A 288358-nucleotide genomic window follows, 5' to 3' on the forward strand; every position below is an offset into this window, starting at 1 on the left:
CCGTCTGAAGGATCCGAATGTGCTTGATAGTCGGACATGTTGGGGCAAAGAATTCCAGAGGATGGGGGCTATTCGGGAGAAGTCTTGGAGGCAGTTGGGTGAGGACAGAATAAGTGTGGAGGAGAGAAGGAGGTCTTGGGAGGATCGGAGATTACGTGAGGGAAGGTATTGGGAGATTAGTTCAGAGACATATGGGGGAGACAGGTTATAGATGGCCTTGTAGGTCAGTATTAGTAATTTGAACTGGATACGCTGAGGGAATGGAAGCCAGTGAAGAGATTTGCAGAGGGGAGAAGCGGAAGAGTAGCGAGGAGAGAGATGAATTAGTCAGGCAGCAGAGTTAAGGATGGACTGGAGAGGTGCGAGGGTGTTAGCAGGGAGACCACAGAAAAGGATGTTGCAGTAGTCAAGGTGGGAGATGATGAGAGCGTGCACAAGCATTTTAGTAGATTGAGGGTTGAGGAAAGGATGGATTCTGAAAATATTTTTGAGCTGGAGGCAACAGGAGGTAGAAAGAGCTTGGATGTGTGGTTTGAAGGACAGGGCAGAGTCAAGGGTTACTCCGAGGCAGCGGACTTCTGGTACTGGGGAAAGCGTGATGTCATTAATTGTGATAGATAGGTCAGGTAAGGAAGATCTGTGAGATGGAGGAAAGATGATGAGTTCGATTTGTCCATATTGAGCTTGAGGAAGCGAGAGGAGAAGAAGAAGGATATGGCTGATAGACACTCCGGGATTCTGGACAGCAGACAGGTGACCTCTGGGCCAAAGAGGTAGATCTGAGTGTCGTCAGCATAAAGGTGGTACTCGAATCCATGGGACTTTATGAGTTGACCCAGGCCAAGGGTATAAATTGAGAAGAGTAGGGGTCCTAGAACAGAGCCTTGGGGGACTCCAACAGAGAGAGGGTGGGATGAGAAGGTAGTGTGGGAGTGGGAGATGCTGAATGTGCAGTTTGAGAGGTATGAGGAGATCCAGGATAGGGCGATTTCTTTGATGCCAAAGGAGGAGAGGATCTGTAGTAGGAGACAGTGGTCAACTGTGTTGAAGGACAGGTCTAGAAGCAGGAGTATAGAGTATTGTCCGTTTGCTTTGGCTGTATGTAGGTCATAAGTAATTTTGGTCAGGGCTGTCTCAGTGGAGTGATGGGGGCGGAAACCAGATTGTATGTTATGGTCTTGCCTGAAATTGTATACACTTTGGAATGTGATTCTTAACCTTATAGAATTGGCTTATGAATGTACAGTGTCTAAAGACCCCTAATTTGTATTCTGGGATACGTTGATGAGCTGCGTGTGGAAGAGGTGGGGAAAATTACTATTGCACGCCTGCTGTTCGCTGCCAGGCAACTAATTGCTAAAAACTGGATCTCAGAGAGACCTCCATCCTTCAGGTAATACATCAAACATGTAAAATCTCTTATCTTGGTTGAAAAAGGCATATATTCCAAAAGGAAAAGAAGTGCATATTTTGGCAATCTTTGGTCTCCTTGGAAGGGTCGTAATTAATTATTGTTACTTAATGTTGTGCTAAAGAGCCTTAAAAGATACTCTATATGTCTGGACTGCCTTGACAAAGTGTCAAAAGACATGATGTAGGAGTTTTGGACTTTATATTCCTTTGTGTACTGTAATTTGGGTTCTAGTCGAGTACGACTGGTGTTTGAAAGGGTGGGTTGGTTGTTGGGGGAGAGGGAAAAGTTGGGGTTCAAATTTTCTGATTTGAATATCTTGTTTTTTCTTTCTGTAAAATGTTTAAAAACCAATAAAAATTGACCCGAATTAAAAAAACTATATATATTTATTGATGACCTATCCACAGCATAGGTCATCAGTATCAGATCGGTGGGGGTTAGACACATCGCACCACTGCTACCTGCTATTATCTGTTATTTCCAGTTACTGTGGATCAGTTGCTATCCCAATAAACAGAGGCTGATCTGCAGTTCTCTGCAGCACTCTTCAGTTTTGAACATTTCTCTGCTGAGGTCTATCAAAACTAACCTATTTCCCAAGTGTTGTTGATTTGCAAGTTCAGCAATCCAGCAGCAATGGTGGAGTCTTTTCTTCCAGTGTGTTAATTCAGAAAATTATGCAATTAGCTGTACAGATCTTTATCTTTATGTGAATTTCCTAAGTGACTTTCTCTTGTTTTTGCAATTGTGTTAGTGCAACTTCTAAACATGACTTCCTCATGACCCCCTTCAGGCTCTCCTTGTAGCTGGTCTTTATAAAGGCTTCTCACTCTAAGGAACTTGCATCCAAAAGAAAGAAGGTGAGACATCTTGTGTTACAGGACTTCTTATCTTACTGTAAGCATCAGCAAACCTTGTAGCTTCATAGCAGGAAAAGCTGCTTGCTTCTTGTGTTACAGCTGAATTTTACCAGACTTCAAGATATAACCGTGGTATTATGCACTGTGTGTTGGCTATTTTGTTTCAGTAATTTTATGAAAATCAAACTTTCATTCTAGGAGTAAGAACATGCCTTCCTTGCAGAGACTTAGCTGTCTCCTTCTGGTGTTTGGATCGTTGCACATGGTTACACCTTCTTTTTACGGTAACTAACCCATTTTTTAAATGCTTAATATCTATTGACCGGCCAACATCAGTCTTTGCAATCGTCTGCAGAAAGTTACGCTTCTTGTTTTTGTATGATTCATTTGCCACATTTAAGTATCCGCTTATGTTGTGCAAAGTTCAGCAACACACAGATGATGGATAGAGATAAAAGAAAGAAAAGCCAAAATTGGAGCAGCACTGTGTGGAGAATATGTAGTGTAGGCCCAAATCCAGGATGTTGGTCTTAAATCCTCCATAAGAAAGCAGCAGCACTGCCCACATACTGCAACGCTTCCATAGAACTTGGGCTTCAAAAGAGTCTGTATTTTAAGCAATTTAATCATCTTCTCTATGTCAGAAGATTTTAAGTGACAGCTGTAGGACAGGAAGGCATTCAGATTATTGTATTTCCCTGGACTGTACGTGTAGGTCTATTAAAATCAGTTATCCGAAAGGTCTCGGCATAGACCTAGCCTAAATGTGAAGGCAACGCATCTACATTATAAATAAGTGCTGTTTATCTAATGTATTGGTGTCTACACTCGGATATCACAAGAGCTAATTGTACCCTTTGTGCTAGTGCACATGAGCGATTTTACACACAGATCTCATGCCCACATGGAAATAATCGCAGCATGCAATAGTCTGCACTAAATAATATGCACTTCTGCACCTGTCCGCCATGTGGATGAGCATCCGGAGCCAGTGATATCCACAATTTACAAACATGACTGCTCCAATATGTTCATCTGAATATGGCCTATCTATCTATCTATCTATCTATCTGTTGTGAATTCTCATTCTGGCCTCACTCTGGTTATTACTGAAGGTAGTGGAGCTGGTCAGATTGACAGAGGGGTTGCGAGTTCTCTTTCTGGGCTCCCTCTAGTGGTTACTGGAGGTAGTGGAGCTGATCTGATTGACAGAGGCTTGCCACCTAATAATGATGACGATTGGAGATCTGGGGTTTCAGATTGGGATTTAAGACAGCCGACTCCCTCTATCCCTGCTGCTGATTTTCTTCCTGTGACTCCTGAGGTCTGATGTCTCCTGCTCTGTCCCTGCATGGTTCAGCTAAGTGGTTCATTTGCTATTCTGTTTGCATTTGATCTGGTTTTGTCTATTTCTGCTTTGTGCGGGCCAGCTCCGACTGGGGCTGTGCTGAATCACCGCCCATATGTTACAGCTTGTGCCAGTTTGTTTTGTCCCCTGTTATATTGGTCTCTTTTGCTTTGCTTTCAGAATATATCAGAGTGCTGATATAGTGGGGGCGAAGTCGTGCGACTTCAGTATTTTTTGTGCATCAGACGTGTTGGACTTTTTGCAGGGTTTTTGCGTGATTGCAGACAGTGTCTTTCCTGTCCTGTCTTGTCAGTGTGGGCCTCATCATTTGCTCAGTCTATTTTCCTGCCTGCGTTTGTGTTTTCATCTTGTCTCACCGACAATATATGTTTGGGGGCTATCTATTCCTTTTGGGTCTGCTCTGGGGCAGTTTAGATTTCCCCTTTCTTGCTTTAGGCTTAGTTAGCTCTCCGGCTGTGCCGAGGCGTCTAGGCTCATTGTAGGTACACTCCACGGCTACTGCTTGTTGTGTGGATAGGATCAGGGGTCTGCAATCCGCTTAGTTACCAGCCTCGCTGGTTTTCTGTTGCTTAACCTGGGCCTGCTATCCTCCTCGGTGACCCATTCATAACATCTATCTATCTATCCCATATCTATCTATCTATCTATCTGTTACCTATTTATCTGATCTATCATCTATCTATCCGATATCTATCTACGGTATCTATCTGTTATCTATCTATCTATTTATCTGATCTATCTATCTATCATTCTAGCTAGCTAGCTATATCCCCTATCTATCAGTCTGTCTATCTATAGATCTATCTCTCTATCTATCTTATAACTATTTATTGATCCTGCTCTTCTGATGTAAATGATGAACACCAGGTTTATAGTTTATATTGTACGTGAAAAAAATGCACACAATGGTAACAGTGAGTAAAAATATAGTCATAGAAAAAGAATACAAGTGTTTGGCACAGCGGGTAACAGTAATATTTAAATGTTATGTGCCCAATTTAATTGGTGACATTTATAAGAATGAAAATGACATTCTCCTGGTGATTTTAACATTTGGTGTTTTATTTTTCCTTTTGTTAATGTGAATAGTGGAAAAACGTGATTGTGGCAATTAATGTATTTGTCCAATATTATATTGCATATAATATTATTGCAGTCTATTGTGCTTTCCTATACATTTAAAGGGTTCCTGTCATGTAAAAACTATATTAACCTGCAGATATGGAACTAGTGTGTAGGTTAATAGCATTCTGAACCTGTACTGAGAGCCCCGCTGCCAGGAGGAAATTAACTTTATTCCTCCTGGTGGTAGGCTTGTGTTTTCAGTCACAGGGGTGGGCCGGCATTGATTCAGTCACCGCTCAGTGCATAGTCAGCTGCAGCTGAAACCACACCCTTGGCACTAAGTGAAGCTGGGGGCGCAGTTACAGCTGCCGCTCGCTATGCACTGAGTGGTGACTGAGTCTACGCTTGTCCATCCCTATGACTGAAAGCCCTAGCCTACTGGGAGGAATAAAGTTAATTTCCTCCAGGCAGCAGGGCTCTCAGTGCGGGCACCGGGCAGGTTTAGAACGCTTCTAGCCTGCAGATTAACCCCATATCTGCAGGCAAATATTGTTTTTTTTTTTTTTTTTTTACATAACAGGTTACCTTTAATTAAAATGCATGCAGATGCATACTGTCCAGAGGCCATAATGACATACATTTAGCCTTTGTGTGGTGAATCAGGAGCGTAAAACTATGAGCTGGGAGATTATTCATTCTGCTAAGTGCACAAACTCAATGTGCACTACTGACACGTAGCTTAAGAGCTCATTCAGTTTTTCACTTACAAGTTCTATTCGTGTTTGTGCCCATTATACTACATAGTACTATTCACATATCCATGTCTTTCTTTTTTGTAGTAGACCGAGAGGTCTGCACCAAAACAAGGGGAGATGTCCGATTTTGATCTGAGTCACGGATCTAACTCACTAATGCATGAATGACATTACTCAGATGCCATCTGTGTGCAGTCTGTGTGCTGCCCGATTTTCATATTTGTTTAATAGGTGAAGCTTGAGAGGGGGAAAAAAGGAAATCTGATTGCAAAATATGACACATGATCAAATACTGATGAAAACCTCACCCAAAATAATAGGTTCATTTTATTCCATTTGAGAAAAATCCCTGACATCTGAATGAGCCCTAACACTGGCTGTACATACATGACCTAGGCACAGTATTTACTGATCTTGTCGTCTTCATTCCTCATTGAATCATATAATTTCATATATTTCTACCACCCAGATGGAGTGGAGGAGCTGGATAATAATCTTATTCTCAGCTCAGTCAGCGAAGCCAAGAAGCTGGTAGATACGGCCTACAAGCGCACCCGGGATGTGTAAGTCCTGCAGATAGAAAACTACATATCATTGCATTATATTCCTATGTGGCATCATTTCTGTTGTTGGCAAGAATAGAACTACAAGTCTAAAGCCCCTAGTCATAAGGGAAAAAATGGTTATGTCTACAGAGTCTTAGGCTGGAGTCACACACAACCATTAAAAAAAGGTCCCATTTTAACGGTCCGAAATCGCACAAAGGTATCTTAACCATTGATCCGTTTTTGATGCGATTTTTTTTAATTGATGCGATTTTAATCGCATGTAAGGATCCGTTTGACATCCGTCTGGCGAGATTTTCTCGCAGGATAGCTAAATGGACATATAATGGAGCCCAATGACAGGTTTCCGCACACAAACAAATGAATAGATCTAGACACATATATATATATTTTATACATGTCATAGAGGCACATTAATATATATATTACAAATTCATACAGTTCTTCATAGCAGAATAGCCGCTGAAACATTTGCCGGCTTTTGTATAATCATTCTCCTGCCCGACATGAAATGACACATGGTTTACATACAGTTAACCATTTCATTTCATGTTTTTTTTGTTATGTCTATCACTATTAATTAGATGAGGGTTTGTGGTTAAAATTTTTGACTTGTAGGGGTTAATTTAAGGGGTTAATTCGTTATATTAAATTGCGGGGACTCCCGCTGATGTCACTGAGGCTGCAGGGAGTCCCCGTAATTTCATACAACGAATTAACCCCTTAAATTAACCCCTACAACTCCAAAATTTTACCCACAAACCCTCATCTAATTAATTGTGATAGACATAACAAAAAAAACATGAAATGAAATGGTTAACTATATGTAAACCATGTGTCATTTCATGTCGGGCAGGAGAATAATTATACAAAAGCCGGCAAATGTTTCTGGCTATTCTGCTATGATGAACTGTATGAATTTATAATATATATTAATGTGTCTCTATGACATGTATAAAATATATATATGTATATATATATATATATATGTGTCTAGATCTATTCATTCTTTATTTAACCGGTCTCTGTGATTTTACTGTATTGGAAGAATTGCCGGCTTTTGCTAAAGGACACCGGGTGCGATTTTATCGCAAGTCACACATCTAGTCCGTTTTTAGTCCCATTTTTTATCGCCCCCATAGACTTGTATTGTCGAATACGATCCGAAAATCGGTGAGAATCGCAGCATGCTGCAATTGTCTCGGTCCGAGGATCGGATCCGATCAAAAATCGCATGATGGGAGCTGCCCCATAGAATAACATTGGGACGAATGCAATGCGATTTTTTATCGCATTGCATTCGTCCGATTTAATCGCCAGTGTGACCCCGGCCTTAGGGTTAATTATTTTGACCGCATAGCGGACATATTTTCAAGTCCGCATTATGGCCACAATTTGTGGACCATCTGCAGGTCTCCTGAGTCCTGACCCAAATGAACACAATCATAGGCCTATGATGCTGTGAGTTCAGGTTAGGCGCCGGTGTCACACTTGCGTGAGTTTCTCGCCTCAATACCCGGCACTGCCACCGGCACTCGGGACCGGAGTGTGTGGCTGCATATATTTCTATGGAGCTGAACGCTCCGGTCCTGAGTGCCGGGTATTGAAGCGAGAAACTCGTGTGAGTTTCTCACATTGCAGTTGCAAGTGGGACACCAGCCTTAGTAGGATCTCGGATGTTCATTGTTAATATAGAAAAGGATATATGGAATTGGTCACACTTCTCCTGAGTGATTGTTGTGGTTTTACTCGCTAACGCTATGTTTTGTATCATTACATAAGGCTGCTATGTTATTATCAGTAGGTGTATGCTGACTGAATGTCTTGTACTTTAAGCCTTAAAGAGCGTCTTAAGAAAAGGACCATGACTCCATCTGACGTCATGACTTACTTCAAGCAGCCTGTGGCAACAAGCAGAACACACATCCGAGCCGCTGATTACATAGAGACCACGCTTGATCTTCTGACCGAGAAGGTGCAAAGCGTCTACAGTCGTCCCTTCAACATCTCAGGTACCAGAGAGGAGGGCAATGTGAGGTCAGCTAAAGATCAGGTATTGTAAAGCCTGAGGAACACAAGTTGTCGGCTCATTAGGAACTGATGATGAGTAAATGCTCAATGTAAAATATTGACCCTTTTCCCAGGTAGCACATTTTGCATTTTTGTGCAAGAAGGATTGAGGTTTCACTGTTTTCAATAGCAGTCTCTTACTCCCCTAATATAATTCTCTCAGGGGTCCAGAAAGCCGAAACCTATGATGTTTTTCTACAAGGTCCTCACACTTCAGCTCAGACAAGACACTGTTCACATTCGGACATACCATATATCTGTTCTGTTCAAGGAACAAACAAAATAAGTGTTCCTCAGTTCTGGAAGTAGGAGAGGGGCCTCACTGATTGTTATAGGATCTGTTTAGTATCTGTTATTTTAGAATGGAAAAAAAGTCTTACATGCAGAATTTATAGCTTTGTTCTAAAAAAACTGCAACAACCACTATAAGGATCAGTTGGCCTCCTCTGTTTCCATTTGCGTGACTGTTGATCACTTACGGTACCCCATTTGTCTGATCCAAAAACAGTACAGATATGTGGAAGGTCTGGACAGACGTGAGCACCGCCTAACTTTTCTGTCAGTGCCTGCAACTTACACGCTGTAGACAGAATAACAGACTCCTGTACACCACATAAGCGCCTATTGTCACATCTCATTTATTAGACATATACGCATTTTCAGAATACCTAAAGCTGAGCACAATTTATGCTGCCATGGGCAAATATTCAATATGGACCCATGCCCTCTTACCCTCCTTTTATAACTAATCCCCCGCCTGTTTCTATTTACATATCCTACTTAGTATGGCGTCACCTAGAGCTCAGTTTGTACAGCAATGTGCAGGTCCATCCGATGAGCTGAATGATGAAAGACACACATGCTCAGTCACTCTCGCCACAGCCATGTCTCTGCATGGTGATTGTTCACTGCAAAGCAGCAACAGAAATAATTTGCAGGGAAAGAGAATCACTGCTATATCGACTCCTCTGCAGTGAGCAGTTAATTAGTATACAAACAACTGGATATGAGAAGAGCGACTGAGCATGTGTGTCCTTCAGCACTCTCACTTAGCAGGCAGACCTGCATATTGCTAGAACCCTTTGAACATTAGGTGATGACATACCATGTAAAAAAGGAAAACTGTCAGTACATCTTCACATATGGGATTAGTGGTATGGCTGTACAGGCTCTTGTCTCCCAATACAAATTATGCCTTTTTTGCAAAGTGCCAGTGCACTTGGAGGCAGCAATCTAAGTGCTTCGGCACCCCCCCAATGCACTTCCAGCCTGATTTCCACAGGACTCTCTAGACCAGACATCAGATTGCCACTACCTCCATATGTAAAAATGTGCTGGCGGGTTCCATTTCACACTATATAAGTTGCAAATATAATTAATTAGTTTAATGGTCTATAAAGTGCATGTGATATATAATGGTGGGCCCAACCCCTTTGTGGCCCATATAAAGGCATTTTAACTGAATGTCAGAAACTGAGTGGAATTACTCTGTAATAATAAGCACATTGAAAATATTGAGTGTTCACCATTACTTTTACATCATACATTAATTTCTCAAGCATCCATTCTTAGTATTCATTACAAAGACCGCTATTGACATTAGACTTTATTATCATACTTAAAGGGGTTGTCCAGGATTGGAAAAACATGTCTGCTTGGTCTGTGACAGTACTACCTTTGACTGTGGGTTGAGTCTAGTGTTGTCACCCAGCTCCAGGGAAGTGAATAGAGCTGAGGTGCAATACCAGACACAACCTACTGACAAGGATGGTGCTGTTTTTCTAACCGTAGACAAACCTTTTTGTGTGTTGACCAAACCTACTGTTGAGTTCCAGATCCCACACAAGCCACTTTAATTTATTTATTTTTTTCAGTAAATCTGTCTGTTAATCTGGAATGTTTGATAGTCTGGCATCTGATGGGCCCTGTAACTAGCACTTTATATGTGTTACATCAAATTATCATGTGTTTCACAGACCTGCTGACGGCCAACCAGATAGACATGTTGCATAAGGTTTCTGGATATGCTTTCCTACATCTTCCAAAAAATTGTCAACAAAGTCGTTATCGTACCTTCACAGGAGAGTGCAATAACAGGTGAGAAGAAGGCTTAAAGGCTGTCCACCTAGAAAGCCATTTGGTAATGTTCTGATGTATCAGTGACCAGCCCCGGAGGAAGTAGGGTACTCAATGCCGGGCTCGTTGATTTCAATGGGAGATGTCACAGTGGCAGTGATCCGGTCCGTGGCCTCAGGCAGTCAATGTAAAAGGGGTAGAGTGATAAAGTTATTGAGATGATTCTTGACGCCACCTGTGGTTTCTGGTCAGTTTGACCAGCGCTGCAGGGTAGCTTCTCTAGGACAGATGGTGTAGTGATGTTGAAGCTCCCCACAGGTAGAGCTGTAGTCCCAGTGCAGTAGTAATAGGTGTTGAGGGAGAGGTTGCAGTGTTAGGCACAGAGATGTAGCAGTGCTGAAGGGGTTGCAGGAAGAAGGCAATGACACAACAGGGTGCAGTTTCCTTTACCTTTACTGTGCTTTGTCAGTGCAGTCCAGGATCCAGATCACAGATGGAACAGGAGTTGATTAGCCTGGAAGCAGCTTAGGAATCTCTCTATGCAGATGGGTTGTGTAGTCTCCATCCTTGCGCTTATCCGAGGTACTTGCAGTACTGAGTTACACTGAAGTCCCCCTTGCTTGCTCGTTTTAGAACGCCCCTCGTATGGCAGGCAGCCGTAGCCTCCTATCTCTTCTGGCTCACACACGTTACTGCTGTGGCTCCGAGTCTTAGTTGGGAACAGAGCATTTACAGCCTTCTGTTCCTCCGGTTTCTCCTGCAGGACCATCAGCATCCATACAACTTTGGATACCGGACTCCGAACCATGCGCTTGAAGCCAGAAATGGGCCTGAATTCCCCTCAATCCTCCAGCTCCTCTTTTCCACATCCACACACTTTGCCCTCCTCACAGAACTGACTTAACTTCCCCTTCCCGGCCCCCAGAGATCAGCTCCTCCCCCAGTTTGGTTCAGAGCTCCCCCTGCTGGCCTGGAGTGGGAACTGTACTGTGTGTTGTTTTTAACTGATAGAGAGACCCTTCGTTGTTTCCAAGCATGACATCACCCTCCCTAGGAGGAAGGTAATGCCACTGTGGCAACAATACTCCTGGGGCGCCACATCAGCAATGAAAATTAGGTAACGAGGGACATTGAGGGTCCACTGTGGCACAGGCAAGAACAGAACAAATGTCAATATACAGGATGCGTTTTGAATAATGCTGACATTTGCTTCTTCAGGAAGTTTCCAAACTTTGGAGTTTCCAATAGGCCGTACACACGCCTGCTACCAGCTCAGTATGAAGATGGCAGAGGGCTCCCTAAAGGTTGGACAGAAGATCGTAGAATCAATGGTTTCCGTTTACCTCTGGTGAGTATACAGACTCGGTGGTTAAGGTCATGTAGGCTTGTGACAAATGCAGCAGTAGGCCACCAGACTAATCTTCTGATGTGTCTATAGGAAGTGTCAGGAGGTACATTTTGTTTACGCTTTATGAAAAAATTAAATGGTCACTATGTTCAGACAAAGTGACCCCATTTAAGAGGTAACATGATAAATAGACATTAGGTGCCCCCCTTTAGTCTAACTTGCCCTCCACTGCCTGTTCTGAAGTGTAATCCGTCTTACAAAAGTTACACTGAGGCGGATGACAGCTACAAGGAGAGGATCTTTGTCTCTCCGTAGAAGGGAAGCAGGTATTCAGTTTGGGGCAGGCAAGCCATTAGGGTATGTGCACACACAGTTTTTTGTCTCTGCGGATTTTGTAGAGAAAACCACAGGTAAATCCGCAGGACAAAGACCTGCGGTTTATCTGCGGTTTTTCTGCGGTTTTGCCCTGCGGTTTTACACCTCATAATGGATGAGGTGTAAAACTGCAGCGTTTCTGCACCAAACAATTGACATGCTGCGTTTTTTTCCGCGCGGTTTTGCTGCGGTTTTCAAAACGCAGCATGTGCACAGCTTTTTTTTATTTCCATCGGAAATAAAGGTACTGTACAACGCAGCAGAATCTGCTGTGGACCCGCAGGTGCAGAAACTCTGCGGAAACGCAGCAGAAACCGCAAAGTGTGCACATACCCTTAGTAGTCAATAGCTTCAAGTGAGGGAAAGGATGTTCCAGTACCTATAATGCAAGAAGAATGAAGATGAAGTGTTTGGGGATTAGATTGTTCCTGAACTTATTACATTGCTTAGTTTTAACTTGTGTTCGAAGGCAATAATAGAAAATCTATACATTAAGGAAAAAGCTCTTCCATCGATAAAGTTTGTCTTACTGATAATTTTGTAATGCTGCCTACATTTCCTACTTTTGACGCAGTTCTGTTGTATTTCAGGCAAGAGCTGTGTCGAATCAGATTATCCGATTCCCAGAGAGAGAACAGACCCTGGACAAACAACGGTCTCTCATGTTCATGCAGTGGGGACAGTGGATTGATCATGACCTTGATCTGGCACCAGAAACACCATCAAGATCAACCTTTATAAGAGGCATCGACTGTGATCACAGCTGCGCTCGGGAGCTACCCTGCTACCCCCTAAGGGTAACCTTTTGTTAAATTTATCTTTGGTGTATATTAGTAATGTATATTGGTAATAAATGAAAATGGAGTCAACAAGAATAAAAAAAACTACAAGAAGAATAGACTACGTAGGGATAATGCATTGATGACGAATGCTGACGACTCTTTACCAGCACAGACATGAACAGCCAATTAGATCACTGTGCTGGTTTGTGGTCACACCGCATGTTGGCACTCCTTTCAGCTGAGTTGTGACCGCTACATGTTTCTGCCCAAGGATCCATTTCCACCAATGATCACTGATCTGCTACATGTTTGTAGTCATTTAATATCCTGTTTTCCCAGATAGATCGGCAATAGATCGTTCAGTGCACATAACTGTTTTCATCTGCAGCACAGGACCTGTTTACACAGGATGATGAGCTGCCGAGAATGATGATCTTTTGTGCGACCTAAGCGATTATTTCAACTAACAAATAAGGAACACCTATTCACGATAATCGTGCAGTGTAGATGCCCCTTTAAAAAAAATGCATGTAAATGTAGCTGCATCAATCCAAAAATAAATCACAATCGGAGCTGCTGCATGAATAGGACAAGTCCAACAACCTGGATGATGAAAGAGCAACTATTTAATAAATATATTCACCAACAAGGATTAAAATGCACTTATTCATGAAAATCTAAAGATCCGCCACCTCGTGGGAAACACTGATGTATGGTTTGACCAAGGGTTTCGCCTCAGCAAAAATGGTTTCTTCAGGGGTTTGTTCAGTGTTCGAGCAATCAGTTATTTCAATACTCATTGCGTCACCCAAAATACATAACCACAACACATATCCATAGTTATACAATATGGCACATTAATCACATATACAGTATGCTGGTCTTATAAATAGACAAAAATGACATTCCACGCTGAAGACCCCAGAGGGTGTAATGATCCATTAATGATTTCATGTGAATTGGGCAGAGAATAAACAATGATTCACTTGATAATCGCACTATGAAAATTTACCTCCGCACCTAATGTTTTTTTTTGGGGGGGGGTTAATTTACATTTGGTGCAGTTATCACGCAATTAAAGTATTTTTTTGCAACCTTTTGCCAAACTCCATGTGAACATAGCCATAGGAAAGGCCCATTTACATTGGTTTGTACTGAAATCCATGGTCTTATCCTACCATTGTGCTAACATCTTGAGGTTCTTCTACTTCATAGCAGAAATGTAGTAAATTACATTATTATCCGTCATCATTATACAATATAAGCAGGCAAAGAAATGTGAATGAAATTCTATTGTGTGCTTAACTCCGCAGATCCCGCCAAATGACCCTCGTATATCTAACCGCAGTGACTGTATCCCCCTTTTCCGCTCAAGTCCTGCTTTTCAGCAAGGTTCACCCATACGTGAACAAATGAACATCCTCACATCCTACGTTGACGCCAGTCAAGTATACGGGAGCACCAATAAATTGGCCAGAATGCTGCGTAACAATGACAATCAACTGGGTCTCATGGCTGTTAATAACAACTTCTCTGATAATGGCCGCCCCTACCTACCTTTTAGTACAAATGGAATGGAAGAAGATTTCTGCCAGCAGACTAATAAGTCATCTGGTCTCCCGTGCTTCTTAGCCGGTAAGTGGTGACTTATAAAAGTACTGTCTATCAATTATATGATAACTTTCTGCTATTTTCTTGACTAAGGGATCCTTGTGATGTGTGTGATCCATTATTATTTTTGTGGATAAGTTCTGGGCCCATTCCAATCACTGTGCCATTTCACGTTGCCTTTTTTTTTTGCGGACCGGTTGTCCCCCTAAAAGAGGTTGGATCAAATTCACCAATGTAAGTCAATTGTCCCGTGATAAGAAAAAAAAAACAATGGACAGAATATCCATGTGCTCTCTGTATTTTACTTTTAAATGGATATTAGAAGTTAAGAATTTTCTTTTTTTCATATAAGATAAATGGATGCAACAAGTATGGTAACAACTGACACACAGGCCAAAAATGGGTGCAGAACACCGAGAAGAACACCGACCGTTTTTCACATATAAGAAAAAAAATGACGTGCGAAAAAGGCCTAAATTCCAGAGGCTTTTTCACTTTAGGTGATGGTCGTGTCAGTGAGCAGCCAGGTTTAACTGCATTTCACACACTCTTTGTGAGAGAGCATAACCGTATAGCTGGAGTGCTACGTAGGATGAACCCAAGATGGAGCGGCGAAACACTATTCCAAGAGACCAGGAAAATAATTGGCGCCATTTCACAGGTGAGGCTTTCTGTATTTCTGGACACTATAGGCATTGTGTACAATAACCTTGGACAACATGCTGCTGTTCTGTTACGCTAAAACACTATTTCCATACACATTGTCAGAAGGAACATGTGTCATAGAAAATGAACAGAGGTACGGAAGTGTATCTCAAATTGGATTCCCATGAGGGGGAATCCTCTGAGTGCTATCCATGCCCAGTGCCCAGCCTTTTAATTAGAGGTTGTGACTTTATATCGCTATCCAGGTGAATATAAAGAGGACATGTCACTCGCCATAAATAAGATTTCTTTTTAATGCTTGTAAATGCCGCTGTTCTCCTGAATCTGGCACTGTTTTTCGTTTCTGTGCCTCTCTGTTGCCAAGTTATGGCCCTCTCTTTCTTGTATGCAAATCTAGTCTTTTTAGCCAAGTAGGTTTGGTCCTAAAAAGACTCTCATATAAAAGAGTTGGGGACCACTTCCAGACGTCTTCAAAAAAACTAGATTTGCTCTCAAGAGCAGAGAGTCTCAGGAATAAAGGAAAAACTACATCAGATTCAGGAGAACTATGTTTTTGTAGCATATTTCTTGAAAAATTCTGATCGAAAAGAATTCCATCCAGACAACCAAACAATATTTACAGAGATTACAGCCTAAATGTGACTGTCAAGTTTAGGATACAGCACCTGCTAAACAGTTTGTATATTTCTGTGTACACTGTTCATAGGCAGAAAGCTGCCCATCAGAGGTGGGATTAGGCAGAGCTCATGAATTCCATAAATGGAAACAAGTTTACTGGTCCTCTAGTGATAATTTCCTGTTGATAAAAGTCATTTTCTGAAAACGACACCAAACATCCCAATGAGTGACACACTGCATGAATCAGGGTCTCTATCCCTACATTGTTACTCTCAGATTATTTGGCAAAAAACCTGGTGACAGATTCCTTTTAAAAGAATCTCTACAAACAAGCCTTGCACTTTTTTACACACCCAGTTCTAAAAAGACAGCGCAGCACATGGTTGCATCACCGATGGCATACATCTGCTGCTTGTCTGAAAGGTAGGTCCGTTCATTAGAATGAACACGTTCGGTCCAAAATTGAGATCGCAGCAGAACACGTAGTAGGAGTATCAATCTACCAATAAAGACAGACATGTGAAGACTGTAATGTGTCCATGTGTAGCCATCTGAAAAATGGATAACACATGTATGACAAAGATGGACATGTAAATTAGGCCTAAAATACGTTATTATTTTGTTTTGCATGGGAAAGATGTAAAGAAATGGTTTTCTTCCTCCAAATGAATTTTAACTAATAGGTTATTGTATTTTTTTTAAATTTTATTTACATATTTACAGAAAATAAACTACAAGGATTGGCTTCCCCTACTGTTGGGTTCCTCTATGTCTCGAGTGCTTCCTCAATACCGTAATTACAATGAATCGGTGAATCCGGGAGCATCTAATGTGTTCAGCTTGGTCTTCCGTATGGGTCACACAATGATTCAGCCATTTATTTATCGATTGGTGGATAACTACAAGACCTCACCACGGCTGCCTCCGGTCCCTCTGCACCTTACATTCTTCAATACATGGAGAGTTGTGAGAGAAGGTACTGAAATATACTTTGGATTTTAAAGCAAAACCAAAAACATGGGCTAGCCCACCTGTTGGTACAAGTGTAATATGTAGGTGCAATTTCACACTTTGGTCATAAACAGGCAAATATATCTTAGAATAAAAACAAAGAACCTGCAATGAACAACATACCCTGCAGTAAGTAGATAGTAGCAATATTTGTAAAAAAAAATAGCATACTTAATTGACATTTTTTTCATTAAAAAAGCATAAAATCCATCCCACCACAATGAAGTGTACCTAATCAGTATGGTCCCTAACTCCAGTAATAAACCTCACTATATGCCAGCAGGCTTCAAAATAGACGAGGGCAGAGAAGGACCTGTGTCTGATTGTGTTTTACACCTATTACATACTTTGGATTTTATGTTTGATCATTTCTTATTTTCCTACTGAAATATACAATATTATTTGGAACAGTATTTCTCACTGTTTCTAAGCAAAGTTATCTAAAGTTTTGATCTGTTCTGATCCTATAAACAGCAAAATTTAGAAGAACTGGGGAAGTATGAGGGCTGGGCAAATGGGTATAAGGTTAGGAAGGTTGTGGAAATTTGTGATAGATCGTGGATGGGAGATAGAACTGACTGTGAAGATGTAATGACGAGGACCAGGATTTGGAGAGATATCACCGGCAGTGAGGAGGAGCAGAGAAAGTGTTAGTAGGTGGAGCGGGAGAGGGGATGAGGTAGTCATCTGTGTTTGGAGACACAGGATTTTATGTTGCAGAACAGTTCTGAGGAGGAAGTGAGATGGCTGGGGAGGTTGAAGGGAGAAATAGCCAGCTCATTACTTGGTGTAGGCATTAGAGGGGTTAGTAGGGAGTGAATCACTATGGGGGTTGCGGTGGAAACAAACAGTAACATTGTTTACTGTGTCTATGTATCCAGTTACCTTCAGTTCCAATTCTGGTCTAATTCATTGCAATACACTTAGGTGATGCACTGAGCAAACTGACATCTATGCAGACTTCTAAATCCCCTGTCACACACAGCGATCTCGGTAGCGAGATCGCTGCTGAGTCGCAAGTTTTGTGACGCAACAGCGATCTCACCAGCGAGATCGCTGTGTGTGACAATTACCAGCGACCGGCCCCCCTGCCGGGTATCGCTGATCATCCTGGAATGGCATGTGGCAGGCGGGACACCAACGACCAGTGAGCTGGCGCTGGTAACTAAGGTACACATCGGGTTTCTAAGTGCCGCGCGCCACTTAGAAACCCGATGTGTACCTTGGTTACCAGCTCCCTGCACCAGCGCGCTGGTAACTAAGGTACACAGTGGCTAACGAAGTGACGTGCATCGCTTGTTACCCGTGTGTGTCGTTGGTGCTGATTGCTGGTGAGATCTGCCTGTTTGGCAGCTCACCAGCGATCATGTAGCGGCACACCAGCGATCCTCACAAAGTCATATCGTTGTCGGGATCGCTGGTGCGTTGCTATGTGTGACGGGGCCTTTAGTCACAATATATTTGCTTTCAAATGCATTCTGGTGTGAAACAAAGGAGAGAGGCCTGTACTCATCTTGGTCAGATAATTAAGGCTGAGCCAGATAAAGGATACATCACAGGCACAGTAAACAATTTTAGACGTGTTCTTTAAAATTCCTCAACAGGGGGTGATCTTTATGATGGTGGGTGATTAAAGGAACATGGCTTTCATTGAAATGTGTCTGAATTTTGCCACTTGAATTTCTTAATAAACCAAAATAAGCCAACTAACAGATGGTGTAAACCTACACTTGAGTTTTTTAAGGTGCGCCAAATTTGTCATTCAGAATAAACCAGTTTGATAAATTTGGCAAATTTTAAGACTCTAATTCAGTAAATAAAGCTCCATAGTGTTTACATTTTAGTTAACATAAAAAGGTGTCTATACCTTCCATACATATGCCAGAATTACACATATTTTCCTAGCATATTATTAAAACAGATACCTGTGTTGTAGGAAGTGTCATTACTGTAAACTGTAAAGCGCTGCGGAATATGTTAGCGCTATATAAAAATAAAGATTATTATTATTATTATTATTACTGTGGCCTGGAGTTAGTTTGTTAAGATGTAGTATAGGTCACAGCAGCCACTCAGCATTCAGAAAGGTAGGATGTATAACAGTGTGAACTGTCTCTTATTACCTCAGCACTTCTGGTTTCTTGAATATTAGATCAGATAAACAGAGTGAACAGCACTGTGAGCAGCCTCCTTTTACCTTAACACTACTACCTTCAGTATTAGATTAGATAAACAGGGCGTACAAGAGTGTGAACATCATCTTATTAATTCAGCTCCCCTGTTTTTTTCCAGTATTGCATAAAAAATATAGAATTTACAGCAGTGTGAGCAGTCTACTCTTACCTCAGCACACCTGGTATCTCCAGTATTACATCAGAAATACAGGATGAACAACAGTTTAAGCAGCATCTTCTGACCTCAGCACCCCTGGTATCTCCAGTTTTAGATCAGAAATTAAAAATGGGCAGCAGTGTTAGCAGCTCCTTCTTACCACAGCACGAGTGGTCCTTGTACTAGATCAGAAGACATGGACAGCAGTGTGAGCAGCCTCTTCTTACATTAGTACCTCTGGTATCTCCAATATAAAATCAGATAGATAAGGTGGACAGCAGTGTGAGCAGCCTCTTCATACATCAGCAACCCTGGTATCCCCAGTGTTAGATACAGGGTGGACAACAGCGAGAGCTGTCTGTGTTTACCTCAGTACCTCTGGTATCTCCAGTATTGGATCAGAATATTATCCACTTAGAGCACATTGTCCTAAACATTAAGGGAGGGGTGGGGAGCTTCCTACTGTACATGCTCAAAGGTCCTCTTCCCATTAATATTCTAGGACAGGATTCTGTCAGTGTAACAAGACGGGGACTATTTTAATGTTATGTGGTGACTGCCTCACTAAACTAACAACTGTGATTTGCTAATGAATGGTATTTAGGAATTCGAAAATGTGGCTACTTAAAAGGACAGAAACATATATGTACCTATGGCCTTCTACTGTATAAAGCTTGAATTGTGAAAATCTAACTTAGATATGTCTTTAAGGCCTTATTCAGGTGAACAATCACTTACCTATTCAATCCGTGTTAGTTATAGCTAGAACACGTTTTTTTTAATTTGAGTCACAGATTAAAATCACCCATACAAGTCTATGGGTCCAGGAAACATCTGTGTGCAATCTGTATGCTGTCTGATTTCAACATTGTAATGGACAGGAAAAGGTTCACAATATTTATTTTTTGCATATAAAAAAATCAGTGATGAAACACCGATGGTAAAATCTCACACACTGACCAAACAATGATGATTATCAGTTTGTGTTTTTATGTATGAGCATAACCTTTGATGTCTGAATAAGGCCTAAACTATATATTTCACATTCACAACTCTCCTTGCTATTACAGGTGGCATTGACCCTCTACTTCGAGGCCTTATGGCAAATCAAGCAAAGCTGAACAGGCAAAACCAGATTTTGGTTGATGAACTCCGAGAACATCTGTTTGAGCTGTTCAAACGTCTTGGCCTTGATTTGGGAGCCATCAACTTGCAGCGTGGACGAGATCATGGTTTACCAGGTAATTGAATTGGCATGATGCTTATGTGTGTGTCTATATATATATATATATATATATATATATATATTCAGACAATGTAAAAAACATATAGCCAGCTCACCATAAAGGAGTTCCTCTTAATGCAATAGTCGGTGTTCACCTTATATTCTGCACGGATCCAGGCAGGGAGTATGCCCCAACAATTTGAAATAGGACCGTGAAGAAGGCACATAGTGCTGAAACATGTAGTCCCTTGCTGGAATGTTACCAATTGTTTGGAGTTCCTCATATATTTTTTATATGATTTAATGGATAAATAAAGAAGAAGATTTTATAACTCTGGTGAACTTTCATCTTTTTGCTGGATCCCAATTCTCTTATATTTCTATATATATATATATATATATATATATATACAGTTAGGTCCATATATATTTGGACAGAGACGACATTTTTCTAATTTTGGTTCTAGACATTACCACAATGAATTTTAAACAAAACAATTCAGATGCAGTTGAAGTTCAGACTTTCAGCTTTCATTTCAGGGTATCCACATTAAAATTGGATGAAGGGTTTAGGAGTTTCAGCTCCTTAACATGTGCCACCCTGTTTTTAAAGGGACCAAAAGTAATTGGACAATTGACTCCAAGGCTATTTCACGGACAGGTGTGGGCAAACCCTTCGTTATGTCATTCTCAATTAAGCAGATAAAAGGCCTGGAGGTGATTTGAGGTGTGGTGCTTGTGTAGGTATGTGAGCAGACTGGGGGGGGTGACCCCTTTCTTCGCTGCGAACAGACTGAGACGGAGACTGAAGTGTGTCCAACAGGTCCTCTTTATTGGCCGTCCTCTTGACGACCGCAGCAACATACAGCAGCAGCTAGACACTCTCTGCACACAGGCCCGGGTATCTTCGCTTCCTTCTTACTTCTGTATGACGGCCCTCACGGCTCTTTCACTGCAGTTGCCCTAGGCCTATCCACTACAGCGCTTCGCCTGCCCGAGTCCGCCCGTCTTGTGGTACCCCCAGGCTCTCTCAGTCTGCGGCTCTCTCTCTCTGTCTGTGGCTTCTCTTGTCTCTCCGTCTGCGGCTTCTCCTTTCAGTGTCACCCCCCTGACTGTCTCAGATGCCAGTCCCTTCTGGAGCTTCAGCACTGTACTTGTCTACTCTTCTCCTCAGCTCCTCTCCCTGGACTGACTGCTTCTAGAACTCTCTACCTGCTTTTTATCCCCCTCCTTGAGGATTCCTCCCAGAGTTCCTACAACCCCGCCCCCCATGACTGTGCGGTCTTGTAGCCATAAGTGTTGTGAATTCGCTTTCTGGCCTACCTCTGGTTACTAGTGAAGGTAGTGGAGCTGGTAATATTGACAGAGGGGTCGCGAGTTCTCTTTCTGGGCACCCTCTGGTGGTTACTGGAGGTAATGGAGCTGATCTAATTAACAGAGGCCTGCCACCTGATAATGAGGAGGATGACTGGAGATCTGGAGTTTCTGACTGGATTTAAGACAGCTGAGTCCCTCTATCCCTGCTGGTGATTTTTTCCTGCCTCCTGAGGTCTTAGTTTCCAGCTCAGTCCCTGCATGCTCAGCTAAGTGTTATTTTGATATTGTTCACATTTGATCTGGTTTTGTCTATTTCAGTTTTTTTGTGGTCAGCCAGCTCCGGCTAGGGCTGTGCTGAATTTTCATCCTTATGTTACTGCTTGTGCCAGTTTGTTTTTGTCCCTTATTAGATTGGTCTCTTTTTGCTCTGCTTTCAGAATATACCAGAGTGCTGATATAGTGGGCGAAGTCTAGTGACTTCAGTATTTTTCTATCAGACGTGTTGGGCATTTTTTGCAGGGTTTTTTGCGTGATTGCAGACAGAGGCTTTCCTTTCTTGTCCTGTCTAGTTAGTGTGGGCCCCATTGTATGCTCAGTCTATTTTCCTACCTGCATTTGTGTTTTCATCTTTTCTCACCGACGATATATGTTTGGGGGCTATCTATTCTTTTGGGGTCTGCTCTGGGGCAGTTTAGATTTCCCCTTTCTTGCTTTAGGCTTATTTAGTTCTCTGGCTGTGTTGAGGCGTCTAGGATCATTGTGGCTGGGGCCCCTCAGGGTCCGATTTTGTGGGTGGGGCCCCTCAGGGTCCGATTTTGTGGGTGGGGCCCCTTAGGGTCTGATTTTGTGGGCGGAGCCCCTCGGTGTCCAATTTGGTGGGCAGGTCACTCTTGGTCCGATTTGGTGGGCGGGGCCACTCTGGGTCTGATTTGGTGGGCGGGGCCCCTCAGGGTCCGATTTGGTGGGCGGGGCCCCTCTGGGTCCGATTTGGTGGGCGGGGCCCCTCTGGGTCTGATTTGGTGGGCGGGGCCACTCTGGGTCTGATTTGGTGGGCGGGGCCCCTTAGGGTCCGAATTTGGGGAATGGGGCCACTCTGGGTCCGATTTGGAGGCTAGGGTGGCTCAGCCTACGATTTGTAGGCCAGGGTCGATCAGCCTCCGATTTGGAGGCCGGGGTGGCTCAGCCTCCGATTTGGAGCCTGGGGTAACTCAGCTTTCGATTTGGCGCATCGGCCCTTTAGGACTCATTTCGGTGCGCCGGCCCTTTAAGAATCACTTGGCGCATCGGCCCTTTAAGAGCCAGTTTGGCTCACTGGGCTTCTAAATCCACTTTGGCGCACATTCTCTCTCAGGGGCATGCGTCATGTGATGAAGCTAGATTTGCATTTGTGCTGTGGGTTTCACTTGAAAAGCTGATATTATCTGCCAGAAACTCTGTCCTGGAGGGGTCATGTGAAGTTCGTAGGCGTTGGCATAGTAACTGGGTCTGCCTGCGCATATCAATGAGCTTAAAGGGAATCTGTCACCCCTTTTTTGAGATATCATATAATGATATCATTCAATTGTGTGTCACATAAGGATTCTCTTAGTGCTTTTGCTTCCCCCTGACCCCGCACCTTTCATGCATAAATACCTTTTTTATATCGGTTCAGATGTATGTAAATTGCCGCTGTCCGGTCCGATGGGCGGGGCTTATTCAACTGCTCTCCCCCTCCCTGTCTTGCTCTACGCATTTTTTCTTGTGTAGAGCAAGACAGGGAGGGGGGGAGCAGTTGAATAAGCCCCGCCCATCGGACCGGACCGTGGCAGTTTACATACATCTGAACCGATATAAAAAAGGTATTTATGCATGAAAGGTGCGGGGTCAGGGGGAAGCAAAAGTACTAAGAGAATCCTTATGTGACACACAATTGAATGATATCATTATATGATATCTCAAAAAAGGGGTGACAGATTCCCTTTAACTGCCATTTGAATCGCCTCAGGGCATGTTTTGTCTGTGGCAACATTTCCCCATTGAAATGCATTGAGGAAAATGTTTTTTTCAAACGCAAATTGCGCAAAAACTACAAATCCGATCGACACGAACATTACTTAGCACACCTCTCGTAGACGCTGGCTTCGAAACGACACCTCAACTGTCTGTGTGTGTAGCGGTTCGGGCCGCATTAATTGCGGAAAATCAACTGAATAATAATAATAAGAAGAAGAAGCAGAAGAAGAAGAAGTTAGCAGCGTTCGGATTACATGATACTGCTTTCTTCAAGCACTATAAATATAAGAAATCAGATTACAATATGTTGCTTGAACCTAGAGGTTCAAACACCATAATAATAATGTTTATTCTGAATGTTCTTTCTATAACAGCCGGTCATATCTCCACTATCATCATTTACTGGACGGGGGTTATATGCATTGTCTTACACATTGTCTCCCTATTTTTGTAGGATACAATGCATGGAGAAGATTTTGTGGACTTTCTGAGCCCAGTAATGTAGCTGAACTGGCACAGGTCTTGAGAAACAGAAAACTAGCTGAACAATTCATGTCCCTTTATGGCACACCGAGAAATATTGACATCTGGATAGGAGCTGTTGCCGAACCTCTCCTACCAAACGCCCGAGTTGGGGAACTGTTATCTTGTTTAATTGGGAACCAGTTCCGCAGAACTCGTGATGGAGACAGGTGAGTACAACTGGAAACATTAGATGGCATCTACACTTGTGTTGTGAGAAAAACAAATTACACCTCTGCAACTCCTATAACCCTGCTGTCTACATGTGGAAATGCAATAATGTGGAAAACTAAGTACACCCTCTTTGAATTTTATGGTGTTATGTATCGGTAATATAATAAGAAGAATAATCTGGTTCTGAGAAGGTTTTAAAATTAGGTAAATGTGACCTCTGATGAACAACATGACATGAAAAATGAGATTGTGTCATTGATTATCTAACAATAACTTAGGTACACCCTTGCTGCTTCCATAACAATTAGGGTGTGTGCACACGCTGCGGAATCCGCTGCGGATTAATCCGCACGGATTTTGCAAAAACCGCAGATAATCCGCAGGTCCAAAGACCTGCGGATTATCTGCGGTTTTGCCTGCGGTTTGGTCCTGCGGATTCACTATCTCCACAATGGTGGAGATAAGAACCCGCAGCGGTTTCCGCAGAAAGAATTGACATGCAATTCTTTCTGCGGATTCAAAACCGCAGCAAATCCGCGCGGATTTTTCCGCAGTGTCGGCACAGCGGTTTTTTATTCCCATTCATTTGAATGGTACTGTACACTGCAGCTAAAACTGCTGCGGGTCCGCAGCGGCCAAAAACGCTGCGGAAACGCAGCGGAATCCGCAGCGTGTGCACGCAGCCTAAAGGAGGTAAGTAGCAGCCAGGTGCTGCTAATCCGCTGGCCTTGACAAACTGATCATCGAGAAGAGTGACCAAGCTCTATAGAAGAAGATTTGGTACTATGCATGTCTGGAGCATTCAGGAATATTTTAGAACCATGCCAAGGAGGAAAGACATTGGCATTGATTTTAGAGACAAAATTTTTGCTGTCCATTAATCTGGGGTTATAAGGCCAGTTCCAGACAATTTGGATGCTTTCATTCTAACGACGCAGATAATTCAGATGTTGTTCATCTGATGTTCTTTTTACCTAATTTCATGGCCTTCTAAGGAGAAGATATTTTTTTTCTTATGTTCCAAAAACTCATGGAATTCAATAAAGGAGTATTTAATTTTTCTCATGACTTTCCACGTGTGGACAACAGAAATATAGGGGTCGCAGAGGTAACAGTTACATACCGTACATGTTTTAATTTCTATGAAGACCCAAAAACCCTAATGTCACATTAAATGCCATCATTACTAAATAGAACATGCTAGGTAGGGGCCCTGTACAGATTTTGCATAGGGACTTAGGGTACTATCACACTTAGCGATGTACCAGCGATCCCGACCAGCGATATGACGCGGTCAGGATCGCTGGTACATCGCTAAGTGGTCGCTAGTGAGCTGCCACACAGGCAGATCTCACTAGCGACATCGCTGGGGACGGGGGTCGCTACTTACCTGTCAGACGAGGCGATCCTGACGTCCTCCCGCCCGGCTCCACGCCTCGCTCGTCGTCACAGCAGGAAGCGCCGCAGGAAGCTGACGACGAGAAACGGTCCAGCCTGTTCTCACGCGATCAGCGATAACCAGCGGGGGAGCCGGTCGGAGGTAAGTATCAGACACAGGAATATCGCTAGCAATATCACTATAACGTCACTAGTTATAGCAATATTGCTAGCGATATCTCTTAGTGTGACATGCCCTTTAGACACATCTTGTTTTGCTTCTGGATTGGAAATAGCCTTTTTCAGAGAGGAAGAGCACTTGAACGCTACCTATTGAGGATAGCAATCCAAAAAGTCAATATTGACCCTTTAATGAGCACTGTCACATGAATTAAGATAAGAAACCAAACCAGACACTCCATTTTTCAGGCACATGTTTTGGGGTGTTTGCCCCTCATCAGTGAAAAACAGGACGTCTGATTTGGCTAGGTGAGAGGTCTGTGACAGTTCTAAGGGGTAATGTTTATACTTTTGGAGAATACCAAGCTGGTGTAAGAACTTATAGGCCATGCAATGCTCCTTTGGGAATTTAAAAATGCCAATAACCTCTTGAGAGGAAAAAGACTTGAACTCTGCCGCCACCTATTGGATGTATCAATCCTAAAAGTCAATGTCAACCCTTTAGCAAGTCTCACTACATGACTTATGATACAAAGCCAAACCAGACAATTCTTTTGCAGATGTTTTTTTCCAGTGTCTTTGCCCCTAATCAGTACAAAGTGAGAGGTCTGATTTGGCTTGGTGGAAGGCTTTTGACAGGGTGTGTCCAGACGAAATTGCTTTCTACTACAAGTGTTCCAAAGCTGATAAATCAATATTCATTTCTTGTCAACTTTAAGGGATGCACCATGGAAAATTGGTCCCATCACCACTTTTCAGGTCACTGCTTTCCATAAGGCGTCAGTGGTGCGCAGGGGATTTGCCAGCTCTTACAAGAATCTGGGAGCCTCACAGACGTTCCAAGAGAGTTGGGAGTTATTAAAAAAAGTGACAATAGTGCGTAGTATCCAGATCACTGCTTTTCTGCATTATCGTAGGTGTAGAGAGCCTGAGAACATCACATATGATTCTCCAAAGCAAAAGTCAAAATTAAGTGCTAATCATTAACAAACATTTCACTTATTTTTTTTCAGATTTTACTATGAAAGACCGACTGAGTTTACAATTGCTCAGAAGAGAGCTATCGATAGAGCGACAATGTCTCACATCATCTGTGACAACACCGCTATCTCCCAAGTTCCTCGCAATGTGTTTTTAGCAAATACCTTTCCAGGGAATTTTGTTAGTTGCTCACAGATTCCCTCTTTGGATCTGAGTCCTTGGAGAAGGAGGAAGAGCGGATCAGGTACGAGCTTCATTATATAAATGCCAATAACTTGTCAATCACACAGACCTTTTAGTTACATTTTTGTCCTCCTTCACCGCCAATGTTTTCTATGCTGCCTGTATGCCACTGACACGTGTAATAGACAAAGGGGTTGTCCGCTTTAAAAAAAATTATATTTTTAATTTTCTTAAAATATAAGTTAGTAATCTACTTATATGAGGAAAAATGCTCGACGTGAAAATACCCGCGACAGTCCCAAGTTCAGCAGCTACACTTCCAGCTCTGTGTCAAGGGGGCCGGCTTATTTCAATAATTAACTGGAATCTGTCAAAATAATTAATTTCCCAAAAACTGTTTCTATGCTCATGTTGCTCTCTGAAAGATAATGTCATCCACACCTTTACTTATGGAATCTGTTGTTCCGTGGCTGAAAAATCATTGTTTCAATTTATATGCAAGCTATTAGTATTATAAGCAAACGAGGCTTAAGTGCTCTGGGACCGGCAAAGCACTTTCCAAATTTCCCGCCCAGACCCACCTTACTCTGCTTTACAGAGAGCTCACTTACTTGTCTACACAACCTGCAAGCTGTCAGTGAAGCAGTGACAGAGGGGAATCTGGCCATGGAGGCAGAAGCACGGGAAATGCTCCGATCACAAAAAAAGCTCAAGTCTTATTTAAATGTTTATTAAAGCTGTCATTTTTTTTCAGTCAGGGAGCATCAGATTGCCTAAATAGTGACGTGTATGATATCTTTTGGATAACAACATGACAATCTAAACAGTTTGGGTGAAAAGAAGATCATTATGACAGATTCCCTGTAAGCCAACCCTTTCCTCTGGCTATGCTGGCCAGTCAGCGAGGCCGCTTTACACACATCACTGGTCACAAGCTGTCTCAGAAAACGCTCTCCTGTGGTGAGCACCAATGATGAGAAAACTTGCTGGGATAAGGAGTTATCTGAGCATGTTCGGGTGCTAACTGAGTGTCTTCGACGTGCTCGAAAAATATGTTCTGAGTTCTTGCGGCTGTTCGTGTAGGGATTGTCTAACAAACAAGCAATCCCTGCATGTGCTGCGGCTGTCGAACAACCGCGGGAACTCAATCATATTATTCGAGCACGCTGAAGACACTCGGTTAGCACCCGAGCATACTCAGATAACACCTTATCCGAGCACGTTCACTTATCACTCTTGAACACAAGTCATAAGTAGAGTTGCCTGGAGGGAGAACTGGTACTACCGTAATATCTTCATTTTGGGGCACCTATGCCAATAGAAATATATTAGTAAGCAGCATATACTGTGTTTCACCGAAAATAAGCAAGGCTCTTATATTATTTTTTGCACCACAAGATGGGATAAGGCTCATTTTCAGGGAATGTCTTATTTTTTTTCCATGATCAACAATCAAAATGTATTCTAGTACACATGTATATACACACTGCACATATGGTATACACCAGTGTCTCTACTCTTCGGTTCCTCTAGACTCCCGCAGTTAAAAGCTCTATGGTGACATCATGGTCTCAAGGTAATAGCAACATTCGCCACTCAGTAGGATGCGAAACAATAGATGTGAAGTGTACTTACAATTTAACCAGTCCAGAGAAACTGCTAATGATGTTACATTCCAATATGGACCTTCAGCAGATCATTGCTGTGGTGACGTTGTACTGTAAGATATGTCAGCTGTGTAAGTCAGTGTGCTGGGTGAGATTCAATAGAATGTGTCAGCAGGAGAAGTATTGTGGCTATGTCATTAACTGGATAGGCGCTGAGGATAGACACTAAAGATAGGCCCTGAGGATAGGTGTTGAGGACAGGTGCTGAGGATAGGCGCTAAGGATAGGATCTGAGGATAGGCTCTGAGGATAGGCACTAAAGATAGGCCCTGAGGATAGGCGTTGATAGGTGCTGTTGATAGGCACTAAAGATAGGCCTGGAGGATAGGTGCTGAGGATAGGCGCTAAGAATAGGATCTGAGGATAGGTGCTGAGGATAGGCGCTGATGATAGGTGCTAAGGATAGGATCTGAGGATAGGTGCTAAGGATAGGCACTAAAGATAGGTCCTGAGGATAGGCGTTGAGGATAGGTGCTGATGATAGGCACTAAAGATAGGCCTGGAGGATAGGTGCTGAGGATAGACACTAAAGATAGGCCCTGAGGATAGGTGCTGAGGATAGGCGCTAAGAATAGGATCTGAGGATAGGTGCTGAGGATAGGCGCTGATGATAGATGCTAAGGATAGGATCTGAGGATAGGTGCTAAGGATAGGCACTAAAGATAGGTCCTGAGGATAGGTGCTGATGATAGGCACTAAAGATAGGCCTGGAGGATAGGTGCCGAGGATAGACACTAAAGATAGACCCTGAGGATAGGTGCTAAGAATAGGATCTGAGGATAGGTGCTGAGGATAGGCGCTGATGATAGGTGCTAAGGATAGGATCTGAGGATAGGTGCTAAGGATAGGCACTAAAGATAGGTCCTGAGGATAGGCGTTGAGGATAGGTGCTGATGATAGGCACTAAAGATAGGCCTGGAGGATAGGTGCTGAGGATAGGCGCTAAGGATAGGATCTGAGGATAGGCCCTGAGGATAGGTGCTGAGGATAGGCGCTGATGATAGGTGCTAAGGATAGGATCTGAGGATAGGTGCTGAGGATAGGCACTAAAGATAGGCCCAGAGGATAGGCGCTGATAGGCATTGCCTATCTAAACAGTGACATAGCTACAATACTCCAGTGCTGATTTCCTATAATTCTCCTGCTGACACAGTACGTTGAATTTCAACCAGCATACTGAGTTGCACAACTCGTATATCTATTGCCACGCATGCTACGGAATGCCAAATTTTACTATTAATATTATTCACGGATTGGAACCTACTCGGGCACCTCGGCATTCCAGTGCCGTATAGGAGTTTCCTGTCATGGTCACATGACTTTCATGTCACCAAAGGTCCTTAAGTGTTTTTTATTCAAGTGCTGGGGGTCCTTAAGAGATTGAGGGCCCTGGGCAATTGTCCATTTTTTTCCCCTCCGAACGCTGACCCTGACTGTAACTAGGGCTTATTTTTGGAATAAAGCTTATATTTCACGCAGACTCTAAAAATCCTGTAAAATCATGCTAGAACTTATTTTCAGGGTATTTCTTATATTCGGGGAAACACGGTATTTATATATTAAACCCATCTGAGCATAGTTATGTACTGGAAACCCAAAATAACCTTAACCTACAATGAGGTCTCTCAAGTGTCATGGCTTCTGTCCATGACATATGCAAATAATCTACTACGATCTTGACAGATTCCAGACTTCAAACAGAGGCTGGACAGACACCTGTCCGGGATGATTTAGTGACTCCTGCTTTGAGCAGGGGGTTGGACCAGATGACCAGATGACCCAGGAGGTCCCTCCAAACTCTACGATTCTATGATGTCTCCATCAGTTTTACACATTTCTTCCTTACACTGGTGTCTGCTCATCACAGCCCAATGTTACGATACAATAATACCTGAAAAGTATAGAAACATATTAACGCAGATTCATTTCAAACCAACCGTCTGCTCATTTACCTGTAAGGTGGCGGTGATCTGGTTGACACCTGCAGGTATCTTCTAGATGACAATCTATTCCCCTGGGAGTTAGGATATATAACTTTTCATGGCATTTAGGACCTTTATGTGTAGAAAATGTAAGTTTATCATTTTCTCTCTATCATTTTGTTTCCCAGAAGTTGAAGATCCCGAAGAATAAAGCGGTGACAGATGTGTACTATGCCATTTTGTTTTATATAGAGCTAAGTGTCTGCCTGACAAAGGATACAGAATGCCGATTACTGTAATATGCTGGGCGAGAAAAGCCTGTATTGTGCTGCGTGAGCCATTAGTGAGGCTGGAGCCAGCATCAGCAAGGGAGGCCATGTTGTAATACACTGCCTGTGCCATGTTGTAATACACTGCCTGTGCCATGTTGTAATGTACTGCCTGTGCATAGATAACACTTATGAGGACTATAGCAAACGACATTGCTCCAATTACTGTCACTTCAGGTATAATCACACTGATATTGTAATCCTTTAATAAAAATCAGTATGAAGGAAAAAAGAGCCTTTTTTATAGTAATTCTGTAAATTGTATTAATGACACTTGTATCTACATGGAAAAGTACAAAATGACGGATCCTTGGACAGAAAATAATTTGACAAAATATTTTTACACGATTATAATAATGATCATAATTGCTAGAGAACGGATTATTATAACGACATTCGGGCATTTATTTGACCATCAGGGAAACATTTATTTGCCCTTCACATTGTTTCCATTATGAAACACATTTTTTAATAAATGAGCAGCTCACATGATCATCTCCACTACAACATAAGGGTTTATCCACCTTGGACAATTTTTAATTGTTACAATTAGCTGATCACAAAGTATCCTCCTGCTGGGACCCCCAGGCATTAGCTCTGTTCTGTGTAGGACCCGCCAGTAAGTGTTTAATCTCTCTACAGTGCCTCCACAGGGAGAAGAAAGTACTACATAGTCCTTGACAGGTCCTCCACAGAAAGAAATGCTCTTTGTAACCGCCTCTTGTCAGAAGATGAGCATTTTGATCAGAGAAACCCCCCTCTATTAACTTGGAAATACTTAATATTGAACATGAAAGTGGGAATCTAAACTGGAAAACCCCTTTAAAGCTCTTGAAGCTCTGAAACCATAACGCCACATTTGTCTAAGTATTTATTAGATTTTTGGGTGAAAAACAGGAAAATTACAGTTAAATGGGTTTTCTCATCATCTAAGTTAAAGGGGATGTCTCACGGGTTCCTGCTTGGTGTGATGCGCTCCTGATTGATGGTTCAGACCACAAGCACCGTTCTACCGCTGGCCCAAACTGTGTCCTCTCCTATTCAGAGTTACCTCTGCAGCATCAGAGGAGATGCTGACACTGAAGCAGCCTGAATCCAGCCATCCGGCCAGCTGCAGAACAGTATCCCTTTAATGCATTTCTGTCATGATCCAGGCTGGATCTGACAAGTTAAATGGACAAATTGAACTTTTTTTCCTCTGGCTGTGTGCCAAAGTGGTGTGATTGCCCCCGGTGGCCATTAGAATTATTGCACTGTGGTGTCATTTGTTCTAAGTTGCCCCGGTGGTGGTGAGCGGTAGTGCACTTTAGTTTCTTTGGTTAAGTGCACGTAATTATAAAACAGGTGTGATGCTCTATAAAAGAGTGTCAGGTATGTTGATCACTGTTGGTGATAGTTAGTTATTCACAAGTAAGCCTGGGTGAAAGATGGAGCTGAACAAGAGTCCTGGGCAGCCCAGCCAGAGGGGACGAGTGGCAGCTATGGAGTCTGCAGGGAGTGCTGGCATGGATTGGTGGAGTCCAACGATGGGGTCTGCAAGAAGGGCTGGCATGGCGAAGTCGCAGTTTATGGTGTCAGCAGGAAGTGCTTGCATGGCTTGGTGGAGTGGCGACTATGGTGAGAGTTGCACTCAGCATGCTGGACTTGGTTGCTGAAAGCTGGACTCAAACATGCTGGACTTATTAGCAGAAAAGTTGGACTCAAGTATGCTGGACTTTTTGGCAGAAGCTGGACTCATCTTTGGGACTCTGTTTACTGGGCAGCTGCAACTGGTGGTGGACTCTGCTCCAAGGCTGCACTATGGTGATGGATCCGGTTATGGTGATGGATCCGGTTGAATGGGAAGATGCACGCAGGTGGTGGGCTCTTTTGCGGGGAGCATAAGCAACAGAGCAAAGCTAAGTGGTGTTCCCCTGTATTGTAATTTTTCCATATGTGTTTAGTGCAGTGGTGGGATTAGTTTCCGCACTGACCAATTCCCTAGTGAGGGTTTAGGTGCAGGGCGAGTCAGGGTTTTGAGGTTCCTGTGCGTCGCCTGGTGCGGAACCGGCATAGGGAACGATAGGAGTGTAGAGACAGACTCAAGGGAATGCAGGAGGTCTCCACTTCCCTGTTTCCCTATCGCAGGGCCCTCCATTGTTATTGTTACCTAGGTTTCCCCTTTATTGTTTAAATTCGCCTGTTGGAGGCGGCGTATCCAGCTGCACGTGTTATTATTTAGTTTCGCCCAACTGGACGCGGTGTATCCAGGGTCACGCGTGTCACCTAAATCCGCCCTGCTGGGGGCGCTGTGTCCAGCCGCGCGTGACCGTGACAATTTCTATTTTAAATGTTACTTCTCCAGTCCACCATAACAAGTCTATGTACAAAGGAATAAAATGAGCTACAACTGTGGACTGGTTAGTCCTTAAACGGGATCTGCAAGATCCTGTCACAATATGTAGTAGGTATAATAATAATATTAGCAAATACCACCAATTAGAAATTTAGTATAGTTCTTCAGATTCGCTGTCGCTTACCTCATGCAGGGCATTGCAGTAGCTGAGGTATCCATGGTTACGACCAATAAGCTGTCTAACTAACCGTCACTATATGAGTGGTCATAACCATGGATTCATAAGCTACTGCAATGCCCTAAATGACGTAAGCAACATAGCGAATCAGAAGAACTATACTACATTTCTAATTGGAGGTATTTGCTAATATTACTCCTATTATTACACCTACTACATATAGGAGATGGGAATAACCCCTAACGTTGATAAGGCTGGGGCTACACAGTGATAGCAACTGTCATAGGAAAGTCGCTGTCCAACGAGTCATTTGGCAGGCACATGTAAATGCAACTTTTATAAGAATGAGATATAACATCGAGGGATTAGTCACAGGATAAAATAAAATTCCATTAAAGATATATAAAAATTGTTAAAATTGTTTAAAAACTGAAGTTATCACACAGATAGGGTAGGTTCAGACAAGCATATAAAAAAAATTGTTTCCTCCAGAAAAGTGGGACTATTTTTTCTCACTTGTCATTTGTGTGCAATCTGTTTTTTTTTTTGCAGCAGCTATTAATCATTTCCAGTTTCCTGATACATAATTGCAATGTATCTATAAATTTGGATGTAATATTGTGAATCAGATTTTACGCACCCAAAGGCTTGAATGTGTGCGTCTCATCCGATTTACGGCATCTAGCGCATGCTGGGATTGTACTCACACACAGATTCAGTAAGTGAAAAAAAAAACTGCTCATCTGCACTGCCCCATAGAATAACACTGGTTTGGGAGAGGGCCGCACAGCATTCAGACCGAAAATACAGTGGTGTGAATGAGCCCTAAAAGTCATCTTGTGTCCAGTGTGCACACGGGCAGATCTGACCCTTAGATCAGGTGCAGCCATGACATTGGAAACACTGAGCGGCCCTGTCCAGCTACATGTTCATCGCTCCTCGCCGCGGCCGCCTGAAAAGTGCATGTGACTTATTAACAATGAATCATAAGTGGTCACTGCTTCTAATCAGCAAGGAGGACCCCGGTATGTGAACAAAACCTGCGGCAGAGGGGCCATCTGGCCCATGATTATTGCTGCAAATGGTTAACGGGGGTATAATAGGAATGTCACTTGCAGGAATCAATAGTGAGCAGAATTAAGTTCAGTTTCTTAGTCCACCCCTTCACATCAGCCCCAGATTGTCGTTAGTTGCCCACCTCTGTTCTACAGATGACTGAACATTTATTGCCTGATTAATTCATTAAATTGCACACTAGGTGGCAGCACTGCACTCTCAATAACTGCTTCAAAGTAGATTAAAAAAGTGAGTGATGCGGAAATGATTTCCATGACTGTAGACCACCTGCCCAGATCTCTGTGCTGTCCCAAGATTTCCATGACTGTAGACCACCTGCCCAGATCTCCATGCAGTCCCATGATTTCCATGACTGTAGACCACCTGCCCAGATCTCCATGCAGTCCCATGATTTCTATGACTGTAGACCACCTGCCCAGATCTCCATGCAGTCCCATGATTTCCATGACTGTAGACCACCTGCCCAGATCTCCATGCAGTCCCATGATTTCCATGACTGTAGACCACCTGCCCAGATCTCCATGCAGTCCCATGATTTCTATGACTGTAGACCACCTGCCCAGATCTCCATGCAGTCCCATGATTTCCATGACTGTAGACCACCTGCCCAGATCTCCATGCAGTCCCATGATTTCCATGACTGTAGACCACCTGCCCAGATCTCCATGCAGTCCCATGATTTCTATGACTGTAGACCACCTGCCCAGATCTCTGTGCTGTCCCAAGATTTCCATGACTGTAGACCACCTGCCCAGATCTCTGCAGTCCCATTATTTCCATGGCTGTAGACCACCTGTCCAGATCTCCTTGCAGTCCCATGATTTCCATGACTGTAGACCACCTGCCCAGATCTCCATGCAGTCCCATGATTTCCATGACTATAGACCACCTGCCCAGATCTCCTTGCAGTCCCATGATTTCCATGCCTGTAGACCACCTGCCCAGATCTCCTTGCAGTCCCATGATTTCCATGACTGTATACCACCTGACCAGATCTCTGTGCTGTCCCAAGATTTCCATGACTGTAGACCACCTGCCCAGATCTCTGTGCAGTCCCATTATTTCCATGGCTGTAGACCACCTGCCCAGATCTCCTTGCAGTCCCATGATTTCCATGAATGTAGACCACCTGCCCAGATCTCCATGCAGTCCCATGATTTCCATGACTATAGACCACCTGCCCAGATCTCCTTGCAGTCCCATGATTTCCATGACTGTATACCACCTGACCAGATCTCTGTGCTGTCCCAAGATTTCCATGACTGTAGACCACCTGCCCAGATCTCTGTGCAGTCCCATTATTTCCATGGCTGTAGACCACCTGCCCAGATCTCCTTGCAGTCCCATGATTTCCATGACTGTAGACTACCTGCCCAGATCTCCATGCAGTCCCATGATTTCCATGACTATAGACCACCTGCCCAGATCTCCTTGCAGTCCCATGATTTCCATGACTGTAGACCACCTGCCCAGATCTCCTTGCAGTCCCATGATTTCCATGACTGTATACCACCTGACCAGATCTCTGTGCTGTCCCAAGATTTCCATGACTGTAGACCACCTGCCCAGATTTATGTGCAGTCCCATTATTTCCATGACTGTAAACCACCTGCCCAGATCTCCTTGCAGTCCCATGATTTCCATGACTGTAGACCACCTGCCCAGATCTCCTTGCAGTCCCATGATTTCCATGACTGTAGACCACCTGACCAGATCTCTGTGCTGTCCCAAGATTTCCATAACAGTAGACCACCTGCCCAGATTTCTGTGCAGTCCCATTATTTCCATGACTGTAAACCACCTGCCCAGATCTCCTTGCAGTCCCATGATTTCCATGACTGTAGACCACCTGCCCAGATCTCCATGCAGTCCCATGATTTCCATGACTGTAGACCACCTGCCCAGATCTCCTTGCAGTCCCATGATTTCCATGAATGTAGACCACCTGCCCAGATCTCCGTGCAGTCCCTTTAGGTATTGGTGGGCATCTCAACAACTAGATTTCCCGTCATCAAAACTTTAGATATGTCAAAAGTTTGTTTAAATGATTTCATCAAGAAGACAACAGACGACACTGTTTATGTATAAAAGATTTTATTACAGGATTTTTTCCAATAACTGAATTCTATGTAGAACAATTAATATAGAGTGAAGACATTTCTGCAGGCCAGGTGATAACTTGCCGCTGTTTTTGTTTTTTCATATTTCATGGCTTTTTTCAGATCAGCAAGAATCCCTTATAGCAATGCACTAGATCTACATGATGTAGTATTCGTAGGCACAGATCCGTGGGAGATGACACAGAATGTATAGGAATAATGGCATGCTAGCAGATGTACCATGCGATTGTGGATGGTATCCAGTAACATATCTAATTCTGGAAAGTGGCTGTGACCTCAGAGCAATGGACTCATGCACGACATGGCATCTCATACATGCGGAAAAGAAAAATTCATCCAGGATTGAAAAATAAATAACCCGCTATCTCTATTCCTTGAATAGATGTGAATGTTGCTGTATTCCCAAATATCTACTTTATACAAAAGTTAAGATTTCTTCAGAACAAACTTTCTTATTTAAAGGGAACCTGTCATGTCCCCAAAGGTTATGGACCTGCCGGGGTGGTGACAATAAATATGTCCCAGAATGTTGACTGATGGCTTGCTCCGCACAGATGCACTACAGAGCGAGCTGTCAATCAAAGCGACGTGGTGTGCTTACAGCTGCCGTTCACTATATACATGGCGGTGACTGTAGCCGCTCATTGAATGCGTCTATAACTGAACGTTGGCAGCTGCTGGGGGGAATAACGTTCATTTTCACCCAGTAGCCGGGCTTTCAGCAAGGCGGCCAGACAGCATTAGAATGATCTTAACTTGCAGGTTAGGGCTCATACTCACATGCAAGAAACTCGGACGAGTCTCACACGTCAATACGTCGGTTCGGAGCATTCAGCTGCATAGAAATACATGCAGCTGAACGCTCCGATCTGAGTACCGGCTGCAGTGCCGGGTATTGACGTGTGAGACTCATCCGAGTTTCTCGCATGTGAGTATGAGCCCTTAAACCCATATCTGCAGGTTAAAGGGAACCTGTCAAGACCTGTGCCCTCCAAACCAGAAGCATCCCCTATGTGTTATTAAACCCCCTGCCTTACCAGCCCTGTATAACGGAATTCAGTTAAATAAATTCTTTAACCCCTTCACTACCAAGGGTGGTTTGCACGTTAACTACCGGGCCAATTTTTACAATTCTGACCACTGTCCCTTTATGAGGTCATAACTCTGGAACGCTTCCATGGATCCCGGTGATTCTGACATTGTTTTCTCGTGACATATTGTACTTCATGTTAGTGGTAAAATTGCATTCAAATAACTTGCGTTTATTTGTGAAAAAAACGGAAATTTGGCGAAAATTTTGAAAATTTTGCAATTTTCCAACTTTGAATTTTTATGCCCTTAAATCACAGCGATACGGCACACAAAAAACTTAATACATAACATTTCCCACATGTTTACTTTACATGAGCACAATTTTGGAACCAAAATTTTTTTTTGTTAGGAAGTTATAAGGGTTAAAAATTGACCAGCGATTTCTCATTTTTGCAACACCATTTAATTTTTAGGGACCACTTCACATTTGAAGCCACTTTGAGGGGTTTATATGATAGAAAATACCCAAAAGTGACACCATTCTAAAAAATGCACCCCTTAAGGTGCTTAAAACCACATTCAAGAAGTTTATTAACCCTTTAGGTGCGTCACAGGAATTTTTTGAATATTAAAAAAAAAATGAACATTTAACTTTTTTTCACAAAAAAAATACTTCAGGTTCAATTTTCTTTATTTTACCAAGGGTAACAGGAGAAATTGGACAGCAAAAGTTATTGTGCAATTTGTCCTGAGTACGCTGATACCTGATATGTGGGGGGGAACCACTGTTTCGGCGCATGGCAGACCTCAGTAGGGAAGGAGCGCCGTTTGACTTTTTCAATGCAAAATTGGCTGGAATTCAGATCGGATGCCATGCCGTGTTTGGAGAGCCCCTGATGTACCTAAACAGTGGAAACCCCCCAAGTGACCCCATTTTGGAAACTAGACCCCCCAAGGAACTTATCTAGATATGTGGTGAGAACTTTGAACCCACAAGGGCTTCACAGAAGTTTATAACGTACAGCGGTACAATTAAAAAATCATATTTTTTCCACAAAAATGATCTTTTCACCCCCAATTTTTATTTTTCCAAGGGTAACAGGACCCAAAAGTTATTGTGCAATTTGTCCTGAGTACGCTGATACCCCATATGTGGGTGTAAATGACTATTTGGGCGCATAGCAGAGCTCGGAAGGGAAGCAGCGCCATTTGACGTTTTTGGCTAGAATTGAGATCGGACACCATGTCGCGATTGGAAAACCCTTGATGTACCAAAACACTAGAAACCCCCCACAAATGACACCATTTTGGAAACTAGACCCCCCAAGGAACTTATCTAGATGTGTGGTGAGCACTTTGAACCCCCCAGTGCTTCACTGAAGTTTATAACGTACAGCAGTACAATTAAAAAATCATATTTTTTCCACAAAAATGATCTTTTCACCCTCAATTCTTATTTTTCCAAAAGTAACAGGACCCTAAAAGATATTGTGCAATTTATTCTGAGTACGCTGATACCCCACATGTGGGTGTAAACCACTATTTGGGCGCATGGCAGAGCTCGGAAGGGAAGCAGCGCCATTTGACGTTTTTGGCTGGAATTGAGATCGGACACCATGTCACGTTAGGAAAGCCCCTGATGTACCAAAACAGTAGAAACCCCCCACAAATGACACCATTTTGGAAACTAGACCCCCCAAGGAACTTATCTAGATGTGTGGTGAGCACTTTGAACCCCCCAGTGCTTCACTGAAGTTTATAACGTCCGGGCGTGAAAATAAAAAAATCGTATTTTTTCCACAAACATCATCTTTTAGTCCCCATTTTTTTATTTTCCCAAGGGTAACAGGAGAAATTGGACCCCAAAAGTTGTTGTCCAATTTGTCCTGAGTACGCTGACACCCTATATGTGGGAGAAAACTACTGTATGGACACACGTCAGGGCTCGGAAGGGAAGTAGTGACGTTTTGGAATGCAGACTTTGATGGAATGGTCTGTGGGTGTCATGTTGCCTTTGGAGAGCCCCTAGTGTACCTAAACAGTGAAAACCCCCCACAAATGATCCCATTTTGGAAACTAGACCCCCTGAGGAACTTATCTAGATGTGTGGTGAGCACTTTGAACCCCCAAGGGCTTCACAGAAGTTTATAATGCCCAGGCATGAAAATAAAAAAATCGTATTTTTTCCACAAACATGATCAATTAGTCCCCAATTTTTTTATTTTCCCAAGGGTAACAGGAGAAATTGGACCCCAAAAGTTGTTGTCCAATTTGTCCTGAGTACGCTGATACCTCATATGTGGGAGAAAACTACTGTATGGGCACACATCAGGGCTCGGAAGGGAAATAGTGACGTTTTGGAATGCAGACTTTGATGGCATGGTCTGCGGGTGTCATGTTGCTTTTGGAGAGCCCCTGATGTACCTAAACAGTGGAAACTCCCCACAAGTGACCCCATTTTGGAAACTAGACCCCCTAATGAACTTATCTAGATGTGTGGTGAGCACTTTGAACCCCCCAGTGCTTCACAGAAGTTTATAACGACCGGGAGTGAAAATAAAAATATCGTATTTTTTCAACAAACATCATCTTTTAGTCCCCAATTTTTTTATTTTCCGAAGGGTAACAGGAGAAATTGGACCCCAAAAGTTGTTGTCCAATTTGTCCTGAGTACGCTGATACCTCATATGTGGGAGAAAACTACTGTATGGGCACACGTCGGGGCTCGGAAGGGAAGTAGTGACGTTTTGGAATGCAGACTTTGATGGATTGGTCTGCGGGTGTCATGTGCATTTGGAGAGCCCCTGATGTACCTAAACTATTGAAACTCCCCACAAGTGACCCCATTTTGGAAACTAGACCCCCCACGGAGCTTATCTAGATGTGTGGAGAGCACTTTGAACCCCCAAGTGCTTCACAGAAGTTTATAACGCCTGGGCGTGAAAATAAAAAAAAACATTTTTTTCCGCAAAATTATATTTTTGCCCCCAATTTTTTATTTTCCTAAGGGTAACAGGAGAAATTGGACCCCAAAAGTTGTTTTGTAATTTGTCCTGAGTAGGCTGATACCCTACATGTGGGGGTAAAACACTGTTTGGGCGCATGGCAGAGCTTCGAAGGGAAGGAGCACCATTTGACTTTTTCAACGCAGAATTGGCTGGAATTGAGATCAGACGCCATGTTGCCTTTGGAGAGCACCTGATGTGCCCAAACAGTGGAAACCCCCCAATTATAACTCCAACCCTAACCTCAACACACCCCTAACCCTAATCTGAGCCCTAGCCCTAACCCTAGCCCTAGCCCTAACCCTACCCTAACCCTAGCGGGAAAATGGAAATAAATACATTTTCTTTTAGTTTTATTATTTTTCCCTAACTAAGGGGGTGATAACGGGGGGTTTGATTTACTATTTATGGCGGTTTTTATGTTTGGCGGCTGTCACACGCTAAAAGACGCTTTTTATTGTAAAAGTAGTTTTTGCATCACCACATATTGAGAGCTATAATTTTTCCGTATTTTGACCCACCGAGTCATGTGAGGTCTTATTTTTTGCGGGACGAGTTGACGTTTTTATTGGTACCATTTTCGGGCACGTGACATTTTTTGATAGCTTTTTATTCCGATTTTTGGGACGCAGAATGAACAAAAACCAGCGTTTCATGAATTTCTTTTGGGGGGGTGCGTTTACACTGTTCCGCGTGCGGTAAAATTGATAAAGCGGTTTTATTCTTCGGGTCAGTACGGTTACAGCGATACCTCATTTAGGTCGTTTTTTTATGTTTTGTCGGTTTTTTGCAATGAAAACAATTTTATATAAAAAATAATTATTTTTGTATCGCTTTATTCTGCGAGCTATAACTTTTTTATTTTTTTGTGGATGACGCTGTATAGCGGCTCATTTTTTGCGGGACAAGATGACGTTTTCAGCGGTACCATGGATATTTATATGTGTCTTTTTGATCGCGCGTTATTGCACTTTTTGTTCGGTGGTATGATAATAAATCATTATTTTTTGCTTCGTTTTTTATTTTTATTTTTTAAGGGGTTCGCTAAAGGGGTTAACTAATGGGACAGTTTTATAGGGCAGGTCATTACGGACGCGGCGATACCAAATATGTGTACTTTTATTGTTTTTGTTTATTTTGAAAAAATGGATTTATTGGGGAATTTTTTTTTTTTTTTACAAATTTATTTAGCGATTTTTTTTAAATTATTTTTAACACTTTTTTTTTTATTTTTTTTTTAACTTTATTACCTTGTCCAAGGTGGGACATCACTGTCCTGTGACAGATCGCTGATCTGTCACATCACAGATCACTGTGACAGATCAGCGATCTGTCACAGGCACTGCTGCAGACTTCCTCATGCCTGCGCTTTGCAGGCACTGAGGAAGCCAGCTTCCTCAGGCCCCCGAAGGCCCCCGTCGCCATCTTGGATTCGGGGGCCTGGAGGAAAGGAGCCCCCCGCAGCAGCGCTGCACATTGCGCTGCCGTGGGGGGCTCAGGGAAGCACGGAGGGAGCCCCCTCCCTGCCGATGCTTCCCTTTAACCCCCGGTACACCGCGATCGCGTTTGATCGCGATGTGCAAGGGGTTAACGTGTCGGGGGCGGTCCGTGACCGCCCCTGACACATTGTGCCGGGTGTCAGCTATGATAATTAGCTGACACCCGGCCGCGATCAGCGGCGCTCACCACGTGGGCGCCGCTGATCATGGTGACGTAATATTCCGTCCATGGTAATTAGGTCCATGGTCACATGGACGGAATATTACGTCAATTGTAGGTAAGGGGTTAAAAAGCATTAATATTGTCCCCACTTCCTATGCTAATGAGGGCTTTGACTAGTCACATAGGTGAATGCTTCTGGGTTGGAGGGCATGGGGGACCTGACTGGTTCCCTTTAATTGTATTTGGGAATATGACAGGTTACCAAAGCTTGAGTTATTGTCATTCTATTTACATTAGTCACAAAATGAATAGCATACTATTGCTCACTTATCAGCCATTTTGTTAATAATCATTAATTAATGCCAAAAGATTAAAGTCACACATTCCACAGATGCAGTTAAATAACCTTTCTACTAATCACAGTTTTAATTTAAAGAGTACCTCCACTCATATGATATATTAGTTATTTTATGTGTCGGTTCCTTGTTCTATATTAATGGTGGCTGCTTTCCCGTTTTGTTCTTCCATCTATGTGCATGTTGGTATGTCTGTGTGCACACGCATGCTTATCTGCGTATGCCTGCATGTCTGCACGTGCTAGGCCTCATTCTCGGCTGTGAAAGACATGGACCAATTATTACAGTGTGCTGGATCAGATCTGCATCAGAGTCTGGTCACGGTGTCAGATTTTACCATCAGTGTATCATCAGACTTGCTCATATGCTGCAGACTTCTTTTTTATAGAGGTTTCTCCTAGCAAAGTGTCAGGGGAAAGCAGACAGCACTAGGATATTGTGGGATGTGATCAAAGTTCTGTTCAATTCCCATAAACTTGCATTGGAGAATTTAATCTGTTTTTGTTTTTTGTTTTTGTGGATCCTCGGTCCACAAAAAACAGACATTAAAAGGACACTTCACACAATGAAAATATAAAGTGGAGGCAAACTTTAAATATCTTTGGGTGAACTAAGTTTTAAATTTACAAATATACATTTAAATTACATTATTATTTTCTACATATAAAAAATGCATATTTGATAAAAAGTAAACCGCTAATATAAAAAATGGTTGTTAAAGCAGCACATATTTGCCTGTGTAGCAAAACAAAAGTTACTGCTCAAGAATAATGTAAAGGTTCTTGCGTATGCCTTGTATACCAGTTTTAGTTGATGTATCATTCTGGGCTGTCTACCATCTTTATTCCTTACTTCCTTCTGATATGATTCCCTTAAGGCACCATGCAGAAGATCTGAAGACTTGTCAGTCTTATCTGACAGCAGCAGTAAGAGATCAGTAATTAGAACTGCTGTCCTGTAATTCAGTGTATCCTAGCTCATGCAGTTTCAGCCTGTCTTCTCTGCCTCCTGCTGGTAATAAGTTTCCCCCTTTTAGCTCCTACTCTCAGGGAGCAGGCTAGAAAGGCTGAAGCTACTGCACATTTTACAAACAAAAATTAGTGATTATTCACATTACCTACATACAGTGGGGAAAAGAAGTATTTGATACACTGACAATTTTGCAAATTTTCCCACTAACAAAGAATGGAGAGGTCTGTATTTTTTATTGTAGGTACCAGGGCTGTGGAGTCGGAGTCGTGGAGTCGGAGTTAGTTTTGGTTGGAGTCGGAGTCGGTAGAAATGTACCGACTCGACTCCAGCTTTAAAAAAAATGTATTAATATTTCATAATTGAACTTTCATATGAATTTTATAAATGTTACTCAAATATATATGTTCTATCAAACTATGAACAACAGTGATAAGCAGTTCTGCTGGAGATAGAGACATTTCTTACTTCTTGTGTGTCACTGTTCTCCACTGCCCTTATCTAATCTTATACTTGGTTAACCTCATGCTGCCCCAACCCCCCTACTTACAATGTATGAAACTGAAAGTGAAAATGTGTTGCAAATTCTTAGTAGTAAAGCTCCTCCTCTAGACTAGATCATACTAGGTGTGCATCTTCCAAGCATCTCACAGCTGCCTGCTACTCAGAAGAGGAAGACTGTAAGAAGTATTATCCTTTCAACAAACTTTGCATCAGTTAACTGTGAGTACATGAGGAATAATAACAGTATTACTGACCACTATATCAGTTGTACGACCTGGCAATAATTTTGTACAATTGTTTTTAGGAAAAACAATTGTCATTTGGATTGTGAATGCAGAATTAAAAACCTGAGAATGTCAAAGAAGCATCACATTAAATCAGCTGTATTTGAACATTTCACCATCACTCAAGATAGAAAACATTATGTCTGTCAGTGTATGACAAATGATCCAGATGAAAACAAATGCTGTGAAGCCAAGATGAGTGCATATTCAGGCAAAGATAAAAATGCTCCTACCAGAGCTTCTAATCTAAAGAGACATTTACAGCGCTTTCATCCAGAAGTACTGAAAGCAGTGGATGAGAAAGACTGCATCCAAACCAATGAACCAGTGCCCAGCTCTTCCAGCCAAACAAAGGAGCAGAGAACTTTGCAGCCATCAGTTGCAAGATATTTTGTCAGTGACAAAGTTACTGTGACAATGACAGTAGATACATTTATAAAACAGATCATAGAGCTTGTTGTAAAGGATAGTGTGCCTATTTCATTATTTTCACGACCAGCTTTTATGTGTCTGAATGGGGAAATGGCCCGCAAGCTTGGTGTTTCTCTGGAGAGAGCGTGTATTAGAAAATTAGTAATCGAAGAAGCTTTTAAAAGGAAGAACTTAAAAAAACTCTCAAGGGACGCTTTCTGTTTCTTAAAATGGATGCCTGCACACGTCACAGAGTGAACTATTTTGCCATCAATGTCCGATTTGTTTGTGACAAAAATGAAATAGTTACCAAGACATTGGCAGTAAAAGACACCAAAGCTCATCACACCAGTGAGTTTCTCCAGGTCTTGGTGGAAAAGGTTCTGCAAGACTATGAACTTAAAAAAGAGCAAGTTCTTTCTGTCGTAACTGACAATGCTTCAAATATGATAAGTACTATTAAGCTAATGAATGAGAGTAATGATGGTGACCAGCAGCTAGAAGAACATTCTGGGTCCACAGACACAGAAATGTTTGAAATAGAGGAACACAGTATTGTAACTGAGGAGCAAACTGAAGTTGCTTCAGATGAACAGCAACATGATAGTTTAGATGATCTTGTTGAAACTGTGTCAATATGTTCTTTCATTCATCACATGCGCTGTGTTGTGCATACGCTACAGCTGGCTATAAGAGACAGTCTGCAAGAAGGACATGCTGCTGCACTGATTGGCAAGGTGAGAAAATTGGCTACTGTTGCCAGAACCCCTAAAGTTGACTCAATTTTGAAGAGACGTGCTGGAAAAGGGGCAATTATTGATCAAGCCACACGATGGGGCAGTACTTACTTGAATGATTCAGCGCTTGGTTGAACTGAAAACCTTTCTTGTAGACATGGCTAACCCTCAACTGACGCTAAATGAAAGTCAGTGGAATCAGGTGACTGAGCTGGAAAAATTGCTAGAGCACCCATTTACAGTGACTAAAAAATTACAAGCAGAGGACTTAACTCCAGGTATTTTCTTAAAGGAGTGGAAGAACCTGATGTTTCGCCTGTCCCAAAGAGGAGGGTTAATTGCAAGTGGCATTGCTACATCAATGAAACGGAGAGAGGAGCTACTATTACAAAATAACATTCTTTTGGCAGCTGTTTATGTAGACCCAATGCATCGGATTCTTCTAGATGATCAACAGCTAAGTAAAGGAAAAGAAGCTCTGTTTGAAATAGCAGTAAGGATGAAAGGGTTGCAGAACAGTCAGGAGGAACAAGAAGAATTTGGTCGTCCTGCCACATCTTCACCCTCATCATCAACTGATGAAGAATTTAATTTCGATAAATATTTGGATCACAAGGACCGTGCAAAGCGTTCCCGCATAGAAGAGTCATCCCCATCAAGGAACACAGCCAGTACATTTCAGCAGAATTTTTCATGTGCACTAAAAGAAATTGAGAAATTTGACCGTTCATCAAAAATAACAGTGCAACAAGCGATTCCTCTGTATCCTGACATTGTCAGAGATGTTGCCCGAGTGGTTACTGCTTTGCCACCAACACAAGTTAGTGTAGAGAGGTTGTTCTCTGCTCTCAAAATAATTAGATCAGATTTGAGGGCATCCGTGAAGGAGGATCTGACAGAGGCAATACTTTTTCTGAGGACAAATTTATAGATTTCTTCTTATTAACTGCATAAAAGTGTTTATTGCATATTTACTTACAGTTTAGAAAAGTTTATAAAAGTTATTTGCTATATTCTAATTGTATTCTAATAAATGTAGTTTTTGCTCTAAGTGGTCTGATTACTTATATGATGGTGAGAAACTGAATAAGCACGATGTTTAATATTTTACAACTGTAAATTTGTTGTTATGAATTGGCCATTTATGAAGGAGTCGGAGGCGGAGCCGGAGTCGGAGCCTGATAAAATCCAGGAGTCGGAGTCGGAGTCGCAACTGTGGCTTACCGACTCCACAGCCCTGGTAGGTACACTTCAACTGTGAGAGACAGAATATGAAAATAAAAACAAGAAAATCACAATGTATGATTTTTAAATAATTAAATTGTATTTTATTGCATGAAATAAGTATTTAATCACCTACTAACCAGCAAGAATTCTGGCTCTCATAGATCTGCTAGTTTTTCTTTAAGAAGTTCTCCTACTCTGCACTCATTACCTTTATAAATTGCATCTGCTTGAGCTTGTTACCTGTATAAAAGACAGGACACAAGGGACAAAATTGTACACCTGCACAAGACTGGGATGGGTTATAGCCAAGCAGCTTGGTGAGAAGGCAACAACTGTTGGCACAATTATTAGAAAATGGAAGAAACACAAGATTGCTGTCAATCTTCCTTGGTTTGGGGCTCCATGCAACATCTCGCCTCGAGGGGTAAGTATGACTCTGGTAAAGGTAAGGAATCAGCCCACTACTTAGTAGAGACTGGTCAATGACCTGAAGAGAGATGGGACCACCGTCTCAAACATTACTGTTAGTAAGAAACTACGCTGTCATGGTATAAAATCCGGCAGGGTACGCAAGGTCCCGCTGCTCACACCAGCACATGTCCAGGCCCATTTGAAATTCACCAATAACCATCTGGATGATCCAGAGGAGGCATGGGAGAAGTTCTTGTGGTTAGATGAGACCAAAATAGAACTATATGGTATCAACTCCATTCGCTGTGTTTGGAGGAAGAAGAAGGATGAGTACAACTCCAAGAACACTGTCCCACTGTTAAGCATGATGGGGGAAACATCATACTTCAAGAGTGCTTTTCTGCAAAGGGGACAGGACTACGGAACCATATTGAAGGGAGGATGGATGGGGTCATGTATCATGAGAGTTTGGCTAACAACCTCCTTCCCTCAGTTAGAGCATTGAAGATGGGTTGGGGATGGGTCTTCAGCAATGACCTGAAACACACAGCCAGGGCAACTAAGGAGTCGCTCCGTTAATAACATTTCAAGGTCCTGAAGTGGCCTAGTCAGTCTCCAGTCCTGAACCCAATGGAAAATGTTTGGAGGAAGCTGAAACTCAATGCTGCCCAGCGACAGCCCCAAAACCTGAAAGATTTGGAGAAGATTTGTATGGAGGAGGGGGATGAAATCCCTGTTGCAGTGTGTGCAAGGTTGGTCAAGAACTACAAGAAACATCTGACCTCTGTAATTGCAAACAACGGTTTCTGTACCAAATATTGAGCTTTGTTTTTCTATTGTATGAAATACTGATTTAAATCAAAAAAGCAAATTAATTATGTATAAATCATACAATGTGATTTTCTGAATTTTATTTTTAAGATTTTGTATACCTACAATCAAAATTACAAACCTCTCCATTTTTTGTAGGTGGGAAAACTTGCAAAATTGTAATATATAAGGAAGAAATTATATATTCAGCTTAATACAAGGCCATACAGAGGAATCCTGAGGGTGGTGCTAATATGGTTAGGGTTGGATATGAAAGCTGCCAGTGGGGATTTGATAAATGGTGATGTTATCCTGTAGTTCAGCTTGCGCCTACATAGGACAACATGTACAGTACTGGTGGTCAGCTTAGAGACCGCATGATACAGTAACATATAATGAAATGGTTAAAAATAGATGGATGCAACTGAGCTATGTTGGAACAAATTACACAGCTAGAATATAGTTGGTGAGATAGCATTATATGAGAAATATAAAAAATACCGGAGTGCTACTTTAACTATGGATTTGTACATTCTGTCCTGGTACAAGTTCTATAGAATACATGCATGAGATGCGTACAGAAGAGAATGGAAGTGTAAGTCAGTGTCATCTTAGGAAAGTATCTTAAGAGTATAAGACAAATTGGAATTAAAGTCATAGTAAACAACCAAATGTTAATTTTACTTTCTTAAAACCAATTCTAGTTCTGAGCTTAACAACTATCTATCACATCTTCTACATGAAACCACACACATCAATAAATATTATAAGGGTTTTTTTCCTACTATGAAACTTATCATTAAAAAGTGACCATCACAATGATGTATAATCACCACGGACAGCTGTTTATCAATAAGTGCATCAATACGGCACCTAATATACAAGACTCAAAACCTCCCGGATGTCTAAAAGGGATCCTCCAGGAGTAAAGCAGAAGGGAGCAGAAATACTGTGTGTCTATAGAGGAGGAATATGGAAACATTCCTCGCCTGCAGACACATTCCATGTAAAAGGGTGTTTTCCCATAATCAAACTTATCAATTGTCCACAGGAAAGGTTTTACAAGCCCTGAGCAGTGGGGAAGAATGACAAGTGGGAGCCGCAGCGGTTATAACAATGGAGGTCAACAAGTCTACTTTAATGGAGTTTGTAGTTGGGAAAGTACGGTACATTGCCGCTCCATTGATAATCTATAGAATAGCTGAATATAGCCAAGGACAGTGCTTGGTTATCTCTTGCAGTACCATAGACGATGAATGGAGCGGTGGTCGAGCATACGCACTATTGCTCCAGTAACACAAGAGACATGGATGATGCATATTTCAGCTTTCAGCAGAATCATCAGCGCTCAGAGATAATGACAGAATTAACAGTTTTACTTGGGACATAAAGCAACGATCATCTTTACTATCATCATCAACAACATGGAAGATACAGGAAAAAGTAGACACAAAACGCAGAGGTCACACAACACAGCCTAGAGGACGTCCACCCATCAACACGCTCCTGCAGGTAACGCATCTGCTGTCTGCTCCACCGTCTCTCCAGCATTACTGTGCAGCCCTCGCTGATACTGCAATAATAGAGACCCCTCTTGTCATGGCTGGCGGGGTTTCAGTGGCCAGACCACCTAGGATTAACACCTATCCTGTAGACAAGTGATAAGTTTTGATTATGGAAACACCTCTTTAATAAATACAGGAGTGCCAATAACTGATAAGATTTTCTTTTAAGACATAATGGCTACATGTAAATTATTACAAAACGTGATCAAGGCCAGGCCGACCCATGGCATTATAGGCCCAGTATACTGCCATGATTCCGTCATCTGCGCACACTCTTCACCTGCAGTAATAATATGAAACTGACCTAACTCTATGTGATACTTTACAATTTCCATAAGTAAATACTGTATACATTCCATGTCAGACGGTCCATAGGAAATGATGTTGACTTTACAGCATAGTGGTTCTGTCCTGCTACAGCTATTTACAAATGTAAACTATACAAGATCCCCTTAAATACATATGTATAAGTATCTAAGTATTTACTAGATGGCCGTGCATGAGGTATGATGACTTATTGTACAGAAATGTCACTTAGGTGATCGGCTCTTTAAACCCGTCTCAGTGAGAGTACCGCTCCAGAAATTCCATCAGTCGGGTGGGATAATCTGTCATTACTCCATTGGCGCCCAAATCAAAGGCTCTTTTATATTCTTCTTCATTGTTCAGCACCCAAATGTAAACCTGTAGGAGAGAAAGTAATGAATGACTAAAATAATAATAATGCTAAAGGAGCACAAAAACTAAGTGGTGCGGCCCCCTCATTCTCACGGTCTCGGTTGATTGAACCTGTCAGGTTGGGTGACCGGTCTGCAAACCCTGTCTTATGAGGAAAGGTTGCAGGATTTGGGAATGTTTAGTTTGCAAAAGCGAAGACTGAGAGGAGACTTAATAGCTGTCTACAAATATCTAAAGGGCTGTCACATTGTAGAAGGATCATCTTTATTCTCATTTGCACAAGGAAAGACTAGAAGCAATGGGATGAGACTGAATGGGAGGAGACACAGATTAGATATTAGAAAAAACTTTTTGACAGTTAGAGTGATCAATGAGTGGAACAGGCTGCCGCTAGAGGTGGTGAGTTCTCCTTCAATGGAAGTCTTCAAACAGGCTGGACAGACATCTGACTGGGATGATTTAGCGAATCCTGCTTTGAGCAGGGGGTTGGACCAGATGGCCCAGGAGGTCCCTTCCAACTCTACGATTCTATGACGCTATTATCTTACAGATGTTGGGTCAAACTGCAAATTAGCTACATTATAACGGTGTCTGACCACTGTACGGAAAGTGCAGCACCCGTGAGTAAATGAACTTTATTCCTCCCGGGAGCCGCCATTTTTTAGTTATGGGGCGGGCAATGTCATTACTGTGAGCACGCCCGACACTTTGACTGACAGCCGGCTACGCAGTGCATCAGTGCAGAGATGGCTGTCAGTCAAAATGCCAGGGAATGTCTACAGCCGCCGCTCATAGTATAGTGAACGATGACTGTAGCCGCGCCAGTACACCTGCATGACTGAAAGATGGCTGCTCCCGGGAGGAATAAAGTTCAATTACTCATGGATGCTGCACTTTTTGTACAGCAGCTGGGCTCCTCCATAGTGATAATTACCTGTAGATTAACCCTATATCTGCAGGTTATTAGTGATATCCGACCTGACAGGTTCCCCTTAACTCCCCCACATTCCTCTCGTATACATATATGCCCGGATCTCAGGAGAGCTGGAAGTCGCTAGTAAAGTATTTTTTGCTAACGGCTCTGATAACTCCTGGTTTCGGCTGGGATGTTTATGGAATGATGGGCAGGTTTGGTAGCGGGGCTTGTTCTTCCATCCTGGCCTGATTTTCTCTGAAGACCTCAGTCAGTCCAGATACTGTACCAATTCTTTACTGGGTTTAGAAACGTGTGCAGTGTGTGCACTTTGGTTAGAGGAAAGATGAAGGAACCGAAGACCATGAGACTTATTGAGGACTGCTAGTCTCCATTAGGTGCTATTGGTGTGAGGTGACAAACAACTTTTTGGTTTCTTTTTCTGGTGATTAGTAGAGGACCACCTGTATATTTGAGGAAAATGATATTTGTTGAGTGCTCAGCTGCGGAGGGAACAATCTGTGCTTTGTTGCTGGATGTATAGACTTTATAATTACATTGTATGCCAATAAAGAAAAGAACCATGGCAGCAGCAGGACTGTAATCTCCGTCTCTGACTGCACTGGTCTCTTTTTTGGCTACTGTCATACAGCTAATCTATAATACATATATATATATATATATATATATATATATATATATATATCTATAATAGATGGTGGCCCAATTCTAACGCATCGGGTATTCTAGAATACGTATGCAGTTTATTTTGGAATATTTAATAATAATGCAATAATGCACCCCCCAATCCTGATATGTATGGTTCTCTCACCCCCAATCCTGGAATGCATGGTCCTTTCACCCCCCAATCCTGGTATGCATGCTCCTCTCACCTCTCTTTCCTGGTATGCATGGTCCTCTTACTCCCCTTTCGGGGTATGCATGGTCCCCTCACCCCCCAAGCCTGGAATGCATGGTCCTCTCACCCCCCAATCCTGGTATGCATGGTCCTCTCACCCATCTTTCCTGGTATGCATGGTCCTCTTACCCCCCTTCCGGGGTATGCATGGTCCACTCACCCCCCAATCCTGGTATGCATGGTATCCTCACCCCCTTTCCTGGTATGCATGGTCCCCTCACCCCCCAATCCTGGTATGCATGGTCCCCTCACCCCCCCAGTCCTGGTATGCATGGTCCTCTCACCCCTCTTTCCTGGTATGCATGGTCCCCCTCACCCCCCTTTCGGGGTGTGCATGATCCCATCACCCCCCAATCCTGGTATGCATGGTCCCCTCACCCCCCAATCCTGGTATGCATGGTCCCCTCACCCCCCTATCCTGGTATGCATGGTCCCCTCACCCCCCTATCCTGGTATGCATGGTCCCCTCACCCCCCTTTGCTGGTATGCATGGTCCTCTCACACCCCAATCCTGGTATGTATGCTCACCGTCACCCCCCTTTCCTGGTATGCATGGTCCCCTCACCCCCCAATCCTGGTATGCATGGTATCCTCACCCCCTTTCCTGGTATGCATGGTCTCCTCACCCCCCTATCCTGGTATGCATGGTCCCCTCACCCCCCTATCCTGGTATGCATGGTCCCCTCACCCCCCTTTCCTGATATGCATGGTCCCCTCACCCTCTTTCCTGATATGCATGGTCCCCTCACCTTCCAATCCTGGTATGCATGGTCCTCTTACCCCCATTTCGGGGTATGCATGGTCCCCTCACCCCCCCCAGTCCTGGTATGCATGGTCCTCTCACCCCCCAATCCTGGTATGCATGGTCCCCTCACCCCCCTCTCCTGGTATGCATGGTCCCCTCACCCCCCTTTCTTGGTATGCATGTCCCCTCACCCCCCTTTGCTGGTATGCATGGTCCTCTCACACCCCAATCCTGGTATGTATGCTCACCGTCACCCCCCTTTCCTGGTATGCATGGTCCCCTCACTCCCCAATCCTGGTATGCATGGTATCCTCACCCCCTTTCCTGGTATGCATAGTCTCCTCACCCCCCCTATCCTGGTATGCATGGTCCCCTCACCCCCCTTTCCTGATATGCATGGTCCCCTCACCTCCCAATCCTGGTATGCATGGTCCTCTTACCCCCATTTCGGGGTATGCATGGTCCCCTCACCCCCCCAGTCCTGGTATGCATGGTCCCCTCACCCCCCAATCCTGGTATGCATGGTCCCCTCACCCCCCTATCCTGGTATGCATGGTCCCCTCACCCCCCTTTCTTGGTATGCATGTCCCCTCACCCCCCTTTGCTGGTATGCATGGTCCTTTCACCCCCCAATCCTGGTATGAATGGTCCCCTCACCCCCCTTTCCTGGTATGCATGGTCCCCTCACCCCCCAATCCTGGTATGCATGGTCCCCTCACCCCCCAATCCTGGTATGAATGGTCCCCTCACCCCCCTTTCCTGGTATGCATGGTCCCCTCACCCCCCAATCCTGGTATGCATGGTCCTCTCACCCCCCAATCCTGGTATGCATGGTCCCCTCACCCCCCAATCCTGGTATGAATGGTCCCCTCACCCCCTTTCCTGGTATGCATGGTCCCCTCACCCCCCAATCCTGGTATGCATGGTCCCCTCACCCCCTTTCCTGGTATGCATGGTCCCCTCACCCCCCAATCCTGGTATGCATGGTCCCCTCACCCCCCTTTCCTGATATGCATGGTCCCCTCACCTCCCAATCCTGGTATGCATGGTCCTCTTACCCCCATTTCGGGGTATGCATGGTCCCCTCACCCCCCCAGTCCTGGTATGCATGGTCCCCTCACCCCCCAATCCTGGTATGCATGGTCCCCTCACCCCCCTATCCTGGTATGCATGGTCCCCTCACCCCCCTTTCTTGGTATGCATGTCCCCTCACCCCCCTTTGCTGGTATGCATGGTCCTTTCACCCCCCAATCCTGGTATGAATGGTCCCCTCACCCCCCTTTCCTGGTATGCATGGTCCCCTCACCCCCCAATCCTGGTATGCATGGTCCCCTCACCCCCCAATCCTGGTATGAATGGTCCCCTCACCCCCCTTTCCTGGTATGCATGGTCCCCTCACCCCCCAATCCTGGTATGCATGGTCCTCTCACCCCCCAATCCTGGTATGCATGGTCCCCTCACCCCCCCAATCCTGGTATGAATGGTCCCCTCACCCCCTTTCCTGGTATGCATGGTCCCCTCACCCCCCAATCCTGGTATGCATGGTCCCCTCACCCCCCCCAGTCCTGGTATGCATGGTCCTCTCACCCCTCTTTCCTGGTATGCATGGTCCCCCTCACCCCCCTTTCGGGGTGTGCATGATCCCATCACCCCCCAATCCTGGTATGCATGGTCCCCTCACCCCCCTATCCTGGTATGCATGGTCCCCTCACCCCCCAATCCTGGTATGCATGGTCCCCTCACCCCCCTATCCTGGTATGCATGGTCCCCTCACCCCCCTATCCTGGTATGCATGGTCCCCTCACCCCCTTTGCTGGTATGCATGGTCCTCTCACACCCCAATCCTGGTATGTATGCTCACCGTCACCCCCCTTTCCTGGTATGCATGGTCCCCTCACCCCCCAATCCTGGTATGCATGGTATCCTCACCCCCTTTCCTGGTATGCATGGTCTCCTCACCCCCCTATCCTGGTATGCATGGTCCCCTCACCCCCCTTTCCTGATATGCATGGTCCCCTCACCCTCTTTCCTGATATGCATGGTCCCCTCACCTCCCAATCCTGGTATGCATGGTCGTCTTACCCCCATTTCGGGGTATGCATGGTCCCCTCACCCCCCCAGTCCTGGTATGCATGGTCCTCTCACCCCCCAATCCTGGTATGCATGGTCCCCTCACCCTCCTCTCCTGGTATGCATGGTCCCCTCACCCCCCTTTCTTGGTATGCATGTCCCCTCACCCCCCTTTGCTGGTATGCATGGTCCTCTCACACCCCAATCCTGGTATGTATGCTCACCGTCACCCCCCTTTCCTGGTATGCATGGTCCCCTCACTCCCCAATCCTGGTATGCATGGTATCCTCACCCCCTTTCCTGGTATGCATAGTCTCCTCACCCCCCCTATCCTGGTATGCATGGTCCCCTCACCCCCCTTTCCTGATATGCATGGTCCCCTCATCCTCTTTCCTGATATGCATGGTCCCCTCACCTCCCAATCCTGGTATGCATGGTCCTCTTACCCCCATTTCGGGGTATGCATGGTCCCCTCACCCCCCCAGTCCTGGTATGCATGGTCCCCTCACCCCGCAATCCTGGTATGCATGGTCCCCTCACCCCCCTATCCTGGTATGCATGGTCCCCTCACCCCCCTTTCTTGGTATGCATGTCCCCTCACCCCCCTTTGCTGGTATGCATGGTCCTTTCACCCCCCAATCCTGGTATGAATGGTCCCCTCACCCCCCTTTCCTGGTATACATGGTCCCCTCACCCCCCAATCCTGGTATGCATGGTCCCCTCACCCCCCAATCCTGGTATGAATGGTCCCCTCACCCCCCTTTCCTGGTATGCATGGTCCCCTCACCCCCCAATCCTGGTATGCATGGTCCTCTCACCCCCCAATCCTGGTATGCATGGTCCCCTCACCCCCCAATCCTGGTATGAATGGTCCCCTCACTCCCCTTTCCTGGTATGCATGGTCCCCTCACCCCCCAATCCTGGTATGCATGGTTTTCTCACCCCCCAATCCTGGTATGCATGGTCCTCTCACCCCCCAATCCTGGTATGCATGGTCCGCTCACCCCCCTTTCCTTGTATGCATGGTCCCCTCACCCCCCTTTCCGTGTAGCCGCGACCAATCACTGCCGCGGCCCTCTAGCATGTAAAAAAATAATATTAAAAAAAATAAAAAAAGTTATTCTCACCTTCCGACGGCCTCCTGTCTTCTTTCCACGCGCCCGGCCTCGCGTTCCCAGTAATGCTTTGCGGCTTAGACCGCTGATGACGTCGGTCCTCTTTCTCGCTCTCGCGAGAGTGACTTCGGTCTTCTTTCTCGCTCTCGCGAAAGTGACGTCGGTCTTCTTTCTCGCTCTTGCGAGAGTGACGTCATCAGCGGTCTAAGCCGCAAAGCATTACTGGGAACGTGAGGCCGGGCGCTTGGAAAGAAGACAGGAGGCCGTCGGAAGGGGGCAGATTTCGGTTACAGACAGACATGATAAGACGAATATATATATATTTATATATATATATATATATATATATATATATATACAGTCATATGTAAAAGTTTGGGCACCCCTATTAATGTTAACCTTTTTTCTTTATAACAATTTTGGTTTTTGCAACAGCTATTTCAGTTTCATATATCTAATAACTGATGGGCTCAGTTATATTTCTGGGTTCAAATGAGGTTTATTGTCCTAACAGAAAATGTGCAATCTGCATTTAAACAAAATTTGACCGGTGCAAAAGTATGGGCACCCTTATCATTTTCTTGATTTGAACACTCCTAACTACTTTTTACTGACTTCCTGAAGCACTAAATTGGTTTTGTAACCTCATTGAGCTTTGAACTTCATAGCCAGGTGTATCAAATCATGAGAAAAGGTATTTAAGGTGGCCACTTGCAAGTAGTTCTCCTATTTGATTCTCCTATGAAGAGTGGCATCATGGGCTCCTCAAAACAACTCTCAAATGATCTGAAAACAAAGATTATTCAACATAGCTTTTCAGGGGAAGGATACAAAAAGTTGTCTCAGAGATTTAACCTGTCAGTTTCCACTGTGAGGAACATAGTAAGGAAATGGAAGAACACAGGTACAGTTCTTGTTAAGCCCAGAAGTGGCAGGCCAAGAAAAATATCAGAAAGGCAGAGAAGAAGAATGGTGAGAACAGTCAAGGACAATCCACAGACCACCTCCAAAGACCTGCAGCATCATCTTGCTGCAGATGGTGTCACTGTGCATCGGTCAACAATACAGCGCACTTTGCACAAGAAGAAGCTGTATGGGAGAGTGATGCGAAAGAAGCAGTTTCTGCAAGCATGCCACAAACAGAGTCGCCTGAGTTATGCAATAGCACATTTGGACAAGCCAGTTACATTTTGGAAGAAGGTCCTGTGGACTGATGAAACAAAGATTGAGTTGTTTGGTCATACAAAAAGGCGTTATGCATGCGCTGTATTGTTGACCGATGCACAGTGACACCATCTGCAGCAAGATGATGCTGCAGGTCTTTGGAGGTGGTATGTGGATTGTCCTTGACTGTTCTCACCATTCTTCTTCTCTGCCTTTCTGATATTTTTCTTGGCCTGCCACTTCTGGGCTTAACAAGAACTGTACCTGTGTTCTTCCATTTCCTTACTATGTTTCTCACAGTGGAAACTGACAGGTTAAATCTCTGAGACAACTTTTTGTATCCTTCCCCTGAAAAGCTATGTTGAATAATCTTTGTTTTCAGATCATTTGAGAGTTGTTTTGAGGAGCCCATGATGCCACTCTTCATAGGAGAATCAAATAGGAGAACTACTTGCAAGTGGCCACCTTAAATACCTTTTCTCATGATTTGATACACCTGGCTATGAAGTTCAAAGCTCAATGAGGTTACAAAACCAATTTAGTGCTTCAGGAAGTCAGTAAAAAGTAGTTAGGAGTGTTCAAATCAAGAAAATGATAAGGGTGCCCATACTTTTGCACCGGCAAATTTTGTTTAAATGCAGATTGCACATTTTCTGTTAGTACAATAAACCTCATTTGAATCCAGAAATATAACTGAGTCCATCAGTTATTAGATATATGAAACGGAAATAGCTGTTGCAAAAAACAAAATTGTTATAAAGAAAAAAGGTTAACATTAATAGGGGTGCCCAAACTTTTACATATGACTGTATATAGTACAGACCAAAAGTTTGGACACTCCTTCTCATTCAAAGAGTTTTCTTTATTTTCATGACTATGAAAATTGTAGATTCACTCTGAAGGCATCAAAACTATGAATTAACACATGTGGAGTTATATAATTAACAAAAAAGTGTGAAACAACTGAAAATATGTCTTATATTCTAGGTTCTTCAATGTAGCCATCTTGTGCTTTGATTACTGCTTTGCACACTCTTGGCATTCTCTTGATGAGCTTCAAGAGGTAATCACCGGAAATGGTCTTCCACCAGTCTTGAAGGAGTTCCCAGAGGTGCTTAGCACTTGTTGGCCCTTTTGCCTTCACTCTGCGGTCCAGCTCACCCCAAACCATCTTGATTGGGTTCAGGTCTGGTGACTGTGGAGGCCAGGTCATCTGGTCTAGCACCCCATCACTCTCCTTGGTCAAATAGCCCTTACACAGCCTGGAAGTGTGTTTGGGGTCATGTCCTGTTGAAAAATAAATGATGTTCCAACTAAACGCAAACCGGATGGAATAGCATGCCACTGCAAGATGCTGTGGTAGCCATGCTGGTTCAGTATGCCTTCAATTTTGAATAAATCCCCAAGTGTCACCAGCAAAGCACCCCCACACCATCACACCTCCTCCTTGGTGCTTCACGGTGGGAACCAGGCATGTAGAGTCCATCCGTTCACCTTTTCTGCATCGCGCAAAGACACGGTGGTTGGAACCAAAGATCTCAAATTTGGACTCATCAGAGCAAAGCACAGATTTCCACTGGTCTAATGTCCATTCCTTGTGTTCTTTAGCCCAAATAAGTCTCTTCTGCTTGTTGCCTGTCCTTAGCAGTGGTTTCCTAGCAGCTATTTTACCATGAAGGCCTGCTGCACAAAGTCTCCTCTTAACAGTGGTTGTAGAGATGTGTCTGCTGCTAGAACTCTGTGTGGCATTGACCTGGTCTCTAATCTGAGCTGCTGTTAACCTGCGATTTCTGAGGCTGGTGACTCGGATGAACTTATCCTCCGCAGCAGAGGTGACTCTTGGTCTTCCTTTCCTGGGGCGGTCCTCATGTGAGCCAGTTTCTTTGTAGCGCTTGATGGTTTTTGCCACTGCACTTGGGGACACTTTCAAAGTTTTCCCAATTTTTCGGACTGACTGACCTTCATTTCTTAAAGTAATGATGGCCACTCGTTTTTTTTACTTCGCTGCTTTTTTCTTGCCATAATACAAATTCTAACAGTCTATTCAGTAGGACTATCAGCTGTGTATCCACCAGACTTCAGCATAACACAACTGATGGTCCCAACCCCATTTATAAGGCAAGAAATCCCACTTATTAAACCCGACAGGGCACACCTGTGAAGTGAAAACCATTTCCGGTGACTACGTCTTGAAGCTTATCAAGAGAATGCCAAGAGTGTGCAAAACAGTAATCAAAGCAAAAGGTGGCTACTTTGAAGAACCTAGAATATAAGACATATTTCAGTTGTTTCACACTTTTTTGTTAATTATATAATTCCACATGTGTTAATTCATAGTTTTGATGCCTTCAGAGTGAATCTACAATTTTCATAGTCATGAAAATAAAGAAAACTCTTTGAATGAGAAAATGTGTCCAATCTTTTGGTCTGTACTGTGTGTATAAATATATATATATATATATATATATATATATATATATACACACACACACACACACACAGTGTCATGTAAAAGTTTGGTCACCCCTAATAAAAATTACTACTATTGTGAACAGTTAAGCAAGTTGAAGATCAAATGATCTCTAAAAGGCCGAAAGCTAAAGATGACACATTTCCTTTGTATTTTAGGAAAAATATATATTTTAATCATTTAGATTTTAAAAATAACAAAAAGAAAAATGGTCTGATGCAAAAGTTTGGGCACCCTGCGCGGTTAGTACCTAGTAACACCCTCTTTTGCAAGTATAGCAGCTTGTAAACGCTTTTTGCAGCCAGCCAAGAGTCATTCAATTTTTGTGTGAGGGATTTTCATCCATTCTTCCTTAAAAAATTCTTCCAGTTCTGTGAGATTCCTGGGTTGTCTTGCATGCACTGCTATTTTGAGGTCTAGATACAGATTTTCAATGATGATCTGATGATCAGGGGACTGTGAGGGTCATTCTATAACCTTCAGCTTGAGCTTGCACATTTTGAGGTAGTCTATTGTGGATTTTGACACCTGTTTAGGATCATTATTCAAGTGTAGAAGTGATCCTCTTTTCAACTTCAGCTTTTTGACAGATGCTGTTAAGTTTGCATCAAGAATTTGTTCAAATTTCACTGAATCTATTCTTCTCTCTACACAGCGAAATGTTCCCGATGTTATTGGTTATTTCCAAAATAGATCAGGCTTTAGATGTTATTTTGCATACTTCTGAAGCTGAATTTTATGGTGAGGGTACAGGAGAGGATTTCTTCTGATGAATCCTCCATGAAGGCCACATTGGTGCAGGTGTCTCTGAACAGTAGTGGTACACTATTCCAGAGTCTGCTAAATCTTTCTGAAGGTCTTTGCCAGGGGAAATGCAGAGTGATAATGTAAACTCCCCATTAGGTATTAACTGCCTAACCCAGGAAGAAGTGCAGAACCGCCTTAGCAAGATTAAAATTGGCAAATCACCAGGCCCTGATGGCATTCACCCTCGGGTATTAAGGGAGTTAAGTAATGTGATAGACAGGCCTCTATTCCTTATATTTAAAGACTCTATAGAAACAGGGTCTGTTCCTTTTGATTGGCGGCAAGCAAATGTGGTACCAATATTCAAAAAAGGGTGTAAAAGGGAACCTGGAAACTATAGGCCGGTAAGCTTAACATCTGTTGTAAAATTTTTGAAAGGTTTCTAACTGATACCATTATGGAATATCTCAATGTTAATAAATGTTTAACTCCATATCAACATGGATTTATGAAGGATCGCTCCTGTCAAACTAACCTGATCAGCTTCTATGAGGATGTAAGCTCTCAAATGGACCCAGGAGAATCATTGGATGTCATTTATCTCGACTTCTCTAAAGCATTTGACACTGTCCCACATAAAAGATTGGTAAGTAAGATGAGAAAGCTTGGGCTAGGGGAAAATGTGTGTAGATGGGTAGTAGCTGGCTTAGAGATAGAAAGCAAAGAGTGGTTATTAATGGGGCATACTCAGATTGGGCCAGGGTTACTAGTGGGGTACCACAGGGTTCTGTATTGGGCCCCCTACTATTTAATATATTTATTAATGATCTAGTGGATGGCTTACACAGTAAAATATCAGTATTTGCAGATGATACAAAACTATATAAGGTAGTTAACACAAAAGGAGGACAGTTTGCAACCACAGACAGATTTGAGTAAATTGGAGAATTGGGCTGAAAAATGGCAAATGAGGTTTAACACACATAAGTGTAAGGTTATGCACATGGGAAGGAGAAACAGATGCTACAATTACTTACTAAATGGGAAACTGCTGGGGAAATCAGACAAGGAAAAAGACTTGGGCATCTTAATCAATAAGAAGCTAAATTGGAGTGCCCAGTGTCAGGCAGCTGCCACCAAAGCAAATAGGGTCATGGGATGCATTAGAAGAGGTCTGGGGACACGAGATAAAAACATCATTCTCCCTCTGTACAAATCACTCGTCAGACCACACTTGGAGTATTGTGTGCAATTTTGACCACCGGTGTACAAATCACTCGTCAGACCACACTTGGAGTATTGTGTGCAATTTTGACCACCGGTGCTCAAGAAAGACATTACTGAACTTGAAAGGGTTCAAAGGCGGGCTACTAAAATGATAAATGGAGTTGGTTCACTACAATACCCAGAAAGGTTATCAAAATTAGGTCTATTTACTCTAGAAAAGAGAAGACTTAGGGGAGACTTAATATATGTATAAGTATATCAGAGGGCAATACAGAGATCTCTCCAATGAACTGTTTGTACCAAGGAATGTGACAAGAACAAGGGGGCATTCTCTTCGTTTGGAGGAAAGACAATTTCTGCACCAGCATAGAAGAGGGTTCTTCACGGTAAGAGAAGTGAGGCTCTGGGATTCTCTTCCTGAGGAAGTGGTGATGGCCAACTCACTGAATGAATTTAAGAAAGGAATGGATGCTTTTCTTGTGAGTAACAGTATAGAAGGTTACGAATAACAGAATATTATAGGTAGATGGTTGACCCAGCTTAGGGGAAGGAATTATTTTCCCTATGGAGAAAATTGGCTTCTACTCTGTGGGTTTTTTGCCTTCCCCAGGATCAACAATGCAGAACAGCTGCACTAAAAATAGGCTGAACTAGATGGACATATAAGGTCTTCCTTCAGCCTTCAAAACTATGTTACTATGTATGTTATGTCTTTTGCAGTCAAGTGGGGGCTCTTATGTGCCTCTCCAGCAATCTTATGAACAGCTCTCAATGAAATTTTGCTTGGTCTACCAGACCTCATATTGAGCTCCACTGTTCCTGTTAACAGCCATTTCTTACTTACATTTAGAACTGAGGAAAGGGCAACTTCAGGAATGCTTTGATATCTTCTTATAGCCTTTTCCTGCTTTGTGGGACTTCACTATTTTCATTTTCAGAGTGCTAGCATCTGCTTAAAAGAACCCTTTTTGGCACAAGGTTAGAGGAGGCTGGGTTTTTATAAATCTGGGAAATTTGCATCACCTTGCCTTTCCTAACGATGATAGTTAACAACCCATAACCCTAACGGGATAATTATGGTCTGAAATCTTGGTCAAAGTTATATGAGTACACAAATTTCCAAGGGTGCCCAAACTTTTGCATTGGCCCATTTTCCTTTTTGTAATTTTTAAAATGTAAAATATAAATATTTATATATTTTTTTGCCTAAAATACAAAGGAAATGTGTTATCTTTATGCCTTTTAGAGATCATTTAATCTTCAACTTGCTTAACTGTTCACAATAAAAGTAATTTTGACAGGGGTGTCCGAACATTTACATGCCACTGTATATACACATACGCACTCAGTATATATGTGTATATATATGGTATATAAACATACATGTGAATATATATATACGATTTGCGTATAAATATATTATTTTTCAACATACCTGGATTCCTCGAGCTTTCAGATGTTCAAATAGAGACTTTCTCATAATTAATCTGGAACACACAAAATGCATCACATCAAATCTAAAGCCTAAGATTTGTAGCAAAAATAGTGTACAACACATGATAGAGGTAGTTTTTGCAGCGTTTCTTTTTTTCTGCTTCAAGCAACACCAGATACAGCAGTATAATAGACATTGCTCCCCGGTGTGCGGCACCATCTGACAACGAAGATACAGAAATAAGAGGCGCTGCACAACCCCCCCTTGTAAAGAGAGATGCTCAGTTTATTATGTTTTGCTTATGGTAGTGGACATTATAAATTCTTACATGTTATCAAGGATACACAAACAGAAGGCACAGAATGATAAATGTGCAGAAATACCTTGCAGTAAGACATATGACAGTAGTCAGCAAGTGCTGATAAAAAGATGACAACAATTACAGGGTATTTAGTGGATACGTTTTTTTGCAAAAAAAAATGTATACCAAGCTGCTCCACCTCGTCAAGGTAACCCTTATTGAAGCAGTCCCTATCTAATGTATTTACAACCTGAACATATGAACAGTGTCTAAATGAACAGGATTAAGACAGACAGGCGCTTTCTAGTATGGGCACGTGGTGTAAGACAGCTCTTTATTTGCTGACTACTGTCATATGTCTTACTGCAAGGTATTTCTGCACATTTGTCATTCTGTGCCTTCTGTTTGTGTTTCAGTTAGTGGGTGGTGTGAACAGTGTCCGACCGACTTGTTCACATTTGTGCATGTCACATGTGTTTTAAATCCAGTTTTTTTGTGCTTATGCATGATTTGAGAGACCCCACCCCTCTTTTGTGTGACATGCACATAAAGACCTGTCTTAGAAAGCTCCTGTCTTAATCCTGTTCATTTAGACACTGTTCATATGTTCAGATTTTAAATACATTAGATAGGGACTGCTTCAATAAGGGTTACCTTGACGAGGTGGAGCAGCTTGGTATACATTTTTTTTTGCAAAAAGATGTATCGACTAAATACCCTGTATCTGTTGTCATCTTTTTTATCAGCACTTGCTGACTACTGTCATATGTCTTACTGCAAGGTATTTCTGCACATTTGTCATTCTGTGCCTTCTGTTTGTGTTTCAGTTAGTGGGTGGTGTGAACACTGTCCGACTGACTTGTTCACATCTGAGCATGGACAATGATTGACCAGCCATGGTCTCCTGACCCGTACGTGACAGCCTTATAGACCTATAAGTTTGGGTGCACCAGTGAATATCATCTATCTATATCTGGGAGTTAGGGCAGGGTCACACTTGCAAGAAACTCGCATGAGTCTTGCGTCTCAATACCCGGCACTGTCGCCGGCATTCAGACCGGAGCGCTCAGCTACATAGAAATACATGCAGCCACACACTCCGGTCCCGAGTGCCGGGTATTGAGACGCGAGACTTGTGCGAGTTTGTCGCAAGTGTGACGCCGGCCTTACAGTGGGTTTCACAGCAATTTACAAATGATAGTACCAGACGAATCCATTCTACCTTGATCCAGCAGTTCCGGCTGCCTTTAGTGGACATGTAATGTCGTGGAGCTTCTATCAATTTTTTATATGTAATAAACTCTAAAATAAACCCTTAAAGAAATACAGGTAAAGCTTTGCTTACGCATCTGCCAGCCACACAACAAACTTGTGACTTTTGCTCATTTTTGAGGGATCTTTAAGCCTGCAGGAAGATAAAAAAATATATGTTAGTAAAATTATCATTTGCAGTCAGCTGACATAGTGTGTATGTTACAAAAAGTGATTTTCATCTCATACTGCTCCAAAATCTAAGTAATATAATGCATATTACAATGGGACTAATGCTGGCCATATACATTGGGTGGTTGGATGATGTAATGTGTATATGGGTATAAAGATGAAGTAGATGATCCTTTATTCCCTAGGTAGATAGGTTGCTCTCAGAGGGGGCGGGAGAATTAGATAGAAGTGGAGACGATATAATGCATATTACAATGGGACTAATGCTGGCCATATACATTGGGTGGTTGGATGATGTAATGTGTATATGGGTATAAAGATGAAGTAGATGATCCTTTATTCCCTAGGTAGATAGGTTGCTCTCAGAGGGGGCGGGAGAATTAGATAGAAGTGGAGACGATATAATGCATATTACAATGGGACTAATGCTGGCCATATACATTGGGTGGTTGGATGATGTAATGTGTATATGGGTATAAAGATGAAGTAGATGATCCTTTATTCCCTAGGTAGATAGGTTGCTCTCAGAGGGGGCGGGAGAATTAGATAGAAGTGGAGACGATATATACAGTTTTCTACATGTCAAATAATATGAATGATGAGCAAAAGCAGATTGTAGCAAGAAAACTCCAGAAACCCTTACAATCAGCAATCAGCACTGAGAAAACACCTACACGAGTCCTTAATTTTCCAGAAATGAAGCATTACATGGTGCCCTATAAAGTCAATTTAATGCCTCCTTATTCTGGCTGACCATAGGGAGTGCAGGCTAAAATTATATATGTATTTATTAACACTAAATGGACGAAAGCATTGGCGCACAGATCTTATTCGTTGCACTCAAGTTATGAATTCAGTTCCATTGCCACAAATGTATGAAATCCATCCGTCATATCACTAAAACTATTCCTAAACCTTTATTGCAGTGCAGAAAGGCACATTATCTTGCTTGGAGAGGCCCCTGCAATTAGGGAATACCACTGCCATAAATTATGTGCTTGGTCTAGAACAATATTTATGTATCTGGCATGTGCCGAATTAACGTTCATCAGGATCCAAGGTTTCCCACAACATTCCCCCAAATATCACACTGACCGGACTGGCCACACCAAGGAATAATGGCTGCAGAGCTGAATAAAACATGGTTTTAATATTATAGATTTCCTCTCTCTGTTGTGGAGATATTAGCTGGTAAAATTTTGGTTATAATTTATGTTAAAGGGATCTGTTACCAGGATTTCCCCATATAAAGTACGGTCAGCACCTGTAAGCCCTCTGTTACAGCATACTAGAGTGCTGTATATAAGTCCCCAATCCGCTCGACAAGGAACAAAAATAGGTTTTGGTATACTTACTGACGGCGCGCCCCGATCTGATGGGGTCTCTGGTCCTGATCCGACGCCTCCTCTCTGCCTCTCTGCTTACGATCGCTGTCCTCCTTCCCAGCTTCATGTGAATTAGGCATCCTAGATCATCCACATAATGTCCTCCTTTCCCCACGCATGTGCAGCACAGTACTTTGCTCTACCATTGGCAGTGCAGAGAGAAGTACGCATGCGCAGGAGCGGCATGAAGGACAATGTGTTGGTCATGTAGGATGCGTCATGCCAACAAAGCAGGGAATGATTGAAAGAAGAAATGAGGTGCCGGATCAAGACCAGAGACACCCATTGGACCTGACTGTGCAGTCTGTAAGTATAATAAAATCTATATTTTGCTCCTTGCAGAGCCAATTGGGGACATATATGCAGCATTCTACTATGCTGTAACAGAGGGCTTCCAGGTGCTTGCCAAACTTTATATATGGAAAACCTGGCGACAGGTTCCTTTAAGTCCATCTGGGTGTTGCCAAAGATTTGCCTCTTGGGGGCGTGTACTTCTTTCCTTGCATGAGGGTGACCAATCATAAGCAGGCTGCAACATACAGGGGAAAAAAAGAACATGCCCCAAGACAGCTAAGAGTAGTTTTCTGACCTCATCTCTGATCTCATTGCAGAGCCGATTGGGAATACAAATTTTCAACTTTCATCTCACGACAGTCAATGTGAGGGGAGAGGCAGTACGACAGAGCAAAGGTGATCTTATTACAAACACTTATGCAGCTGCTACTGTCTGTTATCCACGAAACCTTCTTTCATTGCTTGGTGGTCCAGCCCTGATGCTCAAGTGTCCATGATATCAAAATATATAAATTTTCATGGTGAAAGCTGCACTGTGGGTTCCGACAGGTTTCTATGATAGTTAGTATTAACTTTCTCTCTGGTTTTTGCTACAATAGCTCTTCTGTGAGATCATTTAGACTAGCTAGCATCTGCTTACCACACATACTAAAGGGGTTGTCCTGTCTAAAACTACAAGTCTGCAGTCACTCTATGTGACTGCTGACTTGTGAATCCTCACATCCCGAGCACTGTGAGGATCCTCCGGTATCAGGGCTGGTAACGTTGGTCATGTGATTGCAAGTATGTGATATAAATACTCCTGGCCACAATCCGATTGCCATGACCTCGCTCAATGCAAGTGTGTTGAGTGAGACCGAAAACAGACTAGTCGGATTTTGGCCAGGAGTATTCACATTGCATATTTGAGGCCACGAGACCTCCAAAAACGGCGCTGAGAACAGAGAATCCTCACAGTGCACAGTGCGCGTAATGAGAGGATTCACAAGTCTGCAGTCACATAGAGTGACTTCAGACTTATAGTTTTTAGACAGGACGACCCATTTAATGAACCTTCATGACTCCCAGGATTTCACTGGTTCACTTATAGTCCTTCCTTGGACCACTTTTGGTAACCATAGCATCCTGGGAACACTGTACAACACCTGCCAATTAAGATATATTCTGATCCAACCCAACCATTAAGTATCACAATTTGGTCCTTAGAAAGTCACTTAGATCCTTTGCTTGCCCATTTTTCCTGATCCCAACACATCAGCTGCAAGAAATGATTGTTCATTTACTGCCAATAATATTCTAATCCTTTATAAATGCCATTGTAAAGAGATAAACAATGATGCCCACTTGGTGTTAATGTTATGGCTGATTAGTATATACATGTATAAATATACTACATACGCAGCATTAATATGGATGAGACGTTTGCTTTTACAATGTAGGAATTCAGCATTGCACGGAGAAGATCGTAATATTTCTTACTTCATGATTATAGAAGGCATTGGAATTTCTAAGAACTGTTCCCGAATTGGAAAGAAGGGCAGGAGTCCCGTATAGAACAGTCCAACCAGGAGCAAAACCCGTTGAAAGCAGAAAAGCAGAGGAATGCTGCAGTTCTAGGATCAAAACAGAAGCACTGCATTATTTCCATGGGATTATATGGTGTCGACAAAACTGTACATCACAAATATTTAACAATCTACTATATAATCGTCTTATTCTGTCTGTCTGTAACGGAAATCCCACGGCGCTGATTGGTTGCGCCCGGCCGGCCGCGACCAATCAGCGCATTCGAACGACGCACGCCTCCGTTGGGAGATCTGCGGCGCGGAGAGAGAGAGAGATTCTAGAATACCCGATGCGTTAGAATCGGGCCACCATCTAGTACATCATAAATATATGTGGACAGTAAATTAGAGGAAATAAATAAATAATTACCATAATGAAGTCAGAGATCCAGTCTTCAGGACAGGTAAACTTACAGAATCCTTAGACTCCAGTGTACACTCTTACATTCATTTATACAGTAACAAAGGATGACAGTCGGATTGGCGAAATGTTCTGTCCCTGTGTTAACCTGATGTTCCTTGATATTTACAACTTGGTGCTTGTGAACGGCTGGAGGGCTGCTCTCTTTCTGGTACACTATGGGGTCAGATACAAGATGTCCTTTTTCTCCTCTCCTTTTGGTTTGTGTAGGATAATCCATACTGTGTGTTGTGCTCTTGTGCTATATACAGTTGTGTGAAAAAGTATTTTCCCCCTTCCTGATTTTCTATTCTTTTGCATGTTTGTCACACTTAAATGTTTCAGATCACCAAACAAATTTAAATATTAAAGACAACACATGTAACACAAAATCCAGTTTTTAAATGAAGGTCTTTATTAATAAGGCAAAGAGAAATCCAAACCTACAGGGCCCTGTGTGAAAAAGTGATTGCCCTATAAACCTAATAACTGGTTGGGCCACCCTTAGCAGGAACAATTGCAATCAAGCGTTTTCGATAACTGGCAACCAGTCTTTTACAACGCTCTAGAGGAGTTTTGGCCCACTCATTTTTGCAGAATTGTTGTAATTCAGCTCCTTTTGAGGGTTTCTGAGAATGAACCGCCGTTTTAAGGTCATGCAACAGCATCACAATCGGGTTAAAGTCAGGACTTTGACTAGGCCCCTCTAAAGTCTTAATTTTGCTTTTGCTACGCCATTCAAAGGTGGACTTGCTTGTGTATTTTGGAACATTATCCAGCTGCATAACTCAAGTGCGCTTCAGCTTGCGGTCACAAACAGATGGCCGGACATTCTCCTTCAGGATTTTTTAAATAGACAGCAGAATTCATGGTTCCACTTACCACAGGTAGTCTTCCAAGTCCTCAAGCAGCAAAACAACCCCAGACCATCACACTACTACCACCATATTTTACTGTTAGTATGATGTTCCTTTTCTGAAATGTTGTTATTCCTATGCCAGATGTAATGGGACATACACCTTCATAAAAGTTCAAGATGAAGATGTTTTCTAGCAAAACCGAGATGAGCCTTTATGTTCTTATTGCTCAGAAGTGGTTTTCATCTCGGAACTCTGCCATGCAGGCCATTTTTGCCCAGTCTATTTCTTATGGTGGGGTAATGAACACTGGCCTGAATTGAGGCAAGTGAGGCCTGCAGTTCGTTGGATGTTGTTGTGGGGTCTTTTGTGACCATTTGGAAGAGTCGTCGCTGCACTTTTGGGGTAATTTTGGTTGGCCGGTCACTCCTGGGATGGTTCACCACTGTTGCATGTTTTCGCCATTTGTGAATAATGTCTGTCACTGTGGTTCACTGGAGTCCCAAAGCTTGAGTAATCGCTTCACAACCTTTTCCAGACTAATATATCTCAATTACTTTGTTTCTCATTTGCTCCAGAAGTTCTTTGGATCATGGCATGATGTCTAGCTTTTGAGGCTCTTTTGGCCTACTTCACTTTGTCTGGCAGGTCCTATTTAAGCAATTTCTTGATTGAGAACAGGTGTGGCAGTACCGCCTGCGTATGTCTAGGGAATTTGAATTCAGCTTCCTAAAGATGTGATAAACATCAGTTAATTTATTTTTGAAAGGGAATCTGTCACCCATTTTTAGTGATATCATGTAAAGATATCATTCAATTCTGTGTCACATAAAGATTCTATTAGGACTTTTGATTCCCCCTGACCCCGCACCTTTGATGCATAAATACCTTTTTTTATCTTGGTTGATATGTATGTAAATCGCCGTGGTCTGGTCCGATGGGCGGGACTTATTTGCCTCCCCTCCCTTGGCTTGCTGAACGTAGCTTCATCTGTGAATATCACAGATGCCATAGTTTCCCGCTTGCGCATTGAAAAGGCCTCCGGCGCTTGCGCACTATGACTTCCTCAGCACTGCGCAGGGATTCACAATGCATCCGGCGGCCAGGAAGTGTGTCCCGCATTTGAAGACTCCCGGGGCATAGACCGCGCTGAAAAATACCGATGCATGCGCAGTACCGATTATATGCTTTGCCCACAGTTGGGCAAAGCATACTGCGCAAGTGCCGGAGTCCTTTTCAATGCGCAAGCGCGGAAAACTACGGCATTTGTAATATTCACAGATGAAGCTTTGTTCAGCAAGCTGAGGAGGGGGGGGAGGCGAATAAGCCCCGCCCATCGGACCGGACCGCGGCAATTTACATGCATCTCAACCGAGATAAAAAAGGTATTTATGCCTCAAAGGTGCGGGGTCAGGGGGAATCAAGTCCTAATAGAATCCTTATGTGACACACTATTGAATGATATCTTTGCATGATATCACTAAAAATGGGTGACAGATTCCCTTTAAGTAGGAAGGAGGGGGGCAATCACTTTTTCACACAGAGCGCTGTAGGTTTGGATTTATTTTTCCCTTAATAATAAAGACCTTAACCCCTTTCCGACATTGGGCATAACAGCACGCCCACGTCGGACTCCCCCTGTTTGGCTCAGCGCTGTAGCCCACACCTTTCCGGGCACATGACAGCTGATCTATACAGCTGACATGTGCCCGCAACAGCTGCAGGGGGAATCGCGATCCACCCGCGGCTGTTAACTAGTTAAATGCCGCTGTCAATCTCTGACAGCAGCATTTAACTCACGCTTACCGGAAGAGCGTCACTAATTTCACCCATCGGTGACCTCTTCAAATGATCGTGGGTCACCGATGTATTGGCATGACAACCAGAGGTCTGCAGCAGACCTCTATGGTTGTCATTGCAAGACTGCTATGAGCAGCGCCCGTGGTTAGCGCTCAGAGCAAGCGAGCATTTCTGCTACACACAGGCGATTTGATCATTGCCTGCGTGTAGCAGAGGTGATCGAAGTACTGCAGCTTCTAGTCTCCCATGGTGACTATTGAAGCATGCAGAAAATAAAAAAAAGTTTTTAAAAATCTTAAAATATTTTAAAAAATAAAAATAAAAAAGATCAAATCACTCCCCTTTCAAAGTAAAACAATAAAAAAATCAAATATACACATATTTGGTATCGCCGCGTTCAGAATCGCCCGATCTATCATTATCGAATCCCACCAAGGACAACATCTGCAAGGAGTTTGTATGTTCTCCGCGTGTTTCTGTGGGTTTCTTCCGGGTACTCCGGTTTCCTCCAACATTCCAAAGACATACTGATAGGGAATTTAGATTGTGAACCCCATCAGGGACAGTGATGATAATGTGTGCAAACTGTAAAGCGCTGCAGAATATGTTAGTGCTATATAAAAAATAAAGTTTATTATTATTATAAAAAAAGAATTAACCCGATCACTAAATGGCGTAAGGAGAAAAAAATTCAAAAAGGCATAATGTTTTTTTTGGGTCATGGCTACATTGCAATAACGGGCGATCAAAAGATCGTATCTGCAACAAAATGATATCAATAAAAACGACAGCTCGGTGTAAAAAATAAGTCCTCACCCGGCCCCAGATGGAGACGCTACAGGTCTCGGAAAATGGTGCCATTTTCTTTAAACAAATTTTGGAATTTTTTTCAGCACTTAAATAAAAAAGAACCTATACATGTTTGGTGTCGATGAACTCATAATGACCTGGAGAATCATAATGGCAGGTCAGTTTTAGCATTTAGTGAACTTGGTATGAAAAAAAAAATATATATATCTGGAATTGAACTTTTTTTTTGCAATTTCCCCACACTTGGAATTAGTTTCCCATTTTCCAGTACACAATATGTTAAAACCAATGGTGTTGTTCAAAAGTACAACTTGTCCTGCAAAAAAGTAAGCCCTCACATGGCCAATTTGACCCCCAAAAAAGTTATGGCTCTGGAGAGAAGGGTAGGAAAAAAACAGAAATTCAAAAACTGAAATACCCCTGGTCGTTAAGGGGTTAGTTTGGAAATTGCATTTTGTGTTTTCCTGTTATCTTTGTCTAATATTTACATTTGTTTGGTGAAATATTTAAGTGTGACAAACATGAAAAAAAAAGAATAGAAAATCAGGAAGGGGACAAACACTTTTTCACACAACTGTATGGTACATGCTATTATTTTTGTGTGCCGTTTCTTGACCTGCGCATCGTATGATTTATTTTATGACTGATTGTTTCTGCTTGCAATAAAAAACAATGGATCACATGGGATTTACTTAATCCAATCGCCCACTGTTACTGAGGTAGACAAAGAGATTCGCCTCCGCAACAGCAGTCTTACAGGTTAAAACAAAGACCCAATTGCTGCCCATTACCGTTCCCTAGTTTCCCTTGTGATGGCCATGTCATAGGTCTAAGAATGATCAATTACCATCTGTCTTTACCATAAACCAACCACCAATCCTCAACAATCAGGGAAAAACCTGGAAGTTTTTGAGGGGAAAATGTTCCCACCAAAACTGTCCTGAGTAGATGACAGGGATTAGCTCTGGTGTCCAATAATCCCACGTATAGCAATAGGATAATGGAGGGAACATTATTCTGTCCTTATGCAGGCCGGGATAGATGCAGTCACAAATGGGGGACATAGTCATTCTTAACATATATAGGAAGGTTTATGGGATAACATTTTTGTTGGGAGTGCAGCTTTAAGTGATATAAGTTAAGCCTGCAGGTGATAGAATCCTAAATACGTACTGAAAGCTCAGCTGCCAGGAGGAAATGATCTTTTATCCTCCCAGCAGCCTCAAGCTTTCAGTCACAGATTAATAACAAGTTTTACATGGAAAACAGGACAGAAAAATAATCAATTTGTTGGATAAGAGCAAAACTTCTGAACTCTATTGCATCCAGCGTGTGTCCGTACGAGCATCCGCGGCTATATAGACGGTTTGTACCGCACACAGTTAATCCACCCTACCTGTTTGTGGCACTTCTGCACAATCTCGTAGTCGGCATTACCCCACACAGTCAGGTGCTCCCGCTTGTATTCTTTCACGAGTTCGGAGACCTGCCGGAATATATAGAGCTCGCATTAAAGTGAACATTTCCACCCACGTGTTATATTTCCAAAAGGTTACTGCACAACAGGGAATCGCCGCCTTCTGTATTTGTTCCCTCTCACGTTAGTCGCTGAATTCGGGAAAGTGAGAAGGGAAAATCTTTATCCGGTATAATAACAAGAATATACTGTAGGTATTCAGCAAATAGTCCAGGAAGGACTACAAGTGGTTAATATAAAGAGCATAAGAAGTTTTATAAAAGGTAGTTGTATGGGGTAATGGGAGAATACAGTGATGAGGACTGGCATGGTGGACAATGGACTGTTCAGTTCTTGGATGCAATAGATTGCAAAGCTAATAAATCTCAATCTAAAGGCGAAATATTGATCTTTTTTATATATATCTACCCCATCCTAGGACGCGCAACATTGGTGAGATCCTGCTCCTGAGACCACCAACTTCTCCCTGGATTGCGTAAAAAACTGCTCAGCTCATCAGGCGTGAGCGCGCGCACAGTCTTCTCCAGGATCAATAGAAAGTCTATGAGCCTGTACACCGCTCTGCGTGCATACGGCAGCAGCGCAGCTCTGCGTGCATACGGCAGTAGCGCAACTCTCCTGCCTGCCTAGTAGAGCGGTTCTCTGAGCCATCATTGGAGGACTCTGATTTCTACGTACTGTATACCCCTGGTGATACCCCCCATAGCCTTGCATCTAATGCCCAACACAGTGATACTCGCCCCAAATCTGTGTATCTAATGCCAATTACATTACACCACTGCTCCCAAAGAAGTAGATAGTGTGGGGTGTGGCACATTTCTTTGGGAGGGGTGACATCAGACACGTCATCAGACCCGCCCAAATTTACTGCAGTCGTAATGTGAGCTAGCACTACACTAGGTTTTCATGGCAAATTTCAGCAGCTGTTCTCCCTAGTGTTTAAAAGTTGAAAATATTGGTAATTTTTTAGTTATTTTTCATATTTTACTCCATTTAAAACAAATGATAACATACGTTTTTTAATTAAAACATTAATTCTTCATAGTTTTTCAATTATTTATTTTTTTTTATGACACCTTTGTTTTAGGGTATGTGCACATGCTGCGGATTGGGGTGCGGATTTGGCCGCGCGGATTTTGTAAAATCCGCAGGTAAATCTGCAGGTTAAAAGGCCTTCGGTTTTACCTGCGGATTAGCCTGCGGTTTTGCCCTGCGGTTTTTCATCTCCACAATGGAGGAGATGGTAAACCGCAGCGGAATCCGCAGAAAGAATTGACATGTCAAATATTGACTTTGCAAATAATTGCTGTTCAGCTGATCACTCTTTATAACATTCTGGAGTATATGCAAATTGCCATTAGAAAAAATGAAGCAGTAGACTTTGTAAAAGTTAATATTTGTGTAATTCTCAAAACTTTTGGCCATGACTGTATGTCGTTTATAGTCTGTGTTTCGGCCTGAATCACTGGTGGGGCCGCGGGCCTTTTGATCTAACTAACAGCCTCATAGACCTATGTGAGGCTAGTAGTTCTGCTCAGGAGAGCAGTGGCCAGTCCAAGAATTTTAGCCGCAACACAGACCGTAAAATATGGCATATATAATGTGTGAATATGAAAAAAACAACATGGTAGTCATCACGCCTTGATAATCTCCATCTGAAGTCAATATTAATTGGATCCCCTGGCCTACTAAACATCTCATGTAGCTGCAAATTTGGACAGAAAGAAAGTTTTAGAAATGCATTAAAGAGAATCTGTCACCAAGTTTGTACTACCACATTTGAGTGCAGCATAACATGGGGCAGAGACCCTGATTCCATTACTGGGTGCTGCAATTTTGATTAAAAACTGTTTTATTGGCCACATATCTACCAGTTCTCTGAATGCTGAGCTCTGTACAACCCCACTCTGTGCATAGGCAGAAAGCTGCCAATTAGTGGGGTCGTAGTTGGACTGCAGGTCAAGAAGTCCAATAGTGATAATCTCCTGTTGATAAAACAGTGATTGTATAAAAACTACAGTAAGCAGCCCAGTAAGTGACACATTGCTGGAATCAGGGTCTCTGTCACTACATCATGCTGTTCTCTTATTAAATTCTAGAAACCTAGTGACAGATTCCCTTTAAAAGTAGAGTGATAAGTGTTAGCTACTTTCATAATTAGCATTGCCTTGAAGACTCCTCCCAAATGTCCTTTTAAGCTGGATGATGGGCACTGTCTTACCACTCTACTATATGGGCATCTTACAGATGTGCTCATATACAGTGTCTTTAATAGATTAATGCTCTTTTTCTCTGCTGCAATCTGTGAATCTCAGTTACTACTGTCCTTTGTATTGTCATCATTGTACTCTATATACTACAGTAGGGTCATAACTAATACACTGCAGTATGGTCACCAATCACACATTTGCTACATTTATGGCATAGTATGACATACACTATGGATCGGTCTAAAGAGCTCACTGAATTTCAGACTGGTCCTGTAATAGGATGCCACCGTTACAATAAGTCAGTTTGTGAAATTTGTTGCTTCCTACATATTCCACAATCTACTGTGAGTGCTATCATTGAAAAGAGGAAGGAATCGCAGCAAATCAGCCATGAAATTGAGAACACGTAAAGGTGCAGATCGGGATCGCTGTGTGCTGGACCTCTCAATAACTGCAAACCCCTTGCAGCATTAATGGGAATCTGTCACCAGGGTTTTGACAAGTAACCTGAGAGCATCAGAGTGTAGGGACAGAGACCCTGATTCCAGCGATGTGTCACTCACTGGTCTGCATACTGTGATCTTGATACAATCCCTGTTCACTTTGCTGCAGATCTAGCATTGCTCTGAATGCTGAGCTCTGTATAACCCCACCACCACACCACTGATTGCCAGCTTTCTATGTACATTGTGCATAGACAGAAACTGGCCTATCAGTGGTGGGGTTACACAAAGCAGTTGACTAGGAGGCACCATATACCTAGTCCTGCAGTGATAATCTCCTGCTGATAAATCACTCATTTTTATTGAAACAGCACACAGCCTAGTAATTGAAATATCACTGGAATCAGGCTCTCAGCCCCTACATCATTTTGCTCTCAGATTATAAATTCTTTTTAACATTCAGCACAAAAACTACATCAGGAGATGCCTGACATGGGTTTTCATGGCAGAGCAGCTGCAGGCAAAGCTTTACATCACCAAACATTATGCCAAGCATCAGATGGACGTCATCAGAACCTGATCTCACGAATGCTCTTCTGGATGAATGAACAAAAAAATCCCACATATACGCTAATCTTGCAGAAAGTCTCCCCAGAAGAGTGGAAACTGTAACGGCTCCATGTTAATGTCTATGGACTCAGACTGGGAAGTCATACAAGATCCTGTAGGTCTAATGTGTAGGTGTCCCAATACTTTTGCCCATATAGTGACTAATGACTATAGTCTGAACAGAACTTTAATCCTATTGTTATATAATGATTTTCTTACTTTATCGCATAAAACATGTTAAGCCGAATCTGGCCTTCAATAAAGAAATTACACGACGATGCTATAAAATGAATGGAGAAATATGATCCTGGATAATAACTTGTAGATGAAATAAAAGTCATTTATTTTACATGTATTCCAATAGAAGGGGCAGACATAGTTAATCTGTTATGTTCTGACACACCACTTAATAGATCAGTAACCTGTGCGCATCTCCATCATTTGCTTTCATCCGCGGACTCCGTTATTAGATTTCCCCAGCACTAATGCTGATACGGAGAAAAGCTGCGGCCCGAGGATCTATTACCGTCACTTAAGGCCAATAAACACGCTGAATTATTGCTGCTGCTGACTGCCGAATGTACAACTAGCAGAAATGCCAGACGGCGGAGGGAATTCTCAGACAACGAAAAAGCCCAGTACCAACAAACAGCAGGTAAACTCCCAAGGGTTAAATCCCTGCTCGAAAAACAGACCGAGAGGAAGTGGAGGAGATGTCTTAGAAACCGGTCGCGTTAGTGATAAAGTCGTTCTTCCATGTTTATACTGCATAGGAAGGAAATGAACAGACGCAGCTGGAAATTCTAAATTTACCCGAAACGGCAATTGAGAAATACTATTACACAACCCTAAGCAAAAAGAAAAAAGTCATCACTCAATGTTGGTATCTGTCTTACAAGATTCAGTTTCCTCAGAGGTGGAAGGAGTATTCCCATCTCCAAGATCCTATCCCAATATGTAGCAGGCGTAATAATAATAATACCTTCAATTAGAAATGTAGTATAGTTCTTCTGATTACCCCTTGTGCAGTAGCTTAAGTATCCATGGTAATGACCACTCATATAGTGGCAGTTATTTAGTTGTTGGTGGTTGTAACCATGGATACCTAAGCTACTGCAATGCCCTAAACAAGGGGTAGTCAGAAGAACTATACTACATTTCTAACTGGAGGTATTTGCTAATATTATTATTTCATCTACTACATATTGGGATAGGATCTTGGAGATGGGACTACCTGCTTATCGATGTATAGATTCTCATAACCCCATTAGCCAGAGTGAATCCATCTTTTGAGTCCTCAGGAGCTCTGCGCAGCACATGGTTGGCCCATTTACTGTAATAGGTGCTATATAATGGCCCTTCAATAAAACCTATACCTGCTGGCTGCTTCCCTGGAGAGCACAAGAATCCAGATTGCAGGATGGCGGATATTATCTCACTAGTGTGATACTTGTCTTATAAGACAGGATTATCCAAAGTGGACGACCCCTTTAAAAATGTCATGAATTGCATGCAGGAAATCCAAATGAAAAGCCATTTTAGTGCAAAAGTAAATGCAGTTTTGGGGTAAAAGTTACAAAAGGTGAGCACAACAGTAGTGACGCCTTGTCCAATAATTCGACATGATAGGTACCTTTCTCACAAGAACATCATTATTCACTTTGATATCGATGTTTATTGGGGTTTCAGGAAATGCTTCAAACACTTCTTTCAGCAGCGGGATTTGTCTGTCATCGCCACCGTCACAACAGCAATCTGGAGAGAATGTGGGTCAACATTTATCATTACTGCACCCAAATGCACAACCATAATACAAATACACTCAGCATACACATATTTCGAAGATTAAAGGGGTTATCCGGGCATATGATATTGATGACCCATAATTAGGATCGGGAGTGGCTCAGTTACATTTTTACATCCAGTCATAGCTGGAGCTGGCAGCAGCTGATTGAAGGAGGTGCCAGGTGTCTGCCACCACTGATCTGATATTGATGACCTATCTAGAGGATAGGTTGCCATAATTATTTGCCTTGAAAACCCCTTTAAGGATGCTGTACAAGCTCTGTTATACAAAACCTAAAGGGACTCTTTCAACAGAGTTTTCCTATGTAATCTGAAAGCAGCATGATGTAGGCCTGACTCCAGTGATGAGGCACTTAATAGGCAGTGTACTGCTGTTTCAATAAAGTCAGTGTTTTATTAGCAGGATATTATCACTACAGGACTAGGTGTCTCATGCCTCTTAGTCAACTGTGCTGTGTAACCCCCGCCCCCACCACTGTACACAGGGAGCTATTAATCAGGGGTGAGGGCATGGTTATACAGAGCTCAGCATTCATAGCACTGCTACATCTACAGCAGAGGATGAGGATCTCTGCCCCTGCATTATGCTGCTCTGAGATTTCATAACAAAAGCTGCTGACAGATTCCCTTTAATACAGAACCCATATGAGTCTCTGGGGCAATACTGTACCTCTGAATGCTTCTGGTCTCATACACGCCTGTTTTTCTCACATTAGCTGATTTTCCTTCTCATTCAAAGTGCATCTGTCAGCAGATTTCCCAATACAAGCAGCATACATTAATAGATCTCTGCAATCTGATGAACTGGTCCATGTCAGAATGCCTGAATAATCCCGATATTAAGGTGAGGATTATATGAGTCCAAGTGTATTCAGTCTTCACTCACCCCGCCTGACCGACAGCTGCAGATTGTACAGAGCAGTGGGAGATCTCAGCAGCAGGAGGGACACTGAGGAGCGGTCAATCAGGGTCGGGGGGAGGAGAGGAAACTTTCCTAAAGGATTATACAGCCATTATGACATGTTTTTTTAAAGCAAGCAGATCATCGGGTCAGATCTATTCAATATTACATGCAGTTGGTACTGTCATATCTGGAGACAGATTCGCTTTAAGATTAGTATTGTTGAGTTGTATGAAATTAGTAATTGACTGTTAATGATAACTTTGTACGAATGAGCATTTTGGTGCACTGTGTTCACCTCTTGTTGATTCTTTGGTACTGATCCATATGTAATATAAATGTTGTTCCCTTTAAGTACGAATGTGTCCGGCTGCAGGTTATTATAAAGCTACTGCTCTTGCCCAGGTCCGGGGATGAGTCTCTGACGCTGCCCCCGGTGTTTGGCATTGGCTGTGGCGCTGACGTCACATCAGTGCTTTTCATCGGGAGCAGTTTTGCCATCTGATGCATCATGACATTTCCTTGTGCCGGACAGAAACACATCGCATGCAGTTTTTCTGCTTGGCTAAAGGCAGAAAAGTGCACAAAAATGTCATTAGTTGTGCTTGGATTAGGCACAGGACAACTAGCAGGACATAAATGATAAATATGAACTTGTGTCTTTTATTCTTTATTAAATAAAATGGGTTTTTTTCTGTGATCTTTGACGATTACTAACCAATCTGAACAAAAGCCGAACGAAAATTTCCACATATTAAATCAAAATAATTATAATGGCCCTTAAGTGACCAAACAAAATCTACTGATCTGCTTTCAATTCTCTGACAATACTATTTTCAACTGTAAAGCGTAATCTCTGATGACCGGGAAAACCTTCTTATGAAGAGTAGAGGGGTTTTATTTTTTGCTTACCTCTGTAGAAATGGGCATCTCAGAGCAACCATAACATTACTGATGTTAGCCTGAATGATAGGAGTGATGGCGCATTCATACATCCATGTGTCACGGTCCAAGTACAGACTATGGTGGACGGACTGTCCTACGAGGCCGTCAGCGGATGTGTGAACCCAACAGTGAGTAACCCCAGCCAGAGGCCTCAACTCACACGTCAGGATTTTTGCATCTGTATTTCGATGCCAAAATCAGGAGTGTCTCCAAAATGTCTGCCTTTTCACTGTAAGTTTTTTTCACGCAAAATAATGATGACATACTGATGAAAAATACTGACGTGTGACTGAGGCTAAGGTTGACTACAGACATAAGATAAGGCACCATGCACAAGGCCACATTACACATCTGTGCAGTATGACATCTCCTAGGACCACGTGGAGCCACCACGCGGGGACAGAACACCCTGGCATGGGACTGTAGAGTTAGAATAATGATATATTGCCATAACCTATAGCTATTTATCTGTGGGACAGATGGACAGAGCGTTACCTTTTTCAAATGTCACATCCAGCTGGCACAAATATGGAGGCAGGTCCTGCAAGGACACAAGAACATGCCATGTGTTAAGGTGTCTTCATTCTCATTAGCACAATTCAAATAATGCAATTTACATGGAATTTTAAACCTGGAGGAATATAAACTAGAATAAAGGCCATGTAGATTCTGCATTATATTAGTACTCTGAATACACACAATCCCCTCTATGTCCCTTAATTGATATACTGTATATACATACATTTTCTCTCTGGAGACTGTGCTAGTTTGGCTAATAAATGTCCAGTTGTTTTTTCCCTCCTGTTTTAAAAACATACATTTGTTACCTGCTTGTTCTAGTTGGAATAATTGCAATTATTGGGGCTCCTTCCACTGCATTTTCGGTGCAGTTATTTTGAATACCGTATATGCTAGTTCAGTCACCTGTACCTAGTTCTCGAAGTCCATACCCTTTGTTCGTGAGTTACCTCATACCGTCTTTCTTTTGCTTATTAGCACCCTCCTCCAAAAAGCCTTCATAGCATCCCAAACTACATTTGTGGGCGCTGAGCACAAATTATGATCAAAAAATTCAGACAGTTTCCCCTTAACATTGTCACAATTAATGAGTTTGAGCCAAAATAGATTAAGTTTCTAGACCAAAGAGTGTCTAACCATTATTGTAAATGGAATAGGAGAACAAAGTGATCTGATAAGGATTCCAGGGAGTATTAAATTTTGGATAAAATTGCGACCATAAAAAAATTACAGCGAACCAAATCAATTCTTTAGAGAGACTGATATGTCGAAGAGGCACATGGGAAAACTCATAGATTGTGAGTTCTTTCCCTCCAAATAAGAAAGGAAAAATGGCTGACAGCAACTCGTTGATCCAAGAGAGGCACGTTCAAAGTCCAAAGACCCAGTTGGACACAAAATCCAAAAGATGAAGAAGAACAGCATCTCCAAATGTCTACCAGGCCCAGTTCGTTCCCATCAAAATTTCTATCCTCCTAATATATTGCAATCATCATATTATACAGCACTGTGTACTTACAATTGCTCAATTTGCCTTTCTACCCAGCTAATTCTTCTCTTTCCCATGACATGATTAGAAACTGACTAGCTGAATCCTTCTAAGCATTATTTATACACAGGGGGTCAATTTTCCATGCATGACTCATGAGTCACTGCAAAAGTCCCTGGAGGAGGGAGCAGCAAGGTAAGGATTTGAAGAGAGGAATGATAAATGCAGGGACAAGAGACTTCCTGTTTCTACATAGAGCAAAGAAAATAACAATTATCTGGGTAGAAAGGCAAAACGAGCAATTGTAAATACACAATACTGTATAATATGATGACTGCATTATACTCAGAGAATAATAACTTTGATGGGAGTGTTTCTTTAATAAGGCTGTCAAAAGGAGACAGAATGTCATCACTCACACAGAACTTATCCTTAAAAGGGATACAAGTATTATTAACGTCACTCATAATTATAAGGGGGCTATCTGGCCAATCAGCAAGTTTCACTGTAATTTTTTTAGGGGGATATTTGAATAAGGAAAATGGACATATACCACAACAATGATACACTCAAAATGAGATAATGTACAACGAACACCGACAAACCTGCCCTCATCATCTCTAAAGGAGTCTATGTGTTTAAAGAGAATACTCCTATACATGAAAAGACTAACTCCTCCTTGGGCATAAATACACAGAGTATAGGCTATAGCCCATCCAGAACTTTTGCAACATAGTAATGGATTTCTTGGTCATGTGTGTCTCCTGCAGCCCTATAATCGCTGGATTAACCGTCTTCATATACCTGAAGATTGCTTGTCTTTTAGAGTTATCTTTTAAGCCACGAAGATTCCATGAAATGAACTTGACCATTAGACCCATTTTCTTAAACCAGAGATGAATCCTAAACAATACAGCATACACCAGAATTATTGTCCTTACCATTAGCCAAGAACTACTACATTTGCACACCAAGAAAATACTTCCCCTTGTCCCAACCCAGAAACCTTCCTTCCACCCTAAATGACATAAACCTACTCTTACACATAAGGGATGGGGTTCAAGAACACATAAAACCATTTGATATTCTCTCTTAAGTAAAAGAACACAGATAACAAATTATCCAGATGCAGGTGCCTGCAGAAGAGAGCCCGCTGCACTGCTGCAAGAAAAAGCAAAGAAAAATGTGCAGATACTAAACCGCATACCAATATTTAGTACAGAGATGTCTAGGCTACCGAGTAGGCCTAAACTCCAATCCGGATTCCGAACTTTTCTTCCAAGAGCCCTTCCTAGCTCAGGCCCTCATATCCTGTTGAATCTGATGTTCACGAGTGTCCAGCTATCTAAAAGCATCTTTGAGAGTCTCAAAAGATGTAGTAATACCTAGGGCAATCACCTTCAGTTTAGCGGGATAGATCGTAGAATATTGCATGCCCAATGCTCTCATTCTTCTTTTAATGTCCAGAAACATGGACCTTTTGGGCTGGACATCCGCTGAGAAATCCATAAAGAATGAAATCTTCTGCCAGCCAAACCTAATGTCCTGATTCTCCAGTGCTTTACTTAGTGTAATGTCCCAATCTTTACAGTGGAAGATTTTAATCATAAGCAGAGGAGGTCTGCTCGCCGGCCCTAGCCTTATAGGTATCCTGTGGGCTCTCTCTACTGCAAACAAAGGAGTATGCCAACCAGCCATTTTTCCAAAAAACTATTGATGTGTCCCCCTTCCACCTTCTCCAGTACCTCAACCAGCTTGATATTATTGCGTCTTTAGCGATTCTCCAGGTCATCTGCCTTAGCCAGCAGAGCAACCACGGCTAGTGCATGATTTTGAATGTCCCTACCGACAAGGGGGAGCGCATCCTCCAGATTATTTACTCAACCCTCAACTGCCATGGTATACTGTGCCACTATTTGCCCATCATGGCAGATTATTGAAATAGTTTCCTGAATGTAGCCCATCTGGCCTGTCAGTGTAGCGAGAGTGGAATTGCATCTATTGACTATGTTAGGCACATCCAGCAAAGGAGACTCGCCTAAGGATACTCCTCCAGGAACACTCTCTTTATCCTTAATGGGACCTTCCCACCTTAAGGGACATCTGTGAAGTAAAAGTCATGTCAGGGGGTACATCCTCCTCCTCTTGTGTTAGAATTGTATATTGAGATCCTGTTGAGGAAATGCTTTAGGACTCTTGTGAGTTCATTACTGACCTATGGCACATGGGAGTTGTATTACGTGCCTGTGAGCATGCTGCTCCAATCTGGCAGCTACATCCCCACAGACATCCCTTTGCCAACTCCCGCACGTTGATGGTGCAATTTTGGGATTCTGTTTGCGCCGCTCCTTCCTCCTTGTACCAGTTTTTTTTGCTGAAGGTCTTTTTTTCCACTACGGACTGGAATCAGCACCCTCATCAACCATAGGCCCCTTATTATTGGGCAAGCCTTCACACACTTTGTGCAGACAGTGCCCAGAGGAGGTAAGATATAAGGAGTGTGGATCATGAGGTAAAATGGCACTAAGTGCCTTTACAGGAGTGAAAGTGGAGAGTGACTATAGCCCACTCACCCCTGTGTTGCGCTATCTAGCTGTGTGGGTATTCTCTCTTTAGGAGCAGTTCGTGAACTTCTGGTTTCGGGTCTCCTGCTTTGAGGTTGCAGTGGCGCTGACCGCTGTAGCAGGTGCACGGCAGCTCAGCGGTATCCTCTCTGCTTGTCAGGTCTCCAGCAGGAAGATCAGAAAGCCAACACCACCGCTGAGAAGCAGACCGAAAAAAAAACAGAAAAATTGTATCCTCGGCATTGGTGGTGTTTAATGCCCCTAATGTGCCTGCTCAATGTCTCCTCTCTTCATCCAACAGCACAAAGTCACGACGCTAACATGGCTGCTATCCCCTTAGACCTGTTTCACACCGCCGTTGCTGGCGGACAGTTGATATCCGCCAAAAACGAACAGTAGCGGATCCGCCACCGTTATATTTAAAGTTATCGCGGTCCGGAAGGAGAGAGAGAGAGACAGAGAGAGACAGAGAGAGAGACAGAGAGAGAGACAGAGAGAGAGAGAATTTTCGCCGCTCCCCGGAACGGCATTTCATAGTTAAAATGCTTCCCGGCATGAAGCTTCCGGGCATGCGCACAGCAAATTAGCGGAACGACAAAGAAAAAAAAACGTTGCAGTGTCCGTCCCATCCGCCCGGGAGACGCTGAAATCTTGGCGGATCTGTCAAAGAATGGGTGGGATGGATGAACTTTAGTCAAGATCTGCCAATAATGTAAGTCTATGGGTGAAAAAAAACGGATCAGCCCCTTTTTTGGCAGATCCGTTTTTTCAAAAGTTGGCGGATTTTGACTGACGTAAAAAAATGGAAGTGTGAAACAGGCCGTAGCAGCGCGTGGCGGGCCGAAGGTTTTCGGAGTACACCAGGCAAAACCTCCTACTAAGCCCGCAGAAGCAGTCATCTGCAGCACAACAGAATTTTTGTCTGAAGGGGAGTCCAGATAATGTGGAGTTTCTGCAAAATACTATTCAGGATGATGGGAGCTCTGCTCGGTGTGTCTGCTCAGAGCAAGAGCATAACCACGCCCCAGGATATATGGGATTTTAAAGGGTGATGCAGCAGTAACATGTGACGTCTTTACTCAGTGATTTCTCATGTACGAGATCATAAGGATGAAAGTACAAAAAAAAAATGCCCTGAAATCCAGATTCCAGTGATGTGTTCAAGTACATGCTAAATCAGATATTACTGCCTTTGTGCATGTCAACTATGCTCTTATTCTACGAATGTATAAATATCTGTCATTATTTCATGCAAGTCAAGAGCAATTATGTTTTCATGTGGGTAAATACATTGCCTTCATATCCACTATACAATGATCCCAGGAAATGATCTAGGGTATCGAAACAACACAAGACAGCTCGGAGCGTTACTAGGGCAAAATGATTTCTGTTTCAAAGCAAGTCAGGTTACATAAAAATTGCTGAAACATACTGTAACATGAGAGGAAATGATCATTGTGAAAATGACTGTGCTCCTGGCTTAGATGTTTGCAAACTCTGCTGATCATATACTCTACTAGAAAACACCGCACTGGGCAAAATTTTTAGGTCGGTGCACATAAAACATGCTTCAAAGTAAGAATGCTTTCAAACATAGAAATCTTAATAGTTTATTTTAATCAATTAATAAAATGCAAAGTGAATGATCAAAAGAGAAATCTAAAGGTACCCTTACACTTAAAGATGCACCAGCGATCCCGACAACGATACGACCTTGTCAGGATCGCTGGTGCATCGCTACATGATCGCTGGTGAGCTGCCAAACAGGCAGCTTCAACAGCGAGGACGCTGGTATCTAAGGTAAATATCGGGTTACTAAGCGGCGCGTGTCACTTAGTTACCCGATGTGTACCTTAGAAACCTGCGTGCTTGCGTCGGGAGCTGCGACGCAGGTTTCTAAGGTACACATCGGGTAACTAAGTGACGCGCGACGCTTAGTAACCCGATATTTACCTTAGATACCAGCTCCCAGCGCCTGCTTAGAGCGCTGGGAGCCTCGCTGATCGTTGGCTCCCACTGCCACACGCTGCGATGCGCGCTGACCAGCGGGAGAGCAATGATCAAAAAATGGCCCAGGACGAAAGTGCACGATCAGCGATATCCGGCGGGGGTGGGGGGGTGGGCTCGGTCACTGATCCCCGTCACATCGCTGTGTGTGACGGGGCCTTAAATCAAATCAGTATTTGGTGTCAACATTCTTTGCCTTCAAAACAACATCAATTCTTCAAGACACTTACACTCAGTGTTTGAAGGAACTCAGAAGGGAGGTTGTTCCAAGCATCGTGGAGGAATAACCACTAGGGATGAGCGAACGTGCTTGGTGATACGCAGATATCAATCGAGTATCTAGGTGCTTTGATGTGCTCAGCACTCGATAAGCATTAACCAGTGTTCGAATTTGAAACCCGCATGTTTGCCACCTGTTACTCAGCCAATAAGCATGCGGGCATTGCCTGCCAGTCACTGTAATACAGTTGCCATCAATAAAGGTACTGTCACACTAAGCGATATCGCTGTGTGTGATACTTACCTACGACCCGCTCCCCCGCTGGTAATTGCTGATCGCGCGAGAACGTCCTGGACCGTTTCTCGTCGTCAGCTTCCTGCGGCGCTTCCTGTGGAGAGACGAGCGACGAGCGGGGAGCCGGGCGGGAGGACGCAGGATCGCCTGGTGTGACAGGTAAGTAGCGACCCCCGTCCCCAGCGATGTCGCTGGTGAGATCTGCCTGTGTGGCAGCTCACTAGCGACCACTTAGAGATGTACCAGCGATCCTGACCGCGTCATATCGCTGGTCGGGATCGCTGGTACATCGCTAAGTGTGACAGTACCTTAAGGAACCAGCTAATCCATAGATGTGAGGTGTCCAGATAAAGAGGCAGACCTGTCCAAACTTATGCAGGGCTAGTTTAAATATCTATATTGTGCCTCCTGATGAAGCGTGTAGCTGGGATAACGCGTTGAGGCTGGAAGCTAAGTTTGGGCTAACCCCCATCTTTGTTTTTTCTTGGCATCAATTACTGCTATTTGTGTATTTATGGGAACCACTGTGGACAAATATTTGATGTTCCCTATTTGAACCATGCTGTGAATTTTGTTGTGGTCCTTTTTGGCTTCTTGTATATTTCTTGAGAGATTGCCATTTTTGTCTAAATCGTACGGCCGTTATATGATACTAGCTGAAGAGCCCAGCGTTGCCTGGGCATAGTAACCAACTGTGGTTAGTTATAACAAATTATAATGATTATATTGCACATAAAAATATTTCAAATCATATATTCAATACCACAGATTTGCAACACAAATTAACTAAACGATTACCCAAGTATTGATAGTATTTTATTTTCAACTCATTCAAGAGCCTTTTGATAAACATCATGTGTATCTAACCCTATCCTGTGTGATGTCTGCTGAGCTGTGTATCTAATCCTCTCCTGTGTGATACTTTCTGCTGAGCCGTGTATCTAATCCTATCGTGTGTTACTGACTGCTCAGCCGTGTATCTAATCCTATCCTGTGTGATACTGACTGCTGAGTCATGTATCTAATCCTATCCTGTGTGATACTGACTGCTGAGCTGTGTATCTAATCCTATCCTGTGTGATACTGACTGCTGAGCTGTGTATCTAATCCTATCCTGTGTGATACTGACTGCTGAGCTGTGTATCTAATCCTATCCTGTGTGATACTGACTGCTGAGCCGTGTATCTAATCCTATCCTGTGTGATACTGGGCTCCCCCTGCAGTCTGTGTCAGAGGGTGGTCTGTGTTGGCACGGTAATAAATTGTGTTATTTCCAGCTTTACAGAAGGACGATAACACCATAGAAATGATAAGAATAACACGCAAAATTGTTTGGTGAATTGGAACGCACGGGGTTAAAATTTCACCTCACAACATAGCCTATGACGCTCTCGGGGTTCAGACGTGTGTCTGTGCAAAATGTTGTGGCTGTAGCTGCGACGGTGCAGATGCCAATCCCGGACATACACACATACATACACACCCACATTGAGCTTTAGATATTAGATTGCACAAAGCTATTTGAATTGTTGGTTATTTGAAACTTTAACCAAGGTGATTGTCCTTAAAGGGAAAATACTATTGTTATATACAGGGCTGTGGAGTCGGAGTCGTGGAGTCGGGAGTCGGAGCTCATTTTGGTGGAGTCGGTATAAAATGGTCCGACTCAGACTCCTAAAATATATAATAAATTGGGTACAGTAGTTCAATGCAGAATGTGCTGAATATTTTTTCATAGGAATTTGGGAAAGTTCTGAAATTTCCTATAAATGGCTGTTCTATTCCTGATCTAAGGCTACATTCACACACAGCGGTTTTGCTGCGTTTTTTGAGGATACGTTTTTCAGCTGCAAAAACAGATCAGCTTTTTAAAAAACCGCATCACCTGAAAGGTTTTTGAGCTCATAGATAATGTTTTCAATAGCAAAAGCAGATTAGAAATCTGCTCTATCTATCCATTTATCCATACCTGTCTATCCATATTTCATCTGTACCAAAAAGAATGAAAGCCGGGTAGCACACAGACTAACACTCCTTTTTTTAGCACCAGTCAGGTACACCTTATAGCTACCCAAAAGGACGCCCAGGACAGGCATTGCTCGTCTTCAGTCACACATCAACATCAATTGATAGTTGGAATAAATAGATTGCATTCACCACATCTTAAGGTGCAGGCTTTATTTTCAAGTGTAGGGGTGTGCAGTATAAGGTTCTGCAGCAGCTGAGGTGTGCAGTATGAGATTCTGCGGAACAGTATGCGGTTCTGCACCCCCCTCCTAGTTTTGATCCTGGCTAAAACCGTTTCTTATAGATATGGCAAACCCTCAGGTAACCCTAAATGAAGGTCAATGGACACAGGTGGCTAAATTGAAGGAATTGCTTAATCACCTATTTAACGTGACTAAAAAATTACAAGCTGAGGATTTAACTCCTGGCATTTTCATAAGGGAGTGGAAGAACTTGCTATTTTGCCTGTCCCAAAGAGGAGATTTAATCGCAGATAGCATTTCTGCTTCAATGAAACGGAGAGAGACACAGCTATTGGAAAATAAAATTTTTCTGGCAGCTGTTTATGTGGATCCAAGTCATCGTATATTACTTGATGATCAACAGCTTACTAAAGGAAAGAAGCTCTGACTGAGGTAGCAGTTAGGATGAGAGGCCTACAGGAGGACTGCCAGGCGCAAGAGGACTTGGGTCCTGACAGTGCTACTGCTGCCATATCTTCATTCTCATCAGATGAGGAGTTTGACTTTGACAAGTATTTGGATGACATGGAGCAAGCAAAGCGTTGCTGCAAGGAAAAAGATTTCACTCCGTCTCCTATAGCAAGCAGATTGACCATATTTCAGCAAAATGTTTCACTTGTTCTCAAAGAAAAAGAAAAATTCAACCGTTCATCAAAACTGACTGTGCATGAGGCAATTCCTTTATCCTTGGAAATTGTTAGAGCTGTTGCCCATGTGGTTACGGCTTTGCCTCCATCCCAAGTTAGTGTAGAGAGGTTGTTCTCTGGCCTTAAAATTATTAGGTCAGATGTGAGGTCATCTATGAAGGAGGATCTGATGGAGGCAATTCTATTTCTTAGAACAAATTCATAGACTGCACAAATGTTATTTAGTATGTTTTTGTTGAAAACTCTTTTTTGCCACTTACATAGTTTATTACATAGTGTTATATATATATATATATACACATATACACACACTATATATATATATAATCGATATTACATAGTGTATTATATATTTACAATTTATTACAGTTTTTGTGTTCTGAAGTTGTATTCCAATAAATATATATTATGTTCTATCTAAATGTCTTGATTATTGTATCATAAAAATGAATAAGGCTGTGTGCCCACGTAGCGATTTTTAAGCGTTTTTGCCGCGATTTTCGGCGCAAAAACGCTGCGAAAACGTTTAAAAATCGTGTACAGAACGCCCCCCATGCATTCCTATGGCATTCCGCACATGCTGTGCTAATGCTGCGCTTTATTCCGCGGCGGAATCGCATCGCGGAAAAAATCGCAGCATGCTCATTCTTTTGAGCGGAATCGCAAAGAATTGCCGCGATTCCGCACCCATAGGAATGCATGAGAATCGCTTACTTCCCGCATGTGGCTATGCCCACCATGCGGGAAGTTAAGCATCTCATGTGCGGTTGGTACCCACGGTGTGGAGGAGAGGAGACTGTCCTCCAGGCCCTGGGTACCATACCCCTGTAAAAAAAAGAATAAAAAAATAAAAGATCGGGGTATATTTACCTTCCGGCGTCCCGCGCTGCATTCCCGGCCTAAGCGTTCCCAGTAATGCCTTGCGGCAAGGTCCTGTGGTGACGTGGTCTCGCGAGATCGCTATAGTAACGCGAGACCAACGTCATCACAGGTCTCGCAAGGCATTACTGGGAGCGCTGAGGCCAAGGATGGCAGCGCGGGACGTCGGAAGGTAAATATACCCCGATTTTTTTAATTTTTTTAGCATTTTAACATTCTATCTTTTACTATTGAGGCTGCATAGGCGGCCTCAATAGTAAAAAGCTGCTCACACTTGTCAAACACTATGTTTGACGAGTGTGACCAACCTGTCAATCACTTTCCAAGCGATGCTTCAAATGCTTGAATATCGCACGCGAAAATCGCGAACAGAATCGCGGTAAAATCACGGTGAAATCGCGAGGAAAAAAACGCGCGATTTCTGGGAAGGAGTCCGGTTTTTAGTGTCCGGAATAAAACGCTACGTGGGCACATAGCCTTAATGTCTGATGTTCACATTGTACTACAATAAATTTTTCACTTAAATATAAGCAATATATGTGGGAGTCGGTGGAAGGGAAATTGAGGAGTCGGAGTCGCAGGTTTGGCTTACTGACTCCACAGCCCTGGTTATATATCTGCTATACAAGAGCTCTATTTTATACAATAACCTGCTTTTCTAATGATATAATTAATAAGTACTATCCTTTCATCTTTTTTAACTGCTCATTATTTTCCCACCTGTAGTGTGTTAGGGTTTATCAGGGCTAGTCTGGGACAGCCGTAGCGGAGTGGGGGGCGCCAAATAATCGTATCTTTTAGGGTGCCAACCTCCACTGTCAGGAAGGGAAAGCAGGTCAGCATTAGGATTTATTGCTAATAACTTATGCTTCATGTTTATTATTTGCACTGGGGGGTGTTTTTTTTAACTTTAATATTGAATTAAAGATTTGTGCTTTTATGGGAATATGTGTTTACATTTAAAAGCAAATTCACCACACCCTCTGGAGCTGAATACAAGTCCTTGCATTTAACTCAAGAGTGTGCGGTGACTTTGCTTCACTAGATGTTCCAGGGGCTCACCACCCCCTTCCACCCGCACCTCGCCTTGTCCATGCCAATTCTACTCCAATCAACTAGAGCGAGGCGGGGAAAAGTTATCTGGGGGCTGCGCCGGACTAGTCACGTCTCTCCCTGTTGCCCTTTTCATACCTGAATCATGATGCCAGTGTTTTGGGCAACATTAATTGAGTAACATGTTCCCTTTAAATAGTGATAGGTATATTTGCAAATTGCTTTAAGCCGTCAAATGTCAAGCTGCATTTACCACTTCCTGACAGATGACTGTGGTTTAGGATGTAGACAGTAAAGTTTACACAGCAATTTGTGCAATACTTATTTAACATAGGCATGAATCAATAGCCACTAAGTAATGGTCTTCAGAACTGTGGCACCCAGCTGCACAAAGCTTAGAACTTAGTTTTATTACAGGTGTTACAACACTGGCCATACCCTGCTGAAATTCAATGGCATGAAGAGGATGAGCAGAACACAGAGAAGAATGGGATACAATGATATGATCTGCATTTATTTATGAAAATATTGAATATTTGACAAAAAAAAAATCACTATCTTTTTTTAAAGACTTTTTTTTGCTGGGATGATAAAAGGGTTAAAAGATTAACAGCAATTTCTAATCCTAAGTCATATTGCAAATGCTAGTTTAAAGGGTCGACAGTGACTTGTTGGATCGCTGCCTCCAACAGGTGGCGCTATGGAGTTCTAGTCCTCTTCCTCACTGAAGAGGCAATTTGCATATTTATTTTTTTCAATAAGTCTACAAAGTCTATAGTTTTAGAGACCACTTCACTTTTAAAATGACTCTGTGGGTTTTTGACATATAAGACCCTCAAACAGAAAACCTAATTTTAAAAATTGCACCCCTAAAAGTAATTTAAACCACATTTAAAAACTTTGTTAACACTTCAGGTGCTTCACAAGATTTAAGGCAAGCTACAAAAAAACATTAATTTAGTTTCAAAGTTTTTATTTTACAAGGTTAAAAGGAGAAAATGCACCCCACAATTTGTTGTCCAATTTCTCCTCCTGAGTATAGGAAAATGCCATATGTTGTCGTAACCAGGGCTGTGGAGTCGGAACCGGAGTCGTGGAGTCAGAGTCGGTGTCCATTTTGGTGAAGTCAGAGTTGGAATAAAATGGACCGACACCGACTCATAAAATATATAATACATTGGGTCCAGTAGTACAATGCAGAATGTGCTGTAATTTTTTTTTTTAATAATCAATCTGTGCTGCACTTTATGTACATGCTCAGTAGTGACCAGTGCTGTGGAGTCATAGATGAGATGAATCTGTGCTGCACTTTATGCACATGCTCAGTAGTGACCAGTGCTGTGGAGTCATAGACGAGATGAATCTGTACTGCACTTTATGTACATGCTTAGTAGTGACCAGTGCTGTGGAGTCATAGATGAGATGAATCTGTGCTGCACTTTATGCACATGCTCAGTAGTGACCAGTGCTGTGGGGTCGCAGATGAGATGAATCTGTGCTGCACTTTATGTACATGCTCAGTAGTGACCAGTGCTGTGGGGTCGTAGCTGAGATGAATCTGTGCTGCACTTTATGTACATGCTCTGTAGTGACCAGTGCTGTGGAGTCGTAGATGAGATAAATCTGTGCTGCACTTTATGTACATGCTCAGAAGTGACCAGTGCTGTGGAGTCGTAGATGAGATGAATCTGTGCTGCCCTTTATGTACATGCTCAGTAGTGACCAGTGCTGTGGGGTCATAGCTGAGATGAATCTGTGCTGCACTTTATGTACATGCTCAGTAGTGACCAGTGCTGTGGAGTCGTAGATGAGATGAATCTGTGCTGCACTTTATGTACATGCTCTGTAGGGACCAGTGCTGTGGGGTCATAGGTGAGATGAATCTGTGCTGCACTTTATATACATGCTCAGTAGTGACCAGTGCTGTGTAGTCATAGATGAGATGAATCTGTGCTGCACTTTCTGTACATGCTCAGTAGTGACCAGTGCTGTGGGGTCATAGCTGAGATGAATCTGTGCTGCACTTTATGTACATGCTCTGTAGTGACCAGTGCTGTGGAGTCATAGATGAGATGAATCTGTGCTGCACTTTATGTACATGCTCTGTAGTGACCAGTGCTGTGGGGTCATAGCTGAGATGAATCTGTGCTGCACTTTATGTACATGCTCTGTAGGGACCAGTGCTGTGGGGTCATAGGTGAGATGAATCTGTGCTGCACTTTATATACATGCTCAGTAGTGACCAGTGCTGTGGAGTCATAGATGAGATGAATCTGTGCTGCACATTATGTACATGCTCAGTAGTGACCAGTGCTGTGGGGTCATAGCTGAGATGAATCTGTGCTGCACATTATGTACATGCTCAGTAGTGACCAGTGCTGTGGGGTCATAGCTGAGATGAATCTGTGCTGCACTTTATGTACATGCTCAGTAGTGACGAGTGCTGTGGAGTCATAGACGAGATGAATCTGTGCTGTACTTTATGTACATGCACAGTAGTGACCAGTGCTGTGGAGTCGTAGATGAGATGAATCTGTGCTGCACTTTATGTACATGCTCAGTAGTGACCAGTGCTGTGGAGTCATAGATGAGATGAATCTGTGCTGCACTTTATGTACATGCTCAGTAGTGACCAGTGCTGTGGAGTCATAGACGAGATGAATCTGTACTGCACTTTATGTACATGCTCAGTAGTGACCAGTGCTGTGGAGTCATAGATGAGATGAATCTGTGCTGCACTTTATGTACATGCTCAGTAGTGACCAGTGCTGTGGGGTCATAGAGGAGATGAATCTGTGCTGCAATTTATGTACATGCTCAGTAGTGACCAGTGCTGTGGAGTCGTAGATGAGATGAATCTGTGCTGCCCTTTATGTACATGCTCAGTAGTGACCAGTGCTGTGGGGTCATAGCTGAGATGAATCTGTGCTGCACTTTATGTACATGCTCAGTAGTGACCAGTGCTGTGGAGTCGTAGATGAGATGAATCTGTGCTGCACTTTATGTACATGCTCTGTAGTGACCAGTGCTGTGGAGTCATAGATGAGATGAATCTGTGCTGCACTTTATGTACATGCTCTGTAGTGACCAGTGCTGTGGGGTCATAGCTGAGATGAATCTGTGCTGCACTTTATGTACATGCTCTGTAGGGACCAGTGCTGTGGGGTCATAGGTGAGATGAATCTGTGCTGCACTTTATATACATGCTCAGTAGTGACCAGTGCTGTGGAGTCATAGATGAGATGAATCTGTGCTGCACTTTATGTACATGCTCAGTAGTGACCAGTGCTGTGGAGTCATAGATGAGATGAATCTGTGCTGCACATTATGTACATGCTCAGTAGTGACCAGTGCTGTGGGGTCATAGCTGAGATGAATCTGTGCTGCACATTATGTACATGCTCAGTAGTGACCAGTGCTGTGGGGTCATAGCTGAGATGAATCTGTGCTGCACTTTATGTACATGCTCAGTAGTGACGAGTGCTGTGGAGTCATAGACGAGATGAATCTGTGCTGTACTTTATGTACATGCACAGTAGTGACCAGTGCTGTGGAGTCGTAGATGAGATGAATCTGTGCTGCACTTTATGTACATGCTCAGTAGTGACCAGTGCTGTGGAGTCATAGATGAGATGAATCTGTGCTGCACTTTATGTACATGCTCAGTAGTGACCAGTGCTGTGGAGTCATAGACGAGATGAATCTGTACTGCACTTTATGTACATGCTCAGTAGTGACCAGTGCTGTGGAGTCATAGATGAGATGAATCTGTGCTGCACTTTATGTACATGCTCAGTAGTGACCAGTGCTGTGGGGTCATAGAGGAGATGAATCTGTGCTGCAATTTATGTACATGCTCAGTAGTGACCAGTGCTGTGGAGTCGTAGATGAGATGAATCTGTGCTGCACTTTTTGTACATGCTCAGTAGTGACCAGTGCTGTGGGGTCGTACATGAGATGAATCTGTGCCGCACTTTATGTACATGCTCAGTAGTGACCAGTGCTGTGGAGTCGTAGATGAGATGAATCTGTGCTGCACTTTATGTACATGCTCAGTAGTGACCAGTGCTGTGGGGTCGCAGATGAGATGAATCTGTGCTGTACTTTATGTACATGCTCAGTAGTGACCAGTGCTGTAGAGTCGTAGATGAGATGAATCTGTGCTGCACTTTATGTACATGCTCTGTAGTGACCAGTGCTGTGGAGTCATAGCTGAGATGAATCTGTGCTGCACTTTATGTACATGCTCTGTAGTGACCAGTGCTGTGGAGTCATAGCTAAGATGAATCTGTGCTGCACTTTATGCACATGCTCAGTAGTGACCAGTGCTGTGGGGTCATAGATTAGATGAATCTGTGCTGCACTTTATGCACATGCTCAGTAGTGACCAGTGCTGTGGGGTCGTAGATGAGATGAATCTGTGCTGCACTTTATGTACATGCTCAGTAGTGACCAGTGCTGTGGGGTCATAGCTGAGATGAATCTGTGCTGCACTTTATGTACATGCTCAGTAGTGACCAGTGCTGTGGAGTCGTAGATGAGATGAATCTGTGCTGCCCTTTATGTACATGCTCAGTAGTGACCAGTGCTGTGGGGTCATAGCTGAGATGAATCTGTACTGCACTTTATGTACATGCTCAGTAGTGACCAGTGCTGTGGAGTCGTAGATGAGATGAATCTGTGCTGCACTTTATGTACATGCTCTGTAGTGACCAGTGCTGTGGAGTCATAGCTGAGATGAATCTGTGCTGCACTTTATGCACATGCTCAGTAGTGACCAGTGCTGTGGGGTCATAGATTAGATGAATCTGTGCTGCACTTTATGCACATGCTCAGTAGTGACCAGTGCTGTGGAGTCATAGATGAGATCAATCTGTGCTGCACTTTATGTACATGCTCAGTAGTGATCAGTGCTGTGGGGTCATAGCTGAGATGAATCTGTGCTGCACTTTAGTACATGCTCTGTAGGGACCAGTGCTGTGGGGTCATAGATGAGATGAATCTGTGCTGCATTTTATATACATGCTCAGTAGTGACCAGTGCTGTGGAGTCATAGATGAGAAGAATCTGTGCTGCACTTTATGTACATGCTCAGTAATGACCAGTGCTGTGGGGTCATAGCTGAGATGAATCTGTGCTGCCCTTTATGTACTTGCTCTGTAGTGACCAGTGCTGTGGGGTCATAGATGAGATGAATCTGTGCTGCACTTTATGTACATGCTCAGTAGTGACCAGTGCTGTGGAGTCATAGATGAGATCAATCTGTGCTGCACTTTATGTACATGCTCAGGAGTAACCAGTGCTGTGGAGTCGTAGATGAGATCAATCTGTGCTGCACTTTATGTACATGCTCAGTAGTGACAAGTGCTCTGGGGTCATAGATGAGATGAATCTGTGCTGCACTTTATGCACATGCTCAGTAGTGACCAGTGCTGTGGAGTCATAGATGAGATGAATCTGTGCTGCACTTTATGTACATGCTCAGTAGTGACCAGTGCTGTGGAGTCATAGATGAGATGAATCTGTGCTGCACTTTATGCACATGCTTAGTAGTGACCAGAGCTGTGGGGTCATAGATGAGATGAATCTGTGCTGCACTGTATGTACATGCTCAGGAGTAACCAGTGCTGTGGAGTCGTAGATGAGATCAATCTGTGCTGCACTTTATGCACATGCTCAGTAGTGACCAGTGCTGTGGAATCAGAGTCAGGGAAATTGAGGAGTCCAAGTTGGAGATTTGGCTTACTGACTCCACAGCCCTGGCTGCAACCTACTGTTTTGTCACACGGCAGGGCTCAGAAGAGAAGGAGTACCATTTGAACATTGCTGCACAAGTCACCATGTCACATTTGCAGATTCCCCAAAATGCCAAAACAGCAGAAACCCCCACAAGTGACCACATTTTGGAAACTACACCCCTAAAGGAATTTTTCTAGGGGTGCAATGAGCATCCTGAAACCACTAGTGCGTCACAGAAATTTATATTATTGGGCCATGAAAATTAAATTTGACTTTTTTTTTCACAAAAATGTTGATTTAGCCCCAAATTCCTAATTTTCACAAACGTAAAAGGAGATAATGGATCCCACAATTTGTTGTGCAATTTATCCTATATGTGGTCAGAAACTCTTGTTTGGGTACACAGCATGGCTTGGGGGGGGGAGAACCATTTGACTTTTGGAGCACAATTCTTGCTGCAGTAGATTGTGGAAACTATGTCACATTAGCAAATCTCTTGAGGTGCCAGAACAGCAAAAATCCACACAAGGGACCCCATTTTTTTTTTTTTTGAACAATAAATTTTTATTGAAAGTTTACATTTTACAAATAAGGTGATATCAAATCTCAATACAGAGCTGTATTTGCAATATGCATAAGAAAGCATGTAAACGGTTGACAAACAAACAGACAAACTAACAACAGGGTAGGAGGCAAGGGAGGGGGGAAGCCCGAGGAGGGGGGTATGTTGTGTCCAATTATCGTTAATGATTCAATCAGAATCGGGGGATCTGGGTTGGTTAGATGAAATACAGGTGTGGCAAGGGGGTGTGGTTGGCGTACTCCGCCCAGGGAAGCCATATTTTCTCAAACTTACCGACTTTATCTGTAAGTATGGCAGATAATTTTTCATTGATCATATACCAAGAAAGGAAGAAAGGCGTGTTTTAACCGCAGATAAATCTAAGAGAGAGATGTAGCTTCTCCCATGACTGAAGTAGTAGACGGAGTTTGCGGAGCATGTGAGGATAATTGGCTGCATAAAGGGAGTCTAAACTGGCAGTCAGTTTCACCCCTAGGTAATCCAGATGGTTAGTGGCCCATTGAAACGTAAAGTCGTGTTGGAGCTGTGAAACAATAGGTGAAGGGAGGGATTCATGGCATAAGATTGTGAAGGATTAACCTGTAGACCGGAGATAGATTCAAAATTACTAAGGGTTTGAAGTAGGGCCGGCAAGGATGTCTGAGGGGTTGATAGAAGAAGTAGCATGTCATCTGCGAACAAAAAGAGCTTGTGAGAAACTGACGCTATTTTTACACCCTGTATATTAGAGTTGAGGCGATGATGAATAGCTAATGGTTCGAATGCCAAAAGGAATAATAAGGGCGAAAGAGGGCATCCTTGCCGAGTGCCTCTACTAATGGGGAAAAGTGCAGAGGAAAAGCCATTGTAGCGTACGTAAGCGGATGGGGAGCTGTAAAGAGAGTGAATTCAAGAAAGAAAGTGGTCAGGGAACTTCCACTTCTGCAAGACCGCAAACAGATAAGGCCAGTCAAAGGCTTTTTTAATATCCAGTGACAGTAACATGCTTGATATGTTGCGCTGTTTGCAGAAGTGCAGCAGGTGGGAGACCCTCTGTATGTTGTCTGAGGCTTGTCTACAAGGGACAAAGCCTACTTGATCTCTATGTATTAAGAGTTCCCAAACCTGAGTTCAACCGCTGAGATAGAATTTTAGCTAGTATTTTAAGGTCTAAGTTAATAAGGGATATTGGTCTATAATTAGACCAGAGTAAGTGGACTGAGTTGGGTTTTGGTATCATGGATATAGCGGCCATTAAAGAGGCTCCTCCTGGATTATTACTGTCCCTTAAGTTAAAATAGTTAGTGAGGTGGGGAATTAGTACCGATGCATATTTTTTATAATAGAGGGCCATAAATCCGTTGGGACCTGTTTTTTTATTAATTTTCAGGTGCTGAATAGTTAGTTCTATTTCGCTAGGAGTAATGGCTTGATTTAGGAGTTCGATCATGTTAGAGCTAAGGGCTGGGAGGGGGGTAGAATCTAAAAAAGCATCTAACGTTTCTGAGTTTATAGTGGTAGAGACGTTATATAACTGCCTAAGTTTTTGTTGGAACATATGAGTAATCTGTTGTGGATTGGATGTAATGCCCGAAGGTGTACGTAAACGTATGGGGGGCGGGGTAGGGGTAGGCATTTTAAGCGATGAGCTAAGTTAGAATTATTCTTATTATTAAGGGCGTAGAAGCGTTGTTGTGACCAGCGTATGGCCCGGTCCGCGTTCTCAGAAAGACAGAGGTCTAATTCTGTACGAGCGTGGGAAAGGTCTTGGTACGTAGCAGGTGAGGGTGAGTTCTTCATCCGGGACTCTAAAACTGATACCTTGCTCTCTAATTCAGCTACCCTTGCACGTCCGTCTTTTTTCTTGCACGAGGCCTCTTGAATACAGAAGCCTCTTAGCACTGCCTTATGAGCTTCCCAGAGGGAAATTGGCGAGGAAGCTGATTGTTGATTCAAGGAGAAGTAATCATCAAGGTGGTTTTCAGTTTTTGAGCGATATCAGGGTAAGAGAGCAATGAATCGTTCAGAGTCCAGTCGAATGATCGGGGCCGTGGGTGGAGAGGAGAGCATGTGAGTTGAATTGGAGAGTGATCTGACCATGGAGTAGATTGAATAGAAATATTTGAAAGGGACCCCATTTTTGAAACTACACCCCTTGAGTAACTCATCTAGTGTTGTAGTGATAATTATAAACCCACAAGTGATTTTTCCACTAAAACTTTGTTTAGCGCAAGGTTTTTAATATTCAAAAGGGCTAATAGGAGAAAACAAGCAATATAATTTGCTATGCAACTTCTGAAAATCATGACACCCCATATGTGGACAGAAACTACTTTTTCCACCACATATGAAAATCTCAGAAGGAAAGGAGTGCCATAGTAGAGTGCAGATTTTGCTTTAATGATTTGTGGGAGCGATTTCACATGTGGAGGATCCCTGAGGTGCGTGAACAGCAGAACCCCCAATAATTGACCCCATTTTCCAAACAACACCTTTCAATTAAATCATCTAAAGGTGAAGTGAGTATATTGCCACCACGGATGTTTCACAGAATTTAATACCATTGAGTGGTGAAGGAAAAATCATAGAATTTTTACCACTAAAATGTTGATTCATTTGACTTTTGAACTGAAGATTTTCCTATAATAATTTGCAGACTCCATTTGTAGAGCCCTTAAGTACCAAAACAGCAGAATTCCCCTTCAACTGGCCCTAACTTGGAAATTTAACTCCTCTGGGAATTCATCTACAGGTGTAATGACGATTATGACTCCATGGGTGTTTTCCAGACATAAACACACAGTGGATGTTGCAGAGTGAAAATTTTACTTTTATTACTTAGTCCCCCAATGGGACTTTATCTTTTTGCAATGCACGGGACCTGTTAGTTTTACACATTCAGATCATCTGTTAGGGTGTGTGCACACGCTGCAGATTCTGCTGCGGATCCGCAGCGGTTTTGGTCCTGCGGATCCGCAGCAGTTTCTGCTGCGGTGTACAGTACCATTAAGATCAATGCAATATGAAACCTGCTGTGCAGACAGTTCGGATTTTTCCGTGCGGATTTGCTGCGGTTTCAAAACCGCAGCATGTCAATTCTTTGTGTGGATTCCGCTGCGGTTTGGCACCTGCTCCATGGCAGGTGTCAAACCGCAGGGGAAACCTGCAGGCTAAACCGCAGATAAACTGCAGGTCTTTTGAGCTGTGGATTTACCTGCGGTTTTTGACAAATCCGAGAGGAAAAATCCGCAGGACAATCCGCAGAGTGTGCACTAGGGTGACCGCAAAAAATCGATGTCGCAATTTTGTCCGTCTGGACCCCACAAAACGATTCCCCTTTCCAGATATTGAGATAGCCAAAATTTGAGCTCGATCAAACGACGTTAACCCGTGCCGCTCGTCGCTCAAAGTTTGAAAAAATCCAAATTGAGGTATTTTAAGATTTAGGTATTTTGCATAGTCTGTTAGACTATAAAGAATGTGACAACAACATTGCAGAAATAGCCCTGACCAAATTTTCGAACCATTTGTGGTATTTGAATGCAGAGTTGGTGGGATTATCGTTTTTTGATCCCACCATTACAGACAATGAAAAGTTGTTAATGGCTAATAAATTGCTCAGTAGCACAGATGAACCATCAGAGCACGCTAGGGTTGTAAATCCAAAAGTTAGGAAAGAAAAATTAAAAGAGGTAGGAAGTAACCGACTTTAACGACCTTCTGACAAAAGATGAAGAACAAAAGCAATATGTCCTGCAAGTTGTAAGCAAATGCCGAGCATTATATTCTGACGTTTCAAAAACTACTTTAACAAAAGCTCTAGAATAGATAAGATAACTATGTAAAATTATCAACTCATGTAGGTTAGCGTGCTCTGATGGTTCATCTGTGCTACTGAGCAATTTATTAGCCATTAACAACTTTTCATTGTCTGTAATGGTGGGATCAAAAAACGATAATCCCACCAACTCTGCATTCAAATACCACAAATGGTTCGAAAATTTGGTCAGGGCTATTTCTGCAATGTTGTTGTCACATTCTTTATAGTCTAACAGACTATGCAAAATACCTAAATCTTAAAATACCTCAATTTGGATTTTTTCAAACTTTGAGCAACGAGCGGCACGGGTTAACGTCGTTTGATCGAGCTGAAATTTTGGCTATCTCAATATCTGGAAAGGGGAACCGTTTTGTGGGGTCCAGATGAACAAGATTCCGACATTTTTTCCCCCCCATATGAGATCCGGTCACCCTAGTGTGCACACAGCCTTAGACCTTGCTTCTGACTGGGTCTATAACAGGCCACTGTAGCTGGCAGACATGGAGGTCATTATTTGACCTCCGGTGCCATGACATCCCTCGGCTCCCTGTGATCATGTTGCGGGGGTGCCGGTGGGGTGAGAGAGGAAGCCCACTCACTATCATAAACTCCTAAATCCCAACATTGCTATTGATAGCAGCATCTAGAAGATAGGACAGCTGATGATGGTCCCGATGATCGAAGGTCCGATGTGGTGTAGCACCATGATCCCAAACCTTACCCCTGCATGACCGCTCACTGTAAATTTACGGCGGTGCTGCACAAATCCAAACAGGCGCCGACGTATATTTATCATCAGTGGTTGGGAGGAAGTTAATTAAGAAAAAAAAATCCAGCAAATCGCAAAATATTTTGGAAAATACAGTTCACAAGGAAAAAAAAAAGACTGGAACAAGTTACAATACCCAACCACTGCTTGGATTTCCATGTGGTCTGCAGAAGGCCCAAACAGAAGGCAGTTCAACAACACACTTTTGAGAAGAAACACAAAATCTGTATATTGGGAAATAAACTCAATGTTATATTTCTAAGTTTATGTATTGTGTAAATGGAGGTGTGTTAAAGGAACAGGGGAATCGGTCAAATAAAAAATGCATTTATTTTCTTGTTGATTTTTTAAAATAATCTTAATCATGTAATCATGTAGTATGTTTCTATACAGCATTTAAAAGTACTGTAGAAAAAGATGAATTCATAATAATGAATAAATAGGATACTGTGAGTCACATGAAATATTTCGCTCATGAAATAAAGCTGGAGTCACACATAGCGACTTACCAGCGATCCCGACAACGATATCAACGTGTCAGGATCGCTGGTAAGTCGCTATGTGATCGCTGGTGAGCTGTCAAACAGACAGCTTCACCAGCGATCAGCACAGCGATGCCGAGCGCCCGGCATCGCTGTGTTCGTTAGCGCTGATGCCATATCCCTGTAAAAAAATAGAATTAAAATAAAAAATATTGTTATTCTCACCTTCCGACGTCCCGCGCAGCCATCCTGCCTCTCTCTACGCTCCGGTCCCAGTAATCCTTTGCGAGAATGACAGGGAGAATGTCACGGTCTCGCGGCAGCGCGACGTCTCACGGTCATTCGTGCAAAGGATCACTGGGATCGGGAGCGTGGAGAGAGGTGGGATGGCTGCACGGGACGTCGGAAGGTGAGAATAACAATATTTTTTATTTTTTTTATTATTTTTTACAGCTGATCGCTGGTCTCCCGCCTGTCACACGCAGCGATGCGTGCTGGCCAGCGGGAGACCAGCGATGAAAAATATGTCCAGAGGTTTCTTGCAGCGATCAGCGATACCGGCAGGGGGGCCGGTCGCTGATCGCTGTCACACACAGCCAGAGGCAGGCGAAAAAACGCCTTCAGATTAGTATGATACGTCCACGGGACGCATCGTTCTAAGCTACAGTGGCAGCGAGCTGGACGGAGCTGGGGAAAGGGCAGTATCAGATGTTGCGGCTGAGAGACCCGGCTGTACCACTGGCAGGAGAGGGGGGCAGGGAGGCGAGCGTCTCCCACCTGCTGCGCTCCGCGGTCGGGCTCATTGTCACACACGCTCCGCCTCCCCCTGCTCCCGGGCGCAGTGGAATGTTCCGCTCCGCTCCTCGCTCTTGTGCTGGAGCCCCCGCAGACAGCGGAGGTGCTGCCCGGGCTGTGAGCATGCACCAGGCGCTGCTGGATGGAAGCGGCCCCAGGACTGGGCGATGGCGGCCACGATACTGGGCTGCATGGCTCTGCTCTGTGCCACAGGTAAGTGCTGCCTGGAACTTTGCTCCCCTGCGGGCTGCAGCTGGCATCTGCCCCGTGGGCACTGGGGGTGGGCATTGCCCCCTGCTCTCCCCATTATTGGGTCTCCTGTGCCCCTGGTTCATTGGGGGCAGTAATAAAGGCATGGGTATTACCCCCGGGCACGGTGTCATGGTGGTGGGCACAGCGGGTGAGGTGTTTCCTAGGCAGCAGGGTGGTCTGCTCTCTGGTGGTCCGCTCTCTGGTGGTCCGCTCTCTGGTCTGGGCATCGCATGGCTTTTGTTCTCATTTCCAGGGGCATCAATCAGTTCACTGTGGCTGGTGACAAATGGCAGGAGGTGCCCCGGAGAGTGGGCACTGGATGTGGTGCGGACCGGGGGGACGTCCGGAGACCCCTGTGGGCATTATCCGAGGATGACCTCTGGGGTCCTGTCCTGACCATGCGGGTGTGGGCACAGTCCGCTCAGTCTGGGTTCAGTAAATCAACAGATGGCTGGCACCGTGCACCCTGTGACGCGTAGCCAAGGTGACAGCGGAGTGTGGGCACACTATAAAGACTATGCACACTGCGATGGCACTGTATACGGGGGGGCTATACCGCGCCTTTCATTAGCTGCACATGATGTGTAGGACATTGTGGTCTCTGGATTTTGGGTGCATGGGTGATGTGGGCACTGCTGATTGTGTGCTGGAACATTCATATTATGTGTTGGCGCTGCTATCTGGGCACCGGACACTCTTAAGAGGGAGCACAAGCTCACTGCCCGTCATGTAGTTTGCTCCATGACATTACACCCACAATCTCGCCTAATGTTTTTTTTAATAGCACGGCAATGTATACCCTTGTATGGCCAATTTTAATTCATACAAATTGCGTACTCCTCCGTGGTGAAAAATACTCCTCAAAAATATTGGGAGGAGTATTTTTACTCCTCTGAAAAATATGTAGCGCGACCTCTGCACACAGCGATCTCGCTGGTGAGATCGCTGTTGTGTCACAAAAGTTGTGACTCAGCAGCGATCTCGCTAGCGAGATTGCCATGTGTGACTCCCGCTTAAGTTTTTCCTGTTGTATATTTTTAATAAATTATTCAATTTTTAGACAATCATCACACCAAGTTGACAATCTAAGACCAACAAAAGATTACACTGACATGTACCTACAGTAATTCTATACTGGTGATAGTAGCTGTGAAGGTAGTCGTAGACAGTGACCACATCAATAGCTAAATACTCACACTGTAGTTCGTCTCTGATATACTGACATTAACACCAGTCGACCTCTTCAAGTTACCATCATGAGACACCACAACCTCTTCATCTTTGGTGAGATGGCAATCAAGTTCCAGCATATCCGTTCCGAGGCTGACCGCACTGTAAGGTACAAATACAAAATAATGTTACTGTAGTTGTCGGAGTAAAACTTTATCTTGCATAGTCGCAAAAAAACCGCGCGCCTGTCGGCGCGCGAAATTTGGCTCATCTTTCATCGTTTTTAAGAAATCTCAAGATGGAAGAGGCCAGGAGCCATTTGGTGAGCTGCATTTCTTGCTACATGTTCACAGATTTACCAGTGGAAAAGCCAAACTTCACGTGCCACAAATGCAAGCTTGTGTCCCTGTTGGAGGAAAAGTTGCAAAATCTCGAAGAGAGGTTAGCTACGTTGAAGATCATTAAGGAAGGTGAAGAGTTCTTGGACAGAGCAGAATTATCTCTTCATGTTACAGAAAGAGAAGAAATTCGAAGTGCACCTGAAGAAACAGAGGAATGGAGACATGTGACCCAGAGAAGCAGGAGGATCAGGAGGCAGTCAGCACCCATACTGCTCAGAAACCAGTACCAGGCTCTCACGCAGGAAAACGATGAAGAAATACATCAGGATAAGACTCTGCCAACAAACAGCAACCTTGTACGCCTTCAGAGTCCTCCTGGATGGAGAAAGAAAAATGTTGTGAAGAAGAAACGGAGAGTGGTGGTCATGGGGGATTCCCTGCTGAGAGGAACAGAGGCCGCTATCTGCAGACCGGATATAACTAGAAGAGAAATGTGCTGTCTTCCAGGTGCAAAAATTAAAGATGTGTCTGACAGGATATCAGGACTCTTCAGACATACAGATGACTACCCATTCCTGCTACTACATGTGGGGACAAATGACACCGCAAGAAACGACCTGGAAACCATCTGCAGAGACTTTGAAGACTTAGGCAAGAAAGTGAAAGAACTGGGAGCGCAGGTGGTCTTCTCTTCCATCCTCCCAGTGGATGGCCATGGAACAAGGAGGTGGAATAAGATTCTGCAGGTGAACAACTGGCTACGTCGATGGTGCCGTCAGCAACGATTTGGATTTCTGGATCACGGAGTGAACTACTTATACGATGGACTACTTGCTAGAGATGGGGTGCACCTTACGAAGACTGGAAAGCAGGTATTTGGAAGTCGCCTTGCTACACTTGTAAGGAGAGCTTTAAACTAGAACAACATGGGAAGGGAAGCAAAAGACCAGAAAAAGCCATACACCTGACAAATGCTATTGAGAACTCTGCTATTAGAAGTGGAAAGGAAGAACAAAGACGAAAGAATCTAATTAATAAAAATATTGGAGAAAGAGAAACCAATCACAAACTAAAATGTTTCTATACTAATGCACAAAGCATGGGCAACAAACAAGGAGAATTGGAACTACTAACACAGGAAAAGAAATATGATGTCATTGGAATCACTGAAACTTGGTGGGACAATACACATGATTGGAATACAAGACTAGAAGGATACAACTTATTTGCAAGAAACAGACTTGATAAACGAGGAGGAGGTGTCGCATTGTATGTTCGAAACGCGTATATCTGCACAGAGATTGAAGCTTCAGAGACTGGGAGTTCTGTGGAAACTGTTTGGGTAAGAATACAAGGACAGAACAATGGAAAGGACACCATTGTAGGCATTTACTACAGGCCGCCTGTGCAAGCCGAAGATATAGATGAACTCTTTATGCATCAGATGGCCAAGTTCTCCAAAAAATATGACATGGTTGTCATGGGAGATTTCAACTATCCAGACATTTGTTGGGAATCTCTCTCAGGCAAAACTAACAGGTCAAGGAAATTCTTATCCTCTCTTGCTGACAACTTTATCTTCCAAAAGGTAAGGGAGAAAACAAGGGGAACTGCTACCTTGGATCTAATCCTTATAAACAGGGAGGAAATGGTTGAGGAGGTAAAAGTGGCTGGGACCCTAGGAGGTAGCGACCATGCTATTTTAGAATTTTGGATAACTAGAGGTGGAAGACCTGTAAAGACTCAGACGTCAAGGTTAGATTTCAGAAAGGCAGATTTTAAGGGATTCAGAAAGAGAATTGGAGGGATCCAATGGCTGGATATCCTTAAAGACAAAAATGTCCAGGAAGGATGGGAAATCTTGAAAAATGAAATTCTCAATGCACAGTTGTTAACAATTCCGAAAAGAGGGAAGAATAGGAAGCATTTAAGGAAACCAGGATGGATGAACACAGAACTTAAGCACATGCTAAAAAGGAAGAAAAAAATGTTTATAAAATGGAAAGAGGGAGGCATATCTAAAGAAGAATATAATGCTGTCTGCAGAACCTGCAGGGCACAAATCAGATTATCTAAAGCTGAAAATGAACTGAGGCTTGCAAGAGATGTCAAAAGCAATAATAAAGGATTTTGGGGATATGTCAAAAGTAAAAGAAAAGTCAAAGATGCTATAGTATTTTTACAGGATGAAAATGATGAAATGGTAAGACAGGATGTTGAGAAGGCTGAACTTTTAAATTCCTATTTTGCATCTGTTTTCTCTCAGAAAGGAAATGCAACATCAACTGTTATTCACTGTCCTATTAAGGGAATAGAAGAATCCAGGATATCTATAAACAGAAAGATAGTGAGGAAACACTTAGCTAACCTAAATGAATTCAAGTCTCCAGGTCCAGATGAATTACACCCCAGAGTACTGAAGGAGATAGCAGAAGAAATTTTTGAACCCCTCTCCATAATCTTTGAAAATTCTTGGAGAACAGGAGAAGTGCCAGAAGACTGGAGAAGAGCAAATGTTGTTCCTATCTTCAAAAAGGGGAAGAAGGTGGACCCAGGCAACTATAGGCCGGTGAGTCTGACTTCTATACCAGGAAAGATCTTTGAACAAATTATTAAACAACATGTATGTCAATACCTGGATAAGAATGAAGTGATTAAACAGAGTCAGCATGGGTTTGTAACTAATAAGTCATGTCAGACTAACTTAATTTCCTTCTATGACGGTATCACTGATTGGGTGGATCAAGGAAATGCTGTAGATATAGTATATCTTGACTTCAGCAAAGCATTTGACAAAGTCTCTCATACAATCCTTATTGAAAAAATGACTAAGTATGGAATGGACAAGGCAACTGTTAGGTGGATTCATAACTGGCTTAGTGATCGGTCCCAAAGAGTGGTCGTAAATGGCTGCACATCCAGTTGGAAGAATGTCTCAAGTGGGGTACCACAGGGCTCTGTCCTGGGCCCTGTATTGTTCAACATCTTTATCAACGATTTAGATGAAGGAATTGAGGGTAAACTGATTAAATTTGCTGATGACACAAAGCTAGGAGGGATAGCTAATACTAGAGAGGAGAGAGAGAGGATTCAAAAAGATTTAAATAAACTGGAGAAGTGGGCAGCAACTAACAGAATGGTTTTTAACAGGGAGAAATGCAAAGTACTACATCTGGGCAATAAAAATGAAAAAAGCATATATAGAATGGGAGGAATAGGGCTAAGTGACAGCACATGTGAAAAAGACTTGGGTATACTAATAGATCACAGACTGAATATGAGTCAACAGTGTGATGCAGCAGCAAAAAAGGCAAATGCAATTCTAGGATGTATTAACAGAAGCATACAGTCTAGATCACGTGAAGTCATTATTTCCCTCTACTCCTCTTTGGTCAGACCTCATCTGGAATATTGTGTCCAGTTTTGGGCACCACATTTTAAAAAAGACATCAACAAACTGGAGCAAGTTCAGAAAAGAGCGACCAGAATGGTGACCGGTCTGCAAACCCTGTCTTATGAGGAAAGGTTGCAGGATTTGGGAATGTTTAGTTTGCAAAAGAGAAGACTGAGAGGAGACTTAATAGCTGTCTACAAATATCTAACGGGCTGTCACATTGTAGAAGGATCAACTTTATTCTCATTTGCACAAGGAAAGACTAGAAGCAATGGGATGAAACTGAATGGGAGGAGACACAGACTAGATATTAGAAAAAACTTTTTGACAGTTAGAGTGATCAATGAGTGGAACAGGCTGCCACGAGAAGTGGTGAGTTCTCCTTCAATGGAAGTCTTCAAACAGAGGCTGGACAGACATCTGACTGGGATGATTTAGCGAATCCTGCTTTGAGCAGGGGGTTGGACCAGATGGCCCAGGAGGTCCCTTCCAACTCTACGATTCTATGATTCTATGATTCTATGATAGTCTATGATCATCATAGCAACAAAAGATTAATGGATAATGTATATTAGCAATATCTATATAACTGACTCATTGATTTACTTAACATTAATTCTGACCTAGAGATCATTGAATCATAGAATCTTAGAGATGGAAGAGACTAGTGATGGGCGAGTATGCTCGTTGCTCGGATTTTCCCGAGCATGCTTGGGTGATCTCCGAGTATCTGGAAGTGCTCTGAGATTTAGCTTCCATTGCGGCAGCTGCATGATTTGCGACTTCTTGACAGCCTGAATACATGTGGGAATTCCCTAACAAACAGGCAATCCCCACATGTATTCAAGCTGTCAAGTAGCTGCAAATCATACAGCTGCGGGGGGGGGGGGGGGGAAGAAACTAAATCTCCGAGCACTTCCAAATACTCGGAGACCACCAGAGCATGTTCGGGGAAAGCCGAGCAACGAGTATACTCGCTCATCACTAGAAGCGACATCAAGTGTCTACGTGTCCATCCCCCTGCTCAATGCAGCGCAGGATACCACAGGTAATTATTACATATGCAGATCCATATTATCATGTTGTACCAAATATTGTCCTTATAGGTCAGACAGTCAGGGATAATTAACTCCATAGAGTAAAGTTGGCCATTTTGGCGATGATCCACAGCTGAACAACCGATTCAGATAAAAAAAATTTTGCACTTTATTCTGACTTCACTGAGCACTACAAATACTGACTAAGACAACAGATATCTGTCGAAAAGTTCTGCAGTGTTGGATATTTTAAGTTGTCCAGTGTTAAGAAAACATGCATCCCATTGATAAAAGCCCAGAGTATGCCACAGATAATGACAGAAATCGATTTGACAGACAGTCTAACCATGAGTGACTAGTCAGTCAGGAAATGGCCATCTGATATCCAGAATATATGGCCATCTTTTAACGGGTAGTGTGGAGGCAAGAAAAGCACGACTATTTCCCTTATATTGTATAAGTATAAAGAACTTATTAGTTTGTTCAATTACTAAACACGCAATAAACAACACACCAGAGGAGTGGGATCCTGGAAGATTAGCTGTTTGTTCAGGAACGCATCACAGATGTACGTAATGAAAGAAAAACGAAGTATGAAAAAGATGTTGGGATCACCAAAATAAGAAATGCAAATGCTTTATTTCATAGAAGAACTACTAATGGCACACAATTAAAAAAAATGTTAGAAAAACCAAAACCAAAAGGATACCCAATAATGCACCAGGTGTGTCCATAGTAGGATTAACACCTCTCTTCCAATGTCCAAAAGTTAGAAACAGACAGGAATCCCACATGCAAAATATATCACAACACAGAATACTATTTATACAGGATAACACCATGAATATATATCGGAGAAAAAATGTACCACAATTGAAACAATGTTCGCACAGGATGAAGGTAAATATATGAAAAGCAATACACAAATGTGGATTTTTAAAGAATAAATCTATAAAACGTGGAAAAAGGTGCCTATAATAAAGCAGACACCCAAAATAGCATCCAACTGGTATGGCATTTCCAAGATAAATAAGAAGTAACCTGTGCTGCACAGAAAGAATGACCACCTGATAAGTAACCAAACTAAAGATCACTGCAAACATCCATAATGGGACCAGAAGTCATAGGGCTGAGAAGAAAAATACCAAAGTATACATGGAAGAGAGGGACCTAAAAATTGTGACAAGATGAAAAGCTTTCTAATATCTTAATGGTCATGACATGCTAAATTCCTTAAAGGGAACCTAGCACTTTTCTGTCCTACCATCTAAAAACATCATTTTATTCAATGTCAGCTATGCATTCCCAAAATACTACTGTAACCCCCTGACTCCTCATGTATCACCCATAAAAACCTTTTATATTTCTCCCGTGATGTACGCAGTCCTTGACGTGGATGACGCAGATCGCTGTGAGATATCGCGCCCGTGCAGTCAAATGGTTTCTCGTAAGTGCGCAGTATGCTTTGCCCAACTGCGGGCAAAGCCGAAAAGAGTGCACGCGCGAGAAACCATTTGACTGCGCGGGCGCAATGTCTCACAGCGATCTGCGTCATCCACGTCAAGGACTGCATGCAGCAGCCGAGGAGTGGAGTGAGTGAACCGAAGCCACACCCATCGGATCAGACGGACCATATTAGCATACATGGCGGGAGATATATCAAAGGCTTTTATGGGTGATACATGGGGAGTCAGGGGGTTACATCAGTATTTAGAGGATGCAGAGCTGACACTGAATAAAATGATATTTTTAGCTGGTAGGACAGAAAAGTGGTGACAGGTTCCCTTTAAAATATGGCAACCTCGAATCAATTACGCCTGTCTTTATCCACTCTCTCTTTTTGTCTCTTCCCATATCTTTCCGCTTTTTGTTCTTTACGCTCAATGAGTGACATATACAGTATAGTGATACTAAATATATGTAGTCGTACTCTATTCCAAAACCCCCCTAAAAATCCCAGCATGCAATACACATTAAAATGGGGGTGCAATTCAGATATTATGTGACTCTACACACTCCATCAAGCGACTAATTGCACCTGGTGGCTTGGAGGTCCCTGCTGAATGTTCTGTAGATACTTTCTATAAAATAATATCCTGGTTTATTTGTAGTGGCTCAAACAGAGGAAGAAATATTCTTTGCAGAAGAACTGTTCTGGAGGAAGATACATGTACTTAGTCACCTAGGGACACTTTTTCTTACAAAATATCTGTAATACAATCTATCTTGAGGCTTGCTCTGCTCTTTTATTAATATAAACTTGATGATAGAGAGACGAGTAATCAGTGGAGTTGGGAATCGGGAAGCCCGCAGCACTTTGCGCGCCTCTTGCCACTGATTGGCGGCTCTAGGACACCATTAGGCTCTTATACCATGCCACTCTGCTAATTGGAAAGACAAGGGGTGGCAACTCTCAGGAAGATATTATTCTCAACCCAAAATGTGCCTCCTGCATGTCATACTTAGAAACAGTGCCATCCCTAGAGTTTAATGCTGACAATTCCCCTTTAGCATGTGCTATTATTACATAATAACTACCAAAATAGAAGAGATTATCAACAATGGTTCCAGGCACCTCTTACCCAACCCCAAGGGTGGACAATTATTTTCACAATGTTATTACAAGGTTCAAAATTCCAATACTCAGCTAAAGAAAAACTGAACAAAATAAACGGATTTGACAGATTAGCCAAAAATTTCTCCAGGGCACTACATTTATAAAGAAAAAAATTCTTCATATATAGTACATATTTGGACTTTGTATAAATACAGAGGATATAAAAATGCCAAGTTTTTGCCATGTTAAAAAAAATTAAACCAAGAAGAATAATTTCAGAACTGTTTCCACTGTCAGTGTCAGCCATAATCTGTATAATTCAAGGGAAAAATTAAACTGAAATCACACATACATATAATTTACACTTTTACACACACATACAGTGGCATGTAACAGTTCTGACATCCCTGGTCAAAATTACTGTTATTGTAAAAGGGCTAAAGATAAAGATGACACATTTCCTTTCTATTTTAGGCAAGAAAATATATATATATATTTTCATCTTTTACATTTTAAAAATTACAAAAAGGAAAAGGGGCCGATGCAAAAGTTTGGGCACCCTTGGAAATTTGTGTGCTCAGATAACTTTGATCAAGCTTTCAGGCCTTCATTAGCTTATTAGGCTTATGGCTTGTTCACTATCATCATTAGGAAAGGACAGGTGATGCAGCCAGTATTATAAAAATCCAGCCTCCTCTAACCTTGTGCCAAAACACAGCAGCCATGGGTTCTTCTAAGCAGCTGCCTATAACTCAGAAAATGAAAATGGTGGAGGCCCAAAAAGAACAAGAAGGTTATAAGAAGATGGGTGTTATGTTTGACACCAATCTCTCCTTCACCTCCCATATACAATCTCTTGCCCGCTCTTGCCACTTACACCTAAAGAATATCTCTAGAATCCTCTTCTCTTCTCATCAAGGAAACAACAAAAACCCTCACTGTTGCCCTGATCCCCTCTCGCCTGGACTACTGTAACGCTCTATTAACTGGCCTCCCCCTCACTTGACTTCCCCTATCCAGTCCATCCAAAATGCAGCAGCCAGGGTCATCCATCTGGCTAATTGGTACTTAGACGCGTCCGCTCTGTGCGAGTAATTGCACTGGCTGCCCATTCATTATAGGATCCAATTTAAACTGCTTGTCCTCACCCACAAAGCTCTCCATAATGCGGCACCCCTCTGCATCTCCTCCCTCATTTCTGTTTATTGGCCTACCTGCTCATTACACTCTGCAAGTGACTTTCGACTAACCTTTGCACTAATCCGTACCTCCCACTTCCAGCTCCAAGACTTCTCCTGCATTGTGCCATTCCTCTGGAATGCTCTACCCCAAGAAATTAGGACTATCCACAAATTACACAGTTTTAGGTGCTTCCTCATAACACATCTGTTCAGTGCGGCCTATCACGTTGCCTAATCAAAGTCCTTTTGTTTGTGTGTAGCCCATTCACTATCTAAATGAGAATAACCCTCCACTACACCCTATAGCACCCCAAATACTGGCTGGTGACTACCTCATGCAGCCTTTATCCCACACTCCCTAAAGATGGCTGGACCATCATTGTAAATACACACCTCTACTTTGCGTCTCCCCCCACCTCATTGTAGATTGTAAGAGAAAATATAGTGCGCACAAAAGAAAATTTTCATGGTCAACATGACCCAGTCGTCGCGTTTCGACTGCACTAAGCAGTCTTACTCATGACATGAGTAAGACTCATGTCATGTAAGGAGTATGCCTGCTTAGCGTAGTCGAAATGCGTCGACTGGGTCATGTTGACCTTGAAAATTTTCTTTTGTACGCACTATATTTGCTTTTGAAAAATAAAAATAAAAATCCAGTCCTGTTGAGCCGTACTCCAATTTTTTCTATTGCATAAGAATTGAAAGACTTTTGGCTAGCTACAAAAAGTGTTTACAAGCTGTCATACTTGAAAAAGGAGGTGCTACTAGGTACTAACCATACCATCACACACCCCCATGAAGAAGCTAAACGTGGCGAAACGCGCGTCTGGGTAGCGGGACTTTCTAAAGCTGGTGGCCTTAAATTATTTATTCTATTCATCGTCTCAGGTAATACCATTTTGATAAGCACTATATTCTATTATAAGAGTTGGTACAGTATTTAGCTACAGATAGCCCTAGTGAACAGGATGCATTAATCATGTAGTTATATGGTATGCACTGTCACTGTTGTAAGACTATTCCTCCTACACTTATATACGGATTCTGTACTTGTCTATTCAACCTAGCAGGTGTTTTTTATACCAATAATATCCCTCTATGCTCTATATTACAGATTTATCTAATCTTTACACCATTATTGATGTAAGGGGTTTCTGGACATTGATGGCAACCTATATGCAATTCTCTTTATAGACTATCATACAGCTAACAATACTATTGACATAGTTCTTGCAGTAATTGACAATAAGCGTCTGTTGTTCTGGGCTATTTTCACATAAACGGTATCTAATATACATTAATAATGAATTGAGAGCACCCTTTCTTTACTGTGTCCATTCAGCGCCTGTGTTTGTGCGTTATTCCCTTATAACCTGGACAATCAGTATGGCCTACAATATAGCTCCCAGAGGGTGTTTCCCAGCTTGCTAAACGCAAATTCAAGGGTGCTTTCACGTTGCATCCAGGCACCCGTTTGGTGGCCCCATAGGGGCTTACGTCCAAACCCCCCCCTCGCCAAGATTTGGGCGTATGCGCTGCCGGGGTTATAGACTATAAATGGTGCTGGCTGGTTGAACGTGCACTCTGACGAGCATCATTTTAGGCCATGTAAGCCTACTAGAGGCGGACACTCAGATGCAGTCTACTACGTCTGAGTATTCACTTCCAGTAAGTGTACACACCTGACGATGATGCACGCCAGAGAGCACGTTCCATCTGTCAGCACCATTATAGTCTATGGCACTGTCGGCGCATAGACTATAAGCTTGCTAGTAGGACTGAAAAATAAAGTTAAAAGGATTTGAGTAGGGGGTTGGACCAGATGACCTAGATGACTCTTCCAACTCTACCATTCTATGATATGACAACATAAAAAATGTAAAACATTGAAAAATGTAAATTACCCTCCCTTTTCAACTTCAGAAATAAATAAATAAATATATATATATATACACTAGATTAAGGCCCAATGCTATCGCATCGGGAGGATAGTGACACACCTCTTGCCATGTTAACCCTCAAAACACACACACACCTCCTCAACACACTCTCCTCTCACCTTTCACCATCTCCACTCACGTCCCCCCCTCTTTCACTCCACATACGACCCTTTCTCTCACTCCGTCTCTCATACTCACGCCGTCATCGCCGCTGCTCCACGATCCCCGACATCTTCTTCCGCCGGTGCCATTCTGGATCCAGACGTTGTCCACGCCGGCGACATGTTCTTGCGGCGACGCCATCTTGAGTATCGCAGGATTTCACGATACTCAAGATGGCGTCGCCGCAAGAACATGTCGCCGGCGTAGACAACGTCTGGATCCAGGATGGCGCCGGCGGAAGAAGTTGTCGGGGATCGTGGAGCAGCGGCGATGACGGCGTGAGTATGAGAGACGGAGTGAGAGAAAGGGTCATATGTGGAGTGAAAGAGGGGGAGGGGACATGAGTGGAGATGGTGAAAGGTGAGAGGAGTGTGTGTTGAGGAGGAGTGGTGTGTTGAGGGTTAACATGGCAAGAGGTGTGCGGTGACGTCACCAGTTACAACTGGACGGAAGTTGTTACAACCCGGAAGCCGCTTAGCGCATTTATTATTATAGATATATATATATAGCAAAATATAAAATTAATAAATGCATAAGTTACCGTAATTGCTGGAAAACAAAAAAAAAAATCAATAAGATAAGAATGCCATTTTTTGGTTACCATGCTTCATCCCAAAAGGTACAATGAAAAGCAATCAAAATGTCATATGTACCACAACATGGTATCAACAGAACCATCAGCTAAGGCTGAAAAAAATAAGCCCTCACAGAACTCCATCAACAGAAAAATAAAAAAAGTGATGGGTCTCAGAAAATGGCGAAACGACCATTCTTCAAGGGGTGTCACGTGACAGCTGCAGCCAATCAGTGAGGAGCTGTATCCTTCTCAGTCAGGCATAGCCACGATTCTTGACACACAGTATACCTTTATGTACAGAGCCTCTCCTCATGACACAGCACTATGACATTTTTCACTTGAAACTTTTGCTCCTTGTACTTCTAAAAATCATTCTGGACACACCCGAGAGTGAGCTTTATTCTGCATGAACATAGTGTAGCTTGGCACAGTTTTTCAGCAGTGAATTCATGAGAAAAAGAAAACTGAAAAAAAGAAATCCTGTTTTTTTCAATAACAATGAAAATAAATTAGTTTTAAAACACAATTTCTGGTACTAGAATATATAGCATACTCACTGTTGGAAAGCAGTCATTGTGTTTTCTAGATTTTCCCCAGCACCTTAAAAAGAGATAAATATATATTAAATTACTTATATAAAATATTAAAAGTTGATTTATTTATTAGACTGTCAAATTAAGTTTCTACATCTTATTTATTTTTTAAACTAACTCCTCGTATAGTTAACAGTTTTCATATTAAATTCTGCTTTTTCACAGACATTCTCTACTAAGCGCCTGTATAAGGAGATATTGTATGTGGCGTAGAACATTTCTAAGAAAAGAGCTCAGGTGCCAACAAGTTTAAACTTGAAAGAAAAAAATGTTAAAACCATTACCCAAAGTTCCATTCTAGTCCGTGAGTAAGTAACTTAAGCTTTTTTTTTTGTGAAAAATTTCATTTATAAAAAAAATAAAAAAATAAAATCAAGTATATTATGTAATGATTCTGCTTTTGTCTCCTACTAATCAATGCTTTATTGTATAAAAGATCAAACAATCTGGCTATAAATCATAGAATCATAGAAACGTAGAGTTGGAAGGGACCTCCTGGGCCATCTGGTCCAACCCCCTGCTCAAAGCAGGATTCGCTAAATCATCCCAGTCAGATGTCTGTCCAGCCTCTGTTTGAAGACTTCCATTGAAGGAGAACTCACCACTTCTCGTGGCAGCCTGTTCCACTCATTGATCACTCTAACTGTCAAAAAGTTTTTTCTAATATCTAATCTGTGTCTCCTCCCATTCAGTTTCATCCCATTGCTTCTAGTCTTTCCTTGTGCAAATGAGAATAAAGTTGATCCTTCTACAATGTGACAGCCCTTTAGATATTTGTAGACAGCTATTAAGTCTCCTCTCAGTCTTCTCTTTTGCAAACTAAACATTCCCAAATCCTGCAACCTTTCCTCATAAGACAGGGTTTGCAGACCGGTCACCATTCTGGTCGCTCTTTTCTGAACTTGCTCCAGTTTGTTGATGTCTTTTTTAAAATGTGGTGCCCAAAACTGGACAATATTCCAGATGAGGTCTGACCAAAGAGGAACTTTCTGTTCACTAAGCTACGGCTATTGGGCGGGTGGTCACTTAAAGTGGCATCTTACACTTATGATGTCTGGATAATCGTTAAACAAGCATTTGTATGAAATGATGGCGATCCTCAACAAACGAGCAAAACATTCGTCCGTAAGGCGATTGGATTGTTTATGCTGCCCCCCAAAAAAAATGCTTATACAAATTGTTAATGTTTATTTGGCCTGTTGACGAGCACGGTGTGACTAAGTACATATCTACTGGTGCTCATTTTCTCGCCTGTTTACACAAGCCAACAAAACCAATGGGAAAAGAACAATCATTACTATGATCGGCCTCTTGTACCTATACCGTATCATGTTGCCCAAAGTGCACTGGGTGATATGATCCCAACAGTGATTATGATTATGTCGTCATAAAAGATCCGATTATCTGATGAACATACGTTTTGCTCGTTCACTGGTGATCGCCCACATGTTCATTATGGGCCAAATGTTGGGAACAAGCATTCTTACGAATTTGCATTCACCGATTCGGCCTTTATAAATGCGTCTTACGGAACTTTACAGTCAGTAAAAAAAGGTATTTTGGCAGATCAGTTTTGCTTCTCTATGGTAGGAGGGCTGCAGATGTACTAGTCTTGATATCTGAAATGTTAGTGGGTATGTGGCTGCTGGTCACATGTGATTTATGATAGAGGTCTCCAGCCAGGGCCCGACTGGCCATCTGGCAATTCTGGTAAATACCAGAAGGGCCTGTCTGATTGTTAACAGAATTGGTGTTCTCAAGACACTCATACTGTTAGGAGTTGTGACGGAGCACAAAGTCACTGACTCCGTTAGGCCACCAGTATAATTAGAAATATTGGTCTTGTAGTAAATCTTGCTTTCCTCTATTATTATTATTATTATTATTTATTATTATAGCATTATTTATTCCATGGCGCTTTACATGTGGGGAGGGGTATACATAATAAATACAAGTACAGTAATTTTAAACAATACAAGTCACGAATGGTACCGGATGAGAGAGGACCCTGCCCGCGAGGGCTCACAATCTACAAGGGAGGGGTGAATCCAGGGTAATATTAGTAATATATCCCATCTGGTGTTTGGGGACGGGGACAGCATGGGCCCGTGTGATTTCAAATGCCAGAGCTGAATTTCAGTCCCAGACCGTACCTGTCTCCAGCTAGGAGTTTGGAAAACAACCATACCATTTTTACATAGAGGATGCTAAAGGCAGAGAGCAGCAAGGCAATCATATAAGTTAATTATTATTAGATGATTTCCTTGAGAGCTGTGTACCACTCTAAAATATTTTTTTCATAGATTGGTCTGATACATAATGTCAAATCAGCCAATGCCAAAATATTACTAGAAGATCTGGCCAGTGAATTCTATGAAAGTACTGAAACATGAACCCTCAGGCTATGTTCACACACTGCATTTTCCGTCTGAGTGCTGTCAATGGAAAAACAGACAACACTCAGACCAATGCTATTCAACTGAGCTAATCAGATGACCGCTCTTTTTTTTTTCCTACACGGACCAAATGTATTCATGAAAAAAATTGCACCATGCAATAGTTTCTCCCGTAGTTTGGAAAAGGGTCGCCTATTCAAATCTATGGGTGTGCAAAAAATATTAATACTGATTAGTATAGCATCTGATTTTTACGGCTACATTGCCATTATCAACATAAGAAATTATATCCCGTCTTGAAACTGCTGATGTATAAAAATGGATGCCATAAGGATAACAGTAGAAATGAAAAATATATTTATTATATTTACAGATGACATGGTCCGGTCCAATGGGTGTCGCTGGTCTAGATCCGGCACCTCCCATCTTGTTACGGGATGGCGGAACGCACCAAATAATAAAGATGGAATAATATATGAGGTGCGTTCGCAGCCCAGGGTCCACCGTGCAGAGATGACCAACTGCAGCTAAACAATGAGGAGAAGGCGCGTAGGGGAAAGCCGGACACCGGTGGGTAACCACTAACCCGGTGCTAGCAGGGACGAACTCCATTGCTTCACGTAGTTCGCGCCAGCCGGCGAACAACCGCAACCTGTTAACATCACAGGTCACGGTAATGTGAACCACTGCTTGGAGGGGTGCAATGTCCGCTCTGACAGACGCCACTAACCAGCCTGTGAACGGTGCTGGAAAGCGCACATACGGCGCTGCTCTGGCGCACGTTGCGGTAGTAGTCCAGGAGGCCTGTACTGGCCGACGCCCAAGGCGCTAGTGAATGATGAGGAGACACACTGCGGCGCTAAGGCCTCTTTCACACTTCAGTTTTTTGCATCAGTTATAATCCGCCAAAAAGGCGGACAAGCGGATCCGTTCTAAACTGATGTGAATGGGTGGCACAGGATCCGTTTTCAGACGGATCCTGAAAATGAAGAAATTTAAAGGAATCGCTGGCAGAGAGAGAGAGAGAGAGAGAGAGAGAGAGAGAGAGAGAAAAAGAATGAGAGAGAGAATTTTTTTTTTTGTCCGGCACCCAGAAAGAAATTCGGGTTAAATCAGTGTTTGCAGGATCCGCCAGAGAAAAAAACGTTACAAGCTCCGTTTTGAAATTTTTGAGGATGGTGACGGACAGCAACTTTTGGCGGATCCTCACAAAAAACGGATGCAACGGACAGCAATCCGTCACAATCCGCCATTAATGCAAGTCAATGGGAAAAAAACGGATCCTCAAAAAAAAATTGAGGATCCGTTTTTTTTCAAAACCTGGCGGATTGTGACTGATTGTAAAAAACGGAAGTGTGAAAGAGGACTAAGCAGTGTCAGAGCTACGGTGCTGACTCTGATTCCTAACCCTAACTCATACGTAATATCCAAGGAGGGGGAATTATAATGCGTCAGTCACCAGGCTCATTCATCCACCATCACACATACACTAAGCACTAAAGCCTCAGAGTCTATCATAGCGCATCGCGGGGAGGCCATGTGAACGTTTTATAGCCATGTCCTTCTGGAGCCTTCCTGATCCCCCTGATGGTCCAATCAGAACTGGAGAAGGACCTGAGCATGTGACTCCCAATCCCCAATGGGAGATCGTCCCATGAGCATGCTCAGTGGAGTGAAGGAAGGACAAACTCTGGAGTCTTTTGCTGCTGGCCAGGCTGCAATGTCATAACTGGACCAGAGGTGGCAGCAGCAACCGAGCCCACACTGCTGGTGTGAGCAGAACACCGGGATCGAGGAGTCTGCTGAGAAGGCTCCACTGCGGCTGAAGAATGGGAGACCGTCAACGGCAAGGCTAGGGATTCCCGCTGTGCAGCGCCTGAAACCCGACGCCTAACACATCTTCTTAAGAGAGCGGACAGAGAGAAGTGCGCCTGTGTATGAGCGCAATGGAGGACACTGTGTGGAGCAAGTAGGACGTGTCATCCACACAAACCAGTCTGTAAGTATAATAAAACCTATTTTTTTTATGCCTTGCAGAGTGGATTGGGGACATACATACAGCACTCTACTATGCTGTAACAGAGGGCTTATGGGTGCTAGCTGTACCTTATATTATTATTATTATAGCGCCATTTATTCCATGGCTCTTTACATGTGAAAAAGGGGTATACATAATAAAAAACAAGTACAATAATCCTGAACAAAATGAGTTACAAAGTGGTAGAAGAGGAGAGAAGACCCTGTCCGTGAGGGCTACAGTCTAAACGGGATGGGTGAGGGTAGAGGTGGTCATGAAGCAATGTAGAGGAACGAGGGGTACTGTAGGCAGGTCGTATGCTTGTTGGAAGAAGTGGGTCTTCAGCAGTGTCGGAGTGGGGTGCCACAGGCCCACCAATAACACTGACTTGGGAGGGGGCACTTTTCACCAGCATACAAATATTACACTACCCCTGTTCACAAATGTACCTATATCTATATAATAATAAACTGGGTATTTTGTTAAATGAATGATGAGATGCTGCTTTTTTCAGTACAGAGTGAATCAAGTGAATTATGCCAAGTTCTGCACATACAGTGGGGTTAGGGGCCCAGATCTGCACAGGGGCCCACAGGGATTCCCCTGTTCCCCTATGGGCCAGTCCGAGCCTGGTATTCAGGTTCCTTTTGAAGGTTTCCATGGTAGGTGAGAGTCTGATATGTTGGGGTATAGAGTAGGGGGGATACATGGGAGAAATCCTGTATGCGATTGTGGGAAGAGTAGACAAAGAGATCTTGACTCTTGAGAGGATCAGAGGTTGCGTGGAGTTAAGTGGCGGGAGACTTAAGGTACTGTCACACTTAGCGATGCACCAGCGATCCCGACCAGCGATATGACGCGGTCAGGATCGCTGGTGCATTGCTAAGTGGTCGCTAGTGAGCTGCCACACAGGCAGATCTCACCAGCGACATCGCTGGGGTCGGGGGTCGCTACTTACCTGTCAGACGAGGCGATCCTGACGTCCTCCCGCCCGCGTCCACGCGTCGCTCGTCTCCACAGCAGGAAGCCCCAGCAGGAAGCTGACGACGAGAAACGGTCCAGGACGTTCTCGCGCGATCAGCGATAACCAGCGGGGGAGCAGTCGGAGGTAAGTATCACACACAGCGATATCGCTAGCAATATCGCTATAACGTCACAAAAACCAGTGACGTTATAGCGATATTGCTAGCGATATCGCTTAGTGTGACAGGCCCTTTAGGGGAAAGTCAGCTATTTCCTTATAGAATGATTTACCTTAAACAAGCATTACCTTTGTAATGAGTCATGTGCAATGCTTTCCTATATAAATTACACAACTCGGCAAACATGTGAGTCATCTAAGGATTTGCAGAGTCATATTGATGTGTTAAATGAGACATTTACATACAAACAAGCGAAGCTCTAAGGAACAAATACTTAGAAAGTGTCTTGTAAGCGGAATTCCCATCTCATGAGGCCGAAGAGTGAGCCACAAGCGCATACAACTCCTAACAAGATGTCTATTGTAATAATATACTGATGCGTCTTGTAACCCTATTTAAAATAATTAAATGTCACATAAGCATATAGTATCTCTAAATTCCCTCCAGTGTCGACCTCAACAACATTATTAATACATATACAATGAAAGCCTTTGTTCAATAAGTGTAAGCTGCTACCAAAGATGAAAGAATGTAGGCAAAAATGTCTAGCTTGCGGAGATCAAGGCCAAATTATTAAGTAAAATCAAAGGAACCTAATGAAAAGAATTTATGATGGATTTTAATATTGTATTTAAGCCTAGTCAGCATTGATGGGCAGAATTTGTAAAAAATTAATAAGCGATGAACAAAGTAACAAACAGTACAAAAAAAAACCATTAGGGCTCATTTCTCAAAACTGTCTCAAAGGAAAACTATCATCGCCATAGCAACCAAAGTGAAAATTAAAGCTCCACTGTGAGTTGTTGCTATGGACAACAAAGACAAGTATTATGTTAGAAACTTTTGATAAAGTTGCCCCATTACTGTTTGACTATCAGGAGCAGTGAAATGATTCAAAGGACTCATAGCCAAGAGGCCACTGTAATTATGAAACCCAATGACCAACTGCTCTTCCGGATTCACCCTAAAACTGGTTTCATATATCCAAATATTAATGGCACGAGAAGGAAACACGATGCTCTTAGCAGCAGCGGGTCTCTAAAACACTCAACACATATGCCTATGTGGCTGCTGAGTTAGGGTCAAGAGACCAGTGGCCGGTCCAGACATAAGGGTCTGTACTCGGACAACGAAAGTCAGAAGTGCTAAACCGGCCTAAGGGTATGTGTACATAACGCCTCTTTCAGGTGGACAAACCCCCAGAGTTTGTCAAGAGTAGAATACTTCAGGAAGCACCACAGTTTATTTTTCCTGAAGGGTCTTTTCTTAGCGCTTTGTCAACGTTTTTGACTGCCCAATTTTTTTTCAGCATTTTTCTGGTATTTTGTGGCACCTTTTGAACTGGCAATTTTCAGATTTTTTTTAAACTCCATTCAATGGCAAAGAAACTGCTAATGACTTTTCATGCAAAAACGCTGGCAAAACACTCAAAAAGACACCCGAACGTCTCTTGGGCATTTTTGAGCCTTCTCATTGACTTTTATTATAAAGTAGAAAGCATGTTCAGAGAGAAAAGTTCCTGAAGAATGGTCAGGTCACTCTTAACACCTTAGCGTCTTTGGAAACCTGAAACGCTCAAGACTGAACATATGGACATCAACTCGTTTTACATAGAAATGACTATGTTCATTCATTTGAGCGTTTAGTTAGAGCTTTTTCAGGCCGTTTTCATTCACAGCGGAATCCACCTAAAGAAGTTGTTGTGGCACATATTCTAAAAGTATATGAGGTAAACATGAGCGCTCACAAACTATCATGTGACCACTGACTCACAGCGGCTCTAGAGCCTGCGCCAATGTGAAAAGAAGCTGAGGACGTACACCCAGATTCAGGAGCAGATGGGCAGTGCACGTCTAATATACTAATGATATAAACTATCAGTAATAAAAACACATAAAGCCCGATTAGTCAAAGCTTTTATGCCAGAGTTCTGATCTGAAAAACTTTGAAAAGGCGCAAAATATTGGTGCGCTAAAATTTTGTGACATTTGGTGTTCTCACACCATTTTCATCCCACTCCACCAAAGTGGGGGCGAGGCGACACCACTCGTCAACTTCTGGACAAGCGGCTGCTTTCCTTATACCAGGCACACACAGAAATTAATCAGGAGTATCTGACTCCAGCACGTTCCCTCATTAAGACCTGCGCGAAAAATGCCGGTTTTGAGGAGTCAGGGTCATACACATTAAACTTGCGTAACTGGACAAGTGGTGCGTCTTTATAGACCGCAGCATGTCTATTTATCTTGCGGAGACACTCAGTCTCTGCAAGACAAATAGCACTGTTCTATGTATAGGATGTGGTGATTCCGCAAGTGTTCAATGAACACATGCGGTATCACCGCGCGTACAAAAGCCGGCAGCGCTTTGGGCGGAGCTGCGTCCAAAGCGCTGCCAATACGCCCCGTGGAAACATACCCTAATACTGCAGAAATATAAAAGACATAATGTTGACTACACAGTAAGCTCTTCATCCTCTCTTCCTCTATAGTCTTAGGTCATTTAGGTTTTAATTAGTAACATCTACAACTGGACATTGGGCTTGATTAAAAAATGGCATATATTAAAGAAGAGCAAGGAAACATTTTATGAAATGTGTTGACATATCAGTGAAATTACATAAAATGACACTGCATTAAGGTAAAGACCTGGGGACCTCATCAGGAGTCATCATTATTAGCTTGAGTATTTCGAATGTCTCTCTGGTGGAAGAGTTAGGTCCATAGGGTATTAGTGCTGATGTATTGATGTATACGTCACCTTGTTCTCAATGTATACACAAACAAGTACTCACAAAGGACAGAAGGAATGAGCAGTGTCATGACTTTCCCCAATGGCAGATGTTGGGAGAGCAGTGGGGGTCCATAGGGTTATTAGATTGTAAATGGTGGATCCTTTTGTTTTCCATGGAGATAAGCAGGCACCAGGGCTGGCTATGTCTTGGGAAGGAGGGGAAGGGGTTGGCAGGAGTACTTGTTTGGTTGGGAAGATGACGTCACTAATTAGATGAACATCAGTCAGATCCAAAGTTGTAAAATTATAGTTATTGGCTGACAATGTATTGTGTTTGTGGACTTCCTGGTGACAAGTGTTGAGGGATAGATGGATTGGGAATGTTAGGGCCCCGTCACACAGAGATCTCGCTAGCAAGATCGCTGCTGAGTCACAAGTTTTGTGACGTAACAGTGATCTCACCAGCGATATCACTGTGTGTGACAGCGATCAGAGACCGGCCCCCCTGCCGGTATCGCTGTTGGAAAGCCCTGGACATTTCTTTGGTCGCTGGTCTCCCGCTGGCCAGCACACATTGCTATGTGTGACAGGCGGGAGACCAGCGATCAGCTGGTAACTAAGGTAAACGCAGGGTTTCTAAGCACGGCGCTGTGCTTAGAAACCCGATGTGTACCTTAGTTACCAGCGCGCTGATGCAGGGAGCTGGTAACTAAGGTACACATCGGGTTTCTAAGTGACGCACGTTCCTTAGAAACACGATGTGTACCTTAGTTACCAGCTCCCTGCATCAGCGCGCTGGTAACTAAAGTACACAGCGATGCCGCGCGCTCGGCGTCACTGGTGCTGATCGCTGGTGAAGCTGCCTGTTTGGCAGCTCACCAGTGATCATGTAGCGACTCACCAGCGATCCTGACACGTTGATATCGTTGTCGGGATCGCTGGTGAGTCGCTATGTGTGACGGGGCCCTTAGTCTTTTACATGCCCGATCCTTTGTACTCATGAGAGATAAGTCACTTTTGGTGTTCTGACAGTGGCTTACAGTCATGGCCAGCTAAAAAAAAATAAAAAGTAACCCAAAATCACCGCAACAAAGTATTAAGTTAAAGGGGCCGAATAATATTGCACACCCCACTTTTCAGTTTTTGAATTTCCACAAAAATTTAAAATAACCAATAAATTTCGTTCAACTTCACAATTGTGTTCCACTTGTTGCTGATTCTTCACCAAAATTTTACATTTGATATCTTTATGTTTGAAGCATGGTATGTGGGAAAAGGTTGAAAAGTTCCAGGGAGCCGAATACTTTTGCAAGGCACTGTATATAAAGGGTGGGCCATTTATATGGATAAACCTAAATAACATGGGAATGGTTGGTGATATCAACTTCCTGTTTGTGGCACATTAGTATATGAGAGGGGGGGAAACTTTTCAAGATGGGTGGTGACCATGCTGGCCATTTTGAAATTGGCCATTTTGGATCCAACTTTTTTTTTTTCAATGGGAAGAGGGTCATGTGACACATCAAACTTATTGAGAATTTCACAAGAAAAGCAAGTGTGTGCTTGGTTTTAACGCAACTTTATTCTTTCATGAGTTATTTACAAGTTTATGACCACTTATAAAATGTGTTCAAAGTGCTGCCCATTGTGTTGGATTGTCAATGCAACCCTCTTCTCCCACTCTTGACACACTGATAGCAACACCACAGAAGAAATGCTAGCACAGACTTCCAGTATCCATTGTTTCAGATGCTGCACATCTCGTATCTTCACAGCATAGACAATCGCCTTCAGATAACCACAAAGATAAAAGTCTAAGGGGGTCAGATCGGGAGACCTTGGTGGCCATTCAACTGGTCCACGACGACCAATCCACTTTCCAGGAAACTGTTCATGTAGAAATGCTCGGACTTGACACCCATAATTGATAGTATGGTGTGGTATATGTGGTACAAAGATAGCGGGGCCATTCTTCATCAATGGAAACCTCAATGCCACTGGTTATCTGAATTTGCTACATGATGATGTGTTGCCCTCTTTATGCAATGAAGGTGGCACGTTCCCTGAGTTTTTCCAGCAAGATGGTGCACCAACACATTATGGGTGTCAGGTCTGAGCTTTCCTACAAGGAATCTGACCCCCTTAGACTAGCATTTCTTCTGCGGTGTTGCTATCAGTGTGTCAAGAGTGGAAGAAGAGGGTTGCATTGACAATCCAACACAATGGGCAGCACTTTTAACACATTTTATAAGTGGTCATAAACTTGTAAATAAGTCATGAAATAATAGTTACGTTAAAACAAAGCACACCATTGTTTTTGTGAAATTCTCAATAAGTTTGAGGTGTCACATGACCCTCTTCACATAGGAAAAAATAAAATTGGATCCAAAATGGCCGACTTCAAAATGACTGCCATGGTCACAACCCATCTTGAAAAGTTTCCCCCTCCCATATACTAATGTGCCACAAACAGGAAGTTGATATCACCAACCATTCCCATTTTATTTAGGTGTATCCATATAAATGGCCCACCCTGTATATATAATCGTCAAGTTCAGCCATTAGAATATAATAGTTACACAAATACAATGTACGGACATGCACGTCAATAGAATATTTCCACTTACAGCTATTATAGACAAATATGAACATGGATTATTATCTAACATGGGCGTCATTTTTTTCTTAAATCCATGATTGCAGATTTCTTCCCCAAAGTGTGCTCTACTTATTATATATGCCTCTTATAGAAAGATTTATTATTATTGTGGAAACAAAACGGATACCATTGAAGACTGAATTATTTAGCGCCCAGCTACAGCAGACAGGAGATGTTTTAGTGACATCATCAATAATTTGGATGTAAAGGGAACAGCAAGTGTGCAACATGAACCTTTCAGCCATAGAGACACCGAGCATCAAATGCCACGGTTAACGTGTCTTTTTACGCAAGGGGACAGATTACTTCTCCTCAACAAACTGAAGAGTTGCAAATAATTAATCAGCATCTCGAGCAGGTGAAGTCAACAGACAATTGCTAAAACAATTAAGCCTACCTGCAGTAAAATAGTAAAGTTTCAACATGTAAAATCTGATGGCATCTAATCGTCAAATTGTTGGGGTGAAATTGACGTTTGGGTATCACGTCTCAATATTGCGACTGATTTTGATGAAGCGTTGATTCCAGTTTTTAAGTTCTCCTCTACAAACCTCAATCTCAGTGCTAGACAAAATTTGGCCAAATATTTGGATGAACCATTACACTGCGTTCCAAATTATTATGCAAATTGGATTTAAGTATCATAAAGATGTAATTTTTTGTTTTTCAAATAAACTCATAGATGGTATTGTGTATCAGGGCTCTTTGGATCACTGAAATCAATCTCAAATTCCTGTGATAATTAGTTTACCAGGTGAGCCCAATTAAAGGAAAACTACTTAAGAATGATGTTCCACATTATTAAGCAGGGCACAGGTTTCAAGGAATTTAGGAAAGAAAAAGGACCTCTCTGCTGCTGAAAAGCATCAAATAGTGCAATGCCTTGGTCAAGAGATGAAAACATTAGATATTTCCCAAAAATTTAAACGTGACCATCGTACTGTTAAGAGATTTGTGGTTGATTCTGAGCACAGACATGTTTGTGCTGATAAAGGCAGAATAAGGAAGGTTTCTGCCAGGCAAGTTCATCGGATTAAGAGAGCAGCTGCTAAAAAGCCATTACAAACCAGCAAACAGATCTTTAAAGCTGCTGGTGCCTCTGGAGTCCCTCGAACCTCATGGTGTAGGATCCTTCAAAGGCTTGCTGTGGTGCATAAACCTACTATTCGGCCGCCCCTAAAAAGTGTTCACAAGCAAAAATTGTAGCAGTGGGTCCAGACATACATGAAGACTATTTTTCATACAGTCTTGTTTACTGATGAGTGTCGAGCAACCCTGGATGGTCCAGATGGATGGTTGGTGGATGGCCACTATGTCCCAACAAGGCTGCGACTTCAGCAAGGAGGAGTCATGTTTTGGGCCGGAATCATGGGGAAACAGCTGGTAGGGCTCTTTAAAGTTCCTGAAGGTGTGAAAATGACCTCTGCAAAGTACTGTATATAGAGTTTCTGACTGACAGCTGTCTTCCATGGTATAAAATGCAGAAATGTGCCTTCAGGAGCAAAATCCTCTTCATGCATGACAATGCACCATCTCATGCTGCAAAGAATACCTCTGAGTCATTGACTGCTATAGGCATAAAAGGAGATAAACTCATGGTGTGGCCACCATCTTCCCCTGACCTCAACCCTGTAGAGAACCTTTGGAGTATCATCAAGCAAAAGATCTATGAGGGAGGCAGGTCACATCAAAACAGCAGCTCTGGGAGGCTATTCCGACTTCATGCAAAGAAATACAAGCGGAAACTCTCCAAAAACTCCCAAGTTCAATGGATGCAAGAATTGTGAAGGTGATGTCACAGAAGGGTTCCTATGATAGCATGTAACTTGGCCTGTTAGGATGTTTTGGAGTTAAATAGCTTTTTTGTTCAGTGAATGTGACCTCCTAATGCTGCAAATTCCACAAATGAACATTTTCAGTTCTTTAAAACATATCAAATGTTTAGAAATTCTACTGTGCCTAATAATTTGGAACAGTGCAATTTGAGTTTTTATTCATTTTGGAGATTATACTGTTATTATTGGGAGGTTTCTTCAATAAAATTTGATGTATACTCTAACGGGTGATGACTTTTATTAGACTGACTGTCATTTGTACTGACTATTTAGGAAAATTATAGAAAAATATCATTTGCATAATAATTTGGAACACAGTGTATTTGTCAGCGTGAAGGAAACATCACAGACCCTATCAGAAGTGTTGGACTTTTTTTTCACCATTGATGCAGCCAATGCCTATCATCAGCCATAGAAGTCTAAAATACCTAGTCTGGTATTTGAAGGATAATGAATGTTCGTCATCTGGGTATCGATGAAAATGAAGAATTACACACTTCACTGAAACAGCTGAAGATCATTTGTTACACTCAAAATTGTACATTTTGGAAGACTTTTATCTAATGTGTTTGGGGGCCATCATATCAGATTCTCTAGGACAGTTCTGTCGTGAATGTCAGGGCAAATCCGTGGCAAATGTTTTTCTCGACACAAAAGTTTCACTACATGTGCGGATCAGCACTGACTCATTGAATAACATTGGTCAGAGTTCAATGTGCGATTTTTTTCTCACGTTGCACTCGTCCGATTTATATGCTAACCCTAAAATATATATATACTGCTCAGCATGGATGAGACAATACAATGGAGATTATGCAAGACAAATAAATTAACAATCACCCACTTGGACTTTTTGTGGTGGTGTTCACAGAAGTCTCCATTATTTTAGAATACACAACCAACTCAAGTCTATATCTTACATTAAATCTCAATACCAAACTCTGGAATCTGAGACATTTATTTTGGCATATTTTACTACCTAAAATTGTAAGTTCTCTCTCTTCAATTTACGGCTGTCATAGCACAGGTCAAAAGAATAATGAGAAACTAACGGCAACCAAAAGTGAAACGATATTTTAGCAATTTACTATATGGCCAAAATGGTTGTCCTCTTCCCACTCGTCTACACTAGTCTCAAAGAGGCCTAACATCAACAAATCTCGGTCTAAGGCTGTTAACATCTCACTTCGCCAGCTGTTTTACAGAAATGAAACAGTATTAGCATCAAAAAACGCTCATATTACGCTAGTACAGTAAAATGGCCTTACACAGCAATTACCGCAAGCAATTTTTATAAGACCCAAGATTGTGCTTTCCTAACATGGCCTCCAAAGAGTGCAGCATGTCACAAAAACATAACTAGCAATGGAAAGTCTCTTGCATATAATCCCATCCAACCTGCAAATGACCGATAACCAATATATTGATTACATGACACTGCCTTCCACTACATTACATTGAATAGTAATTTTTTGACAGGGTCTCATTCGCACATCCTTCATTTTGGTTATTTCAAAAAAAGTGGTCAGACTTGTTTCCTCAGGAAAACAAAAAGGCCATATCTAATGAAAGCCTTGACCTAAGAAACACAAAGGCTTTAGCGTAATCTCTGTAATCATTATCTGCACTGAACATTCGACTTTGTGGCACAAGTAGAGACATATCATCTCTTCATTCATACTGAGATATGCACCTACTTACACACGTCTGCTGATCCACGAATCAAGAATACACCAGGAGAATACTGCAGACTGCAATGCAGTCATTTTCTTACTATCTCTGCAATTTTCAATGTTTAAAACCAGGCGATGCAAACAAGGAAGGTGAGCTCAGCAAGAGAACGTGAAACTGAGAGTGCGTGGAGTAACAGAATACACGCAATCGTAGACCACTTGCAATACAACCTTGATGTAAATTGGAAATGTGAAAAATAATCCAGGTCACTATTTCTCAAGGATAAGTAGGACATCTGTGAGACATCAACCATGAATGCGATATAAGATCCCATCAGTAACTTTATGGCCTCCGATAAAGCGATGATGGCTTCCTTAGGAGGTTAACATGCACTAATGAGGGATAACTCTAGAACAAAAGGAGGGTTTGAGTGTTTTGTCATTTTAACCATAGTCCAAAACTAATATATCTCCTCCTTTTCCTTGTACAAAAGGTACAAACTGTTACAACAAGGAGTATAGATTACCGAGCTACCCAAAACAGTGAAGTGTCACCCACATAGGTTAGTGTAAAGACAGCTTTTTGCCAGTCTCCTGTTCACACCACCTTCCAACATACCACATTGTTCGACTAAGCATCTCTGTGCTCTGAGTAGGAAAAGTGGAGTAAGATGCTTCCACTCACCCACCCCAGGTGGTGACGCATCTCTTTAGACTGCCATTTGTCATTATGGGAGAGTCAGGTGGCCCCCATAAACATTACATATAATGAGTATGGCAGCTTTACAAGGGTTGTCTAACTATGACAACTCCGACTTAGAACAAAGCTACCTGCTAAAGCAGCCTGGTGGCTCAGTGGTTAGCACAGTAGCATTGTGCACTGGGGTAGTAAGGACATCAAGCTGCAAGAAGTTTGTATGTTCACCTTGTGTTTGCCTGGTTTCTCCGGTTTCCTCTCACAGTCCAAAGGTATAATGATAGGGAATTTAGAATTGTGAACCCCAATGGGCAGAGTGATGATAATGACTGTAAAATGCTGAGTAATAAATGTCGCTAAGTAAGTAAAGTGAAAATAAACTGCCATACAGAAAAGTAACTCATGGTGGATATTTAAATGTATGACGAGAAGATAGGTCCGGAGGTTTATGCTATGGCTCACACAAGGGGTCATGAGTGGCAAACCAACCACCATTATGTCCATATTTCCAACAACACATATAGAATGTAGTTGTTTTAGTAAGAAAACCCCTTTAAAAGTTAGTGGTTAGCCTAACAATCTAGATCGAGGTGAATTTAGCAGCATTTGTGAAAGATGTGACACAGATTAGAGGATACGTGATTTTTATCTTGTGTAACAATAAGGTCTCTAGGCGTCTGCTGTTTGTGCTTCTGGACATACGCAATAACATCAGTGTTTGTAGACGGGAATGCTGAGTCCTGCTGTTTTCTACTAAACTGAGAAACAGGGTGACCCATGCACATTGTGGACATCTTGTGCTTTGTTCAGTAACACTACTTTGACCTCCTGAACCCTTTTAACATCACAACTTAGAAAAACGATGCTTTGGTTTGAGTGTCTTAAGGCCTCAATCAAATGTCCATGAATCAAGTACGTGTTCTGTATTTTTCGTGGATAGAGCACATACTTGTATAATCTATGGGACTGCTTATATGTCCACAGGTTTCTTTTGTGGACAAAGTAGTCTGCAGAAAAAAAATCACATGAACATGTCCGTTTATGATCTGAGCCATGATTAAAATTACCCACACAAGTATGCTTACATTACTGACTTCCAGTATACCATTGATTATCATATATATTTACATTGTAAAATATAACCAATAAAGTCATATTTTACAATATAATAATCCCACAATTAATGTCAGAAAAGGACATAAAAGGTATGTTTAAAAAGTAATTTATCTTTAAATAATGTAATTTCTCTACCATCATTCTTACATTTCTATTTTTATGAAACATCACCAATAGGGTCTAATGATGTCTCCAGATAATCTCAAATTGCAAATCATCTGTACAATACAATCAATGGGTGGTATCTTTAGCCACAAAAAACTTGCTTAGTTTCCAAAGGGAATATAATGGCCCATTTATACCAGCCAACCAGAACAATTAACCGACTGTCGATCGGCTGAATGCAAACAAATCGGCGGTCATTTATTGGTAGGCCGACTGCACTTCCATACGCACAGAAGGACTGCTAATACGATCGTTCTGCATAGAATCATTTTCTTGGCAGCACATGTCCTGCTTACACATGGTGATGATGACTTTCAATCAAGATTAGAAATCATTTTACCCGACGGACTACAATTCCGCTAATTTGTCAGGAGATTCCCGACTTGATCTTAGGAACACTTGTTCCCACTTACTGTAAATGTAAATTTATCTTAAGTTGTAAGAATCTATGATTTATAAAAAAAAGACTATGAAATCATTTGGGCTAAACTAGAATAATTTTTTTCAGATTCCATTAAGGATAGATAACCACTGTCCAGGGTCTCTGTCACTTTGCTACCTCACTAACCTAGACAAAGGATGCATTTTAACTAAAGATGTTTTCCACCACTTTGATATTGATGGCTTATGATAGGTCATCAATATCAGACTGGTGGGGATCCGTAACTCCACCAATCAGCTGTTTGTCAGGTCTACAGAAACCGGATGTAAACAGTGTACCAAGCAGGACATTGCAACTCCGTCACTCTCTTTAGTGGCTGCTGCAGAATATTGTAGCTGTTACACACCTGTAGCAGGGTATCCCAGGCTCTGCTTCCTTCACCTCGGACTGCTGCTCTCTGTTGTGCTCCACGTCAGGTTTTGCAGGTTGCCCAATGTGGTTCAGTGACATCTTCTCCCAAGATTATTTAATGTGCCAAGCCCTCTCTACTCACGTGCCTTCCTGCTTACTGCACCAACGTCCGAGGTCCGTGTGCCCACCCGGACATAAGGCTTAGAGGATTCACATCACCAGGTGAGCCTAAACAGCTTCTAGTATTTGCAAACAGCAGATCGATGGGGGTGTTGGGTTTTAGATTCCCATTTATCTTATAGTATATTATCCATAATGGAACCTCACATCAAAGTGGTGGAAAAACCTTTCAAAAGAAATACACTGCCTGCCATGGGAAGACAAAATCTGGCCATACACATTAGATGGTTGTCGGCCCAACAAACACTTGTCTGCCCACCATCGCTCCTGATCCCAAATTGTAATATACCTTGACAACATAATATGTTGTGTCTTATGGCCCAGTGTGCTAGGTGTGGTTCAGTCATTGTATTACAGAGCTGGAGAATAAATCAAGAATCCTGAAATGTGGGACTGATAATAACCGGTACTCCTACACTAAACACATACACATGCATGTTCGGCTCTGTCAAATGTGCACGTGTTCTCAATAGGATGAGAGGAGTAAGTTGCTGTCAGATTCCTCAGGTGGAGATTTATCTTCTCATCTTGTACAGTCCCAGCGGGTTCCATCTAACGAGTAAGGGCCCCGTCACACATAGCGACTCACCAGTGATCCCGACAACGATATGAACTTGTCAGGATCGCTGGTGAGCTGCCAAACAGGCAGATCTCAGCATCGATCAGCACCAGCGACACGCGGGTAACAAGCGATGCATGTCGCTTAGTTACCCACTATGTACCTTAGTTACCAGCGCGCTGGTGCAGCGAGCTAGTAACCAAGGTACACATCAGGTTTCTAAGCGGCGCGCGGCACTTAGAAACCCGATGTGTACCTTGGTTACCAGCTCCCTGTACCAGCGCGCTGGTAACTAAGGTACACATCGGGTTTCTAAGCGCCGCGCTTAGAAACCAGATGTTTACCTTGGTTACCAGCTCACTGATCGCTGGTCTCCCACCTGTCACACGCAGCAATGCGTGCTGGCCAGCGGGAGACCAGCGATCAAAAAAATGTCCTGGCCATTCCAGGACGATCAGCGATACCGGCAGGGGGGCCGGTCGATGGTAATTGTCACACACAGCGATCTCGCTGGTGAGATCGCTGTTGCGTCACAAAACTTGTGACTCAGCAGTGATCTCGCTAGCGAGATCACTGTGTGTGACGGGGGCTTAAGGCCACCTTACACTCTTGTCAAACATTCCAACATCTGGTGAAATAATATTTGATATAAACGGCATTTTCCCTATCATGGTCTGCTCTGACCTGTCACCTTGTAACCAATCTGAATCATTGATGCAGAAACCAGGATGAATTGTCTTCTAAAAAGTAGAATGCGCCACAGGAGGATGCAATTAAATGGTGACATCTACTAATGCGTTTATGCCTCTTCTGGAAAAAAAATTAGCAAATTATGGCACATGCCATATGTGGGCTGCACTTGACGACTTTTTATACTTTCACCCCTTCTCATGCTCTACTGAAAAGTATGTAATGTATAACGACATCATAATAATATAGCAAAAATACATTCAAGTGGGAAGCAGAAGCAGTTTGACAAATAATAACAGCTCAAGATACCAAGGTATTTGACCTTGATCCAAGGTCTCAATCCTAAACATACAAGGAATCGCAGTTCTCGAGGAATAGAGAGTAGAAGTGTTTATTCATCCATGTCAATGCCATAAATATGGGTGAATGCTCGTTTCTATTAAGGGCTTGCTGTAACCACCATATACATCGGACAAGTGCCACCTGATGCTTTTTTAGCGCAGTGCTGATGACCAATTTCACTTTGACATCAGATGCCACTCATTCATTCATGGATGTCATCTGAGTGCAGTCCGATTTCCACAAACTCACAAAATAGAAAACATGGAGAAATTATGTTCTCCATCTTCTCCTCACAGCGTGCTCCGTAATGGTTAAGTTCATAGCCTACGACAGGGGGGAATGGGGTTCAAATCCCAGCTCTGCCCTGTTGGAAATAATATACCACTAGTGGTCTTTGGGCGAACAAATAAAGTCATGCCAGTTCGGACGTCGCCTGGATTAACAAGGCCGCGTCAGATGTCGAGGAACCAAGACAATCTGATGATAAATGGGCTAGGCAAGAGAACCTGGATCTGATGAAATGCTACTGTAACAGCAGACCAAATGAGAGAGGATATATGAGGAAACCCTGGATGAATACAAGACCTGCATGTCCACTGAGAAACAACTAGTCAGTCACCCAACATTCAATGTCATAAAGAGAAAGCTATTATCACAACTTGAGATCAACTGCACTGCAGATCCACCCCACATGAAGACCTATAAGAACAATCCAATCCTGCAAGGAGAGCACTGTAGCTTATCTGAAACAAAAGATCTTAGATAAACTAAATACCATCAATACCAGAGATCGACTGCCATGGCTCAGCAAAGCAGTATGCTAGAAGATGTCACTTACATCAATACCTACCACCACCATAACTCAAACTAATAAACTGATCTATGCTACTGCCTCAGCAATCATGGAAATGCTTGGCTATACAACCAGCAAGAACAACAGAAGTATGTGCCCCCCTTGGAAAAGAAGACTGGAGACTGGTATCAGAAGACAGCAATGATAAAAGATGTGGCAGTGCCAATTGACAGCAACATCAGAAAGGAGGAATATGAGAAGTGATTCCAGTGGTGATAGGAGCACTTGTTGCAGTGACGGCTAAGTTGGGAAAATGGCTACAACAGATCCCAAGAGCAACATCTGAACTCTGTCCAGAAAAGCGCAATGTTGGGAACAACTAAGATCCTGCACAGAACCCTCACACTCCCAGGCCTCTGGTAGAGGACCCGATAATGAGAAAGGACAAAAAGGACCACCTCAATTGGGGGGTTTCTGTATATATATATATATATATATATATACACACATATAATTATACAGTGGGGCAAATAGGTATTTGATACACTGTCGATTTTGCAAGTTTTCCCACCTACAAAGAATGGAGAGGTCTATGATTTTTATTGTAGGTAGACTTTAACTGTGAGAGACAGAATCTAAACATAAAAAACAAACAAACAACAAAACAGAAAATCACATTGTATAATTTTTAAATAAGTAAACCTCTCCACTATGGCCAAGACCAAAGAGCTGTCTAAGGACACCAAGGACCAAATTGTAGACCTGCAGGATAGGCTGGACTGGGTTACAGGACAATAGGCAAGCAGTTTGTTGAGAAGGCAACAACTGTTGGCACAATTATTAGAAAATGGTAGAAACACAAGATTGCTGTCAATCTTCCTCGGTCTGGGGCTCCAAGCAAGATTTTGCCTTGTGGCATAAGGATGAATTTGTGAAAGGTCAGAAATCAGCCTAGAACTACACGGGAGGACCTGATCAATGACCTGAAAAGAGCTAGGACCACAATCTCAAACATTACCTTTTAGTAACACACTACACTATCATGGATTAAAATCCTGCAGAGCACGCATGGTCCCGCTGCTCACACCAGCACATGTCCAGGCCCATTTGAAATTTGCCAATGACCATCTGGATAATCCAGATGGGAGGTCATGTGGTCAGATGAGACCAAAATAGAACTTTTTGGTACCAACGCCACTCACCGTGTTTGGAGGAAGAAAAAGAATGAGTACTACCCCAAGAACACTGTCCCAACTGTGAAGCATGGTTGGGGAAACATCATACTTTGGGGGTGTTTTTCTGCAAAGGGGACAGGACAACTGCACCGTATTGAAGGGAGGATGGATGGGGTCATGTATCGCAAAATTTTGGCCAACAACCTCCTTCTCTCAGAACGAGCATTGAAGATGGTACGTGGCTGGGTCTTCCAGGATGACAATGACCTAAAACACATGGCCATGGCAAGTAAGGAGTGGCTCCGTAAGAACCATTTCAAGGTTAAGGAGTGGCCTATCCAGTTTCCAGACCTGAACCAAATCGAAAATCTTTGGAAGGAGCTAAAACTCGATGTTGCCCAGCGATAGCCTCGAAAGCTGAGAAATTTTGAGAAGATCTGTATGGAGGAAAATCCCTGCTGCTGTGTGTGCAAACTTGGTCAAGAACGACAGGAAACATCTGATCTCTGTAACTGCAAACAAGGGTTTCTGTACCAAATATAAAGCTCCGTTTTCCTATTGTACCAATTACTTATCTCATTCAAGAAAATGTAAATTAATTATGTAAAAATCATACAATGTGATTTTCTGGATTATTTTGTAAGATTTTGCCTCTCACAGTTGAAGTGTTCCTACAATAAAAATGACTTACTTCACCATTCTTTGTTGGTTGGAAAACTTGAAAAATCGGCAGTGTATCAAATACTTAGTTTCCTCATTGTGATATAGATACAGAAAGTACAGCCACAGTGGCCTGCTGTGTGTCACAGTACTTCTACTAAATTTATCATTTTCATGTAGTTGATTGGTTAGAAAGCAAAGAAAGGAACATAGTCATGGCCGAAAGTGTTGTCACCCTTGAAATTGTTCCAGAAAATGAAGTATTTCTCTTAGAAAATTACTGCAATTGCATGTTTTGTTATAAATGTTTATTTCCTTTGTGTGTATTGAAACAACACCAAAAAGAGATAAAGGCAATTGGACGTACTTTCACGCAGAACCCAAAATTTGGCAGGACAAAATTGTTGGTACCCTCAACTTACTATTTGGTTGCACACCCTTTTGGAATAAATAACTGCAATCAATCACTTCCTATAACCATCAACAAGTTTCTCACACCTCTCAACTGGAATTTTGGACCACTCTTCTTCTGCAAACTGCTCCAGGTCTCTCATATTGGAAGGATGCCTTCTCCCAACAGCAATTTTAAGATCTCTCCAAAAGTGTTCAATGGAATTTCGATCAGGATGCATTTCGGGCCACTTCAGAACTCTCCAGAGCTTTGTTTCCATCCAATTTTGCGTGATTCTTGAAGCATGTTTGGGGACATTGTTCTGCTGGAAGACCCATGACCTAGGACACTGGGCACTACATTGCAACCCAAAATCCTTTGGTAATCTTCAGAATTCTTGATGCCTTGCACAGTCAAGGCACGGCAGTGCCATAGGCAGCAAAACAACCCCAAAATATCTTTGAACCTCCACCATATTAGACTGTAGGTACTGTGTTATTTTCTTTGTAGACCTCATCCCGTTTTCGGTAAAGAGTAGAATGATATGCTTTACCAAAAAGCTTTATCTTGGTCTCATCTGTTCACGAGATGCTTTCCCATAAGGATTTTGGCTTATGCACATTTTGGCAAACTGCACTCTAGCTTTACATGTCCTGTGTTAGGTCAGCAGTTAGGCCATCTTGGGTCTACTGCCATAGCATTTCATTTAATTTAAATGTTGACGGATAGTTCACACTGACATTGATGCACCCTGAGCCTGCAGGACAGCTTGAATTTCTTTGGAACTTGATTGGGGCTGCTAATCCACCATCCGGACTATCCTGCGTTGCAACCTTTCATCAATTTTTCTCTGCCGTCGATGTCCAGGGAGATTAGCTACAGTGCCATGCATTGTAAACTTCTTGATTATGTAGCGCACTGTGTAAAAAGAACATCAAGATCTCTGGAGATGGACTTGTAACCTTGAGATCTTGCCATTGGACAGTTTGCTTCTTCTCTTTCTGCGCTCCATGCTTAGTGTGGCATACAGACACACAATGCAAAGAGTCTACTTCTCCCTTTTTTATAAGGTTTTAGGTGTGATTTTCATATTGCCCACACCTGTTACTTGCCACAGGTGAGTTTGAATGAGCATCACATACTTGAAACCAAGTTGTTTACCCACAATTTTGGATAGGCGCCAACAACTTTGTCGGGCCCATTTTTGGGGTTTTGAGTGAAATGATGTCCAATTTGCAAATTTTTTCTCTTTTTTTAGCTGTTTGAATACATATAAAGGAAATAAATGTGTGTATAACAAAACGTGTAATTACAATAATTTTCTGGGTGAAATACTTCATTTTCTGGAACACATTCAAGGCTGCCACCACTTTTTGGCCAAGACTTTATATGACTGTTTGTCTGTTATAGGCAATTACAGAGAATCAATGCTGGAGCAAGGGCCAGTGAGTTATTCTCTTTTTGTTATATTTAAAGGGGCTGGCAACTTTTTACAAGTCCCTTGCATGTGACCTAACTGGCATAGATAAGCTCTTCACTAAATACCTTGATTTCACAAATCCTTCTGTAATCTGAGCTGCTCTTTTGGTCACATAACCTCTGGCTGAGAATCCTCTGACTTCTTGTGATGTCACATCAAAATCTCCCTGAATTCAGTACTCTGGAAACTGATGGGTGGGCCAAGGCTTGCTCCATGGGTGGGCTCCATTCAGCAGAGCTCACGCTGCTCCATCAGACATCTTGCATATGTATGTATATATGCTGCTATATTCCCTCTATTATATACATACATTCATATCTCTTTTCCCACTCATTTATTTATTTGTTTTACTTGTTTTTACAGCGCTATTATTTTCCGCAGCACAGAAATCATCATCACTGTCTCCACTGGACCTCATGATCTAAATTTTCTTTCAGTATATCTATGGTGTGAGGAAACTTGGAATATCTGGAGGAAACCCAAGTGAACATGGGGAGAGCATACAAACCCAGGACTTCAATGTTGCAAGGTGTAACCGCCCCTATCCTTCCAGTAGATGGATGGGTGCATACAAGAGAGGGGGTAGGGGATAATCTGTATTGATGTTCTGGTGCATTGTGCATTACTTCTAATCACTGTCTGTAACAGCTTTCCTTGACTGGATGTTATGTGGGAACTGTGTGTGACACTGAGTGGCAGGGGGTTTAGGTGGAGTTACAGGTTTGTGCTCACTGCTGGCTTGCAGCCCAGCACAAGAGTTGATGGGAAATGTAGTCAGAAGGGAGCAGAGGAATCTGAAGAGGAAGTGATGGCTGTGACGGCAACACTGATGACGTGGGGCAAAGGAAGTGAACCAGAAGTGTACAAAAGAAACATGAAACTGGCAGGAAAGCTATATGGATTTATGTAGGGGCATGATCTTTGAGCATTTATGGCAAAACAGTAGCTTAATAAGGGTAGAGGACAACCTAGCTTAATAAGGGTAGAGGACAACCTATTTAACTCTTCAAGACAATGGACTAAGAAAAAAAAAGAAAACAGTTTAAGATCCCGAATTCCAAACATCTGTCCATGTTAATAAATGTAGTATGCAAAAGTGATCAAGGGACAGCTGGATCCACTATACTCACAGCTGGCGGTAAGTATTCAGCCACACCAGAAGACCAAACACAGCATGAGAAGTTGTAAATGGTAACAGCGATGTAGTCAGGAATCAGCAGAGGATTTATTCTAGCTTCCTCTGGTTAGATGTAGAAGAGAACTTTCACTTGGGTTTGAAGCCTCAAAGTTCAGACATCACAACAGGTCTAGTTTTAGATTCTGTGAGCCCAAATACTAAGCGATCTGTACAAAATAAATGAATGGATGCAATGGAAAAAATGTTACTATATACCATGAAATTAATGTTATGCAATTACTATGTTGGGTATCCAGGAAAAAAAAGGCTTAGGTTACCCAAGAAAAAACTAATGTGCTCTATCCCATTACTAAATGACACCAGGATCAACAGGAAAACTGGCCAGCCTACCTTCTAATATAGCTTTGCTTGGTAACCTTATCCACAAAAAAAGACTGTTAATATATGTCTACCATTAGGAATCATATGCAGGATGATATGAAGTGCACTTTGCATGCCTCCATAATGAATGACGACCAAAGTGTGTTCAATAAAGGAAGTCTGTCAGCACAAAATGACTGTTCAAAACAAGCACCCTTGCGGTGGCCACTTACTTGTTTCCCATCTATCTTCTTCCGTCTCTGGTTCTATAAAGCCAGAGTTGACAATCAACTGTGGCTGGGATATAGATAGATGAAAAATAAGTGGGTGGGAAGGTGCAATGTTCGGTTTGGCAATGCTAAGGGCACACTGTGCTTGTTTTGAACAGTCATTTTATGCTGACAGACTAATTTTAACATTTGCCAACTATGAGAAATAGTCGTAGTAACGTTCTTCACATAACTTGCTTCTTCTGACAGTTCAGTGAATGTACAGATAAAGCATATGGTTATTATAAGCTTCTCCAGTACTTTCCATAAAACCACAGCAATTTACAGTAAACCATGGTTGCAACATGTGAACTAGGCTTACGGGTTTAGCCATACACATATCAATAGTCACTATTGTAGCCGAAAAATGGGGTAAATTTCCAAAATAATCAAGCGGAAAGATGAGAGTTCAATTGACTTCAGGTAGGGCGGCCCTTACCCAGTCCCTACCTCCATGGACAGCAACGTCGTTCCCTGGGGGTCAGGTCAGATCATGAGACAAGATGGTAACCTTACCTCATGACGTGATCCGACGGTGCCCCCTGTGAAACATCCCCTGTGCCCCCCGGTGACATTTGCCCCGTATGTCCACTCCCTTCTTTACGCACCTGCCTATGAGTCTGTCAAGTTCAGGCCTAGAGAACCACAGCTGCTCTGTGCATCACTGGTTGCGAAAATCCGACCATAACTAGAAATTTTCTGGATGTTAGACTTTTCTGGCTATTCATTGTAACAAATCTCTTGACATGAGCGGACTGGACACAGATGGTAAAGTGTTTTATGACTTCCCGTACACTAACTGATAAAAGGTACAAAGGACAATTTGTCAAATGCCACATTAGTACAGCAAGGTAGATTATCCACTGTGGGATAGAACATGGTCATATTCCGATATCTTCCATTGCTTCCATGAGAAGACCGCTATATTATGAGGGACTCCGTTTGCCCTTGTGCTGCGGCCCTTCCCTGGTTCGCTATTGTTTAGATACGTAGCTAACAATAATGTAGACAGACCGAGCAGATCGTCACAAGGAGCAGCAATGTTGTGTCTTGCACCTGTCAAACACCATCCCGGTAATACCCACAGCTGACACATAGTCAGATTTCAGACTGTGTATTGTAGGGAAGAACTTCTGTTTAAAAACAGACAAAACATTCACAGATACTTAGTATTGTAACTCCAAAATGTCAAGGGCATCCATAAACATCCTGCAGTCTAAAGCGGCACTATTTGCCTTTATATTTGTTATATCATTTCTTTTAGGCCTCGGGCCAAATTAGGTACCTGTTATTTCCCCAAATGCTATCAATCTGCAGATATAAGGTTAATCTGCTTGTTAATACTATTAGGGCCCACTCCCACTTGCAATTAAATCGGACAAATGCAATTCGATTAAAAATTGGATTGCATTTGGACCAATGTTATAGTGTGATTGTGTGTTCATCTGCGATTTTTTTTTTTACTGTTTGGATTGGATCACGATCGGACCAAGTAAAAAAAATTCAGAATGCTGCAATTGTATGCAAAAATCGGATCACATTCACCAACAGAAGTCAATGGGTGTGATAAAAAAAAGTTGCATGTCACTCAGACCATGCGAGTACTGTCCGATTTTTACACACCCGTGTCCTTTGAAAAGCCAATAATTCATCTGTCGCGTACAGTAAAATCACAGCGTGACCTGATAGAATAGATATATACACATAGAATAGATAAAAAGTTGTTAGTCAAATATATAATTAGTGCAGTGCGTGTGCAGCTTACTGCACATGTATTTTCAGTGAGTTGAACTGAGTTCTTTGGTTGTGAACTTCCAGGACCTTTCTGACAGCACAGCAAGCGTGAGAACTTTATCATGCTTGCGGTGACGTCAGCGAGGTGAAAGGAGTTCACCGTGAGGCACTGAGGTGAGCAAGCATGCACAGCTCAGTGTCTCTGCTGGATGGCAGGCTGTATCGTCGCATCATGCAACAATGCAGCCTGCCATTTAGATGTAGCAGAGCCAGATCTGTCATGGGACAAATGGATTATTATCTTCTCGGCGGATTGGTGAGGAATATGGTTACTTATTATTTTAATTCTGTTACAGGATACATTGGCTTTAGTGGATTGGGCGTTGATGGGAGTATCCGTGTTTTTGGTAAATGTAAACTCATTAAACGAGTCTGTATCATTATTACAAATAAAGGACTTTATTCAGGGTCTGTGTATTTCCTTTTAATATCACTATGGGGTTTAGAAATGGGGGACATCTTATAGACGCCTCTGCATTATTAACCCAGGGGTTTGATGTCACCTGACAATATAAAGGAGACATCAACCCAAATACTATCACCCCACTTGCCACCGCACCAGGGCAAGTGGGAAGACCGAGGCTAAGTGCCAGAACTGGCGCATCTTATAGATGCGCTTTTTCTGCGGTGGCTGAAAGCTGATGCTTTTAGTCTGGGAGGTGGACAATATCCATAAACATCTGCTCTCAGCTGTCCTCTTTCCGAGAGCTGTTGTTTCTAGTCTGGTACAAAGAAAATATCAATGGCTCCTTTCTAGACTATTAATATCAGCCTGCAGCTGTCTTCCTAGACTTTGCTTGCTATTAATTATAGGAGGACTCTACGTAATTTTTTTTTTTTGGGGGGTCTCCCATTTTAATAACCAGGAAAGGCTAAGTATACAGCTGTTAGCTGATACTAATAGCCTGGGAAGCTCCATGTGTATTACCCCATTTCCAGGTTATAAACATTTGCCCCCAGCTGTCCGCTTTCCCTCTGCTGGTTAATAAAATTTTGGGGGATGCCATGCATTTTTTTCCTGAAGGGAACTTTTTTCCTAAAAAAATAATGTACAGGAAGTTACACACACATAGCACTGATTATATATCTCACACGCATATTTACTTCTATCTATCTATCCTCTCTATCTATATATATATATATACACTTATATCCAGAATTTTTCATTTGAAAACTACGTGTAAATTATATAGAGCAGACCTGAGCAAAGAGACAGCCGTTAGGCGGGAAACCAGAGGTCCACGGACCGCACCGTGCCTGCCGGCTCTCACTGTTGTCTCCCTAGGCGTAGTCAGCATTGGTGGAGGAGGGGCCTCTGGCCAGTCAGCGGACTGGAGGCAGGGAGAAGATCAGATCGCCAGGGAGCGGGACGGAGGTGAGCAAGTGGTGTTTTTTTTTTTCATGCGTACGAACATGGGGATTCTATGGGGTTGACAGACAGTACATGGGGATTCTATGGGGATGACAGACAGCACATTGGGATTCTATAGGGGTGACACACAGCACATGAGGATTCTATGGGGGTGACAGACAGCACATGGGGATTCTATGGGGCTGTCATGCTGAACATGGGGAGGCTATGGGGGTGACATGCTGCACATGGGGAGGCTATGGGGCTGTCATACAGAACATGGAGATGCTATGGGGGGTAACATGCTGCACATGGGCAGGCTATGTAGTTGTCTTGCTGCACATGGGGAGGCTATGGTGGGTGTCATGCTGCACACAGGAAGGCTATGGGGGTGACATGCTGCACGTGGTGAGGCTATGGGGGCCTCATGCAGCATATTGGAAGGCTGTGTGGGGCTCATGCTGTATATGTGTAGGCTGTGTGGGGCTCATGCTGTATATGTGTAGGCTGTGTGGGGCTCATGCTGTATATAGGGAGGCTGTGTGTGGCTCATACAGTATATGGAGAGGCTGTGTGGGGCTCATGCAATATATAGGGAGGCTGTGTTGGGCTCATGCTGTATATGGGAAGGCTGTGTGGGGCTCATGCCGTATATAGGGAGGCTGTGTGGGGCTCATGCCGTATATAGAGAGGCTGTGTGGGGCTCATGCCGTATAAGGGGAGGCTGTGTGGGGCTCATGCTGGATGTGGGTAGGCTGTGTGGGGCTCATGCTGTATATAGGGAGGCTGTGTGTGGCTCATGCAATATATAGGGAGGCTGTGTGGGGCTCATGCTGTATATAGGGAGCCTGTGTGTGGCTCATGCTGTATATAGGTAGGCTGTGTGGTGCTCATGCAGTTTACAAGGAGTCTGTATTGGGCTCATGTTGTATATGGGGAGGCTGTGTGGGGCTCATGCAGTATATGGAGAGGCTGTGTGGGGCTCATGCAGTATATAGGGAGGCTGTGTTGGGCTCATGCTGTATATGGGGAGGCTGTGCGAGGCTCATGCTGTATATGGGGAGGCTGTGTGGGACTCATGCAGTATATAGGGAGGCTGTGTTGGGCTCATGCTGTATATGGGGAGGCTGTGCGAGGCTCATGCTGTATATGGGGTGGCTGTGCGAGGCTCATGCTGTATATGGGGAGGCTGTATATAAGCGGCTGTGGGGGGTTCATATGATATACAGAAGGGCTGTACTTGGGTTCAAAGATATATAGGGGGAGTCAGCATACTTAATTCTGCTCAATATTAAGTGATACAGTTAATATTAATAAATTAATATTGAGTACAATTAATTTCAAGCTATTGGTTCGGCCCTCCACAACAGTCATGGTCTCTCATGTGGCCCCTCGGGAAAATTAATTGCCCTTCCCTGATATAGAGAATTGCTCTATGTAAAAGCTCATGTTAAAATCACATTGCAATCGTCTCACATTTGCATGTAAATCGGATGCTAGGCATTAAAAGTCAGATTGTACTCGCATGACAAATGCACTTGTATGACACTCATTCGACTTTTCAGGCAAACAAAATTTGCCCGATTTTAAAAACGCTAGAATGTCTCCAGCCTTACAATGCTGAATTTCTGTGGAGAAAGCTGTCAAAGTGCCAGGACGTGCCTACAGTTACTGATAACTGTGTACTGTACGATGACTGAAAAACTGAACATCATGCAAATAAAAAAATTGACCATTTTCCTTGATAAAAAAACACAGATTTTTCATATGCTGACTGAAGCAAACCTTAGACTGGGGGCTGGGTTCACGACAGCCATGTTTTCAGTCATGGTGTTGTCTGTAGCACAACGGACTGCACACAAACGGTACAGTGATCAATAGTAATTAATAACCACACGTAAACAACCATTTTTTTCCAATGGTCGTGTAGAAAAAAATGATAGCATGCTCTGTTGTTGTCCTATCCAGGACTGAGACAGTCCTTGGTCTATATAGCAGGCAGCTCCTTCTCCCTTCCGCAACGCAATAAGTCAATGGAGCCATGTCAGACATGTCTGTCTGACGTTGCTGATGTTCCTCTGAACCTTGCATTAATCATATATCTGTAGACATTTTGCATTTGCAAATAAGGGCCGCTCTTCATTTATACGTCATCCACTTTTCTTCTATGCAAATGGAATTGGGATCAAGGCTTCCCAAGCTTATTTCACGGATTCATTCACTAGAACAACAAAGTCCTGTTTGCACCAGGACCAGGGCTGAACATCTATTTGTATGTGAACCGTCAGTCGAAAAAAAAAAAAAACACAATAGCCCCACAGAATAATATGTTTATGTGTAATACAAGGAAAAAAGTAAAAGCACACGAACACTGACGTTAGAGCTGTAAAGGGATCCTGAAAGGAGATATCCATAGCTCGGACAACCCCCTTCTCAATCACCATGTTCACTTCTTACAAAATAAAAACACCTATGCTCACATCCAGTGCCGATCCAGCAGTGTTGGCACTGACTCTCCCGGGACTTACGTGACATTTTATGTCATGCAATCCCTGCAGCCAATCGGCGGCCACTTCACCCTCCCCTCCTTCAGACATCACTGCGACTGCTCTCTCACTTCCTCCAGATGTCTGATTTGTCCGGAAGAAGGGATAGTGAAGTGGACGCTGACTGTCCGCAAGGACCGCATGACATAAAGCCACGCAAGCCCTGGGAGAGCCATTGCGGACGCTGCTGGAATGGCACATTTTGTAATGGGGAAAACATGGTGATTGAGAGTAGTGGACATCTCCTTTAATCTATTAGGTTCTCTTTCTTGTGAAGTGTAAAAACCTAGAACCTAAGGAATGTATAAAACTTTCACCCACATTCACCAGCTGGCAAAAGGCGTGGGCATATATTCTTTAGGGAACGTTCACACATTTTATTTTCGGTCCAAGTGCTGTCCATAAAATAACGGGACAGCACTCGCACCCATGTTATTCAGTAGGCCAGTGCAAATAAGGGATTTTTTTCACTTACTTTTTTTGCACTAGATTCTTCCGTGTGACTGATGAGACTGTGTTCTTTCAAGTCTAAAAAAAAATAATGCCATAGTGCCATGCAGAGCCACAGTATAGCATCTGTTGTTTTGTTTTTTTAATGGATGCAAGCGGTGTTGTCACTCGCGTTCCAGGGGCTCACGTGAGGCTGTTATGTCACGTGACCCCAGGGCTGGCATCCCTGTCCTCACCTTCGGACGTATAAGTAATCAAGAGGCCGTGACAGCTGCGGCTGACCGCTCACTTCCTGTCGATTCACAGTGAGAAGGGGTGTCCGAGTAGTGGACAACCCCTTTAACATAGGGAAGTAAACTGCATTTAAATTTGTAAATGGTTAATAGCTGAGGCTGTAAAAAAAAACAAAAACAAAAAAAAACAAAAAACGGATTGCATGCAGATGACCGAGAGGTGAGAAAAAAAAATCATCCGAGTTTTCTGGATGAAACTGATGACTTTTTTTTGTGTTGAACTTAGTGAACTTAGCCTTACCCTAGCAAAAAAGGAGTCCCTAAGGTTCCATATTAGCAGTGTATATGCTGCCATACGGTGCCTCCATAATACGGCATATGATGGAACACGTCAGGATTTTCTTTTCCTGGCCCCTTTGGGGTTACAATCTACCGTAATTTAAATTTTAATCCAATCTAATACGGTGACTTTTTGGAGACTCCACAGGACCGGTGAGTCGCCAACATCGAAACTTTAGGGAGGGGGATGGGAAACGATCATGCATATTTTTTTTTTTTCAGGCCACGTTCACACTGTCGGCATTTGGTCAGTTTTTTACATCAGTATCTGTAACATGAGAGGAAAAGTCTAATAGAAACATGTCACCACTTTTGCATTTTTCACCCTCTCCTGGTTATGGCTGCCAAATACCGGATGTAAAATACTGAACGTGTGAACGTGGCCTTCACATTCTTATTGGCATTGGCACTCTTCTAAACAGTGGACGTTGCCAAATTTACTAGAATTTGTTAGACATTGATGTAAATTACAGCAGAAATCTCATTTTGTGGCACACGGACCTCCCGAAGATGCGCCTAATGTATTAACAAGCACAGGCCTATTAATAAACCTGGTGCATCCCATTCCAGCAAGCTTCTTTTTAAAAACAGGCGGGTGAAGAATTCACCCTATTAAATTATGCAAATGATGTTTATTTAAAAGTGGGTCCTGGTTCCGTGCGTCCGTTACGGTGCAGAACTGCAGCAGCACATGGTCGGTCCTGTGTGTGGGGCCCGTGGGCTGTCACGTAGGTGCCATGTTGTGCTTGGCATGTCCCATGCGCTGCAGCCGGCCTCTAGATCATAGTGTCGCTCACTGATGCACATTGCAGCTGCCCTTTTAATAAATAAGGAGATCAAGTGCATAAATGACAATTGGATGTGCCGGGCTCCAGGCTAAGGGAGGACAGCAGGTGCTCGCATTCGGATGCTTACAGTACGTAACGCCTTATTGCACTTGATAAGCTAAACCCCATGATATAATAGTACACCACGGCATCAATACAGCAGACCAAGCCCTGCAATGTGTATATGGTATCTGCACGCCGCATTGATAATGTATAACGCATACATAATACAGAGCCCGGCGACCTAGTGGACAACGGTACAATAAATATCGCTCATATATTCTGTAGCGCTGACCAATCACGAACGATTGCATATAAAGCCATGGTCAATTTAAGAATAAAAATGTATATCATAATACAGATTATTAAGACCACCTTCATTTAGAGGTCAAAGGAGTAGAGTTAGGCACCATGCACCCTCCATGTGCTGCAGTTTGCTGCCTCCATATGGCAACACATTACGTAGACTACTCCCCTCAAATCAATGCTAAGAGAGGGGAATGCCTGAATATAAAAGAATCCGACTTAGATGCCGGAATTGTTATTTCAGACAGTTTTTGCAAAAATCAACACATGATCATAGAGGCGGTACGGTAGGGCCCCATAGACTTCTATGGAATTTTTTCTTAGCGCGGTTATAATACTACCCCACTGCAGATTGTCAACGGATTGAAGGTCAGTCGCTTACAGGTTTATTCCCAGCATATATATGCTGAAACTGAAATCAGCCCCCCAAACACCCACTTCCTTTTGAGCTTGTGTATGTACAAAAAACAAAACAAAAATCTAGTCTTAAAGGGGTTGTCGATAACTGGACAACCCCTTATCAATAACCAAAGAGTGCTGGATAATGTAAAAACAAAACCTAACACTTGCACCTTAGACCTGTCCCCTCCGACAGTCTCAGGCATACACATTGTCACGTGACCACTGCGGTCAATCGGAGGCAATAATGTCAATATTTCGGTGGGAGATGGAAAAAAAAACATTTTTCTCTTCCACTCGGAAGTAGTCACGTGATGTTATATATGTTGGTGGAGCATCGGGGGACACAGGGCGAAGAGCGTACAGCAGCATCCAAGTATGGATTATTTTCTTTTTTTTACAGCCTGGTGCCATTAATAAGGGGATACTCAGTACTTGAGCGTCCCTTTAATAAGCAGAGCTGCAGTGTACAGCATGGAAGAGTAGGCAAAAATACGAAACATGTTCCTGAGAGATGTAGCAGCTTTTCATTGGCCAATAAACAATTTGGGGATGAAATCGATATCTTCACAGGGTGTTAATTCTATTTGAACATTTCGATTGTTTATTGTCCCCATGACAGTGATGAATGGGTATTTTCAAGGGTGATAGAATCTTTATCTTTTTTTCTATATTTCCAGAGAACAGATATTTGCAATTATCTGGCGATGATAAAATATTGGGCTTTTTTTTTGTTACATTATGGCCATTATCTAGTTCTAGATTATTTCTGATAACTTCCCAAGGTCATAATAAAATTAATCTGTCCCGCTCCCTAGACTGCCCCCAGAGAAGGCTGCAGGGGGGAGCCCACCGATCACTGGCCCTGGGGTCACCCCTGGCAGCACCCTGGCACCCTTACCTCCCCGGTGGGAGATGTGTCTGCAGCGGAACTTCTGCTGCTTCTTCTTATGGAGGAGGCTGGGGAATCTCAGGAGCAGCGCTGATGTGACCAGATAGCCCCCCAGGGTGGTCAGGAGGTAGAAGATCGCTGACATGTTGTCGTCTAAGGACAGAGCTGTGCAAGTCTGCTGGATGCGATCGGATCGGGCGATGGTTGCTGTAGGATGTCAGTCGGTGCTGGTCAGTGACATCCCATCGCACCCTGGTGTCTGGGCATTCCGGCTGCTGATCCCAGTATCTCCTCCTCCCAGTGATCTGCTGCTCTGGATGTAGTGGGGAGACTCTTCAGGCTGCTCATAAGCCCGAGCTGCTGTCCCTAACTCCACAGGAAAGATCTCGTGGTCTCAGCTTGTACTGATCTGCAATACCCAGGGACAATCTTGTTCTGCTCCTGCAGCGATGTCGGTAATCTGCACGCAGGCTCCGTGCTCTGGCCGGCAGGCTGGGTGCACTGCAGCAGCTTCCTCTCCTAGCCGGTTTATCTACACTTGTCATTGCCAGTGCACAGCGCATGCGCCCTCCCGCCTTGACGGCGACAGTACAACAAAGATTAGGAGTACGCATGCGCACTCGCAAGGTTTCCATCACGTTTTCGCAGAGCGGAGCTCTCGGTGACTGTAACCTCTTCCGCTCCGGTGCCAGCAGCAGCTGTAGTGTGTGCACAGGGGCCGAGGTCGGAGAGAACACAATTCACATGGAGCACTTTTTCTTGGTATTTTATGGATTTACATAGGTAAAATCTGCAGTGGGTTACGCTACAAGGCGAATGAATGACCATTTCCCCCGTTGTCCCCTGCGAGCCATTGAAAACATCCTGTGAGGTGTCTTCCATCTGCTGTAACGTTCCCCCCTCCAAAACGTAATCTGAACAGAGCTTTATGAGCAAAATACCCTCTTGTGGATTTTAAAGAAATGTTAATTACTTTTCAGCTTCAAAATGAAAATTCAGCGCCAAATCCACAGAATAATGCACAACGTTGTCTTGTATTTTTTACCGTTTCTGCCACCAGAAGCAAAAATTGAAATGGCGCCCCCCCCCCCGATAACGCCAAAACCATCCAACAATGAATAAACTGTACAAAAATGTCAGCATGATCTAGCTATGAAAAAAGTCCACCTATAGAAATCTATCAGCAGTGAGAAAACCGCCGACGTAATCACAGCAAACATTGCCGTAATCATTTATTATCCCCCTCGGCAGATTCTGATCACTGTAAGGCTGTGTGCACACGCTGCGGATTAGGTGCGGATTCATCCGCGCGGATTTTGTAAAATCCGCAGGTGAAACCGCAGGTCAAAAGACCTGCGGTTTTACCTGCGGATTGCTCTGCGGTTTTGCCCTGCGGTTTTTCATCTCCTCAATGGAGGAGATGGCAAACCGCAGGGGAATCCGCAGAAAGAATTGACATGTCAATTCTTTCTGCGGATTGAAAACCGCAGATAATCCGCGCGGAAAATTCCGCACCGTCTGCACTGCGGTTTTTGATTCCCATAGGGAATCATGGTACTGTACACCGCAGCAGAAACTGCTGCGGGTCCGCAGCGGCCAAAACCGCTGCGGAACCGCAGCAAAATCCGCAGCGTGTGCACACAGCCTAAGGCTGTGTGCACACAGTGGGGATTTTGAGGCGGATCCGCAGCGTTTTTGGGAGCGCGGAATTGCATCCAATCCACAGTGTAGTGGACAAACAATGTTAGTAAAGGGTACATTTAGAATTGCTGGGCACATACTACGGAAAAATCCACGCAGATCTGCAGTGTTTTTTTTCCCGCAGCATGTCAATTCTCTGCGGATCCGCAGCAACGTTTTCAGTCTGTTATATATTCATTCTCTCGCTGTCTCTCTCTCTTCAAATTCCGCACGCTAATCTGCAAAGTGTGCACATACCCTTAGTGTAATGTCTCCTGCTCTGGCCACTTTACAGAAATAATGTCACCATTGTGGCACCAATAGAGTAATAATGTCACCATTGTGGCCCCCTATATATATATATATATATATATATATATATAAAAACGAGTGTGTGTGTAAGTGTGTGTATCAAGCCCCTCCCCTCATTATGATGTAATAATGGTTGCCATGGCGACGATGATGTCATAATAGGTTGCAATAGTGACGGTTATGTCATAATGGTTGCCATGGCGACGATGATGTCAGAATGGTTGCCATGGCGAAGATGTCATAATGGTTGCCATGGTGACTGATGTCATAATAGGTTGCCATAGCCACTATGATGTCATAAAGGTTGCCATGTATGATGGGTATATTGGCACGGGACTATGGGATGGAGGATGTGTGATGGGTATATGGGCACGGGACTATGGGATGGCAGATATGTATGATGGGTATATGGGCACGGGACTATGGGATGGATATGTATGATGGGTATATGGGCATGGGACTATGGGATGGAGAATATGTATGATGGGTATATGGGCATGGGACTATGGGATGGAGAATGTATGATGGGTATATGGGCACTGGACTATGGGATGGAGGATATGTATGATGGGTATATGGGCACGGAACTATGGCATGGAGGATATGTATGATGGGTATATGGGCACGGGACTATGGGATGGAGGATATGTATGATGGGTATATGGGCACGGAACTATGGCATGGAGGATATGTATGATGGGTATATGGGCACGGGACTATGGGATGGAGGATATGTATGATGGGTATATGGGCACGGGACTATGGGATGGAGGATATGTATGATGGGTATATGGGCACGGGACTATGGGATGGAGAATATGTATGATGGGTATATGGGCATGGGACTATGGGATGGAGAATGTATGATGGGTATATGGGCACTGGACTATGGGATGGAGGATATGTATGATGGGTATATGGGCACGGAACTATGGCATGGAGGATATGTATGATGGGTATATGGGCACGGGACTATGGGATGGAGGATATGTATGATGGGTATATGGGCACGGAACTATGGCATGGAGGATATGTATGATGGGTATATGGGCACGGGACTATGGGATGGAGGATATGTATGATGGGTATATGGGCACAGGTCTCTGGGATGGTTGATATGTATGATGAGTATATGGGCACTGGACTATGGGATGGAGGATAATCATTACAATTTGTTATAACTAACCACAGTTAGTTACTATGCCCGGGCAACACCAGGCTCTTCAGCTAGTAGACTAATATTGTCCCCCATTGTGGCCCCAATAGAGTAATAATGTCCCCCCATTGTGGCCCAATAGAGTGTTAATGTCCCCATTGTGGCCCAATAGAGTAATTGCTAGGTTGAACAATAAGAAATGTTCACTAGTTGCCTTCTCCTAGCCCAATGGATATTGATCAAGTGCGCACTAAAGAAATACACCAGACACACATGCGATTTTAACATGAGCTTTTACATACAGCAGTTCTGTCTAGTTTTAAAACAAAATATTCCTCAAAACACACACACACACATATATATATATATATATATATATATATATACACTAGATGGAGGCCTGATGCTATCGCATCGGAAGGGCGGTAATATCACGATGGGGGCAGGCTTTGCAGCGTTGAGAACCTCTCCCCCCTTGTGCTCTGTCTCTCTCACCCCTGTGATATAGCTGAAGGAACAGAAAAAGCGCAATAGGGTCTTATCCGGGTTATTGTAGAAAAAGTAAATTAAAATTTACTCACCCTTTTTAGGAGAGATTAAGGCATGTAGGATCAGTAATCTGCTTGCTGCACGTCCAAAGGTCAACTCTGTGGCCGCTTCAACATCAGATTTCGGAATAAATTCTTGGACTTCTGTGCGCTAACAGATAAAATCACTAATCCAGTATTTTGGAGAAAGATTAATCCATTTATTTCCCTGAAATCTGATCTCTCACCCCTGTGTCTGACCGTGTACAGAACATACCAGGGCAGGGGAGGATGCAAAAGACAATTCTGACATTACAGCAGGAGATCGCAGAGGATACATTTTGTGAGGTAAAATATTGTTTAAAAACAGTCATTGAAATATTTTACTTCACAAAATGATTCCTCTGTGATCCCCTGCTGTAATGTCAGTATTGTCTTTTGCTTCCTCCCCTGCCCAGGAGATGTGGTATGCTCCGTACAGTCAGACACAGTCAATTTTTAAAATGAACTTTCGTTTGTGGGAATACCCCTTTACCGTGACCGGCTTCCTCTGCCTGTAGACATGTCGCGCATCTGCCGCCGGGATCAGCAGAATTCACTGTGCCGGCGCGGAATTCACGCAAGCTGTTGTGAACTCTCTCGATTTGACTTCTGAGTTGGGGCTCCATCTGGTGGTTACTGTGGGTAGTGGAGCTGGCCGAAGTCTGCCACCTGACGACGATGATTGCAAATCAGGGGTTACTGAATGGAGTATTTAAGTGAGCAGGCTTCCTTCAGTGGCTGCTGATTAGTTTCTTCTTGTGCATTCTGAGGTCTGCTGTCTCCTGCCTGATCCTGCATTTTTTAGTCAAGTTGTTCATTTGCCAATCCTTTGCATCTGATCTGGTTTTGCCTCTTTCTGCTTTGCTGTGAGGGTTCAGCATGCTCCCTGCTGTGGCAGTGCTGGACCCCGCTCCATATGTTACAGCTTGTGTCAGTTTGTTCAGTCGCCTGTTATATTAGTCTCTTTTGCTTTGCTGCCAGTTCATACCAGAATGCTGATATAGTGGGGGAGAGGTCGTGAGACCTCAGTGTTTTTTGTACACCAGACGTGTTGGATTTTTTAGGGTTTTTGCATGATTGCAGACAGTGTCATTCCTTTCCTATCTAGTCAGTTTGGGCCCCATCATTTGCTCAATCTATTTTCTGCCTGCGTTTGTGTCTCATCTTGTCTCACCGTCAATATATGTTTGGGGGCTATCTATTCCTTTGGGGTTCTACTCCGGGGCAGTTTAGATTTCACCTTTCTTGCTTTAGGCTTAGTTAGCTGTCCGGCTGTGCCGAGGAGTCTAGGGCATCGTAGGTACGCCCCACGGCTACTGTTAGTTGTGTTGTTAGGATTAGGGGTCTGCAATCTGCTAAGTTACCAACCTTTCTGGTTTCCTGGTAGCCTAGCCTATTCCTGCCATCCTCCTCGGTGACCAGTTCATAACAGCAAGCGCAGTGCGATGGTGTTCTGTTGGTGGTACTTTGCAAGAGGCTGTGTGAGAGTAAGGCTGCGATCACACGTCGTGGGTTTTTCGCAGCAGTTTTTAACGCGTGTTTTTGCCGTGAAAACCCAAAAAAACAGCATCCCATGCATTCCTATGGGATTCCGCAATGCTGTGCTAATGCTGCGGAATTTCCCGCGGCAGAATTGCATCGAGGAAAAATCCGCAGCATGCTCATTAATTTTGCGGAATCGCGGCGATTCCGCCCACATAGGAATGCATTGTTCTGCTTACTTTCCACATGTGGCTGTGCCCACCATGCGAAAAGTAAGCAGAACATTTGCGGATAGTACCCAGGGGGTGGAGGAGAGGAGACTGTCCTCCGGGCTGTGGGTACAATATCCCTGTAAAAAATAGAATAAAAATAAAAAATCGGGTTATATTCACCTTCCGGCGTCCCGCGCAGCCTTCCCGGGCCTCAGCGGTGCTCCCTATTCCTCGGGAGATCGCTACAGTATCGCGAGACCGCGACGTCATCAAAGGTCTCGCAAGGCATTACTGGGAACAGGAGCATCGCTGAGGCCCGGGAAGGCTGCGCGGGACGCCGGAAGGTGACTATAACCCGATTTTTTATTTTTTCTTATTATGTTTAACATTAGATCTTTTTACTAGTGATGCTGCATAGGCAGCCTCAATAGTAAAAAGTTGGTCACACTCGTCAAACACTGTGTTGACGAGTGTGACCAACCTGTCAATCAGTTCTCCAAGCGATGCTACAGATCGCTTGGAAAACGCTAGCATTCTGCAAGCTAATTACGCTTGCAAATCGCTAGTTTTTCCGCGGGAATTTAAAATGCGATTTTCCCGCGGAATGGAATTCCGGAATTCCCGCAGAAGTTACAGCGGGAATTCCGCAATGTGTACACATAGCCTAAGAGTGTGAGTGTGTGTGAGAGTGTGTGTGTGAATGTGAGTGTGTGAATGTGAGTGTGTGAGAGTGTGATGCGTATGGCGTATAGAGTGTCTGTGTGGTGCGATGGTGTTCCGTTGGTAGTACTGCGCAATAGGTTGGTACCAGCAGCAGTTTCCATATGGAGACACCCATCACTTGGGTGTCCCAATATGGCGGTCGGTGAACTTCCTCCGCATGGAATTCTGGGATACGATGACATCTGAACAGAACAGGAAATTAAAACATTACAAGGCAATTATATAAATAGATGTCAGTGACACACATATATATATATGTATTTATATTGCAGAGAGAGATATATAGAAGAATAGCCAGTAATTCATTTGCTGGCTTCTGTAAAATCACTGCAGGAGCCGACAGGATAGGAGAGATGGTTTACATACAGTAAATCCATATAGAATAGGTAGATACAGTGCCTTGCGAAAGTACTCGGCCCCCTGGAACTTTTCAACTTGGAGTCTGCAAAAGACCTGAGACTGGGACGGAGATTTGTCTTCCAACAAGACAATGATCCCAAGCATAAAGCAAAATCTACAATGGAATGGTTCACAAATAAACATATCGAGGGGCGTGGCTTGCTGCTGGATAGAGTAGGTCATCCTGTGCTGAGCTCCTGAAGGCTTCTACTAAAGCTACAAATTTAACAAATTTAAGCTACCATACGGACATCTCCAGTTTAACCCCTTCACGACCTATGACGCCTACGTAGGCGTCATGAAAAGCAGTGCCCAAACGACCTATGACGCCTACGTAGGCGTCATGCTATAAATAGCCCCCCTGCGGGTCGGGTGACCGGGGTCACTAAAAGGTCACCCGACCCGCACACAAAGGACCCTTCAGAGTTAACACCTGGGGGTGTGGCTTAGCCCCCACGTGCCTACGATCGCTCTGATTGGCTGTTAGAAGTGAAACTGCCAATCAGAGCGATTGTAATATTTCACCAATGAAAATTGGTGAAATATTACAATCCAGCCATGGCCGATGCTGAAATAGCATCGGACATGGCTGGACACCCAGACCCGACCCCCCCCACACCGACTGACGGCACCGATCGGCTGCCGCCATCGTCTGACGGCACCGATCGGCAGCCGCCGTCATGATCTGCCCCTCCGCCTTCCCTCCGCCCCCCCAGCCCTCCGATCGCCCCTCCGATCACCCACTCTCACCCTCCTTTGTGCCTCCGACCTCCCACTATCCATCCCGGTGTCCTGCCGTCCAGCGTCATGGGCGCCGCCATCTTGCAAGATGGCGGGCGCATGCGCAGTGCGCCGAATCGAATCTGCAACGCTGCAGATTCATTCATTTATTTTGATCACTATGATAAACTTTCATAGTGATCAAAATAAATAAAAAGTAAATCACCGCCCCCTTTATCAACCCCATAGGTAGGGACAAATAATAAAATATATATATTTTTTTTTCCATTAGGGTTACGTCCAGGGCTAGGGTTAGGGCTAGGGTTGGACTAAGGGTTAGGGTTGGACTAAAGGTTAGGGTTGGACTAAGGGTTAGGGTTGGACTAGGGGTTAGGGTTGGACTAGGGGTTAGGGTTGGACTAGGGGTTAGGGTTGGACTAGGGGTTAGGGTTGGACTAAGGGTTAGGGTTGGACTAAGGGTTAGGGTTGGACTAAGGGTTAGGGTTGAACTTAGGGTTAGGGTTGAATTTAGGGTTAGGGTTGAACTTAGGGTTAGGGTTGGAATTGGGATTAGGGTTGGGTTGGGGTTGGGATTACGGTTAGGCTTGTGGTTAGGGTTAGAGTTGGGATTTCGTTAGGGGTGTGTTGGGATTAGGGTTGTGGTTAGGGTTATGATTAGGGTTGGGATTAGGGTTAGGGGTGTGTTGGGGTTAGGGTTGGAGATAGAATTGAGGGGTTTCCACTGTTTAGGCACATCAGGGGCTCTCCAAACGCGACATGGAGCCACCATTTATTCCAGCCAATTTTGCGTTCAAAAAGTCAAACGGTGCTCCCTCCATTTCGAGCCCCGATGTGTGCCCAAACAGTGGTGTACCCCCACTTATGGGGTATCAGGGTACTCAGGAAAAATTGCACAACAACTTTGGGGGTCTAATTTCTCCTGTTACCCTTGGGAAAATAAAAAAATGGGGGCTAAAATAATTATTTTTGTGGAAAAAAAAGATTTTTTATTTTCACGGTTCTGCGTTATAAACTTCTGTGAAGCACTTGGGGGTTCAACGTGCTCACCACACATCTAGATAAGTTCCTTGGGGGGGTCTAGTTTCCAAAATGGGGTCACTTGTGGGGGGTTTCCACTGTTTAGGTACATCAGGGGCTCTGCAAACGTAACATGACGCACACAGACCATTCCATCAAGTCGGCATTTCAAAACGTCACTACTTCCATTCCGAGCCCCAACGTGTCCCCGAACAGTGGTCCCCCCATATATGGGGTTCCAGCCTACTCAGGACAAACTGGACAACAACTTTTGGGGTCCAATTTATCCTGTTACCTTTGTGAAAATAAAAAATAGTGGGCTAAAAATCACTTTTTGAGGAAAAAAAAATATTTTTTTATTTTCACAGCTCTGCGTTATAAACTTCTGTGAAGCACTTGGGGGTTCAACGTGCTCACCACACATCTAGATAAGTTCCTTGGGGGGTCTAGTTTCCAAAATGGGGTCACTTGTGGGGGGTTTCCACTGTTTAGGTACATCAGGGGCTCTGCAAACGTAACATGACGCCCACAGACCATTTCATCAAGTCGGCATTTCAAAGCGTCACTACTTCCCTTCCGAGCCCAAACGTGTGCCCAAACAGTGGTCCCCCCCCATAAATGGGGTACCAGCGTACTCAGGACAAACTGGACAACAACTTTTGGGGTCTAATTTATCCTGTTACCCTTGTGAAAATAAAAAATAGTGGGCTAAAAATCACTTTTTGAGGAAAATTTTTTTTTTTTTTTTTCACAGCTCTGCGTTATAAACTTCTGTGAAGCACTTGGGGGTTCAAAGTGCTGACCTCACATCTAGATTAGTTCCTTAGGTGATATAGTTTCCAAAATGGGGTCACTTGTGGGGGGTTTCCACTGTTTAGGTACATCAGGGGCTCTGCAAATGTAGCATGACGCCCACAGACCATTCCATACCACGCCTCCTGATGAAACCACAAGGAAGTGGTGAAACGCGCGTCGAGGCTTAAGAGGGTCCCCCCCTGTCTCCTGTGTCGTGACCGCACTGCAATATGTCCGAAGGTAATGAACTGTAGAGACCTTGCTGCCACCTTGTGCCTTTATTTGTATTTAGTTTATCTTTTATCTTATCGGACACTGTCGGTTCACTTGTAACTGACACTTAAAAAGACACAGTCTTTGTAACTTCAGCTGTTATGTCAGCTGTTACAGCTGCAGTGCCGCCGCCTCATGGAGCTCAGGAGGCGTTCCTCTTTTTCTTTTTTCTCTGCTAAGAATGCGGTTTATTTATAACTCATACATATGCAACGTATACTTATAAATCTTACATCTTATCTATTTTGATATTTTTGCAATAGTTGCTGTTGTAAAATTGTGCTGTTCATTCCGCACTCTTACTCCTCTTCCCCTTTCCCTCATTCCCTACTTATTGGTGTGTGCATACCCATGATCAAAACTTTTTTGTCACTTTTTTATGATGAATAAATTTTTGCATGATTTTCTGACGCTTTGTGAGCCTCTATTTCTTTAGGATTTATTGTTATATGATTTATAATCTGAGTATCTAAATATATACTTATGTATAGCCTCGATCACATGGGGTTTATATAATATTATTATTATTTCTTAGACATCCTTCTTTGTTTGTTCTTTTTTGGTTTAAAATATTGGTCTAGAGGTCTTTTCCACCTGACTATGTGGATTGGTTTTTTGGTTTAGACCATTCCATCAAGTCTTCATTTCAAAGCGTCACTACTTCCCTTCCGAGCCCCAACGTGTGCCCAAACAGTGGTCCCCCCCCACTTATGGGGTACCAGCGTACTCAGGACACACTGGACAACAACTTTTGGGGTCTAATTTATCCTGTTACCCTTGTGAAAATAAAAAATAGCGGACTAAAAATAATTTTTTGAGGAAAAAAAAAATATTTTTATTTTAACGGCTCTGCGTTATAAACTTCTGTGTAGCACCTGGGGGTTCAAAGTGCTCACTATGCATCTAGATAAGTTCCTTAGGGGGTCTAGTTTCCAAAATGGGGTCATTTGTGGGGGAGCTCCAAAGTTTACGCACACAGGGGCTCTGCAAACACAACACGGTGTCCACTAACGATTGGAGCTAATTTTCCATTCAAAAAGTCAAATGACGCTCCTTCCCTTCTGAGCCATGCCGTGCGCTCAAACAGTGGTTTTCCCCCAAATTTGGGGTACCAGTGTACTCAGGACAAACTGGAAAACAACTTTTGGGGTCCAATTTATCCTGTTACCCTTGGGAAAATAAAAAATAGCAGGCTAAAAAATCATTTTTGAGGAAAAAAAATTATTTTTTTATTTTCACTGCTCTGCGTTATAAACTTCTGTGAAGCACTTGGGGGTTCAAAGTGCTCACCACACATCTAGATAAGTTCCTTCGGGGGTCTAGTTTCCAAAATGGGGTCACTTGTGGGGGAGCTCCAATGTTTAGGCACACAGGGGCTCTCCAAATGCGACATGGTGTCCGCTAACGATTGGAGCTAATTTTCCAATCAAAAAGTCACATGGCGCTCCTTCCCTTCCGGGCCTTGCAGTGCGCCCAAACAGTGGTTTATGACCACATATGAGATATTGATGTACTCAGGAGAAATTGCCCAACAAATTTTAGGATCCATTTTATCCTGTTGCCCATGTGAAAATGAAAAAACTGAGGCCAAATAAAATTTTTGTGAAAAAAAAGTACTTTTTTTTTTACAGATCAATTTGTGAAGCACCTGGGGGTTCAAAGTGCATACTATGCATCTAGATAAGTTCCTTGGAGGGTCTAGTTTCCAAAATGGGCTCACTTGTGGGGGAGCTCCAATGTTTAGGCACACAGGTACTCTTAAAACAAGACATGGCAACCGCTAAACATTCAAGCATATTTTACATTCAAAAAGTAAAATGGCGCTCCTTGCCTTCTGAGCCCTGCCGTGCGCCCAAACAGTGGTTTATGACCACATATGAGGTATCAGTGTACTCAGGAGAAATTGCCCAACAAATTTTAGGATACATTTTATCCTGTTACCCATGTGAAAATGAAAAAACTGATGCTAAAATAAAATTTTGGTTGGAAAAATTAAAATGTCCATTTTTTCATTCCATGTTGCTTTAGTTCCTGTGAAGCACCTGAAGGGTTAATAATCTTCTTGAATGTAGTTTTGAGTAGCTTGAGGGGTGCAGTTTTTAGAATGGTGACACTTTTGGGTATTTTCTGCCATTTAGACCCCTCAAAGTGACTTCAAATGTGAGGTGGTCCTTAAAAAAAATGGTTTTGTAAATTTTGTTGTAAAAATGAGAAATTGCTGGTCAACTTTTAACCCTTATAACTTCCTAACGAAAAAAAATGTTGTTTCCAAAATTGTGCTGATGTAAAGTAGACATGTGGGAAATGTTATTTATTAACTATTATTTTGTGTCACATAACTCTCTGGTTTAACAGAATAAAAATTCAAAATTTGAAAATTGCAAAATTTTCAAAATTTTCGCCAAATTTCCATTTTTTTCACAAATAAACGCAAAAATTATCGACCTAAATTTACCACTATCATGAAGCCCAATATGTTACGAAAAAACAATCTCGGAATCGCTAGGATGCGTTGAAACGTTCCTGAGTTATTACCTCAGAAAGGGACATTGGTCAGAATTGCAAAAAATGGCCAGGTCATTAAGGTCAAAATAGGCTGGGTCATGAAGGGGTTAAGAAGACCCTTCCTGGGATTCCTGACATCTCCTGGTTTATAAAGATACCCTTCTCTGTCCAAAATCAGTGGATTATATACATAAAAGTGCGGCCTGTGAAAACAGCACGGAGCCGAAGCCTGGACCTCCAGTGTCGGTGGAGTGAGTAGCAGACCTTCCCTGCCATAAGAGCTCCCTTAAAGAGCTGAAGTGACGCTTTGTGGCCCGATGGGGAAGTGAAGAAAGCACAAAAGGAGCATTGCACGTTCTTATCGCCTTGGTTCTGGGGGGAGCCTGCTTCCTGATGTCCGGATACCCCCCCTGAGTAAATCAAGACCTGGCACACCGGGATCTACTGAAAACTCGAGGACTTCTAGCTAAAAATCCTCGGCAGCGTCTGAGGGGGCAGGAGCAGGCGCTGTGATTGACAGCTGCAGTGACGCATCTGTAACCGCTGTAACCTACGGGGAGCTGAGAGCTCCTGTGCGTCCTGACTGTGAGGGAGCCTGTCCTGCGGGATCTGGGAGGCCTCCCTCTGTACCCTGCACGCCGCGATTCATCAAGAATCAAGTAAGTATTTTGATTGGTGGCTGCTGCTGCGAACCCGGAAGTGAGGTGTGGAAGGCTCCTGAGAACTCCATTTTGAGGAGAGCCTGTTTCCTGGAACTCAGGGGGCCCCCCTGCTCAGTTATAGACCGGGTACCCCAGGGTTACTGAAGGATTCAGCGAGTCCTGGTATAAAATCATCAGCGACACCAACCAGTGTCGACAACCCCTAAACTCCTGCTAGCTTATCTGGGGATCTCAACATAGACTATAGATAGGAAAGCATTCTGGAAATTCCTTCCACCCAACTAACAGTCTGGCATCTGATTTTGTGAGACTTACATGTAAAGTCTATTAACAACCACAAGGAAGTGGATCTCAAGTTTATCACCATTACTGCATCAGGGAGGCGAGTACCCCTTGGAGCCTAAGAAAAGAAGGAACATCTTCACTCAGTCCCAGAGAATAATTGTGTACAGAATTTGATTGCTTTGCCTGGCCCATATTCACAAGTGATATCAAATCTGCAGAAACTAACGCAGGTATTGGCTTCTGAAGGCCTCTAACAGGCTTTGGAGGTCATTAACCCTATTTGGTGGGGGACTGTCTGATTGATTTTCTACCCAATTGATGGACACTATCGAGAAGTGACTTTGGTTAGCTGACACCCTGGAACAGTGAGAAGGAAGAACTGAAGAAGCATCAGTGTCTCTGTTAATGGTTATTAGTCATAATTCATAGTCTTGTTAAATATTGATTGTCCTATACACAACATCAAAAGGAAACAACTCAGGTCAGAAAGAGCTTTAATGAAGTTACTCAATTGCTCAGGGAAAAAGGTGTGGTCTACAAATGGGGTTTCCCCACAAAACTCCAAATTAACCATGGGGGTAAAATAACCACAATTTTCTCTCCACAGGATGGAATGTCTTTTGTCTCCTCTCTAACAAAAAAGAAGGAAACACCAGGTTGATACAGAGAAATGGGAGATTGTTGTATTTCTTTAAAATGGAAGTTCTTCAAGGCTTTGCCATGAACTTTTCCCACTAAGAGATTTATCCAAAGAGCATTGGATTCTCTCAGTTTGATACTGGTTACCTGCGGGTATTGTTGTTATTGTTATCTGTTCTTTACAAATAATGGTTAAAATGTTATCATTTAATGTCAGGGGCCTGAATAGCCCTGTTAAAAGGTTTGTCACATGGAAAGAAATTAAGAAGAGTAACCCTGATATAATTTGTCTACAAGAAGTCAAGTTAGCCAGAGAAGGCCATCCCAAATTTGAAAATAAAAATTTTCCATACATATACAAATCCTTAAACATTAGGAAAAAAGCAGGAGTAGTTACACTTATTAAAAATACTATCTCCTTTGAGTCCATTAAGGAATACACGGATTCTGAGGGCAGATACCTAATTCTAGTTTGCAAAATTGATAATCAACTGACCACTTTGGTGAATATTTACGCAGCAAACGATGGACAGATGCGTTTTTTCAACGAATTAAATACAAAAATTCAAGAAATCAAAAAAGGGAGTGTCATTCTGGCAGGTGATTTTAACATTATACCAAATGGTACATTAGATTCCACTTCCCCAACCAGATCCTCTTTTCCGATGCTGAGAAACTGGCTCCAGACACATGAGTATTTAGACATCTTCATCCTTGGAGTATACTCATTATTCTGAGGCTCACAGAACATTCTCGAGAATTGATTTGTTTCTTACTGATTCCATGTCAATCTCTAGGTTCAAAAGAATTGAAATTTTACCAAAATCATTCTCAGACCACTCGCCCGTCTTATGTGAGGTTCATTTGGGCAGAACAGGAAATACAGACTATGTTTGGAGATGTAACTTCACTTTTACATACTCCCAAAATAAAAAATGACCTAGAGGTAGCTATTTCTAACTACTTTCTAGATAATGACAAAGGAGCTATATGTCCCTTCATGGTCTGGAATGCTCATAAGGCGGTTATCAGAGGCGTAATGACACACTCCATGTTTCTCAAGAAAAAAACGGAAAAAGAAAAAATAATATCACTGCAATTAGAGCTTAGGGAAAAAGAAGATGCCCAATCAATACTGCCCAATCCCTCCTCTAAATTACATTCAGAGATTCTGGATATTAGAATCAAATTAAGAGAGGCTTTATGTTGTGAATATGATAAATACGCAAAAGCCATGAAATATAATTATTATTCCTCATTTGGTAAACCAACAAAATTGATGGCCCAGAAATTTAGAATGACGAGAATAAAGAACAGAATTCACAGAATTAGGCATAATGACTCAACAGTTGAACATCCCCAAAAAATAGCGGACACTTTTGCGGATTACTACTCTGCTTTATATAACTTGAAACGGGACAAAGATATAATTCAACCTAACAAACAATCTATTGAAACTTTCTTGTCCCGTTTGAAGCTCCCAAAAATCACTAACCAGCAATCGTCTTTTCTAGAAACACCAATCACCGAATCTGAGGTTTTAGACACGATAAAAAAATTTAAAACAAAAAAATCACCAGGCCCAGATGGATATTCAAACGAATATTTTCAAGCTTTTGCTCCTATTCTGGTCCCACATCTCACGAAGGTATATAATAAAACAGTAGCAATAGGGGATTTTCCCACGGAAATGCTTAAAGCTATTATCACCCTAATACCCAAGCCGAAAGGAGACCTAGAACTAGTCAAAAACTACAGGCCTATATCTCTGATAAATTCAGACATTAAAATATATTCCAAAATTACTGCCAAGAGATTAGAGAAGATTTTGCCTGAAATTATCCATAGGGATCAACTGGGCATCATTAGAGGCCGACAAACTAGCGATGGCACCAGAAGAGTTCTAAACTTGGTTAATCATATTAAACTCGGTAAAAGTCCTTCTCTGCTACTGGCCTTAGACGCAGAGAAGGCTTTCGATAGAGTGAATTGGAATTTTCTAACTGCTATGCTTTCTAAATTTTGCTTTACAAACAAATTTATAAACATGATTATGACTTTATATTCTTACCCTTCAGCGAATATCTTAGCTAACAATAAACTAGATTGCTATATCTAATGGTACTAGGCAGGGGTGTCCATTATCCCCGTTGCTATTTGCCCTAATAATGGAGCCCCTGGCCTAAGCCATTACAACAAACCAAAAAATTAAAGGGGTCCAGATAGGGAGTAATAACTACATGATTTGTTTGTTTGCGGATGATGTCATCTTGAGTGTCACTGAGCCTTTTGAATCAATTAGAGAGATTATCTCAACATTGGAAGACTTCTCTAAAGTGTCCTACTATAAAATCAACGAAACTAAATCGCAAGTCTTGGACTTCTACCTCAGCGATGAAACTTCCGTAAAAATTAAGGAGATTGCTGGTTTTAGCTGGGAGAAGGAGGCCATCAACTACTTAGGAATTACAATAACTAGGGAGTTTCGTAGGACAGTTGATACTAATATGCAAAAGCTTATTAAAAATACACAAAGTGAGCTTAACAACCTGTCTAAATTTGAAATTACTTGGACGGGTAGAATTGTATTATTTAAGTTATTCATCTTGCCCAAAATTTTATACATATTTAGGGCAGTTTCACTACCTATTCCACTGAAATACCTCAGAAAATTGCAAAAAATGCTAAATTCTTTTGTCTGGAACAAAAAAAGAGCCAGAATTGCATCAATTACCCTCATGAAAAACAAAAAAGATGGAGGTCTATCTCTCCCAAACTTGATTAACTACTATTTCACCAATCTCATCAAACAATCCTTAAATTGGTTTAACCTTGATGACACGCCTATATGGGTAGATATTGAAAAATCCAGCTGTAATAATTCGTCCCTTTTGAAAATGGTTACAGATTATCTCCTGACTTCTACTCCTATAGTAGCATCACGAAAGTTACCAACAATTTACGCCACATTGTAAGCGTGGAAACAGCTGGCTAGCCTCCAGGTTGAAAAGAGAAACACAAGAATGACCCAATTAGGAGGAATTTCTATTCAATTTTTGGGAATTGTTTTGGATAAAGAGATTCCAGTAAGCTGGAAAACAACCAATATTAAAGCGATTAATGACCTATATGTAGGTGGAAAATTCTTAGATAACAAAACCTTACAAAAACCAATAATAAGTTTTCTTCCCAAGACTTAAAATTGGTTAAACTGATAAAAAAAATGCATAGCGAAACTTATAAGGAAAAAAGCATTAGTTACAGAGTATACTTCTCTATTATTATGCAACCAAAATAATAAAATTTATTGGAAATCAAGAGGTATATATGATTTCCTTAATGAAGAAAACAATGAGGGAAAGTCCCTTTTTATGGAAAATTGGGAAAAAGACCTTGGTATTCCAATCTCTCAAGAAGATTGGTGTAGAGCTTTTAAAACGACCTACTCTTCAAATATATGTGCCTCATTACATGAATCCTACTATAAAATGGTCTCCAGATGGTATTATACACCAGCCAAAATAGCTAGAATTTTCCCACATAAATCCCCGGATTGCTGGAGGGGATGCGGCTTTACTGGTACTTTACTGCATGTTTTTTGGGATTGTCCCAAAATCGGCCCACTCTGGACAGAAATCTCGAACATAGTTAATAAGATGCTTAAACAAAAAATAATAGTGACCCCACAAATGGCCTTGCTCTCATTAAATTTAGAAAACATACACCCTTCTCAAAGATATTTAGTTATCCATTTATTCCTAATTACAAAAAACGCAATTGCTACATTATGGGGTAAAAGCTCAGTTCCTAAAGTGAATGATATTATGGATAAGATGTCCTTACACGACTCTTATGAAAAATCGCATGCAATTGCGAACAACTACTTTGACAAATTCGGTAAGAGATGGGATTCTTGGGTCAACATTACATAGCAGTTTAAGAATTAAGGGTTATTCTTTGGCTTAGGATCTTAAAAGTTTCTTCTTAATATTCTCTTACGTAATTTCATGTGACAAAAATAACATTCTACCGCATAATAACAGGTTAATACCATACTGTTAAGTTTAAAATATGTATTTGCATATCTCTGCTTAACTGCACACTATAAAGTAATAGTACTGCTATATTTCTCCTCCCTTTCGTTTTATGTACCCTTCCCTCCTGAAAATTTTAATAAAAATATTTTGAAAACAAATAAACATATCCAGGTGTTAGAATGGCCAAGTCAAAATGCAGACCTAAATCCAGTCGAGAATCTGTGGAAAGAGCTGAAAACTGCTGTTCACAAACGATCTCCATCAAACCTCACTGAGCTGGAGCTGTTTGCCAAGGAAGAATGGGCAAGAATTTCAGTCTCTCGATGTACAAAACTGATAGTGACATACCCCAAGCGACTTGCAACTGTAATCACTGCAATAGGTGGCGCAACAAAGTATTAAGTTAAAGGGGCCAAATAATATTGCACGCCCCACTTTTGAGTTTTTGAATTTCCACAAAAATTTAAAATAACCAATAAATTTCATTCAACTTCACAATTGTGTTCCACTTGTTGTTGAGTCTTCACCAAAAATTTACATTTGGTATCTTTATGTTTGAAGCATGGTATGTGGGAAAAGGTTGAAAAGTTCCAGGGGGCCGAATACTTTCGCAAGGCACTGTACAACCACGCCTAATCCATGCAAAGCCATTGATCTCCTGTAATATAAAATAATAAAGCAACAATATACCATACCTGTCCGTCATTGTGTCCCATGCCGTAATTCATTTCTGGGGGATATACATTTTTCAACCTGGATGGTGCTAAGATGCGACCGCCCCGGCTGAAAAACACTGGTGAATGACGAGATGCTGCCCACGCTGCCTCAGTGACTAGCAGTGACATCACTGAGTCTGCGCTACCTCACAGCCTGAACCGCTATGACCTCAGGACCATGGGAAAATGCCAGTGAAGAGGTCACAGCCGTTCATGCTCAGTGTATTCACAGCTGATCACCATGAGAAATTCTCACGGTGATCTGCTATGAAGACACTGAGCTTGAACTGCCGTGACCTCATCACTGGCATTTTCCCACGGTCCTGAGGTCATAGCGGTTCAGCCTGGCTGCGAGAACAGCATCAGTGAATAGCGGTGACGTCACTGAAGCTGTTCTCGCAGGGGGGTGAACTGCTGTGATCTCAGGACTGCTGTGTTTGGCAAGAAGGGTTTTGCCACCAAATATTAATTCTTGTTTGCCAAAGGGATCAAATACTTATTTATCACTGCAAAATGCAAATAAATTTATATAAATTTATACAAAATGATTTTCTGGATTTTATTTTTCAGATTCTATCTCTCAATGTTAAAATTAACCTACCCTTAAAATGATAGACTGTTCATGTCTTTGTTAGTGGGCAAATTTACAAAATCAGCAAGGGATCAAATACTTCCTCACTGTAGTTGGACTGGTGCTGCTGTGTTCGGTGAATGTAATTATTTTCTATGTGACACTGAAGTGATTGAGCAGGTGCTGTGCAATAATGGACATTCCCTTTAAAACTGTACATCTACACTGTGATTACATTTTGATTGCTTGGTTACAAATTTATTGTACCTGTATAAAAAGGCTGAATTCTATAAATACTTCTAGACCAACTGTAAAGGTTATGGCGCCCCTACAGTTCGGACATCCACAAAGCTATTGAATGGGCTATGGAAGAAATTACTTTGCCAATTGTGTATGAAAAGCATTTTGGTGGTGAGAGCGAGCTACTAGGAAGTGTGTCCACCAGCAAGGGGCAAGTTTTGGAAACATAAAATGGTTGTTTACCACAAAAGTCTGCAGTCACTCTGTGTGACTGCAGAATTGTGAATCCTCACATCCAGCACAGTGCTTGCTGTGAGGATTCTCCAGTACCAGCAGCGAGACTGAGCGGCCATGTGACCGAAAGTATGCGATATGCATAATCCCAGCCACATTCCAACTAGATGTGTACAGCCACGCTAATACACTTGTACTACATGACCGCACGGTCTCGCTGCCTACACCAGAGAATCCTTGCAGCATGCACTGTGCACAAAGCGAGGATCCACATGTTTGCAGTCACACAGAGTGAGTGCAGACCTTTGTCAAAAACCCGGACAACCCACAGTCACAATCTGTATTAAAAAAAAAAAAGCAATCTTGCCACATTGGTTGGATCCTAACTAGTGATGAGCGAGTATACTCGTTGCTCGGGTTTTCCCGAGCATGCTCGGGTGTCCTCAGAGTATTTTGGCGTGCTGGGAGATTTAGTTTTTGTCGTCTCAGCGGCATGATTTGCGGCTGCTGGACAGACTGAATACATGTGAGGAATGCCTGTTAGGGGACTCCCACATGTATTCAGCCTGTGGGAAAGTTTCTGAACTTTTTCCCACGCTGTCAGATCACCTCAGGTCAGCTGGGGACTCCGAGCAGCCTCAGTGACGTCAGCGGTAGTCGGTGAGGCTGCACGGAGTTCCCGGCTGACTTGAGCTGAACTCAGGAGTGTGGGAAAAAGTTCAGAAACTTTCCCACGCTAATCAGTTCATCTCCGGTCAGCTGGGGCGCCTGCGCAGAGATGAATTCATTCATTCTGCAGTGGTTTACAGCAGGGTCGATAGCATTAGCACCGGTCCCTGTTGTAAACTAGTTAATCCCTTGTGATGGATTGCAGCGGGGCACCTGACTGAACGGCGGAGAGGTATGTATATTGTTGGCTTTGTATTTTATTTTTTTTTACAGAACAAGGGCTTTTTTTTTGGATCGGTAGAATAATAAATTTGGTCAAAAACTGTGTATTTATTTCATTAAAAGAATTTTTAATTAATGTTTGTCTTTTTTAACCCTTTACTATTCTAGGGTTAATAACAGATAGGTGTCTTATTGACACCTCTCCATTATTAACCTGGCTTAATGTCACCTTTCAATAGCAAGGTGACATTAACCCATTATTATTAACCCATGAGCCACTGCTAAAGGACATGGGAATAGAGAGGCTAAGTGCCTGAAATGCGCCTTTTCTGGGGTGGCTGGGGGCAGATTTATTTTTAGCCGAGGGGGGGGAGCCAAAAACATGGTCCCTCTCTAGGCTATTAATATCTTCCCTCATTCACTGGCTTTCCCTCTGTGGCGGAGAAAATTGCAAGGGAGCCCACGTAATTTTTTTCCGCGATTATAGCCTTAAATTTAACTCCTAGAGTTCCACATTATTCCCTCACACAAACTACTAAATTGATTAAACACTGACATACTGTATATAAATCATTTTGATATGACATGCTTTACTATGTAAACCATGTGTTATATCATGTCGGGTTCGGGAATCATTTTACTGAAGCGGGCAATTGATTTAGCAGCTATAGTTGTGGCCAAAAGTATTGACACCCCTGCAATTCTGTCAGATAATACTCAGTTTCTTCCTGAAAATGATTGCAAACACAAATTCTTTGGTATTATTATCTTCATTTAATTTGTCTTAAATGAAAAAAAACACAAAAGAGAATGAAGAAAAAAGCAAAACATTGATCATTTCACACAAAACTCCAAAAATGGTCCAGACAAAAGTATTGGCACCCTCAGCCTAATACTTGGTTGCACAACCTTTAGCCAAAATAACTGCGACCAACCGCTTCCGGTAACCATCAATGAGTTTCTTACAATGCTCTGCTAGAATTTTATGTTGAATCTATTTTTATTGAAAAGAATTTAACATATAACATACAAGACATAAGGTACGAGATACAAGATTATACACGGTTATACACCAAGCCATACTGGATCGCAGCAACAGTGGTATGTGTTCAACAACAGTTTGCCCATAACCTGTGAAGGTGTATTGCAAATATCAAAGAGAGAGAGGAATCAGAAAGAGAAAGATAACTCACAAGGAGTATAGATTGAAAGAGAAAGGGGAGAGAGGCAGAGGGAAAAAGAAGGGGGGGGGAACAGGGGGATGGGTTTCAGACCTCCGAGCCGGCCTCTAAGAAGCGTTTTCGGTCAATCGAAGTAGTCCAAGCGTCTCCCTGAACAAGATCCAGGGCTGCCATGTTCGAATCAAACGGGAATTATCTCCCTCCAATTCAGCCATCAACTCCTCCACACGAAAAATGTCTATAAACTCTGATAACCACTCTGCTATAGTTGGCTTTGTCGTCGTACGCCAGTGGCGTGGGATCACCATCCTTGCTGCAGTAATACAAAACCGGAGAAGGCTCTTCTTTTGTGTGGATATGGCAATTTGTGGGGAGGGTAGGACACATTTCCCAGAGATCTCCTGGTAGGCCCGAAACACCCCTTCCCAGAAGGGTCGTACAGCAGGGCATTGCCACCAGATATGGTATAGTGTGCCCCTCTCCATTGTACAGCGCCAGCATGTATCATCCACTGTCGGGAAGATGGACTTCAATCTAACGGGGGACAGATACCACCTAGTCAGTATCTTATAATTTTTCTCCTGAGCGCCCCCGGCCGGAGACATTTTATGTGTAAAAAGAAAAGCTTTGTCAAGGTCTTCCGTCGAAAATTTGCAACCCATTTCCTCCTCCCATGTGCGGATGTAACTTGGAACCCCTTCCGAGTCCCCTGAGTGAAGTTCCTTATATAAAAAGGAAATCAGATGTGAGGGAGGGTCCTGCATTTGTAAGAGAGCTTCCAGCCGCGTCATGGGAGGGCAAGAAGCACGGTCGACCAAACGTCCCCGTATAAACGATCTCAACTGGTTATATTCCAACCAGGAGAGTGACCTATTGGGGAACTTTTCCCGTAAGGCATCCCATGTCGGAAAATTTCCGTCTACTAGTATCTGTCCCAGTCGTAAGTCAGAACTCCTATGCCAACCTAAAAATTGGTCTCTGTGACACCCTGGAGGAAAGTCCGGATTACCAAATATCGGTGACAGTGGGTTCAAATTGCTGATCAGTTTCTTTTTATGTTTAACACGATTCCAGATCTGTAGAACTTCTCGAGTCAAGAAACCTGTTGGTCCCTTATAGTCATTTGCGACCTGTTCAGTACGTCTGATCCACGGGAGATGACGCAATGGGACGCCGAAAGACGCCTGTTCCAATTGAACCCATTGTTTAGAACAGTGGCCGAACTGCCAGTCAAACAGACGTGCAAGTAGGGAAGCTCTATGATAGAGTTCCAGGTCAGGGAGGCCCGCTCCACCTCTGGGTTTCGGGGCGGTTAGAATAGAATATTTAAGACGAGGTTTAGATGTCTGCCAGGTAAAGCGGATTAACGCAGATCTAATGGTCTGAAAGAATGTCTTCGGCGGCACAATCGGGACCGCCTGGAATAGGTATAAGAACCTAGGAAGAATGTCCATTTTAAATGAATTCATCCTGCCAAACCATGAGATGTTCTTCCGTCCGTATTCCCTCAACCGTTTCAGAGTCGACTCCAACAAAGGCACATAATTTAATTTATATAAGTCAGTCGTGTCAGTAGGGATTTGAATGCCTAAATATTGAATGGCCCCAGTCTTCCACCGAAAGGGGAAATTTCCCATAAGTCTTGTAAGTTCTGTCTGTCCTAGGGATATGTTAAGGGCTTCAGTTTTCTGAAAGTTAATCTTAAAATTACTAACCGCTCCGTATTTTTGGAACTCTTCCATCAATGATGGGAGGGTAATATGTGGCTGGGATATATACAGTAAGAGGTCGTCCGCATAGAGAGAGACCTTATAATGAATATCGTCTACCCATAGACCGTGTACACTAGGGTTCTTCCTGATTGCCACTGCCAAGTGCTCCATAACTATCGCGTATAAAAGGGGCGACAAAGGGCACCCTTGCCTGGTCCCGTTCCCAATGGTCATAGAGCCCGACATTGCTCCATTTACCTTGACCCTAGCCGACGGGCCAGAGTATAGGGCTGAAACCCTATGCAGGAAACGGTTTCCCAGGCCCATCTGTCATAGGGCCGAGAACATGAAGCCCCAGTGCACACGGTCAAAGGCTTTCTCCGCATCCATCGACAGTACGACCAACGGTTTACATTTCGATTTAGCATAGGCAGTCAAGTTGAGGGTCTTACTTATGCCGTCTCTCGCCTCCCTTCCTCGCACAAACCCCACCTGATCTGAATGTATTACTGAGGGCAAGAGAGGAGCCAGTCGATTCGCCAGTATTTTGGCGTATAATTTTACATCAACATTGATGAGAGATATTGGGCGGTAATTTTTTACTAATTTAGGGTCCCTCCCTGGCTTCGGCAACACCGTAATAAAAGCCTCTAAAGACTGTGGGGCGAACGGGGACTCAGCTGTGATGGAGTTAAACACCCATGTCATAATAGGGCTAAGTTGATCTTGAAACATCTTATAGAAATGAGGGGAAAACCCATCCAGTCCCGGGCTTTTACCAGCCGGAGTATTTTGGATGACTTCAACAATCTCCTCTGTTGTAAAGTCCGAATCCAACGGGATAGTTAAATCCGTGGCCAGTGTGGGAAGGGCGGTGTCGTGAATATAAGATTCTATGCATGGTTGTGGATCCAAGGGTGACTGAGGGGGACAATCTCCACCGATATTATATAATGTATGATAGTAACGCCGCATTATGTCCAAAATTTCTGTCGGGTTTGATGTCGTTCGACCCCCATTTTGCTGGAGAGATGAGATGTATGTAATCTGGTTACGTGGATGCAAGAACCTGGCCAGCAGACGTCCACATTTGTTAGCTTGACCGTATAATATACTTTTAAAGCGGTTTCTGTGGTGTCTGTATTTTTCACTCAGTAGGGACTTCAGATCGTCTCTGTATTTAATCAGGTCAATCAGCGTTTCCGTGTCCTTGTCCGTTTTATGCTTCGTCTCTAACGTCAATATCTTTTCTGTCAAGTCTATAATCTCTTTACTTTTTATTCGTTTCAAGCGAGATCCACGTTTAATGAGAACCCCTCTAAGAACGCATTTAAGGGCCTCCCATCTAACAGGGATGGCAGTAGTGTCATGTGCATGGTCTTGTAAGAAGTCCGCTATGGTAGACTTGATGTCGGCCACGCAAGTATTATCTTTTAAAAGATTATCGTTCCATCTCCACGTCCACTGCCGCAGCCCTGAGTCAGGAGGACTAATGTCCAGAAACACTGGAGCATGATCCGACCATAGAAAACTCCCGATAGAAGGTCTCGGGTTCCAGGCCAATGCACAGTGACTAAGGAGAAAGAAATCAATCCTACCATGAGTTATGCGGTGTGGAAAAGAACGTATAGTCTCTTTCATTGGGATTACAAAGTCTCCAGACGTCAGTGAGTCGCAAATCCTGGAGGTCCCTTTTCAGTGAGGACAGCTGACGATATGATAGATAAGACTTCGCTGCCGTGGAGTCTAGAGTCGGGTTAAGAGTCATGTTAAAGTCTCCTCCCAGTATGACCACCCCCTCAGCAAACTCAGCCACGATCTTCAGGAAGGATCTAGCAGCTAGTATTTGGTCTCGTCCGGGGGCGTACCAACCCGCTATAGTATATGTGGTTGAAAAAATTTGAATTTTCAAAAGCACATATCTGCCCTCCGCATCAACCAAGGTGTCCAATATGTTATGCTGGAGAGATTTATGGAGCGCTATAGATACCCCACGGGAACGTGAATCCGGGTTAGCACTATGGAACCAGGTTGTGTAGTATCGGTCGTGAATATTAGGGATATGTCCAACTTTAACCCCTTCACCCCCAAGGGTGGTTTGCACGTTCATGACCGGGCCAATTTTTACAATTCTGACCACTGTACCTTTATGAGGTCATAACTCTGGAACGCTTCCATGGATCCCGGTGATTCTGACATTGTTTTCACGTGACATATTGTACTTCATGTTAGTGGTAAAATTTCATTCAAATAACTTGCGTTTATTTGTGAGAAAAACGGAAATTTGGCGAAAATTTTGAAAATTTCGCAATTTTCCAACTTTGAATTTTTATGCCCTTAAATCACAGAGATACGGCACACAAAAAACTTGATAACTAACATTTCCCACATGTTTACTTTACATCAGCACAATTTTGGAACCAACATTTTTTTTTGTTAGGAAGTTATAAGGGTTAAAAGTTGACCAACGATTTCTCATTTTTACAACACCATTTTATTTTTAGGACCACATCACATTTGAAGCCACTTTGAAGGGTCTATATGATAGAAAATACCCAAAAGTGACACCATTCTAAAAACTGCACCCCTTAAGGTGCTCAAAACCACATTCAAGAAGTTTATTAACCCTTTAGGTGCGTCACAGGAATTTTTTTGAATATTTAAAAAAAAAATGAACATCTAACTTTTTTTCATAAAAAAAATAATTCAGGTTCAATTTTTTTTATTTTACCAAGGGTAACAGGAGAAATTGGACTGCAAAAGTTATTGTGCAATTTGTCCTGAGTACGCAGATACCTGATATGTGGGGGGGAACGACTGTTTCGGCGCATGGCAGAGCTCAGAATGGAAGGAGCGCCGTTTGACTTTTTCAATGCAAAATTGGCTGGAATTCAGATTGGACGCCATGTCATGTTTGGAGAGTCCCTGATGTACCTAAACAGTGGAAACCCCCTACAAGTGACCCCATTTTGGAAACTAGACCCCCCAAGGAACTTATCTAGATATGTGGTGAGAACTTTGAACCCACAAGGGCTTTACAAAAGTTTATAACGTACAGCGGTACAATTAAAAAATCATATTTTTTCCACAAAAATGATCTTTTCACCACAATTTTTATTTTCCCAAGGGTAACAGGACCCTAAAAGTTATTGTGCAATTTGTCCTGAGTACGCTGATACCCCACATGTGGGGGTAAACCACTATTTGGGCGCATGGCAGAGCTCGGAAGGGAAGCAGCGCCATTTGACGTTTTTGGCTGGAATTGAGATCGGACACCATGTCGCGTTTGGAAAACCCCTGATGTACCAAAACAGTGGAAACCCCCCACAAATGACACCATTTTGGAAACTAGACCCCCTAAGGAACTTATCTAGATGTGTGGTGAGAACTTTGAACCCCCATGGGCTTCACAGAAGTTTATAACATAAAGCCATACAATTAAAAAATCATATTTTTTCCATAAAAATGATCTTTTCACCCTCAATTCTTATTTTTCCAAGGGTAACAGGACCCTAAAAGTTATTGTGCAATTTGTCCTGAGTACGCTGATACCCCACATGTGGGGGTAAACCACTATTTGGGCGCATGGCAGAGCTCGGAAGGGAAGCAGCGCCATTTGACGTTTTTGGCTGGAATTGAGATCGGACACCATGTCGCGTTTGGAAAACTCCTGATGTACCAAAACAGTGGAAACCCCCCACAAATGACACCATTTTGGAAACTAGACCCCCTAAGGAACTTATCTAGATGTGTGGTGAGAACTTTGAAACCCCCCAGTGCTTCACAGAAGTTTATAACGCCCGGGCGTGAAAATAAAAAATTCGTATTTTTTCCACAAACATGATCTTTTAGTCACCATTTTTTTATTTTCCCAAGGGTACCAGGAGAAATTGGACCCCAAAAGTTGTTGTCCAATTTGTCCTGAGTATGCTGATACCCCATATGTGGGAGAAAACTACTGTATGGGCACACGTCGGGGCTCGGAAGGGCAGTAGTGACGTTTTGGAATGCAGACTTTGATGGAATGGACTGCGGGTGTCATGTTGCCTTTGGAGAGCCCCTAATGTACCTAAACAGTGGAAACCCCCCACAAATGACACCATTTTGTAAACTAGACCCCCCAAGGAACTTATCTAGATGTGTGGTGAGCACTTTGAACCCCCCAGTGCTTCACAGAAGTTTATAACGCCCGGGCGTGAAAATAAAAAATTCGTATTTTTTCCACAAACATGATCTTTTAGTCACCATTTTTTTATTTTCCCAAGGGTACCAGGAGAAATTGGACCTTAAAAGTTGTTGTCCAATTTGTCCTGAGTATGCTGATACCCCATATGTGGGAGAAAACTACTGTATGGGCACACGTCGGGGCTCGGAAGGGAAGTAGTGACGTTTTGGAATGCAGACTTTGATGGAATGGTCTGCGGGTGTCATGTGCGTTTGGAGAGCCCCTGATGTACCTAAACTATTGAAACTCCCCACAAGTGACCCCATTTTGGACACTAGACCCCCCACGGAACTTATCTAGATGTGTGGTGAGCACTTTGAACCCCCAAGTGCTTCACAGAAGTTTATAACACTCGGACGTGAAAATAAAAAAATCATTTTTTTCCACAAAAATGATATTTTTGCCCCCAATTTTTTATTTTCCTAAGGGTAACAGGAGAAATTGGACCCCAAAAATTGTTTTGCAATTTGTCCTGAGTAGGCTGATACCCTACATGTGGGGGTAAAACACTGTTTGGGCGCATGGCAGAGCTTGGAAGGGAAGGAGCACCATTTGACTTTTTCAACTCAGAATTGGCTGGAATTGAGATCAGACGCCATGTTGCATTTGGAGAGCCCCTGATGTGCCCAAACAGTGGAAACCCCCCAATTATAACTCCAACCCTAACCCCAACACACCCCTAACCCTAATCTGAGCCCTAACCCTAACCCTAGCCCTACCCTAAACCCTAGCCCTAACCCTACCCCAACACACCCCTAGCCCTAACCCTAGCCCTAACCCTAATGGAAAAATGGAAATAAATACATTTTTTTTATTTTATTATTTTTCCCTAACTAAGGGGGTGATAACGGGGGGGTTTGATTTACTATTTATGGCGGTTTTTATTTTTGGCAGCTGTCGCACGCTAAAAGACGCTTTTTATTGTAAAAATAGTTTTTGCATCACCACATATTGAGAGCTATAATTTTTCCGTATTTTGACCCACCGGGTCATGTGAGGTCTTATTTTTTGCGGGACGAGTTGACGTTTTTATTGGTACCATTTTCGGGCACGTGAAATTTTTTGATCGCTTTTTATTCCGATTTTTGGGACGCAGAATGAAGAAAAACCAGCGTTTCATGAATTTCTTTTGGGGGGGTGCGTTTACACCGTTCCGCGTGCGGTAAAATTGATAAAGCGGTTTTATTCTTCGGGTCAGTACGGTTACAGCGATACCTCATTTAGGTCGTTTTTTTATGTTTTTGTCGGTTTTATGCAATGAAAACTATTTTATATAAAAAAATAATTATTTTTGCATCGCTTTATTCTGCGAGCTATAACTTTTTAATTTTTTCGCTGATGATGCTGTGTGGCGGCTCGTTTTTTGCGGGACAAGATGACGTTTTCAGCGGTACCATGGATATTTATATGCGTCTTTTTGATCGCGCGTTATTACACTTTTTGTTTGGCAGTATGATAATAAATCATTATTTTTTGCTTCATTTTTTATTTTTTAAGGGGTTCGCTAAAGGGGTTAACTAATGGGACAGTTTTATAGGGCGGGTCGTTACGGACGCGGCGATACCTAATATGTGTACTTTTATTGTTTTTTTTTTTATTATTTCCAAAAAATGGATTTATTGGGGGAATATTTTTTTTTTTTTCTAATTTATTTGGCGATTTTTTTTAAATTATTTTTACACTTTTTATTTTTTTTTTTACTTTATTAAATAGTCCCAGGTGGGACATCACTGTCCTGTGACAGATCGCTGATCTGTCACATCACAGATCACTTTGACAGATCAGCGATCTGACACAGGCACTGCAGAAGGCTTCCTCATGCCTGCGCTTTGCAGGCACTGAGGAAGCCAGCTTCCTCAGGCCCCCGTCGCCATCTTGGATTCGGGGGCCTGGAGGAAAGGAGTCCCCCGCAGCAGCGCTGCACATTGCGCTGCCGTGGGGGGCTCAGGGAAGCACGGAGGGAGCCCCCTCCCTGCCGATGCTTCCCTTTAACTCCCGGTACACCGCGATCATGTTTGATCGCGGTGTGCAAGGGGTTAACGTGTCGGGGGCGGTCCGTGACCGCCCCTGACACATTGTGCCGGGTGTCAGCTGTGATAATCAGCTGACACCCGGCCGCGATCAGCGGCGCTCACCACGTGGGCGCCGCTGATCGCGCCCGACGTACTATCCCGTCCATGGGCATAGGGGCCCAGGTCCCATGGACGGGATATACCGTCGGATGTCAGGAAGGGGTTAAAATGTGTCTCTTGTAAGATTACTATATTTACTCTTTTCTTGTGCATACCATATAAAATATGTGACCGCTTCTGCGGGGTATTAAAGCCTCTAGTATTCAAAGAGCCCAATGTTATCTTTTGTGCAGTGGTCTTACCCGACATTGTATCTGCAGCGTGAGGTCGAGGATGCAGGTTACGGCTACCAAGATGGATCGGCTTCGGAGTCCTACGCCCGCTGTTGACGAGGGAGGGAAAAAGCTAGTAAAGGGAGTGGGTATTAGCAAAGAAAGTAGATGAAAAGTTAGAAAAAAAAGGAAAGAAGACAAAGATTAGGAAATTTTAACTATACGAGTGTAAGTAAGCACACTCCAGGTAAACCTGTTGGAGGTAAACTATAACAGCTGCGTGCCTCGATGGCAAAACAGCGCCTCCAGGGGTTAAGTGTACAGCAAAAAGAGGAGTTGGAGACACCGTCTCCCCCGGTTCCCAACCCCGTAATGATTTAACAATCGTATTCTCTTCATAACGAGGACTGAACAGATAGAGAATATACATATATTATCTAATTATAGGCTAGTGAAGCATACCCCAATTCTTAACCATTTTCGATATCAACAACACTGATAGTATTATGAATACTTTGCTTTTAAACTCAGAACCAATATAACCTTTTAGACTGCAAGTTATCCCTCAAAACATAACACCACAGGACCACCTGCAATTCAGGACAAGGCATGCTAACCAGCCTCGTCGTCTACCGGATGCATGTGCCCTGGACCATTGGGCCGACCCCTGCGACGACGTTGCTGCTGAGGGTTCTGGCCTCTTTGGAGACCCTCAAGTCTATAGTATGATGGCAGAGGTGGCCAGTCAGGTATTCTGTTAGATCCAAGTTAGATCCAAGGCAGCCGAGAACGCCGGAACTCAGCCAGGATGGCTCAAATAATGCACTCTACCTCCCTTCCGAACCCGAAGACAAAATGGAAACCCCCAGGTATAGGGAAGGCCGCGTCTTTGTAGTTCGTCCAAGAGGGGGCGGAGAGCTCTGCGTCTCTGTAGTGTCCATCTGGACAGGTCTGCGAAGAGCTGTATACGAGATCCCGAGTGGTTTATGGATTTTACTCTCCTGGCTACTCCCATGACCGCATCTTTAATTTGGTACTTGTGAACCCGGCATATCACATCTCTCGGTGGGTCTTGCTTGCTGGGACGCGCGCCCAGGGACCTGTGGGCACGATCCAGTTCCAGTGGAGCGTCCTGAGGCCTATCTAGTACCGAGTTAAAAATGTCTCTCAAAGTGGTGTTCAACTCCTGGGGGGGTATAGATTCGGGTAGTCCTCTTACTCTAATATTATTTCTCCGTCCCCTATTCTCAGAATCATTCAGCATTTCTGCTAGAGTTTGCAGCTGTCTTGCTTGTGCGGCTGTGGCGGTTTCCTGAGCCTCCATTCTTTCGGTCAGGGAGGCTATAAGCTGGTCATGAGATTCCACTTTCTCACCACATTGTTGAATATCATCTCTTAGTACGGAAAGTTCAGCCTTATAGGAGCATTCCAAACGAGCAATGTACTGCTCCACATCCTGCTTCGTCGGGATATCTTTTATCTTGTTATATAATAGACTGAAATCAGCTCCCATGGGTGCTGCGGAGTACCCAGTCGAGGAAGAGGGTGATTTCCCGTGTTGCGGTGTCAGGGGTGCGTCTGGTCGGTGAGCTGCATTATTTTGCATATCTGATACTGCGGTGTCCATCATCATGGGGTCCGCTGCTCCTATTGCTGCAGGGACAACTGCAGTGGCTATGTCAGCATCTGGGGGGACACTGCCGCCTCTCTGTGGTGTGGGGGGTTCTGCATTCATCCCCCCGGGGTTCCCGTCTGATCCGCCGACCTGTGACTGCGCGGGTCCGCCGGCGTGGCTCCCCTGTGAGTGACGGGTCTCCCAAGCCCCAGAGGGTTTATTTGGAGAGCGCCTCACTGTCTGCTGGGCCCCCGTGGATGCGCCACCGTTCCTCCCAGGGGGTCCCCTTCGGTCTGCCGTCTCACCAGATCTCTCTCCTCCCGCCTGCACCTTACTTCCTGGTGGCGGTGGGGCCTGCTGCGCTCCGGTCTCCACTCTTGTCATGGCGCCCGCGGCCTTCCCGCTGCCCGCTCCTATAAGGTAGCGGGAGATGCCTCTGGGAGTGCTATCGGGTGCTGAGGAGCCCGCGGACGTGTTCCCCCTGGTCCTCCTAGCCGACATTGGTAGATGGGGTGAGTATGTTGGGCTCTGTTCGGGTCGGTCACCGGTGTGGGAGCGGGAGCTCTCTCACATGCGTCCTCACTCCTCGCTCGCCATGCCACGCCCCCCCCCCCCCCTGCTGGAATTTTAGACCATTCTTCTTTGGCAAACTGCTCCAGGTCCCTGATATTTGAAGGGTGCCTTCTCCAAACTGCCATTTTTAGATCTCTCCACAGGTGTTCTATGGGATTCAGGTCTGGACTCATTGCTGGCCACCTTAGAAGTCTCCAGTGCTTTCTCTCAAACCATTTTCTAGTGCTTTTTGAAGTGTGTTTTTGGTCATTGTCCTGCTGGAAGACCCATGACCTCTGAGAGAGACCCAGCTTTCTCACACTGGGCCCTACATTATGCTGCAAAATTTGTTTTTAGTCTTCTGACTTCATAATTCCATGCACACGGTCAAGCAGTCCAGTGCCAGAGGCAGCAAAGCAACCCCAAATCAGGGAACCTCTGCCATGTTTGACTGTAGGGACCGTGTTCTTTTCTTTGAATGCCTCTTTTTTCTCCTGTAAACTCTATGTTGATGCCTTTGCCCAAAAAGCTCTACTTTTGTCTCATCTGACCAGAGAACATTCTTCCAAAACATTTTAGGCTTTTTCAGGTAAGTTTTGGCAAACTCTAGCCTGGCTTTTTTATGTCTCAGGGTAAGAAGTGGGGTCTTCCTGGGTCTCCTACCATACAGCCCTTTTCATTCAGACGCCGATGGATAGTACGGGTTGACACTGTTGTACCGTCGGACTGCAGGGCAGCTTGAACTTTTTTGGATGTTAGTTGAGGTTCTTTATCCAACATCCGCACAATCTTGCGTTGAAATCTTTTGTCAATTTTTCTTTTCCGTCCACATCTAGGGAGGTTAGCCACAGTGCCATGGGTTTTAAACTTCTTGATGACACTGTGCACGGTAGACACAGGAACATTCAGGTCTTTGGAGATGGACTTGTAGCCTTGAGATTGCTCATGCTTCCTCACAATTTGGTTTCTCAAGTCCTCAGACAGTTCTTTGGTCTTCTTTCTTTTCTCTATGCTCAATGTGGTACACACAAGGACACAGGACAGAGGTTGAGTCAACTTTAATCCATGTCAACTGGCTGCAAGTGTGATTTAGTTATTGACAACACCTGTTAGGTGCCACAGGTAAGTTACAAGTGCTGTTAATTACACAAATTAGAGAAGAATCACATGATTTTTTGAACAGTGCCAATACCTTTGTCCACCCTCTTTTTATGTTTGTTGTGGAATTAAATCCAATTTGGCTTTAGGACAATTCTTTTTGTGTTTTTTCATTTAAGACAAATTAAAAGAAGATAATAATACCAAAGAATGTGTGTTTGCAATCATTTTCAGGAAGAAACTGAGTATTATCTGACAGAATTGCAGAGGTGTCAATACTTTTGGCCACAACTGTATTATGCTATGTATAACTCTATGAACTATAAATAGATATGTATGTGTCTCAATACATAGAATACATATATATATATATATGTGTATATATCTATTTTTTCAATTCTAACATGTCAGTGTGATTTTACTGTACATCGGCATCAGTCACCGGATCCGCTTTTTTTCAAAAAACGAGTGATTGTGACTGATGGCAAAAAACTGATGTGTGAAAGGGGCCTCAGTGACCAAGCTAATTTTGACCTTAATGACTGGCCAAATTTTTAAATTCTGACCAGTGTCACTTTATGTGGTAATAACTCTGGAACGCTTCAACAGATCCCAGTGCTTTTTTTGTGAATCATTGTATTTTATGTTAGCGGTAAATATACACTATGTGTTTATTTGGAATTTTGGTGCGTTCGGCGGGCACGTCAAAACGAAGCACGAGGACGAATCCGCATACAAAGCATGTCCCTGCGTACACAATGGTAAATATAGGTACGCAAGACGCATGCCGATCTTAAGGAAAGAAATGCGCTGGCCTACGCTGCACACACAAGTGTTAATGGGATACCAAACTAACATTGACGCACGACAAATCATAGAATCATAGAATCGTAGAGTTGGAAGGGACCTCCTGCGCCATCTGGTCCAACCCCCTGCTCAAAGCAGGATTCGCTAAATCATCCCAGTTAGATGTCTGTCCAGCCTCTGTTTGAAGACTTCCATTGAAGGAGAACTCACCACTTCTCGTGGCAGCCTGTTCCACTCATTGATCACTCTAACTGTCAAAAAGTTTTTTCTAATATCTAATCTGTGTCTCCTCCCATTCAGCTTCATCCCATTGCTTCTAGTCTTTCCTTGTGCAAATGAGAATAAAGTTGATCCTTCTACAATGTGACAGCCCTTTAGATATTTGTAGACAGCTATTAAGTCTTCTCTTTTGCAAACTAAACATTCCCAAATCCTGCAACCTTTCCTCATAAGACAGGGTTTGCAGACCGGTCACCATTCTGGTCGCTCTTTTCTGAACTTGCTCCAGTTTGTTGATGTCTTTTTTAAAATGTGGTGCCCAAAATTGGACACAATATTCCAGATGAGGTCTGACCAAAGAGGAGTAGAGGGAAATAATTACTTCACGTGATCTAGACTGTATGCTTCTGTTAATACATCCTAGAATTGCATTTGCCTTTTTTGCTGATGCATCACACTGTTGACTCATATTCAGTCTGTGATCTATTAGTATACCCAAGTCTTTTTCACATGTGCTGTCACTTAGCCCTATTCCTCCCATTCTATATATGCTTTTTTCATTTTTATTGCCCAGATGTAGTACTTTGCATTTCTCCCTGTTAAAAACCATTCTGTTAGTTGCTGCCCACTTCTCCAGTTTATTTAAATCTTTTTGAATCCTCTCTCTCTCTTCTCTAGTATTAGCTATCCCTCCTAGCTTTGTGTCATCAGCAAATTTAATCAGTTTACCCTCAATTCCTTCATCTAAATCGTTGATAAAGATGTTGAACAATACAGGGCCCAGGACAGAGCCCTGTGGTACCCCACTTGAGACATTCTTCCAACTGGATGTGCAGCCATTTACGACCACTCTTTGGGTCCGATCACTAAGCCAGTTATGAATCCACCTAACAGTTGCCTTGTCCATTCCATACTTAGTCATTTTTTCAATAAGGATTGTATGACTTTGTCAAATGCTTTGCTGAAGTCAAGATATACTATATCTACAGCATTTCCTTGATCCACCCAATCAGTAATACCATCATAGAAGGAAATTAAATTAGTCTGACATGACTTATTAGTTACAAACCCATGCTGACTCTGTTTAATCACTTCATTCTTATCCAGGTATTGACATACATGTTGTTTAATAATTTGTTCAAAGATCTTTCCTGGTATAGAAGTCAGACTCACCGGCCTATAGTTGCCTGGGTCCACCTTCTTCCCCTTTTTGAAGATAGGAACAACATTTGCTCTTCTCCAGTCTTCTGGCACTTCTCCTGTTCTCCAAATAGTGGTGGTCAGCTACAAACCAATATCAAATAAAAAAGGGGAGAAGCCAGCGCTGCCTATGGTGATTCAGAAACTCTTCAGGTACATTTTGAATTTAATATAGTCTTGCTTTTAATACATTTAGGAGGCTGTAATGGCACAGCGAATATAAAAAAACGTAGAGTAGGACTGCCCCATATGAGAATGCCTTGGTATGGTGGGGTGGCTCAAAGAATTGGTCAATTGTTTTCTAACTGTACTTTAAAATGAAACATTTAGCAAACAATATGTGCATATGCACTTTATGTATTGCATTCTGACCATAGGCAGCGCTGGCTGATCCCCTTTTTTATTAACTAACTCTGTATGCCAGGCTCTTCTGGGGCCACCAGAATAACTGAACCTTCCTCCGCCTTGGTCTTCTTGATGAGTCTGGGGATCAGTGGAATGGGTGGAAAAAGGTACGGAAGTTGAAACTGAGACCATGGCATGACCAGGGCATCGCAACCGATCGTCAGGAAGTCGCGAGACATAGCAAACCAATGCGCCTTGCGATTCATCCGAGACGCCATCAGATTGACATCGGGAATGCCCCACCTCTGACAGATCTGTTTGAACAAAGAGGGGTTGAGGGACCTTTCACCCAATGAGAGGTCTTGACTACTTATGAAGTCGTCGGCAGAGTTGTCCTGCAATGTGCACCACTGAGATCGTTGGAACTCGCCATTCAGCCCAAGCCAAAATCAGTGAGACTTCCCTCTAGCATGATAGACTCGCTGCATGTACCACCCTGATGATTTATGTATCCATTAGCCCTCTATGTCTGTACTGTTACACACTTAACATTATGGCTGGTCCATACAATCAAGGCAACTGTTACCACCCACCTTTCGTGTCTACCTCTTTCTTCATTGACTGTAAGCTTGCGAGCAGGGCCCTCATTCCTCTTGGTATCTGTTATAATCTATGTGGTTATTGTTATGCTGTAATGTCTATTGTCTGTACAAATCCCCTCTGAAATGTTAAGTGCTGCGGAATATGTCGGTGCTATAGAAATAAAATTTATTTTATTATTATTTATGTATGCCACAGCCGTGGTATTGTCTGATTGAATTCAGACTGGTCGGTCTGAGAGGTATTGCCAGTGGAAATGAGAGTGGTAGATGTTTCCGATTTCCAGTAGATTGATGGGAAGGGAGGCTTCCGGAGAGTTCCAGCGACCCTGAACTGTGTGATGAAGGAAGTCCGCTCCCCATCCAAGGAGACTGGCCTCTGTCATGACAACTTGCCAGTCTAGAGGAAGTAATGAGCTCCTGTTCTGAATGGAGGAGAGACACCACCAAGCTAGGGCCTGTCTCACACAGAGGACCCAGGAGTACGGGGTGATCCAGGGAAGAGGTCTTCTTGTCCCACGCTGACAGAAGGGGCAGCTGAAAGGGACAAGTATGGTATTGTAAGAAAGGAATTGTTTTCACTGAGGCAATCATCTTCCCTAGTAGTCTCAGTCGAAGAGAGCGAGGGGATGGGCATCTTAGGAACTGAATCCCCCCAGACAGTGCCATAATCTTGCATAGGAAAACTAGGCGCTGGGTTGGTATCCGAGATGATTTTGCAGTGCCGGTTACCCAGCACAGACAGGCAAGCGTTTCCAGGGTGACCTGAAGGCATTCGAACCAGTCTCGGGCCCTTGCTCAACAGGTCGTCTAGGTAGGGAATGACTACAATCCCCTTGGAACAAAGAGCGGCCATGACAGTCGCCATAACCTTTGTGAAAACTCCGGGGTCAGTAGGGGGAGAGCTGTGAACTGATAATGCTCCCCCTGGACGGCGAAGGGCAGAAACTTCTGATGTGTCGAGCAAATCAGGATGTGGAGATAGGAGTCCTCAATGTCCACAGAGCAGAGGGGCTCCATGGAGGCAATTACTAAGCAGAGGGATTCCATTCGGAAATGGCAGAGGCGCACCCACCTGTTTAGCTTAAAATCCAGGATTGGGCTGAGTGAGCCATCCTTTTTTGGGACCATAAAAAGGTTGGAATATAAACCTGAGTTATTTATTGATATAAGTTTATGTTATACTAGTCAATGTAAGCTTTGTTACAAGGGTTCTCTATTTTTATGACCCTTTACCCATCCTATGTATATTTACCCTTTTCCCTACCCTTCCCCCTACTCCTCCTAGTTTTCCCTACCGTCTTACCTTCCAGTTTTATAAAAATTTAATAAAAACATTTTCAACGGAATATAAACCTGAAAAGAGTTCCCGGGAGGGAACGGGTATGATGACCCCTTTCCGGAGGAGAGAGAATCGATAGCTTTTAAGAAGTTGGGAATCTGAGATGTGACCCATGGAGGGTAGGACATGAAAAAACATCTGAATGGGAGAGAAGAAAATTCTATGCTGTAATCTGTGGTAACGATCTCCCTGACCCATGCGTCGTCGACTATGGATAGCAATGTATTCTGGAAAAGCAGAAGACGGCCACCCACCATAGGATTCCCGGGTGTGGGTGATCTGTCATGCAGAGGAGAATCTATAATGGATTGGGCACCGGACGATTTGTCAGAGTGACCTTTAGAGCGCCATGCCGTGGCTGGTTCAAAGGACGGCTTCCTGGTGTTTCGACGGGCAGGAGACCGTTCTCACTGAAAAGAGGTCCCCGAGGACGAGAAATGACAAAAGGGACAAAACTGAAGAGAACGTCTCCTTGTAATAGGACGTTTGGGTTTAGGTTGGGGAAGGGAAGTACTTAGACTCAGAAAGACATGAGCCCTGAAAGGTAAGGTTGGTAAGGGACTTTTTGGATGTAGGGTTCTCATTCCAGGCTTTGAGCCAGAGAATTCTGTGTATGGCTCCAATATTGCTGGTAACACAGTCAGAACAGCTGGCATCGTCGAAGGATGTGGCGAGCAAATATTTACATGCATGAGCTATCTGTTCCGCAAGATCACCGAGCTCACCTGGTGAGGCCATTGATAAAATGTCCTGCTGAAGATTTGCTCAGGCAGAAACAGACTTGGCTACCCAGGTGGAAGCAAAGTCGGGGCAGAGTGAAACGCTAGAAGCCTCAAAGGCAGACATGACTAGGGCTTTGCTTTGTCTGTCCTTGAGGGAAGAACCGTCGGGGAGTGATAGGACCATCTTAGCAAACAGGCGAGAAACTGCGGGGTTAACAGCTGGGGATTTTGCCCATTTGTTGAGGAAATCGGGACCGAAAGGATATAAAATATCCAACTGCCTTCTGCCTGGCAAGTGCTTCACGATTGCTCCCACTGTTTGGTGAAGATTCCCTCAAACTCTTTGTGATTCGAAAAAAGCGGCATTTAGCCTTTTTGAATGAGTGATCCGGAGGGGGACTGGCCTCGTTCTTAATATTGGGGGTGTGATTGATGGACAATATAAGGCTAGTTTCACACTAGCGTATTTTACATGCAGCGCACGGCGCCGCTAAGCCCCGCCCCCTGCCCGCCTCATCCGGTCATCTACTTTCGCACACGATCTGCGCACCCTATCTTTAGCATAGGGTGCTCAGACCGTGCACTAGTAGGATTTGTGCGTGCGCTGCGCACTTTTGAAGGTGCGCCGGTGTGCGCCGAATGCAGCATGTTGCATTTTGGCGCGCTCGGCGCACCTTCAAAAGTGCGCAGTGCACGCAAAAATCCTACTAGCGCATGGCCAGCGCACCCTATGCTAAAGATAGGGTGCGCAGATCGCATGCGGCCGTGTGCAATAGTAGGAGGAGATGCCCGGACGGGGCGGGCGGGGCTTAGCGGCGCCGTGTGCTGCATGTAAAATACGCTAGTGTGAAACTAGCCTAAGACTGTCGACCATATTAGTGAACATTGATCCATGTCAAGGTCAGATTCAGACTGCGAATCGAGATCAGACCACAGGTCGAAAGAGAGAAGTGAGAAACTGACGGCTTCCTGGAGGATGTAGAGGGAGAAGGGGGACCAGATGAGGAACTGGAGTGTGCCCGCTTTTTGGACCTTACCTTTGATCTACCAGGCTGAGGGAGGCGGATATGAGCCTCCGATTCGTTCAGAGCAACGATCGGAGCACTGGAGCGGCTGAGAAGTTAGGTAAACGTTCAATGACTTGTACCAGGGACTGGGATACCTTGGTTAGGTCAGATAGTGATTGAGAAATAGCAACATCCTACTCCGGGGCTGGGGGTGTGAGCTCTTCTCCCAGGCAGCGTGGTACTCCTGTGAGGCTTGCATGGTAGAGGGACTGCACTCTGGGCAGAAGGCAGAGGCCTGACCTGTCGACCAGTTCTTTTTGCAGAGGGCCAAGAGCAAGACTCCCTGGGTCTGTGCATATATAAGGCCAAGGACTTCTTGAAGCTGAGAGGGGATGCTGAGGAGGCCTAAGCCTAGGACTGGAAAAAATAGCCTGGACAGAGCCTACCCTTTGTTGAATATAAAGATCGGTCCAGCAAACGGAACAGCGTAGTGCGGGAACCGGAAGGGATGAAGCTTCTTCGGAGCTGAAGTCAGAGAGAAGGGAACGGAAGGGGTGGGCTCAAGTAAGGCTCTACGAAAAGCCAGAGTTAAGAAAAATAAAAGGAGAGCTCCCATAGGAGGGAAAGAGCGCTGGAGTCCTCGCACGCTGATTGGCGCTCGTGAAGGGGTGGAAACTAGCCCAGCCTGAAATAAAGATGGGCTCTCATAGGCTGGAAAGGGTGAGCGACACCTCGCACACTGATTGGCTAGCATTCGCGGGGGGGCCTGGAGGAGTCCAGCCTCATAATGAAATAAGGGTTATAAGCAGAAAAAGAGCATGCAAACCCTCCATTCATGATTGGCCTGCATGCACAAGGGTGGGGTTTGTGGCTAAGCGTGCAAGCCTCAAGAGAGACCAGGGATTAAATGTCTGGGTGTCTACATCGGTGCGTCGGAGGATGCGCGCTGGAAGGAGGGGGAGCATTGTGATCTCATCTTTGTGATGCCTTCTCACCACCTGAAGAGGGACTGTGGAGAAAGAACAGGGGGAAACGGTACCTATCTGGAAGAGGTCTCGACTCCTTCTCCATCCTGGGGACATCATGAGAACCCCATGGTGAGGAGGGGATCACTGTAAAATGTATGAGTAAAGTTTATAACACACAAAAGGTTAACTTAATGATAAAAAGATGGATCTGAAATCAGATCCAGGTCTGCCTCCTACTGACACTAAGATAAAAATGAAGAGTTTTGTGCCAGTCAGTGGGTGTACACTGCTGAGGATTTTTTTTGCCTAGTGTCAACCTCCTAGCGACAGCAGCTCCCCCAATGAAGAATGCTTACAGCAAAGGTCAGAGCTCATAATACTTAATTTTGAGCATCTTTTCTCCACAATTAAACTGGCACATTGCAGTTAGGAAATGAAAGCATAAAAAGACTGATGGAAATTAATATTTGACGGGTAACACAACTTGGCCATCTTTACCACATGGCATAAACTGCTACATCAAATACCACAAACCACTGATCAACATTCACATCGAGAAGTTATCAATAGCTTACCATAGTGCCACCTTGTCATGGTGTCACACTGTACACTGTGGGCAGGGGTAGAACTGTTTTTGTAATGTTGAAGCCATTGTTTTATTTTTATATAGCGCTAACATATTCCGCAGCGCTTTACAGTTTGCACACATTATCATCACTGTCCCCAATGGGGCTCACAATCTAAATTCCCTATCAGTATGTCTTTGGAATCTGGGAGGAAACCGGAGTACCTGGAGGAAACCCATGCAAACACGGGGAGAACATACAAACTCCTTAAAGATGTTATCCTTGGTGGGATTGAAACCACTGAGCCATCGAATAATGTGAATTTCTCTTGAATAAGACATCAGATTGCACATATTACGGTATCACCCAGTTGAACTTTCTATGACCTACATGCCCATATAAACAGCTTAGGAGGGTGGATCCAATTGACAGTCCCTTTAAATCTCTCCCAAAATCAGATTTTTGAAAATGAAACTATTATCATTCGAACAAATTCATGTAAAATTCGGGATTTGCCATCGGGATTTTTATAGATATCTGCAACTGAGACATGCCGGAGTTGTTTGTTTTGGGTGTCGTGGATGAAGAGATGTGGATCCATTATGATAGAATATTTATTCAGGAAGTTCTATTTATGCCTAGAAAAGCGATAGCGTTGAGGTGGATGGGGGGGGGGAATCTCCTTCGATTAATCAATGGAAAAAATTAGTGATCGATATAATTCCATATGGAACATATTATACAGAAACACACGATGTCCCCAGAAGTTCCATAGGATTTGGGAAAGGTGGTGTAACTCACCCTTAACACACTTGGCTCCTAATGCCATGGTCTCCTCAATCTCGTGATACAATCACTGATGTATATCCCTTCCAGAGCTTGAAAGTGATGATATATGTGGGCTTGGGAATATGTGTCTATTATAACCTGACCTAGTACAAGCTCAACACTCTGATAAAGACCCCTTTGGTTTGAAGGTGCAATGCTTTGTAGAGTACATTATGTTGAACGTTATGTTTCATTCGTTTATTATTGAAAGTGTGATATCATATCTATGTTACTGTGGACAGTGATTATATACTGTATATACTCGAGTATAAGCCGACCCGGGTATAAGCCGAGGCCCCTAATTCTGCCATGGAAAACTGGGTAAGCTTAATGACTCTAGTATAAGCCGGGTGTACATTGTCCCCTCATCCCTGTCCTGCTCTGTGTGGCTCTCCCCCCTCCCAGTACCCGTGGCTCAGCTCCCTTTTATGTATGGCTCAGCTCCGTCCTCCCCCGTGCTGCACCCGTCCTCTGTGCAGCCCCCGACCTCCTCCTTCATACTCACCCTGCTGTGCCGTCGCTGAAAGACCTGAATCCTCCGTTGTCCAGCGCTGACAGCATCTTCCTGCCTTCAGCAGTCACATGGTACCGCTCATTAAGCTCATGAATATGCTTCCACGGCCATGGGTGTCCATATTCATGAGCTTAATGAGCGGTACCATGTGACTGCTGAAGACAGGAAGAAGCTGTCAGCGCTAGGACAAGGAGGAAGCAGGGGACGTTCAGGGAGGCACGGGAGGGGTGAGTATGACTTCCCAGCCACCGGCTCGTGTATAAGCCGTGGGGGCATTTTCAGCACAAAAAAATGTGCTGAAAATCTCGGCTTATACACGAGTATATACGGTAGATTATTCTGACTTTACACTGAATTGTCATATGTTTGTTATCTTATTCTGTGGAATCTTTCAATAAAAAGAGCTTAAAAGAAATCTCTTCCAAAGTCACTTCAGCGAAGAAAAAAAAAAAGCTCAGTTGAAAACTTTCCAAAATACAAGTGCTTCCTGAAGCGGTTTCCGCTTTAAAATCTCAATTTTTGAAAGCCTCAAAAAACTCCATGTGAACATAGCCTTTATAGTGCACGTCCATGTTTCTTGTCTGACTTACCTCAGCAAGACATCTTTAACCCCTTCACGACCAATGACGCCACATAGGCGTCATGAAAACTGGTGCAAATCTGACCAGTGACGCCTATGTGGCGTCATGACTTTAAAGCCCCCCCTGCGGGTCGGGTGACCTAGGTCACCGAAAGGTCACCCGACCCGCAGATACAGGGGGCTTTGTTCTTCAGCATAGGGGGCGTGGCTTCGCCCCCACGTGACTACGATCGCTCTGATTGGCTGTTTCACTTTTAACAGCCAATCAGAGCGATAGTAATATTTCATCAATGAAAATTGATGAAATATTACAATCCAGCCATGTCCGACGCTGCTGTAGCATCGGACATGGCTGGTGACAGTGGTCCGACCCCCCCCACCCATTAACGGGGGCGATCTGCCCCCCGCCACTGAATGACAGCGGCGATGTGCTACCGCTGTCATCATCTCCCCCCCGCCTTCCCTCCGCTCCCCCCGGCTTCCGATTGCCCCACCTCCCAGTACTCACCAAGTGCCGTTATGGCTCCCGGTGTCCCGCGGTCCCAGACCATGGGAGCCGCCATATTGGAAAATGGCGGGCGCATGCGCAGTGCGCCCGCCGACTCCAATTTCCATTCATTCATTTTGATCACTTTCACAGTGATCAAAATAGAATGAAATGTAAATAAACCCCCCGTTTATCACCCCCATAGGCAGGATCAACTGATAAAATAAAGAAATTATTTTTTTTTTTCCATTAGGGTTAGGGTTGTAAAGAGGGTTAGGGTTGTAAAGAGGGTTAGGGTTGGAATTAGGGTTAGAATTAGGGTTAGGGTTGGAATTAGGGTTAGGCTTGTGGTTAGGGTTATGGTTAGGGTGGGGATTAGGGATAGGGGTGTGTTGGGGTTAGGGTTGGGATTAGAGTTAGAGATGTGTTGGGGTTAGGGTTGAAGTTAGAATTGAGGGGTTTCCACCGTTTAGGCACATCAGGGAGTCTCCAAACGTGACATGGTGCAACCATTGATTCCAGACAATTTTGCCTTCAAAAAGTTAAAAACGGTGCTCCCTCCCTTCCAAGCCCCGACGTGTGCCCAAACAGTGGTTTACCCCAACATATGGGGTATCAGTGTACTCAGGAAAAATTGCACAACTTTGGGGGTCTAATTTCTCCTGGTACCCTTGGGAAAATAAAAAAATTGGGGGCTAAAAAAATATTTTTGTGGAAAAAAAATTTTATTTTTATTTTCACGTCTCTGCGTTATAAACTTCTGTGAAGCACTAGGGGGTTCAAAGTGCTCACCAGGCATCTAGATAAGTTCCTTGGGAGGTCTAGTTTCCAAAATGGGGTCACTTGTTGGGGGTTTCTATTGTTTAGGCACATCAGGGTCTCTGCAAACGTAACGACGACCGCAGACCATTCCATCAAAGTCTGAATTTCAAAACGTCACTACTTCCATTCCGAGCCCTTATGTGTGCCCAAACAATGGTTCCCCCCCCATATATGGGGCACCAGCGTACTCAGGACAAACTGTACAACAACTTTTGGGGTCCAATATATCCTGCTACCCCTGTGAAAATAAAAAATTGCTGGCTGAAAATCTTTTTTTTGAGGAAAAAAATTATTTTTTATTTTCACGGCTCTGCGTTATAAACTTCTGTGACGTGCTTGGGGGTTCAGGGTGCTCACCACACATCTAGATAAGTTCCTTGGGGGGTCTAGTTTCCAAAATGGGGTCACTTGTGGGGGAGTTCCACAGTTTAGGTACATCAGGGGCTCTCCAAATGTTACATGGTGCCCGCAGACCATTCCATCAAAGTCAGCATTTCATAATGTCACTACTTCCCTTCCGAGCCCCGACGTGTACCCAAACAGTGGTCCCCACCCACATATGGGGTACCAGTGTACTCAGGACAAACTGGACAACAACTTTTGGGGTCCAATTTATCCTGCTACCCTTGTGAAAAAAAAATTGCTGGCTAAAAATCATTTTTTTTGAGGAAAACATTTTTTTTTATTTTCACGGCTCTGCGTTATAAACTTGTGTGAAGTGCTTGGGGGTTCAAGGTGCTCGCCACACATCTAGATAAGTTCCTTGGGGGGTCTAGTCTCCAAAATGGGGTCACTTGTGGGGGGGTTTCCACAGTTTAGGTACATCAGGGGCTCTGCAAATGTAACATGATGCCCGCAGACCATTCCATCAAAGTCAGCATCTCAAAATGTCACTACTTCCCTTCCGAGCCCCGACATGTGCCCAAACAGTGGTTCCCCCCCACATATGGGGTACCAGCGTACTCAGGACAAACTGAACAACAACTTTTGGGGTCTAATTTATCCTCGTACCCTTGTGAAAATAAAAAATTTTTTGAGGAAAAAAAAAATATTTTTTATTTTCATGGCTCTGCGTTATAAACTTTTGAGAAGCACTTGGGGGTTCAAAGTGCTCACTATGCATCTAGATAAGTTCCTTAGGGGGTCTAGCTTCCAAAATGGGGTCATTTGTGGGGGGAGCTCCAATGTTTAGGCACACAGGGGCTCTCCAAACACGATATGGTGTCCGCTAACGATTAGACGTAATTTGCATTTCAAAAAGTCAAATGGCGCTCCTTCCCTTCTGAGCCCTGCCGTGTGCCCAAACAGTGGTTCCCCCCCACATATGGGGTACCAGCATACGCAGGACAAACTGGACAACAACTTTTGTGGTCCAATTTCTCCTGTTAGCCTTGTGAAAATTAAAAATAGTGTGCTAAAAATCATTGTTGAGGAAAAAAAAATATTTTTTATTTTCACTGCTCTGTTATAAACTTTTGTGAAGCACTTGGGGGTTCAAAGTGCTCACTACACATCTAGATAAGTTCCTTGGGGGGTCTAGTTTCCAAAATGGGGTCAATTGTGGAGGAGCTCCAATGTTTATGCACACAGGGGCTCTCCAAACGTGACATGGCAACCGCTAAATATTCCAGCATATTTTCCATTCAAAATGTCAAATGGTGCTCCTTCCCTTCTGAGCCTTGCCGTGCGCCCAAACAGTGGTTTATGACCACATATGAGGTATCCGTGTACTCAGGAGAAATTGCCCAACAAATTTTAGGATCCATTTTATCCTGTTGCCCATGTGAAAATGAAAAAATTGATGCTAAATGAAAATTTTTGTTGGAAAAATTAAAATGTCCATTTTTTCTTTCCACGTTGCTTTAGTTCCTGTGAAACACCTGAAGGGTTAATAATCTTCTTGAATGTAGTTTTGAGTAGCTTGAGGGGTGCAGTTTTTAGAATGGTGTCACTTTTGGGTATTTTCTGCCATATAGACCCCTCAAAGTGACTTCAAATGTGAGGTGGTCCCTAAAAAAAATGGTTTTGTAAATTTTATTGTAAAAATGAGAAATCGCTGGTCAACTTTTAACCCTTATAACTTCCTAACAAAAGAATATTTTGTTTCCAGAATTGTGCTGATGTAAAGTAGACATGTGGGAAATGTTATTTAGTAATTATTTTGTGTCACATAACTCTCTGGTTTAACAGAAAAAAAATTCAAAATTTGAAAATTGCGAAATTTTCTAAATTTTCACCAAATTTCTGATTTTTTCACAAATAAACGCAAAAATTATCAACCTAAATTTACCACTAACATGAAGCCCAATAGGTCAGTAAAAAACAATCTCAGAATCGCTAGGATGCGTTGAAGCGTTCCTGAGTTATTACCTCATAAAGGGACACTGGTCAGAATTGCAAAAAATGGCCTGGTCATTAAGGTCAAAATAGGCTTGGTCATGAAGGGGTTAATATCTCATCACTAATTCTGAAAACCTGTAAATATCAACACATTCATGGATAATATATTCTTTTTTTTTTTTTAAAGGAGTTGTCCCTTACCAAGATATTGCTTATGTTTAATTTCTAGCTTTAATAGGTATTTTTCATGGTGAAGGGAACAGTAAATGCAGAGTTTGCACTACGGTACTTCTTTTCTTAAAAAGAAATTAAAATAACATACTGTGAAACATTCAACAACAGGAAAATATTCTGATCTTTATTTTACCACATTATCAAGAGCACAATTACAATGTCATCTCACATCCCTATATTGATTTTGCTTTACTTTTTATACAAAATTGTACATAGAATAAAGACAATAAAATATTTTACAGGCCGTGTCTAATGAATAATTTACATTATGTTATTGTACAAAGGAAATAAACAAAAAAAAAAAAAAAACAACCTGTACCTCTTGAACACTCAAATTTGGGATCACTTACAAAACATTTCAGCTGAAACTAAAACCATAGAAACAAAAACAAAACAAAAAGTATGAACAATAACAACCTCTTTATACAGACGCGGTCTTTACAAAAGCCAGATGAATGATGTATTAAAAAACAAATTAAAAAAAAAAAATGTAAATTTATACAGCCCCGTTCTTGTAACAAAAAGTAAATTGAATCTTGATTATATTCTTTGTAGAAGAACTGAATGCATGTTGGGAATAATAAACACTGCATGGATTTGTCATATGTCTTGGAGCAATCTCAGTAACTATTAGAGGATAATGTAATACATTCCGGTAACTCACAAGAAACGTCAAAGTGAAGAAAAGCCCTACTTACAGTGTGAGCCGACAAGGAGGACGCCCACCTTCACATTGGCATCAAGTACTTCTCATGTTCTACATGGATGAATGTTCTCTTAACATTTAAGCATAGGACAATTTTTGTACAAGTTTAGTGTCTTATGTGCAAAGAAATAAAACATCTTGACTGTATATAAAAAGTACAGGGAGCGGATCACAAAAGTCCATTGTAAGAAAGCGCCATTAACATTTTACCCAATCCACAAAGATGCAAAACATTAATGGGACTTTAATCAATTTTTGTTTTGTTTGCTATACTAGTCCGGTTTTCTCCCAAAGCTATTTGTAATCTGCATGCAGCAAAAACACTAGCAGTTATATTAAAAAAGTGCAAATTTTCAATAATTTAAGACCCAAATTAAAAAAAAAAAAAAGCCAAACATCACAAATGTAAACAGCATTTAAAATCTCCATAAAATTCCATGTGCCAATTCATTGACAGGACAGACAAAGAAGTACATATGATCGTTACGTACGGTACACTGCTAACGGCGTGCCATCTATTTCATTATGTAATAAGTGAATATATCTACATTGCTCTTTGCATAATTGCACTGCATAGCTTCTGACAATAAATCTTCTGATGCAAATAAAGTTATCAGTTGTCAACATTTTATACAAAATAGTCATCAATACTTTTATTGTAAGAATTTCTCCAGCTTTCCCATTTAGTATGTCTATATTACAATAAAGTATTTAGTTTCTCCACCTGAAGATATAGTTGCTTTTTGTGAAGTATAAGATTTTTATTATTTATTTTAAAAAGACAACATCTGAAAAACCTATTTAAAATACTGGGAATATATTTTGAAATAGACTTTTTATTCTTTAAAAAGGATCTTCAGTAACATCCAAATTACAAGGGAATAGCACAATCTACAAAACAGATGAAGAAAAAAAAAAAAAGCCACAAATCTAGAGAACCCATGGAAAGAACGACAGTATTTGTGAACCCACAATGAGGACAAGGATTACAATTTTACATTAGTAAATACTCTCCCCTACACGGTCATCTGGTTCTTTTATTTTTTTGGAAATACCAAGAAATAAACAAAATGGATCAACAAGATCTCTCTGTAAGCTTTGCTTGATTTTTGCAAGTATCTTTTCTCTCAGGCTCAAAGAGTTGAATTAAGTTTAAATTATGAGAGATTACATCTTCAGAAAATGATCTTCCATCAAGTGTAAAGAATTGGTATAAAAAACTACATTGATGACCAATAGTTAGGGTAGTCCTCCAATGCCTGAATAGCTGGGGTAATGAAAATGGTGAGATAAGACGAAAGTGTAGCAATGGCCCTTTCACTGCTGTATAGCACAAGCGTCCATGGAGCTGTGCCTGGTACTACAGCTACCTGGTACTTCTCCTACTACTACTACCACCGTTCATTCAAATGACCTCAGCCACAGTATCAGGCACACCCTCGTGGATGTCACTGCGTCAATCAAGGTAGAAGTGGCCAGACATCTCTAGCAAGTCCCTGTTTTCTTCCTAATCACTGATGGTCTGTATGTGGGACCAAGAAAAGATCATACATTGATAGTCTTATCCTAAGATTAGTTGATCAATTTAAAAGGGTTGTCCGGCCTTATTGTAGCTTGCCGGCCTTAGGGTAGAGTTTGCAGTCACTCTATGTGACTGAAAGCTTGTGAATCCTCACATCACGCACACTGCACGCTGGGGATTTTAAGATGCTGTTGGGTCATGTGATCACAAGTATGTGATTTGCATACTTCCTGCCACATTCTGACTAGACTTGTCCGGACTTGCTCTATACACTTGCATTGAGCCAGGCCTATCATGTCTAGTTGGCATGTGACCACATGTAAGCAAATCCCATACTTGTGGCACTGGAGAATCCTGACATTGAGAAGTGTGTGAGATGTGGGAATTCACAAGTCTGCAGTCACATAGAGTGACTGCATACTTCTACCCTAAGGCTGGACAACCCATTTAAGTTTCCTGAAACCCCATTTAAAAGTTTTACTAAAAGTGCAGTTTTTAATAAACATTTCCAGCTAAGACCAGATATGGATCAGAAGTATTTTCTTTATACTTGTTTCTTTAGGATACACTTTAAGGTTCCCTGTGGGAAAAAAAGTGCACAGAGATCTGTGGAAAGTGGTCAAGATGGAGTAGGAGGAATGGATACGGAGGGGAAAATTGACAAGAATCTGGACAAATGAACTGAACACAAGTATCCAGTGGTCTCGTTACATTTGCAACTTTGTTAAATTGTTAAACAAAGAGCAGGACTCCAATATAAAAATAACTATTAGTTTAGAGGCACATAGATTATTAACCATAAAAAAAACCTGACAGGATCTCTACAAGAACGGGTATATTATAGCAATACGCTGCAAATGACCGCATTAGACCAAGTCACACTAAGCTAGCTTCTTTATGATGTTTCATTGTGTGTTGATTCTTTTCAGATGGCCGGCGAAAGCCTTTCTTGCAGTAGTCGCATCTGTGGGGATAGTCTTTGGTGTGAATGGAGATGACGTGGCGTTTAAAGCCAGAAGCGTCTGTGGTGTTGTACTCGCAATACTCACACTGATACACTTTTTTACCACTGTGAGACTTCATGTGCTTTTTCAGTTCTTGCTGCTGCCTGAAGCCTTTACGGCAGCGTTTGCACCTGAACGGTAACTCCTTAGTATGTACAGACAAGATGTGGCGGCTTAACACAAAAGGGTCCGCAATTTGGAATTCACAATGCCGGCACTGATGCATCTTTTTACCTCTGTGCGCAGCTTCATGCTTTTTAAGCTCTGATGGCCGGTGGAAGCCCTTCTCACAGACTTCACACTTGTGAGGATAGTCCTTGGTGTGCACAGAGATAATATGCCTTTTCAGGTCACTCGAGTTAGAGCTCTTGTGGTCACAATGCAGGCACTGGTGACTTTTGCTCTCCTGATGCAGGATGACGTGTGCCTGCAAATCTTTACAGTCTGCGAAAGTCTGGAGACATATCTCACACTTGAATGGCATTTCTTTGCTGTGCTTTGTCTTAACGTGAGTTTTCAAATTGGAGGAGTCAGCAGATTTGTAGTCACAATATTGACAGGTATATGGCTTCTCGCCGGTATGAGTGCGCATGTGCTTCTTTAATTCTGATGGGTGACGGAAACCTTTCCCACACTCCACACAGATGTGAGGAAAGCTCTTGCTGTGTACGGCCAAAAGGTGTCTATTTAACAAGCCCTGTTCAGCAGTTTCATAGTCACAGAACTTGCACTTGTGCATTTTGTTGCCAGCCTTTTCCTTATGTGTCAGCTTGTGGGCAAACAAAGCATTCGCATGTAGAAATACTTTTCCGCATTCATCACAATCCAATTCCTTCTCAGTTTTAATAACTACAGCAGACAGTTTGTGACTCTCCAGGTGGTTATGCAGACTTACTTTTTTATTGGTGGTATAGTCACAGTCAGTGCAGCGATATTTCTTACGCACCAGATGTTCAGGGTGGTTCTTCATGTGCCTCTTCAGAAAGCCTCGGGATTTGAATTTCTTGCCGCAGATCATACAAGGGTAAACAGTAAGTGGGTGGCCATCAGGGCCAATAATTATGGCTATAAAATAAAACAAACACATTCACACATTACTGATGAAGATGTTTAAAGGGAATAAATTTAAATAAAGTCACATTTTTTTCTTTATAGAGAGGCCTTTGCTGCTGTTTTGAGAGCCTAAATCTCATTTGAGATGCTTGGGAATTTACAGTAGTCACAACATACTGAGACAAGAGACACTGACATCATTGCTTCTAGTTTCTATGCCCAGGATCTCCTGTAGGTAGAAACTGCTGATAAAGAATCATACATTCAATTTTACATGTTTTAAAAGAGAACTTGTAACGTCACATAACGCTATTGACCTGCAGATATAAGTTTAATTTGCAATAGTTTTAAAAAGGTGTCCGGCTGCTGTACTGAAAGTTTGGCACCCAGGAAAAAACAGGATTTTTGGGTTGCTTACCGTAAAATCTGTTTCTCGGAGCCTTCATTGGGGGACACAGAGACCATGGGTGTATGCTGCTGCCACTAGGAGGCTGACACTATGCACAAAAAAAGGTTAGCTCCTCCTCCGCAGTATACACCCCACCAACCGGCAGGAATTTCCTCAGTTAGTGAGAAAGCAGTAGGAGAAGTAACAGAATAGATTGAAACAGAACAGACAACTCAACTGTACATAACCAACAACATAAGAACAGGAGTTGTAGAACATGGGAGGGTGCTGTGTCCCCCAATGAAGGCTCCGAGAAACAGATTTTACGGTAAGCAACCCAAAAATCCTGTTTTCTCGTTCGCCTTATTGGGGGACACAGAGACCATGGGACGTCCCAAAGCAGTCTCTGGGGTGGGAAACAAACTTCCATCAGGCCAGTGGACTCACCACCGCTGCTGCAGGATCCTTCTACCTAGGCTGGCCTCCGCCGAAGCGTAGGTGTGGACCTTCTAGAATGTCACAAACGTGTGAACAGATGACCAGGTTGCAGCTTTGCAAAGTTGCAGCGCGGAAGCTCTGTGGCGCACCGCCCAGGAGGCACCCACTGCCCAGGTAGAGTGAGCTCTAATTCCCTGAGGGGCCACTCGATGCTTGATCCGGTAGGCATCCAAAATTGCCGACCTGCTCCAGCGAGCAATAGTAGCTTTGGAGGCTGGCTGACCTTTCCGCGCCCCATCTGGAATGATGAAAAGAGAGTCTGACTCCCTCAAACGAGTCGTTCTAGCTAGGTAGACCTTCTTTGCCCTGACCAAGTCCAGCTTGTTCAAGGAGCGCTCCCGAGGGTGAGTTGGACCCGGACAAAGGACGGGAGAACAATATCCTCATCCAGGTGGAAAGTGGACACCACCTTAGGAAGGAAAGAAGGCGGAGTCCGTAGAACTACCTTGTCCTGGTGGAGCACCAAGAAAAGGGAACGACAAGAAATGGCTGCCAAATCCGACACGCGCCGGATGGAGGTGACGGCTACTAGGAAGGCTACTTTCCATGAAAGGATAGGGAAACTTCCCTGAGAGGTTCAAAGGGAGGACCTTGCAGAACCTCGAGAACCAGATTAAGATCCAATGGATGTACGGGCGCACGGTAGGAGGAGCCGCATGAGCCACTCCATGAAGGAAGGTCTTGACCCGAGGACGGGAGGCCAGTGTGTTCTGGAAAAAAATGGATAGCGCCGAGACTTGACCTTTTAAAGAGCTGAGGGCAAGGCCCGCATCAAGGCCTGCCTGAAGAAACGCCAGAACAGAAAGGGGAGAAAATGACATGGGCGGAATGTTATTGGCCTCACACCAAGTGAAATAGGCTTTCTGGCCCAGATCATGGTATGAATAACCTGATCGCTTCAAAACCTTGGACTCAATAGCCACGCCGTCAAATTGGGCGGCCGAGAATTGAGGTGGCAAATCGGGCCCTGAGACCGCAGATCTGCCCTGTCTGGAACCTTCCAGGAGGAGTCCGCGAGAAGGTTGACGATGTCCGCGAACCAAGACCTTCTGGGCCATTTCGGGGCGATGAGGATGACTGGACTTCCTTCTGCTTTGATTTTCTTCAACAGCTTGGGAAGAAGGGGAAGGGGAGGGAACAGGTAGGGGAGCTCGAACTAAGACCAAGGAATGGTCAGAGCATCGGCGCCCCTGGCGAGAGGATCTCGAGCCCTGGATACAAACTGTGGGACTTTCCTGTTGAGGCGAGACGCCAGCAGGTCAACGTCCGGAGTTCCCGAACGACGGCAAAGCTGATGAAATACATCCGGATGTAAGGGCCACTCTCCCGCCGCGGGACTCCCGCGGCTGAGAAAATCGGCAGCCCAGTTGTTCATGCCGGGAATGTGCACCGCGGATATTGGTGGAACTGAAACCTCTGCCGAGTGAAGAATTTTGGACACTTCCGCTAGGGCTGAGGCACTCCGTGTCCCCCACTGGTGGTTGATATCTGCCACCGCTGTGGCAGTCTGTCTGAATATGGATTGGCAGGCCCCTGAGAAGTCTCTCCCAGTGAACGAGAGACAGATAGATCGCCCGTATCTCGATGACGTTGATCGGCAGAGCTGTCTCTATTCGACCACCGACCCTGCACAGTGTGATTGCGAAATATTGCCCCCCCAGTCGAGGAGGCTGGCATCCGTTGTCACAATCTGCCAGTGAATGAGAAGGAATGACCGTCCTAGGGCAATGAGAGGTGACGTCCGCCACCAAATGAGGGACTGCCTGACCTGGTATGAAAGGCGAATTGGACGATCCAGGGAAAGAACAGACCTGTTCCACCGAGACAGGATGGCCTGTTGGAGGGGTCTGGAGTGAAATTGAGCAAAGGGAATCGCTTCTGTCAACGCCACCATCCTTCCTAGAACTTTCATGGTTGTTAGGAGAGATGGAAGTCGTGTGATCTGCAGCGACCGTACATCTCGCTGCAGAGAAACTATCTTCTCCTCTGGGAGAAAAACCGTCGATCGACGAGTGTCGAACAATAGGCCCAGAAACACCAGACGTTGTGTCGGAACAAGGCAGGACTTCTTTTTGTTGACGAGCCACCCAAAATTGGACAGGGTGTAGAGGACGATGGTAAGATTTTGGCGAGCCTGGTGAAAAGACGGAGCTTTGATCAGAATGTCGTCGAGGTACGGAAAAAGAACGAGACCTCTCATCCTCAACAAGGCCATCAACGCCGCCATGATCTTTGTAAAAACTCTGGGTGCGGTGGCGAGACCGAAACGGCAGTGCAACGAACTGGTAGTGGTCCTGGTGAATCGCAAAACGCAGGAATCTCTGATGCCCGGGAAAGATGGGAACATGTAGATAGGCATCTTGAATGTCTATTGAACACATGAACTCCTGCGCCTCCATGGAAGCGATTACCGACCGAAGAGACTCCATCCTGAAATGACGCAATCGGACCCTGTTGTTCAGTAACTTGAGATCCAGGATGGGACGAACTGCACCATCTTTTTTCCACACTACAAACAGGTTTGAATAAAACCCTGTGAAACGTTCTGATTCGGGAGCGGACAAAATCACCCCGGAACTGAGGAGAGAGGTGATGGATGCGAAGAAACCCGGACTAAGGCAGGGTCTTTTGGATGGACTCGAAGAAACGATCCCGGGGACGAGAAACAAACTATCTTGTATCCTGGGGATACAACTTCCCTGACCCAAGCGTCCTCTACTGAGGCAAGCCAGACGTCTCTGTAGAAAAGGAGTTGACCGCCCAGTTGGGAAGGACCCTCAGGACTTCCTTGATAGTCATGCTGCTGTGGACCAACCAGATCTGGACCTGGAGGATCTGCCCTGGGATGAGTGAGATCGCCAGGAGGGAGTGGGTCTGAAGGAGACCTTCTTTCTATCCTGGCGTGCCTGCGGCCTCTGTTGGTAGACCGAAAGGGCCGAAACTGACTCCTTAGCGGACCTACAAGGCTTGGACTGAGGAAGGAGGGAACTTGTGCCTCCAGTGGTGTCCCTAATAATCTGGTCCAGCTGGGATCCAAAGAGACGCGCTCCCTGAAAAGGCAGATTGGTAAGGGACTCTTTGAAGACAAATCCGCCTGCCAAGCCTTGAGCCAAATTGTACGCCGGATTGTCATCACGTTGCTGGACGTCTGAGCCACCCAAGACGCGGCATCCAAGGAGGCAGAGAGCAGATAATCCCCTGCATGGGAGATCTGGTTAGCCAGTTTGGCCGATTGCTCCGGTTGGGCTTTATCTAGGATGCCCTTGCGGAGATCCTCCGCCCAAGTAGCTATGGCCTTTGCTACCCAAGATGAAGCAAAGGCTGGGCTTAGCGCCGCCGCTTCGAATACTGACTTTGCTAGGGATTCTATAATTCTGCCATTAGAATCCTTTAGCGACGTCACACCTGAAATCGGAAGGACCGTGTTGAAAAGATAGTCTGGACACGGGAGCGTCTACAGAGGAGGAAGCCGACCAGTTGTCGGTGAGCTCTTTTGAAAATGGATAGAGCACGCCGAGACGCTTCCCTCTTTGAAAGCGTCTGGTCAGATTTTCTCTCTCTCCCTGGTAAGCATCTTGCCAAACTCAGAGTGGGAGGTGAAGACTCTGGAAGGTGTTACTGCCCGTCTGAACGAAACCTCCTGATCCGAGCGTTTCGCAGGGGAGTCTGTATTTCGAAGGTGTGGTTAATCGCAGCAATGAGGTTCTGTACCGAAACCTTCATGTCCGCGTCCTGATCCGAATCCAGCTCTAAAATCTCTTCGGATGACGCATTCGAGAACGCTTCACCTGACTCGGGTGAGGAGGCACGGGAAGGCGACTGCTGGGAAGGACAATGTGGAGAGACCAGACCAGGAGAGGATTCCGGCCGGAGATCCTGCCTGGGTCTTTTGCGGCTTCTGCTGGCTGGCTCAGATGGAACCCCTTGCGACCTGCTGGACCTTGCGGAAGTGTCCAGGGGCAACTTATCAAGAACGGCCACTAGGGACAGACACCCTGGTGAGGTCCGCCACTGATTGTGATAAAGAGGCCTAGCCAGGAATAGGGGGGGTCCACACTCATGTGGCGCAATAGATGGTTCCTGGACGGCATCGGGCTGAATTGCAGTCTAAACCGAGGGGAGTGGGAAAGTTCTCTGTGCTGGCGGACGGGCACGTTCCGGGAGAAAGAACCCCGAGGAGATGCCGGAAGGTTGAGGGAAAGAAGGCAGAGGAGGGTGTCAGTCTGCAGTTGCAGAGCTACTCACAGTCCGGTGGCCCGAAAGGCGATGTGCCCAGCTCGTCTGAGATGCATGGCCGCAGTAGAGGATAACGAGGAACCCCTTTCCGCTGCCCGGTGTCTTCCAAGGCGTCCGGCTGACAGGCTGCAAAGATGGCGGCAGCCTGAGGTAAAAGGAAAGCGCGGTTAAGGAGAGAAGAAGGGCGGAGCTAGCCGCCTGACCCAGAGAGAAGACCGCCCGCTGCCCAGCTACAGACTAGGAGGGTGGGTGGTCCTAGAACGGGCGGGAGAGCAGCCCGCCTATAACAGAGGGCGGGGGGCGTGGCCGCGACGGCCGAGTAGGCCCGAAATGAAGCCAGGGACTAAATTAGTATCGGCGGCCGCCTGTCAGCGCGGGGCGGCGCGGAAGTCCTGCAGCGCTGCCACGGCCACCCAAGAAGAAACCGCCGCCCGAAAAAAGCCCTCAGGATAGAATGAGGAGGGCGGCGGCGGGTGGGGGGGACAAGGCCCGCGCCGCAGCCGGGGCCTGGCATGTGGCGCAACAGAAAGTGCGGCGGCTGCCGGGAGGCGCAGGCAGCTGAGGACCTTGCGGCACTGCCCTGTGCCGCTCCGAAGAATCCTCCAGTGGTGTCTTCAATAAAGGTACCTTGTAAATCCAACGCTGTCTGAGTCTATTTTCCCAGTGTCCGCGCCTCGTCCGACCGACAGGCTCTGGTAGGCGAGTGGGTGGGAGGCGGGGGAGCAAGGACCATCCATATAGCTGGCACGCACCTGTGCAAAGCTCCTGGTCCTGCTGCGGAGAGCTATGAGGATACGGGGTGGCAGTACACGCCGTACTCATAGTCTCTTGTGGGACTACAGATGTGACTATTCACTCTGTATCCCTCCGGGACCCTGAAAAGGAACGACGCACGACGAGGTAGATATGGGTCTAATGAAAGACCCGTGTCCACCTCCTACTGACACTAAGCTAAACTGAGGAAATTCCTGCCGGTTGGTGGGGTGTATACTGCGGAGGAGGAGCTAACCTTTTTTTGTGCATAGTGTCAGCCTCCTAGTGGCAGCAGCATACACCCATGGTCTCTGTGTCCCCCAATAAGGCGAACGAGAAACATCACCTTAATTCCTCCCAGGAGCCGTCGGCTTTCAATCATTGCTCATTATACTGTGAATGGCGGCTGTAAACACACTGCAGAACTTTGACTGACAGCAGTCAACAGTGCAACAATGCAGAGCCGGCTGTCAAAGTGCTGGACCATTCTTATAGCGGCTGCTAATAGTGATGTGATCGGTGACGGCAGCTACACCTGTGACTGAATGCAGGAGGCAAGACGAAAGTTGTTGCCCCACTTTCAGTATAGCAGGCTGGCACCTAAAGCTATCAACTTGCAGATTATTCTCATAGCTGCAGGTTAATAGCGTTATCCGACATTAAAAGAGAAAAACGGTCACCCGTTTTTGTAGCTAATTTTATAGCTCACTCTCTATAGTGATGCAATACTAAAAGTGCTTTTGTGCAATATAACAATTGCTTTCCCTGAATGTCTATCAGACTCCGTATCGGATGAGCCTCAGCCACTTGTGTCTCATGTGAAGATATACACATACTATATACACATACAGAAACATAGGATTGTGTACTGATCTGTCCATGTGTGTGTTTCTGTAAGAAAGCAGCCTGCATCTCTATTGTAAACTGTGTACATACACAGAACATACAGTACAAGCAGCCAGTCACAAGCTGCAGATAACAGACCCTCAGGTTCATTTGTACTTTTAAAAGCAACCATTTATTTCATGATCCTTTTTTAAATAATTCAATGTCCCTCCTCGTGTGAAATTAACATATTTGCTAGAATTCTGTGTAAATGCTCAGCAGCTGAACAGTATAGAATTTTGTGTAAATGCTCAGCAGCTGAACAGTATGAGCCATGGTGAACTGTGTGCTACATACTGATGCAACAATGCATACTATTCATCATAAACTTGAGGGAAAAAATAATCAATCATATAGGACCTCTAGTGGAATGCTTGAGGTATTACTTTTCTTGTGTTTAATGAGTGAAAACTCTTCAAATCCTCTCAAAAACTTGAGCGTTTCTGCTCCAAAAACTCAGCAAAAAACTTGTGTGCACATACTTTAAAAAGAAATTTCCCTTGTATTAACTGTTCAAGTACAAACTTGCTAATATTCATGAAAAGGCAAAATCCACAACCTTTAATGTCTAACCAGTAAGGCTAAACTGTCTTCTGCAGCCAGTGTTTTTCGTGTCACCATTTGCTGTAATTTTGGTGCCCCAATTTTGAAATACACACATGCATGACGCAGCTACAACGCATGAAGGCAGTATTATATTTGCACTAAAAAAGAAGCTTTGTACATAAGAAATGCCATGGCATATGAGTGCGGCCTTACTCTAAATGTGCTGGGTACACAGGACTGGAAGTTGAACCATAACACCTTTTACATTTTTTGAGTTTCAGAACTGTTGAGACAAATGTTTAAGATCTGGAAAACCTATCCAATAGGAAAATATCGCCAAAGTATTTTGTTGCATACTTCAAAAAAAAAACAAAAAACTGTTCTATGACCCAGTATATTCAGAAACACAGACCTGTTTGGTACTGACGGTTCTCCCCTCTTCTCTTTTTCTTTGGTTTTTGCTTCGCTAGCCGGTCTAGTCCATCAGACTCATCTATGTGCAATAGGGCGCTAGCAGTGCCATTCCTGTGCTCCACGCCCTCCAAGCTGTTGTTCATACTATTACCTAGAACAACAACCAAAATGATCAGAGATCTGACAAGACTTCCCATAGTAACAATAATCACAATGTGGGACGGTATATTATGACATTACAAGTGTGACATTTTAAAGTGAGTCTGTTACCCCCAGAAATTAAATTTAACTATAGAGTCTATAAAAATCATACTGGTACTGTACATTTTAGAAGAAAACAGTTTTATTACATATGTAAACGAGGGGGCTTCGGTTCACCTTTCTGCCCTCACTTCTGTGTACAGAAGCTGCAACACAGGATCACAAAGCTGTGGCAGCCGATGAGCACAGGAAAAGGATGAAAACTAGCAGTGTACGCATCCCCTTATCTCCCTCTCCTGTGTATAATGGCCATATGCTGCCGCCATCAGCTCACTCACATATGCAATAAAACAGATTTTCTTTAAAACACATTTATTAAAATGTTAAGTACCAGTATCATTTTTACAGGGCCAAATCTCTCTATATGAAGGGTCTAAATTGTTCAATTTCAGTTTTGGTTGCGACGAATCAGCAAAGTGATACTACTACTATGAACAACATGAAGTCATTGCAGGTATAACAAGGTTAATATAAAAACAAGCAGACCCCACCAGCGGTTATACTTCATAGTGAGCAATAGGTGTCATCTCACAGCCACAGAATGTTGAGGATTGTGTCACTGTTGACAAAGTTTTAATGCTCCTTAGGGCTGGGTTCACATAACGTTATGGCAGTCAGTTTAACGCTGCCATAGACTGCCATAACATGGCGCATCGCTAACGCATGTCAAAATCAGCATGCATTAACGATGTGCCGTCATGCTGTGAAGGACCCTCGGACGCGGTCTGCAGCGTTCAAGGGTCCATCACTGCTAGCGCAGATGGAGAGGCTGCGCTAGTATAACACGATACAAAAAATAAGAAGCATTAGTGCAGTCCGTTTAACGCATGCGTTGAACGGACTGCCCTAATGCAATATGAACCTGCCCTAACATTAACGGCTACATTCGTAACATTTCTACAGAGGAGGAGAAAACTAAATTTAGCATGAACGCCATCATGGCAGTGGTAAATGGCTATTAAGGAGAACCTGTCATCCGATTCATACTACCCAAAGCACAGGCAGTATAGATCAGACACTGGCTGCGTGACTGTAGTTTCGTATGTTTCACTATGAAATGCTGCAGTTTTCAGAGAAAAAGCCAACCAGGTACTATGTGTCTTGGTCAGCTAGTCTGAGGCAGGTCTGGCTGGCTTTTCTATGTATACATAAGGAAAGACCTGTCAGTCAAAGGGAGCAGGCAAGCCGAAGCTTGATGGGGACCAGCCCCACACTTGTCATCAGAGACACATATTCATAAAATATATTAAAACATACACAACTGCAACAGCGCAGCCAGTGTCCAATTCATGTTGCCTGTACTTCAGCACCATGAATATGATGACAGGTTCCCTTTAAATGTGAGATTGTTAGACTTAGGCCAAGGTCACGCGTTCAGTATTTGGTCAGTATTTGACATCAGTATTTTTAAGACAAAATCAGGAGGAGTGGAACAATCAGAGGAAACGTGTAATAGAACCACATAACCACTTCTGTATTTATCACCCACTCCTGGTTTTGGCTTACAAATAGTGTTGTGAAATACTGACTAAATGCTGACAATGTGAACGTGGCCTTACAAAAATAAACAGAAGCACAAAGAGGCGCCATAACCACAAAGTACAGTGAAAAGTTGTGCACACCTTATGAGGGAGACAAAAAGTAACTCAAAATATTATTAAGATGACCGTAATAAATTGGCAACTTAGTGTATAATGCAAATACAGACTCCGAAAACATGCAACATCTGGCCTTTACCATAAGCTGCAGCCCAGGCAACTGGCATGAAAGTCTTGCTTAGTTCGGCATCATCCAGCTGATGTTCATGTGTTATTGCAGCATCTTCCTCTCCAACAATCACCTCCATGTACACTTCATCAGCAATTTCTGCTACATCTGAAGAAACAAAAACATACATCACCATCTGCAAACCAGAGCAATCCAAACTAAGTGGATAAAACTCCAAAATAGAAGTAGCTGAGGCCAGCAAACAATCTACAAGATACACACAATACGGAAAGGACTAGTATGAAATCAGCGAGTGAACTCACCCAAATCGTCAGTATCATTCTGACAGTCATTCACATCTATATAAACCATTTTTTCACGAGGAAGAAGACGACCACCAGTATGAGGATCGAGAAGCCCATCTCCTGGATCATTTTCAGATTCACTTTCCACAATGTCCACAGTGCCACCTGAAAAGGAAGATACTAATGTTACATTACATTAAAGAAGGTCAAACATAATTATACAACACACTGTCTCATGCATAAGTAATAAAGTGAATTTCTCAATAAAATTAAACTTTCATACCCAAGTCTTCCCCAGGGTCTGCCTTAAAGATGTAAACCTTGATGACTTCTGGACATGAGCCATCTAACTTAGCTGGGTCTCCATCAACTTCACAACCCATAGTGATTGCTCCTGCTCCAACTTCACCAATCTTTTCAGCATCGTCCACTAAACAGGTAAAGTATAAAAAATATGTATTACAAGCAAATCCACAATGCCTGCAGCATACAGAAGGATGTTTTACCTGCATACATGCAACACATAGCTACACAACGTATCTGGGTACCGTCTGCAAAACCGAACAGCTTGTGAGCAGCAGATACAGATCTGGTATGCCCCTCTATAAATCACTTGTGAGGCCACATCTAGAATATGAGATCCAGTTTTGGGCTCCACATTTTCAAAAGGATATTCAGAAGATAGAGTCAGTTGGAAGGCAGCAACTAGATTATTACAAGGGATAAAAGGCCTCTCAAATGATTAGAGGTTGGAAAATTTGGGCTTGTTTAGCTTAGAAAAAAGACGTCACAAAGGAGATCTTATTTACATGTGTAAATACGTGTGATCAGTACAAAACACTTGCACATGACTTATTCCTTCCAAGGACCATACTGAGGACCAGGGGACACACATTACATATGGAACAAAGGCGATTGCGGTAGCTAAATAGGAAAGGGTTCTTTACAGTTAGAGCAACCAGACTGTGGAATGCCCGACCACAAGAGGTATTAATGGCAGACACTATGACAGCCTTTAAAAAAGGGCTGGATGATTTCCTCAGCACACATAACATTGCAGGTTATAGTTACTTTAGCGACAAAAATGCATAATTAGTTGAGAAAGGTAGAACTGATGGACCTAGGTCTTTTTTTCAACCTGTGTAACTATGTAAACCAGTCCCTCCCCAATCTTGGTTGATACAGAAACAAAAGAGGGCCTACACTAAAATCTTAACATCAAGACACCTAAATTATTTAAAGTGCATAAGATAATGTCTTTCAGATAAAAAAAAAAATTAAAACAAGATTTTGCCTAGCTAAAGTACTCTTTAAAGTGAATTTCTAATGCTGCATTCTGTCAAGGTGGCTCTTTTATTTAGGGTACCTTCCACCGCAGAAATAATCTTTTTTAAAAATTGGTCAGACATACCTGATATTTGACAGAAGGGAAGGTATTTCCCCATCTGACCGAGACGCCTCACATCCATCACTCATGTCTTCCTGCGTTGTTTGCTCCGCCTCTTCATTTTTCTTTTCAAATCCTGGCGCCTGCGCTGTAGTATGTATACTGGGGCATGCGCAGTGACCGCTGCCTGTCCTCTCTCATGACTTCCTAGCCTTCCTATCGCGCAGCCAGAGATCCCGCCCTGCAGTTGCTTATGATTTATTCACACTGCGGGGCTGGGAATCTTGGGCATGCGCAGTAGTTATCTGCGGCTCTCATGCCCAAGATTCCCAGCCCCGCAGTGTGATTAAATCATAAGCGACTGCAGGGTGGGATCTATGGCCGCGAGTCCACTCAGGCGCGATAGGTAAGCCAGGAAGTCATGAGAGGACGGGCAGCGGTCACTGCGCATGCACCAGAATACATACTACAGCGCAGGCGCCAGGATTTGAAAAGAAAAATGAAGAAGCGGAGCAAACAACGCAGGAAGATAAGAGTGATGGATGTGAGGCGTCTCGGTCAGATGGGGAAAGACCTGCCCCCATGTCAAATATCAGGTATGTCTGACCAATTTTAAAAAAGATTATTTCTGCGGTGGAAGGTACCTTAAATAAAAGAGCCACCTTGACAGAATGCAGCATTAGTGCTGCACAAGGTGGCTCTTTTACTTAAAATCACCTGGAGGGGGTGACAGGTTCCCTTTAATTATTACATTGTAATAATGTGCCAATAGAATATTTCAGTTTATTGTTGTATCAGCGGTATAAAAATTAATGAGTACTTACAAGATATCATAAGGTAGTCATCACAATTGACTTCTTCCCCATCAGGACCTTGCACTGGAATGCCATTAGCATCAATCACTGCCTCTGAAGCACAGTCTGCTACAAGGACTTCTTCCGAAATCATGTCATCACCAAGACCATCTTCTACAATGTCTTCTCCTACTACATGATTTGAATGGATAGCATTTCGGCTGCTGGCAACAGTCAATGCTCCTTCCACTAAAGCAGAGTCTAAAACATTGTCAGGAACATCACAATTGGATAACACATCATCTTCCAGTTCCTGTTCCTCTGTGTCAGGGCCAATCTCATCCTCCAGGACCTGCTCCGGTATTATTACGGTCTCCGATACCCGTGTTCCATCCAAGATATCAGAACATTGCACATCCTCAATGACCACATCTTCAATGACGTCCTGAATAACAACTGAGTCTCCATCATCGTGGAAACCTTGAACAGCCATGCCTCCGTCTCCATCCGCCACAAAGACAGTCTCTTGGATTTCCACAATAATCTCATTCCCGTTAAGGTGAGGGGTTCCCGTTTCTATAACATGGTGAAACGAAAACAAAAAAAAGTCAGACACTGCAATATATTCATGTTACTGAGGTTCTTAAATTATGAATAATCATTCATGCTGTTCAGTAACTGTACTAATACGATCCTGCATTTAACAGGGTGGAACATGCCCTTTTGCAAACAGTCACAGAGACCACACAGAAGGATGAGAGCAGAGAAGCACTGGCATGGGGATAAGAAAACATATGATCCACAGACCCTTAATCCCTTCATGACTAGAGGCATTTTCGGTTTTGCGTTTTCTTTTTTCCTCTTCGCCACGACAGCACCCACTGAGAGAGGGGATCCGCCCCTAGGAACAGGAAACCTAGAGAGAGATAAATGGGGCGGTCTCCCTCGCTCCCTCAGTTTGGTTTCCTGTTCCTAGAAGGAACCCGCAGAAGAGGATGCCTGGCCTGGTAGCTGCCCACATGCATGATATGAGCAGCAGGGGCCTCAGGGCTGGAAGCAGCGTCGGGCCGATCACAGGATGGCTCCCCCCTCGGCTGGTAATGCAGGTGAGGCCTCGGTGAGGAGTGCCGAGGCTCACTTTTGGGCAGGTCCCCCCAAGGAATACGGGGCATACGCTTTACAGGAGCGCGGCACTGGGGATGGTACACCCCCCCCACCCCGACGGAGCGAGGCAGGGGTGAAATGAAGACCCGAGCTCGCGCAGATATTGTAGTGCCGGCAGCGCTGAAGGGGAGAATGACATACCTGCTGCAGAGTATGTCCCGGCGAGGCAGGGGGCAGCGAGGAAGCCGGCGCTCCCATGCTGAGGCATCGCGACTCGGAAGTGCAGGACAGCTTCCGGGGTCAGGTGAGGCAAAAAGAACGCGGTATCGCGGGTGCAGGCGGCCGCGCATGCGCACTAGGGGGAAGAGGAAAAAAAAAAAAAGAGAAAGGGGCGAAACCGGGAAGCTGCATAAAAGAAGACCGGCAGAACCACAGCGGTGCGCAGCTATGTCGTCCACAAACGACCCGGTTTCGCTCCAGCTGAACCAGCCAGAGGAATCCCCGCAGGGCAGCAAAAAAGCAGTAGCACGAGAAGGAGCGGCAGCACCAGGAGAAGTGGCAGCTCCAGGAGAGATTCCGGCAGGACACTCTAGGCAGAGCGAGCCCACGGAAAAGAAGTGGAAAGAGAAAAAACCGTCCCACGCCTCGCCTCAGCCGCAAACCCCGCAGCCGGTATTTTGCTGACGAGATTCACGGGTGAGTGTTTTTAGTCAAGCTTACAGCAGATGGCGTCCCTCTTGTTCATACCCTTTAGGCCAAAAGAACGGAGAAGGCGAAAAATAGAGAGTGTGCCTTATGTTCCCAGCCCCACCCAGACTGCCGCCCTAAGAGACTGTGTAGGTCTTGTATCGAGCAGACCCTTCAAGAGGAATCCTCGGGAAAGAAAGAGGATATCCGAGCAATAATTAGAGAGGAGCTACGGGCCTTAGGCAGCTCCAGTAGTCTGTGGGGGGGGGGGTCACTCCTCGGTCAGAGGAATAGCTTCACCGGCGTCTATATCGCCATCAGAAACTGGGAAGCTGGACTCAGATAGATCCCAGGAGTACTTATCCTCAGATGAGGAGGAGCAGGCGTGTATCCCACGGACGGTGTTAATAACTTGGTGAAGTCTATCCGAAATACCATACGGTTACCTGAGACTAAGGACCCCAAAACTCCGCAAGAGATGAAGTTCGCGGGTATCTCCCGGAAAAAGATCCAGGTCTTCCCAGTAGTTCCAGCAATAAAGGAGCTGGTGAGGAGGGAGTGGGAGAAGCAGGGTCAGAGAACCTTCCTCCCCTTAACTTCAAAACGGAAGTACCCATTTGACGACGAGGAATTGACGTCTTGGTCGACAGCCCCCAAAGTAGACGCGGCAATGGCCTCCACTTCTCGCAGATCTTCCCTGCCGGTGGAAGATTCGGGGACGCTAGCTGAATCATTAGATCGCAAGACAGATACTCTCCTCAAACGATCCTGGGAGGCATGCACGGCAGCTTTAAAGCCAGCGATAGCAGCTACATGCACAGCGAGGTCAATGCTAATAAGGTTGGATGACTTAGAAGGAAAGATTAAAAGCGGAGCATCTAGAGATAAGCTCCTTTCCTCTATTCCCCTGATTAAGGGGGCAGCGGCCTTCCTATCTGACTCCTCAGCTGATTCTCTACGATTATCTGCCAGAGCAGCAGGGCTAACTAATGCGGGCCGGCGGGCCTTATGGTTAAAGGGGTGGAGAGGAGATACGCAGACAAAGACCAAACTTTGCACTATACCCTGCCAGGGTAAGTACCTGTTTGGCACGGAGCTGGACGAGATCCTAACCAAGGCGGGTGAGAGGAAGAAGGGTTTCCCTAACCTGTATGTTCCCCTTCAGGAAGCCTTCGTTTGGGAAAAAGAGAGATTTCAAACCGCAGGACTGCTGGGGCAATAAGGACCCCAAGCAGAGGGGCAGCCTATTTGGGAAACGTCCCTTCAGGCCAGGGGGCAGATTCCGATCGCACCAGCTCACCGGTAGGTGGTAGGCTTCTAAAATTCAGCCGCCAATGGGAGAAGATTACATCAAACCCCTGGGCCGTTAATATCGTTTCATCAGGCCTAAAACTAGGATTTGTTCGGTACCCACCGAACTCCTTCCTATTGACTTCTATGAAGTCCCAAACGCAGCAGAAAGCATTGGAAATGGAGATTATAGCGCTATTATCTAAGCAAACGTTCTCATAGAGGTTCCAAGGGACGAAAGGGGGATGGGGTTCTATTCTCCCCTATTTTTAGTCCCTAATCCAGATGGTTCCTTTAGGACAATAATAAATTTGAAAAAGCTTAATACGTTTTTGAGGTTGAGGCCTTTTAAGATGGAGTCAATACGTTCAGCAATAAAACTCTTGTTCCCCAGGTGCTATATGGCATTCTTGGACCTAAAAGATGCCTATTACCATCTCCCCATACACCGAGGGCACCAGAAATTCCTACGAGTAGCAGTCTGGTTCAGAGGCAGGATTAAACATTTCCAATTTACGGCGATGCCATTCGGACTATCCATGGCTCCTCGCGTGTTTACCAAGTTAATGCTGGAGGTGATGTCATATATGAGGCTAAATGACACCCTAGTGGTCCCCTACTTGGACGACCTGCTCATAGTAGGGAATTCTGTTTCCCAGTGGGAGAAAAGAATGGTTGATATTGTCTCATCCCTACAGACACTAGGCTGGCTGATCAACTGGGAAATGTCCAGGCTGCAACCGGTAACCTGTCAGACGTTCCTGGGCCTTCAAGTAGACTCCGTATGTCAGAAATGCTTTCTGCCAGAAACAAAGGCACAGGCCATAGTTAACAAGATACGGAGGGACACTGATGAACCCACAATATCATTAAGACAGGCTATGTCCTTGTTGGGGTCCCTAATATCATGCATTCCGGCAGTTCAATGGGCCCAACTCCACCCAGAAAATTGCAGTGGGCCATTTTACAAGCAGCAGATAGGCTGCAGGGACGGTTGGAAGGGAGAATATCCCTATCGCCTGAAGTGATTAAACTCCTTGAATTGGTGGTTGGACCCTAGAAATCTGTCAAAGGGAGTTCAATGGTGGGTTATTCCCTCTAGAGTAGCCAAGACGGACGCTAGCTCCTCAGGGTGGGGGGCCCACCTAGAGGAGGAGATGGTGCAGGGTCAATGGTTGGGGCAGGAAGCAGAAAGCTCCTCTAATATAAAGGAACTAACAGCAATTTATTATGCTACATCTGAATTTCTCCCGTAGCTATGACGAACCCACGTGAAAATCCAATCAAGCAATACCACCGCAGTAGCATACATAAACCGGCAAGGAGGCACGCGATCAGGACCTTTGATGTCTATAGCGGAAAAAATCTTAGAGATGGCCGAAGTGCATCTCCAATCCTTATCTGCACTCCACATCAGAGGAGTAGACAATTCACGGGCGGACTTCCTCAGCTGCCAAACCTTATGTATCAAGGCGAGTGGGTCCTCAGCCGGCACATCTTCGAGATAATAGCGGTAAGATGGGGCAGACCGGAAAACAGGATTTTTGGGTTGCTTACTGTAAAATCTGTTTCTCGGAGCCTTCATTGGGGGACACAGAGACCATGGGTGTATGCTGCTGCCACTAGGAGGCTGACACTATGCACAAAAAAGGTTAGCTCCTCCACCGCAGTGTACACCCCACCGACTGACAGGGAATTCCTCAGTTAGTGAGAAGGCAGTAGGAGAAGTAACAGGATAGATTGAAAACAGAACAAACAACTCAACTGTAACCAATCAACCAAAGTAAGAACAGGAGTTGTAGAACATGGGAGGGTGCTGTGTCCCCCAATGAAGGCTCCGAGAAACAGATTTTACAGTAAGCAACCCAAAAATCATGTTTTCTCGTTCGCCTTATTGGGGGACACAGAGACCATGGGACGTCCCAAAGCAGTCCCTGGGGTGGGAAACAAACTTCCATCAGGCCAGTGGACTCACCACCGCTGCCTGCAGGATCCTTCTGCCTAGGCTGGCGTCCGCCGAAGCGTAGGTGTGGACCTTGTAGAATTTCACAAACGTGTGAACCGAAGCTCTGTGGCGTACCGCCCAGGAAGCACCCACTGCCCGGGTAGAGTGCGCTCTGATCCCCGGAGGGGCCACTCGATGCTTAACCTGGTAGGCCTCCAAAATTGCCGATCTGATCCAGCGAGCAATAGTAGCTTTGGAAGCCGGGTGACCTTTCCGTGCCCCATCTGGAGTGACGAAAAGAGAGTCTGTCTTTCGCAAGGAAGTCGTCCTAGACAGATAGACTCTCAGCGCCCTGACCAGATCCAGCTTGTTCAGGGACCGCTCCCGAGGGTGAGTTGGACTCGGACAGAAGGACGGCAGAACAATATCCTCATTGAGGTGAAAGGAGGACACCACCTTCTGAAGAAAAGAGGGCGGAGGCCGCAGAACTACCTTGTCCTGGTGAAGTACCAAGAAAGGAGAGCGGCAAGAAAGAGCCGCCAATTCTGACACGCGCCGGATGGAAGTGATAGCCACCAGAAAAGCTACCTTCCAAGAAAGGAGAGAAAGGGAAACATCCCTGAGAGGTTAAAAAGGATAACCTTGCAGAACCTCAAGAACCAGATGAAGATCCCATGTATCCACGGGCGCTCGATACGGAGGAGCCATGTGAGCCACGCCCTGAAGAAAGGTTTTGACCTGAGGGCGGGAGGCCAACGTCTTCTGAAACAAAATGGACAGCGCCGAAACTTGACCCTTCAAGGAACTGAGAACAAGCCCCACATCCAGCCCTGCCTGAAGAAACGCCAGAACGGAAGGGAGCGAAAAGCACATGGGCGCGATGTTATTGGCCTCACACCAAGTGAAATAGGCCTTCCAAGTACGGTAGTAAATCTTGGAAGATGATGGCTTCCTGGCTCGAATCATGGTATGAATTACTCGACCAGAGAATCCTGCTCGTTTCAAAACCTCGGTTTCAACAGCCACGCCGTTAAATTGAGCGGCCGAGAATTGGGGTGGCAAATCGGGCCTTGAGACAGCAGATCTGCCCTGTCTGGAAGCTTCCAGGGGGCGTCCGCGAGAAGGTTGACAATGTCCGCGAACCAAGACCTTCTGGGCCAATTCGGGGCGATGAGAATGACTGGAATTCCTTCTGCTTTGATCTTCTTCAACAGCTTGGGAAGAAGAGGCAGGGGAGGAAACTGGTAGGGGAGCTCGAACTGCGACCAAGGAATGGCCAGAGCGTCGGCGCCCACTGCGAGAGGATCCCGAGCCCTGGATACAAACTGTGGGACTTTCCTGTTGAGGCGAGAAGCTAGCAGATCTACGTCCGGGGTTCCCCAACGACGGCAGAGCTGAAGAAATACCTCCGGATGTAGGGACCACTCTCCTGCCGCGAGACCCTCGCGGCTGAGAAAATCGGCGGCCCAGTTGTCTACGCCGGGAATGTGTACCGGAGATTGTCGGTACCGAAATCTCTGCCCACTGAAGGATCTTGGACACTTCTGCCAGGGCTGAGACACTCCATGTCCCTCCTTGGCGGTTGACATATGCCACCGCTGTGGCATTGTCTGTCTGAATCCGGACAGGCAGGCCCCTGAGGAGCCTCTCCCAGTGGACGAGAGCCAGATGGATCGCTCGTATCTCTAGGACATTGATCGGCAGAGCAGATTCCTGAGTCGACCAACGACCCTGAACAGTGTGATGGCGGAACACTGCACCCCAGCCGAGGAGGCTGGCATCCGTTGTTACAATCTGCCAGTGAACGGGATGAAAAGACCGCCCCAAGAGGATGAGAGGTGACGTCAACCACCAGTTGAGTGACCGCTTGATCCGGCATGAAAGACGAACTGGGCGATCCAGGGACAGAGCCGACCTGTTCCACCTCGACAAAATGGCGTGTTGGAGAGGTCTGGCGTGAAATTGGGCAAAGGGAACTGCCTCTATCGCCGCCACCATCTTTCCCAGGACCCTCATGGTTGTTCGGAGGGACGGAAATCGTGTGGTCTGCAGCGATTGTACATCCTGCCGCAGGGAGAGAATCTTCTCTTGTGGGAGAAAGACAGGACTTTTTCCTGTTGACGATCCACCCGAAATTGGAAAGAGTGTCTAGGACGATCGTCAAACTTAGGCGTGCCTGTTGGAAAGAGGGAGCTTTGATCAGAATATCGTCGAGGTACGGAAAAAGAACCAGACCTCTGATCCTCAACAAGGCCATCAACGCAGCCATGATCTTCGTGAAGACTCTGGGAGCGGTGGCGAGACCGAAGGGCAGCGCGACGAACTGGTAATGTTCCTAGCGAACCGCAAAACGCAGGAACTTCTGATGTCCGTAGAATATGGGAACATGTAGATAGGCATCTTGGATGTCTATTGAACACATGAATTCCTGCTCCTCCATGGAAGAGATTACCGAACGAACCGACTCCATCCGGAAGTGGCGAAGACGGACTCTCTTGTTGAGCAGCTTGAGATCCAAGATGGGTCGGACCGCCTCGTCTTTTTTCGGTACGACAAATAGGTTTGAATAAAACCCTGTAAACCGCTCCGATTCGGGAACGGGCACAATCACCCCGGAACTGAGGAGAGAGTCGATGGCTGTAAAGAACCCCGGGATCAAAGCTGGATCTTTTGGAGGACGGGATTCGAAGAAACGATCCCGTGGAAGAGAGACAAACTCTATCTTGTATCCTGATGATACAACCTCTCTGACCCAAGCGTCCTCTATTGAGGCCAGCCAGACGTCCTTGAAGAACAGGAGTCGACCTTCCAATTGGAAGGGACCCTCGGGAGTCCGAGGATAGTCATGCTGCTGTGGACCGTCCAGATCCGGATCTGGATGGCCTGCCCTGCGAAGAGTGGGAACGCCAGCAGGGAGTGGGTCTGAAGGAAACTTTCTTCCTATCTTGGCGTGCCTGCGGTTTTTGTTGGTTGGAGGAGGTCTCCGCCGTATTGAAACGGCGGAAAGCCCGGAAGGGTCGAAACTGACGCCTTAGTGGAGGTCTGTGAGGCTTGGACTGAGGCAGGAGAGAACTCGTGCCTCCGGTGGCGTCCTTAATAATCTGGTCCAATTGGGATCCAAAGAGGCGCCCTCCCTGAAAAGGCAGATTAGTAAGAGACTTTTTAGAAGACAGGTCCGCCCGCCAGGCCTTGAGCCAAATTGTACGTCGGGATTGCCACAACGTTACTGGACGCCTGAACTGCGCAGGATGGGGCATCCAAAGAAGCCGAAAGCAGGTAATCCCCCACATGGGAAATCTGATTGGCGAGATCGGCCAATCGATCTGGTTGTGCTTTCTCTAGGATGCCCTGACGAAGATCCTCTGCCCAAGTAGCTATATGGCCTTTGCTGCCCAAGATGAAGCAAAAATTGGGCATACCGCCGTCGAAGCCGCTTCGAAGGCTGACTTCGCTAGGGATTCTATAATCCTATCATTAGAATCCTTTAGAGACGCCACGCCTGAAAGCGGGAGAACCGTGTTAGTAGAAAGCCTGGACACGGACGGGTCGACCGAGGGGGAGGCAGACCAGTTGTCAGTGAGCTCTTTAGCAAACGGGTACAGAACGCCGAGACGCTTTCCTCTTTGAAAGCGTCTGGTTTGATCTCCTCTTTCCCTGATAAAAATTTTTCCAAACTCGGAATGTAAAGGGAATACCCTGGAGGGTGTTTCCTCCCGTCTGAACGAAACCTCCTGATCTGAGGATTTCGCAGGGGGGTCAGCAATGTCGAAGGTCTGATGGATCGCTGCAATGAGGTTCTGTACAGTAACCCTCATGTTCGCATCCTGGTCCGAATCCAGCTCTCAGATGACCTGTCCGAGAGCGCTTCACCTGACTCTGGAGAGGAGGCCCGGGAGGGAGGCTGCCGAGAAGGACTATGTGGTGACATGGGGCGAGGAGAGGATTCCGGCTGGAGATCCTGCCTGGGTCTTTTGCGACTAACGCTGGCCGACTCAGATAGAACCTCTTGAGGCCTGCTGGACCCTGTAGAGGTGTCCAGGGGTAACTTATCCAGAACGGCTACTAGGGACTGAGACACCCTGGTGAGGTCTGCCACTGACTGTGATAGAGACGAGGCCCAGCCGGGCATGGGGGGCTCACTCTCGCCTGGGGCCCTAGATGGCTCCTGGGCGGTGTCAGGTTGAATAGGATTGCTACAATCCAGGCAGAGGGAAGTGGACTGACCTGAGGGAAGTTTGCGATTGCAAGATGAGCATGCAAAGAAATTGACTAGAGTGTAGGGGGGAGCCGCAGGGCGGTTACGGTCAGATTTGAAGTTAGACATAGTGAAACCTGAGGTAGTACCGGAAGGTTGGGGGACAGGGTGCAGAGAAGGGTGTCACGGTCCGGTGACCCCAGAGTCGAAGGTATCCACCTCTCTGCAGATGCAGGAGCGCGATATCCGGCTGACAGGCCCAGGGAGCGATATCCGGCTGACAGGGGCGTCCGGCTGTGCGGCTGCAAAGATGGCGACCGCCTGAGAGGCAACAGGGAAAAACGCGCTCTCAGGGGAAGGAGGGCGGACCTAACCGCCTGCTGAATCCGGAACCGCCCCTGGCCAGGAACAGGCTGAGAAGGGCGGTGGGAGGGCCTGGAACAGGCAGGAGAGAAGCCTGCTTAGAAGAAAGGGGCGGGGGGCGTGGCCGAGACGCTAAGGTAGGCCCGACAGAAGCCGGGGCCTAAATTACTAGCGGCGGCCGCCTGTCAGCACGGGGTCGGCGCGGAGGTGCCGCAATGGGAGCGCCGCCGCGAGAGGACCCTGGAATACCCGATCGGAGTGTCGGGGAGAAGAGGACGGGGAAGGGGCTGGCTGTAGGAGCAGGATGGGCGCAGGAGTTCGCAGCGCCACCGCATCCCTGCTCCAGGGAAGATGCTGCAAACGTGCCCTCGGGGAGGAATGCTGCAGGCCAAAGGGTCCCAATACTTACCCGTCCCGGGCCCGAATCCCCTGTACATGAAGAGTCTGCGTCTCATCCAACCGACAGGCTCTGGTAGGTGAGTGGGTGGGAGACTGGCGACGAGGACCCTCTGAATCGCTGACACATCTTCGTGTTGGCGTCCGCCTGGAAGGCTGGTGGTCCTGCTACGGAGAACTGTGAGGATACGGGGTGGCAGTACACGCCGTACTCACAGACTCCTTGTGGGAGTACAGATGTGACCATTCACACTGTATCCCTCCGGGAAAACCTGAAAAGGAACGACGCACATCGAGGTAGATATGGGTCTAATTAAAGACCCGTGTCCACCTCCTACTGACACTAAGCTAAACTGAGGAATTCCCTGTCGGTCGGTGGGGTGTACACTGCGGAGGAGGAGCTAGGAGCTAACCTTTTTTGTGCACAGTGTCAGCCTCCTAGCGGCAGCAGCATACACCCATGGTCTCTGTGTCCCCCAATAAGGCGAACGAGAAATAGACCTGTTTGCGACCAGAGCCAACAGGCGCGTAGAAAAGTTTGCTTCTCTATAAAGAGCGGACAATCCAGACGTATTAGATGCCCTCCAAGCATCCTGGATATTCCGGCAGGCCTACGCTTTCCCTCCAATGGTACTGTTACCAACAGTGATCAGAAAGATAAGACAGGAGGGCGCGAGGGTCATCTTGATAGCCCCGTTTTAGCCCAATAGGCCGTGGTTCTCATGGCTGAGAGCCATGTCAATAACCGACCCATGGATTCTGCCACTACATCAGGACCTTCTCTCGCAGTGACTCTGTTGCCATCAACGGGTCAAAGCCCTGCGCCTAGTGGCTTGGAATTTGAGAGGGAGCTATTGAAACGGAGGGGCTTCCCAAAAAATTTGATTGACACCCTTCTACAAAGTAGGAAGGAATCCACAATGAGGATTTACGATAAGGTGTGGAGAAAATTCTTGGCCTTCCACCCAGCAAAACTTTCCATAAAAATACCCATTACTGCCATTCTAGAATTCCTTCAGAAGGGCCGAGAATTGAGGCTCTCAGTTAATACTCTAAAGGTCCATGTGTCGGCCCTAGGGGCCTTATTTAACTACAATGTGGCAAATAACAAGTGGGTGGCCCGGTTCATTGCAGCTTGTCAGCGGTCAGATCCAGTTCACATACCTCAGTTGCCAACATGGAACCTTAGCCTTGTCTTGGATGCCTTTACTCAAGCGCCGATCGAGCCCATTCATTCGGCATCAATAAAATGCCTTTCATTAAAAACTGCTCTGCTAGTATCCTTAGTCTCAGCAAGAAGAGTTAGTGATCTCCAGGCCCTATCGGTCGATCCCCCATTCCTGTCGGTAACTCAAGACAGACTAGTCTTGAGAACGGACCCGTCTTATCTCCCCAAACAGGCTACTAAGTTTCATAGATCTCAAGACATCTGCCTACCCTCCTTCTATGAGAACCCAGTAACACCGGAGGAGATTAGATATCACACCATGGACGTAAAGAGAACGGTGTTAGCCTACCTAGATAGAACCAGTCCCTGGAGGCAGAGTAGGTCTTTTTTTGCCTCCTTCCAGGGTAGCAAGAAAGGAGCTTAAGTTACAAGAGGCACGCTGTCCACGTGGATCAGAGATGCGATCACGATGGCATATTCAGCAAAAGGAGAGGATTCGCCACAAGGCATTAAGGCGCACTCCACTCGAGCCACATCATCCTCCTGGGCCGAGAGGGCGAACGTCCCAATTGAACAAATATGTAAGGCTGCAACCTGGTATTCTCCATCTACCTTCTATAGTCACTAAAGACTAGATTTGTCCTCTTCCGAGGATTTGGCCTTAGGTAGATCTGTCCTTAAAACGGTGTGCCCTCCCAGGTGATTATCTCTAAAAATCTCTCAGTCGGTGCTGTCATGGCGAAGAGGAAAAAACGGATTACTTACTGGTAATACTCTTTTGTAGAGTCCACGACAGCACCCGCTCACCCCCCCCCTTAAAATTTCACAAGTGGTTCTCTATGGTGGTGGAGATTAGAATTAGGGATTAATATGTAGATAAGTATAGCAAAAGTAGAAGTATATATAAGGATGGATGAACTGTCTAAACAAATTTACTAAAACATGTATGGCGGTTCCTCCGTTGTTCTCTGTAATCCAAACTGAGGGAGCGAGGGGGACAGCCCCATTTATCTCTCTGTAGGTTTCCTGGTCCTAGGGGCGGATCCCCTCTCTCAGTGGGTGCTGTCGTGGACTCTACAAAAGAGTATTTCCAGTAAGTAATCCGTTTTTTTTTGCTTCCCTTCTTTCCAGAGCCATAACTTTTTAAGTCAATATGGCCTTGTGTTTTGCGGGACGAGTTGTACTTTTGAAAGGATACCATTGGTTTTACCATGTTGTGTACTTAAAACCGGTAAAAAAAATTCCAAGCGTGGTGAAACAGCAAAAAAGTGCAATCCCACAGTTGTTTTTTTTTTTTTTTGCTTTTTTTTTTACTAGGTTCACTAAATGCTAAAACTGACCTGCTATTATGATTCTCCAGGTCATTACGAGTTCATAGACACCAAACATGTCTAGGTTCTTTTTTATCTAAGTGGTGAAAAAAAAAATCCAAACTTTGTTTATAAAAAAAAAAAAAGTGCCTTTTTTTTCCCCAGATACCTGTAGTTGTCTCCACTTTTCTTGATCTCGGGTTGGGTGGACTTATTTTTTGCACGCCGAGCTGATGTTTTTAGCGATCCCATTAGATGCAGATACAATCTTTTGATCACCCGTTATTGCATTTTAATGCAATGTCGCAGAGACAAGAAAAATGTAATTCTGGCGGTTTCACTATTTTTTCTTGCTATGCCGTTTAGCGATCAGGTTAATCTTTTTTTTTTTATTGCTAGATCGGGCGTTTCTGAATGCAGCCAAACCAATTATGTGTATGTTTGAATTTTTTTTTAATTGTTTTATATTGAATGGTGCGAAAGGGGGGTGATTTGAACTTTTATATTTTTAAAAAAATTTGTTTTTCCACTTTTGGCATGCTTCAATAGTCTCCATTGGAGACTACAAGCTGCCATAACCCGATCGGCTCTGCTACATACAGGCGATGATTAGATCACCTGCATGTAGCAGAATACCTCACTTGCTATGAGCGCCACCTGCCAGAGCCCTGTTTGTCATGCCAACCCATCGGTGACCCGCGATCACGTGATGGGGTTACTGATGGGCGGACTTCCATTGTGATTGCCGGAAGTGTATGTTAAATGCCGCTGTCAGCGTTTGAAAGCAGCATTTAACAGGTTAATAGCAGCGAGTGGATCGCAATTCCAACCGCGGCGGTTCCGGGCACATGTCCGCTGTTCAAAACAGCAGGCATGTGCGGGGAAAGATGTGGGCTCACCCCCGGACCCCACATCAAAGGGAGGGTGTCCGATATCGGCGTACTATTACGTCCAATGTTGGAAAGGGGTTAATATTTTTTTTGCACATTTTTATTAAAACAAAAATTTACTTTTTATAAAGAACTCTGTGGTTCACTTTTAACCCTTTCACTCCCAAGGATACAGTAAATGTACCTTGCCTTTAAACGCTTGTCGTTTCTTTAAAATAAAGAGCTAGTGCTTATTTCCTTGGTATCAATAAAAAACTGCGAGTCTGGCTTTTATAACACCAAGCTCAATATTATTCTTATGCCTGGGATATAAGAGTGAGAGTGAAAAATTTGCCCATATAATCGTACTTAATCTGCCCAATTAGGACATTCGCTGATTGATACGTGTATGTGGCCATAGGCTATGCTACATGTATGAATCACTCCCCTCATTTTTCTCCAAAGAGATACTGACTGACAGACATTTGCACAAAAGGTATGGGCAAAAAGATAGGAAACCACGGACACTACATGTTAATACTCCAGTAGAAATGATTGGTTATTTTCCTTAGTTTTAGTATTCAGTTTTGTTTTTTATTGAACAAGCCATTTGTGATTTATACTTACATTTTCATAGCATATTCATATTAAATGTTCTTGATTACTATATTCTGCTTAATATACAAGTATTCATGTACTGGAAATATAATCACATCCCTGTAAATCTATAAGTACCTGAAGTATGAAAAAAAGCATGCGGTTCTGTTGCTCGCAGCGCAAGCTCGGCCACATCTTCTTCCATGACGCTGAACAATCATTAGCTGATTTTATTCTGTAAAATATAAAAAAAATGTACAATTACCAAGATGATCCAATCACAAAGCGTGTAAAACACAACACCTCCTGCATTGTTAGGGATAATTCCAATATACACAAAAGAACATCAGCGATGCTATGATGGGCAGTGTTATAACATGCAGCCCACAGACACTTTCTCATCTGACATTCATGGTGGACAAACTCAACCGGGTGACAGTTTTGCTAATAGGATGATACGAGGTTAAGTACAGGATGATATGGTTGGGCCTTGGAAATTGTACTGCCCCACATGCAGTTATATCTCTCCATGCCTTTAAGAAGCACTCCCATAAAAAAGTGTTATCCTTTTAATATATTGCAGTTATCAGATTATATAGCACTGTGTACTTACAATTGCTCCTTTTGTCTGTCTACCCAGTTAATTCTTATTTTCCATGAGGTCTTTGATATCACATGAATAAAAACATACTAGCTGAATCCTTCAAAGCTCTATCTAGAAAGAGGAGGTCTATTATCCCTTTATATTTCATCAGTCACTGAAAAAGTCTCTGACAAAGGGGTGGAGCAGCTGGGTCAGCAGTTAAAGAGGGAAATGATTTCTGTACGGTCAAGATACTTCATGCTTCTACATAGAGCGGAGAAAACAGAAGAATTATCTGGGTAGAAAGGCAAAATGATCAATTGTAAGTACACAGTGCTATCTAATATGATTACCCCATGCCCACTGGATGGCCAGGTCACTAGACAGGGTGCGGCCTTGCTCTATACAAGTGTATGGAAATAGAATGAGGCAGCGCCCACTGGTCAGGCTCCAGGGGTATGTGTGTGTAATATACAGTACAGCCCAAAAGTCTGGACACACCTTCTCATTCAAAGAGTTTTCTTTATTTTCATGACTATGAAAATTGTAGATTCACTCTGAAGGCATCAAAACTATGAATATACACATGTGGAATTATATAATTAACAAAAAGTGTAGGTTCTTCAAAGTAGCCACCTTTTGCTTTGATTAATGCTTTGCACACTCTTGGCATTCTCTTGATGAGCTTCAAGAGGTAGTCACCGGAAATGGTTTTCACTTCACAGGTGTGCCCTGTCAGGTTTAATAAGTGGGATTTCTTGCCTTATAAATGGGGTTGGGACCATCATTTGTGTTGTGCAGAAGTATGGTGGATACACAGCTGATAGTCCTACTGAATGGACTGTTATAATTCATATGGCAAGAAAAAAGCAGCTAAGTAAAGAAAAACGAGTGGCCATCATTACTTTAAGAAATGAAGGTCAGTCAGTCTGAAAAATTGGGAAAACTTTGAAAGTGTCCCCAAGTGCAGTGGCAAAAATCATCAAGCGCAGTGGCAAAAATCATCAAGCGCTACAAAGAAACTGGCTCACATGAGGACCGCCCCAGGAAAGGAAGACCAAGAGTTACCTCTGCTGCGGAGGATAAGTTCATCTGAGTCACCAGCTTCAGAAATCGCAGGTTAACAGCAGCACAGATTAGAGACCAGGTCAATGCCACACTGAGTTCTAGCAGCAGACACATCTCTACAACAACTGTTAAGAGGAGACTTTGTGCAGCTGGCCTTCATGGTAAAAAAAGCTGCTAGGAAACCACTGCTAAGGACAGGCAACAAGCAGAAGAGACTTGTTTGGGCTAAAGAACACAAGGAATAGACATTAGACCAGTGGAAATCTGTGCTTTGATCTGATGAGTCCAAATTTGAGATCTTTGGTTCCAACCACCGTGTCTTTGAGCGACGCAGAAAAGGTGAACGGATGGACTCTACATGCCTGGTTCCCACCGTGAAGCATGGAGGAGGTGGTGTGATGGTGCTTTGCTGGTGATACTGTTGGGGATTTATTCAAAATTGAAGGCATACTGAACCAGCATGGCTACCACAGCATCTTGCAGCGGCATGCTATTCCATCCGGTTTGCATTTAGTTGGACCATCATTTATTTTTCAACAGGACAATGACCCCAAACACACCTCCAGGCTGTGTAAGGGCTATTTAACCAAGAAGGAGAGTGATGGGGTGCTACGCCAGATGACCTGGCCTCCACAGTCACCAGACCTGAACCCAATCGAGATGGTTTGGGGTGAGCTGGACTGCAGAGTGAAGGCAAAAGGGCCAACAAGTGCTAAGCATCTCTGGGAACTCCTTCAAGACTGTTGGAAGACCATTTCCGGTGACTACCTCTTGAAGCTCATCAAGAGAATGCCAAGAGTGTGCAAAGCAGTAATCAAAGCAAAAGGTGGCTACTTGGCTACTTTGAAGAACCTAGAATATAAGACATATTTTCAGTTGTTTCACCCTTTTTTGTTAACTATATAATTCCACATGGGTTAATTCATAGTTTTGATGCCTTCAGAGTGAATCTACAATTTTCATAGTCATGAAAATAAAGAAAACTCTTTGAATCAGAAGGTGTGTCCAAACTTTTGGTCTGTACTGTGTGTGTATATATATATATATATATATATACACACACACACACACACATACATATATATATATATATATATATATATATATATATACACTCACTGGCCACTTTATTAGGTACACCATGCTAGTAAGGGGTTGGACCCCCTTTTGCCTTCAGAACTGCCTCAATTCTTCGTGGCAGAGATTCAACAAGGTGCTGGAAGCATTCCTCAGAGATTTTGGACCATATTGACATGATGGCATCACACAGTTGGCGCAGATTTGTCGGCTGCACATCCCTGATGCGAATCTCCCGTTCCACCACATCCCAAAGATGCTCTATTGGATTGAGATCTGGTGACTGAGGAGGAAATTTGAGTACAGTAAACTCATTGTCATGTTCAAGAAACCAATCTGAGATGATTCGAGCTTTATGACATGGCGCATTATCCTGCTGAAAGTAGCCATCAGATGTTGGGTACATTGTGGTCATAAAGGGATGGACATGGTCAGCAACAATACTCAGGTAGGCTGTGGCGTTGCAACGATGCTCAATTGGTACCAAGGGGCCCAAAGAGTGCCCAGAAAAAATTCCCCACACCATGACACCACCACCACCAGCCTGAACCGTTGATACAAGGCAGGATGGATCCATGCTTTCATGTTGTTTACGCCAAATTCTGACCCTACCATCCGAATGTCGCAGCAGAAATCGAGACTCATCAGACCAGGCAACGTTTTTCCAATCTTCTACTGTCCAATTTCGATGAGCTTGTGCAAATTGTAGCCTCAGTTTCCTGTTCTTAGCTGAGAGGAGTGGTACCCAGTGTGGTCTTCTGCTGCTGTAGCCCATCTGCCTCAAAGTTCGACGCACTGTGCGTTCAGAGATGCTCTTCTGCCTACCTTGGTTGTAACGGGTGGCAATTTGAGTCACTGTTGCCTTTCTATCAGCTCGAACCAGTCTGCCCATTCTCCTCTGACCTCTGGCATCAACATGGCATTTCCGGCCACAGAACTGCCGCTCACTGGATTTTTTTTCTTTTTCGGACCATTCTCTGTAAACCCTAGAGATGGTTGTGCGTGAAAATCCCAGTAGATCAGCAGTTTCTGAAATTCTCAGACCAGCCCTTCTGGCACCAACAATCATGCCACGTTCAAAGGCACTCAAATCACCTTTCTTCCCCATACTGATGCTCGGTTTGAACTGCAGGAGATTGTCTTGACCATGTCTACATGCCTAAATGCACTGAGTTGCCGCCATGTGATTGGCTGATTAGAAATTAAGTCTTAACACACAGTTGGACAGGTGTACCTAATAAAGTGGCCAGTGAGTGTATATATATATATATATATATATACACATACATACATACATACATACATACATACACACCCCCTCCGATCCCGGCGAAGTGGGATTCAGAAGTCTGCAGTTACACAGAGCATCATTTGGGAGCAGACAACCCCTGTAAAAGAAATATGTCAGCAGTTTTGACCCTACAAGACCACTGACAGTGCTAACTGGTAAATCTAAAGTGTTTAATCGCGACTTTCTACAAGGCAGTAGGAGCGGCATGAAAATTAAAGTTTAGGTTTTAATCGCATTCCCCAATATTGACACAAACTTCCATGCAGTAAGCGCTCCACAAGACCTCCCTTTATTTAAGTACTGGCTGTAGGGAATGCCTGCTGGATACCACGGCCATCATGTGGTGTCATATGAATTTAGCCTAAGGCTGAGTTCACACGTGGCGTTTTTTTCGCGTTTCCGCGGCGGTTTTAACTGCGCAATTTTGCCGCGAGAACGCGAAAAATAAGCATCCCATGCAATCCTATGGGATTCCGCAATGCTGTGCTAATGCTGCGGAATGCACCCATAGGAATGCATTGTTCCGCTTACTTCCCGCATGCGGCTGTGCCCACCATGCGGAAAGTAAGCAGAACAATTGCGGATGGTACCCACGGTCCGGAGGAGAGGAGACTGTCCTCCGGGCTTTGGGTACCATATCCCTGTAAAAAATAGAATTATAAAATAAAAAATATTGTTATTCTCACCTTCCAACGTCCCGCGCAGCCTTCCCGCCTCTCCACGCTCTCGTTCCCAGTAGTCCTTTGCGAAAATGCCCGCGATGACATCCGTTCTCGCGGGATCGCGAAGTCTCGCGGTCATTCGCGCGACGTCATCGCGGGCATTTTCGCAAAGGATTACTGGGAACGGCTGCGCGGGACGTCGGAGGGTAAGAATAACACCATTTTTTATTTTTTTTTTTACATTCTATCTTTTACTACTGATGCTGCATAGGCGGCCTCAGTAGTAAAAAGTTGGTCACACTCGTCAAACACTATGTTTCACGAGTGTGACCATCCTGTCAATCAGTTCTCCAAGCGATGCTACAGATTCGCTTGGAAAACGCTAGCATTCTGCAAGCTAATTACGCTTGCAAAATGCTAGTTTTTCCGCGGGAATTTAAAATGCGATTTTCCCGCGGACTGGAATTCCGGAATTCTCGTGGTAATTTCCGCGAGAGTTCCGTTACGTGTGCACTTAGCCTAAGGGTACGGTCACATAAACGTATTATACAGTCCGTATACGGACAGTAATGCCTAAAGCCCCCGCAGATCTCCTGACCTGAATCACACGCCTCATAGGCATACAGCAGGCTGTTAGTTTGGTTCCAGAGACCTACAATTGGTACAGAAACCACAGGTTTTACACAGACAGTGAAATGAGGATGTGAGACCCCAGCTTACAACAGATTGGAAAGTGTTCCTCTCCTGGGGCTGGCATTATCTGGAAAACTGCCTATAAGAAAACTTTTACGTTACGTATAACACAGTTCTTGGTACACAATTGCACATTAGGAATATCAGGTACTATTAACAGTAAACGGTGCCAAAGTTATCACACAGCAATGACTACTGTGATGAATGTGGCACGACCATGTCTTGTGTAATTTAATGGGGTATAAATTAATCATAAAAGCCTCCTGTATGTCCAACAAAATCTTCATAAAGATGGAAATGCCAAAATCTAAATATCACCATTGCTACAGTGGTGATGTGCGCTGTAATTGTGAGGTCACCACTGCAATAGAAGGCCGACGTGAGGCAAACAGGCAGCGCTGGACCCAGGGAGGATGAGTAACGTCTTGTAGAGAGAATAATAACATTAAAATATTTCAATATTTGCAGATGATAATAAACTCTGCAAGGTAATCAACACAGACGATAGTTTGATGTTACAGAAGGATTTATAAAAGGTGGAGATTTGGGGTGAGGAATGGAAATTGAAGTTCAATGTAGATAAATGTAAGATCATGTATTTAAGCAGAGGAAATACGCTAAAAAATACAAAAAAGCTTTGAGTGTATTGATGGACATCTACTCTATTAACCAATGTCAGGCGGCGGCCGCCAAGGCAAATAAAATCATGAGAAGAATTCAAAGGCCCATAGATGCTTGTGACAAGAACATAGCTTTTCCTCTAAATAAGTCTTTGCTGTTGATACTCTGTGTGACTTTTAACTGCTTCAGGTTTCCAAAGCCATGAGCTGACCATTCCTCAGGCGATTTCTTCTATGAAGACACTCTACACAAGTCAATGAGATGGCTTGGAAAATGCCAGTAGTTTTGTCAACATTTTTGCTTCAAAAACCACTAGCAGTTGCTTCATAACTGAATGGAGATCAAAGAAAAAAAAAAAAGAAGCTGCCAGTTTAAAAGACGCGCCAAAAATGCTGGAAAGAAGCTCAAACATGTCAACAAAGCACTCAGGAAACTATATATAAACAAAAACACTTCAGGTGTACAAAACCAGAGAGAAAAGGCGTTTCCTGAAGCATCTTCTGCATGAAAAACAGATGTTTTTGGCCATCAGAAAACTACATCTTGTGCACATACCCTTAAAATACACTGTACAATTTTGGGCTCCAATGCATAAGGACATAGCTGAACTAGAACAGTCACAGAGAAGAGAGACCAATGTTGTTACAGAAATGGAAGAACTGCAATACCAAGACAGGTTATCAAACGTTAGCCCCCGTCACACATAGCGATCTTGCTAGCAAGATCGCTGCTGAGTCCCTAGTTTTGTGACACAACAGCGATCTCACCAGCGAGATCGCTGTATGTGACACTTCTCAGCAACCGGCCCCCCTGCCGGTATCGCTGATCGCCCTGGAATGGCCAGGGCATTTTTTTTATCGCTGATCTCCCGCTGGCCAGCACGCATTGCTGCGTGTGACAGGCGGGAGACCAGCGATCAGCTCCCTGCAGCAGCACGCTGGTAACTAAGGTACAGTGGGTAACTAAGCAACGTGCGTCGCTTGTAACCCTCCTGTCGCTTGTGCTGATCGCTGGTGCGTCGTTATGTGTGACGGGGCCATTAGGGTTATTCAGTTTCGAAAATCCAAGGTTTGGGGTAATCTTACTACAATGTACAAATAAATGAGGGGACGGGAGAGTACAGAAATCTGTATAATGATAATAAATAATCTTTATTTTTATATAGCGCTAACATATTCCGCAGCGCTTTACAGTTTGCACACATTGTGAGCACCATCAGGGACAGTGATAATAATCTAAATTCCCTATCAGTATGTCTTTGGAATGTGGGAGGAAACCGGAGTACCGGGAGGAAACCCACGCAAGCACGGGGAGAACATACAAACTCCTTGCAGATGTTGTCCTTGGTGGGATTTAAATCCAGGACTCCAGCGCTGCAGTGCTAACCACTGAGCCACCGTGCTGCCCATAATGATCTTTTTACACCTAGGCTTGCAACTGTGACAAGGGGGCATCCTCTACGTCTAGAGGAAAGGTGGTTTAATCATCACAATTCTTTACTGTATGAGCAGTGAGATTATACAATTCTCTGCAAAACAAGTTCTAATGGTTGATTAGAAAGGTACAAGAAGGCCTGGATGATATTGTTGAAAAAATATAGTATTACAGGTTATGGGCACTAGATTCTGTGAAGAGACAAAGATCGAGGAACAAGCTTGATTGCTGAATGTGAAATTGGGAAGTAATGTTCCTCCAATACGGGGCAATTGAAATTTGCCTCATTAGGTTTTTGCATCCTCTAGACCAACATGTTGGGTTATAGGTTTAAACGAGATGGATTTATGTTTTCTTACAATCTTAAAACTATGAAACTATTATTTTAACTATGCGCAGTCCCCTGAAGACCTGAAAGAGGACTTGTCACCAGGTCCAAAGTAACCAGACTTAAAACGTTCTGTGAGATAAAACGTTTAAAAAAAAAAAAAAACAGGCAGGGAATTGTTTTACCTCACAGAATCAGCTGTGATCCCCTGCTGTCTCTGTCTGTATCGTCTCTAACTACCGTTAGTGTAGTTACTGTCTCAAATGGGTACACCTTGCCGTGGTGGGACAGCTTTATACTTTTTTGATCAAAACAGTGTTTACCAAGTACCCTATGTTATTTAATGCACTTGCTTTTTTACTTATTTATTTTCATTAGGGTATACAGTCATGGCAAAAAGTTTAGAGAATTACACAAATATTATATTTTCACATGATCTGCTGCCCTCTGGTTTTTATGTGTTTGTCAGATTTTTTTATCACATACAGAAATATAATTGCAATCATATTATGAGTAACAAAAGGTTATATTGACAGAATGAGTTAATGCAGCAAGTCAATTATTTGCATTGTTGACCCTTCTTCTTCAGGACCTCAGCAATTCTCCCTGGCATGCTCTCAATCAATTTCTGGATCAAATCCTGACTGATAGCAGTCCATTCTTGCAAAATCAATACTTTTATTTTGTCTGAATTTGAAGGTTTTTGTTTGTCCACCCGTCTCTTGATGATTGACCACAAGTTCTCAATGGGATTAAGATCTGGGGAGTTTCCAGGCCATGGTCCCAAAATCTCTATGTTTTGTTCCCTGAGCCATTTAGTTATCACCTTTGCTTTATGGCAAGGTGCTCCATCATGTTGAAAAAGGCATTGTTGATCGCCAAACTGCTCTTGGACGGTTGGGAGAAGTTGCTCTTGGAGGACATTCTGGTACCATTCTTTATTCATGGCTGTTTTTAGGCAAGACTGAGAGAGAGCCCATTCCCTTGGCTGAGAAGCAACCCCACACATGGTTTCAGGATGCTTGACAGTTGGCATGAGACAAGACTGGTGGTAGCGCTCACCTGGTCTTCTCCGAATAAGCCGTTTTGCAGATGTCCCAAACAATCGAAAAGGGGATTCATCAGAGAAAATGACTTTACCCCAGTCCTCAGCAGTCCACTCCCTGTACCTCTTGCAGAATATCAGTCTGTCCATGATGTTTTTTCTGGAGAGAAGTGGCTTCTTTGCTGCCCTCCTTGAGACCAGGCCTTGCTCCAAGAGTCTCTGCCTCACAGTGGGTGCAGATGCACTCACACCTGCCTGCTGCCATTCCTGAGCAAGCTCTGCACTGCTGGTAGCCCGATCCCGCAGCTGAAACACTTTTAAGAGACGGTCCTGGCGCTTGCTGGTCTTTCTTGGGCGCCCTGGAGCCTTTTTGGCAACAAGGGAACCTCTCTCCATGAAGTTCTTGATGATGCGATAGATTGTTGACTGAGGTGCAATCTTTCTAGCTGCGATACTCTTCCCTGTTAGGCCATTTTTGTGCAGTGCAATGATGACTACACGTGTTTCTTTAGAGATAACCATGGTTAACAGAAGAGAAACAATGATGCCAAGCACCAGCCTCCTTTTAAAGTGTCCAGTGGTGTCATTCTAAGGCTGGTTTCACATTAGCGTTGAAACAACGCTGCGCACTGCGTCAGTAAGCCCCGCCCCGATCCGGCTCCCTGCCCTCCCCATCTGGGATCACCGCCTACTATCGCATTTGCATGCATGCGATCGGCACACCCTATCTTTAGCATAGGGTGCGCAGATCATGCGCTGCAAGTGTGAAAGTAGCGTGCTGCGCACTTTTGACGGCGCACCGTCAAAAGTGCACAGCACGCTACTTTCACACTGGCAGCGCATGATCTGCGCACCCTATGCTAAAGATAGGGTGCGCCGATCGCATGCATGCAAATGCGATAGTAGGCGGTGATCCCGGATCGGGGCTTACCGACGCAGTGCGCAGCGTTGTTTCAACGCTAATGTGAAACCAGCCTTACTTAATCATGACAGATTGATCTCCAGCCCTGTCCTCATCAACACCCACACCTGTGTTAATGGAGCAATCACTGAAACGATGTTAGCTGGTCCTTTTAAGGCAGGGCTGCAATGATGTTGACATGTGTTTTGGGGGATAAAGTTAATTTTCTAGGCAAATATTGACTTTGCAAGTAATTGCTGTTAAGCTGATCACTCTTTATAAGATTCTGGAGTATATGCAAATTGCCATTAGAAAAAATGAAGCAGTAGACTTTGTAAAAATTAATATTTGTGTCATTCTCTAAACTTTTGGTCATGCCTGTATACACACATTGTTTTTTCCTTTGGTGTTGCTTGCTTTTATGGCCAGTGTGAACATGCTTTTACATCATGCATGTCATTCAAGTCTACTCCAGTACAGTTTTTTGTGTTTCTTTAGTATTTTTGTATTCAGTACAAATAGGGTGTGGCCTCCTTTCTACTGAGCTGTGTAGTTCATTTATAGTCCCTCTTAAGCCGGGTGTCCTTTTGGGACCCAGAGACTCTGCCACTATTCACACTAGGTAGGTTTTACCGTTAGTGTAGTTACTGTCTCAAATGGGTACACCTTGCCGTGGTGGGACAGCTTTATACTTTTTTGATCAAAATAGTGTTTACCAAGTACCCTATGTTATTTAATGCACTTGCTTTTTTACTTATTTATTTTCATTAGGGTATATACACACATTGTTTTTTCCTTTGGTTTTGCTTACTGTGCAATGGCTGTGTCTGACCGTACAGGAACATGGTCTGATCATACCACAGCTCCTGGGCAGGGGAGTAAGAAAAAAAAAAAAGTATACAGACAGGACAGCAAGGGATCGCAAATGATTCTTTTTATGAGGTAAAACATTTCACTGCATGTTCTTAAGCAATATTTTACCTCAAAGAAAGAATTGGCTCTGATCCCATGCTGTAATGTCTGTATACTCTCTATTACTTTCTTCCTTAGCCAGTAGCTGTGGTTTATCCAACTATATCCATGTAGGTCAGACACAGCAGGAACACATTTATAAGATTATCTCGGGAAAAGAACATTTTTTTTAACATCCAATTGTGGAGTTTATTTTTATTCCAAGATCTGTTGATTAAAATGTACTTTTAATTGTGACACAATTCCTTTAAAGTGTATATCTGGGACTTTATGAAAAACAAAACAATGTGCCTAAGCGCTAACAGGCAGGTAGTTGCTACCGACCTGCCTGCTGTGCACGGCGCCGTTATTCTCCAGCACAGAGCGGTCACAGGCCTCTGCTGATGAGTTGGTACTTCCGACATCATTCTGATTGACAGCCGGATTTGCGTTCCTTAACTAGGCGGAGCCGGCTGTCAATCAGTATGAGCAGCTGAATCCCCGGCAGAAGCAGTCTGTGACCAATCCATGCTGGAGAAGGACACCGTGCAGCACACCTGGCAGGTAAGTTGCAATTACCTGCCTGTTAGTGATTAGGCACATTTTTTGCTTTCCAGAAAGTCCCGGGGTCACACTTGCGAGACACTCTCATGAGTCTCAATACCTGGCACTGCCACCGGCACTCGGGACCGGAGTGTGTGGCTGCATGTATTTCTATGCAGCTGAGCGCTCCGGTCCGAGTGCCGGCGGCAGTGCCGGGTATTGAGACGCGAGACTCGTGCGAGTTTCTCACAAGTGTGACCCCGGCCTAAGCTAAGTACTCTGGGATCGTTGATCAGGTTATGTTCACATGTCTAATAATCATTAGTTAGAACTAGGATCCAGCAGTAATCCATTGACAAAAAGTTCTGCAGACACAACTTTCTTTGTTCACCTAAACAATTTTTAAACTGGATCCGTTTTCTTAACATTGAAGTTTATGGAAAACGGATTTTGTTAATTAGCAGTCTGTTTTTCTCCCATTTTGAAAAGAAATATTTTTTGCTTACTGGATCAGTTTCAAGTTGATGATTACTTGACACATGTCCAGTAGCATATGTTACATATTTATTTTTCCCTCTACAGTAAGAAAAAAAACTGATTATTTTCATATGGGAGAAAAGCTGACGGCTAATTAACAAATCTGTTTTCCCTAGACTGCAATGTTATAAAAAAAAAAAAAAAAAGAAGAATACAGTTGTAATCCGTTTTCTCAGGGGAACAAAAAAAATTATGTCTGAACAACTTTTTTGTCAATGGATTGATGCTGGATCAGTTCTAAAGGAGGATTATTGGACATGTGAACAAAACCTAACGTGCACACCAAGCTCCAGTTATTCTTTTGAGTAATATATATATTAATACTGTACATCATGCCCTCTTTAATTCCTGATCCTTATCTTTCAGTTGTACATGTGCTTCATAGTGCACCCCCTTCGTGCATTCTTCTTTGTTTGTTTTTCTATTATTTCATCTGTTAGGCCGGGTGCACACGATCCGGAAGTAGCAGAGCTTTGGACGCAGCGCACATTCATCCGTTGAACGCTGGTGAATCCGCGTGTCTTCACTGAAACAAGCAGACTCATTGCATCCAATACATTGTATGGGTGAAATTTCACTTGCAGAGATGCTACACTCCGCAGGAGAAATTGACATGCTGCGGTCAGGAGAGACAGCATGTCAGTCTCCATGGGTGAGCCGCAGGCATCTGTGCACGCATAGTGGACATGGGATTTCTTGAAATCCCATCCACTATGCGGTAACATCTGGCTGCTGTGGGTTTGACGCTGCCTAAGTACACAGCGTCACACCCGGAATAATTACTGATCGTGGGCACGTAAATCCACCGTATGGTCCCAGAGATATTGCTTTATTATCTAAAGCAGGGGTCCTCAAACTACGGCCCGCCGAGGACTTTTATCCAGCCCCCTGGGCCCGGCAGACATTGAACTTCACTGCAGTTCAATGCCGGCAGGTCCTGTAATCGCGAGCTGAACGAGGCGCCGAGGAAAGGCATTATGCAGCCCTCCGTATGCAGCGAGCACACACAGACGACGTGATTGGCATCACACCGCCGGCGCGGCCTGATGACGTCACTCGGTCTGTGCCGGAAGACAGAGTCAAGCGGGTCTATCTTCAGAGCAGCGGGGGACATAGGCGAGTACTGTTTTTTTTTTTTTTTTTCTATAACACCGGGTCCTATTGGGGACATTTACCTGCCTATTTGGGACCTGTGCTACCTAGTGAGCAAATTTACCTGCCTATTGGGAACCTGTGCTGACTATTGGGGACATTTATCTGCTTATTGGGGACCAATGCTGCCTATTGGGGACTCTCGCACCACACCAGTTTGAGCCTGAGGTTCAAGAAGAGTTCAACCAATATGGGCACTGGCAAGGCTGCATTGATGGGCACTGATCAGACTGCATTGATGGGCACTGATCAGGCTGCATTGATGGGCAGTGCAGTCTGTATGTCTCTGTGTGGGCAATTTTATTGCTGGTATATTGTTTTTGTAGCGCTGTACATATATATTGGTATTTTACTAATAGCAATTTCGAATTCCTAGGAAACAATTATATCAAGAAAGAAAAATTGCTTCTCTTGTTACGACTAGCAGTCACAAATATAGAACCGGACATTGACCATCTCATTAGCCAAAAGCAGGCCCATAGTTGCCATTGAAATACCGGCAAATTTGTTGATTTTTTACTTGTTCTTTATTTTAAATATTGTATTTGTTCCTGTTTTGTTTTTTTACTTCAAAATACGATATGTGCAGAGTGCATAGGAATTTGTTAATCTTTTTTTTAAACTATATTCCGGCCCTCGAATGGTCCGAGGGACCGTGAACTGGCCCCCTGTTTAAGAGGTTTGAGGACCCCTTATCTAGAGCTAATTCTTATATTCTTTACAAAGGGGGTAGCTCACAAGGTAATATTACAGTACAGCCTAAAGACACGCCCCCAGAGAATCTCGTGCGCCACGCCCTCTTGTAAAGAATAGATGAATTAGCACTAAATACAAAGGCTCATATCGTCGCTGGAACCATACTGTGGATTTTAAATGAAACGGTAAAAAGAAAATAAAACTGAATACTCAGAAGAGCAGCAGGGATTCTACTACTAGGACAATTCCTTCTTATTATACCCCACGCTTGGACCATCAAAATAAGAAAGCTTATATTCGCCTACTGTGCCGAAGCCGTACCCGCAGTATCGGACCTCACGTTAGCGGGCTCTTGTACTGTTGTTGTGACAGGTGACACCGGCGCCCAATCAGCGCTGCCATCACTGTCGTAATCTTTTGTCAGCTGCTACTCACCTTTTATCTCTAACCTCCTCATTTGGCCTTTCGCAGCTTACTAATTCTCCAACGCATGAAGACGGAAACTCCCTCGACTTGGTCTTCTCTCGGCTTTGTGCAGTGGATGATTTTGCAAACTCCCCTCTCCCACTCTCTGACCACAATCTTCTTTCATTCTCTATCAAGAGCTGCCAGGCTGTTCTGGTCCCCCCCACTGTCCAGACTGATAGAAACATACAGGCCATTAACACCCAGAAACTTATGAAGAACTTGCAGTCTTCATTGGCCCCTATCTCCTCCATCTCATGTCCTGATTCTGCATTGAAGCATTACAATGAAACACTTCAAAGTGCCCTGGATGAATTTGCACCCCCTATAAATAGAACACCACAACGCAGACGGCGACAACCCTGGCACACGGTGCAAACACGTTTCCTGCAGTGGTGCTCCAGGTGCGCCGAACGTCTGTGGAGAAAATCCAATCTACATGAAGATTTCATCCATTTTAAGTTTATGCCTAGAACATACAACACTGCCCTTCACCTCTCCAAACAAGCCTATTTCAACACCCTCATCACCTCACTGTCCAATAACCCGAAACGTCTCTGACACTTTTCATTCTCTACTCAATCCAAGAGTACAGGCCCCAACCACGGAGCTCCGAGCTGACGATCTGGCCAATTACTTCAAATAAAAAATTGACCAGATTCGACAGGAAATGATCTCCCAATCATAGAATCGTAGAGTTGGAAGGGACCTCCTGGGCCATCTGGTCCAACCCCCTGCTCAAAGCAGGATTTGCTAAATCATCCCAGTTAGATGTCTGTCCAGCCTCTGTTTGAAGACTTCCATTGAAGGAGAACTCACCACTTCTCGTGGCAGCCTGTTCCACTCATTGATCACTCTGTCAAAAAGTTTTTTCTAATATCTAATCTGTGTCTCCTCCCATTCAGCTTCATCCCATTGCTTCTAGTCTTTCCTTGTGCAAATGAGAATAAAGTTGATCCTTCTACAATGTGACAGCCCTTTAGATATTTGTAGACAGCTATTAAGTCTCCTCTCAGTCTTCTCTTTTGCAAACTAAACATTCCCAAATCCTGCAACCTTTCCTCATAAGACAGGGTTTGCAGACCGGTCACCATTCTGGTCGCTCTTTTCTGAACTTGCTCCAGTTTGTTGATGTCTTTTTTAAAATGTGGTGCCCAAAATTGGACACAATATTCCAGATGAGGTCTGACCAAAGAGGAGTAGAGGGAAATAATTACTTCACGTGATCTAGACTGTATGCTTCTGTTAATACATCCTAGAATTGCATTTGCCTTTTTTGCTGCTGCATCACACTGTTGACTCATATTCAGTCTGTGATCTATTAGTATACCCAAGTCTTTTTCACATGTGCTGTCACTTAGCCCTATTCCTCCCATTCTATATATGCTTTTTTCATTTTTATTGCCCAGATGTAGTACTTTGCATTTCTCCCTGTTAAAAACCATTCTGTTAGTTGCTGCCCACTTCTCCAGTTTATTTAAATCTTTTTGAATCCTCTCTCTCTCTTCTCTAGTATTAGCTATCCCTCCTAGCTTTGTGTCATCAGCAAATTTAATCAGTTTACCCTCAATTCCTTCATCTAAATCGTTGATAAAGATGTTGAACAATACAGGGCCCAGGACAGAGCCCTGTGGTACCTGACTTGAGACATTATTCCAACTGGATGTGCAGCCATTTACGACCACTCTTTGGGTCCGATCACTAAGCCAGTTATGAATCCACCTAACAGTTGCCTTGTCCATTCCATACTTAGTCATTTTTTCAATAAGGATTGTATGAGAGACTTTGTCAAATGCTTTGCTGAAGTCAAGATATACTATATCTACAGCATTTCCTTGATCCACCCAATCAGTAATACCGTCATAGAAGGAAATTAAATTAGTCTGACATGACTTATTAGTTACAAACCCATGCTGACTCTGTTTAATCACTTCATTCTTATCCAGGTATTGACATACATGTTGTTTAATAATTTGTTCAAAGATCTTTCCTGGTATAGAAGTCAGACTCACCGGCCTATAGTTGCCTGGGTCCACCTTCTTCCCCTTTTTGAAGATAGGAACAACATTTGCTCTTCTCCAGTCTTCTGGCACTTCTCCTGTTCTCCAATAATTTTCAAAGATTATGGAGAGGGGTTCAAAAATTTCTTCTGCTATCTCCTTCAGTACTCTGGGGTGTAATTCATCTGGACCTGGAGACTTGAATTCATTTAGGTTAGCTAAGTGTTTCCGCACTATCTTTCTGTTTATAGATATCCTGGATTCTTCTATTCCCTTAATAGGACAGTGAATAACAGTTGATGTTACATTTCCTTTCTGAGAGAAAACAGATGCAAAATAGGAATTTAAAAGTTCAGCCTTCTCAACATCCTGTCTTACCATTTCATCATTTTCATCCTGTAAAAATCCTATAGCATCTTTCACTTTTCTTTTACTTTTGACATATCCCCAAAATCCTTTATTATTGCTTTTGACATCTCTTGCAAGCCTCAATTCATTTTCAGCTTTAGCTAATCTGATTTGTGCCCTGCAGGTTCTGCAGACAGCATTATATTCTTCTTTAGATATGCCTCCTTCTTTCCATTTTATAAACATTTTTTTCTTCCTTTTTAGCATGTGCTTAAGTTCTGTGTTCATCCATCCTGGTTTCCTTAAATGCTTCCTATTCTTCCCTCTTTTCGGAATGGTTAACAACTGTGCTTTGAGAATTTCATTTTTCAAGATTTCCCATCCTTCCTGGACATTTTTGTCTTTAAGGATATCCAGCCATTGGATCCCTCCAATTCTCTTTCTGAATGCCTTAAAATCTGCCTTTCTGAAATCTAACCTTGACGTCTGAGTCTTCACAGGTCTTCCGCCTCTAGTTATCCAAAATTCTAAAATAGCATGGTCGCTACCTCCTAGGGTCCCAGCCACTTTTACCTCCTCAACCATTTCCTCCCTGTTTATAAGGATTAGATCCAAGGTAGTAGTTCCCCTTGTTTTCTCCTTTACCTTTTGGAAGATAAAGTTGTCAGCAAGAGAGGATAAGAATTTCCTTGACCTGTTAGTTTTGCCTGAGAGAGATTCCCAACAAATGTCTGGATAGTTGAAATCTCCCATGACAACTATGTCATATTTTTTGGAGAACTTGGCCATTTGATGCATAAAGAGTTCATCCATATCTTCAGCTTGCACAGGCGGCCTGTAGTAAATGCCTACAATGGTGTCCTTTCCATTGTTCTGTCCTTGTATTCTTACCCAAACAGTTTCCACAGAACTCCCAGTCTCTGAAGCTTCAATCTCTGTGCAGATATACGCATTTCTAACATACAATGCGACACCCCCTCCTCGTTTATCAAGTCTGTTTCTTGCAAATAAGTTGTATCCTTCTAGTCTTGTATTCCAATCATGTGTATTGTCCCACCAAGTTTCAGTGATTCCAATGATATCATATTTATTTTCCTGTGTTAGTAGTTCCAATTCTCCTTGTTTGTTGCCCATGCTTTGTGCATTAGTATAGAAACATTTTAGTTTGTGATTGGTTTCTCTTTCTCCAATATTTTTATTAATTAGATTCTTTCGTCTTTGTTCTTCCTTTCCACTTCTAATAGCAGAGTTCTCAATAGCATTTGTCAGGTGTATGGCTTTTTCTGGTCTTTTGCTTCCCTTTCCATGTTGTTCTAGTTTAAAGCTCTCCTTACAAGTGTAGCAAGGCGACTTCCAAATACCTGCTTTCCAGTCTTCGTAAGGTACACCCCATCTCTAGCAAGTAGTCCATCGTATAAGTAGTTCACTCCGTGATCCAGAAATCCAAATCGTTGCTGACGGCACCATCGACGTAGCCAGTTGTTCACCTGCAGAATCTTATTCCACCTCCTTGTTCCATGGCCATCCACTGGGAGGATGGAAGAGAAGACCACCTGCGCTCCCAGTTCTTTCACTTTCTTGCCTAAGTCTTCAAAGTCTCTGCAGATGGTTTCCAGGTCGTTTCTTGCGGTGTCATTTGTCCCCACATGTAGTAGCAGGAATGGGTAGTCATCTGTAGGTCTGAAGAGTCCTGATATCCTGTCAGACACATCTTTAATTTTTGCACCTGGAAAATCACCTCATACCATGCACTGTCCTCCCTCCCTCACTGCATCTAGCTCACTCTCTGATTTTGAACCAGTCACAGAAGAAGAAGTAAGCAGGCTCCTTGCATCTTCTCGCCCAACCACTTGCCCAGTGACCCATTTCCGTCACATCTGCTGCAGTCCCTTTCCCCTGCTGTGACCCCTCACCTAACTAAAATATTTAACCTCTCTCTCTCTTCTGGTATCTTTCCCTCCTCATTTAAGCATGCCATCATACATCCACTACTTAAAAAACCATCCCTCGACCAAAACTGTGCCGCTAACTATAGACCTGTCTCTAATCTTCCCTTCATCTCTAAACTCCTGGAACGCCTGGTCCACTCCCGTCTTATCCGCTATCTCTCAGAAAACTCTGTTCTCGACCCTCTCCAATCAGGTTTCCGCTCTTTACACTCCACTGAAACTGCCCTCACTAAAGTCTCTAATGATCTGCTAACAGCTAAATCAAATGGTCATTACTCCATGCTAATTCTCTTGGATCTCTCTGCAGCATTCGACACTGTGGATCATCAGCTCCTCCTCACTATGCTCCGTTCCATTGGCCTCAAGGACACCATTCTCTCATGGTTCTCCTCCTATCTCTCCGACCGCTCCTTTACTGTATCTTTTGCCGTTTCCTCCACCTCTCACCTTCCCCTTACTGTTGGGGTCCCTCAAGTATCGGTTCTAGGCCCCCTCCTCTTCTCCTTGTACACTGCCCCTATTGGCCAAACAATCAGTAGATTTGGTTTCAAGTACCATCTCTATGCTGACGACACTCAATTATATGCTTCTTCTCCTGACATCACGCCTGCCTTTCTAGAAAACACCGGCGATTGTCTAAACGCTGTGTCTAATATCATGTCCTCGCTATATCTGAAACTGAACCTGTCAAAGACCGAACTCCTGGTGTTTCCTCCCTCTACTAATGTACCTATACCCGACATTGCCATTTCTGTGTGTGGTTCCACTATTACTCCCCAGCATCAGGCCCGCTGTCTTGGGGTCATACTTGATTCCGAGCTTTCCTTTGCCACCCACATTCGATCACTGGCTCGCTCTTGTCATCTGCACCTCAAAAACATTTCTAGAATTCGACCTTTTCTTACTTTTGACTCTGCAAAAACTATTACTGTTTCTCTTAATCATTCTCGTCTCGACTATTGTAACTCTTTTCTAATCGGTCTCCCTCTTACCAAACTCTTCCCCTCTCCAATCTGTCTTGAATGCTGCAGCCAGGATCATATTCCTCACCAATTGTTACGCCGATGCCTCTACCTTGTGCCACTCATTACACTGGCTACCCATCCACTCCAGAATTCAGTATAACCTTATTACACTCACCCACAAAGCCCTCCATAGCTCAGCACCACCTTACATCTCCTCCCTTGTTTCAGTATACAACCCTACCCGCGCCCTCCGTTCTGCTGATGACCTGAGGTTAGCATCAATAGTCAGAACCTCCCACTCCCGTCTCCAAGACTTTACACGTGCCGCGCCAATTCTTTGGAATGCACTTCCCAGGTCAATACGATTAGTCCCCAATCCCCACAATTTTAAGCGTGCCCTGAAAACGCATTTATTCAGACTGGCCTATCGCCTCAACACATTAACCTAATCTATCCCTGTGTGGCACAGCCAAAAGTTTTACCATAACCAGATTTCCCGCATCATGTTCCCACATGCTTTATGCATCCATTAGCCCTCTGTGTTTGTACCGTTACACACTTAACATTATGGCTGGTCCATACAATCAGGGCAACTGTTACCACCCACCTTTCGTGTCTACCTCTTTCCTCATAGACTATAAGCTTGCGAGCAGGATCCTCTTTCCTCTTGGTATTTGTTATAATCTACTGTATGTGATTACTGTTATGCTGTAATGTCTATTGTCTGTACAAATCCCCTCTGAAATGTAAAGTGCTGCGGAATATGTCGGCGCAATAAAAATAAAAATGTATTATTTATTATTTGTCACATTGCACATGAAGAGGAAGTGGGAGCAGCTGTAGCCCGGACTTCCTCTTTATATTGAATTCGACAAAAGGTGGGGACAGCGATGCCAGCAATAATTGTGCGCCGGGGTCATCTGTCACAACAACAGCACAAGAGCCCCAGGACCGCGAGTGCTGGAACGGTGCCGGTACGGGAGGTGAATGTAAGCTTTTATATTTTATTGGGGCCAAACATTTAGATCAAGAAGAGGTTGTCCTAGTAGTGGACAACCCTTTTAAAAGTTGGTCAATTTTTGACCTGATAACAGGTCCTTTCAAAAAGTGCTGCCACAAAACTATATCACTAGAATTAGGCAAAAACGTCTGCAGGACACACATGCTGTCAAATCAGTCATCCGTGTGCGATGGACCGAGCCCGGTGAACATCCTCTTCTTAGTTGCCGGCATCACTGGCCCTTTTTTTTAGGCCAGGGTCACACATGCGAGAAACTCGCACCTCAATACCCGACACTGCCGCCAGCACTCGGGACCAGAGCGCTCAGCTGCATAGAAATACATGCAGCCGCACACTCCAGTCCTGAGTGCTGGCGGCAGAGCCGGGTATTGAGATGCGAGACTCATGCGAGTTTCTCGCATTTGTGACCCCAGGCTTATTAGTAGGCTCGGCGCACTGTGATACATGCCTCACACCGCAGTGACGTTGCAGGTCCTGCTAATCAGGAGGGTGGCAGGGATTTGCACGATTATGCTAACTCTCACCTATCCAATCCTGCCATTACCCCTACCTCTCACAAGAATAGGGGTCCCAAAACCCACTATAAGGGGTCGGTAGCATGCATGACTTATCACTGACACATTCACTGTGTATGCGATTGGACGCACATATGCTCAGAACAGTCACATGAGACTTTGCGGACCTCGTAAATTGTGCATTTTTTGTCTGTACACCCAGAGGACATCCCATCTGTGATGGAGATGTGCAGATATATGATATGGAGAGAGAATGCTAGTGATCAACAGCAGCAAAACCAATTTAATAAATGTCAAATGTATCCTCATATTCGAAGATATGATAGTTGCTACTCAGGAGGGACTAAAATATGGACCAGTCGCTATCAACTAGGAAGGGGGGAGGTTTGTGGAAACCACAATTACGACCAAAGGTCCATGCATCATTAATAAAAAATTATTAGAAATACAATATAAACAGCGGAAAATGGTGAACATGGGTGCAACCACTGGCACAACTGTGCTGTTATACAAAGAGACACATGACCCAGAAGATTACATCATTATGTACAAAGAAATGGTGACACAAGAGTAGCATGTGAAGATACAAAAATGTGCCAGCCAGCACCGAAACATGTAATCACAAGTCCTTCAAGACACTTACTGCCATATTAAATAAGACATGGGACCCTATATATACTTTGTATTACCTGTGATATATATCACTTGATAGGGTCGTCAGGGTCAGTGCGTCTACCCCGACGCGCGTTTCAGATGCTGACCTGACGAAGGACCGCTGTTTATACTGTATTTCTAATAAAGATTATTATTAATGATGCATGGACCTTTGGTCATAATTGTTGTTTCCACAAACCTCCCCCCTTCCTAGATATGTGATATATAGAGATCACTCAGGCCCTGCATGTTACATATGGCTGCACCCCACTTGTTATAGATCCCTGGACACTGCACCCCACGCACTAAGACACGGCTGTACACTGCAGCCTCTGTGTTAGACATCGCTGTAAACTGCGGCCCCCGTGTTAGACGTCGCCCTACACCACCGCCCTGTTTTAGACAGCGTGTTCGACACCTCTGTACAAAGTGGCCCCGTGTAAGGCTGAGATCATACTGCGTTATGGCAGTCCGTTGGACGGACTGCGTTACATCATGGTGTAACGCAATCCGTTAACGCTGCCATTAACCCCCATTATCGGGCGCATCGCCAACACATGCCCTAATCAGTATGAGCTAGTGACGTGCCGTCATTCAGTGACGGAGCCTCGGATGCGGGCTGCAGCGTCTGAGGCTCCGTCACCGCTAGCGCAGATGAAGCATCTGCGATCGCATTATGCTATAGCGTTAACGCACCAAGTCAACGCTATGCGTCAAAAGGGCTGCCTTAACGCAGTGTGAACCTGGCCTTAAGGGCCCTTCACACACAGCGATATCGCTAAAGCATCACCGATATCGCTAGATGTGATACCTCCGACCAGCTCCCCCGCTAGCTATCGCTGTTTGCGCGAGATCCGCCTGGTCCATCTCTCGTTGTCAGCTTCCTGCTGGCGCCGACGAGCGAGCCATGGACGCAGGCGGAAGACGGACACCCTCACCGCGTCTGAAAGGTACGCGCGATCGCTGTGAGATCTGCCTGTGTGACAGCTCACTAGCGACCACTTAGCGATGCACCAGCGATCCTGACCGCGTCATATCACTGGTCGGGATCACTGGGGCATCGCTAAATGTAACGGGACCTGACATGTAGAAGACAGCTGTGCACAACACTCAGTGATAACAGCAGCCGCAGACAGGACGGGGGAGTGTCCGCCGCTCGGTCCCGCCTCGGCCCCAGGGCAGGCCGGGTGTGATCAGTCCGCTCTCCTTCGCTCCCTCCTCCGTCGTCTGTTCCCATTCCCTCAGTGATCCAAGATGGCGGCGCTCCCCTCACACGCCGCATGTGGGCCGGCGCCATCTTGCTTTCACCACATCATATACAGTTTATGAAGTATCAGTCTGGTGTCACGACTGAGCAGAGTGTCGGCCAGTCACAGCTCCCTCTACACTATTACATGTCGTGTACGATAAGGCAGGAAAGGCAAGCCCCAGCCGCCGCCCGCCATCTCCGCGCCGCCGCCCCCACCTCCGCCCCCACTAGGGCCTAGCTGCGGCCTCCTCTGAGGCCTGGAAGGGCGGGCGGCCGGACGCAGGCCTACAGACGGGCCGTACCAGGCCGCGGCCTGTGTCTGCCCTCAGCGCGTCACCAATAACGAAGGAGCAGCGCGGCGTTACACCGAGGACGAGGCGGCGCCGCTCCCGGGTTCTCCCTGCACACTTTCTAGGCAGAGCCCAGGCTGCAGCGCTGCCAGCCGCCTCCTCGGCCTTGCAGCTTCCCCCCTGACCGCGCTATTCTCCCGCCCAGGCCTCCGCACACGCTCCCGCCGCGGCCTCACCTAAGAACGCTGCAGAGATTCCCTCCGTGCACCGCCACCGGGGCTCCTGGTCCGTGAGGCCTGTTCGCGATGGCTGATTCGAAGGGAGGGGGAAGGTAGAGAGCGAGTGCGACAGGCAGAAAGGGAGGGGCCGAGCGATGGCTGAGAGAGAAAGAGAGGGGGGAAGGAGGGAGAGGAAAAGCCGCCGCTCTCCTGGCCGGGCCGCCGTCAGCGGAGACGTCACTGCCGCAGAGCCTCAGGAAAATGCGGAAGGGGGAGGCCGCAGAGCACACTGGCTGCTGTCACCACAGAGGCCAGGCCCGGGCCCAGAGCGGAGAGCCGGGGCGGGGAGAGCGGAGGAGGCCGCGGCCTGAGGGCCCCCGGGTACCCGGGGAGAAGGACTGTACACATGGGCGGCAGAGTGCAGGAAAACCGCACCGTGCAGCCAGCGGCTCCTGTGCTGGAGATATGTGAGGGACTGAGGCTCCCGCCAGACATGTGCGAATCTACTGAAGGCAAAAGACAAAAGGGGCTTAGGTACCAATGATGCACTCAGAGCACCATTCAATCTACTGTAGAAACATGGTTTATAATTATCAGGGAAATCCAGAATATAATCCGCAACCTGTGGTATAATCTACAATAACCCCTCATATAATCTACAATAACCTGTGATATAATCCACAATAACCCCTCATAATCTACAATAACCTGTGATATAATCCACAATAACTCATAATCTACAATAACCTGTGATATAATCTGTGGTATAATCTACCATAACCTGTGATATAATCCACAATAACCCCTCATAATCTACAATAACCTGTGATATAATCCACAATAACCCCTCATAATCTACAATAACCTGTGATATAATCTACAATAACCTGTGATATAATCCACAATAACTCCTCATATAATCTACAATAACCTGTGATATAATCTACAATAACCTGTGATATAATCCACAATAACTCCTCGTATAATCTACCATAACCCATCATATAATCTAGAATAACCTGTGATATAATCTACAATAACCTGTGATATAGTCTACCATAACCCATCATATAATCTACAATAATCTGTCATAATCCACAATGACCCTTCGTATAACCTACAATAACCCATCATATAATCTACAGTAACCCTTTATATAACCCACAATAACCCGTCATATAATCTACCCTACCATAACCCATCATGTAATTCACAAGAACGTTTCATATAATCTACAATAACCCTTCATACTGTCTACCATAACCCATCATATAATCTACAATAACCCTTCATATTGTCAGTTTGTATGTTCTCCCCATGTGTGCGTGGGTTTCCTCCGGGCACTCCGGTTTCCTCCCACATTCTAAAGACATACTGATAGGGAATTTAGATTGTGAGCCCCATCGGGGACAGTGATGAAAATGTGTGCAAACTGTAAAGCGCTGCGGAATATGTTAGCGCTATATAAAAATAAAGATTATTATTATTATTGTCTACCATAACCCATCATATAATCTACAATAACCCTTCATACTGTCTACCATAACCCATCATATAATCTACAATAATCTGTCATATAATCCATAATAACCCTTCATATAGTCTACCATAACCTGTAATATAACCCACAATAACCCATCATATATCATCCCCTAATAGATACTATTGCTTCTACAGATCAGACAGAGGATCTGATTTCTACCATATATAAGTGCCTATTGTCATCCCAACTGGATAATCCCCTCTGACAGATAAAGCTAAATGAGAAGTGGATGTCGGCCCTATATCCATGGAGCAATGGTGAGAGAGTCCAGAAACTGTTCCCAAATTATCTCCCTGTGAGGCCCAAAGGCTCTTCTATATTAAATTCATAGAGTATACAAAATGCCAAGCTTCTTACCTAAGGCATTTTGCATCATGGCGATATGCTAGGTGTGGGATTGATGAGGCAGAGCACGGGAGCAGAGTAGATCTCTTTGTGTGATAGATAAAATAGTAGGTATATGTACTTATAGCATATAATGTGTGGTGTCCATTCGACTCAAAAGGACCGGACTATGTATGTAATCCAGCAGGGCAGTCAGTAAATAACCATGAGAAAAAGAAAGGAACGAATCCGACCATTAAAGTCCCAATACATTAGAGTAGTGAATCGACAATATATTTTATTTAAATGAGGTGATAATAGGATAGCAAAACAATGCCTAAAAGATATATGGAAAAAACATGATAAAAGCACACCCAGACAGGTATAAATCAGTATCCAGAGGAAGAGAATTTAAGTAAAATTCAATACCAAACAAATAGTACAAGATCCACGCGGATTGGCATATTATAAATAGCATCCATATTTATTCATTACTCATATCAGATGTTTGCCAGCAGATAGTTTGGCCAGATTAGTAGGTAGGTAAAGTGCTAATGCAATAAGGATTATATTGTACTGTATGGTATATAACAGATGCTAGTACATAGTTGTCAGTCTAGAATTTACAAGGCTAGGCTGTGCCAATACAGGGAAATGGTAAGATTGTGACCTTAAACATACACTGTAAGAAAAAAATCGTATATCTTGCAGCTTATAAGTCCTATATAGGTCAGTGTCTACCACTTATGGTCTATACCATCACTGGAGCATAAATTCGTAGAAAAATAGTTTAGAGACTTACAGTGTCAGGCTTCCTCTTCCGAGTGGCGTCCACCCCGACGCGCGTTTCGGCTACTGCCTTCACCAGGGGGGTAAAGTGGTTTCCATAAAGAATTTCACATGTTGATTTAGCTGGCCACATCTTAAATGAGCTTTGGCCCTGAGAAGACGGTAGAATTTCAGGATTATATTGATCTATGACTTCTCCATTGCATCATAGAGCTGTAACTCGCATTTGTGGATTGTTGCACGGAGAACTGTGTTTGCATACATTGACTTTAAAGGGAACCTGTCACCAGGTTTGGCTGATATGAGATACGGCCACCACCTTTCAGGACTGATATACAGCCCTCTATAACGCTGCATATTAGCCCCTAACCCGACCTGAATAGAATCCTACGACAGACAAGAATAGGATGACATACCTTTCTGAAAACTCCAGCAACTGATTTCTTCACAGACTGTTGTAAAAAGAAGAGAGGAATCTACACAATGGTAGACATGACCTTGTCTCAACTTTTAAGGTGTGTTGCTGCCATCAATTTCAAAATCGTTTCATTTTTACAACTAAAATAAAAAAAATGTTCAACTTTTGATCTGCGTTATTACATTCTTGTTCTCTATACATTTTACTCTTAAGTCTCAACTTTTTGGGAATTTGGGCTGTCATAGAGAAATGTGGTTCTTTACATGCTGGTGTGTACTAGGACCCGTAGCTATTTGGATATTCCATTTTACCATTTGCTTTTCGTTGTCTTTAGCATATTACACAGCGCAGGGGTGCCCTGCGGACAATACATTTAAATCACATTCTTGCATACTATGTGTATATCACTCTGCCATGGCGGTGCTTTGTCTACAGAGTATGGACGCTTTGCTGTTGCATTATATGTATATTACTGTGGCAGGAGGTGCCGGTGCCCTATGCATAATGTATGGAAATCACGCTGATGTTATTACATGTATTTTGCAGTGTCTAGGCTGCACAGTGTTGGTGGAAACAGTGCAGCATATAAAATAGCACATTATCCATGTGCTTTTTCCTTTCTAGCATCTTACAGTGTCCGGAGTGATCTTCAGTGCATATACAAATTCCATTGCTGCTCATTAAATGCGGCTGCTTAAATTACAGTCCATGGTGTGTAGGGGAATCACGCTGCCGCAGATTACATGTAAGTTATAGTATCAGGGCTGTACATAGTCATGGAGAAAATATGCCATACTCTAAATGGTGAGTTTATTTTCTCATGAGTTTTTGTTGTCTGTAGCATATTACTGTGTCCGTAGTTACAGTGTATTGTAAAAGTATTCACCCCCTTGGCATTTTTTCCTGTTTTACTACCTCACAACCTGGAATTTCAGTTTGTTTTTGTTTTTTGAGGATTTGCTTCAGTTCATGTAAAGAACATGCCTACAACTGTCAATATTTGATTTTCTTTTTTATTATGAAGCAAACAACAAAAAGGACAAATAACTGAAAACTACAGTGTGCATAACTATTCACCCCCATAAAGTCAGTACTTTGTAAAGTCTACTTTTGCTGAAATTACAGCTGCAAGTCATTTTGGATAAGTCTCTGAGCTTTGCCCTTTCCTCAAGGCAAAACTGCTCCAGCTCCTTCACGTTAGATGGTTTCCTCTGGTGAACACTAATCTGCAAGTCTGACCACAGATTCTCAATTGGATTAAGGTCTGGGCTATGACTAGGCCACTCCAAATATTTACATGTTTCCCATTAAACCACTTGAGTGTTGCTTTAGCAGTATGGTTTGGGTTCTTGTCTTGTTGAAATGTGAATCTCTGTCCCAGTCTCATATCACTAACAGACTGAAGCAGGTTTTGCTCAAGAATATTCCTGTGTTTCGCACCATCTATCTTCCTCTCAATTCGTACCATCTTCACTGTCTCTGCTGTTAAAAAACACCCCCACTGCATGATGCTTCCACCACCACCATGTTTCATTGTGGGGATTGTGTTATTGGGGTGATGAGCTGTGTTGATTTGGAGCCAGACATAACGTTTACCTTCGTTGCCAAAAAGTTCAATTTTGGTCTCATCTGATCACAGCACCTTCCTCCATACATTGGGGGAGTTGCACATATGTCTTTTGGCAAACTCAAAACAAGCCTTAGGCCATGTGCACACGATGCATTTTTCCTGCGGATCCGCAGCGGATTTTACCGCGCAGAAACGCTGCGGATCCCCAAAGTGATTTACAGTACAATGTACCGTAAATCAATTTAAAAAAAAAAACGCTGTGCAGACGCTGCGGTTTTTCCGCGGTACAAAAAATGCAGCATGTGCAGGGTGGATAAAAATCAATGTTTTTTTTAAAAAAATCCAAAAAAATCGGATTTTTTTTATTTAAATCGGATTTTTTTGATTTAAATCGGATTTTTTTCAATAAACTGCTTTTTGAGGAAAATATTTTACCATCCAAAGGTTCTTCCATCATGAGATAAAGCTGAGTTGTTTAACTCAGTAGAATAAAGGCTGTATATGTGTAACATTCACAATGCCATGCTCTTCCAGAGGTTTCTGTAGGATTAGTGGGCAGTTTCTCTCCTATATTATCACAGACGCTCGCTTTACTTACGCAGTTCTCAAAACTGAATTTGACTCCGCAGAGGTCCCAGCCTCTTCTTCACGGCAAAAATGTTACAACATGAACAGAGTTGAGAAAAAGACCTTAATCCTATTGTTCTACAAACCTATGAATACAGAATCAACCCCTTCAGTGCCAAGTCCAAGAAGTTAGACAATATGTTTCTGATTGTTTAGAGTGGAATAGATCTGCACAACACAAGAAGAATGTGAATCTAAGTGTGAGGAGGAGGAAGGGCAAGCAGACAAGAAAATGAAAGTGAAACTTTGAGCACAATACTGCAGCATAGCCACAGACAGACAAGTCTGGATCTGTTTGTGTGTACGATCTGAGGTTTATTACATTCTTTCCTTATAATGGCAGCAGGCCGTAAAAGAGACCCAGTTTGGGAATATTTTAATGAAGCTCCTTCGCCTATCGGTAAGGCAGGCATGCGTGCAAAATGCAAACAATGCAACAAAGAGATGCAAGGCCTGGTGGCGCGAATGAGGCAACATCATGAGAAGTGCGGTGATGAAGATGACCAACGAAACACTTCTGAACAGGCAGGATCTTCAGGTTGGTAAACATTTTTATTGAATCCTATTTCTAAAGACTGAACTGTCATGTGTGAGAAAAATTATATTTCTTATTATTACTGCATGTTACTGTCATTTGGTACAGTTATGAAGAAAAACAAATATTCCTTTTGGGGCAGGGGCAGTGATTTGTTGTGTACAATATGCAGAAATTGTATAAACAATAAAATAACAGCATTGACTTTTTTTGTTTAGGGGAATTCATGGATTCTGGAAACTATCCACCTCCAAGATCACCATCATCCTTTTCTACAGTTTCAGAGTTATCCATCCAGGATAGTGCTTCATTAGCAGCAGCAGCATTATCATCAGACACCCACAGCCACATATCACCATCACCCAAAAGGAAGAAAAAACCTTTACCTCCTGGAACCACCATAGATATGTTTGTGATAAGAACTAGCAGATTAGAAAAAGAGTTGATTGATGAAAAAATTGCCCAGTTTATTTATGCAACAAACTCTTCTTTCCGTCTGACTGAGAACCCACATTTCATTAATATGGTTCAGTCACTGAGACCAGGATACAGTCCACCCAGCAGAGCTGATGTTGCAGGGAAACTGCTGGATCAAGTGTATGACAGAGAAATGGAGCAATGTGCAACAGCTCTGGAGGGTAAAATTGTTAACCTAAGTATTGATGGGTGGAGTAATGTCCACAATGATCCTATTGTATGTGCTTGTATAACAACAGAAGAAGGTAAAGTCTTCCTTGCACAAACAACTGATACGTCAGGAAATGCACACACAGCAGAATACTTACAAGAAGTGGCACTAAAAGCTATAACGACGTGAACAAAAATTCAAATGTCTAGTACGCAGTTTGGTCACTGACAATGCTGCAAACGTATCCAAGATGAGAAGAGGTTTAGAAGAGCAGGGAGGGAATACAAAGCTGCTAATAACATATGGTTGCAGTGCTCATTTGCTGCACCTCTTAGCCAAAGACTTAAGTGTTCCAGAAATAAAGGCTAATGTTGAAATTGCTAAATACTTCCGTAATAATCATTTTGCTGCAGCAGCTCTGAAAAGGATGGGTGGAACCAAGCTAACGCTCCCACAAGATGTTAGATGGAACTCTGTGGTGGACTGTTTTGAGCAGTATATCAAAAACTGGCCTATTCTGATGACACTTTGTGAAGAAAATCGAGATAAAATAGATGGCACTGTCACGGCCAAAATCCTCAACATTGGGCTTAAGAGAAATGTTGAACATATGCTGAGCTTCCTGAAACCCATCTCTCAAGCTTTAAACAAAATACAGAAAAATAGCTGTTTTATTGCGGATGCTGTTGAAATTTGGAATGAACTGAGTGAACACTTAAAAACAGAACTACACATGGACAGAATTAAATTACAAGCAGTAAACAAACGAATGGGACAAGCACTGACTCCAGCTCATTTTTTGGCAAATATTGTCAATATCCAATATCAGGGTCAAAACCTAAGTGTTGAGGAAGAGGAGGTAGCTATGACATGGGTATCCAGCAATCATCCCTCTTTAATGCCAACTATAATAAACTTCAGAGCTAAGGGGGAACCATTCAAGAAATATATGTTTGCTGAAGATATTTTAAGGAAGGTCACACCAGTAAACTGGTGGAAGTCACTTAAGCGCTTGGATTTAGAGACTGTTCAAGTAATGATTTCACTTTTAACAGCAGTAGCTTCTTCTGCAGGCGTTGAAAGAACATTCTCTTCCTTTGGACTCATTCATTCTAAATTGAGAAATCGGTTGGGACCCAATAAAGCAGGAAAGCTTGTTTTTCTTTTCCAGATTATGAATAGGAACAAAGAAGAAGATGATGATGAAGATGACGACAAGTGAGCTACAGAGGACAGCAGGGACAGTAGTATTTAAGTTTTTCATGTGTCGGCTGGGCTGACAGTCTAAGTTTCATAAAATATATATATATTTTGTTTAGCCAAATTAGTTAACAAACATGGATGTTTGTTTAAGCAAATAACTTATGCTGTAATGTTGTTATTTTTTCAGTTGAATAAATCTATTTAAATTGTTATTAAGGTCAGGATTATTTTTCTGCTTCCTAAGTACAACAGAACAGTGGTGTCCAAATATGAATGATTAACCCATTAAACTGGGGAGAAAAAAGTAATATAAAAAGTGATTCTAAAAATCTTCATCTACTTGCATGTTAAAGTAGCAAGAACTAGTTTAGGTAGAAACTTTGATTTAAATCACTGATTTAAATCAAGCCTTACTGACTAGTGATTTAAATCGTGATTTAAATCAGTTAGATTTAAATCAAATCCACCCTGAGCATGATGTCACTTCTTTTGTGCGGTTTTCCACCTGCTCCATTCTCCAAATCCACAGGGGGAAAACCGCAGTGGAAAACCGCACAAAAACAGGAAGAAATCCGCAGGAAAAATGCAGGTCATTTGACCTGCGGATTTCTTCAAATCTGCACGGAAAAATCCGCAGGAGGAAAATCCACGTGTGCACTCAGCCTTAGGTTCACACTAGACTTTTTTTCATTGTTTTGTTTCTAAAGCAAAATCTTTTGGCAGGAAAGACGCTGCAGAAAAAAACATGTTTCCTTGGTTTTCTCTGCGTTTTTGTGTGGTTTTGGCATGCTAGATTTATCTTTTGTGCATGCTGATAAAGTTTAGTGTTAAAAAAAAGGTCCTATTCTATAGAATAAGGTTTTGTCACACAAAAAATGCAGCAAAACATGATACCAGCGTTTTTGGTGCCTTTTTCAGCATATTTTCACCACCCGTTAATTTCAGTGGGTGAAAGACGTTGCAAAAACGCTAAAGAAGTGTCATGCACCGTTGTGCAAAAAAAACATGCAAAGCAGAAAATCTTGATGACAAAAAAACCAAGGTGTGTGCATGACATTTCTGAAGTCTCATAGACTTTGCTGCTACTGTAAAACACAGCTGAAAATTTGCATAAAAAATGCTACAAAAGGACCTATTGTGAACCTTAAGCCTTGCAATTTTTGTGTAAGTAAAGGCTTTTTTTCTGCCCACTCTTCTATAAAGGCCACCTTTATGGAATGTACGGCTTATTGTGGTCATATGGACAGATACTCCAGTCTCTGCAGCTCCTTCAGGGTTACCTTTGGTCTCTGTGTTGCCTCTCTGATTAATGCCCCCCTTTCCCAGGTTGAGAGTTTTGGTGGGCAGCCATCTCTCAGCAGATATCTTGTGATACCATGTTACTTCTTTTTGATGATCATGGATTTGATGGTGCTTCGGGGAATCATCAGAAATTGGGATTTATTTTTTTTTATAATCCAACCCTGACTTGTACTTCTCAGCAACTTTGTCCCTGACTTGCTTGGAGATCTCCTTCATCTTGATGGTGTTCTTTAGTTAGTGGTGCCTCTTGCTTAATGATGTTACAGCCTCTGTGGCTTTCAGAGAAGGTGTGTATATACTGACGGCCCGTGTGACACTTAAGCTGGAGTCACACATAGCAATCTCGCTAGCGAGATCGCTGCTGAGTCACAACTTTTGTGACACAACAGCGATCTTACCAGCGAGATTGCTGTGTGTGACAGCGATCAGCGACCGGCCCCCTGTCGGGATCGCTGATCGCTGCAAGAAACCTTTTTTTTCGTCGCTGGTCTCCCGCTGGCCAGCACGCATCGCTGAGTGTGACAGGTGGGAGACCAGCGATCAGCTGTACAAAATAAAGCCCCTAAAAATTTTTGGTGCAAGCAATTACCATCAGAAGTCATATGCTTAGTAACAGTAAGTCCACCTGTGCGCGATCTAAAGCTGGAGTCACACATAGCGACTTACCAGCGATCCCGACAACGATATCAACGTGTCAGGAGTCAGGATCGCTGGTAAGTCGCTATGTGTGACTCCAGCTTTAGATCGCGCACAGGTGGACTTCCTGTTACTAAGCATATGACTTCTGATGGTAATTGCTTGCACCAAAAATTTTTAGGGGCTTTATAGTAAAATGGATGAATACACATGCACATTCCAGTTTTTGAGTTATTTGATCTCATAAGTTTAATGATGCCTATATTTTTCTCACTTCACCAATTTAAACTACTTAGTGCTGATGTATCACACAAATTGATTTACAAAAATATTTGAGTATAGATTGTAATGAAACAAAATGGGTCAAAGGCTAAGTGGGTTGAATACTTTAGCAAAACAACTGTATATATTTTTTCATGCTGGATATATGTGTAGTTTATTCTTGCTAATTCAAACATTTGGTCATTTAATAATTCGTTTATTTAGACGCCATCATACAATGGAAAATGTAGGTGTATTGCTACCTTAAATAAACTGCTTGTGAGTTGTTTGTGCATGTTTCCATATCAAGTCTGCTCCATTAGATGGTTTAATCTGTCTGGATACAAACTGTGCAGTTTGTATATCCGGTAGTATTCATTCACCCATTCATCCGTGACCATAGGCATAGAGATCACTCTAAAAATCTGTTTTTGAAACAAAGTCTTTCACGTCACCTGGCCATTAAACACAGTAAGAATTTTGATCTAGCCCGAGTGACACCTCTAGAATAGATCCCTTATTGAACGCTGAAGAGAAGAAAAATTCTAAATTCCAAAGAATTTTACTGGATATACAAACTGCAAAGCTTATATCCAGACGGATTAAACGACCTAATAAAGCAGACTTAATATGGAAATATGCACAAACAACTCCCCAGCGGTTTATTTAGGATAGCAGTACACCTACATTTTCCATTGTGTGACAGATTCTAAATAAAAAAATTATTAAATGACAAAATTTTTGAATAGAATAGATTTAGCATGGATAAACTATACACATACAGTGGGAAACAAAAGGTTGGACACCCCTGGTCAAAATTACTGTTATTATAAAACGTTAAACAAGTTAAAAATGAAATGATCTCTAAATGCCATAAAGTTAAAGAAGACACATTTCCTTTGTATTTTAGGCAAAAAAAAATTGTAATTTGATACATTTTAAAAATTACAAAAAGTAAAATGGGCTAATGCAAACATTTGGACACCTTTGGAGATTTGTGCCATCTGGGCTTCCGCAGCCCATTCACTAATATGATTGCATTGACGATCATAATCAATGTAAATCAACGGATGACATATAGTCTTCTGTTTGTATGAGACATTTTTTGCATTTTCTGTTTTGAGGCCATCATACCGCTATGAATACCTAATAATAATAAGAGTGTGCAAAGCAGTAATCAAAGCAAAAGGTGGCTACTTAGAAGAACCTAGAATATAAGACATATTTTCAGTTGTTTCACCCTTTTTTGTTAATTATATAATTCCACATGGGTTAATTCATAGTTTTGATGCCTTCAGAGTGAATCTACAATTTTCATAGTCATGAAAATAAAGAAAACTCTTTGAATGAGGTGTGTCCAAACTTTTGGTCAGTACTGTATATAAAATAAATATAAAAAAATAAATGAATTATTTTACCTGCCATTAACTCCACCCCTTTTGAACCAGAGAGGGTATATAAGGGTTGTATGTGACATTGTTTGTAGACTCCTTTTGTTTTATGTTCATTTCTTAATCATTGTTTTTATTAAACTCATTGTTGGTTGTGGAAACTCCTTTTTAGGGAATTTTAGGAATATCCATATCCTGTGTGGTGGAAGCGCCTTTTCCTGGTTTCTTTTTCTTGCTGTTCATGGACGTTGGAACTCCCTTGGAGGAATCATCCACAATCCACCAGGACGGCTGCAGTCCACAACACGAACTACGTCTTGGATTCATTAATTCATCAATTAGCACAACTCTGCCAGGTGAGCAAACAACGCCATTTTTTTCACCCAATCCATTTATTACCTTAGATAGCGCTCCTTTTTCCTCTATCTCTAGGGAAATCCTTCAATAGACTTTAGGGTACCGTTACACCTAGCGATGTACCAGCGATCCCGACCAGCGATATGACGCGGTCAGGATCGCTGGTGCATCGCTAGGTGGTCGCTAGTGAGCTGCCACAAAGGCAGATCTCACTAGCGACATCGCTACTTACCTGTCAGACAAGGCGATCCTGCGTCCTCCCGCCCGGCTCCACGCGTCGCTCGTCGGCGCCACAGGAAGCGCCGCAGGAAGTGCCCGACGAGGAATGGTCCAGCAGCTTCTCGCCCAATCAGCGATAACCAGCGGGGGAGCCGGTCGGAGGTAAGTATCACATGCAGCGATATCGCTAGCAATATCGCTGTAACGTCACAAAATCGGTGACGTTACAGCGATATTGCTAGCGATATCGCAGTGTGTAACGGGGGCTTTAGACATGAAATAGAAAGTCAATAAGTTTTTTGTATGGCTGAACACTGAGATGCTGTTCTCTTCATCTAAAGCCGGCGCGGATCGGGCGCAGTGCTCACGTGATGTAATACCCTCACCTGAGCCCTGGAAACGCGAGTGCCAACACCACCGGAATGGCACCAGAAGCGAGTAGAAGCGTTTTTATTTTAACGGGGGCAAACATTCAGATTGAGAAAGGGTTGTCCTTGTAGTGGACAACCCCTTTGAGTCCTTTCGTACTGGAATAGGAAATTCTTTGCTCTAAGTAAATCTGGTCAAATATAGTAAAAGATTTTAGGATGTATGCAAAAAAGGAAAGAGTAATGTAAGTCCTAGCAAGTCTGATTTCTCTGCCAGAGGTTTCATTACAGATGAATGGATGTTGAAGATCAAACAGGTTATTCTGTTATGCAAAATGAATCCATCTGTCTCCTTAAAGAGTTCCTGAGCAAACAGATGGGTGCCTTATGATGTGAAATGAGTGGTTCCAGGTCTGAAACCATGAGTGCCCTGGTGAAAAGTGATATTCACAATGGAATCAAATTTCACTATTGCCATCTTGCAGCCGAAAGACATTATGGTTAATCTAGATATTTTAAATAACTATTTGCACATTCTTATTTTAAAGAAGTGCTGTAATTCAAGAAGAGTTTCCATTTCCTAAACAGAGCTCTCCGGATTTTCACCAGCTTTAGAGGTGTTTCCAAAAGTAGCAATTTTTGCCATAACGGCTTTATGTCTTCAGGGAATCTGTGTCATTCCATTTCTAGCAGGTTTGTTATCTATGGCATCTTTCCTAAATAAGCCTTCAGTCTTCCCTGCGAATGACTCTCCATCTTCTCCAGTAGCTCTGGTTTCTTTTCAGGTTGTTCAACTACTTAGCAAACCTTGTTTCTCCTGAGAAAAATATTTTTATGTTCAAGAAACAATTTGGTTAACTTATTTGTTCTCCTGTTTCAGTACATACACTACCGTTCAAAAGTTTGGGGTCACCCAGACAATTTTGTGTTTTCCATTAAAACTCATACTTTTATTAATCAAATGAATTGCCAAATGAATTTAAAATCTAGTCCAGACATTGGCAAGGTTCGAAAAAAAGATTATTTAAAATAATGATTTTGTCCTTCAAACTTTGTTTCGTCAAAGATGCTCACTTTGCAGCAATTACAGCATTGCAGACCTTTGGCATTCTAGCAGTTAATTTGCTGAGGTAATCTGGAGAAATTTCACCCCATGCTTCCAGAAGCTCCTCCCACAAGTTGGTTTGGCTTGATGGGCACTTTTTTGCGTACCATACGGTCAAGCTGCTCCCACAACAGCTCAATGGGGTTGAGATCTGGTGACTGCACTGGCAGTTCTTGCATAATTTGGAGGTGTGCTTTGGGTCATTGTCCTGTTGTAGGATGAAATTGGCTCCAATCAAGCACTGTCCACAGGGTATGGCATGGCATTGCAAAATGGAGTGATAGTCTTCCTATTCAAAATCCCTTTTACCTTTTACAAATCTTCCACTTTACCAGCACCAAAGCAACCCCAGACCATCACATTACCTCCACCATGCTTGACAGATGGCGTCAGGCACTTTTTCAGCATTTTTTCAGTTCTGCATCTCACAAATGTTCTTCTGTGTGATCCAAACACCTCAAACTTGGATTCGTCTGTCCATAACTCTTTTTTCCAATCTTCCTCTGTCCAATGTCTGTGTTCTTTTGCCCATATAAATCTTTTTCTTTTATTAGCCAGTCTCAGATATGGCTTTTTCTTTGCCACTCTGCCCTGAAGGCTAGCATCCCGGAGTCGCCTCTTCACTGTAGACGTTGACACTGGCGTTTTGCGTGTACTATTTAATGAAGCTGCCAGTTGAGGACCTATGAGGCGTCGATTTCTCAAACTGCAGACTCTAATGTACCGTATTTTTCGCTTTATAAGACGCTCCGGATTATAAGACGCACCACAATTTTTGAGGAGAAAAATAAGAAAAAAATATTTTTTAATAAAATGGTGGTGCCTCTTATAATCCTTGCATCTTATTGCTTACCAGGGTTGGTGGCTGCGGTGTAGCGGGGTCCCAGGCTCGCTGCTGGAGGAGGCAGGCGTGGAGTGATGCTGCAGGCCGCATTCAGGGATGAGGGGGGGCTCCGATGTGTGCCGTTGCTGCTGCAGAGTCTTGTGCTGGTGTCAGGTTTCTCCACTTGTCCGGCGGTTGGAGGCCGGTGCTGCGGGTGCCTCCGGTGCGGCGTTGTGTGCCCATCGATGCCCGGGGCTCTGCCGACATTGTTCGACAGCCCAGAGCCCCAGCATTTCCTCAGTTCCCTGTATACGTGCGCTGAAGTGCCGGTAAAAAAAAAAATGGCCGCCGGCGCGTGCGCAGATGGGATCTCGCGACCCAGTTCTCGAGAGATGAGATCTGAAATCTCATCTCTCGAGAGCTGGGTCCCGAGATCCCATCTGCGCACGCGCGGCGGCCATTTTTTTGCAGGCACCACCGCGCGCACACAGGGAACCCAGGGAAAATGGCCACCGGCGCGTGCGCAGATGGGATCTCGGGACCCAGCTCTCGAGAGATGAGATTTCAAATCTCATCTCTCGAGAACTGGGTCCCGAGATCTCATCTGCGCACGCGCCGGCGGCCATCTTTTTACCGGCACACAGGGAACCGAGGAAATACTGGGGCTCTGGCCTGTCGCACAATGTTGGCAGAGCCCCGGGCATCGACGGGCACACAACGCGGCACCGGACACACCCGCAGCAGCGGCCAGCAACCGCCGGACGCCCCCGATCACAGCCTAGGTAAGGCATGTCCGCTTTGTAAGACGCACCCCTGTTTTCCCCCCAAATTGTGGGGAAAAAAAGTGCGTCTTACAAAGCGGAAAATACGGTACTTGTCTTGTTGCTCAGTTTTGCAGCGGGGTCTACCACTTCTCTTTCTACTCTGGTTAGAGCCTGTTTGTGCTCTCCTCTGAAGGGAGTAGTACACACCGTTGTAAGAAATGTTCAGTTTCTTGGCAATTTCTCACATGGAATAGCCTTCATTTCTAAGAACAAGAATAGACTGTCGAGTTTCACATGGAAGCTCTGGCCATTTTGAGAGTTTAATGGAACCAACAAATGTGATGCTCCAGATTCTCAGCTAGCTCAAAGGAAGGTCAGGTTTATAGCTTCTCTAATCAGCCAAACGGTTTTCAGCTTTGCTAACATACTTGCGCAAGGGTTTTCAAGGGTATTCTAACTATCCATTAGCCTTCTTACACAGTTAGCAAACACAAAGTACCATAAGAACACTGGAGAGATGGTTGTTGAAAATGGGCCTCTATACACCTATGAAGATATTGCATTACATACCAGATGTTTGCAGCTAGAATAGTGATTTACCACATTAACAATGTATAGAGTGTATTTCTGAATCATTTAATGTTAGCTTTATTGGAAAAAACTGTGCTTTTCTTTCAAAAATAAGGAAATTTCTAAGTGACCCTAAACTTTTGAACGGTAGTGTATAGCCATCAGAAGTCTGAGGCTGTTATCTTCTTCCATCACTTCAGTCTCTTGGGTGAAGACTCATATTTGTGTGATTGTATAAAAAAGAAAATTGGCACTCACTTCATGGTATAATAAAATTCTTTGCATGGTCCAAAGGTATACAAAAAAATGTCAGCAGGTCTGTAGGCTACAAGCTGTTTCATGCACGGAGTGCTTTCTCATGGTATATTGGGAAAAGGTGGCAATACCTTTTCAAACTCCTGCATTAACTCTTTTTTTACATATAAATTAAATAAAAAAAAAGTCTAATTACAGTATTTTAAAAAACATAAATTTAAATGAAAATGTTGAGATTCATTTTGGTCATTAAGACCTAATGGATGTGTAGCATCTTTTATCATTTAGTTTTAATAATTTTATTTGAACAATTAGCTTTTAATGGCCTTATTGAAAACTCAAAATTTTTATAGTATTGTACTTTTTAGAGATATGTTTTTTTAAGTAGTAACAGTAGTGTTCAAAATAATAGCAGGCCATTATGACTAATCAGATTAATCACTGTTTTTGGTATAAATTATATTACCACATGTCAAATAATTTACCAGTTGGTGCAGTAGATTCTAATTGTACCGTTACACTTAGCGATGCACCAGCAATCCCGACAACGATATGGATCGCTGGTGCATCGCTAAGTGGTCGCTAGTGACCTGCCACACAGGCAGATCTCACCAGCGACATAGCAGCGGTCGGGGGTCGCTACTTAGCTGTCAGACGCGGCGATCCTGACGTCCTCCCATCCGTGTCCACGCGTCGCTCGTCAGCGCCACAGGAAGCGCCCGACGAGAAATGGTCCAGGACGTTCTCGCGCAATCAGCGATGGACAGCGGGGGAGCCGGTTGGAGGTAAGTATCACATGTAGCGATATCGCTAGCAATATCGCTGCTACGTCACAAAACCAGTGACGTTACAGCGATATTGCTAGCGATATCGCTATGTGTAACGGGCCCTTAAGAAAACCAACAGGCTCCGCATTCATAATCTGTAGGTTTTTGAGTCTATTAGAATAATTAATTGAAAGTGTGTGTTCAAAATAATAGCAGTGTGGAGTTCAATTAGTGAGGTCAATCATTCTGTGAAGAAACAGGTATGAATTAGGTGGCCCTTAGTTAAGGGCGAAGCCAGGGCATGTTGTCCATGAAAAGCCTTAGAAATATGGGTCATTTGAGACATTGTTCAGTAGAACAGCGTACTTTGATTAAGAAGTTGATTGGAGAGGGTAAAACTTATAAAGAAGTGCAGGCAATGATAGGCTGTTCAGCTAAAATGATCTCCAATGCTTTAAAATGGAAAGCCCAACCAGAGAGACGTGTGAGAAAATGAAAGACTATCGTCCGAATGAATGGAAGAATAGCCAGAATGGCAAAGGCTCAGCCAATGATAAGCTCCAGGATGATCACACACAGTATCAGGTTACCTGTGAGGACTGTGACAGAAGACACCTGTGTGAAGCTAATCTCTTAGCAAGAAGTCCCCACAAAGTCCCAATGTTAAAAAAAAAAAAAAAAAAGATGTACTGAAGCAAAAATGATTTGCCAAAGAACACATCAACCGGCCTAAAGGGAAATGGAGAAACATTTTGTCGACTGATGAAAGTAAAATTATTATTTTGGGGTCCAAGGGCCGCAGACTGTTCATCAGATGACCTCCAAATTCTAAATTGAATCCATAGTACACTCTGAAGACAGTGAAGCATGGTGGTACAAGCATCATGATATGGGTATGTTTCTCTTACTATGGTGTCGTACTTACTTATCGTATATCAGGGATCATGAACCAGTTTGCATATATTAAAAAACTTGAAAAGGATATGCCTTTGAAGAGGGTGTTTCAACAAGACAACGACCCTAAACACACCAGTAAACTACAAAAATCTTGGTTCCAGTCTAACAGAATTGAGTTTATGAAGTGGCCAGCCCAATCCCCAGCCCTTAATCCGATAGAACACTTGTGGGTTGACATTCAAAATGCCGTTTCTGAGCAAAGCCAACAAATGCCAAAATATTGTGAGATTTAGTACAAGCATCCTGGGCCGGAATAACAGTTGACAGGTGCCAGAAGCAGGGCCGGCGTTAGGGGCAAGCAGACCAGGCAGCCGCCTAGGGCCCCCACTCCTCCAGGGGCCCCCAGCCAGTGGCCGCTATGCAGTCCGTAAGAGGGCCCCCCATCACTCATTCAACTGTATCCACATCATAGATGCCGATACAGTTGTAAGCAGTGATGGAGGAGAGAGCGTCACATGACTTTCCCCCAACATTCCCCCTCTGCTTGTGACTCAGCAGTGGAGCCGATGAGACCGAAGCAGAGCCTGGAGCAGCGCGGAGAACAAGGAGGAGGTGTGTGTGTTTGTGTGCTGCATTATAGTGTGTGCTTGTCTGCACTATACTGTGTGTGTGGGTTGCATTATAGTATGTGTCTGCTTTATACTGTGTGGGGGAGCTGCACTATACTGTGTGTGGGGGGAGCTTTACTAAACTGTGTGGAGGGGCTGCATTATACTGTGCGTGTGGAGGGGGCTGCATTATACTGTGTGTGAAGGCGGCTGCATAATACTGCGTGTGTGTGTGTGTGTAGGGGGTTTCATTATACTGTGTATTGGGCTGCAGTATACTGTGTGTGGATGTAGTATACTTTGAGGGGGGCTGCATTATACCCTGAGTGGGACTGCAGTATACTCTGAGGGGCTGTATTATACACTATGAGGGGGGGCTGGATTATACTCTGAGGGGGGCTGCATTATATTCTATGAGGGGGCTGCTGTATAATCTGAGGGGGGTTGCATTATACCCTGAGTGGGACTGCAGTATACTCTGAGGGGCTGTATTATACACTATGAGGGGGGGCTGCATTATACTCTGAGGGGGGCTGCATTATACTCTATCAAGGACCATGGGGAGTGCATTATACTATATGTAATTTATGGGACTTGCATTATACTGTATCGAGGACTATCTGTCCCCATCATTCTTTCTCAGCCGGTGTAAAGAAACTCGGGAACAAGCGTCGAACGACTTCTATATTGTAGATCACGCCCGTTTAACGGCCTGAACTCAGCGCATGTAAATACATCCGAAATGGTTCTGTGTGATGGTGCAATATGTGAGCATTTGGGGCCCCACTTTTGGTTTGTGATTCCCTCGAATGCTAAATCCACAAAAAAGTACGTATTGTGAGTTTGTAAACAAAAATGCAGACACTGCTATTTTTTAGAACAGCCCAACGTTCATTTATTAGTTTGTGTAAAGTAGTTAAAAATTCTATACATTTCTCTTCATGTTTTGAATTAGAAAACAGTGTGCAATATTCCCAATGCATGGAAATAAAAACTAGTATAAAGATTTTGTGATTAACTCATGTTTTGGAACACACTGCTATTATTTTGAACACTGTTGTATAATCAAACTATTTTTACTTAATTTATAGGTAACAAAAGCATTTATTAAAGGGAATCTGTCACCCCATTTTTGGCCTATCAGCTGCCGGCACCACCATCAGGGGCTTATCTACAGCATTCTGTAATGCTGTAGATAATCCCCCAATGAAACCGGAAAGATGAGAAAAAAAAGTTAGATTATACTCACCGGGGGGCGAGGGCAGGTGCGGTGGGTGTTGCGGTCCGGTCCGGCGCCTCCCATCTTATTACGATGATGTCCTCCTCCTTGCTTCTCCCTCGGCTCCTATGCAGGCGTACTTTATCTGCCCTGTTGAGGTCAGAGTAAAGTACTGCAGTGCGCAGGCGCCGAGAAAGGTCAGAGGTCCGGCGCCTGCGCATTGCAGTACTCTGCTCAGCCATCAACAGGGCAGATAACGTACGCCTGCGCAGGAGCCGAGGGAGAAGTAAGGAGGAGGACATCATCATATGAAGATGGGAGGCGCCGGACCGGACAGAACGCCAGGGTGAGTATAATCTAACTCTTTTTTCTTATCTTTCAGGTTACATCGGGGGCTTATCTACAGCATTACAGAACGCTGTAGATATGCCCCTGATGGCGGTGCCGGCAACTGATAGGGCTAAAATGGGGTGACAGATCCCCTCTAAGAAGGGTCTTAAAAAAGCACTTAGTGTGTGAATTGTCCGTAGCCTACTGACCTGCTGAATAGTGTTATTTTTGTATACCTCTCAACCATGCAAAAAAGAATAAACATATTTTTTTTAGACAACGGGGTGAGGACCAATCTACTTTTTGAGATGTTATATTTGAACTTCCTCAGATATTGTGCACCAAACGTATGAATACTGCTTGTATCCCACTGTATTTATCCTGTCTTTTGTAATTGTACAGACCTTACCTTCCACTATATATAATTTCTGTATCTACAGCAGAAAATTTTGTCTGTGATCTGGCAGATTTTCACAAGAAATAGTAAATTGGACCTCTTCTCTTAGGATTTAACATACTATCCTTTCCTCCTTTCCAGAGGGTAATATTTTCAACTGATGAAGCAACAAGTTTTTAGTAACTGCTGATGCTTCAGCCCAATGTTGGAGAGCCCATTTATTGAGCAGTTGGTGAGAGGTGCCTGATCTTTTCTGAGATAGAAAACATTACTTAATCTTAGAGAAATGAAGGATGCAAGACTTGCACTTGTACAGTTCAAGAGTTAAGTAAGAGGAATGTCTGGTCTGGTCAGAATAAGCAGTTTTGTATTAGGCCTGTTTCACACTTCAGTTTTTTGTTTCAGGCGGAAAGCGGAATGAAGAATTTTAAAGGAACCGCTGCCCGGGAAGGAGAGAGAGAGAGAGATATTACATTTCCTCCTGACTTCATTCCTCCGGGCATGCGCTGTATAAAAATGCGGATCCTGCACTACAAAAAACGTTACATGGTCCGTCCAGGCATCTCGGCGGACGCAAAAAAATTGACGATTCCGCAAAAAAAAAGGATCCAACGGATGACCATCCGTCAAGATCTGCCAGTAATGCAAGTCAATGGGGAAGAAAATGGATCCGCCAAAAAAATAAACAAGGGAGCACACAAAGTCTAACTTTGTTATGAGAATGCATGACAATCTTGCATTTTGTAGAGTGAAATTGGCCAGCCTAAAAGGCTCAGCTTTTAATAAGTTATGTGATTCTTCAGTCTGATTTTTCGAGGAGTGTGAATCCTGCAGAATGGTCTCTCTCCATGAAATACTTTCACAGATTCTGATTTCCTCAAACAATACTAAATATGAAGAGAATTTCAATTACAGTGGTCACTGTGGTCACTGTTAGTAATTGAAATTCTCTTCATATTTAGTATTGTATCAACTGATCCACCATAAAGGGAACACCCCGAAGAGAATATAAACGTTAAGATACAACCAGTGAGTATGGTGGACATGCAACGAGTGGTGTGACCTTTTGTATGTTTTATTGGTACCTTAATATATCATTGTTCCAATAGCATCAGCAGCTATCAAAAACGAGATCTCTACCATCAGATAACCTGCAAACTACTTGCCACGTAGACATCTCAACTTACACAGAACATTCTACAACAACTTCATTTTTAAGTAAGTACGTATAACTGCTGTTAAGTATTGTATTTATTTCCCCCTTTTTTTTTCTGTATACATCTGCTCAGCATAGCGCGGTGAATCACACAAATATACGGTTCGCTCAGACTTTATAACAGGAGCCGACACAGTCCTGTCTCTTCACCAGCTGCATCTGATTTTTTTGGATAGGTAGCGCCCGTGTTACTTTACCGTAATTATTGTTTATTATTTAACCCCTTTAATCCTATGTCCAAACCCACTCTGCACCAACATGAGATTTTGTGTAACCTAGGTCCTCCCTGTCACAAAGTCACTGGTAAACTACTGGATGGAAAATATGTATCACTAAGGTTGTTAGCTTCAGTGATATGAACCTAGGGAAATTGCTTCAGCACACTAAGTGCTAAGAGGGGTTAATCAGCCATTTTAAATGCTCGGTTTTTAAGGGAACAGCTGAAGAGCAGGTGGGAGGCTGTTTATCATATATCCTCCGCAGGGTGGGGTTTATAAGTTAAAATAGCCTTCTGAGTCATTTGGTGGTGGGTGTGTTTGGAGTTGTGAACTCCAGAGCTGAGTGTATGGAGGTTGCAGATCTCCTGGATCTGAATGCCTTTGTTAAAAGGACTAAGATGCTGGACTCTAAGCCAGGTGGGCTAACCAGCATTATTGCATAGACTTGTTACTTTTTGTTTTACCTCATGCCGGACAAAGGCTGTATTTACATTTTCTGGTGAGGCGGTTTATGGGAACTGCAATAAACCAGCCGGACTTTAAATAGAAACGGTTCCTGTGTCTACCTTAATGTACAGCCAAGTGAGCCAATCTACCACATCCCGTTAACCCCAGACCTTCATAGAAAGTACTACAGTCAGTACCCAGCAATTGATCTTATTATATTTTTATGCTAAAAAAAATTGCAAGACCATATGTATCATTGTGCAAATTCCAGCAATTCACATGTGATAAAAATCCACTATTACCAGTGTAAAAAGTCTTTATGAACACAATATATCTGCTATCTGCAGTATTACATATTACTGGCTCTCTAAACATGGCTTGGATCCATCCATGGATAATAGAAACAAAAGTCCAGTACTTCAGATGGTAACTCCGCTGAAAGAGCAATAACCTTTTAAAAGTTCCACATATAGAGGAGCAACATCATGGTATGTCCACCAGCTGGACTGTGTGAGCACTTTCGGAGACATACCGGTACTTCTTTATCAAACATGCGCCATCAATGTTGCACAGGGATTGAATAGTATTCCTCTGTCATGACTGCTCAGATTAACCCTGCCAGATTTAAAATTCAATTTTCACTTCATCAGTCCACAGGACTTGTTTCCAAAATGCATCAGGCTTGTTTACATGTTTTTTTGCATACTTCTGACACTGAATGTTGTGGTTAGGACAGAGAGGAGGTTTTCTTCTGATGATTCTTCCATGAAGGCCATATTAGTGCAGGTGTCTCTGAACAGTAGAGCAATGTACCACAATGCCAGAGTCTGCTAAATCTTTCTGAAGGTATTTTGCAGTCAAGTGGGGGTTTTGATTTGCCTCTATAGCAATCCTATGAGCAGCTCTCACTGAAATTTTGCTAGGTCTTCCAGACTTTATCTTGTCCGTCACTCTTCCTGGTAACTGCTCTTTATTTACATTTTGAACTGAGGAAAGGGCTTCTTGAAACCACTTTGCTATCTTTTTATAGCCTTCTCCTGCTTTGTGGGCCTCCACTATTTTCTTCTTCAGAGTGCTAGGCAGCTGCTTAGTTGAACCCGTAGCTGACGTTTTATGGCACAAGGTTATAAGAGGCTGGGTTTTTCTAAAGCTGGGAAATTTGTATCACCTGGCCTTTCCTAACGATGATAGTGAACAAGCCATAACGCTAACGGGTTAATTGCAGTATTTTTCAGACTATAAGATGCACCAGACCATAAGATGCACCTACAGTGGGTACGGGAAGTAGTCAGACCCCTTTAACTTTTTCACTCTTTGTTTCATTGCAGTCATTTCAAAATTCAAAAAAGTTCATTTTTTTCTAATTAATGTACACTCTGCATCTCATCTTGACTGAAAAAAACCAGAAATGTATACATTTGGGCAAATTTATTAAAAAAACCCTGAAATATCACATGTTCATAAGTATTCAGACCCTTTGCTCAGTATTGAGTAGAGGCATCCTTTTGAGCTAGTACAGCCATGAGTCTTCTTGGGAATGATGCAACAAGTGTTTCACACCTGGATTTGGGGATCCTCTGCCATTCTTCCTTGCAGATCCTCTCCAGTTCCGTCAGCTTGGATGGTGAACGTTGGTGGACAGTCATTTTCAGGTCTCTCCAGAGATGCCCAATTGGGTTTAGGTCAGGGCTCTGGTTGGACCAGTAAAGAATGGTAACAGAGTTGTTCTTTTAGCTGTGTGCTTAGGGTCATTGTCTTGTTGGAAGGTGAACTTTCAGCCAAGTCTGAGGTCCAGAGCACTCTGAAAGAGGTTTTCCTCCAGGATATCTCTGTACTTGGCCACATTCATGTTTCCTTCAATTGCAACCAGTCGTCCTGTACCTGCAGCTGAAAAACACCCCCATAGCATGATGCAGCCACCACCATATTTCACTGTTGGGGTTGTATTGGGCAGAAGATGAGCAGTGCCTGGTTTTCTCCACACATACTGCTTAGATTTATCACCAAAAAGTTCTATCTTTATCTCATCAGACCAGAGAATCTTATTTTGCATAGACTGGGAGTCCTTCATGTGCTTTTTAGCAAACTCTATGCAGGCTTTCATATGTCTGGCACTGAGGAGAGGCTTCCATCATGCCACTCTGCCATAAAACCCAACTGGTGGAGGGCTGCAGTGATAGCTGACTTTGAGGAACATTCTCCCATCTCCCTACTGCATCTGTGGAGCTCAACCACAGTGATCTTGGGATTCATCTTTACCTCTCTCACCAAGGCTCTTCTCCCACGATTGGCTGGCCGGATAGGTCTTGGAAGACTTTGGGTGGTCCCAAACTTCTTCCATTTAAGGATTATGGAGGCCAGATCTGTGCTTTGCCACAATTCTGTCTCTGAGCTCCTTGCCCAGTTCCTTTGACCTCATGATTCTCATTTGGTCTGACATGCACTGTGAGCTGTGAGGTCTTAAGGGCCTGTCACACTAAGCGATATCACAGGTTTTGTGACGTTATAGCGATATTGCTGGCGATATCGCTATGTCTGATACTTACCTCCGACCGCTCCCCCGTTGCTTATCGCTGATTGCGCGAGAACGTCCTGGACTGTTTCTCGTCGTCAGCTTCCTGCTGGGCTTCCTGTGGAGAGACGAGCGTGGACACGGGTGGGAGGACGTCAGGATCGCCTAGTGTGACAGGTAAGTAGCGACCCCCGTCCTCTGCTATGTCGCTGGTGAGATCTGCCTGTGTGGCAGCTCACTAGCGACCACTTAGCAATGCACCAGCGATCCTGACCGCGTCATATCGCTGGTCGGGATCGCTGGTGCATCGCTAAGTGTGACAGTACCTTTATATAGACAGGTGTGCGCCTTTACAAATCAAGACCTATCAGTTTAATTAAACACAGCTGGACTCCAATGAAGGAGTAGAACCATCTCAAGGAGGATCACAAGGAAATAGACAGCATTTTACTTATATATGAGTGTTTGAACAAAGGGTCTGAATACTTATGACCATGTGATATTTCAATTTTTATTTTTTAATAAATTTGCAAAAATTTCTACATTTCTGGGTTTTTTGCAGAGTGTACATTAATAAGAAAAAAATGCACTTTTTTTATTTCACCAAATGGCTGCAATGAAACAGAGTGAAAATTTGTATGGGGTCTGGATACTTTCCATACCCACTGTAGGTTTTACAGGAGAAAATTAGAAAAAAAATGAAGCAAAAAATATGGTCAGTTGGATCATGGGGTCTCCGGGGCCACTCCCTTTTCATTATCATTACTCATGAAGGGTAACGGTTGGGTGGATCTGTGGAGGATTTGTCATCCTGAGGTTAGAGAATATACCTGTCACTCATCCATTAGACGCACTTTATCCCGTTTAGACTACATATTTGGTTCCAGTAACCTAGCAATGTGGGTGGGGGATATGGAGCATGGGAACAGGGGTATTTTAGACCATAGTCCAATAATACTTAAACTCAGATTTGGCCAGGCAAGTCACGGTATATTTTGGAAGCTAAACCATTTTGGCTGAAATTGATAGGCCCCAATGACAGGACTCTGGACCAGTTGGACTGCTTCATTTCATCTCACCCTGAACCCCAAAATATTAATTTGTTCTGGTATGCCCTTAAGGCATAGTTAATGGGATGATTGTCCTCTACAATTTCTTATATTAAGCAAACGACATCAAGGGAGGATGATGACATGGAGAGGCGCCTGAGGGGATTCGGAGGCAACTTATATAGCTAACCAGACAATTGAAAATAGAATTGAGTGGTTGAACTCCTATAGATTATATACTCAATATATGGATACCAAATCTAAACGTTAACTATTCTTTAAATGTCAGTCATATTTTGAACTGGGGAATCAATCCAGCAAACTACTGGCATTTATAGTGCGCCAGCACAACACATCTAATACCATACTTCAAATTCGAAAGCCTGATAATTCAATAGTAACCACAACTGATGACATACTCCAATGTTTCCATGATTACTATAAAACATTATATAGCGCCAAAGGTAGTTTCAGCACTTTGGAATGTCTTGAATACTTATCAGATGTGGAGTTCCTTACGTTAGGCCCTACTCAACAAGCCTTTCTGGATGCAGACTTTACTATAGAGGAAATAAATGGAGCTTTTGCGGATCTAGCCTCTGGGAAAGCACCTGGGTCGGATGGGTTTCCCATAGAAATGTACAGGAAATATCGGGATGTTTTGGGGCCACTCCTCCTAAAGGTGTTTCGGGAAACTTGGGAGAGAGGCTCTCTATCAGACTCTTTATGAGGCAAATATAATAATTCTTAAGAAAGAGGGGAAAGACCCCCTTGACTGTGGATCATATCGCCTCATATTGCTGGTAAATGTGGACTATAAGATCTTCACTAAGATCCTGGCCACTAGACTGAATTCGGTGATACTTGAAATAATACATCCAGACCAGACTGGTTATATGCCCGGGAAGAATACATCTATTAATATTAGGAGAGTTCAGTCGGTGGTTCAGTACAGCTCCCTGGTGCCAGATAATAAGTGGGCCTTGGCCTCGTTAGACGCAGCTAAGGCCTTTCACTCCCTTGAGTGGTCCTTCTTATCCGCATTTTTACAAAAATATGGTTTTGGTTCTAAATTTCGGAAGTGGATTGGTGCAATGTGTATGAAGCCAAAAGCCCGAATAATAATAACTCTATATCCGAATCATTCTCTTTGTCAAGGGGAACATGTCATGTCTCGTGATCGAAGCACTGGCGATACGTAAAAGATCCACTCCGGTCATTAAGGGTATAGATATAGCGGGCCGTTTGGACACCATTGGCTTATATGCTGATGACATGGTGATATTCATGGATAACACAGAAGAAACATTACCACATGTGAATGCCACAATAGACAAATTTAGTAATTATTCAGGATTATATATAAACTGGGATAAATCCGCTTTAATGCCTCTCTTCCACGGTCCAATAAATCACCTCGAAATGTTATCTCCACTGCCTGTTGTAGCTAATTTGAAATACCTGGGCATAAATATGCCAAAAAAACAGTAAATTTGATTTACAACTCAATATTCTCCCGCTGTTGGAACTTGTCAAGCTCAAATTTGATATTTGGAGCAAATTACCATTATCTGACGTATTAACTTAATTAAAATGATCCTACTCCCAAAGCTTAATTATTCCCTCCAACATAGTGCAGTATTGATCCCTAAATACTTTTTCTCAGGTCTAAATTCATTGACCTCGGCCTTTATATGGGGAAAGATCAGACCCAAACTCAAACTGTCCACCTTACATAGGTCTAGACGGGGGAGCGGTGCTGCCTTATTTCTTTTTATATTATTTGGCTGGGCAGATCAGAGCCTTGAGTAAATGGATGCCCAATAATTATCTACCTAACTCGGAGAGCCTTTTGCCCCATGCTGCAGGGACCAACTGCTTGTTGGGCTTTTTAGAAATAGATAAACCTAATGTCTCTGGATTATTGTCCCTGCTTTGTTTGGCTAGGTCGGTCTGGAGACAATTTAAACAAGTGGTTCGTTTTGATGGCATCATAGCTGAAATGCCATTATGGAATAATACTTATTTTCCAATGTTATTAAAATCACCCATTTACTCAATTCTGGATCTCACATAACGTCTCCTCGGTCAATGATCTATAAGAATACAATGTTCTAATGTCCTTTGAACAAATAGAAACCAAATAAAGTATCCCGCGGTCCTAATTTTTTTGCTATCTACAGCTTAGATCAGCAATTCAATCAAACTTACGCAATATAAATTCGACCCAAGTACTATCGTCCTGCCCTTTAATAGGAATTCTTAAGTCACAGGGCCCCCAGGGTCTAATTTCTGCTTTATATACACATATGTTGTCCGTGGGTACCGATTCAGTTTCACTGACAATAAGACGGAAATGGAAATCTCTCATCTCTGGCATTCAAGATGAGGATTGGGGAGAGATTCTTGAATCTCCAACCAAGCTGTCTCCGTCAGCTAATAACAGGATGACTCAACTATATATACATTAGTACACCAGTCCTATATGACTCCGTTGCGGTTATTTAGAATGGGGTGGTCTCAATCTTCAGAATGCCCAAGATGTCATGCAATTGATGCAAATGTTATTTACATATAGTGTAGGGGGTGCCCAATTATCCTATCCTTCTGGAAAAAGGTAACTTCGTTGTTTACCTCCCTTATATGCACCCCTGTTCCTCTTAACCTGTTGGTGTGTCTGTTTGGTGTGCTAGAGGAAGAGATTTGGGGGCACCATGTTAAAATTTTCCTACGCGAGACACTTTTCTTAGGCAGGAAAATATTGTCCTTGCCTTGGATGGGTAATGCACATCCATCTCTTAGAGCTTGGATTGAGTTGGTGACTTCAGTTATACCTTATGAGCGGACAATGTGTCAAAATAGGGGTTGCCTGGGAAAGTTTAATAAGATTTGGGACGTGTGGAATACTTCTCACCTTACTATATCAACGTGTAGACACTAGTTTGATTCCAAACATAATAGATGTAGTGAAGAATACATTGATTCACACTTTATGGTTTCATAATGTCACTAGCATTGTGGAGGTTGTTAATGGCGGCAGGGTAGTAGTAGTTTTAGTTTTATGATCGATATGTTGAATGTAATGTATCACTTTGAGCTATGCATAGCCAAACATATAGAATAACGAATAATGAACCTTTTTTTTCTTTTTAATTACCCCTTAATTGTCCAAAGGAGTGAGGATCTGTGGGATTGAAGTCTGTACAAGTAGCTCATTATGCAAGCTTGTTGTTTTACCATAATTAACATGTATACATTACATTGGTTATGTACCAAATATGTTTGTTTGTTGCTGTTTAATAAACGAATAAAAAAAAATATATATATAGTCAGTTCTGTACTAATATCTCCTGTCCTGGTATATATGGTCCCCTCATCCCTATCCTGGTATGAATGGCCCCCCTCAAACCATAGCCTGGTAGGCATGCCCCCCTTATCCCTATCCCTGTATATAGGGCACCATCTCCATCCTGGTATGCATGGCCCCCTCATGCCTAGCCTGGTAGGCATGACCCCCTCATCCCTATCCTGGTAGGCATGGTGCCCTCATCAATATCCTGGTATGCAGGGCCACCATCTCCATCGTGGAATGCATGGCTCCCTCGTCCCGATCCTGGTATGCATGGCCCCATTCTTATCCTGGTATGATTGGCCCCCATCCCCATTATGGTATGCATGGCCTCTATCAGAAAAACCTTAAAAAAAACATCCTACTTACCTTCCCTGCACTCCCTCGCAGGGTCTTGTTCAGATGCAGGCAGCTGATTTATGCTTTTAAGCAGCGCATGGCAGTGACCTCATGCTCTGCTTACAAGCCTAGGACAACTGCAAGAATACTCACTGCTCCCCTCGCTATGTGCGTGGAGAGCAGTGAATATTCTTTGCTCTTTAATAGCGAGCACAATGCTAGGCCTGTTTCACACATCCGTTTATTAGCTCAGTCGAAATCCAAGAGAGAGAATTTTTTCAGCCGCCAGAACAGAGTTTAGGGTTAAATCTCCGGCTGAGTCAATTCCTCCGGGCATGCGCACTGTAAAATGCGGATCCGCCCGTCAAAAAAAAGGTCTCATTGTCCGTCCGGGCAAGTCGGCAGACGCCAAAATTTTGACGGATCCGGATAAAAACGGATCCAACGGATGACCATCCGTCAAGATCCGCCGGTAATGCAACTCAATGGGAAAAAAAACGGATCTGCCAAGAAAAATGGCGGATCCGTTTTTTTAGCAAAACGGCGGATTTTGACTGATGGTGACAGACGGATGTGTGAAAGAGGCCTTAGCTGCCGGCTTCCTGCAGCTGCCGGGTGTTCACGTGTGCCCGCTACTAAAGGGAATGAATATTCACTGCATTCCACACCTATGGGAGTGGAGAGCAGTGAATATTCACTTAAGTAGCGGGCACAAGCGAACGCCCAGCAGCTGCAGGAAGCTGACTGCTGCGGCTAACAGCGTGTCCACTATTAAAGAGAAATAAATATTTACTGCTCTCCACTCCTATGGGCGTGGAATGCAGTGAATATTCATTTCTCTTTAGCAGGTGTTTGCCGCAGCAGCTGGCTCCTGCCTCCTGTGACCCGCTGCTCCGCCGGTGCCGCTCCCCCACCTCCCCATCCACAGCAGGTACAGCTGGACTACAAGACACACCCATTATCCTCCACATTTTTGGAGGAAATAAGTGCATTTTATAGTACGAAAAATACGGTAAGGTCTGAAACCTTGGTCAATGTCATCTGAGCACACAAATCTCCAAGTGTGCCCAAACATTTGCACTGGCCCATTTTCCTTTTTGTAATTTTTAAAATGATTAACCCCTTAATCCCATATGCCGTACTATCCCGTCCATGTGCCCTGGGACTTAATTCCCAGGGACGGGATAGTACGTCATAGCGATCAGCGGCGCCCACGCGGTGAGCGCTGCTGATCGTCGCCGGATGTCAGCTGATTATCACAGCTGACACCCGGCACAATGTCCAGCAAATAGAAAATGGATGACAGCACTTACAGGATCAAAGGATGCACGCTCTAAGTCCAGGGTCCCAGTTGAACAAGAGAAGTCACAGAATGAAGAAGAGCAGCATACTGGATGCTGCTCTTCACCCGGCACAATGTCTCAGGGGCGGTCACGGACCGCCCCCGACACGTTAACCCCTTGCACACCGCGATCAAACACGATCGCGGTGTACCGGGGGTTAAAGGGAAGCATCGGCAGGGAGGGGGCTCCCTCCGTGCTTCCCTGAGCCCCCCACGGCAGCGCAATGTGCAGCGCTGCTGCGGGGGGGCTCCTTCCCTGCAGGCCCTCGAATCCAAGATGGCGACGGGGACCTTCGGGGGCCTGCAGGGAGCTGGCTTCCTCAGTGCTTGCAAAGCGCAGGCACGAGGAAGCCTGCTGCACTGCGTGTGACAGATCGCTGATCTGTCACAGTGATCTGTGATGTGACAGATCAGCGATCTGTCACAGGACAGTGATGTCCCACCTGGGACAATGTAATAAAGTTTAAAAAAAAAAGTGTTAAAATAATTAAAAAAAAAAAAAATCGCCAAATAAATTAGAAAAAAAAAAAAATATTCCCCCAATAAATTCATTTTTTGGAAATAAAAAACAAACAATAAAAAATATTTGGTATCGCCGCATCCGTAACGACCTGCCCTATAAAACTGTTCCATTAGTTAACCCCTTTAGCGAACCCCTTAAAAAATAAAAAACGAAGCAAAAAATGATTTATTATCATACCGCCTAACAAAAAGTGCAATAACGCCCGATCAAAAAGACGCATATAAATATCCATGGTACCGCTGAAAACGTCATCTTGTCCCGCAAAAAATATGACCTCACATGACTCGGTGGGTCAAAATGCGGAAAAATTATAGCTCTCAATATGTGGTGATGCAAAAACTATTTTTACAATAAAAAGCGTCTTTTACCGTGTGACAGCTGCCAAAAATAAAAACCCGCCATAAATAGTAAATCAAACCCCCCGTTATCACCCCCTTAGTTAGGGAAAAATAATAAAATTAAAAGAAAATGTATTTATTTCCATTTTCCCATTAGGGTTAGGGCTAGAGCTAGGGTTAGGTCCAGGGTTAGGGCTAAGATTAGGGTTAGGGGTGTGTTGGGGTTAGGGTTGGAGTTAGAATTGGGGGTTTCCACTGTTTGGGTACATCAGGTGCTCTCCAAATGCAACATGGCGTCTGATCTCAATTCCAGTCAATTCTGAGTTGAAAAAGTCAAATGGTGGTCCTTCCCTTCCAAGCTCTGCCATGTGCCCAAACAGTGTTTTACCCCCACATATGGGGTATCAGCCTTCTCAGGTCAAATTGCAAAACAGCTTTTGGGGTCCAATTTTTCCTGTTACCCTTAGGAAAATAAAAAATTGGGGGTAAAAATATCATTTTTGTGGAAAAAAATGATTTTTTTATTTTCACGCCCAGGAGTATAAACTTCTGTGAAGCACTTGGGGGTTCAAAGTGCTCACCACACATCTAGATAAGTTCCGTGGGGGGTCTAGTTTCCAAAATGGGGTCATTTGTGGGGGGTTTCCACTGTTTAGGTACATTAGGAGCTCCCCAAAGGCAACATGACACCCGCAGACCATTCCATCAAAGTCTGCATTCCAAAACGTCACTACTTCCATTTCGAGCCCCGACGTGGGCCCATACAGTAGTTTTCTCCCACATATGGGGTATCAGCCTACTCAGGACAAATTGGACAACAACTTTTGGGGTCCAATTTCTCCTGGTACCCTTGGGAAAATAAAAAAATTGGTGACTAAAAGATCATGTTTGTGGAAAAAATACGATTTTTTTATTTTCACGCCCGGGCGTTATAAACTTCTGTGAAGCACTGGAGGGGTCAAAGTGCTCACCACACACCTAGATAAGTTCCTTGGGGGGTCTAGTTTCCAAAATGGTGTCATTCGTGGGGGGTTTCCACTGTTTTGATACATCAGGGGCTCTCCAAACGCGACATGGTGTCCGATCTCAATTCCAGCCAAAAACGTCAAATGGCGCTGCTTCCCTTCCGAGCTCTGCCATGCGCCCAAATAGTGGTCTACCCCCACATATGGGGTATCAGCGTACTCAGGACAAATTGCACAATAACTTTTAGGGTCCTGTTACCCTTGGAAAAATAAGAATTGAGGGTGAAAAGATCATTTTTGTGGAAAAAATATGATTTTTTAATTGTATCGCTGTACGTTATAAACTTCTGTGAAGCCCTTGGGAGTTCGAAGTTCTCTCGACACATCTAGATAAGTTCCTTGGGGGGTCTAGTTTCCAAAATAGGGTCATTTGTGGGGGATTTCCACTGTTTAGGTACATCAGGGGCTCTCCAAACGTGACATGGCGTCCGATCTGAATTCCAGCCAATTTTGCATTGAAAAAGTCAAACGGCGCTCCTTCCCTTCTGAGCTCAGCCATGCGCCGAAACAGTGGTTCCCCCCACATATCAGGTATCAGCGTACTCAGGACAAATTGCACAATAAATTTTGCAGTCCAATTTCTCCTGTTACCCTTGGTAAAATAAAAAAAAAATTGAACCTGAAGTATTTTTTTTGTGAAAAAAAGTTAAATGGTCATTTTTGTTTTAAATATTCAAAAAATTCCTGTGACACACCTAAAGGGTTAATAAACTTCTTGAATGTGGTTTTGAGCACCTTAAGGGGTGCAGTTTTTAGAATGTTGTCACTTTTGGGTATTTTCTATCATATAGACCCCTCAAAGTGGCTTCAAATGTGATGTGGTCTGTAAAAATAAAATGGTGTTGCAAAAATGAGAAATCGCTGGTCAATTTTTAACCCTTATAACTTCCTAATAAAAAAAAATTTTGGTTCCAAAATTGTGCTGATGTAAAGTAAACATGTGGGAAATGTTACTTATCAAGTTTTTTGTGTGCCGTATCTCTGTGATTTAAGGGCATAAAATTTCAAAGTTGGAAAATTGCGAAATTTTCAAAATTTTCGCCAAATTTCCGTTTTTTTCACAAATAAACGCAAGTTATTTGAATGAAATTTTACCACTAACATGAAGTACAATATGTCACGAGAAAATAATGTCAGAATCACCGGGATCCATGTAAGCGTTTCAGAGTTATTACCTCATAAAGGGACAGTGGTCGCAATTGTAAAAATTGGCCCGGTCATGAACGTGCAAACCACCCTTGGGGCTTAAGGGGTTAAAAAAGAAAAAATTACAATATTATATACTGTATATACAGTATATATATATATATATATATTGTTAGGAGTAGCGGAAGGCACTAAATAAAAATTATAAATGAAGTGCCTTCGCCACCCGGGGTCCACCGTGCGGCAGATGGTAAGACCGCTGCTAGGAGATGGCAGAATATAAGGCGGTAGAATGCACGGGGTTATTACATCACCCTGGTGCAGTGGGCAAGCTCAGTTAAACTCACAGCTGCCAGCAAAATCAGAAATAGAAAAGCGCTGAGTCTGTTTAAGTCACAGGGACTCAGCGACACAGACGCGGTAAATGGTCACAGGAGAGGTGAAGGCTGACGGCACCAACTCCGTCTAGACCTACCGTATACGCCTGTGGCAGAGACGTCGCAACTGCGGACGTACACTGTGCTGCAGCGCGGCAGGAACGCAGCCGCAAAGAGGACGCTGCTATCAGGCAAGCGCAATATTGACGCTAGGCTGCTGTGGCAGGGATGCATTGGCACGCTGGCGCTGTAACTGACTAGACTGACACTCTGTCACCATTCATATTAACCAAGGAAAGGGGTTTCTGAATGAGTCAGTCACCAGTCCATGCATCCATCACCATACACACACAGCATAATATGCTACACTAGCGCATGGTGAAACGGCCATGCGCACTTTTTATAGCGCACGGGACCTTCCGGAAATCTCCAGAAGTCCAGGAAGAGCCAATAGGATCCGGAGCGGGACCTGAGCACCTGACTCCCGAAGTCCAATAGGAGCTCGTCCCGTGAGCATGCCCAATAGATGGAATAAAGGACTTAGCCTCTGGAGACAGTTGTTGTGAGACAATCTCCTCAGCAATCCCTTCTGCTGCAGCAGATGGGCAAGAGACTGCAGCATGTGAGAATCTGAGTTTCTGTATAGACGTGTCAGAAACCAGATTCCTAACATATACTGTATATTTTTTTTTGCTTAAAATACAAAGGACATGTGTAATCTTTAACTTTAGCCCTTTTAGAGATCATTTCATCTATGACTGGCTTGCTGTAACTGTATATTAACAGTAATAACAGTAATTTTGACCAGGGGTCCCAAACTTTTACATGCCACTGTATGTGTGATACTGACAACTTTGTGCTCATATTCTGACAGGCAGAGTGAGGGGAGGTGCAGTACAGCAGATGTGATAGTGATTTGAGAAGAGAGCTGATAGAAGAGTTTGCAATCTGACACAACTAAACTCAGCTATGCTGCCCCTTCCCCCACACTGACAGTCAGGACCCTGTCTGAAAGGTGTTAGTTGTCTGTTCTCTACTCCCAGCACTTTCTAATAATACAGGACGTTAGACCATATGTCACGACTGTCGAGTGTCCTGGGATCAGAGGCTCCTTCCCTGTCCCTAACGCTAGGTGCGCCCTTGCTCGCCCTGTTCCCCAGGTTACTTTTGATGGTGAAGATGCAGGGAACTCGTACCTTTCCTTAGCTCCTGAATCCGACCTCAGTCTGTACCCTTTCCCCCACCCAGGAAAGAGGGGAGTAGAAGTATACCGTAGTACACCAACCAGACTAACAAGGTAATACGAAAAGGGGTAGCGAAAAATACCAAACATACAAATTATACTCACATATTTAACAGTCAAATACATCATGGACTGGAGGATGGGGTAAAAACAAAGTAGGAGAAGAAAGGGAATTATCACACACTCAAAACCTAGCAACAGTCACAGATAAACCCACCAATCGCCTTCTCCTACAATAACCAACAGCAACCTACAGCCATGCAGTATAATCTATCACTGACAATGATAGAGTGCTAGACAGGACACATATTATATAGGAAATGGGAGTGGCCAATAGTGCACAGCTGAGAGCCTAAATGCTCCAGGAGTTCTCAGAGCAAATTAACACCTTCAATACCAAAATAAATTTGCACCATTTAATAAGAAGGTGAAGTGCTTTTAATCAGTGTTTTTATGTTTGACAGCTGTCACGCTAAAAGACGCTTTTTATTGCAAAAAATAGTTTTTGCATCACCACATTTTGAGAGGTATAATTTTTCCATATTTTGTCCCACAGAGTCATGTTAGGTCTTATTTTTTCGGGACGAGTTGATGTTTTTATTGGTACCATTTTCGGGCACGTGACATTTTTTGATCGCTGTTTATTACGATTTTTGGGAGGCGGAATGAACAAAAACCAGCATTTCATGAAATTCTTTTGGGGGGTGCGTTTACACCGTTCCGCGTGCGGTAAAATTGATAAAGTGGCTTTATTCTTCGGGTCAGTACGATTACAGCAATACCTCATTTATATAATTTTTTTATGATTTGGCGCTTTTATACAATAAAAACAATTTTATATAAAAAAATAATTATTTTTGCATGGCTTTATTCTGCGAGCTATAACTTTTTTATTTTTTCGCTGATGATGCTGTGTGGTGGCTCTTTTTTTGCGGGACAAGATGACGTTTTCAGCGGTACCATGTTTATTTATATCCGTCTTTTTGATCACGTGTTATTCCACTTTTTGTTTGGTGGTATGATGATAAAGCATTGTTTTGCCTTTTTTTTAAGGGGTTCACTAAAGGGGTTAACTAGTGGGACAGTTTTATAGGGCAGGTCGTTACGGATGCGTACCAGGGTGGGACATTACTATGCAAAGTCGGATCGCTGATCTGACACTTTGCAGAGCACTGTGTCAGATCAGTGATCTGACAGGCAGTGTAGTAGGCTTCTCAGCGCCTGCTCTCAAGCGCTGAGAAGCCACCTCCTTGCAGGACCCGAAAGGACCCCGCAGCCATCTTGGATCTGGGGACCTGCAGGGAGGAGGCCCTTGGATCAACGCAAGCACATCGCATTGTTCCGTGAGTCTCAGGGAAGCATGCAGGGAGCCCCCTCCCTGCCCGATGCTTCCCTATGCCACCGAAATACTGCGATCATGTTTGATCTCAGTGTGCCCGGGGGTTCATGTGCTGGGAGCGGTTCGTGACAGCTCCTGACACATAGTGTCGGGTGTCAGCTGTGATAATCAGCTGATACCCGGCCGCGATCAGCCGGGTTCCCCCGTGAGCGCGGCTGATCGCGTATGACGTACTGTTCCGTCCATGGGCATTAAGTCCCAGGGCACATGGACGGAATAGTACATCCAGTGTCAGAAAGGGGTTGAGGACGGGCCCACAAGTTCCCAATAAGGTTTAGGTCATGTGAGGAAAGGGGCCATGTCATTAGTCTTTCATATTTAAAGCTTTTACAGACTACCCTAGCTGTGGAGGACTTCTATGCATGTGATAGAGCATTGTCCTGCATAAAAATAATGGTTTTCTTGAAAGATGCAGATTTTTTCCTGTACCACTGCTTGAAGAAAGTGTCTTC

At 43.6% G+C, this 288358-nt stretch overlaps 4 protein-coding genes and 1 long non-coding RNA gene across 5 annotated transcripts; 3 read left to right on the forward strand and 2 right to left on the reverse strand.

The window, feature by feature from the left end:
• The first annotated feature begins 1978 nt into the window (after positions 1–1978).
• LOC141080538 (myeloperoxidase-like) lies at positions 1979–31109 on the forward strand. Its single transcript, XM_073565804.1, has 14 exons — positions 1979–2274; positions 2473–2558; positions 5933–6026; positions 7866–8041; positions 10076–10196; positions 11394–11523; positions 12489–12695; positions 13994–14315; positions 14792–14952; positions 16299–16551; positions 19988–20158; positions 23906–24143; positions 26718–26929; positions 30646–31109. Exons 2-14 carry the CDS (start codon positions 2483–2485, stop codon positions 30666–30668), a joined length of 2184 nt encoding a protein of 727 aa, XP_073421905.1. The 5' UTR covers positions 1979–2274; positions 2473–2482; the 3' UTR covers positions 30669–31109.
• A 5344-nt stretch (positions 31110–36453) lies between these two features.
• GDPD1 (glycerophosphodiester phosphodiesterase domain containing 1) lies at positions 36454–151973 on the reverse strand. Its single transcript, XM_073565805.1, has 10 exons — positions 151402–151973; positions 116957–116999; positions 105234–105369; positions 80694–80739; positions 78180–78301; positions 73204–73293; positions 67855–67988; positions 64599–64658; positions 62953–63004; positions 36454–50153 (listed from the first exon to the last, which is right to left on the reverse strand). Exons 1-10 carry the CDS (start codon positions 151535–151537, stop codon positions 50031–50033), a joined length of 942 nt encoding a protein of 313 aa, XP_073421906.1. The 5' UTR covers positions 151538–151973; the 3' UTR covers positions 36454–50030.
• A 45968-nt stretch (positions 151974–197941) lies between these two features.
• ZFX (zinc finger protein X-linked) lies at positions 197942–251685 on the reverse strand. Its single transcript, XM_073565806.1, has 8 exons — positions 251496–251685; positions 228360–228456; positions 214328–214873; positions 212400–212546; positions 212135–212281; positions 211842–211979; positions 209842–209994; positions 197942–202135 (listed from the first exon to the last, which is right to left on the reverse strand). The coding sequence occupies exons 2-8, from the start codon at positions 228424–228426 to the stop codon at positions 200943–200945; spliced, it is 2391 nt and encodes a 796-aa protein (XP_073421907.1). The 5' UTR covers positions 228427–228456; positions 251496–251685; the 3' UTR covers positions 197942–200942.
• A 187-nt stretch (positions 251686–251872) lies between these two features.
• LOC141080551 (uncharacterized) lies at positions 251873–254718 on the forward strand. Its single transcript, XR_012228964.1, has 2 exons — positions 251873–252011; positions 253155–254718. It is a non-coding gene; the product is annotated as an uncharacterized lncRNA (long non-coding RNA).
• Positions 254719–255777: 1059 nt separating this feature from the next.
• Positions 255778–259326, forward strand: LOC141080547 (uncharacterized). The gene is made up of 2 exons (XM_073565822.1): positions 255778–257286; positions 257502–259326. The coding sequence occupies exon 2, from the start codon at positions 258162–258164 to the stop codon at positions 259131–259133; it is 972 nt and encodes a 323-aa protein (XP_073421923.1). The 5' UTR covers positions 255778–257286; positions 257502–258161; the 3' UTR covers positions 259134–259326.
• The last annotated feature ends 29032 nt before the right edge of the window (positions 259327–288358 follow it).

The sequence above is a fragment of the Dendrobates tinctorius genome, unplaced genomic scaffold (assembly GCF_039654945.1).
Source record: "Dendrobates tinctorius isolate UK_male_01 unplaced genomic scaffold, ASM3965494v1 ptg000016l, whole genome shotgun sequence".
Classification (NCBI taxonomy): domain Eukaryota; kingdom Metazoa; phylum Chordata; class Amphibia; order Anura; family Dendrobatidae; genus Dendrobates; species Dendrobates tinctorius.

What these genes read in the sequence shown, in the direction of transcription:
- LOC141080538 (XM_073565804.1), top strand. Translation starts at nt 2,483, where the DNA reads ATGCCTTCCTTGCAGAGACTTAGCTGTCTCCTTCTGGTGTTTGGATCG. An exon ending in GGTTACACCTTCTTTTTACG is followed by an intron (nt 2,559 to 5,932) that starts GTAACTAACCCA and finishes TCTACCACCCAG; the next exon opens with ATGGAGTGGAGGAGCTGGAT. An exon ending in ATGGAGAGTTGTGAGAGAAG is followed by an intron (nt 16,552 to 19,987) that starts GTACTGAAATAT and finishes TTGCTATTACAG; the next exon opens with GTGGCATTGACCCTCTACTT.
- GDPD1 (XM_073565805.1), bottom strand. Translation starts at nt 151,537, where the DNA reads ATGTCAGCGATCTTCTACCTCCTGACCACCCTGGGGGGCTATCTGGTC. An exon ending in ACACATCTCCCACCGGGGAG is followed by an intron (nt 117,000 to 151,401) that starts GTAAGGGTGCCA and finishes TCTCTTTTTAAG; the next exon opens with GTGCTGGGGAAAATCTAGAA. An exon ending in ATGATGTTCTTGTGAGAAAG is followed by an intron (nt 73,294 to 78,179) that starts GTACCTATCATG and finishes ATATTCCGGCAG; the next exon opens with GTCTCCGAACTCGTGAAAGA.
- ZFX (XM_073565806.1), bottom strand. Translation starts at nt 228,426, where the DNA reads ATGGAAGAAGATGTGGCCGAGCTTGCGCTGCGAGCAACAGAACCGCAT. An exon ending in AGACCCTGGGGAAGACTTGG is followed by an intron (nt 212,282 to 212,399) that starts GTATGAAAGTTT and finishes CTTCCTTTTCAG; the next exon opens with GTGGCACTGTGGACATTGTG. An exon ending in GAATGATACTGACGATTTGG is followed by an intron (nt 211,980 to 212,134) that starts GTGAGTTCACTC and finishes TTGTTTCTTCAG; the next exon opens with ATGTAGCAGAAATTGCTGAT.
- LOC141080547 (XM_073565822.1), top strand. Translation starts at nt 258,162, where the DNA reads ATGAGAAGAGGTTTAGAAGAGCAGGGAGGGAATACAAAGCTGCTAATA.